At 41.1% G+C, this 267067-nt stretch overlaps 1 protein-coding gene and 1 long non-coding RNA gene across 4 annotated transcripts; both read right to left on the bottom strand.

Moving 5' to 3' along the window:
- Nucleotides 1-33730: 33730 nt before the first annotated feature.
- Nucleotides 33731-241034, bottom strand: SLC24A3 (solute carrier family 24 member 3). 3 transcript variants are annotated; one of them, XM_081950254.1, is made up of 17 exons: nt 240467-241034; nt 198388-198525; nt 100900-100976; nt 89439-89513; nt 87414-87498; nt 84854-84957; nt 75955-76029; nt 74113-74138; nt 73287-73340; nt 71780-71925; nt 65631-65791; nt 64553-64826; nt 59828-59994; nt 58070-58184; nt 54494-54606; nt 38570-38635; nt 33731-38123 (listed from the first exon to the last, which is right to left on the bottom strand). In XM_081950254.1, exons 1-17 carry the CDS (start codon nt 240612-240614, stop codon nt 37974-37976), a joined length of 1974 nt encoding a protein of 657 aa, XP_081806380.1. In that variant the 5' UTR covers nt 240615-241034; the 3' UTR covers nt 33731-37973. The 3 variants fall into 3 exon arrangements, with proteins under 3 accessions (XP_081806380.1, XP_081806381.1, XP_081806382.1); XM_081950255.1 differs by having other exon boundaries at nt 71792-71925; XM_081950256.1 differs by lacking the exons at nt 198388-198525; nt 240467-241034 and adding an exon at nt 162198-162289.
- Nucleotides 241035-245654: 4620 nt separating this feature from the next.
- On the bottom strand, nt 245655-250072 carry LOC309392104. The gene is made up of 2 exons (XR_014175392.1): nt 249967-250072; nt 245655-246924 (listed from the first exon to the last, which is right to left on the bottom strand). It is a non-coding gene; the product is annotated as an uncharacterized lncRNA (long non-coding RNA).
- Nucleotides 250073-267067: the final 16995 nt, after the last annotated feature.

The raw sequence follows: 267067 nt of genomic DNA, 5'->3' as shown, positions 1-267067 counted from the left end.
TGATTTTAGGACCATTTTGGCATGGTTCTTAAGCAAATCCAGCTTTTCCCATTGACTTACTTTGTCCTGGAAGATGGTTGGGAAGGTCACAATCTCAGAATTCTGAAACCATTGTAAATACATGCCTGCTGCCAAGCGCCCAAATTTTGTTTACATAACTCGGGAATGTTATGATGCTCATAAGTGTGAGTACTGATTGTAAATCACTTCTTTCAGTGCCTTTTTGAACGGTCACTAAACAAATAGTTGTAAATCAAGGACTATCTGTACAGCCCCAGCTGTTTGAGATAGCTGGAACAGGCTAGAAATTATAGTCCTTTCTATATGATACTTTAATCTGGGTTACCTGGTGCATGTTGTAAAAGTCTTGATGAGTCTACCGTAGAGAGTAGAAAGCTGCTATTTAGGGGTTGTGTGGAGTTTTGCAGAGCAGATGTGATAGCATTCATTAACACCTTACCATCGCAAAAACACACAGGCAAGGTAAACCTATCCACCGTGTCCACTTCTTGTCAGCCTGGTCAGCTAAATTCAACATTTTTTAGCCTTGGAAGGGCTTGATGCAAAAAGATACAAAACTCCCAAGGGAACCGCCTTCTGTGTTCCCTTCCAGGCTTTGCTGGAACGCTCTCCGCTCAGCCAAACCAGTGAAACTCACCAGCTGCACATAAGTGTAATAAGACATAAATCTTCTACTTAAAGACATAAATTCTGCTACTTGTTCTGAGCAAAACTACTTATTTTAGTGTGTGTGCGTGTGCGTGCATGTGTGTGGTGGTGGTGGTGGTGGTGGTGGGAACCTGGAATCTCCATTTCCCAGGCACAAAACTAGAGTGGATTTATGCAATGATAAAATCATGCCAATTTATCAATGATAAAATCAAGAAAACATTTTTACAAATAACTAGAATTGTAGGAAAATGGTTGAAATGGGGCTTTTTGAAGAAATTGTTTTTAACAAAACTGAAAGATCAGAAAGCTTTAATGTCGTAAAGCATATTTTATTGAATTTAACAATAGAGATAATGTATTCAAATTACGCTTTAACTTATATTACTGGGAATGACAAACACTTCTTATTCCTAATTTCAGAGCCATTTGATTACATGTTACTGGTGAAAAACTAAATATTGCTTTTCATTCTAAAAACGATGATAAACTTTAGTTTTATAATATACTCAAAATGACTTGATTTAAGTCAAATGACTTGGAGACCCCAAACATTTTAGTGAAGCTCACGTTTCAACTCAGCTTTGATATTTACTTATTTGAGGGGTTGCCTCTTCCCTATTTCATCCGCTCATCCCATCAAAACCAACCCAATGGGCATGTTACTCATGCTATTGTTCAGGGAGCTACATTTTGCTGTGGTACTCAAATCTCCTCCCCACAAGTACGAGGTAGGCCTCATGACTCCAGAGCTTTCAAAGGTCCCTCAAAAGCTGATTCTACCAGTAGACCCCGGACAATGCATGAACTTGTGAGTTGGCTCCATTATTAATAACATCTCCTTGACTCTTCTTTTCTTGTTTACTTTTGCTTTTATACATTTTAATGCTTTTAATAGCTATTATATGGGTGGTGGGGGACAAGGAAGAAGCCTTCCTGAAAAGTATAGGAATCCTGAACTTGGGCGTCTCCTGGGCAAACAACACAGAATCAACTGTTTATTCAATGACAATGAGACAATCTTTGTGATCTCCTGGCTTAAAACACCTTTATTTAGTATAGTGCCATACACTAAACAAATAATATAGGTAGTTATTGATTTACAATCGCCACAAGGAATGCCAGAATTGCCATCATACTATATTTTTTTAGTGTAAGACGCACCGGAGTATAAGACGCACCAAGGTTTTGAAGAGGCAATTTTTAAAAAAATTTGCAGGCCTCCCAAAAAATGGCATGAATAGCCTTTAGGAGGCTTGTAGAGTGCTCCTGGGGGCTGGGGGGGGGGCAAAAACAAGCAAAAATTGGCCCATTTTTTGTCAAAAACAGGGCATGCATAGCCTTTAGGAGGCTTATAGAGTGCTACTGGGGGCTTGGGGGGCAAAATTGAGCAAAAAAGGCCAGTTGTTTTGCTCATTTCTGCCCTCCCACCCCTAGCAGGCTCCTAAAGGCTATGCACGGCCATTTTGGTGAAGGGGGCAGGGTTTTGGGAAGCAAAAAATGCTGTATTCAGTGTATAAGACGCATCCAGATTGTCAGCCTCTTTTGAGGGAAAAAGATGCATCTTATACTCCGAAAAATATGGTAAGTAGGTGCGGTCGTAAAGCAAGATGTCATGTGACCATACTGATTTACTCTGGCAATCTTGGTCGCAACATCCCATTGTGGTTGTTAACTGAGAATCACAGGTCATTAAGCAACAACCCAGCCCCATTAAGCTATTCTGGATTTGATTGCACCGGAAGCAGCCCCAGAATGTGCCATGCACCAGGAAGTCCCAGTCCATCCCAGCAAACCACAACAAGCATTTGTTCATCCAGCTGCCTTCTTTCCTATTTCTCTACAATGGCCTTTTGCTATCTCCTTTTTGGACCCAACTTCTTTGTTTCCTACACATGAGTTCTTGAGTACTGTCTTTGTAAAGTTACATTATCTTCATAAAGCTATGAGAAGCTGGATCCAAAAAGGAGATAGGAAAGGTAGCAAAGCACTTATTTGGCCACGGTGGCTGGATGAAAAAGGCAAAAGATCAGCCACAGAACCATGTGGTTCTCGCTCTGCTTGCTGCTCTGAGAGGCAAAGTGCTGGGTGACCAAAAGGATATAGATGAGGGAGTGAAAGCACTCTTGCCATCATAAGTGTGAATAAGCTGCTACCAAGTACCCAAATTTTGATCACATGCTCATGGGGGCACAGAGCTTTGGGCACGGATCATAAATCCAGTTTTTCAGCCCCAGCATTACTTCAAATGGTTGTTGAACAAATGGTCATAAATGAAGGATTAGCTGTAGAAGCTTTAATAGATACAGCTGCTTGCGGTAAGGTCAACACATTCAAATGGATGTACCTTTCAGACTGGGAAATATCTAAATTTAGGAATACTCACACATTCCAGGGGGCTATTTTATGGAAGTCAGATTTAACCAGCTAGACAAAATGTGAAGCATCAGAGATAAGAGGACATAGCATATATATTTAATACCAGTTAATGAGAAAGATCAATATGTTGGATTGCACATTGACCTATTGGGATCCATATATTAAACAATATATTTCATGTATGTTCAGAACTGAAATATACAGAAGTTCTTTTTTATCTGAATAAAATAGTATCATTGAGAATTGCATATAAAGATCTGATTGGGATATGGCAGAAATTATTTGCATTTCCTTTTAATTCTACTGTTTGCTCTCTTTATACATGATTTTATTGTCCTGTATTTTGCATTCTGATATGCAAATCATGCCTAATCATTAAAGATTATTATTTCAAAGCAAAACATTTTTTTTCCCATTTGGCAATCTTAGTAATGAGTAACAGGATGGGTCATTGACTTTTTGAAGGAGACTTGTAAATATAATGGTTTTGTTTTTCCTTCCTGGAAAAAGGTTCCTGTTCAATTCATTGTTTTTGAATTGCATTACTAAAATCTGGAACTTAGGAAAAAACTTCCCATTAGATTCTTTAAGAAAGTATGGTATTTTCTTTCCTGCATATAGCAAGAAAGATGAGGCGGATTTATGGAACCATGAACGTAAAATACATTAGTAAGCTTGAACAATTTAATCAAACAAAGCTTTAGAAATATTAGAAGAACTAGCAACTGGAAAAATATTAACTAAACTGAATATGAGTAGCTTTTGTTTACAGCTGTAAAGGCTACAAACATTAAAGTAAAATTACTGTATCGCTAAAGAAGAATATTTGTAGCTCAGGATTGAAATGAGGGGTCATTTGTGTTGTTTGAGCTTGGTTTTTTTTCTCTCCAGGTGTCTCACTACCCAAGCTAGGTGTGTTATCTAGTTTGGATAATGAAATCGCTATGATCAGTAGAATTGCATGAGAAGAAATTTGTTGCCAGAGGAAATATCTTCTAATGTGGAAAATCTACTTAAAGACTGATTATGGTAGATCAAATGATGTTTCATATTTTAAAATTTATACTTGTGAGGTGCTTGAAAATTTAGACAAACTATCCTTTATCTTCAAATTATAAGCCACCCAGTCATTGATTGAGATGGGAGGTTATAGAAATTGAATTAAATAATTAAGTTAAATGTCTCACTCTTCTTCAGATTGGGGTCTCTTTATTGCAATGTCCCTGCAAATGGCAACTAATCTTTATTATAGAATAAATATACTGTATATTCAATATATGTTATAGATAGATAGATAGACACACAAACACCTCCACCAATGTCTGAATTTATCCACAGCCTTGTTCTGAAAATTAGATCAAATGCAGACCTAATGTCAAGGAATGTGGCTTATGGTGCAGAGCTTGTCTTAGATAAATATTTTTCATTCCAATGTTGCTGTATTAGGACATGTACCAGAATAGTGTGTCCAGTTCTATAGCCTACTTGCTCATTTAATTAATCCAATCAATTTGTTGTGGAGATGTTTAGTATAAAACCTGAGCTAGAGAGAACCGATTTGGTCTGGTAGTTAAGGCCTCAGGCTAGAAAGCAAGAGGCAGTGAATTTAAGTCCTGCCTTAGCCCATGAAAGCCAGCTGGGTGACCTTGGGCCAGTCACTCACTCTCAGCCCAACTCACTTCATAGAATGGTTGTTGTGGGGAAAATAAGAGGAGGAAGGTGTTTTGGATATGTCCGCTGGCTTGTGTTACTTGTGAAAATAAGGCAGGATGTAAATAAATGAAGAAATAAATAAAGCTTACTTATTAATCTAAGATAGCTTATGGACTAATAGTTAGCAGGCAGTTCACAATGAGCTTCTTTATAAATGGGCATTATAATGGCTAAACCCCACCCAGTTCTTTGGTATTTGTGCAGTGTGATTAATGTAGGAGAACAGAGAAGCAAGTATAGGGGTCCACTATTCCTTATTGTAAGAGTTCAGCAGTAAAAAAATCATTACCTGGGACTTAGCCAGGCTGTTTTAGGTCTTTTATTTCAGAACTTGCAGTTGATGCCCCATTGGGTGCTTGTCAATACAGCATTCAACTGAATTTAGGCAGGTCTTGTGCATATAATGCCCTAAAGTGGTCTCTGTTGCTGGTATGAGATAAGAAACTGAAGGGAACATTATTTGAATGGAAAGCTACCAAGCACCAAAATAAGGTTTGCTTTCTGACTTTTAATGACACTATTGTTTGTATCTAGACAGTGTTTCTCAACCTTGGCAACTTTAAGTCCTGTGGACTTCAACTCCCAGAATCCCCCAGCCAGAGCTGGCTAGGGAATTCTGGGAGTTGAAGTCCACAGGACTTAAAGTCGCCAAGGTTGAGAAACACTGATCTAGGAGGTCCTGGTAAATTATCTTCTCTAGGTTTGCACTAGGTCCTTATTGCTCCAGCAATAAGTGGTCTAGAATATAATATAAAGCTGGATCCTCTTTTCAGAGTTTAAATTACCTAATCAGCTTGTTTTTGGCCTTAAGATATTCTGAACCAAACTAGGCTAAGAAGGGCAAGACTTGCTTTCATTCCCCTCTCCCCCTTTTCTGTGGCATCTAAGAACACAGTACTGGCTAGAGTAATTGATTAATTTCTATGTTATAAAATGTTGTTTTCAGGTCAACCCTCAACTATTGTAAAGTAGATCTGGGACGCTACCTTTGACAAGAGCAGTTCAGACTTTGCCTCTTTGCAATCTTAGGTCAATTTAACACAAACCAACCTTGACCTTAGATCAAAGTGAATGTTAGCAACAGTAGCCATTTCAAGAAATAGCTTACTAAATGCTCATATTATTGAGATGCTAGGAAGAGAAGCGTGAGTTATCTAGGTGGAATTTTATATAAAGGGTTCCTTGAGTTTACAATGTAATTAATCAGGGAAGGACTTGTCTTGGCCCAATGAGAGAATTCACCAGGAAAATTGCTCCTGATAGCTCCGTTCAGTAAATATAAATGCATAACTTCCAATTATTTTTCTTAGCAATGAGTAAAGTGGTGAAATTTCACCATGTGATACTTAGTAAACCTTAGCAGATGCTGCCTATAGTATTTGAAGCAGCATTCTAATCAATTTTAAAAATCTTGTTTTATTTAATAATCTATTTTATGAGCTTTTCTGCTAATGGTAGAAAAGATGTAGCCATAAAAATACAAAAATGTTTTAAGAAAAGATCATTCAAAAGTTGAATTTTATAACCATTCTTACTTTCTACAAATGCTAACACTCTGAAAATGTATGGCTCTGTCAATTGGAATAATTTCCTTTGAGCTGCTTTCTCTGAGCATTTTTATTATCTTTGTATCCAAGTTTCTGCTCCCCAAAAAGGCTTGCTTTTCCAAAGACAGCATAGCAGATACTGTAGTTCTAAATAAACCATATTTGTTTGTCACAGATTTATGCATATTCTGTATTGGAGAACATTTTTCTTCCCTCTAATAAATTGGTTGCCTAGCAGAGACAGCTTGAGAGAGTGAAGTGCTTCATTTTCCTCTGAATACTAATTTTGTTCCAGGTTTAGCAGCTAAAAGTGAAGTGGGAAGATTCACCCTTCTGAAAAACATCATTTGTGGTAACTGATCCAAAGAGGAGGGCTTGTTTATCTTTGCATCAATGGGTTGTGAACAGAGCTTTCTTAATGATTTAACTCACTGTGTTAACGTTCTATTTTAACTATGACTTGTTTTATACGTAAATATGTTACAGTGACTGAGTTGATATAGTATGTTATTCATAATCCATAATTGATAAGCCATAATTCTTGAGTTCAAACAATGTATTAACTCACAAACAGCCAAAGCACCTGGTTATTTAATTCAGTCAAATTAGGATGATATTCTTCAAATCGTGGCTAGTCATTCATTCTCTAACCTGCTTAACAGGGTTTTAAGAATGCATTTATGTGCTTTCATGTACAAATGTATTCTACCTTTCTTTCCTCTAGGAAGCCTTGAAAAATTTAACAAATGCTAATAAATAGTGCCAGTAATACATGAAAGAACAAAGAAACCAAGATACTTTCCTGCATGTTGTCCTCTATTTTATACATCTTTCAAAACAAGGAAAGGTGTTTTTATTTCCCTCTCCTCCCCCTTGGGAAACAAAAGCTCCCAAACAGATTCATTTCTTAATATTATAAAAGTTAATTTAATAAAAAGGAAAGTACTGTATAGCACTCTAATCTCCTTCAAAGAGGGTTGAATTTCATTTTGCTAATTAAATTTAAACTGCACCTTTTTGCTTATTCTGACACTTTAAATGACTTACAACAATAAGAGACCAAGTAGAAACAGAACTTATTATTACATTTGAGACTACAGATAAAAAGAGTCACCAAAATAATTAACAGTTAAAAGTGTTTGATTGGGTGAATGGATGAGGCAGACTCAGGCTAACAGTAACAACAGCTCTTTATTAAGGAACACTATGTACAATCCAGCAAAGTCTCTGTCTGGAAGCAGCCCTTTTATAGGGAGCTGTCAGACATCTTAACCAATCACCTTTGAGTATTTTCCCGCCAGATCAGAGGACCTTGGTGGAAACTACCATACTGTCTATCAGTATGTAACACCCCTCCCCTCTTAGTTGGGCTGATCCGGCTGGTTACGTACTCACGCAGGTAGGCGGGTTTTCTGGTGACTCACTCTGACATGCGCAGTTCAGTCGGCGTTGGAACTTTGGACAGGTCGGATGGACCTGTTGTCTCTCTGGCTTCGCCTGGTGGAAGCTTCTGGAATTTTCTACAGGGTGCGGCTGGAGTTTCTGGAGCCAGTTCGCTTGGAAGTCGCTGCGGCCTTGCAACCTCACCAGATAAGTAACCCGGTACCTTTGGGCTTGAGTTGTCTGTGGAAGGAGTGAATTTGTGCTCCTTTTGGGTAGGGCTTTGGCTGACTCTTGGAGTTACCTCTGGCTGCCTAAGATTGGAGTTGGAGATGCAGCCTCAGAGTTGGTCAATGTGCCACCTCCAAATTCTACCGTCCTCGAGCTCCAAATGTAAGAGTGAGGTCTGGTAATTCCTATTACTGTGGCAGGGATCCAGAGAGCCCCCCTGCATAGTTGTGGGCATAAACCTGATCCCCTACACTAAATTGTCTGATTTTGCTGGTCCAATCTGGGGGAGTCACGGCAGAATAATTATGGTGTAGCTGGTCTAAGGGTGATCTTAGCCGGCAACCCATTAGAAGTTCAGCAGGTCGGATGAGAGGAAATGTGATATATATAATAAATAACTTAATTAGTTATAATAATAATAAAAGAAATGTTAACGGATGTTTAATGATATTTACATGTGTTGGCATTGGTAAAAGCAATTGTATAAAAGCTTTAAATGGTGAATTGGGGGAGGAAAAGGGGGGGAAATGCTTAGATATTTTATTAAATGATTTTTTTCTCTTAGAATATGTTACAAGATTTAATGTTATAGGAGGTTTGTTGAGATTGCAAATGAATGCCAGTGGGTGGTTGAGTTTTTGAATGCAAATGATATCAAATAAAAGCACGTTTAAATAATTATAATTAAATGAGAATGGTGGTGTATTGATAGTAAAATGTCTGAAGATTTTAAATGTAAAATGTATTATTCATTGGGAAGGAAATATATGTAATAATTATGATAGAAATGCACGAAAACTGTTTGCAACCAATTGACACGCTTTCAACAGGATATAAAGAAGGAGGATTCTTTTTTTGTGTTTTTGTTTATTTAAAACAATAAAAAAATTCAAAAAAAAGAAGAAGCTCGGCGGGGTTTCTGCCAGCGGTAGCACTTGGAGTGATGTGCTGGTAAAGGAGGAATTGGTCTACCCATATTTGCCAATCTCCCGGCCCCATCCTGGATAGGGCTTCTTTTGCAGATCGCACCATTCTCTCTGTCTGTCCATTACTGGCCAGATAGAAAGGAGCAATCAGGGCATGTCTGATTCCCTGAGTAGCTAAATAAGCCTCAAATTGCATGGCCATGAATTGGGGCCCGTTCTCCAAGACTAGGACATCAGGCAGACATCCTGGAGAAAAGTCTCCATAGTGCCTTGATGACCGCCTCTGCTGTGGTGGCGGTCTTGAGGATTACCTCTAACCACTTCGAGTAGGAGTCCACAACTACCATAAAGACCTGGCCATGAACTGGGCCAGAGAAATCAATGTGCACCCTTGACCGGGGTGATTGAAGCCTTTCCCATTCCTTAGCAGGTGCCTCTGGGAGAGCTGGTCTGGACCCCATTCTTCTATCCCCCTGTCCATGTTAGGCCACTACACGTAACTCTCTGCCAAAGATTTCATCTGGACAATTCCCAGATGCCTTACGTGCAAGGCCTCTAAAACTGCAACTTGCAGTTTGTGTGGAACAACAACCCGGTCCCCCCATAGAAGACAACCCTGCAATACAGATAACTCATCTTTTTTGGTTACAAATGCTTTAAACTCAGACCCAACCGGCCCCTTGGGCCACCCCCTCCACACCCAGTTCAAAATTTGAGAGATCGTTTTGTCTCTCACAGAGTGGCGGGCGACCTCACTTGATGACACTGGCCCGGCCTCCAAACAGTCTATAAGCAAAACCGGGGTATCAGGGGTTGGATCTTCCAACAGTTCGGGAAGTGGTCACCTGCTAAGAGTGTCAGCGTGTCCCAAAGTTTTTGCCTGTGAATGAGGTGGTAGCTGTAGGCCATGAGGAAAATAATCCAGCGTGTCATCCATGATGACAGTGATGCAGGAGTTGATCGGTCCCCAGCCAAGAGCCCCAGCAATGGTTTATGGTCTGTGATGACCTCAAAGTCCCGGCCATATAAATACTTGTGGAACCATTTTACCCCAGCAACTTCAGCCAAAGCCTCATAATCCAGCTGACTGTAGTTGTGCTCAGCTGCTGACAGGGTCCTCGAGTAGTAAGTGATGGGGGATTTGATTCCATTGGGCATGCGGTGGCTGAGGACTACACCAACGCCAAAAGGAGAGGTGTCGCAAGTCAGGACAAGAGGCAAAGTCTGGTTATATTGGATTAAGAACGTGTCTGCTGACAGCAGTCTTTTAACTGTGGCAAAAGCGGTGGCCTTGGCCTTTCCCCAGGTCCATCTGGTGTTCTTGCCAAGGAGCCGATGCAAGGGCTCAGCGACAGTAGCTTTCTGTCAAATAAAAATTGAGAAGTCCAAGGAACGCCTGCAGCTCGGTCTGATTACGAGGTGTGGGGGCTTCCTGGGTAGCTTTAATTTTTTTATTTGTTGGGTGAATTCCAGAGCCGTCAATCAAATACCCCAGGAATTCAACCCTTGGACCATTAATTTGGCATTTTTCTCTTTTTAAACGGAGACCCTTTTCGCTAATTCTGGTCAAAAAGGTTCGTAATCTTTTAAAAAGTTGCTCCTAAAAAGCCGATACCAAGATGTTGTCAAAATAGGGGACAACTCCTGGTATCCCCTGCAAAAGCCGTTTCATTACCCTTTGGAACAGTCCAGGGGCGATACTAACTCCAAATTGTAGCCAGGTGCATTTAAATGCAACCCTATGCATGAGAATGGTTTGGGCCTCCACTGTGGTGCCATCTACAGCCAATTGCTGGTATGCCTGCACCATATCTAATTTAGCAAATACTTTTCCAGGGCCAAGGGAGTGAAGTAAATGCTGGACAATGGGCACCGGATAAGCGCTTTGTTATAGGGCCTTATTTATGGTGCATTTATAGTCTGCGCAGATGCGGACAGACCCGCCAGGCTTGACCAGAGTCACTATAGGGGTCTCCCAGTGTGTGTGATCAACCGGCTCCAGAATCCCCTGGCCAATTAGTTTGTCCAATTCAAGGTCAGTTTTTGGACGGAGGGCGAAAGGGACCCTCTGGGGCTTTAATCTAATGAGGGCAACGCTGGGATCCAAATTAAATGAAATTGGGGTCCCCACATATTGCCTAGACCTGTGCCGAAGATGTCCTCGAACTCTCGCATTAGCTCTTCGGTGCTGTCGTCTTTAACGGCATTGATGCTGATCACCCCCAAGTCCAGGGAGTCAAACCAGTCTAAACCTAGGAGGCTCTGCAGGGCTCTGCCAACCATGGTAACAGGAAGCAAGCCACCAAAATTTTGAAATTGCACCCGAAAGGTGCCTTGACCCAAAGCAGGGATTCAGTTCGCCTGGTAGTCATTTAGGCGTATCTTTGGAACCCTCAGCTTGTGCTAGATTACGGATGGCTTTTTTCAGTGTGACCCAGGACATGATGATCAGCGATGAGCATCTATCTCCACGCTGCATGGAGACCCTTCAAGGAGAATGGAGATCTGCAGCTTCTTGTTCCACAGGGTGTTTGCTTGCCCGATGGTTGTTTGGAACGTGTCTTTGGCATCTGTGTTCTCTGCCCTCTGCTGTGGCTTCCATTGCTCTCGCCAGGGTGGATGTGGCCTTGTAGCCTGCAGAACTTGGGGCTTCCATGGTGTTAGAGTTGGAAACTTGCTCCTGCAGGCTTTTACGATGTGCCCTCTGCGATCACAGCATTGGCAGATGGCATCTTGGAAACGGCAGGCAGATTGCTGTTGGTTTCCTCCACAGCTGGTGAAAGGCGGGAAACAGGGTTCAAATTCTCATGCCGTTCTCTGCTTCTCTCTGCGCATGCGTAGACCTCGTCCTCACGGTCAGAGAGATCTTGCTCTTTAGTCTCACAATGCACTTCGGCTGCTCTGCGTGTGCTCTTGCGGCTGTTTTGTCTTTGCAGCATTTCCGTCTACTTGGTCGAGGACTCTGTTGCTCTGAGCTCGTCTAATGTGATTTGCAGTGTAAGGTTGGTCTTTGCCAGCAACGTTTGCTGCAGGTTGATGTCTCGCACCCCACAAATGATTCTATCTAGTAGCAATTCATCGAGATTGCGAAACTCGCAATATGCTGCGGCCTTACAAAGCGTGGCAACATATTGGTTGATTGTTTTGCCTTCCTTCTGGTTACAGAGGTTGAATTCATGCCTCCACACATATTTAGACAGTTTGGGAGCGTAGTGTGTCCTCAGCATCTGTTGAAGCACTGACCAAGCGACTGATTGTACCAGCATTGGCTTGGATATGTCGGTGGTGTTGAATACCTCTGGCCCACAGAAGCTCCAGAACATGGCTTTCTTTCGGCCTTTGGACAGGCCCAGGAGGTTGTTGGCTTCGAGGAAGCATTCGAACCTCATCATATATGAGTCCCAGTGCTCGGTGGCTGGGTCGTATGGAGCTGGTAGGGTGTGCGTAGTCATCTTGATTCAGTCAAGGTAGATTTGAATTTGCCGCTTAAAGATGGCCACTCAATGCCGCGTTTAGCTCCGGGCTGGATTGTGTTGCTGGATTGTCAGTCAGCTCTTTTTGTGCCTAGTTGCCTTCCAATCCCACCCTCATCGCCAGTGTTAGATTGGGTGAATGGATGAGGCAGACTCAGGCTAACAGTAACAACAGCTCTTTATTAAGAAACACTATGTACAATCCAGCAAAGTCTCTGTCTGGCAGCAGCCCTTTTATAGGGAGCTGTCAGATGTCTTAACAATCACCTTTGAGTATTTTCCCGCCGGATCAGAGGACCTTGGGGGAAACTACCATACTGTCTGTCAGTATCAGTGGTGGGTTTCTGCCGGTTCGTACCGGATCGGGCGATCTGGTTGGTCAATGAACCCGGAAGTAAGTTCCTGCCCTGCCTCTGTCACTCACTCACAAGGCCTTGGCGTTTTTTGCATTGGGCTCACTAAAGCAAGTCCGGGGAAGTCCTTTGCGCCAGCTGGAAAAGGTCTTCACTTCCCCCCCTTGCAGCATGCCTCGATGCCAAAAATGGTGAGATCGACGCACTTGGGGCTGCTGCTGTGATGTCCAGGGAGGCTAACCCAAGCCGCATGCCTCTCCCAGCCACTTTCGTAGCTTCCCGGAGAGCCAAGAACCTTTGCGCTGTTCTCCGTGTTCCTCGGCTCCTCGCAACGGCAATAGATGTCCAGAAGCGGCGGGGGCCGGAAACCCTAGCCCCAAAAGCCAATTCTAGACATCTATTGCAGTCGTGAGGAGCCGGGGAGAGCGCGGATAAGAGCGCGAAGGTTAGGGTTACTGAACAGTGTGTGTGTGTGTGTGTGTGAGGCTGGAGTTACACCCGCCCCCACCCCCTCCCTCCCGGGGGTCAAAGTACCTCAAAGGGACACTGAGAAGACATTTCTGAGAAGAGAAACTTCTCCGGTTGCGCCCGAGCTGGTGGAGCACCGGCAACCGCCGGCCCGTTGCCAGGGAATCAGTCAGTGAGTTAAACTGCGTGGTTGCTCGGATCACACGGGCGCAGCCGGACCAGAGAAGTTTCTCTTCTCAGAAATGTCTTCTTGGGCTGCGCCCGTGTGATCCGAGCAACCACGCGGTTCACCTCACTCACTGTCTCCCTGGCAACGGGCCGGTGGTTGCCGGCGCTCTACCAGCTCGGGCACAATCGGAGAAGTTTCTCTCCTCAGTGGAGCTCCTGAAAGGGACAGGCAGGCTGCCACCGCTCCACTGAGAAGACATTTCTGAGAAGAGAAACTTCTCCGGTCGCGCACGAGCTGGTGGAGCGCCGGCAACTGCCGGCCCGTCGCAGGGAGACAGTGAGGTGAACCACGTGGTTGCTCGGATCACATGGGTGCAGCCTGACCGGAGAAGTTTCTCTTCTCAGAAATGTCTTCTTGGGCAGCGCCCGTGTGATCCGAGCAGGGTTAAAACTGTGCTGAAGGTTATAGGGTTTGTGAACCTAACTCCCCAATTCAAGACAATTTGGCTTCTGGGATTCACACATGCCTTAACTAGAAGACTTTGGGGGAAAATCTGCCTGTCTATCCATACAAACTCCTTTAGCAAATTTTAGTATTAACCTTGTATTCTTTCCGACCTTCGATCTAAACCAATGTTTGTCAACTGTGGCCATTTTCAATGGGTGGACTTCAACTCCCAGAATTCCCCCGACAGTTTGGTTGAGATGCCTCGTTTATCTTGCGCGAAGCATATGGAAGAGATTTCTGGGCTCACGGAATATATTTTCCAAAAGAGAAATCAATTCAACAAGGGCAGCTCTCTGCAGCTCAGTCTTTATTATGATGTAGATCAGGGCAGGGTCTCCAACCTTGGCAACTTTAAGCCTGGAGGACTTCAGCTCCCAGAAATCTTTTGGGGGGAAATTGTTATTTTTTGGTGTTTTCCTGGCACTGTCATAGTTTGTGTGTGTGGGTGTGTAATGTCCCGCAGTTATCTACACATTAATAATGATCAAGTACTAATAATCTTTCCTTATACATTTTAGTGACCTTTCCTTTCATAATTGGTGTTTTCTTTCATACTTTTAGATTTCTAATTGCTGTTTCTGTTAGTTAGCAATTGATAAAACAAATTCCACATGAAAAAGTATTCAAAGCCTTCTTGATTTTAATTATCAATTTATTCCTTCTTGCACACTCTAATATTTATTCATTTTCATATCTTTGTTTTTTCCACTTTTGTGCAAACACAATTCCAACAGCTGTTAACATGTGTAAAATTAAATATGTATTTATTCCCTTTGAAATACAAGTAGTAAGTAGTAAGCTACTTACCTTCTGTAAGTAGCTCTTTTATTGTTTTGTGTACTTATTTTAATCTTATTTAAGTAGTAAGTGCACAAAATAATACATTTCCTTTTTTATATCTTCTTTTTGTAGATCATCCATTGGGGCAAAAAATTAAGTGACATCGTCTTGGCCACTCCCATCCAGTCACATGACTGCAAAGCCACTCCCACCCGGTCACAAGCCACTCCCACAAAGGAGGCCACACCCACAGAGTAGGTTCCAAACCCACCACTGGTCAGTATGTAACAAAAAGCTTATGAAAGAGATATGTTTTGATCATCTTCCTAAATATTGTGCAGACTGAAGCTAAACACATCTAGTTAGGAAGTATATTGTGTAGCCTAGGAGCCACACGAGAGCTTTTTTTGTGTAATGGAGAGACCAGGCTTTGGCATCTTCAGAAGAAGCTGTCCCATTAGCCCAAGTGACTGGAGAAGTTCATGGCTGGATAGAGGCAGTCTCATTGATAATCAGTTCCCCAAGCTGTTGAGGACTTGAATGGTCAATATGAATTATGCTTAGTATGTAAGATGTAGCCTGTGCAGATCTTTCAGCTATCATATCAATACGTTTTGTGTCCACTTCAATTATCTGATTCTTTCTCTAGAGTACCCCAAAATGAAATATATTGCAATAGTTGAGACAGGTAGTAACTGAGGCATGGGGAACAGTCACAAAGCCTCCTGATTGATTCAGGAAGAATTATGGTTAGTATAATTATGCTGCAAATCCAATTACACCTGGGGTTAAGGGATGTGAGTCTCTGCAATGGGTTGTAGGAATATCTTTGAGAAAAAGGAGGCAACAGTCAGACGTATTTCAGTCCAAGGTAGAAATGTAATTTGAGAAAGTGTCTCAGTCTTGACTCTCCCTAATTCTCTTGAAGATAAAAGGAGGGAGGGGAAAGATGCATTCTAACTTGGAATATTCTGTTAGTATATCCATGTAATAAAAATAGTGTCAGCATTCCTCTCCCCCCCCCCCAATTTATTACAATCTTAGACCAGAGACCAGAACAAATAAAAATGCTCAGTAAATATACAATTAAAAATTCTACATAAAATAATAAATAACAACTAAAATCTATAATAAAATCTAATCTGTCAATTATACATGGTCTAATTATACTAAAATTACAATCCATAAACTTTTTGGCCTATTGTAGGTTCAACACTAAAAGGGAAAAGACTAAGCAATGCAAAAGGTTTGCCATATTTGTTATATAACAGAACTATGGTGGAGAAGACATGTATTTATGACGAATCCCCAGTGCTGCTGCACAGAATCTGGCCACTTGCATTGTCGTTATGGACTGTTCATCCTTAAACAGCCACTGAAGATAGGTAGTATCGGAACGGCCAGGATACCTAGCAGTTATTGGTAGTATATATTTTTTCCTAATCTCTCTGTAAAAGGAACATCTAAGGAGCATGTGACCCACAGTCTCCATCTCTCCTGAGCCGCAGGGACAGAGTCTTTCCATCAATTTTATCCTTTTATACTTGCTGTAAAGGACAGCCAATGGAAGCGCATGACACCTTGGGAGCGAAAATGCTTTCCGGTGGTTTTCTGACTCCAACTGACTAAGATAGCTGGCAGGAGCAACAACACATCTAATGGCATCTGGAGCCAGAAACAGCAGAGTTTCTAAGTCCGCCTGCCTCTCAATGTCCTCCATTCTTTGTCGCAAGATTTGTCTTGCTAGGTCATAGTCCATCTTGAGTAATGAAGCTGGGGAGAAGTCTAGTTTGCAGTGGTAGGTTTCAAATTTTTTTAGAACCTATTCTGTAGGTGTGACCTGTTTTGTGGGAGTGGCTCGGTGGTCATGTGACCGGATGGGCATGGCCATCTTGGAAAATGTGGTGAAACTCACTTAACAACGCTCTTGCTTAGTAAACAAAAATATGGGCTCAATTGTGGTCATAAGTTCTCTTTCTTTCTTTCTTTCTTTCTTTCTTTTTTCTTTCTTTCTTTCTTTCTTTCCGTCCTTCCTTCCTTCTTTCCTTCCTTCCTTCCTTCCTTCCTTCTGTCTCTCTCTTCCTTTTTCTTTTTTCTTCTTTCTTTCTTCCTCTTTTCTTCTTCCTCTTTCTTTCTCTCTCGTGTTCTCTTTCTGTCTCTGTCTCTCGCTCTATGTCTGTCTGTCTCTCTCTCTCTGTGTGGCTCTTTGTGTCTCCTGCCCTCCCTCTTTGTCTCTCTCTGTCATTTTCTCTCTGTGTCTGTCTGTCTGTATGTATCTCTGTATCTCTCTGTCTCTCTCTCCTCCCTCCCCCATCTGTCACTCTGTGTGTGTGTGTCTGTCTGTTTCTCACTCACTCTGTGTGTGTGTTTCTCTCTCTGTCTGTCTTTCCCTCCCTCCCTCCCCCTCTGTCTCTCTCAGTCTCTCTCTCTCTGTATCTGTCTGTCTCTCTCTGATTCCCTCCCTGCCTCTCTCTCTGTCTCTCTCTCTTTGTGCCTCTCTCTCTCTGTCTGTCTCTGTCTGTCTGTCTGTCTGACTCACTCACTCACACACACACAGACATACACACACAGACACACACACATACTGTGGTCACCTTGTTGAGTGTTCCAACCACATTTGAAACACTCAACAACTGCATTGTTGGTGTTTTGCAGCATTCTGCAGCCATAGGACCAAAATATATGATTAAAAATACCTGGCAGTGGTGTTTTTACCTGGAGGGCTCTGCAGAACACCCCAAGACTGATGCCACCACATCTGCCATCTTCAGGAACAGGCCCTCTTCAGCAGGTCCTCTTCAGAAGGACGAGGCCCCCCTGGTCCCCCTGACATTCCTCGTCTTACCATTTCCGCGGATGGCTCTAGAGTCATCGCCGGCCACGCAGAGCCTCGCCATGGAAAACATAGGCACACACCTCCCCGCATAATTACAGCCCCGGAGACTCGGAGGGAAGCCTCTGCACAAGCCCGGGTGAGTGAGAACAGGTTCCCGCTGTTATAAAGGCTCTGGGATGAGGGACTGAATCTTCGCTGCGGGACAGTAAAGCCCAGTCTGCCAGAGGCAGCAGGACCAATGCCCCTCTCCCAACTGGCCCTTCCTCCCTCTGAGGGCAAGGGACCCAGCTGCCCTGCTGCCTCTGGCTTCCCTCCGAGAGTCTCCAGGGCTGTAATTGTGCGGGTGTGTGTGCGTGCCTATGCTTTCCGTGGTGTGGAGCCGCAGTGAGGCTCTGCGTGGCCGGCAATGACTCCGGAGCCCATCTGTAGGGGCGGGAAGATGAGGAATGTGAGGGGGACCAGGGCAGATGTGGTGGCATCGGTTTTGGGATGTTCTGCGGAACATCCCAGGGAAAAACGCCACTGCCAGGTATTTTTAAGCGGGGATGGCTTTTTAACCAGGCAGCTATCAAAGAGAAGAGGGCAGCGTATGCCACATGGGCTTGTCCAACAGCCGAAGAAGGAACAGGAGGCGAGGATTTGGCTGCTGCACAAGCCCATGGGCGCGCGCTGCTCTCTTCTCTGACAGCCACCTCGTTTCCAACTGGGGGTGGGAAATCCATGCAGAGGGAGGAAAACACATGGATTCCCCACTCCCTCTATTGGAAACAAGGTGGCTGTCAGAGAGAAGAGGGCAGTGCACGCCACCTGGGCTTCTGCAGCAGCTGAAGAAGGAACAGGAGGCGAGGATTCAGCTGTTGCACATGCCCACAGGCGCGCGCTGCTCTCTTCTCTGAGAGCCACCTTGTTTCCAATGGACGGTGGGAAATCCATGCAGAAGGAGGAAATTGCATGGATTTCCCACTCCCTCCATTGGAAACGAGGCAGCTGTCAGAGAAGAGAGCAGCGCCCGCCCGTGAGCTTGTGCAGCAGCTGAATCCTCGCCTCCTGTTCCTTCTGCTGTTGGACAAGCCCACGTGGTGTGCTCTGCCCTCTTCTCTCTGACAGCCACCTCGTTTCCAATGGAGGGGGTGGGGAATCCATGCGTTTTCCTCCCTCTGCATGGATTTCCCACCCCCAATTGGAAATGAGGCGCCTGTTGGTGGGGCAAGCCTGGTTTGGACAGGCAGGGTGAGCGAGTGGTGACTGTGCGGACAGGGGGAGTGAGCAAGGGGGCAGGCCATGGGAGGGAGCGTTCCAGCATGCGGCCTCCAGAAGAACGGGTACACGAAGACACGTTAAATTTGACGAATGGGTTTGGGCGTAGCGGTGCGTACCGGCTGAAACCCACCCCTGCTAGTTTGGCAAGGTTGGACTCGACAGAGGAGAATTTGTCTTGGAGGATTAATGGAGCAAGACCTTGCAGAAAGAAGTTAAGTTTTAGCCATAGATTTAAGGACGCTATACAGATTCTTGCTTCGACTTTTGTCAGTCCTGTCTCCAGGCATAGAAGTGCATTTGAGACAAAACATGGCATCTGAAGAATTGATCTAATGAACTTGGATTGAACTATTTCTAAGCTGATGGTCTGAGCAAGGTTCAATAAAGAAGTTGTGCTAGCGACTTGGCCAGAAAAAACTCAATTGCAGCAGGGAGATTATATCCTCCCTTTGTGCAAAAAAAATTAAGGATGGCACTCGCTGATCTTTGGCCCAAGGCAGCCACATATTCTCCTTGTGCTTTTCTCCATGTGTCAGCATTCATAGCTTTGATTTCCTAGGCTAGTGTATCTCAAAGGGCTGACAATCTCCTCTTGAGGGATGGGAGAGATGCAATCTAATCTACAACACATTTTAATTAAATTTCAAAATATAGCTTTCTTTTTACCAACACTACCTTCATTTTATTTTCATTTAATTTCAGCTTGTTCTCTTTCATTCATTCAGTTTATTATTTGAAGTTGCCAGTGTTCAAGGCTTGTTTCCTTGGAGTAAGAAATCAATACAATAATGACATCACAGTTCCTGATGACCTTCCCCCAGCAGTTTCAAGTTGCAGATATTAAACAAAGTAGGAAACAGAGTGCAGGTACCATTAGATGGGGATCCAAAATTGAACAGTGGCCCCTACAACACTATCTTCTGGGCAATTTGCAACAGGAGCTATCATAAAACTCTCATTAAGGCCTGTTAACCAATATGTCTGGATTCTCAGGAAGGAAGAACTGCATTTCAGAGGACCAAAAGACAGTGACATTTAAGCTTCTCCCTAGAGATTCTCAGAGTATATGATGCACAATTGCTTTAGTTTAGCAAGATTGCTGTCAGGTTCCAAAAGCCAAGAAAGTCACACAGAGTTACTTCTAAGCAGTTTCCTGTATTGTTCTTCACCTATAGGCAGATATCTTGCCTAACTAAAACAACTATTTGCATTAAGATATACTCTGAGAACTTCTAGTGTACAGCTCTCTTGACCCTCTTCCTTCTGACCAAATTATCTAAATTTCACTGTCTCTTGGTCCTCTGGAATACAGCTCCTCCCTCCTGGTTATCAAAACTACATTTCACCACAAATGCCACTAATAGGGGAGTATGACCCTGCTAGTTTTCTTGGCTCTATCTAATTTCCAGAAAAGTTCATCTACAAAACTGGTCAAAGTCTCAATACCATAACCTGGAAAAAAAAAACTAATAAAATTGGCCCAATCAATTTCATCTAAGTTAGGTATATGTGGAGCTGTGATACCAACACTTTTGCAATTATCTTACGTAACAATGGAATGCTAGACAATATGTCATATGTGTGAAGTTCCCAGAAGATGGCCTAATTAATTTACGAGCCTCCAGACATAGCTCAAAGGAAATCCAATCATTTATTAGGATCGACATTCTGGCATGGAGCCAAAACTGCTTCTGCTTAATTGTGTTCGAACTTTACCCCTGTAATCCCTTCCCTTCTGTCCTGCGTCATAATTCATATTCTCCAACTAGACTGTAGACATGAGATCCGACTCCAGCCAAAGGCATGCATGGAATTTCTCCCCCACCCCCATGCCAGCCTGATAATAGTCATGGCAATGCTTTAGAAGTTGACATCCGGCTCCCCTCACTTCCTGAAAGCGACCTGTGTGACACAAAGGCAATTTGAGTACAGGTATATAACTTAAGGATGTGTCCCTCCCCCAGGCTTGCTTGGATTTTCTGCATGGAATTTTGCTATGAGGCAATCAGCCTGGATATTTCTGCTTTTCACCCAAGATGCCTCCAATAATGGGTAGCCCTTCCACTTGATTAAGTATTGGAGTTGTCTCCTGTGCCACCTTGAATCAAGGATTCATTGAACTTCATAATGGGTTTCGCCCCCTATGACCATAGGGCCCGGGGGCTCCTGGGGTAGTGGTCTCAAAGTGGATCCAATCACAGGTTTTAAGAGGCTACTATGAAACACTGGGTGTATCTTCCCCAACAATCGAGATAGTTTCAAGTGCACTGTGACTGGGTTGATGATCTTTACTATGGGGAATGGTCCTATAAACTTTGGCCCCAGTTTCTTGCTAGGCAGTTTTAATCTCAAATATTTTGTGGAGAGGTAAACCTTCTCTCCCACCTGGAATAGCCATTGCGGAGCCCGGTGTTTATCTGCCTGTTTCTTATAAGTTTGTGCCGCTTTAGCCAGTACCTTTTTGACGTTTTCCCAGGTTGATTTCAGCATCGACATCCAATCAGTCAAGCTGACTGAGGAGGGGGAATCCCTTGAATACTCAGGCATTGGGACGAAGTCCATACCGCTCACTATTTTGAATGGCGTGAGTCCTGTGCTACTGTGAACAGCATTATTGTACATGACCTCAGCAAAAGATTGGACTGCTGATAGTTCACGTAACACCTCATGTATGCTCTATCATGGCGTTCAGTCTCTCTGCTGCCCCATTGGTGCTCAGATGAAAAGCTGAACTAAGACCCTGAAATGACCCAATGGACCGCAGGAACTCCCTCCAGAACTTAGCCGTGAACTGGACCCCTCTGTCTGAGATAATTCTTCGAGGTACTCCATGCAGTCAGTAGATATGCTTCACGAACAGTTTAGCCAGCTTGTGAGCTGAGGGTAGTCCTCTACAGGGTATGAAGTGTGCCTGTTTGGAGAAGAGATCTATTATAGTCCAAATCACTGTGTTCCCCCCCCCTCTTTTTGGCAACTCTACTATAAAGTCCATTGTGATCTCCTCCCACGACCTCGTTGGCTCTGCTACTGTTTGCAGCAGTCCGGGGGGGTTTCCTGGTCGTCTCTTCATTGTGGCGCATGTGGTGCAACGTTTCACGTAACTATCCACATCTTTCTTTATGCCAGGCCACCAGAATTGCCTCTGGGCTAAGTGTAAAGTTTTAGGAACCCAAAGTGGCCTGCCGGTTTGGCGTCGTGACTACTCTCGCGAACTAGGGTACGTAGGGATTCTGGGACATAGAGTTTCATCCCCTTCCATGCAAGGTCATCTCTTTTCGTCAAGATGTGTTGGTTGTTTTGGAACCAGGGGTCTGCTAGCAGTTCAGTTTGAGTCTTGTGGTTAGGTCACTTGTGGGTTGGTCTTTCCGGTCACGGCGTTGCCGCCTGGTGGTTACTTGGGCTGCTGTTTGAGTAGAGGGAATGATGGCGTCCACTATGTGCTCCCGTTCGCATTTGTACTGAGGCATGTGGGAGAGGGCGTCAGCTAGAAAGTTCCTCCCGCCAGGAATATGCTTTAAGACAAAATCAAAACGGTTGAAGTATTGAGCCCATCGAACTTGTTTGGGTGATAGTTTCCGTGGGGTCCTAAGCGCCTCCAGATTTTTGTGGTCAGTCCAGACTTCAAATGGTTTCTGGCTCCCTTCCAACAGGTGTCTCCAGGTTAACAGTTCCCATCTCACTGTAAAAGCCTCCTTTTCCCATGCAGCCCATTGTCTCTCTGTGTCTGTGAGCTTGAGGGAGGTATAGGCGCAGGGTTGTAAGTTTCTTTGGTTATTTCTTTGGAGTAGCACCGCTCCCACTGCCACATCACTGGCGTCTACCTGGATCACGAAAGGTTGCTTTGGTCAGGATGCTTCAGCACTGGCTCCTTTGCAAACATTTCTTTTAGTGTCTCGAACGCCTCTTGGCAGGTTAGGTCCCATGGTAGAGGTTGTTCCGGACAAGGTTTCGTTCCTGGGCTCCCTGTCTTCAGGAGGTCTGTCAGGGGTTTGGCAATCTTCACAAAGGAGGGGATGAATTGCCTGTAGAAGTTTGCGAACCCTAGGAAGCTTTGTAGCTGTCTGCGGGTGCAAGGGGGATGCCAGCTTAGGACGGCTTGCACTTTCGCTGGGTCCATCTCTATTCCCTCATTTCACACTCGGTAATCTAGGTAGTCTAACCATGCACGGTAGAATTCGCATTTTGATACCTTGACATACAGGTTGGCTGCCAGAAGTTTCTCCAGTACTTGGCGGGCCAGGGGTACGTGGTCGTCCATGGTCTCCATGTAGATAAGGATGTCATCTAGGTAGACAAGGACTCCCTTGTAGAGGTGTTCGTGCAGCACCTTGTTTATTAACTGCATGAATACCGTTGGGGCCCCCTGCAGCCCGAAAGGCATCACTTTGAATTAAAACCTCCCTAGGGGGCAGTTGAACGCTGTTTTCCACTCATCTCCCTCTCTGATATGTACTCGGTAGTATGCTTCTCTGAGGTCTAGTTTGGTGAAGACTTTTCCCTTGGCGAGATGAGACAGCATGTCCTTCATGAGGGGGAGGGAGTATAGGTTTATCCCTCGAAAGTCCACACACAATCTCATGGTTCCATCTTTTTTTCTTTGAAGAGGACTGGTGCCACAACCCGTGGTTTGACTGGATCAATGAACCCCCTTGCTAGGTTTTTGTCTATGTATTTATGCATCTCTTGCATTTCCCGGGGCGTCATGGCATACAGTTTGGGCTTGGGTAGTTTTGCCCCGGGGATGATTTTGATGGCACAGTCTGTCTCCCGGTGGGGAAGCAGAACATCGCACTCAGCCTCGCTGAATACTTCTGCGAGGTCCTGATATTCTATTGGAATCAGTTCTGCCTCTGGGGTTTTGTCGGATGTGGTTGCCAGTTGTTCTCATGGGCTTTCTTGGGGGGTTTCCAGTGTGGGTGGTGTTTCTGCTTGCTGGTGTGAGAGGGGTTGGGGGCCCCTTGATATCCTAAGTCTGCCGGTACCCCCTTGCCACCAGATAGTCGGTCCCCACTTGTCTAGCCAGGAAAGTCCCAGTATGACCGCGTCTGTCATTTTGGGGGCTATTATGAATCGAATTACTTCCCAGTGATCCGCTAGTTCTAGCCTCACTGGTTCAGTTAGGTGGGTGGCATAGGCTCCTCCCATTAGGGACCCGTTGACCTGCTCGAACTGGATCGGGTGGGCCAGTCTTTTTGCTCTGATCCCCAGTTTCTGGACTGTGCTTAGGTTGATCAAGCACCTTGTGCAACCTGAGTCTATTAGGGCTTGAAAATCCCCCTGGTTTCCTGTTTTTGGGGCTGTGAGGCGTATTGGAAAAAGGAAAGGGTGAATTGATTCACTCACCATCGGGTCATTTTCTCCCTCATCCTTGCTGTCATATGATTCGGGTGACTGATTGTCATTGCCTGGGGTTCCATCACTTTTGCCTGAGGAGGAAGGGGCCTTTGCAGCCTGGAGGGCTTTCCCGGACATGTTGGTGGTCCATTTGGGTCCTCGTTCTGGTCATGCCCTGGGCGGTGGGTCTGGCCTTGGTTTTGGGGCTGAGGTTGGGCATGCAGCTGCCATGTGGCCCATCCCCCACATCTGTAGCATTTTAGCGGACTTCAAGGGAGGGCTGGTCTCAGAGCCTGCTGTGGTGCTGTGGTTCCCCGCCGGCTGGGTGGTTTCAGGTCAGGTTGACCTCTCTTGTGTGTCCAGTTGCTTTGTCATGTCGTTGGTGCACAGCCCGCTGTTGACTTTTGTTGCTACTCGGAACCACTCAGAGAGTTGATTTGGGATGTTGCAGTATGCAGTTACCTGGGCAATTTGCTTGTCCAGGCTTGTTCTGAAAAAAATGCACCAGCAGCCGCTCTGGTAAAGGGGGTAGCCTTCCTATGACCCTCCTAAATTCACAGATGTGCTCTTTGATGGAGCGACGTCTCTGCTTTAGGTTGCTGAGTTCCTCTTTCGCATATGAGTCCTCCTCCACCTCCTCAAATCTGGCCTCTAACAGTTGCAGGAAGTCATCTATGTCTTACAGTTGGGGGGCTCTCCTTTTGTGGAGGACGGCTAGCTATTCCCTTGCTTCTCCCTCTAGACCCTGTGCAATGGTATTCACCATGGCTTTGGGGGATGGGTAGAGGTGCCCATGGCGTTCTAGGTGGATATCAGCTGAATCAAGGAATAGGGCTGGCCGGTCTGAATCTCCATCAAACTTTCCCCTGAATTGGGTTGGTCACTCAGCCCTAATCCCCCAGCCTCCTGTCGGCCTTGGTATGCTTGCACCTGATATGGCTGGTCATTTTCTTCACCCCTAGTTCGGAGAGAGGGAGGGTTGCCTGCTCTTGGCAGCCTGCCTGCTGTGTGGGAGAGGCACTGGTTGCTGTTCTGCTTTCTCCTTCTATCGGCAGAGGAAGGGGTGCTGCACTCCAGTCTGCATCTCCTCCCTTCAACAAAATCAGATGTCCCTCCCCTCTCTTTTGGGCAGCATGATGGCCCCTCATCATGAAGGGTGGCTCGATAAAAATCCTCCCTCTGTTGCTCTTTTGCACTCCCTTGGGATTCCATCTGGGGCTTTGGCTTGTTTCCAGTCCCACCTCCAGTCCACCCTTGCCAGCTTGCTTAAGACCCTTCCTTGTATCTGAGGACTAGGGCAAGGGAATTTCCACCAGTACTTATCTTCTGTTGTTTCTGCTTCTGAGAAAAGCATCACTGCTTGGCATTGCCGGATACCTTCAGCTGCAATCAATCTCTTGTTGCCTGATTTTCCCTCCAAGCAGCCCAAACATTAGGGGAGTGCTCGGAGAGCCCGGGTTTTAGGAACCCCGGGAAAAAAATTATTTTAAAAGTCAGTTTTGACTCTCTGTGAAGTTCCCAGAAGACGGCCCAATTAATTTACAGGCCTCTAGACATAGCTCAAAGGAAATCCAATCATTTATTAGGATCGACATTCTAGACTCCAGTGGTGCCAAAACTGCTTCTGCTTAATTGCGTTCGAACTTTACCCCTTCTGTAGCCCTTCCTTCTGTCCTGCGTCATAATTCATATTCTCCAACTAGGCTGTAGACATGAGATCTGACTCCAGCCGAAGGCATGCATGGAATTCCCCCCCCCCCCATGCCAGCCTGATAATAGTCATGGCAACGCTTTAGAAGTTGACATCATACTTGTGTGTCCGTGTGCGTAAATCATGTACAGAAAAATCTCTGTACAATATAATTTAGTATCTTATTTCTCTCTGAGCTTAAAGGAAGGTGGACTGTACAGTACATTTGATTATGTGTGTGTGTGTGTGTGTGTATAAACTGTTATGTCAAAGCACCTGGCATGCCCAAATATGGGAGGGAGAATACTGCTTCCCTTTTGCCTTTCAGCTCCACCCTAGGAGCCTTTCAGGCAAGCCTTCCAGGCAGAAAACCATTTTTGTGTTGCATTTATGCTGATAAATAAATAAAGGGAGACTAGTATAGGTCTATTTAGCTCTCATCAGCTAGTCATACTCGTATGCTCCCTCCCATATTTGGGCATACCAGGTGCTTTGACAACACTTAATCATTTCCTTGGCTCAGCTGATAAGGGAGGAGAACTTGTGGCTTAGAGGCTAACATAACTTCCTAATATGTAAAAACAGCCCAGGTTTGAATCCCAGTAAGGGTATGGCTAGCTGATGAGAGCTAAATAGCTTGAAATGGATCTATACTAGTCTTCCTTTATTTATTTATCAGCACAAATGCAACACGCACACACAGACATACAGACACAGACACAGACAGACAGACAGACAGACACACACACATATATTTGTTTTTGTAGATTTTCACTGGTGTAGGTATGCTGGTCTTGTTGTATTCTTTTCCCGTGTAAGATTGAGATTGTCTTGGCAACGTTTCAGCGAGGTCCCACTCGCCATCTTCAGGCTGGTGTTTTCTTTTGTGTTGTAACGACCTGGGTAGTGGGTGGAGTTCGTTTGTTGACTAGGGCTGGTTTCCAGATGTCTGATAGGCGGGAGGTATCGTCACATTTATTCATGTTTTGGGGTGTTTCTCTATTTCAATGGCTTCCATAATTATTCTCTTGTTGAAGTGTTCTGTTTTGGAGATTAATTTGGTTCCTTCAAAATCAATTTCATGTCCTGTTGCTTTAAGGTGCTGGAAAAGGGAGGAAGTTTTTTCCTTACCAACCTAATCCAAAGGGAGCCTCCCCCCCAAAAACCGAGACACAAACAGGGCAACGGCATCGCCCTCCTCTCTTACATCAAAGGCACCACAGATAAAATCAGCAAAATTCTCCACAAACACAATATCAAGACAGCCTTCAACACTGACCAAAAAATAGCCAAAATCTTAAGAAATCCCAAAGACAAAATCCAGCTAGAAAACCAAGGCTTCTATGAAATACTATGCAAAAATCTGCCCTGCAATATACATAGGACAAACAAACAGGAGAATAAATGCACGCCTTGCAGAACACAAGAAAGCAGTAAGAAAAAAAGAAAAAACTTCCTCCCTTTTCCAGCACTTTAAAGCTACAGGACACGAAATTAATTTTGAAGGAACCAAATTAATCTCCAAAATAGAACACTTCAACAAGAGAATAATTATGGAAGCCATCGAAATAGAGAAACACCCCCACAACATGAATAAACGTGATGATACCTCCTGCCTACCAGACATCTGGAAACCAGCCCTAGTCAACAAACGAGCCCAACCCACCACCCAGGCCGTTACAACACGAAAGAACAACGGACACACAGCCAGCACCCAACAGCACCAATCTACCAATCATGATACAACCACACAACCAATCATTCCACTTACTGAAACAAAGCCAGCACTCCACACACACCCCACCAAGATTTATAGAAAGACAGCAGCTCCGACCACGCTTAAAGCATAAAACCCAGCCTGAAGATGGCGAGTGAGACGTCGCTGAAATGTTGCCAAGACAATCTCAATCTTACATGGGAAATACCATGCTATTTTACAGTAGCTGCTGTTGCTGGTAACATTTTTAGTTGGTGCTTTTTGTAAGATGTATCCCAAAGTAGCATTTCTAGCAACTGCATCCCACTACTGACTCATGTTCAATCTGTGATCGCCCAATCTGTAATTTGTAATTTTTTTCCCTTTTTTGAAAGTAAACCTATTATTGTAAGTATTGGGACAGCTTGCTCCACTCTTACAGCATAAAGTAGTACCAATCAGCACAAAGAAGTATCTCATACAAAGCATATTCATCCCCACCCTAACTCTATGCTACCAGTGCTAAAACATGGATACTTACAATAAATCCTACATGAAAGTTAGTCACCAAAGAAATGAGATGTTTGAGGAAAGTTGCTGGAGTGACCAGAAGAGAAAAAAATCAGAAGTGAGACAAGAGAAAGAGTTGGCATAGAACCAATCTTAAAGTACAAACTGGTTTGCTCACCCAGAGAAGTTGTTGTGGGATTCCATACTATTACAAGGCATATACAAAAAGAGGAGAAGGTCAAGGAACATGAGGCAGATCCAGAAGAAGTTGGAGAGAGACACTACAACAACATCAGTTAACAATGGTTGAGGCTGCCAGAAGAGGAAGAACCAGAACTTTATATCTACTCTGACATCCAGCGTGGTCAAAAAGGAAGGGGATGGAGAGAAACAGAGAGGGAGAGAAAAAGGGAGGGGGGGAGGGGGAAAGAGAGAGACAGAGTGTCACACCTACTGTTCTGGGACTTTGTTAATTCTCCAAAAGTTCACAAATATTTGTTAGTAGTTCCACAATCACTTTATCTTTCTTTATATTTCTGAGATATCCAAAAAGTATTTTACAGCCTGGGAAGTAAAATTATCAGCAAGAGCGGACAGAAATTTGTGACCTTCTGGCTCTCTGCAATGTTAGATGTCAGAGTAGCTAAAATCTCCAATTGCCAATATTGCCTACTCTCAGTGTTAAGTTTGGAGAATGAGGAGTTTTCCTAGGCCCAAAGCTTGTTTCTATTTCTACTTTGGAAACTGCAATGTAAGTTGGAAAGTGATGATATATTAGTTTGTGTCTACAAAGAAAAGGAAAAGATACTCATCAGTATCAAAGAAAACACTCCACAACCAATATTTCTGCCATTGTTTAAGATATAATTCTTGAGAGCAGTTTGTAAGAGTTTTTTCTTATTTTAGTGATAAATTAAAAACCCATAGAGAAATAATTAGCCCAAAACATGAGTTAGTTTAATGTATTTTGCTATCTTTATTGAAACACCAAGGATCACATGAAAAGGCTGTAGGTTTAAAGACAGGTGACCATTTGGTGCCTGGTATAAACATATGCATGCACACACAAATGTACTAGCAAAACCTGAGCCATTTATTACCTTGTGCTGCTTATAAAAAAAGAACCAAAGTACAATCAGTGTGCACCAAGGAGACATGTGCCAGTTATAGACTAAATGTATATATACATTATTTAAAGTATGAGAGTAAATATGGCAATTTAATAGATTTAGACCAACTCAGAAATGATAACAGGTATAACCACCTAAAAGTCATTGTTTTAATTTCTTGCACAATGCTCATTTACATCAGTGATGTTTGTGCAGGAGAACCTCTCAGCAGATGACAACCCTCATTATTTAAGCTGATTCAATTGAAGTTTTGTTTTGGAAAAGCACAAAAGCAGATGGCTCATTTGGTTTCTTACAGAATAAACACAGTCAATTTTCAGTTTCAGTTTCTGTGTCCTTCTGAAATAAAGATTGCTTCCCTGATACAAAATTTGTATTTTCAATGAAAAATAAATACAATAAATATATGAATAATTGTATAAGCACCAGCACAAAAAATTAAATCTTATACTGTATTCAAAGAAAGAGTTTAGATTCAGTAATTCTACTAATGAGAAAATACTATAAAAATTACAAAGGTAAGCTATACCCAATTAGATCTGATACATTATACACACAATGGGCTGATAGATTACCAGTTTACTGCCTGATAAAAACATGATAAACCCACCATTGCCATTTTAGGCTTTTCAATTGCTGACAGCAATTATTAGCTCAATAGCAGCCAAAACTATTTTAATTCAAATGGCAGCCAGCTACCATGGGGTGAGAATACAAAGTTCAAGGTACAAACCTGAATATAAATCTATGTTTCTCAATTTTAAAAAAATAAGGACAAAAATGTGTCCAACTACTTGTACACACAGCTGGTTTGTTTTAAATATTGTTCAGTACAGGATCTCCAGTTTTCAAGAACATAAACTATTCATAAAAACTGCAGTCATCCAGATAGATTATCAGTAGCCGGGGTACTATGACTTATTTCAGCAGGTGGGAATAGCATACCTCATTTTGTATGGCAAATTGGATGTAAATTATATAGACAAGATTAATTTATATATACTGAGTGCAAACTCCACTTTAGAAATACCACTTTCTTCTTTGGAAACTTAGTGTTATGAAAATGCAGAACAGAATTGTTCTTTTCTACCAGCAACTCAGTCTATGATCTCTTAGTAGAATAACAGAAACAAATAGATTAATTCCATTTGCTCTACTTATTTTTGTACAATCTAAATCTACACCCTAAACATGCACTTTCAGTGTGAGACAATACATTTGAAGATACAAAGGAAGGTCAATAGAAGAAAACAAGATGCAAGCAAAGTATCAAAACCTTAAGAGCATCTGTGGAAAGACACCATAGTTACTATAGTTTTAATATGTACAAATAAGGGAGTTCAGGAACAGAGAGGAAAGAAAGAAAGAGGCACCACCTTATACTCACTGGGATGCCTTATACCTCTATTTTTCTATGGAATAAATCACAGCCACCTTTTCTCTAGCTCTTCCTTGATGGTTCTCTAACTGTCCTCCATCACCCAGTGGGTAAATAATGGGACTATGATGTGCTATGGGAATATGAGGACATGAACACAATATCTGCTTATACACTTTAAAGCAGTTACTTTTTTCTGGCAGCTACATAATCTTGGGGAAAATATAATTGTTTTAAAGAGTTGCAGCTATGTGCTGTATTCATATGCTTGGAAGAATATATTTAGAATGAAATTTGAAGTGCTGTACAGTTCTAGTAAATGATGGCAGTATGCTATTGACCACAATCTATATTAGAAAGCAAATTAGGGAAATCTAAGTCTGTTAGACATAGGTCTTATCTAAAAAGACTATGACATGAAATAAGAATGGATAAAATGGGCCAAGGTCTCCAGGGAAGAAAGAAAGAAAAGGATCACAAAAAAGAATAGACAGGAATATAATGTTATAGAAGAAATAGGGCTTTTCTCCCTCCTCTGAGAGAATTTGGAATTTGAAAGACATTCAAAAATTGTACCTCATACCTTCAGTCTTAAATGGTTTCAACTTTGCACCACCTCAAGATTTGATTTTCTTTTTCTGCTTCATGTATTATGCTTCAAAAATAGTTTTTCCCCCTTAACTACACTCCTGTGAAATAATCCATTTGGTTTTTCGTTTAATATTCAATCCCAAGGTATTATATAAATGTGACACTTCTGTAATGTGTGTGTGTGTGTGTGTGTGTGTGTGTGCGCAAATATATATAAACACACACACACACACACACACAAGGTATGTATGCATGCATGTATATATGTATATTAGAATTTGTAATTTTGATAGGAAGGTTGGCCAAGTACAAGATACAATTATTGCTTTAGCACACTGTTATTTGATAAATAAGTATTTGGTAAGACCCACACTGTTCCAGACAAAGGAAAGTAGTTTTAATTATTTAAATCTGTGATTATAGGGCTTTAATTCCAATGTAATTTTCTGAAATGGAAGCATATGAATAAAAGTATTTTAGTTCATATTTCCTTTTAGTATTTGTTAAGGATGAACTGAAAAAAAGAATTCCTTGGGGAATTGTCTCTAATTCTGCTCTAATTCCTGAGACTGTTTATGTGTACAACTTTAGTGATTACTTTTATATGAAAAATATATGACCATTTCTTGTGTTATTATATCATAGAAATGTGTGGAAGACTGCTATTTTTATCTTCAGTTTCTTTTTTCTATCTCACACTTACCCAATTGTGAATCCCTACTGCTTCTCCCTTTCTCAAACTTGAAAAATACTATCTGCTTGCTCATTCCAGCCTTTATCAGAGATTATGCCTGACAAAATAATAAAGATATATGACTTAGATCAGTATTTGCCAGCCTCAACAACTTTAAAATACATGGACTGCAACTCCCAGAATTCCACAGGCAGACCTACAGTTCCTAGAACAGCATTTCTACCCAAGTTCTAGGCTAGTTCAAGTTTCCCGCTTAAGACCAAACTAGAATGACAGGTCAGCATATTTATTGCTTGTTTAGTTATCTCATTAAAATATAATCAGAATGAGAGGCATTTAGAGAGAAGAATGATTCATACCTAGCTTTCCCCTAATATCATATCTCAGTCATCTTCTGATAATAGGCTGGGGGGAGGGGAAGATATATGGTGTATCTATATGAATGAATTGAGCAGATGTTTACCAGGTTTCACTCATACTGATAGGAATGACAGCAATCAAAACAGAGGTGCTACCCATAGTCAAGATTCTATCCTTTTAAACCAAGAGTGTCAAACTTGATTTCATTTAGGACCACATTAGGGTTGTGTTTGACCTCGGGGTGGGTGGGTGTAGAGTAGGCATAGCCAGAAGGTATGGCCAACTCGACGTCACTCATGTTGGGGGTGCCTGTAGTGGCCCAAGTGCTCTGCCAGCGAAAACAGGCTCCTGAGCTCCATTTCCAGCTGTGGTGGCTTCCTGCAACCCTCTGCAAGCAAAAACAGCATTCAGGAGGGCCACACGTGGGCCCCCTGAGCTCCATTTTTGCTGGCAGAGGCACTGTGGACCAGTCCTTCACTGTTTCCAGGGCAGCACAGTGGGCCATATCTAAGCACCTGCGGGCCGGATCCAGCCCGTGGGCCTTGAGTTTCACACCCCTGTTTTAAACAGAAAAGTGGCACGAAACCAACAATACTTTTGTTGCCCTACAGTTCTTACATATTTCACCTGCCTGGGATACTTATATTGTAACATTAACCTTTCTAACCAATACTATTATTCAGAACTGTTAGATTCTTGTTCTTTGGATTAACTATTTTAAGTCTAGACATCAAGGAGGAAAATCCAATAATATTATGGGATTGTCTCTTTCCCCCCTTTGGTTTTTCTCTATTTTTTAAAGAATCAATTAAATTGTTTTAAAAATAATTCATCAATTCAACCTTCTTCCCTAGCCAGAATTTTATTCTATTCTATTCTTTTCCTATTCTAAATCCCATTCCATTCCCAATCCAGATCTTCCTTCCTGTACGATAGATGTAATGAATTCTCGTTTTGTAGAGATGAGGCTACAATGTGTAATCTCAATCTGACATTCCAAATGTTTATTCCTTATTCATTTAAGGACAACCAGATCACTGAAACAAATGATATAAATGCAAGCAGGGAGGCTTTACATCTTTTCCTTCTCCTTACTTAATATTGGGGGCGGGGCCACAGGATTTCTTTTTATCCATCAATTAATATGAAACATCATATGAGTTGTCATAACCATTACTGCATGGTCTTATATATAATTATGATTCAAGGAGGGGAAAGCCACTTGAAACTGCTTGTTATCAAGGACCCTGGGGTTAGGACAAAGATTGTCTTTGGCCCTGGCTTCAGGATGTGACACTTCTGGGCTGCTGCTATTGCTGCAGGTAGGAGTAAATGAATTGTGGGCCAATTGCTTTAGGCCTCATTCTTAATTTCTTTCCCACTCCAAAATTTTTACTGGCATAAAAGCACTAAATTTAATTTTAATTTACTTAGAGAACACTTATTCAGTTCAATTAATCTGGACCTATTGCAACACAGCTGGGAAATGGGATAGAGATCAATTATTTTGGTGCAAGATCTATATTGGGATCCCCAAAGGACATGTGCTCCTAGTATTTCTCTTGCACAGCTCATCAGCCTTTGATACCATCAACTATCACATCCTCGAACAAAAGAAGAAGAGGGCAGGTACTGGAAAACAGATCAAGGGGGATAGCATCTTAGATGCCAGGAGGCAGATTTTATTGAATCCAGTGTGCTCTGGAAAAATTATTTTATCATGTTTATACAAAACAAAACAGTTTACACTATTCTTGCAAAACATCAATGCCTAAAATAAGATATGATCAATTTGCAACATACAACATATACTTTAAACCTACAGCAAAAAGAAACACATTTTAAAATGAAAATGTTATGATTCTACTTATTTTATGTATAAAAAAATAAAATAAACATGTCACTTAACTTGGAGCAGAGTCGCTATTTGCAAACTGTAACATTTTCACTTTTATGATGAAAAAGCCTGAACTAATTAAAACTACGTTTTAAACAGTATCTTCTAGTCCCATCTTTTATTGCTTTATATTTTTTAAATATTACATTGCCACATAAATTGATATCATCTCCAACATGACCCTCAAAAATGCCTTAATATTTTTATTAAGTTCCTTACTAAATAATGAAGGCAAAGAAAGAAGTACTAGTGGCTAATATGTTTTTATTATAGGTTGCTAATAAATTTACATAGAGAAAAAAAACAGCTGTTTTTACTTCTTTTAGGTGAAAGGTTTAAAGGGAAACTAACACAATCTTTTTTTTCCCCCTAGGGAAGTTGGTATTAAATCGAAAACTGAATTGGTAAATGAAATAAAACTGTTCTCAACTTAGGTGGGGAGATTATTTCATTGTTTAACTTTAAAATAAAGAAGTTGGGATGTGCTATGTGGCTGAGAGTGAAGGGAAAGTGCTGAAAAGATCAGGGTGGCAGCCAGGGGCCATATGTAGTGTTAGGACCTGGGAACAGGAGAATAGGCAATACCTACCAGCCTTTTTACCTATTGTTAGCATTAGGGTAAAAACTCAATTTAACATTTGTCTTTAAATATTATTCTGTTCTCCAAGTAGTCTGTTATTGTTATTGAGTTGAGGGGATAGTTGCAGAGATGAACATGTGTTCCATTTATACAAAGATAGAAATTTAGACTGGAATTATTCAATTCCATAAAGACAGTGATGCAAAATGAAGAATTGTATGTCAGCAACATGTCACTGTGCACTGCCCAGATTTTTAGTAGCCATACTGCGCAAGACCACAAACTATTTTTACTTCCAAAGTATTATGTATGTGAGATTCCAGGCTCTTCATTTATTCTGTTCCATTTTGTTTTGAAAACAGTTTTTCTATGTTTTGAGGGAGTGGGGAGCTATAGAAAATTCCAAGAGGGGTCATTTAGAGCTGGTCAAGACTGAAGCCATATAAGTCTCACCAATAAATTGTGTTGTGTTGACAATGGGAACAACCTATCCTAATCATATGGATGATGTGAAATGGATTTCTACATACAATCTATTATACAACCAAAAGGAAGTGATGATAATGAATGTTAAAATTTCTGGATGCTAAAATGGTTTGATCAAAGGAAATATACTGAGCAACCATAATTATTTAATTAAAAACAGAATGAAGAAGGCATGGTGGATGGTAAAAGTATTATAAGAATCCTAAGATTTCATAAGAGCATATTTAGCAATCTTTAATGAAAAAAAATCTATAATGGTGGACAAAAATCTCTGAAAAGACAGTCATTGACACTATTTATTTCTGCATTTCATTCCTTTGTAAGAGTTTATTTTGAATTTAAAGCTTAAAATCGTGTTATATCCCTATGTGAAATGATTGATTGCCCTAGATTAAAAGTCATAATTTGTCTACAATGTATAAAAACACTTTTTTGAAGTTTCCCCCCCTGACATTTTTAAAGTGGTTTCTCATTACCCTCTTCCTGGGGCTGAGAGAGAATGAATGGCCCTAGATCACTGGCTGGCTTCTGTGCCTAAGAAATGACCAGAACCCATCACCTACCCATTGACTTCTAGTCCTATGCATTCAACAATACATCAAAATGGCTCTTGCCATGCTAGATGGTTACTAGTTAATTAACAAAGAGATAGAAAATCCAGAATGCTGCTATAGTCCCTCAGAATACATTGGAACATTAAATTAGTGTAAGAACATAAGTTCTGACAATTTTATTGCATTTGTCTGACGTAGGATTGAAAACACTAAAAATGAGCACAAGGGAGCAATTGCCAAATTATGTTCATATGTATGTGTGAGGGAGAGGTGCAGAAAGAGCAAACTTTTTAATGGTTAAACTAAATTGTATTAATACATTTATTCTATCTGGCTGGCCATAAATTAGCCACGTATGTGGATGACACTAACTAGATTGAGGGGATTTTCAACTATGGAAGTCATAAGAAAAAGCAAGGTGCTATGATGAAGGGAGACTGCAGATCATGACATTTTATTTCATACTATTGGTCCCAAAAAGAAACTCATTTGAAATAAGGATACACTAAAGTATAAATTGTTGGGTAGATTGAAAGGTGTGTTTACACCCAGGCGTCAGCTTGATGTTTTTCTGTTAAGAATGACCTTTGTGGGTTATGTAGATAAAATTTTCTTGGCATACTTCCCTAGGTAAAGATCCCTTCTTATAAAAACAGAGTAAAACAAGGCATACATACCAAATAAAACAAAACAGGACAGTTCAGGCCTAAATGTCACTGGGACAGTCAGGAATGCTGTTCTTATCACTGAAAATGTAATGGGGATGGATGAGGTCTACATGGAAGCTGAGGTGTCTTCAGGATTTCCAGAGTAAATAGAGCAAATCACATTAAAGACAGCAGAGTCAATGGAACACTGAATGGGGACTTTATCATAGCTTTCTCAGTTTGTCAAAATCTAATCCTCTCTGTTCAAGGTTCAAGAAAATTAAAAATAAGTGCTATGCAATTTTGTGGTAAGTAGCAGGAAGAATCCACCAACAAAGTTTCCTAAAATAGGATTTGCATAAGCAAACCACCCAGTGGGATACAAAAGGAAAACAATAATATGCCCACCAGGTCCAGTGTATCCTTCGCAGAATGGCAAATAACATCAGCAATAACATATGTGCAAAATATGCTTTTTACAAACCAGTGTCTTCAACTAATTATTTTAAAACATGTGCTATGTACTTATATTGCCTTCTCAACTAATATTGTCCCTTTACATCCATTTCCTCTTCTCCAGTCTCCATACATTAATAGATGGTCTGATGATCCAAATATCTGATTTTTGTTTTGTATCAAAACAATTTTGGTTCAAATCTTAACATAGTCCTGAAGTTGATATGTGCGGGGATACAGACTTTTTCAACTGCACTCTTTTTTAAAGACACAGGAATATTATTAGTGCTTACCTTAACAAACTTTTGCCAGGATAAAGAGGAAAGGGAGGGGGGGGCATAAAGTACTTTTCAATCTAAAAGTGCTAAAGAAATAGTCTCAATAAACATTGAGAACCCATAACAGATTAGTCCAGGCATTGTATTTTAAATTAAAAGGGGGAAAAAGTATTAAATCTCCTTTGAGTCACATTTGGCTCCTGGTGACTTCATGGATATATCCATGTAGTTTTCTTGGCAATAATCAAGTTAAAAACCAGGACTTCATCTCATGAGTCTGCCGGGGCCAATAGGCATAAAACTATTGCTTGGAAATATTCTAAACAACCTAGTGATCACATTCTGCTGTTAAGAATAAAATGGCAGCAAGGTTCATCTCTACAGTCTGAATTCAGTTAAGATTCCTCCCAAATCTCTGCCTGGGATACATTACTTTCCATAAGGAAGTCATTGTGTACTACTTCTGAAAAGTACAGGTCCATTCTTGTTAATAAGTACCTGGAATTTAGCTCTCACAGCGCTGTTTATGACATCGGAATCATCCAATGAGATGTAATATTCTGCAAAGTAGATAAGCTGCAAGGAAACTTTCTTAGGAAAGAAGAATAAAATAAATTCCTTTCGTTTTTCTCCAAAAGCAGTCAATGCAATGTATACTCTTCTTTGTATCTTAGCTATAGTCTTAATTCATAACTTAGTCTTCCATCAAATAACTTAAAAAAACTGTAATAGTTCAGTTTCTCTGGCTCAGAGCCAGGTAAAAGTTAGTTAGCCCATCAGACTCTCTGAATTTGTAAATCTTCGCATCAATATAGGTGGTTTCCAAGTGAGCGTTTGTATGTGTGAAAATATGGCTTAGAAAGAGACTAAGCCAAGATAAGAAGAGGCCCCACTGAGCTTCACAGCCTTCATAGGGGACCTCATACTGCTTGGAAATGCCAACCATTTTCATATTGCACTGGTACAGATGGAAGTTGCATCTCAACAGACTGTCCATAAGATCAATGATCTCTGCACATAGGCAAATTTACAAAAGTGAAGACATTAAATTCTGTCATGATGGAGAAACACAAGAAGATTCCATAGAGGGAAAGGCACACAACCCCCAGCTTCTTATCTAACTTCCACTTGTTCAAATGAACTCCAAACACCTAGAAATAGAAAGAAAGGCATTACTTCTATATAAATCTAGAGCTCCCCCATATCTATGAACCAACGTGAATAATCTTCTCTCCATTAATCCTTCTTATAAATCAGCAGCATTTCCTCTTCCAAGAGCAACAATCTGGCCTAAGTTCCTTGACAAAGAGATCCTTATGAGAATAATCCAACAGATTTATTATATGGCATATTATGTTTCTCAACCACACTGACTTAAGAAACTGTTCAGTTTCATCCTTGGTACTGAATAAGATAAGATCCAATTTGCAGGTCTGAATGCTCCTTTGCTTTCCATCTAAACATGGGAACTGGTACTGATACAGTTTGAAGATCAGCCACAGGTATTACATCTGTGGAGTTTAGATTCCCCCACCCCCACTTCATGGCCAATATGCCTACAATTCCTTTTTTAAAATATAAAGAATGATATACTTACTGTGACAAAAACTGAAGCCAGCAGCAAGCCCACAGAATAGATAAGTCCACGGCTATTCAATCGAATCTGAAAAATTAGTAGCATATGTTAAGAATTCTATTATTCACATTATTTCCAATGAACTGCAGTTATAATTTCTATGTAAAAGGAAACTGGCTGTCAGAACTTTATACAGTATTAAGCAGGTCTGTAATGCCACATCTTTAGGATCAAACAGAATACTGCATTTGGAGTATGGCTGGACCCTGCCACCAGGATCAGCCCGTCATCTATTGCTGTTCCTTCTTTCCAAAAGACCCTGGCCAATGAGAAGTTCATAATTATACAGAACAATGGTGATGGTCTTTCTCCATAGTTTGGTAGTCTGAGATTCATAAGACATGGATGGCTAATTGTGGCTAATGGCTCCTAAAAAATCCACCTAACCTAGCCAATTTTTCACACGTGTCTCCCTCCATTCCTCCATTCAATAGAGCTAGAAAAGTTTTCCACTAATCTTCTGCATTGTAGGAATAACTGGAGATATTCACTATCCTGTTAATCTGGCACTTGTCATCAAGCACTTGACACTCCCTAGTTTCCTGGGCTGAAAAGACAAAAGGGGAGAGATGTACTTTCAGACTTGCAAGATTCTATAATTATTCAGTAAAGTAAGTTGGTTGTGCTTCCTGTCTGAACTATTTAGTAAAGCTCGCATTGTGTGAATAAAGTATGGGTGACTAATGTGTGTATTGCTCTGGCTAGCACTTACAAAGACATATTTGAAATTGCTTAGACATGAAGTACCAGAAAGCACAGTGTGTTCTGGGATTTTAGTAGTATTTGCAGAAATAATGAAATCGAGGGCTTTTCTCTAAAACAGTCTGTCAAGTTCAAAGACTGCTTAATTGCTAAAGGCAAGAGTTGCTCTTATACAGAACAGAGTACTATTTTTTAAGATGTCTCTCGCTTCAGTTTAGGTCTTTTCTTCTGTGATTTAAGTGCTGAAGGCAACAGCTGTTCTTACATGGAGCAGTTGCATTTTATCTTTGTTGTATTTTGCCAAAAGAGAAATCTGTAAAAAAAAACTAATTCTGAAAGGACATTCAATTCCTCATATTTGCCTGAGGAGAGAATGATAAAGTCAGTCAGAAAAGGAAATTTAAACCTTATCTGAAGCTTGTGAACCTTTGACTTCTCATTATCTCATGATGGGATTCATGATATAAGACAGGGCAGAAAAAGAAAGTCCAAAGAGCTTAACATCATGTCAAATGTGTCCAATCTATCCAATTCAGTGGCTTAAAGAAATGGATGCTAACCTGCAGCTTCAGGGTTTTTTTCTTGCTATAGAATAATTTTCTATAGTGCAGCAAATGACAAATTAAAAGATACCGGTAGCTAGCTATCATTACTCAATACCTTGCTTAATGACCATTCATTTAGTGACAATTTGAAGTTACAATGACATTGAAAAAACGACTTATGTCCAGTCCTAACCCTTGGAATCATCACACCATCCCTGTGATTATGTGATTGTAATCTTAGCCTTTGGCAATTGGCTCGCACTTATGACAATTGCAGCATCCTGCAGTCATGTGGATGCCATTTGTGACCTTCCCAGACAGCTTCGGACAAGCAAAGTCAACGAGGAAGCTGGCAGGAGATTGGTTACAAGTCACAGTCGTGTCTTGCTTAACAACATGGGTGATTTGCTTAACAATGGTGTCAAAAAAGGTTGTAAAATTGGATGCAGTTATAGGATGCCTCACTTAAAAACTATACCATTTAATGGCAAGCTTTCCAGTTCAATTGTGACCATAAGTCAAGGACTTACTTTTCTATAATTTTATGTTTCTATCAGTGGTGGGTTCTGGATCCTGGTGCAACCGGTACGGTGCAACGGGGCCCGGTGGCTACCACATGAACATGCACAGCGTGCACATGCACAGCACACACACGTGTCCTTACCTCCTGTGATTCTCCGCAATGCCTCCGTGATGCTCCAACTGCTCGGCGGAGCATTGCGCAGGTGCCCTACGCTGTGCACGTGTGCGCAGATGGCCCATTTCCTTCAAATACAGGTAAAGAATGAGAGCGGGCAGGTGGACCCTCCGGAGCACCATATCGGAATGGTAGCCAATGCTCCCGGCAGGCACCGGTACGCCCATACTAGGGCGTAACACCTGCAACCCACCACTGGTTTCTATTGGCTGAAATGGAAAACTCTTTTTCAGTTGCATGTATGTTGCTTTGCTTGACTTCCCACTTTAAGGTTTAGAAGCCAGAATGCACATGGGGGAAGATGAATAAGCATAAATATATAACCTTTGTGGTTGGTGCACTCTGTGTGGCACACACTGTTTTTGTTTCTATATGATCATCTGATATGTTGACAGGTATGCTTAAGGAGTGGACTAGATTTGGGAAGAGTTTAGTCCAGTCATGGAAATTCACTGCATGGCTTTTAGCCACTTGCTACAGGTAGTTCTCGACTTACAACAGCTCGTTTAGTGACCGTTCAAAGTTACAATGCCACTGAAAAAAGTGAGTTATGACCATTTTTCAGACTTATGACCATAGAAGCATCCCAGTGGTTATGGAATGAAAATTTGGATGCTTGGCAACTGACTCATATTTATGATGGTCGCAGTGTGCCAGGGTCACGTGATTCCCTTTTGTGACCTTCTGAAGTCAATAGGGAAGCCAGATTCATTTAACAATCGTGTCACCAACTTAGCCACTGCACTAGTTATTCACTTAACAATTGTGGCAAGAAAGGTCATAAAATGGGGAAATATTCACTTAGCAAATGTGTCACTTAGCAACATAAATTTTGGGCTCAATTGTGGTCGCAAGTTGAGGACTACCTGTATTTCTGAACCCAGATTACTTTCCATAATTGTTCTGAAAAAAACATTGGAAATGGGAAGACTATGCTGCTTTTGAGGAGAAGTTGGATGAGAAAAATATGAAAGAATTTTACAAACATGGCATAACCAACTCATGGATAAAAGAGGAAACAAACCAGAAATAAGGTACCATGTATGAAAAACATATGAAGAACGGTTGCAGGAACTGGGTATGTCTAGTTTAATAGAAAGAAGGACTAGGGGAGACATGATAGCAGTATTCCAATATCTCAGGGATTGCCACAAAGAAGAAGGAGTTAAAGTATTTTCCAAGGCATCTGAGGGTAGAACAAGAAGCAATGGGTGGAAACTAATCAAGGCGAGAAGCAACTTAGAACTGAGGAGAAATTTCCTGACAGTTAGAACAATTAATCAGTGGAACAGCTTGCCTCCAGAAGTTGTGAATGCCCCAACATTGGACCTCTTTAAGAAGATGTTGGACAACAATTTGTCTAAAATGGTATAGGGTTTCTATAACTCTGTAACTTCTATTCTATTCTATTCTATTCTATTCTATTCTATTCTATTCTATTCTATTCTACTTAAGATGCCATGTATGAACATAGGGTAATCATTACCAACCTCATATAGAACATCTAGATACATCTATCTACCAGTTCATTCACTTTGGCTGCATAGGTTTAGGTTTAGGTTTATTGGACTTATATGCCGCCCAGGACTCAGGGTGGCATACAACATAAAAACACATATTACAAAAGTTAAAATAAAGATTAAATAGAATATCCAAAAAACCCAATAGACATTTACAATGAGATTTAGAAATTAAACTAAAATTAACAATTAAAATTAATAATTTATTTTATTTAGGCCAGGCCGGCTTGCTGGAAAAGCCAACTTTTTAGGGTGCACCGGAAGGACCGGAAGTCGGAAATTATGCGAAGCTCCGGGGGCAGCTCATTCCAAAGGGAAGGCACTCCCACAGAGAAAGCTCTACCCCTGGGGGTCGCCAGCTGACACTGCTTGGGCGATGGCATCCTGAGGAGGCCAACTCTGTGGGATCATACTGGACGGTGGGAGGCTACTGGTGGCAGTAGGTGATCTCGCAAGTACCCTGGGCCTAAGCCATGGAGTGATTTAAAGATCATAATTAACACCTTGAATCACACCCGGAAAACAACCGGCAATCAGTGCAGGCCGCCTAAAAGGGGTGTAACATGGGAGCACCTAGGTACCCCCATGACAACCCACGCGGCCGCATTCTGGACCAGCTGAAGCCTCTGGGTGCTCTTCAAGGGCAGCCCCATGTAGAGAGCGTTACCATAGTCCAGGCGAGAAAGGAGTGAGTGACTATGTACAGGGCATCCCAATCCAGGAAGGGGCACAACTGGCGTACCAGGCGAACCTGGTAAAAGGCCCCCCTGGTCACAGCCGTCAGGTGTTCTAAACTAAGCCGTGTATCCAGGAGGACTCCCAGATTGCGGGCCTCTCTGAGGGGGGCTAAAATTTCTCTCCCTATCATCAAAGATGCACAAATCGGGATGATGGGAACCACAGCCACTCAGTCTTGGAGGGATTGAGCTTGAGCCTGTTCGTCCCTATCCAGGTCCGTACAGGCATTGGAACATCACGTCGAGGGCATCGTTTGGGTGGTTTGGGGTAGAGATGAAAAGTTGGGTATCATCAGCATATTGATGATACCGTACCCCAAAACCACAGATGCTCTTGCCCAGCGGTTTCATGTATATGTTGAACAGGAGGGGTGAGTTAACTGACCCCTGGGGCACCCCACAAGTGAGCCGCCTCGGGGTCGATCTCTGCCCTCCAGTCAACACGAACTGCGATCGATCCAACAGATAGGAGGAGAACCACTCCCAACCTCCCGAGTCGTCGCAGTAGGATACCATGGTCGATGGTATCAAAAGCAGCCGAGAGGTCTAATAGGACCAGGACAGAGGAACAACCCCTGTCCCAGGCCCACCAGAGATCATCAACCAACGCAACCAATGCCGTCTCCATGCTGTACCTGAGCCTGAAACCCGACTGAAATGGATCCAGATAGGCAGCTTTGTCCGGGTACTGGGGAAGCTGACATGCTACCATGCTTTCAATAACCGCTATGAAGCGAAGGTTGGAGACCGGACGATAGTTGGCTAAAGAGGCTGGGTCCAGGGAAGGCTTCTTAAGGAGGGGCCTCACCACCACCTCCTTCAAGACGGTGGGAAAGAACCCCTCTCTCAATGAAGTGTTGGTAATCGCCTGGAGCCAACCTTGTGTCACCTCCCGGGAAGCCAAAACTAACCAAGAGGGACACGGGTCCAGCACATAAGTGGCAGCACTGAGTCTCCCCATAAGCCTGTCCATGCCCTCGGGAGTCACAGGGTCAAACTCATCCCAGATAGTTTCCACAAGCTTCGGCCCTGTCGACTCGCCTGAATCTACCCAGAGTCCAAGCCTGTCCAAATCTGAGCGATTTTATCTTGCAGATACTGAACAAATTCCTCAGCCCTACCCTGCAAGTTCCTTGATTAAGTAAGGAGCGGGTCACCCTAAACAGGACGGCTGGGCAGTTATCTGCAGACGCGATAAGAGCGGGAAAATATTGCTGTTTTGCTGCTTTTATCGCCACTAAGTAGATTTAATATGAATTCTTACTAGCGTTCGGTCAGATTTGGACCGGCTGGCCCTCCAATCACTCTTTAGGCCTCTTTTCTGGGGTTTCATCTCCTGGAGCTCCTCAGTAAACCAGGGAGCTACCTGGGATCGGCACTGGGTCAGAGGCCGCAAATGGACAACGTGATCCAAGGCCCCAGTGGCTGCCCTATCCCAGGCTTCCGCTAGGGCTTCGGTTGAACTGTGAGCAAGGGATTCAGGAAAAGTCCCAAGCTCCATCAGGAATCTTTCAGGGTCCATCAGGCGCCTGGGGTGGAAGCATCTAAACGGTTCCGCCTACCTGCAGTGAGAGATGCCAGTATGGAAGTCAAGCCTAAGGAGGAAATGATCCAACCATGACAAGGGTTGGATAGAAATATCCCCTAAATCTAGATCTTATCCACTGTCCAGAGACAAAAATCAGGTAGAGCGTGTGTCCCCCGTTATGAGTGAGGTCTTGAATTAACTGAGTTAGGTCCATAGCCGTCATGGAAGCCATGAACTCCTGAGCTGACTCGGATGTCTCGCCAATGGAAGGCAGATTGAAATCCCCCAGGACCATAAGCCTGGGGAAATCAACCGCCAATCCGGATAATACATTTAGCAGCTCTGGCTGGGCCGATGAAACGTAGCAGGGAGACAGGTACGTAACAAAAAGGCCCACCTGGACTCCAAGGTCCCACTTCACAAAAAGGGACTCACACCTGCCTATCTGAGGCACAGTGACCTCCTGAGGTCCAAGACTTTCCCTAATAACCACCACCACCACCACCACCACCCCTGCCCTGGGTCCTCGGCTGGTGAAACACCCGGAAGCCTGGTGGGCATAATTCAATGAGGGGAACATTTCCCTCATGGCCCCACCACGTCCCCGTAATGCATACCAGGTCCGCTCTCCCCTCTTGTATGAGGTTGTAAATAAGGTGAGCCTTATGTACCACGGACCTGGTGTTAAGCGATACCAGCCGGGTCCTGTAATCCTGAGCACCCAGGGATGTGAGAGGGACAATGAGGGTCGGAGCACGTGATCACTCTTAAACAGCAAATCCGCATCCTCCGGACATAATTTGGCCCTAGGCCCCCACTGTATCTGCCCCTCCCACATACAGTAGAGATGCCAAACCCCCACAATGGAATGGTTTAATGTCTCCCCCGGAATCCCAACCCTTTCCAGCACTCCCGACCCGCACCCCTTAGTTAACTCTGGACTGTGTCCTGGCAGACTTCCCCAAGTCTGTCTGAGCCACCCGAATCAAACTCCCCCCGCCCACCCCTTAAAATTTGATTTTAAAAACCCTGTAAAAATCCCCTAAGAAGTCTCTTCTTCACATGCCACCTCTCAGGATCCCAAGATCCGTCATTAAGGAAGTGACTTGATAAGCAAGAAGGACATCCCTGGGAAAGGGGGAGTTCCCGAAGGGAGTAAAGTTCTGTCGCAGTATAATATAGAGGAGAGTGTGGCATCAACCAAAATGGAGTGACATCACAGGGAGATGGAACGGGGAGATGACATATCCACGGAGGGGGGGCAGCCGGCAGTGTTCAATGGGGTAGCGGGAGGCTTATGTGCATCATAGCCATGGTTGATGTTGAAGACAATATGTAAGGGTAATGGTCAGATATCAAAATCGCAGCAGATGATAAATTGCGGGTTGGTGAAGCGGCCAATGATGGCGGTGGTGAGGACAGCAGCGACAGTGGCAGCTGCTCCAACAACTCTATCAACTGAGCTCCGTCCATGTCAGCCACACTCATATCCGTCACAAGGGGAGGGGCCAAATGGCCAAATGGCACAGTACGGTGGCCCAGGCAACGGCGGTGATAGCAGGGGGGGCACAACACAGGAGCCCCCCCACTCCAGCTGTGCCCACGCCAACTACCAAAGCCATCTTCCGCTGGTATCAATGCCCATGCCAGCCACCTCAGCCACTCCCACGCTAATCCAGACTATCACGTCCATAAGTAGGGGGGAGCAACTGGGATAATACCACGGCATGGGCAGTGGCAACAACGGTGGCAGAAACCCCAGGTAGGGAGCCCCGACGACGATGACAACCACACCCACACCGGCAGCAGAAAAACGCTCCCCATTCTCCATTCACCTCCCACCGCCCCGTTTCACTCACAACGTTCTGGCTACAGGGCAGGAAATAGCAGCTCAAGGGTACACCACGAGGTGCCAGGAAGTTCCCATAGCTGGACCTGGAACCGATGATGGGATAGGGTATCCCCTGCATAGTACCCCCTGCATACCCCGAGAAGGAAAATAATCTCCCCGAAGTTCTCCTCAAACGTGACAGGACACCATCTTGGGCATGCACAGTAGAGCATAACCTTCTGTGCGACTGCTCCTAACTAGGCTATGCAAATACTTCTGCATTAATTTGTTTTGCTTCCAATGGATATTTGTCTAGCTTCTTCATTCAGCTTGTATTAAGATTGATGCTGCCTTTTCTCAGGCTAATTTAGATTCATTTGATACAGATTAACAGTACAGTGTTGCCTTCAGCTTGCATTTGGCTAAACTGCCTCTCCCCCATTGCCAATTTGGCATGCATTACATAAGCATTCCAGATTTCCTGCTGGAAACTGTAATTATACGGAAAAGTATGCTAAATTTTCAGCATTTCACACTTGATTAGCATTAGATTAGCATTCCCTTTGGGAGAATATAGGATAAGTACAACACAGACAGGACAAGAATGTTTAAAAATAACTTTTAAAAATAAAACAAAATCTGTCAATCAATGTACTATAAACTTGTTAGATTACACTTCACAATCATCTGGCAATATCTAAAGAAAAGGTTGGTTGACAATAGGTCACAAGAAATCACAATTTAAACCTGGCATCAGAAGCATTGCTACAGACTGAACAAAATTACATTGTAGGATGTGAGTGTCATTTGCAAGTGTATCTTCTACAATACATCTTATATTACTTAATGTCATATTCCATAACAGATACATAGTACAAACACCTGAAGATTATATTGGATTTTCTTTGTTAATATCAACTTTGCAGAAAGATTACAAGTACGCCTTTTTCAAGGAAAGTGTCCCATATGTTAAAACGGGAAGCAGCCTAGTCTAACCATGGGCTGATCCAGTTCAGTACCAGGAATTTTCCAGGATTTAAGACTGATTCCCTCCTGGGATCTTCTTGGAAAGCAGAGGGGCTACGTTAAATTCCAGCCTTTCCCTTCAGCTCTGAGAAACTGGCAGACATTGTATGGGGAGTAGGAGTGGAGCCTGTAGGGAATGCCCTTTATCCTGAGGATGGGGAAAACATCTGTACTAAGCCAGAGTTCATTTTGTATGCAAACTACTTTTTCCCCTCAAATAACATAATACAACTTTGTTCATTACTTCAAATGGATACTGCACAAATGCTGTTACGTCCTGAGGAATGCAAACATGCCTGGTTGCATATTCAATTAAAAAGCGACAATATCAGCAAGTAAATATTAGTTCTGGTGGGTGGGAAGCCCGTGCAAAAAGTCCATCATAATACAGAAGCCTAACCTTAAATTAGAGCAGGGGTGTCCAAACTTGGGAACTTTAAGACTTGTGGACTTCAACTCCCAGAATTCCCCAGCCAGCATAGCTGGCTGGGGAATTCTGAGAGTTGAAGTCCACAAGTCTTAAAGTTCCCAAGTTTGGACACCCCTGAATTAGAGGCATATTAAAGTCAGTTCAGTGCAGTGGTTAAAGTATTGACCTTTGGGCCAGCCTAACTCACCTTAACCGTAACCCTAACCCTCACAGGGTTGTTGTTGTTATGGGGAAAATAGGAGGAGGAAGGTATATTGAATATGTTCAAAATATGCTTTGAGTTATTTGTAAAAATAATAAAGGCAGAATATGAATAAACAAACAAATACATAAGGAATGGGTTAGGCAACAATTAAGTTTCAAAGGGGAAAAGGTGATTCAAGGCAGGCATATCGTGCCACAGACCACCTTGTAAAATCAGGCATGTCTTTTCTTAGAACTGTCTCTCTTAGGAGAAAGGCTAGAGATCATACGACTATAGCAATAGCAATACCAATAGCACTTACACTTATATACCATTCCATAGTGCTTTACAGTACTCTCTGGGCATTTACAATGTCAGCATATTGCCCCCAACAATCTAGGTCCTCATTTTACTGACCTTGAAAGGATGGAAAGCTAAGTCAACATTGAGCCAGTCAGGATCGAACTCCTGGCTGTGGGCAGAGTTTGCCTGAAATACTGCAATATCACAGTACTGCATTCTAACCATTGCACCACCAGGTTCCTAGACACTAAAACTATTTTTGCAAAGGGTTTTTTTCCCACCAAAAAGTGCCTTGGGCACAGCTCACTCTTCCTGCCTCTGATATATATATACCCTGACTCTTATGAGTACATCGAGGAGTGGAACACTATACCTATTTATGTAAAAGCAATCTTACTTAAGACACATTATAATAATAATGTATAGTGTTGCACTCTTAGTATTAGACAACCTGTGACACATTGGGTCTCATTTCAGAAGTATTTCCATTTATGTAAACAGAGAAACAGAATGACCATAAGGAGGGCAAAACAGAAGTAACTCCCAACTTTCTGCTGGCTTCCCCATTGGCTTTTTGCCTTATAGGAAGCTGTCGGGGTGTGTTGGAAATAACAATCACATGACCAGAGCAGCAGCAGCAGCATGGCAGTACTGAAGAAGCCACAACTTTGTCAAATTTGTGTCCCTGGACCTTTAAAGGTTTTCAGAAACAAGACATTTCCCAACAGTAAGAGAGATGGATTCCCGTTAGTCACCTTAGTAGTAACAGATGTGTATGTTTTTGTACTTGGCTCTATTCCAGTATACACATGATCTAACTGGAACTTCAGTGGGATCATAATACATAGTTAGAAGTAAACTCTGCTGGGACAGCATATTTAAACTATAGCTGTTTAGAATTGAAAATGGTTAGAGAGAAAAATTTCAGTATTATTCAGAGTATGTAAATGCATTTCATATTTTCCTTCAAGAAAAAAGAGTTATATGGTGTCAATTTTACATACTGCTTCAAAAAGAGTCCATGCTTCATGATCAATATTTATGATCCATCAAGATAGGTGAAAAAATCCACTTTAAAGTTAAACAACCCTATATTAGCTGTTTTTCCCCCCTGGAGCCATATCAGGACAATGTCCAAGAAACACAATTATTTTCCAGACATATTTCTAGCTAGTATTTGTTGGCTTGCTTTTATTTTCTTTTGGTTATCCAAATATTTTTAGTGGCAAACTGCCATTGTTTCAGGGCATCTCTAGCAGACAAATCTTCTTCTAAAGGTGATGGGATGACTTCCAGATTCTAGATGCTCAGCTGGGCTCACAGATGTACAGAAAGAGAGAAGAAGAAAAGCATTCATCTATCACCACAAAATAACTGAGGATTAAAGTTCATGCCCTGTTAACAATACATTTCTTGTTCGTTCAACAGAAGGACTTTCTTCCTAGTTTCTAAGTTGTTCTCTGCCTAATGAGCAATTAAAATAAAATGTTTCTGCATCAAAATAATGCTCAGTAGTATTGCATCAGTACCAACTATTTCTTACTTTGCCTTCAAAGGCAGTAAACACATGAGAGCTAGAATATGTAGAGGCAAAACAGTGTAAAAATTAATTTAAAATACAGAAATATCATAGATATATTAGAGAAGACATGGTTTAAGACTTTGATTTTTATCTAGCATTGCTATGCCTGTCATTGTTTTTTGATCTTGTCTCCTTAATTCCCAGAATACAATACTAAGAAAATGCATCTAGGATATTTTTATATTCTTAGAGGGCAGCCTGATCCAATGCAGGATCACTGCATGAAAGGGCCAAGAAATCAATTTTCTTCATGCTGAATATGTTCTTAGGGTCTCTTTAATGAAGAAAGCAGGCAAATTTCCCTAGGGAATTTTCTCTGGGTAAAAATTCACTGGGAATGTTGCAACTGAAGAGTTTGCAGCTTTTCCATGTACTTGGATTATAGACTCAGCTGCCCACAACAGCATTACAGCCGTGTTTGCAGATTGGATTACTTGAGGCAGGAAAGCTTCCTGGCATATGACTCAAGAAACAAAAAATACTGGGCGAACAAAAGCTAATTATCCCTGGTTAAGGTGTTGGCAAGATATACTTCTATGCACCAGAAGTCCCATACTGGGAGAAAACTCCAATGGGTGGGGGACCTTTGAGGAACCAGGAAATGCACAAAAGAATAACTGAAGAAAACCCATAAACGAACCAGAGTACTCCAATAACTCCCCCTTCTGGCTGTAGCATACTTCATTGTCACTACATTGCTGCTTCCTCTTCTCACAACAGACAAAGGATTGCATTAAAAAGCACTAGCTGTATCAAGAAAACAATACAGAAAGCACCAGCCATTAGGAAGCTGATTTGCAGAGTAAGTCGTCTTGAAGTTTGACCAGGAAATCACCTCTCAGACATTTCATAGGGAAAGGAAGCCTATCAGTATAGCTCATGCCATCAACTGAGAACGTTACACAAAGAGGGGAAAGAGCTCCCCTTTCTCCACTCCAACAGTATAAGTGAACAGTTATTCAATAGCAATACCACTTAGACTTATATATTGCCCCATAACACTTTACAGCACTCTCTGAGTGATTTACAATATATAAGCATCATTTGCATATTGTCCCCAACAATCTGAACCCTCATTTTGATGAACTTGGAAGGATGGATGGATGAGTCAACCTTGAGCCCCATCTGAATTGAACTCCAGGTTGTGAGCAGTGTTTGCCTGCATTCTAATCACTGCATTCTTCAGCCCTCCTTTCCTTCTTAAGAGGGGTGGTGGGTGATAGTGGCACAGTCTTTTAGATTTGGGCTCCTCCGTAGAGTTTTCATTTCTCTTCCACGGAATGGGAAGGGGGAAAATTCCCTTCACAATTTCACTGAATAAAAAGACGAGTTTACAATATACTGTTCAAGACAAGCTGACTCCAGTTCCCTTGCATGGAGAGCAAAAATAAGAAAATAGGAAGAGCAGCATTCTTTGCTTTCTATTTCTGCTGCCGTACTTGGCTCAGGCAAGATGAGGACCTGTTACTAAAGCCAAAACCAACCTATTCCAGGAAGTATATAAAATAGTAGAATTATAAAATTGGAAGGAGCCATTTCAATCCTCAAGTCTAATCCCTGATCAGTACAGTTAAAACATCCTTGACAGATAACTGTCACAATTATGCTTGAATTCATCCATTAAAGAGATGGCTGCCAGCTCTGTCAGTAATTGGCCTCAGTGTTAAATCTATTGTTGCAGATGAAAAGTTCCCCCTGCCAGCTTCCATTGCAGCACCTCCTTTCTTGGATTTGGCAACTTTTCCTCCTTTGGCATACTCTGAAGTGTCCGAAGTGTGTGGCTATCTATTTGTTCCTTCTGTGCAATTTGGGTTGGGGGTGGGGAAGAGTTGAGAAGAAAGTGCCTGATGCTTCCTGTTCAACCTGTTTTTGCCATTGTTGTTTCCATTACTGTAACTTAATATGCACCAGTAGTAGTTTGGTACCAAATTACCCTCATTAAGGAGTGTTAAGTTTCCATGAAACTCCAAAGGTTAGACTATACCAGGGGTGTCCAAACTTGGGAACTTTAAGACTTGTGGACTTCAACTCCCATGGCTGGCTGGGGAATTCTGGGAGTTGAATCCACAAGTCTTAAAGTCCCCAAGTTTGGACACCCCTGGACTATAAACTTGCTATATCCCTACTGTTTGTACCCTCTCCTGGGAGTCAAGCTATTGTCCAAAGCACCTGAGGGCAGGACAAGAAGCAATGGATGGAAACTAATCAAGGAGAGAAGCAACCTAGACTAAGAAGAAATTTTCTGACAGAACAATTAATCAGTGGAACAACTTGCCTCCAGAAGTTGTGAATGCTCCAACACTGGAAGTTTTAAAGAAGAGATTAGACAAACATTTGTCTGAAATGGTATGGGGTTTCCTGCCTAAGCAGGGGGTTGGGCTAGAAGACTTCTAAGGTCCCTTCCAACTCTGTTATTCTGTTCTATTCTGCTTGTTTCTATGATGATATCTCTGTTCTTTGAGTCACTGAAAGCAAAAGACAAATACAGCAGAGAGACAAAACAAATTTAAAGTTGAAATGAACTTAATGAAATTGTATGCCAAACGACTGTAATGAATATTCATATTAATAGGTATTACAATGCTGCTACAAGAAGGCTTGCCCTGAAATCTGGTAATATGATCCCCATTATTGCATCTGGAATACTCAAAGTGAAACCAATGATGATGACCTAGAAAAATAAAATGAATTGCCAAGTTGCTTAAGTTATACATACAACAGCTATCTGACCATCTCAGTAATTGGCTCATTGTTAAAGGGTTGCTATGGACAAAAGGATTTCTCTGTCAGTTTTCATTGAAGCACTTCCTTTCTTTGATCTCCAGAGCCTTTATAGGAGCCTGGGGAGGGTGAAAACAGCCTCCCCTGCCCCCCTGGAGCCCCCCCCAGAGGCTTCAGGAGCTTCCTTTAAGCCTCCGGAGTGCATAAAACTGGTACAACGGGAAAACTGGAAGTTCAGTTTGCTCGTAGGGCCGGTTTTAGCCCTCCGGAGGCCCTCCGGGGGGGGAGGGACAGGGAAGGCTGTTTTTGCTCTCCCCAGGCTCCTATAAAGGCTCTGGAGCCTGGGGAGGGTGAAAAAAGCATGCAAAAAATGGGGGGGAGCGCTGGTCATGTGCGCATGCACACTGGGGTGACACATTGCATTATGGGCGTGGCATACCCACGCACAACCCCCCTGCGCTCCCCCCGCTTTTGGCATGTGAGCCAAAAAAGGTTTGCCATCACTGTTATAGTTCTATAATATAAATTTCAGTTCCTATTATAGTCCAATTTAAGCTGTCCATTAGACATGGATTTTTACTTTATTTTGCATTTAGCAAATCTTATCCCTAAATAGATCAGTTCAAATTAATGCTGTTTATTTTTTTCTAGTAATACTGCTCTCAAAGGCACATTCTTTTTCATTATGAATAAGAATTATTTACTGTATTTATTTATTATCTAACTATATTTATATAGGACTATATCAAGGATTTGGAACAGCAATGTGTAATTATAGTGTCCAAGATCTCATTGTACAAAAGAATTACTGGTAGCCAGAGAAACATAGTTAGCAAATATGCTCAGACGTCAAAAACAAAACCAGTTCAAGACTTAGACAAGGGATCTGGTTCAAAATTTAAGATTCAAGAAGAAAACGGAGGGTTCACTGGCTGTTGGATAATCAGTGTTGACAAATTAACACAACTAAGACAGTGAAGAGCTACTCTTAAACAAAGACAAGTTCTTGCAGCAGCAACTACTATTTCATCTCTACTCAGCTGGTGTTTTTTCAAGCTCTCCCTCAGGTCATCTAACCACACTGGATTATTCTCAGGTTTCTCTCATCTTTGCAATGCTCTTCCTTACGTTTTGTCAGGGACCATTCTTGGGGCTGCATCAGTGAGTCTAAATCAATTCATAATGCAATGGGATTATCTGATTTTTCTTCTTCCTCTATGCCAGGAAGGGCTACTTTTACATTGGATGGCTAGTGAACATCCAGTTCCACAGTAGCAAAACAATCAATGTTTCGACTCTAAAAAGTAGCTTGCTCCCATTTGCTCCCTTTTCTATTTTGACTGCTTGGATACTAGCTTATGTACCCCTGCAGCTTGGTAAACAGAATTGTTTTGTTTTGACTTCTTGACGTGTGATTCTGAAAACAGCTCTTATTTTCTTTCTTGTAAATCTTCTACAATCAATTATAAATATAATAATAAATAACACAGGTATTGTACAATAGCACTGGATGTGAAATGGTGCTTGTGTAAGTATATACTGTAAATCCATTAAAAAAGGATCGTGGAATTTGGATTGAGGCAGATTTCTAAGAGGTCTAGCAGTGTATGGAGAGTAGGCATTAATGACATAATAGTTTGCAAACTATTTTCTGTAACTTGTTAGTTCATTTATTTTGGGTGTGTGTGTGTCTTGTAAGGTCGAATTATTACCTGTCCAGCAGTCCACACCTCTGGGATGGACATACCTGTTCTAGGTGATAGCATTTTATGCTTCCCCCACCATCCCTTTTAATTTTCTTATTGAAACCAAGAAATATAAGATGCTGAAAAGTTTTTTGGGATTGGGATAGTAAATAATGAAACCAAAAGGTAACTTTTTTAGTTACATCGAGAAGGTATATAGAGAAGCTATCATTTTTAATTGTATCCATGTCATGGGTCCTTGCTAACAGTAAGATGGTACCAGTCAAAATTTTTATCCACCTTAATTCTTAATTTCTTCCGAGTTTTGCTTTTGTCTAGAAAGTTATCTTTCATCTTATGCATTTGCATTCATTCAGGCAAATGTAAAACTTACAACAGAGCCATAGTTTACTGCTAGAGTCTGTAGAGACCATGGAAGGCCAAGGCCAACTAGAATATCAAAGACATTGCTTCCGATGGAGTTAGAAACGGCCATGTCACCCATTCCTGCAACACAAGAATAGATAATTCAGAATTACTGCAAAACAGAACTACTGAAGCATTGCTTTTATTATGACCAGTTAAGATGTTGTAAAATCATATGTAAGCTTTCTTCAGAACAAAGTATAAGCAGAAGTTAAGAAATGGAGAAATACTACTACAATATTATTATAGAGAAATTTTAAAAAGCCTCCCTAATATTTATCTCTTGGGGCAAATGGAGGGAAGATGCTCGAGGCTTCCTGTTCATCCTGTTTTTGTCATTGTTCTCATTAGCATAACGTAGTTAGTATGCAGCAATAGTGTGATATATATTACTTTCAATAAAGAGTTTAAAGTGAAGTTTTACATGAAACTCCAAAGTTTAGAGTACACAAGGACTATAACCCTACTGTTCTTTTCTTTCTTCTCCTTTCTTCTCCCTGAGAGAGGTATTGTCTATTTGGTTATTCCTAGTTTTCTAGGTAATCTGTTTTTTTCCTTTTTGAGTCATTGACAATAAGATACAAATATAACACAGAGAGAACAGATTTAAAGATGAAATGAGCTTAGTGAAACCATGTGCCAAACTACTGTAATGTGTTTTAATATTAATAAATATAATAGCAATAGCACTTAGATTTACATACCACTTCACAGTGCTTTTACAGCCCTCTCTAAGTGGTTTACAGAGTCAGCATATTGACCCCAACAATCTGGGTCCTCATTTTACTGACCTCAGAAGGATGGAAGGCTAAGTCAACCTTGAGCCTAGTGAGATTTGAACTGTCAAACTGCAGTCAGTTGGAGTCAACAGAAGTATCCTGCAGTACTGCATTCCAACCACTGTGCCACCATGGCTCAATAATAATTGATACAATTGATTGTTTAATAATACCTGGTAATGATAATTATGTTGATTTTTAAAATGAAAATAATAGTGATATAATGCTGAGTTATTTTCACTTGAATTACACTAGTAGCGAATACTAACAATAAATGCAACCATTATTGTATCCTAAAGACAGTGATAACTGTATCAATGATAATAGTTGCATGTAAAGCCCTCCATGGCATAGCACCTGGTTACCTAAGGGCCTGCCCTTCTCCCATTGTTCTGCTTGTCTGGTTCATTCAAGCAGAGTGGATGTGGTCCAGGTCTCCTCTTTTAAATGTTGTCATCTTACAGAACCTAGGAAGTGTGCCTTCTCTGATGCAGTCCCCACCCTCTGGAATAGCATCCCTCCACAGATGCTGGGGCCAAGATGGCACTCTCACTCCTGGGGCTCCGAAAAGCCTTTAAACCTGGCTTTGGTCCCAGGCCTGGGATTAATGTACGCAAGGGATGAGTTGTCTTGCTTGTTTTAATAGTTGTTTAGTCCAGGTTGTCTTGTTTTATTGTATGTTTGTTTTGATTTAGCATTACATTTTATACAATACCCAATGCCCAATGAGTGGGAGGCTATATTAAATCTAATAACCCAGTTGCCATCCATTACTGCCCCCTTCCTACTTCTCAATGTGGCTTTTGATTTGAAAATAGCTATTGATTCTAAAGGATTAGAGAAAGGGTTGATTTAGTCTAGCATTTCCCCCCCAAAAAGCAACTCTTCTATAGCATTTGCTGAGAAGAAACTAGTATTGAAAAGTTATATCTCTTCTTAAACACAAAGGTAACTGTCAGCAATCAGGATTATAAACCTGCCCTCCATAAATTATTGTCATCCCCTATCTTGCAGTAGCCTATTCTCTGAGATAGATGCATTCTGTGAGGAACACAACCGTATGTGAAAATGAAAAGAAAAGACACGTTAGGAGAGAGGGTAATAAGAAATTCTCTTCCCCATGTCCACATTTTAAAAATTCAGTCTTTCTTCTTGAATCTTTCCCCTCTTAATTACAGCATTAAGTGGCTCAGCTAAATTTTACTATAATCCTGACTGAACACTAACTATAATCTTGATTTAACCCCAACATGACAATATATATTTACAAACCTAACCCCAACAATATAGCCCATAAATATCATTAAAACTAACTTAAATGATAACCCTGATCTCTAATTTAACCATACCCAATACAATATCCTAATTTAAATTTAACCTTAATATAAAACATTTACCCGATTTCAAATCTACATTTTCCCCTGACTGATATTAAATTGAAATTTAACCTTAACACTAAAACCGAAACAAACATTTTTGTTTATTTATCATATTCTTTTTGGCTGCCCATCTCTCAAACTGTGACTCTGAGCCATTACAATCAAACCATAAAATCAATTTTAAAAAAATCAACGGATATTATCATTAAAATGCTGGAAAAGAGCATGAGATTATAGTTATGTTCAATGGAGCTACCACATCAAATCACAATTCACTTGTGACCTCCTGTTGATGCAATCAGGTTTTGAAGGACTTCCAGAAGGTGGGCAGAGATGGGGCCAATCTCACTTTGGGAGGATAATGTTCCACAGGGTATGTGCCACAGCAGAAAAGGCCCATCTCCTGGCTCCTGCCAGATGTAGCTATTTGGCAGATAGGACCTACAGCATACCTGTTGGACCATATGGGATGAGATGTAGTGGGGAAGAGGCAGTCCCTCAAATAACCTGGCCTGTGGTATAAAAGGCTCTAACGGTCAAAACCAGCACTGGGATTAGAATTTACTTTAATTCTAACCGCAATGGAAAATCCTAAAAAAATCCTTAAAAAACTGTAACACTAAGGAGTCACATAGTTCCAGCTTCAACATGTTTGGTTGCAATTTTCTACTCATTTTCTGTTTTTAAAATGCAGAATTAGATCCTGTATGGCTAGAATTCAGTGTGGAATGGGTGCTAAACCTGACATGCTTGCTGCTGACATATTTGTTCTTGCAGTCATGTGATTTCCATGGCCTTGGTTTACCAATATCACATTCTTTGCCATATGTTGCATCACAGGAATATTATGTCTCCAGCATAATACAAATAGTGTTGTAGAGATGACAAAATCTAGGGCTCTCCAATTTAGAAATTAGACCAATACATTTAATATTGAGATAGATGAGCCAAAATATAAAATGGTCAAGGCTGTGATTTTCAGCAATTATGATCAGAAAGTGTTCTGAAGGCTATAAAAAAAGAGAGAAAGAAAATGAAAAGAAAAATAAGGAGGATGGAATTGTAAAGGAAAAAGAAAAGGCAGAGGTGTGGCCCTATATTTCAAATTGTCATCTGGGTAATCCATCATAACATTCTTATGGTAAAAAACCAAAGAGAGATGGGAAAGAGAAAATAGAGGGCATGTAAATTTAGAGACTTTCCTTATCCGTCTTCATTATTATTTTTTGGCTACCTATCTGAACAGAGACCACTCTTTTCCATATTATGAATATATATTCTATTGTAGAAATTGTTATTTCTTTACCCTGAAGCAAAATTAAAGAATGCCTTTTAAATATCTTCAAGAACTCTGTAATATTCATATATAATGAATTACAAATATACCTTGTCTTGCCACAATAAGGCTTGCCATACAATCTGGTACACTGGTTCCAGCTGCCAGAAATGTGATCCCCATTATCACATCTGGAATACCCAAAGTGAAACCAATGACTGTGACCTAGAAAAATAAAATGAATTGTCAGGTTGCTTAAACACTATTATAGATAATACCATTTGGTTTTCAGTGAGGTGTTCTGTGGATGGAGACACTTTAGGTTTTCCCACTGATCATCATGTGGCTACAACTATTTTCTGCAGGAGCAGTAGTACTTATTAGAACACTTTGGCTGAAAAAGGTATTAGATCTAATTGGATTCCAAGAAGCCTGTGCTGCAACTGGTTTGTGTGATATTATAGATGAAACCTAGAATAGCGAGCTTGCAACCACTCTCAACAATTGTTACTGTGTGCACTCTCTGGTCTGCTACAGTATACAGAAAGAACTGTAGGTACTAACATGGTAAGACAGACTGCTAGAGTAGGGGTCCCCAACCTCTAGTCCATGGACTGGCACAGGTCCGCAGCATGCCAGCAATCAGGTCGTGCAAACAAATAAAATCCTATCTGCGGGATGCAGGCAGCATGCAAAACCACATCCCCTCTGGTTTTTCTGTGGAACCGGTCCTTGGTGCCCAAAAGGTTGGATGCTACTAGGGTAGAGGCCAGATGGAGGAAAAACAGAATTTAAGAACCACAGCTTAAAAACCACTTCATGGCTTGTGAAAGGAGAATAATCTTCATTGCAGGCAATGACCAGTCCATAACCAAGATTAGTACTACAGTGATGTAGTGCAAATAAGCAGGCCTTGAGAGGGGTTTTTTTCCCTGTGCATATGGCACCCACAACCTTATGATCTGCTAAGTTGTTTCAGGTTGTAAGTGGCTGATTTGTGACTCCTATTCCTTCTTCCTAAAATTGTTTTAGAGAATATCAAGGGGTTCGTACTACTTTTAATATTTTGCTGACAAAATATGATATATTCAGATTATCTGGGTGACATCTTTCATATATAGTCAACTATATATGATGGTGTTTAATAGCTAACAATAGTTAGATTTCAACTGTGATGCTTTAATCACTGTCTCCTTAGAGGATATGCTCTATAACTAGTCCCATGGATCCTTGCTCAACTTCTTTTGTGATTTCTAGCTGAGAGTAAAGATGTTTTATTTAGTGAGATAAATGCTTCCCAGAGCACAAGATGCCTCCTGGTTTAAAGGAGACCTCTTTAGATTGCCTTGAAGTACTCAGAGGAGGGCAACTTGTTAGGATTGGCTAGAGGATGTGGATTTTTACAAAAAAGATTTGGCAAACGCACATAGAATAGACTGATTGTATAAATTTTCCTGTCTTGTAAGATTAGGTATAATTATTTGGGAGAGGTGGAACAAATGGACTAGTCCAGAATTTTGTTTTTCCTGAGATTTGTGGGGAAGGGAATGCCCACAAGCCTGTTTTAAGATACACACCATAGTTGTGAGCTTTTCCTAACTCAAAATGGCAGAAAATGGTATTTCTGGTTTTTTGCAATTGTGATGAAGGGATGGCAAGGACTATTAACCAAGGAGGGGCCACAAGGACACTGAGGTATGAGGTTTGTCACTCCTGGCATCATTTCACTGATTATTGGCAACTGTTGGGAGGATAATAATATTTTCCTTATGAACTTCTGGCTGATTAGTGCTGAAAACGAAGGGTAGATTTTACTGTGAGAAAGCAATGCATCTACTGAATCTATCTTACTCAAGCTTAATACGTACCATCCAGACCATTATATAGGAAAAGCCTGCAATCCAGAGTGTAGAGGAAGCAAAAGTGACCAAGAACCACTTCTCCCAGTGGGGTTTGCTACAGTTGGGCACCGTGAAGTATAGGAGCAAAGATAGAGGCCAGGTGAAGAGCCACTTGATAATTTCTATGATGCCAGCTGTAAAAATAAATCAATACATTTTATAAGAATCGAAGAACTTTACTTGCACTTCTTAAGCCACATTTTTATAAATAATCAAAGCTATGCTAAAAACAGCGGTGGAAAATATGCTTAGTCAAAAGTAGAGATATCTGAGTAATTCAGGTCAGCAAGTTTTCATATATTGCAGAAAAGATAGAGACACATGAGATGATGGATGGATGGATGGATGGATGGATATATCTTTATAGACTTTATAACAATAGTCAAAGTCCAGCAGTCTAAAATAATTCTGGGCAACAAAGATTTTTCTTCCTGAACACTCCTGGATGTATTTTACAGGGTTTTTGCTGCTAATTATTAAAATAATCTGCAATTTAATCTATCACATATTGTTTTATATAAACTATGTTTTTACAGAACAGCAATGTACACCCTTTAGTTCATGTTGGACACATGAAAGAAACATACAAAATGTGGAACTGTTGTTAAAGCACACCCAGTACACCAAGTACAACTGGAATATTCGTGGAAATATAAAAGTAGTGGTTCTACTTGGAATGCAGCTCCGATATATCAAGTAACGTTGCTACATATGCAAATGGGACAGTCATGCAAGAGAGTCACATTAAATTAAAAAGAAAAGGCTACTCTGAAAGAATTAGAATTCCAGGACATAAAAATGTGGCACATGACCCACTTTTTGACCTGACAAAGATATTTTTGGCTCTGCTTTACATAAAATTTGGACTCATGAAAATTTTTATGAAGGAGATTAACAAGGAAGGTTTTCATTATTTGAGACAGATATTTCCAAGAATAACTGATGCCACAATTAAGGAAGGCAAATTTGTTGGTCTACATATCAGATATTTCATCAATGACAAGTGGTTCAAAGATCTGTTAGTGGGGTCAAAGAAAATCCTGGAAAGCATTTAAGGATGTCATTGAGAATGTTAATGGCAACTGCAGAGCATCAACCTACATTCAGCTGGTTAATAAGCTTCCTGCAGCATTAAAAAACCATGAAATACAACATGTCACTAAAAATTTGTTTTATGCATTCACCCATGTTGTATTCACTTTCCTGAAAATCTACAAGGAATCATTGTGAATATGGTGAAAGTTTTCACTGAGACATTGCCACAATGGAAAAACAGTATCAGGGCAACTGAAATTCATCAATGCTGGCTGACTATTGTTGGACACTGCAGTGAGATGCATTGGACACCGAGTGCAAATGAAAATCAGCAACAAAACACTTTTAGACCTGTTGAACTCATGCAGCATGTCAGAAACAATTAAATACATTATAGTCATTAAATGCATTGTAAATACTTCGTAGTCATTAAAAGTTAATTTATTACTTCTCAAGATTCCTATGTGATAGTCATTCTGGAGTTATGTTTTTGTTTAGTTTGAAGGGATCTATCATTATCCTCAAAAGTTTTTCAGGAAGCAAAACTTTTGAGAAAAAAGTGTTGTCCAGTGTAACATGTAGGGAATGAATATAAGTTAAAAAGGAAAGAAAAAGAGGAACATCTATATTCATCTTCATTCGTAAGAAGAAATTTGGTGCTGCTGTGAAGAAATGTTACTTTTTAGGAGTATATGGCTTGCACTAGAGAGTCTCCTCCCAACATTTGCTTGGACCAGTATTTTACCAAGCATAGCCTCAAGATGGCATCAAAGAGCAACATCTAAAAGGAGAATATTGGTAACTGAGTATGGGACTCAGAATGTAATTCCCAAGAATTTGAATTGTATTAACTCTAATGAAAGGACAACCTTGTATACAAAATGATACATGCATTACAAAAGATGTATACAATAATAAAATGAAAACAACCTTGATAATTCCCCCTTCAAGCCTGTCTTGTCAGTTGAAGGGAAAGTGATTTTCATTAAACTAACAGTCAATCTGTAATAGGGTGCATTTAACCCCATCAAATGCTTTTTCACAAATGCTTAAGAATGAGCAGGACACCATCCTGAAAAGGCTAGAGGGACTCAAACAAGCTCTTTTCATTCTACAATTTCTAATACCTAGTGCTAATAATGAAGACAATGGCAAGCTGTTCTCTCTCCTTTTAATCATTAAAGATACAATTCCTTATGATAATAGCAATCTACAAAAAAACCTACTTGAGTGAGTCCTGCTTCTCTAAATACTGCTGTGTTTCTTTTCTTTTTTCAGTAGAAGAATGGAATCTCTCTTATGCCTGATTATTTCTTTACCAGAGCAGCAGAGATCAATGAACTTATGTGAACTGTGAGATAAATCTAGTGCAAAAGGCAGACTTTACACAAATCAACAAGATCTCCATCATGCAACATGGAGCATGTTGCAAACTTTACAACCTAAACTGAAGGCTCCTACTGATATTTTCAATTCAAGTGCTGGTGCACCTTCCATTCATTTTCTATTTCAATGGAACAATACTTGGTCCCACAACACCTCACACGGTTATGGAATACTGCTGGCTGGTGTACTAAATTCAGGGACCCTGATCAGATCATTTTAAGTACAATTTAAAATCCTTTTTTTGGTAGGAAATATGGCCTTCCATTCTATAAAATTAAAAATTCAAAGATTTATTTATTCAATTTATTCAATTTCTATAGCTACCACCTCAACCAGGGGATTCTAGGTGGCTTATACCTCTAATACTATAAAACAATTAAAAGCTTTAAAACAATTAAAACATCCACAACATAAGTACAATAGCAACCATAATGATTAATCAGCAAATAGTAAAACCAAGTTATGGGGCCCTTAGACCAGAGTTCCTCAACCTTTCCAGCTTTGCAGAATGGCAGGGGGAAGAGAGGGCATGGTTACACATGAACGGTGGGCAAGCACTCATGCGTGCAGCCTCATTTAGGCAAGTGGTAGGCATGCGTGTATGCAGACACTTACTCACAAGTCACACAAGTGGGGTTAGGCATGTGTATGCATGCACTTGCCCGCCACTTGCATGGCCCAGTTCCGAAGGGCAGAAGGCCTGGCAATGGGCCGTGGCTCAGGGGTTGGGAACCACCGCCCAGTGGTGGGTTTCAAAATTTTTTAGAACCTCTTCTGTAGGTGTGGCCTGCTTTGTCGGAGTGGCTTGCTGGTCATGTGACTGGGTGGGCGTGGCCAAGTTGTAAAATGTGGTGAAACTCACTTAACGCTCTTGGTTAGCAACTAAAATGTTGGCTCAGAAACTCTGGCATTGAAGCACGCAAGTCTTAAAGCTGTCAAGTTACAAGACCCTTGCACCCCTAACCCTTTAGAAAAAAAACCCCCAGGGGTGTTCAAACTTGACAGCTTTAAGACTTGTGGACTTCAACTCCCAGAATTCCTCCTCTCGCTCTTCATCCTGACAATGTGCGGACGGGCTGGGGGAGGGAGGGAGCTGGAACCGGTTCTAAACTGTACTATAGATTTGTGGAACCTCTTCTATAGAAGAGGTTAGAACTGGCAGGAACCTACCCTTGCCCCCACCTTAGACAGTTGATTCCTTATTAGAAACTCTAGATTGGAAAGGTGACAAAGCCCAACGAAGTATGAGCATGTTTATTGCTGCCAAATTGCAATGCAAGATTATCTTTTCAGTTTCCATTTCACAATATTCACCATTTTTATTTTAAATAATCAAATAATCATTTCTTCTTTTAGTATTTTTCAAAGGTTCTCTAGTTTCTCTAGGCCACAGCATTAGACCCTTTGCAAGTTGGCTACAGAGAATTCTCAATTCTTCCTCAGTTAGGCAAAGAAACAGGAAGTATTTCATGGATGCTTTCAGTGCAGAAGTAGCTTTCCAGAAGGTCAGAAGGTTTTACTGTCCTCCCCTCTCCAGTGTTAGTGGTAGCACATGAGATGTCAGTAACATTACTCACTCATTACAAAAGCTTTGCAACCAGCAGCATTCAAAAGGAGGGACTGCTCTAATTCCAAAACATCCTATCAGGAAGAGCCAAAACAGAAATGTTTGCTAATTCATATTTTGCTTTCATCGCAATAAATATTAATTGCTTAATAACTAAAGCAAAAACACAAACATTTCTGAAATTTCTTCAAGAGTCCATAGACCTGTAACATTATTCTTTGGAAATGGAAAACATAAATATAATATAAAACAATATAGGAGGATTTTGTAAGATTTTCCCCTAGAAGATGAGAAGGCAACTTGGTGCTACACAAAATATTTAGAACAAGATCCACAATCCCATTCTTGCTAGGGTTGGTGGAAGTTGAAGTCTAAAACTTCTGAGAAACACTGCGTTGCCTATCTTAACTCAAAAGGGAAAACTACTTTAAACTGTCAAATACTACAAAGCCCTGAATATAGAAAAGAATATTTGGCATTTATTATTTCCCTTTTTCCTACAAGGCATCAAAGAATACAATTATTTAAGAACAGTAAATTAATTTGAATTAATTTTGTCTGTATGGGAAAAGAATTGAAGGGAAGGGAAAGTTTAGACGATTATAAAGATGAAATTAGATACCCTATTTCATCATTAAGGAATTATGAAAGATAAGGATTTGAAATGTTAAGAAAAGATAGGTAGAAACAAAGGAATTTCTTACATGGTGGATCAAAAGGAGTGTAAGGTCCTTGGTCATCATCATCATCATCATCTTCCTCCTCCTCATCATTCTCATTGTTTTCATTGTCATCATTTTCATTCTCTGTTTCATTGCCACCCTCAGCAGCCTCCTCATCTCTTCTGGTTCCATTCGTGCTTCCTTTAGCAGAGTTGCTGAGCCCTGATCCATTCTCCATGGTATGTTTGAAAGGGACCTTGATGGCTATCTCTGATTCTCCATTGGTATACACTCGGCTGTTGATTAATCTTTGTCTCTGGAAGAAAACAAAAACAAAGTGAAATCTGCAGGAATTTTAAAAACACAAATAAACCGAATGAAAAGATAAAGAGATGTGCAAAACGAAATGACCAAATTATTTGTTCAAAAATATTTGACTGATGCCAATATGATGTCACAACATTGTGATTTTAAAGCATATTTAACTTTTATTGATGCCTTAAGCCTTGTATACTCATTCCATGGGAAGCATATAAAAGGCTGAATTCAATAGCACTTGAATAGACAGAGAATGTTTTATTTTTAAATAATTATTAATCTTTTAGCTTTAAATATGTTTGCAAATAACCAGAGATTTAGTGCTGATTGATTTTTGAGAAACCTGAACTATTATAAGAGCTCCAAAGGCTAATGATGCCATCCCAATGACAAAGATTCTGGAAGTGTATGGGAGGAGTCAGTTTATTACATACCATATCAAATTCTGGTTTCCCAGGAATTGACAGCCTGCTGATCCAAATACTCCCTTTATGTCCTCTTATAACCGAGTGCTGCAAGCAGACTCAGAATGTAGTGCTTTTACTGTGTTATATGAACCACAAATTCTGACTAACCAAACTCCTGTTAGTATGAAGTTATCAAGGTACAAACGAAGCCTTCTGGGTTAAATTGTCATCCCCACAGGCAGGAGAAAATTAGGATTGAGCAGAAGACACCATTCCTTTCCTGCTTTATTCCTGCTAAGATAATGCTTTCTGAGCAGGATGAAAGGTGGCAAAAGTTAATAGTTGGAGCAGGAGAAAGGGGTGTTTGTAACATTTGAATAAAACCTAGTAAATACCTCGTTGATCAACATGCGACTGGCCATGGAGAGCCGGGTTCTGGGAGGAAAGTGACTTGTGATCATAATCCGGAGTCCAGCCTCTGAAAAGGATAGCTGGTGTGGATATGCAGACAGCAACTCATCCACCATGATTACAGAGGCTTTGCGGTGGAAATTTCCTTTTTAAAAAAATTAACAGAATTGGAAGGAAAAGGTCTTTTGCATCATCAATTTTTCTTATCTGAAAGTTCTACAAAATATGATATTTTTGGCCTTAATTCCATTTAACATTTTAGTAGCATCTCCCTAATTTTTAAAAACATACAATAATTAATTCTGAAAAATCTACATGTATTGAGTCCATTCACCACTGTCTTTTGCTTCTATTATCATATTTTCTATCTGCTAATGTTGGCCAAATATATTTTTTGATAAACACTACAAAATTCTAGATATTTATATATAATTTATAACAGAAAAATAAATTGTAGGTAACTTTAAAATGATAATTTATGGATATATACTGTACCAGAGGTATATGGATGCTTAATTTGATAAATTACATATTTTTGTTCCTAACCTGCTTACAGACTAGAATAATAATCCACTATGCTCTCGACACTGCTGATCTATATTTTATGCTACATGGTAAGCTGCAGATGTAACAAATTGCAAAATATTTAATATTATTGTTTGAGCCATTCAGACTCCTAATGTAAACAGCAGCTTAGTTTCCAAAGTAGAATATAATAGGGCATTGTCCTCCAGATAATTTTTCTTACTACATCTAAAAAGGTTTTTAGCTGCACATGTAAACAGATGGAGTACTGTTGTGATTAATAGTAATAATAATAATAATAATAATAATAATAATAATAATAATAATAATAATAATAATTTTATTTGATTAGCCGCAACCCTCTCCCGAAGGACTCGGAGCGGCGTACAATCAAGCAGATAAAAAATACACATAAGACAAACATATATACAAAAACAGAGACATATACATATGTGCATGGAGGAAGATGGACTTAAGTGAAAGACAGTTAAAAAACACAATTTAAAATCCCCTAATAAAATTACCAAATTAAAAAACCCATCAGGAGCGTTACTAAGTTATGGTCGAGCCAGGCCAGCTATTTGGAAAAGGTGGGTCTTGAGCTTGACACGGAAGGAGCGGAGGTCAGTAGTAGTCCTAATATCCGGGGGGAGGTCATTCCACAGGGCTGGGCCCGCCACAGAGAAGGCTCTGCTCCTAGGCGCCGCCCCATGGCACTGTCTGGTAGACGGCACCTGGAGAAGTCCCTCTCTGTGCGAGCGGATGGGTCGTAGGGATGTATGGGGCAGAATACGATCCCGCAGGTAACTAGGTCCTGAGCCATGGAGCGCTTTAAAGATCGTAATCAAAACCTTGAAACGCACTTGATAGACCACAGGGAGCCAGTGCAGCTCGCGCAGGAGAGGTGTCACATGGGAGTACTTGGTACTCCCCATAATCACCCGCGCGGCCGCATTCTGGACCAACTGCAGTCTCCGAGTGCATTTCAAGGGGAGCCCCATGTAGAGAGCGTTACAGTAGTCCAGGCGAGACGTCACCAGCGCATGGGTGACTGTGCGTAAGGCGTCCCGGTCCAATAGGGGGCGCAATTGGCGCACCAGGCGGACCTGGTGGAACGCCCCCCTGGCCACGGCTGTCACATGTTCATCCATGGACAGCCTGGCATCCAGGAGGACGCCCAAATTGCACGCCCGCTCCACGGGGGCAAGTTGAATGCCCCCAATGGCCAGAGATGGACTTATCTGGTTGAACCGGGGGGCCGGAACCCACAGCCACTCCGTCTTGGAAGGGTTGAGCCTGAGTCGGTTGTCATCCATCCAGACCCGTACGGCTTCCACACACCGGGACATCACTTCGATGGCCTCGTTGGGGTGGTTCGGGGTGGAAATGTACAGCTGAGTATCATCAGCGTACAGATGATATCCCACCCCGAAACCACGGATGATCTCACCCAGCGGCTTCATGTATGTGTTGAACAGGAGCGGCGAGAGGACCGACCCCTGTGGCACCCCACAAGTAAGGGGGCTTAGGGTCGACCTCTGCCCCCCTGCCAACACACGTTGCGTCCGGCCGGAGAGGTAGGAGCCGAACCACCGCAAAACGGTGCCCCAGACCCCCAACCCCTCCAGTCGGTGCAACAGGATACCATGGTCGATGGTATCAAAAGCCGCCGAGAGGTCTAATAGGACCAGGATAGAGGAGCAACCCCTATCTCTGGCCCTCCAGAGATCGTCTACCAACGCGACCAAGGCCGTCTCAGTGCTGTGCCCAGGGCGAAAGCCGGACTGGCGCGGGTCTAGATAATCATTCTCCTCCAGATGTCGTGGGAACTGAGAAGCCACCACACTCTCTACAACCTTCGCCAAAAAGGGAAGGTTGGAGACAGGACGATAATTGGCCAGCTCCGTAGGGTCCAGGGAAGGCTTCTTGAGCAAGGGTCTCACCACCGCCTCTTTCAAGGCGGCCGGGAGAGACCCCTCACCCAACGAAGCGTTCACTAGGCCCAGGAGCCAGTCGCGTGTAACCTCCCAGGAAGCCAGTACAAGCCAGGAGGGACACGGGTCCAGCAAACATGTGGTAGGTCGCAGTCGTCCACGCAATCTGTCCAAATCCTCGATGGCAACCAAGTCAAACTCCTCCCAAAAAGGTTTCTCAAGACTCGCCACTGGCATCTCGACTGGGCCACTGAAGGGGACCCAATCCTTCCGGATTTGAGCGACTTTATCCAGCAGGTATTTCCCAAACTCCTCTGCTCTACCCTGTAGAGGGGCCTCCCGCGGCCTCTGAAACAGAAGGGAGCGGGACACCCGAAACAGGGCGGCAGGGCGGTTCTCTGCGGATGCAATGAGAGCGGCACAGTATCGACGTTTAGCCGTTCTCAATGCCACTAGGTACGTCCTTAAATGGGCTCGTACCTGTGCTCGGTCCAATTCGGATCGGGAGGATCTCCAACGACTCTCTAGGCATCTCTTGCGGCGCTTCATCACCCTTAGCTCCTCGGTGAACCAAGGAGCCAGGGTGGATCGTTGCCGCCGGAGAGGCCGCAAAGGCGCCACCCGGTTCAAGGCCCCGGTAGTCGCATTATTCCACGCGGCCACCAGGTCCTCTACCCGAGGGCGGGTCAGGGCTGCAGGAGGTGGCCCAAGCTCCGTCTGGAACCTATCTGGTTCCATTAAGCGCCTGGGGCGGAACCATCTAGTGTTTTCCGGTTCCGCCTCCCCGCAGCGAGGGGTAGCACCAGGGAAGTCAAGTCGGAGGAGTGAGTGATCTGACCATGATAGAGGAGTGATGGTTAAATTCACTCCTCCCAGATCACTCAACCACTGGCGAGAGACAAAAACGAGGTCCAAGGTGTGACCTCCCTCGTGTGTCGGGCCCTGAATCATTTGAGTCAGGTCCATGGCTGTCATGGAAGCCATGAACTCCCGAACCCCCTCTGAAGCTTCTCCCACTGACGGCAGGTTAAAGTCCCCCATTACTAAAAGTTTGGGGGTCTCAACCGCCACCGATGAGATTAGCTCGAGGAGCTCAGGCAGGGTCGCTGATGTATGGCGGGGAGCCAGGTATACTATCAGCAGGCCCAACTGCCTCCCAGGGCCCCATTTCACAACAAGGGATTCACATCCGGACGTCTGTGGCACAGTGGACTCCCTCGGCTCTAAGTCCTCCCGGATAATCACTGCTACCCCACCGCCCCTTCCCCGGGCCCGGGGCTGGTGAAATGCTTGGTAACCTGGTGGGCACATCTCCACGAGGGGTAACCCTCCCTCGTGGCCCAACCAGGTTTCCGTTATTCCCGCGAGGTCTGGCTCCCCCTCCAAAATTAGATCATGAATGAGGGGGGCCTTATTGATAACGGACCTCGCATTGCATAACAGCAGCCTCAGGCCCTGGGCCTGCAAATCCTGACCACCTAGAACGCGGGGGTTGGTACAAGCGACCGGGTGTAACCAGCACCCACGGTCTCCCAACCGACTGCGAGTTGTTAATCTGTCCTCGTATCTGCCCCTCCCTACGACCGTTGGAATCAAGGAGCCCTGTATAGGAATGATATCCTCTCCCCCCTCCTCCTCTCTGCTCCTTCTGCTCAAGACCCCACCTGGTGACCTGGCTTCGTCATCGCTCCTGATCTGACCCACCCACCCCCCAACCCCTGAACCCCTAAAAGAATTTAAAAAACAATTGACTAAAAACCCCCTGAGTCTCCGCTTCCTCCACCATATAGAATCCTATACAAGTCTATTAAGAAATACTTTTCTATTTTTGTTTGTACAGTAGTCCTCAACTTACAACTATTTGTTTAGGGACCATTTGAAGTTACAATAGCACTGAGAAAAATAACTTATTATTGGTTTTTCCCATTTATGATCACTGCCGCATCCCCATGGTCATGTGTTCTGGAAGTCTTGGAAGCTAAGCAGGGTTGGAACTGGTTTTGTGCTTGGGTGGTGAGAGTTAACCAGGGAATCCGAGAGATGAAATGTATACTAGGAAATTGAAAAACATATCAGGGAAAGATAGCATCCAACTACTTCTATACTGTTGCCAAAGAACTTGAGTCCAAGTCACTGCCCCGAGTCCCTTTTTGGGAGAGGGGGCGGTCTAAAAATCTAAGAAATAAATAAATAAATAAATAAATAAATTTTGCCTTTACTTAAAAGTTCCCACTTTTGTCCTAATAACATTAACTTTCTAAAAAAGGTAAAAATGGCTACTGTCTTAGTTCCCCAAATTGCCTACTCCTTTTTTGGCAAGTTTATGTATAAGTGGAGGCCCTCTCTTCATGTACTTCCCCACAATCTGAGATTAGAGATTTTGTCCATACATACTGCTAAACCAGGATTTTTCATAATCGCTTGTTGAACAAATTAATGACCTGCTTCAGATGTAATGCTAAGACATCACACTAAGTTTACTTTATAACACTGTTGTGCCAGAATTGGCCCATAGTTGCCACTCCACATCCAGATTCTGCTAAGGGGGCTGAAGAACACTTGCAGCTCCACATGAACCCTTAAATATTGACAAGAGGTTTCTCTTTAGCTGTGTGCTCCCATGATTCATTCAGCCGACTTTGAAGGATGCTAATGCTAGTGATACAGCACTTCTGCTGCCTATCTAAGGACAAGCAGGCAAATGAGAGGGAGGGAGAGAGACAGGCTGAGAAGACTTGCGAAAGTAGACATGGTAAAGGGAGGAATGGGAAAGAGGATGTAAGACTGCTCAGTTATTTCCGCTATTAGCAGAAAAAGCTGAGTAATTTGTTAACTCTTTGAGCAAATGAAGTTTGGTTTCTTCCTTCATCAAGTTTGAAAATGGCTATTAATGACAATGAGAATGGACTCATTTTACCTCTTCGCTTTATTTTATTTAAGATCTTCCTATCTCATTCTTCAGCTAAATCTGAAAGAGCATCTAAAGTAATGATTAAAGGAATGCTTAGTGACAACAGAAAAACAGTTTACTTCACTTATTATATAAAAAATAAATATAGTATAGAAAAGCTGAATATCTAAAAATGAATACAGGAGTTTCCAAATTGTATTCAATGTAACTTAATTTACAGTGAGATAGTGATATACAAACCAGTGCCAGAATATGAAGCATCTAAAACAGTTTATAAAAGGAAATTCGGTTGGTTCAACTAGCACTAGACCTTTATACAGTTAATAGAAAAAATATATATACCACATCTGAGGCTAGTAAAATATTTCAAAATCTGCTGAGAAAGAGTTACTCAACTGTACTCATAAAACCTAACTCAAACTAGCCAAACCCCCCTCCCCTTCTCCTTCCTTCCATCCATCCGTCTATCCCCTGCTTGGAGCTCTCCTTGAAATTGATTTATATTGCAGTTAGGTTCAGTGGAGTGGGTAGAAGAGAAAGTAACCTTATCACAACCAGTTGTGCCCAATGGTTGCTATGTGCAGCAAATAATAGCTTTGGAATTGGGACTTGTAAATGAGGGTCCATATTATTGCTATTGATTCGATTGGAAAATAAAATGGGAAATCCCGTGGAAGAAATTCAATTGGATCAAAAATAATGCCTACATTGGCCCTGAGTTTCTAGCTCCTTAAATGTTCTACAAGCAAGCAGGTTGACTTACTGGAACAGTTACCTTTCTTTAGTAATACCACTGTAGCATCACAATTACTGTTGTCATCCATCTCAGTATTATTTGCTAACCCATTCACCATATTTGTTACATTCTTTGTCCTCCGTTCAAACATATGCTGAAGTTTGGCATTAAATCTACAAAAAAAAGGAAAGGAATTGGGAATTATTTTAAGCACTGTTAGATGCTATACAACCCCTGGTCTCATTTCAGATTCCTGGCTGAATGTGGTGGGGGAAGCAGCAGAGCAGCTACTTTTAAATTATTGTTTGGGAAGGCCCAGACAACTTCCATTTGCAATCCTGCAACCTTTTTCTTTACTGCTAAAGAAAATGCTTCTTATTGGGGCACTTTCATGAGGCCCAGGATTTGATGTTTTGCCTGGTTACATGATGAAAGAAATCAGTTTGGCTCCAGCTGGCCCTATAACCTGTCCCTCATTTTAAGAGCTTGTTTTGTGATATGAGGATGTCCCATGGCGATGTTCCTCGTAATTTTGCTTGTCCTGCCAATTGAATCAAATTTTAACCTGGTTCAGAAGTTACTGCTTTGTTCACGTTTTTATTCACTTTTGCTATTAAGAGTCTGATTATGCAGAAACGTGACACTATCCTCTCCTAGCTTTGGCATGCTTTGTGATTATGTTGAGAGTCAGAATTCAACTCATGGATAGGTAAATCCTGTTTATAAATTTACAGTTTATATTGAAAATGAGCACAGATAATTTTTGTAAAGTAAAAATAATACATATGATGAAACTTGTAGAAACAAGTTTCTATGACTTGTATTAATTAACATTCACTGATCTCAAAACAGTTAAGCCAAGTCAGACCTGCTTAATACTTGGACAGGAGCTACCAATAAATGCAGGGCTATAAATTAGACTTGGCTGTAAAGGAGACAAAAGCAAATGACTTCTGTACTGTTGCAAAGGTAACTTCACAGACACGTCTAAGTAGTCATCAACAGCAGAGTTCAGCTTGCAGAAATCTTGGCCTTTGCTTTACTTGATGTATTTATTTGTTCCCCATATTTCTATACAGCCCAGCTATATTTGTGTACTGAGCTCTTTTGTTTCCTTCAATAATCTTCTGTTTGTCTATTCTATGAAATATTCTGTATAACCACTCCCCCCCCCCAGCTGTGGGCTAGTAATGAGACAGGCTGCAATATGGCTGGATTTGCCACATCTGGATTCCAGAAAGTCAGATGACCACAAGGTTGAAACAAAGAGAATATTAAATATTTTCTGCTACCTTGCAGTGACCAGGTTTTTTTCTCATATTTTGCTAATATGAGAGTAGGATGAGCAATGACAGAAAGTGGAGAAGCCAAGGGGATGGATGGGAAGCAAGTTGTCTCTCCTAATAAAAATGCCAAAGTGTACAAAAATTGCACTCTACTGAGGAGAAGCTTTCAAGCAGATGCAAAAGAACATTAATTTGTCTAAAATAAAATAACATGGCATAATAAACAGGCCAGGACATATTGTACTTACTTCATGATAAGAATGTAGATGAAGTACATCAGCACTAGGATTAAGGACTCCCACCTGTCATCAGCCAAGGGGGAAAAAAGGAAAAAAATAAACAGCACAATTCCATGACTATGATTGTCTTTTCTTCTGAAATTCAGGCCAATGACACAAGGAAGGGTGAATGATGACAAATGTGCAGCATAGAGGGCAAGATACCCTCTAATAATAATATTGCTTATGGAAAGTGAGCTGGCACATGATAGTGAAAGGAGAAATCTGGGGTATCAAAAATGAAGCTGGATGGACAGGGAGAAGGCATAGCAAAGTGACTGGCAAAACGTACAACTGAAAACAGCATGCTAATTCTTTTCAACCTCTGACCTTGAGATGGTACTCATTCTCTTGAGATGTGACTGTGCGAAGAATAAATCCCTAAAATGTTGGGCCAAACTATAAGTCTTAGTCTATGTGTGTCCCAAATCCAATTATTTGGAATGGAAGCATCATCTGACAAAAGAGCGAGCAATATATAATGGATGGAGAACATGACACAGCTCATCGTAATCATTCACTAAAACCTGCAGTCCAATTCCTTATTACCAAGCTTCTCTTTAGATATGTGAATTTGGCATTACATTTAAGGTTGGTTGGGAGAATTACTTTGATCCTGATGGCTGATCCAAAAGTCCTGGGAAAAAGGTTTTCTCTTTTAATTAAAAAAAAAGATTTAGACAAATCATTCTATTATTTAGCTGTCCTGAAGGACGGAAATTGGTCCCTGGGCAGTTTAGCAGAACACTGGTTTTTCTACTTTTTTTAATTGGCAAATGACAACTGTACTACTTACCAAACAACTTTTTCATCATAAATAAACTGAGGGGAAAAAATGAAAAAAAAAATACATATTACTCTGAGGAACTGCTAATAAAATATCTTTTGCTTTTTAAAAAAGAATCTCATATCTTAGCATTTTATGCTGGCTCTGTAACCCAAATTATTCTACACATTTCATTCTCTCAGACTGCTTAAGCATCTGTAATGTAGAACTACATACATTACATGTAATTTTTGTTTTAAATTAACATGTGAATTAGAGGAAAAAGGCAGAGTTTAAATAAATCACAGTTATATTTATAAATACCATTTCAGAGTTTGAGTTTCCAATTTAACTATCCAACAGTAATATATCTAATTTTAAATAAAATGCACATATTAAATCATACAGAAAGGCAAATAAGTGGGATATAAAGTTCCGCTAAGTAGTTGCACGTGCAACACATGAGATTCTCTCACTTTGCACTGTGAACTTCATGTAAAGAACTCAGTTGGACAAATAGCTAGTCTTATGGCATCTTTCTGAATAGCGCCACTATTCTCATGTATTGTAAATGCATAAATTTGAATAGTACATTATATATCCACCTTTCCCTTGATGTCACTTTATACACACATATCCATTCTGAATGTGGGAAAACTTTCTAAGATTCAAGCCTTCCATCTCCATGTTGAAATCACAGTCCCTGATTTTAGCAGTTCCTTCTGCAATCAATATATAGCTCTATTCCTCTTCTGGGAGGTCCACCAGGAAGAAGCTTTCCTCTATGTGACCACCAGGGTGCACTGACATTCTGTGCTTCCACTTGACTTGCCTCCTTTTTCTTTCAGGTGTGCCTACAATGATGCTAGCGAATTAAAGTAACTGGAATGGATATTTAGGAGTGGTATTTGCACAGTTACACTTGTAGCTTTCTGCTTCTTTTACAGTTAGGTGCAGGGGTGAGATCCTACCAGTTTAACAACCGGTTCGCTGAGCGTGCACTTTTATTTAAATAAAAGACATTTTATTTAACATTTTATTTATTTAAAAACATTTTATTTAAATGCTTGTTTTTCTTGTAATTACTGTAAACTGCTGAAAGACTGGAAATTGCAGCTGGCATAAATAGGATAAATAAATAAAATATAACAGAAAATAAACATCTAAAGATGGAAAGGAAGGGATAACAACTATCCCTTTTGTAAATAACACAAAATAACATCTTGGCAGTTCACAAAACAAATTTTATGTCAACGTTCAGTTATTAAAACATATTTTCTGAATGACAACATATGTTTCAAGACTTCAGAATGTATAGCATTTGCCTTAAATACTAAACGAGTCCCTTTTTGGGAGAGGGGGTGGTTTAGAAATATGAAGAATAAATATGAAGAATAAACTTTGGTGTGTTCAATACAGCTGTGGCTATCTAAAGCTGAAGTCTCACATTCTAAAGTTTTGAAACAAGCCTTTTCAGATCAAAATCTAAACTGTCACTAAAGGATAAAGTCTGAAATTGTTAAGGAGTGTGACTTGTATTGAACTAAATGGAATGTCCAGAAGAGCAAAACAATCAATATATACTGGTTAAAACATCTCTCATTACTAAAACCTTACAAAATAGGAAGATCAACACTCCTTTGTTTGTTAAGGGCAGTCAAGACACTGAGTTCACATCACATTCTTATCCAAGGTCAAATTAGCCATGGCTTATTCAGTTGTGGATTTGTACAATATATCTAATCATAAATTAGCTATGCAAACTGGGCATATACACAAATGCAAACCAAAACTTGATTGGCTAGGTCAGTATGACATGCACACATTCACAAACAAAACCTTTATTTAGGAGAAAAACCACTCAGTACTTACCAAAATAAGTGCAGCAACCGAGCAGGTATAATACACTGAATCTCTCAAGAGGCTCCAAGAAGACAGTACAACTATCTGAGAAAAAAAAAAGCAAATGAATTGATGAGCACAAACTTTGCATCAAAAACAAATAGCAAGAAAGGGTTTTTAGAATAATTTGGAAGTTTGGGTGCTATTTCCCATATACAATTATTCACTATGAGAAATCTGAAAATGTTGCAGTTTTGAAACCCAAGGTTACTTCAAAGAAAAATACCTAGTTCCACATGATGAGAGATCAGGTCTCTGTTTTGATTTGATACCTTGAGTTCAAAGTAAATCAAGGCAATTTAAGCCAGATTTTTACTTTTCTAAAGCAGGTTCTGCCCTGCTCTATCTTGATTCAAAACCTTCTCCAATGTTGTGCACTCCAATGTTCGATTCCAGAGCATTGCTCCACTGCAAATGATGGCTCTGCAACACACACGCACACTCACTCACTCTCTTTCTCTCACGCACACAAGCATGGCAGGGATTGACATTGCTTGTATGAAGTATTGATGGAAGGGATACTGGTTTCCTTAAATGATTAGCTCTATCTGAAATTTAAAGTAACCCTTTTAATTAGACAATGAGTGAGCCTTTGGAATGGGTAGCAAGCTAATAGGCAAATGGGCTCTGGGGCACTGACAAGGCAGCCAAGCAGTCAGCTGGAGAGACCGGGGAGAAGCAGATCTTAGTACATTGCATTTGCAGGGCTTGTTCTGGGCTCTTTTGCATTCAGGCAAAGGTAAACCTGCAGGATGAGGTGTCTATGATAGGTCTTGCTGACTGAAGCTAGATTGTCAGTTTGGTTTGGGAGATTTATTTTATTTTATTTATTTTTATTTTCTTCGAATTTCTAGACCGCCCCCTCTCCCGAAAAAGATACCAGAAAGACTGTTGTGTAAAAAAGGGGGCAGGAGAGGAAGATGAGGCACTGCCAGAGAAATGTTACCCCCTCCTTCCCTGTGCAAATGGGTCGGTCTGTTCCACCTTTCTTCAGGCTTGGAATAGATCCATCACAGTTATTCATTGGGGGCTGGTTTCTTTCGTTTGGGGGCTTGAACAATGGCTCAGCTTTCAGAAGGGAAACACACGCCTCTGAAAGGGATGGGTTTTTCTCAGAATCCTCACAGCAAGAAGAGAATTCTTTTTTTCTGAAACCGTGTTCCAGAAGTGGAAACAAGTCAGGGCAGACTATCCCATACCAAGTATGTGTCGAACTATTTCTGAATCTGACCTTGGATGTGGACCAAGAGATCACTTATGAACATGTTAGATTGGGTAATGGATAGGCACACAAAGGCTTAACGGTAACAACAGCTCTTTATTAAGTACAACAAGTGAGAACAATCCAGCGAAGGTTGAATCTGACAGTAGCCCTTTTATAGGGAGCTGTCAGACCCTTCGACCAATAGGATTAAACCTCTGTTCCCACCAGAATAGAGGACCTTGGTGGAAACCACTGTAGTTAGAACAAGTATCTAACACCCCTCCCCTCTTGGATGGAACAATCCTACTTGTTACATAGTCACGCAGGTAGGCGGGCTTTTGGGTAGCTCTGCCTGACCTGAGCAGTTCAGTAGGAGGGGTTTCCTTGGACAGGTCAGACGGACCTTTTTGCTCCGCAGCTCTGCTTGGTGGAAGCTCCTGGAACCTTTCACAGGCCGCAGCTGGAGCTTCTAGAGCTGGTTCGCTCGGAGCTCGCTGCGGGCCTGCAACATAACCAGATAAGTTTTCCAGTACCCTCGGGTTTGAGCTGGCCGTGGAAGGAGTGAGCGTTTGCTCCGTTTGGGTAGGGCTTTGACTAACTCATGCAGGAGTTACCTCTGGTTGTCTAAGAGTGGAGTTGGAGAGGCGGCCACGGAGTTGGTCAATATGCCTTCTCCAATTCCTACCGTCCTTGAGCTCTAGGAGGTAAGAGCGAGGGCTGGTGATGCCTATCACTGTGGCAGGAATCCACAGAGTTCCTCCAGCATAGTTGTGGGTGTATACCCAATCCCCTACGCTAAACGTCCGAATCTTTCTTGTGGAGTCTGGTGGCGATGAGGCAGAATACTTGGGGTGTAGCCGATCTAAGTCGGACCTTAGCCAGCGACCCATGAGAAACTCAGATGGGCTTCTCCCTGTAGTGGCACTGGGTGTGATGTGCTTAATTAGCAAATAGTGGTCAACCCATGTTTGCCAATCTCCCGGGCCCATCCTAGAGAGGGCCTCTTTTGCAGATCTCACCATTCTCTCCGCCTGACCATTAGAGGCTGGATGGAATGGCGTGACCAGGGCATGCCTGATTCCCTGAGCTGCTAGGAAGGTCTCAAATTGTATGGCCATGAATTGGGGCCCGTTGCCATAGACCAAGACATCGGGCAGGCCGTGCGTGGAGAAAAGTCTCTGTAGCACCTTGATGACCCCTTCTGCCATAGTGGAGGTCATCAAGACTACCTCTAACCATTTCAAGTAGGCGTCCACAACTACAAGAAATGTCTGGCCATGAACTGGGCCAGCAAAGTCAATGTACACTTAGACCATGGTGCTTGAGGTCACTCCCACTCCTTAGCAGGCACCTCTGGGGGAGCTGGTCTGGACTCCTGGCACGGTGTGCAGGTAGCCACCCATTCTTCAATCTCCCTGTCTATGTTAGGCCATCACACGTAACTCCTAGCCAAAGACTTCATCCTGACAATTCCAGGATGCCCTACGTGTAAAGGCTCTAATACTGCAATGCGCAGTATTACTGCAATGCGCAGTATAACTCATCGCATTTGGCAAAATATATTTTGAAATCAGCCCCAACAGGCCCCTTGGGCCACCCCCTCCACACCCAGTTCAAAATTTGTTTGATGGTGGAGTCCTTTGCAGAGTGATGGGCAATGTCACTGGACGAGACAGGCCAGTCTCAAGGCAATCAATGAGGAGGACTGGCGTCTCGGGGGTAGGGTCTGCGAGAAGTTCAGGCAGCGGGCAGCAGTTTAGAGCATCAGTGTGCCCCAAAGTGGAGCCTGGTCAGTGGATGAGACGGTAGGAGTAGGCAGCTAGGAAGATGGTCCATCTGGTCATGCGGGGTGATAATGACACTGAGGTAGGTCGGTCCCCAGCCAGTAAGCCCAACAATGGCTTGTGGTTCATAACCAGTTTGAAGTCCTGGCCATATAGATATCCATGGAACCTCTTTACTCCAGCCACTGCAGCCAAAGCCTCATGGTCCAGCTCGCTGTAGCACCAACGGCAGGGTCTCGCTGTATTGTACCAGGAAGGAGTCCGCCGACAGGAGTCGTTTTACCACGGCAAATGCGGCAGCTTCGGTTCTGTCCCAGGACCACTTCACATTCTTAACCAGGAGATGGTGTAAGGGCTCAGTAACAGTGGCTTTCTGTTTAAGAAAGATGCTGTAGAAATTAAGGAGCCCAAGGAACACCTGCAGCTCGGTTTGATTGCGAGGTGTGGGGGCGTCCTGAATTGCTTTAATTTTTTGTGTGGTTGGGCCCTGATCCCAGAGCCATCGATTAGGTACCCTATGAATTCAACCCTTGGCACGTTAATTTGGCATTTCTCTTTTTTGAGACGGAGGCCTTTGTCTCTAATTTGAGCCAAAACTGTTCGTACATGTTTGAAAAGTTGCACCTTATTTGCAGCCGATACCAAGATGTCATCAAAATAGGGGACGACTCCTGGAATCCCTTGCAAAAGCTGTTCCATGACGCTTTGGAACAGTCCAGGGGCGATACTAACGCCGAATTGCAGGCGGTGACATTTGAATGCACCCCTGTGAGTCACAATGGTTTGGGCTTCCAGCGTAGCGCCATCTACAGGCAATTGTTGGTATGCCTGCGCCATGTCCAATTTTGCAAAAATGTTTCCGGGGCCTAATGAATGAAGGAGGTGCTGTACAATGGGTACAGGGTAGGCGCTTTGTTGTAGCACATTATTTATTGTGCACTTGTAGTCCGTGCAGATGTGGACAGACCCATCAGATTTGACAGGTGTCACTATAGGGGTCTCCCAGCGTGCATGATCGACCGACTCTAGGATTCTCTGGCTTACGAGCTTGTCAATTTCCCTGTCAATTTTGGGGCGGAGAGCAAAAGATACTCTCCTGGGTTTTAGCCTTATTGGGGCTACGTTGGGATCTAAACTAAAGGAAATTGGAGTCCCCACATACTTACCCAGACCGGTGCCAAAGATGTCCTCAAACTCCTTAAAGATGGCTTCAGCGCCATCGTCTTTCAAGGCATTGATACCGGTCACCTCTAGGCCCAGGGCTTAGAACCAATCTAGCCCTAGGAGGCTCTGCAAGTTTCCACTGACTACTGTCACTGGGAGTTTCCCACTGAACTGCTTGAACTTCACCTGGAAGGTGCCTTGGCCCATGATGGGGACCCATGATGGGGACCCTGTTTCCCTGGTAATCTCGTAGGCGGATGTCAGGGGTGCGAAGATGCTGCTTCTTTAGGCTACGAATAGCCTGCTTCAGGGTAGACCATGGCATGATGGTCAGTGATGACCCGATGTTGATCTCCATCTCACATAGAGAGTCCTCAATGAGGATTGTGACCTTCAGCTTCTTTGGCCGCCTGGTGCAGACCTGGCCGATTGATGTAGGTGATTCTATTGTCGCCCTCAGAGCGCCATGGTGACTTCTGCCAGGCCGCTTGGTTATGCTGATAAATATTTCAATTCATCATAAAAACAAGCTTTCCAAAATATGAGTACCACTGATTTGCATTCTGAAGGGATTTGATTCATTATATCAACACAGGTCTCTTATTGCCCCATTGCTGTTTCATTTTGCCACTGCATTAAGGTGAGGCTTGAGTTATTGTCATCAAATTCCAAATCACTCTGTGGGCTACAATACTAGGATGTTTCAAGTCAGTTTGGTGGTAATATATTTCACACTGGCTGTAGAATTCCGATTCCATGCAACAATATATTCTTTTAAGTTTATTTAGTGGCATGAATCAAGACTATATTACTTATTATTTAAAATAACCCTGCATTATTTATAACATCTAGTTCATTTAGTACATCATATGCTGCAAAGTTTTTCAGAGAGTATTTTGTATCAAAACAATTACACCCAAAATCATTTTACAGGGCAGCAAGTTCATGTAAACATCATGATAAAAGAGATCAAAGACTGAATCCATTTGAATTACGGTACTTGTAGTCGGTAAAATACAGAACTGGAGAAGAGAAGCAGCATTTGAATTATCGCTGCTCAAAGAATATTTGGCACCAATAAACTGGGCAGAATCCCCACTCCACCACCCAGGATATCTATCCTAACTAACTACTAGTCACCCAACTATGCATCTAGCCATCTATAAGCTTTCTTTCTTATATGACAGTTTAGTTTGATAAAGTTTATAAGACCCATAATCTTCAGATTAAAATCAGGGAGGAGATTCTGTTGGGCAAACCTGCTGTAGTTGTGGATCCTTCATTGTCTATTTCTATGTTGCTAAATATTAGATTTATTTTACATAAAATTAGTACTTCATTTGCAAGACCTGGGACGGCTTAGTGCTTTGCAAGAGTTAGTGCTCTTTGGTGCTAACAATACTTTATGGATATAACACATTAATTGCTATTGGGAATAATGTGAGGACTCTTCCTTGATCCTGGCACAAATATATCCTCATACTATGTCATCCTTTCATGCCTAGCTCATAACTGAGGCAACTCACATGGTCTTTAATTACTCTGGTTTCAAGACAGTATTTTTGAGTATGATATGGCATGCTTTCCTAATAATAGGATTGCTGATCTGTTCAGGGGATGCTGTGGGTTGGTATCTGTTCAATTTTTACTGGCCACTTTTGTTCTGCCACTTTAACACTGCCATTCCTTTGCAGCCAGTAACAGTCTGCTTGCTACCTATTACCTCTTTCCACTTCGTCCCAAAAGCCCCTCCTTACCTTCTATCTCTCAGCAGGCTATTTTTGAACAAAGGCATAGTGCATTCAATTTTGTTCAGAAATAGTCCAGCTGACAGCAGTAGCACTGCTGAGTTCTCTTCCCTTTTAGCCTTGTACCTTCTCTATGTTGATTATCTGTCAGCTGGGCATGAACAGATCTTAATTACCATGTTTCACCTTTAAAAAGATATAGGTTGCCCGTATACTCCAAAGGTTCAGGGCAGTGGTAAAATTCAATTTTTTTTACTACCGGTTCTGTGGGCGTGGCTTGGTGGGTGTGACAGGGGAAAGATGCTGCAAAATCTTCATTCCCATCCCACTCTGGCACCAGCCAGAGGTGGCATTTGCTGGTTCGCCAAACTACTCAAAATTTCTGCTACTGGTTCTCCAGAACCTGTCAGAACCTGCTGAATTTCACCCCTGGTTCAGGGGTGCCCACAGAGTAGGAGAAAAAGTAAAGATGGTGACTGTGATGTGATACAAAGGCTTTTAGGACATGAAAATACTGAGACAAAATGAGTTTCCAGTTGCTAAAATCAACATATGGAAAGCTTCAGATGGATTATTCATTCCAAAGTATTTGTTTATAGGACTCAAGTGACTGCCATTACTTCCAGAGCCAAACAGAAGATGCTAAAAGATAGGAGTTGTTTAAAAAGTGCTTTATCTTAAGTCAGGTATCAAATTGGTACATGATTATTGCAAAATCACTCTTGTGCAATTGCTGTGATGATGCAAAAGGCAGTGTGTTTCATAAATTATATTTCTTGAATGGTCTGATTGGGATTATTTTACTTTCAATGCCATTTACATTACCATCTAATGCCATTTAGTTTCCTTTATTATCCTGGTTATGTAATTCTGCTACTCTCTTCATGAACACACAAACAAGCAACTCTCTCTCCAACAAAGTTTAGCTTGATCAGCAGCAAACGGGAAAAACTAAGTGTGAAAAGATATAAAGAAAATTCCAATGAGAAATTCCCTTATAGACCTCAGTTTCCCCCGTTTCAGAATTTAACTGAAAAAACCACACACCTATCCATCCTAATGCTTCATTTAGGCTGCAAATCCTTTTTATCTTTTAAAATACTACTTGTGTTTTTCCATAATACATATATTTTTACAGGAGTTGGTGCTATCAGGAGAACTAACCCATCAACCTTTGCTACATGGACTAGCTTTTTTTCTTTTTTGAAAAATAGAGGTTTGATTCTAAATAAGATATATTACAAGGAGACATCTACCAAATACATCTAGGATAAATTCCTAAATTTCTTTCCTCCCTTTGCTTTCCAGGAGGTAAGAAAAGCCTTCCATTTCAGTGGGGTTTATGTAAATGAGGAAACAACAGATTTTGTCTGTCTAGGCCCTAGGATTTAACATGTGATTTTATTGTATAAGAATTCCCTTGGGCCTATAATGTATCATAACAGAATAACCTTCAGGGTCAACTTCATCTAGAATTGAATATTTTTTTAAAAAAGAAATCTTGTGGATTTTCAGGGGTTACTCATCTAGTCTGAACAAATATTCAGGCACCACATTTTGTTAGGATGAATGGAACAGCTATACAAATAGAAAAATTGAGTATTAATACCTTTTCTCCTGAATTTAATTCTCTTCTCTGTATTAATCATTAACTAGACAGATAGTTCTGTAATAGCCACTAAATATGGCATAATGCTTCATGCTTCACTAATCTCCTGACCAAATTACTATAATGCATTATATATGGTTCTAGTTTCAAAAGTCAATTGAAAATATGATTGTCAGAATTTTACCTTCTGGAGTCAGAATTATTATACATGAAACTTGCTATTGCATTCCTATAGGAATGCCTGCATTCCTTGCTACTTGAAAAGAATTCAGTAAGGTTTTTGTTTTAGGCTAAATCTTGTAGCATTTTCATTAGCCCAAAATCAATTTTATGGAAATTCTCTCCATATTCTCTCAGCTAATTATTTCAGCAATGGATAAAGAAAAAAGTGGCTTACTTACATTAACATATATTGATCCAGAGATAAACAAATTTGTGGATGAACAAAAGGTTACCCATCCTCTTAGAGATAACTTCCTTCTGATAACTATATGGATATATTCACATAGTTTTAATGGCAGTAATGTGGAAGTGGTTTGCTACCTTCAAAAATGCCCTTAGCAATAGTGAATAGCATTGTTCCAGGCATGTATGGCATTTTAAGTTTCACTTTCAAATAATTGTGAAAATCAAATCCTTAAACTAAAGAATTCCTGAAACTCAGGAATCTACCGTATTTTTCAGAGTATAGGACGCACCTTTTTCCCTCAGAAAAGAAAGTGAAAATCTGGGTGCGTCTTATACACTGAATACAGCCTTTTTGGCCTCCTGAAACCCTGCCCCCTTTGCAAAAATGGCCATACATAGCCTTTAGGAGGCTTTCAGAGTGCTCCTGGGGGCTGGAGAGGGCAGAAATCAGCGAAAAATTGGGTGTTTTTTGCTCATCCCCCCCCAGCCCCCAGGAGCAATCTATAAGCCTCCTAAAGGCTATGCATACCTTTTTTTTTGACAAAATGGGCCCATTTTCCATGAAAATGGGCCATTTTTTGCTCATTTTCTGCCTTCCCCAGCCCCCAGGAGCACTATACAAGCCTTTTAAATGCTATGCATGCCCTTTTTGTGGGACAAAAATGGGCCCATTTTTGCAAAAAAGTGGTCATTTTGGGAAGGTCTGCAGAGTGCAAAAACTTTTTTTTTAATTTGCCTCTGCAAAATCTTGGTGCGTCATATTCTGAAAAATACGGTACTTCTATAAATAATACCTATACTGTATATGAAGCATTTTGCACCTTCCTAAAGTAAGGTTAGATAGTGGTTCTGGCAACAGAGAGATCAGGGACAAGTGATATTTGTACACATTCTCATTCTGTACAGGCTAAGAAGTTTTAGAAATGTTTTTGAATTTCATGAATTACCTTACCTGTCCTGCAAATAGGCCACAAACCCCAATTATGCACAGGATGTTGAATACTGCAGAGCCAACAATGGTCCCAACACCTACATCTCCTTTTGTGATAAACACACCTGGGGAGAGGGGATAATTTCAATCTGTTATCAAAAGGCAGACATGATTTCTGATCATGAATTAGAACTATGCAGAGTAGAACAGTAGAAAAAAAATGCATAATCTTTATACTTTGATTATAGCGGATAACATATGCAGAATTACAAATGCAGCCAGATGTGGTTTCTGCATGAAAAAATAAAGTGAATTACAATAACATTTATCCAAAGATTTCTCAACATTTATTCAAAACGCACAGAGCCCTAACCAACATATGTCTCGAAGTAAGATAGTGAAATAAACTTCCATGTGCATTTTTAAACCAGATAGATGAGGCAAAGTTAGGGGGAATAACTCTGCTCCCAGCCATTCTTGCAAATAAGCTCTTAAAATGTGCCTTTCATTATATCCAGTCTACAGGTAGCCCTCAATTTATGACTACAATTAGGATTGGAATTTCTGACATTAAGTTGTTGCAATTGTAAAGTGAGTCATCACATGATTGGACCTGATTTTACAACCATTTTTACAGCAGTTGTTAAGTGAATGATTAGGGGACTGGAGACTAAAACATATGAAGAACGGTTGCAGGAACTGGGTATGTTTAGCTTAAGAGAAAGAAGGACTAGGGGAGACATGATAGCATTGTTCCAATATCTCAGAGGTTGCCACAAAGAAGAGGGAGTCAAACTATTCTCCAAGGCACCTGAGGGTAGAACAAGAAGCAATGGGTGGAAACTAATCAAGGAGAGAAGCAACATAGAACTGAGGAGAAATTTCCTGACAGTTAGAACAATTAATCAGTGGAACAGCTTGCCTCCAGAAGTTGTGAATGCCCCAACACTGGAAGTCTTTAAGAAGATGTTGGATAGCCATCTGTCTGAAACGGTATAGGGTTTCCTGCCTAGGCAGGGGGTTGGACTAGAAGGCCTCCAAGGTCCCTTCCAACTCTACTATTGTATTGTGTATTGTATTGTATTGAATCAGGTAGCTGTTAAGCCAATCCACTTCACCAATTGATATTGCTTGTTGAAAACTGGCTATGAAGGTCACAAATTGCAATTTCATGACTATAGGAAGTAGCAACTGTTCATAAATGCGAGTACCCAAATTGTGATTACGTGACTTTGGGGGGTTGGTATGATGGTTGTAACTTTGAGGATGGATCATACATTACTTTTTCCCTAGGCTGCTGTAACTTTGAACTGTCCTGAAACAGAAAAACTATTTGTATCACATTTTTGTCTTGAATATAATAATACGTAAAGGATTTCTCAGATTTGGGTGGTACTGGAAATATATTCGGGAAAAGCTGCATATATGATTGCTGAAATGCATAAATGAAAGTATTCTATTTTCTCCATATAAAGCACAACATTGGAGATGTAAAGTCTCACATTTTTTAAACTGCACTTTTGGTTGACATGAGCGGGAAGTTTTGGTATAGACCTAAGAATGCTGGACAGGTTGTTCTAACCGCATACAGTATTTCACTACAGCAACGACCCCCACCAAAGTGCGCTGCTCCCTGCCGGCAGGAGATCTGGCAAGGAGTCCTGTGCAAACATTCCATAAAGGCGTCTAACAGCCCTGCCTGCTGCTCTGGCTTCTCTCTCTTTGTGACCATACAGAAGATGCTCCAGTCAAATCTACCATGAGAAAGACTAGAAGAGCTGAGTTCCCTTCACCTGATCCATCCTTCCCGAAATCAGATCTTGGAATGTAAGAGTTCCCTCTTTCAGAAATCTGCTGGTGATGGACAGTATCATATTTTCTCTATATTCTTGCTTAATAGCAACCAACAATCTGGCCTTGCCATCTGTTACATATTCAGATGACTCCTATTAAAAATAATTATGCTGTTCTCATTCAACTGCCATTTCAATGCAGTTCATTTACTTCCAATAAAATAAAGCAGCTTTCTAAGCCAGCTCTGTTCACCTCTCTTGCATTTCAGGCATAGGTGCTTCTCAGCATCCCACTCGGAAATACCAGGAACGTAATGAATGCAAGGCATGTGCTCTGTTAGTAACTACCACTTTTGTGAGCTGGTTTCTCACCACATTTCAAACACCAAATATCAAAGCAATGATCAGTTGACTAATGAACTGTTCTTCCCATCCTTTTTAATGTAACCTAACAGCAGAGTTAGCAGTTGAAAGCATGGGAGTATGTATTAATTAATGTGCCTCTGTTTTGGCATTTTGGTGGTTATTCTGACTATAGACTTTTCCTAGTTAACAGACTTCTGCTAATAACCATACATAGATTTTTCAGAGTTTGAATGCTGTTGGCATCATACAAGATCCCATATAGGACAATCAAACGGTCACTTTTTCTGCCACAAAGGTTTTCTCTTCCATCAGCATTAGCTAGTTTCAGAGATACGCATACTTTAGCAAAGTAGGAACACAGCCATAAATAGTAATTCTTAGTTTCAAAAATGTTAGTGGTTAGAAGTTAGTCGTTTTGTTACCTATCACAGATGTAAAGAGCTCTGGAGCAGAACTGCCAGCTGCCATGAATGTTGCCCCTGCCACATCTTCACTGAGGTGCAAGCGCTGCGGAAGGAGGGGAAAAATCATTGATTGACTGACATGACTTTAAAACCTCTTTTAATGTTTCTCAAGGCATAATAAAGGAGATAACAAAAACTAAAAACATATTTAAATTGTAGTTAAAGCATCTAAGCAACTGTCATATCGATCAAATATTAGATGAGAAGCAAAAGACATCTAATACTCGCCTGAGTAAGGCTTGTCAAGGTTGGAACTCCAGAATTGGTTGAGCCATTTTTTTTCATTCATCCACTTTTTCATTAACATCAACTTCACAGATCTAGATTGATGACTGAATACACATTTTTCCCTAGGCTTTGTGTACTGGTACTGATTGAGAAGAGGGGTGTTTGGTTTGGTTATCACTTATTGGTTTTCTAAATATTCTATTTTTGCTCTGTCCTGCTGAATAGCAGTTCCTACCAACTTCAATTGGTTTTAGAGTTATCTTGAGCATTTTAAAGGTTTGGAACGAAACAAATGCAGAAAGCTTTGTAATGAGAAGGTTTGCACACATGCCCACTATTATCTTTATTTTATAAATGTGCAATAGTCCTTAAACAATGATCCTGCATGTGCATTCTGGATGAGACTGTTTTTTTTAAAGCAATAATCAACAACCTATAGTCATGGGTCCTGCCAACCACTTCTTTAAAAAAATTCCTGGAGCCCTTGACTGTGTCATCAAAAGCTGATGGCAAATATTTTTAAAAAGTGGTATGAGGGTGGGGATGATATTAGATTAGGAATAAAATAAAAGGGTTATGTAGTTTTGGAATAAGTTTAATATGTTAGAATTACTGTATGTAAATGTTGGACCTCAAAAAAAGATAGAGAAAGATACAATTATATTTATAAAAATGTAAGAGAAATTAAAATTTCCCCAATGGGACTTTTAAAATTTGAACAATTCAATTCAGTTCAGGGCAAACAAACATATCACACAGTTACAACTGTTTGCACCAGAATTATACTGTTGGATATACTGTAGCTCATATTTTTTATAAACACTTTTGAATGTCAGGCCTTATAGACAATCACAATCCTTGTATAATTTAAGTTATTTAATTTAAAAAATCGAATACCCTGCTGCAGTTATTTGAAAAGAGCATGGAAAAAAACAGATAGGGAACTGCTGGTACCCTAAGAGTATTACACACATTTAATAGCATAACTGTGTTTGGAATACTATGTACTCTGCCACTTTAGTAATTTTCCATTTAAAAAACACACATCAATTTGAAAAAAAAATACCTAAAAGGGGAGAAATAAAACAATATGGAAATTAGAAAAAATGTGTGTTTTTCATTTTAAAAACTTAGAATAGGGAAATGTGCACTTCATGTGCTTATGGATTACTCTTCCATATGTTCACAGAATTCTGCAATGCTTCAGAATCAATTATGCTGAAAAGTTCTGTTGTAACATGCAAAAATGCCAAGGTAATATCTGTTGGCCATTAAACCAGCTGTGTCTTTTTCCATATCAGCCATGTGCTTCAGGCAACAGATATGGGTGTTTTAATGAATTACTGGCTGGTGCTGCATTCATTCTTCAGGTGCTACAAAGCAACTTGCAGAATTGAATCTGAAGCTTGCACAACCTTTATGTTTAATATGCTAGGGGACATTTACAAGGAACTAGACATATTCAGAATGGAATTTTTTTTTCATGTGTATTAGCCTTAACTTCCATGTTCAGAGACCATGAAGCATCATCAATAACATTTCTTGGAAAACACTAATAGTCAAGGCTATTCTCCTTATGTTTCTCACTGATAAAAGAAGTACAGAGTAGGAAATGGCATAAGCATACATATGCTCAGGAAACCTCTACTGTAGATATGGCAAATGTAAAATAAGAAATGAAATATGATTAAATGCAAAACATGATAATGCATATATTTCAATAAATATGGAAAGCTATTTTCAGTGGATACTTACTACACAAATTTTTTCCAATGAAGGAACAAAGAAATCATCACAGATAATAGCCAAAGCGTAGAACATGTAGACGGCCTAAACAAACAAAAGGCATTCCATTGAGAAGAGGCTATTTTGATCATGATATTTCCTCATTTCAGTCTATGAAAAGAATTAAAACACATCCATCTATTTTTTTTAATACTACAGAGGAAAGACACTATTTAATTGAGCTCAACATTGGCATGTCTACTTTGTTTTCTTGATAATATGATTAATTATTTTTATTATGACCAAAGGCAGAGAGTAAAAAATATGGAATCTTTGATAGCAATATAGAAGTTGTTTCCCACTGCAGCCCTCTGTGATGTTTCTCTATCTTCCCAGCTTAGCCTACAGCTGAGGAATGGGGAAACTACTCAATTTCTAACCCCAAACAAGAGCAGATGGGGGCATAGTTGATTGGGTTAATAATGCCTGGTTTTCTTGCAGAAAGAATATGAACACTGTACTGTACAGTCCAGTGCAGGGAGCTGAAATGTGTAATAGACTTCTCTCAATAACTTCCCTCAATAGTAAGCTATTGAGGGAAGTTGTTGAGAGAACTCCATTACACATTTCAGTTCCCTAAACAGGGCTCCCTGCACAGAACAACTCTTCCTGCTAGAAAACCAGGAATTATTACCCCAAGCAGATATGCACCTGCATGCCCAGTTCTCTACAGGAAATTGGTGGGAGAGTATCTATATGTGTGTAAAAACAACTGTATATTTCCAAACATGTTTTAATTCTTTCCTTAATTCAGGCCATGTTCAGTCTAAGAACTAGTGGTATAAATCTGCATTATGGCTTTTGCTATAATCTTGAAGTAATCACTGGTAGGCAAGGAGACACAAACTCTGTCCACCTATCAGCTCCAAAATATGAAACTGGTTTCCTTGTTCCCAACTGACAATCAATCCCAAATGATTTATGCTGTCTGTCTGAGCAATTAGAAGAATTACCCTTAGAAGAAACACCACATTGCTTTTGCCACCCTTGCTTCTTCCTTCCCAGATGGATCCAACACCTGGAGATTCATTGGTGTTTTATTGTATTATGCACTGTATTAAGACCAAGGGAAGGGACTATGCAGATTGCACCTAGGTATGTCAAATAGCATTCTGTATAAAGGGATTACATAATGCACAATACACAATACAAAAACTATCCATTTCATATCATATCATATATATCTGGAAAAAATATTGCGCAATATTTTCATAGTGTACAGTGTTTTTGATGCTAATTGTCATACATTTGAAAGTACTTGAAGTCATCAATTACTGAATAAACTTTTGTGATGGATACATGGTTCTCTTATTCATTTGTATTTGTTCTATATGTACCGATCATTTATATGTTTATATTTTTCTGCATGCTCCTTGTTGCTTTTACATTTTTATTCTGATTTCAAGTGATTTCCATATAAATAAACAATATTGCTATTCAACTTCTAATAGCATTTTTGCCCATGCCTAGACAGATTCAGTACAAGCATTACACATCAAATGCTGATTATACTAAATGCTGAATTAATATCAACTCACATGCTCTATCCTATTAGTTCCATGCAAATAAATCCTGATGCACAGACAAAGATTTTCCCTGCACAATGATTCCTGAATCCATTTCAGTGGAAAATCAATTCCACATGCCCCATTCCTTTGTGTAGAGCTTTGTACAAGCACAAGGAACCTTCAAGTCACTCAAGCATCTTATGCAGGCTAATCCAGAATCACTGGATATCACTACACCTCATACACAGGAACAGGAGAGTCTTATTCTATGAAGGAAAAATGCTAAAGCACATGCAAAGATATTCTCTTTAATGCATAGCACATGGTCAGGTCATATGCAAAGAGCCTCTGTGCACTTACCTGTGAAAAATTATGTATTACCAGTTTCTTTTCTGGAGATGCCAAATAATGATCACATTTCCATAGGATAGGTAACAATGAAGAAAGGTAATTTTATAGAAACCTACTTTATTTCAGTCCCCAAACAATTGGAACCACTTTTAGTTTTCATTAAAGCAAACACATTTAAATAAAAATGTCTCCCTAGACCAGTTATCTTTTCATTGCAGAGTAATAAATGCTGTGCCAAAAGCTAAGCCATTTGGAGAGGTGTCTTCATGCCCAATTAGCATGCTTTCTTTTCAAGAATTTCTGGTCAAGATGATGATGTAATTGACTGGGACTGGCTTTAGTACTTCCTGCAACATGTATCTCCTGCTTAATTAACTACTGGAGCTAGAAACAAGTAATTGTTTTCTAATTCGGATAACTGAGCAGATTTCTTGCCAAGTGAGGCAAAGGCCAGCAGGGGGAAAAAAAGCTCAGCTGTCACCATCCCCATCCAAAGAGCAATGTCTACGCCGCATCACTAAGCAATGTCTACACCGCATCACTCTCTGTTCTCCTTGAATGAGAGGAAACTATCATTGTTTGACTTTAAGGTGCCATTACTAATAGACATAATAAACTGGATGGAGATGAAAAGACATTGTAAGATTGTGGAAATTTATTGTAACATCCGAGGTTGGTAAAATGAGGACCCAAATTGTTGGGGGCAATATGCTGACTCTGTAAACTGCTTAGAGAGGGTTGTAGAGCACTGTGAAGCAATATATAAGTCTGTTATTGCTATTGCTATATGCCATCTTTGCACAAAGCTTCTGATGTTCCTACTGACTCTTGTTATTTCTAGTCACTTAATTATCTAATCATGTGACAGAGAGTCAAATGCTTTCAAGTAATTAATCCAAGCTACATTCAACTGTGTCTTCCTCTTGCTGTTTTCTAAAATAATTTTGTCAGTTAGGAGCTGATTTTTTTTGTTCCTCTGCTGTTTGGATGGTTTCATTTCTGTGCAGATGGAAAGAGCTTGTTTTCAACTAGTTGCTATCGGACTGCATCATTTAAAACACCCTTTAGCAATGTGAAAATAGTTGGTAAGCAAGTAATTGGCCTGTAGTTGCCTGGTGCTGCCCTTTTGTTGGATGTTTCATTATCATTTAGGTTTTTCCAAATGTTAACCTATGTTCAATTACAGCCACTTGCATTCTGTTATGAAACTGCTTGGCAATGAGTGGGTATCAACCAAGCAGATGATTCAACCAAAAACAATGCAGTTTATCTACGTCTAGTGCTGACCAATTCTTGATCATCCTAGCCCTTTTCTCCACCATTTATGCTATTACAAGTTCTTAATTTTAGTTCCTTTTTTATTCTTATCTAACTCCTTTATTCAAACTGCATTCTTGTATTTCTTTGTATTTTCCAAGCATTTCACTGTTTCTTCTTGGTCAGATACTGACTGATTCATTGCTGTCTCTCAATTGATTGGTAGAAATGTTTCTGTTTCAACTGAAATTTGAGATTATTCCTCTTGTGTAATTTAAGTTTGTATCTGTTGATCTTCTTGATTGTATTTGCTACTTTATTATTTCTAGTACTTCGTTATTCTTATATTTCTCGATCAAGTAGTCTTTGGTCTTTTTGCTCTTCAGCTTCTTTTATTTCATCTGTTCTAGCTTACTTGCATTTGATCTTAGAATGCTGATTTATTGTTCAATCTGATCTTCCATTTTGGTGGTGCACTGACTTCTTTTCTTGTTTGTTGATTTTGCATCCAAGTTATCTAGTTATAACTGCAGCCATGCTATACATTAGTTGCTTTGTTTCTTGCAGCAACTTATATTTAATATTACAGTATTGGCATCTTTTAAAACCTGTACTAGATGTTTCTTTGTAACAAGTTTCAAAGAATGCAACCTTCCTAAATTATTTTTGTGCTGTTCTAGATGCTCCAATAGTACAGTTGTCACCAGATGTCCATTTGGTAGACATCTAACATTTAGCATGGCACTTATTGACCCAAGAGTTGACTGATTCGGTATAACTTTCTGTAAATTATATCTCACTATATTGTTTATGGGAGAGACACTCTGATAAAACCTGTCTGGTATGGTTGAACTTCTGGCATAGCTCTCATTTTCCTCAGAGCATACAGCCCACAACCACATCAAGATAGTGCCTTACTGGGAGACAATAATTTCTTTTATTCTAGGGAGAGTTTGAATGATTTGGAATTGATTAGGCCTATGTGTTCCTGCTATTTAAAAGAAAGTATATAAACATTCACTTTTACAATACATAGAGAAAATTTGAGTCACTTTTCATTATGGACTTAATATTTAGCATTAATAAAAGTTTATGGTCCAACTATACAGCATTTTTAATTTTAACTTTTTAACATGCACACCCCACATGTTTTCCACCAAACAGAAGATATATGGAGTATTTTTCACACACACTCAAAATCAATATTCAGAGACCTGGGTAACATTTTATTGAGTCCTCTCCTAAGTTGTAATAAAGAGAAGATTTGCTTAAATGCCAGTTAACAGTTTGTTCCATAAGATGGGACCTAGCATTACTAGTGAGAACTACAGTAACTATAGTTCTTTTAACTACAAATACTGTAAATTTATAAATTAAATACCACTTTTAAATGGATCGCTTGGGTGTCAATTTGAACATGTGTGAAACACGTGATCACCGAACCAGTTTAACACCACTGGAATACTGCATCCAGTTTTGGTCACCACAATGTAAAAAACATGTGGAGACTCTAGAAAGAGCACAGAGAAGAGCAACCAAGATGATTAGGGGACTGGAGGCTAAAACATATAAAGTATAGTTGTTGGAATTGGGTATGTCTAGTTTAATGAAAAGAAGGACTAGGGGTGACATTATAACAGTGTTCTGATATCTCAGGGATTGCCACAAAGAAAAGGGAGTCCTGACAGTTAGAACAATTAATCAGTGGAACAACTTGCCTCCAAAAGTTGTGAATGCTCCAACACTGGAAGTTTTTAAGAAAAGACTGGACAACCATTTGTCTGAAATGGTATTTTCCAACTCTGCTATTCTGTTCCATTCCATATTCTCTCTCTCTCTCTCTCTCTCTCTCTCTCTCTCTCTCTCTCTCTCTCTCTCTCTCTCTCTCTCTCTCTCTCTCTCTCTCTCTCTCTCTTACACACATACACTTGTACAATTGTATTTTTGTACAATTACAAAAGTATAGACATATTCTTTATTTTAATATTTTGTTATATTTTTCTTCACTTAATTTTAACTGCTTAAGTATTTTTATAATGCATAAATCTTTCTGTTTTGTTCCTCTTTTTTATTATTTTAGAAGTAATAATAATTTATTTTAAAAAGGAGAAGATAGCAGATAATGAGGAGGCAATGAATGAAAACTGCTGCGCCTTAAAGTCTAGTGCTTACTGAAGCGTAGACTGATCGTCATAGTTGGATCTAGAATTCATAATTCTGGGGTCAGCCATCTTGATCGAATGGTATTTGAAAGGTCAGGGTGCTCTTTCCATTGTCTTCTGTAGGAGTCCCCAAACTAGTATCTTCATGTTAACAGTCTTCTATGGAGAAGCCATTTTTAGTTATTGTCAGAAAGCACAGTAACCATACTGTCTTCTCTCTCTGTGATTTTAGGCTACCAAATAAAGAGAGACAAATAATGAGAACTGATTTGACCCTCAGATGTTTACATACTCATCCTTCATCCATTTATCCACCCCTTGCCACCCTGATTATACACATTTAATGAGAATTAGGAGGCAGTTTGACTTCATTAGACTCTAGGCAGCTTACAATATTAAAAGGCAATAAAGCTGTAAAAACCCAGAACATGCATGTCCAGAAAAGATCAAATTAGTAATGATAACTTTATATTGGGACCAGAGAGAGCAATCCTATTATTAAAGCTCATCCAAACAGAAGCCGATGGCATTCTCTCCATAAGTCAAACAATACCAAATTGTTATTAGTCCTTTCTCTAGGACTATTTGCACCTGCCATTTGCCTCAGTAAAACTTATATAGACTATCTCACTGATTTACAGCTGTATAGTATTGGCTTTCTTTCTACTGTTCTTAATAGCATCAAACTTGCTACCTAAGGTTGCCACATCACAGTAACTCATGGAAGAGCTGCTTATGACTCCACTTCCATGGGGTAAATACCATCAAATGTAGCAAGAGCGGCAATAGCATTTTCCATTTTACTGCATATATTTAAATATTAGAAGAAAAGGTCTATTGATTTGTAATTTGTCCTGCACAAATGTATATATGTGAGCCATGGTGGTGCAATGGTTAGAATGCAATTCTGCAACTACTTCTGTTGATTGCTGGCTGCCAGCAATTCAGTAGTTCAATTCTCATCGGCTCAAGATTGACTCAGCCTTCCATCCTTCTGAGGTCAGTAAAATGAGGACCCAGATTGCTGGGATGCGTGGGTGGATAGGCTGACTCTGTAAACCGTGTAGAGAGGGCTGTAAAGAATTGTGAAGTGATATATAAATCTAAATGCTAATGCTATTCTGTGAATGGCCTTTAGTGTGTGTGTGTGTGTGTGTGTGTGTGTGTGTGTGTATGTATGTATATGTATTTATTTATTGGCCACCTATCTTACCATATCTCTTACACACATAAAAATACATCTACATTAAAACCTGAATAAATTAAAACCAAACATTAAAATTTAAGGACACATGGGGAGGGTGGGATTTGTGGTTACTTGATCAACCACATCCACTGCCTGGGGCCCCAGTGGGAAAACCACACAATGGATGTGGTTGATCGAGTAACCACAGATCCCACCCTCCCCATGTGTAACCTCACATTGGGAGGCGGGGTGGGGCAAGATGTTCCAGAGGGCAGGAGCAACAGCAGAGAAGGCCCTCCTCCTGGACCCTGCCAGATGGAATAATCAGACTGATGGAAGCTGCAGCGTGCCACCTCTGCCAGCACAAGTGGGATCAGCCAATCCCAGTGGGATGAGATGGTCTTCTAATAACCTGGACCCATGCCATGAAGGGTTTTAAAGGTGATCACCAACATCTTGAATTGCATCCAGAGGCAGGCAGTAACCAATGCTGCTCATGAAGAAAGTGTTACAAGGGTCATTCTGGGCCCCCCAAAATTGCCTGCACCACCGCACTTTGCAATAGCTGTAAAATGAAATGCTCTTCAAGAGTAGCCCCATTTAGAGTGCATTAGAATAGTCCATCTGTGAGATGACTAGGGACTGAATGACTGAGTGCAGGGAGTCCTGATCCAGTAAAGGATGCAACTGGCACACAAAACAAATCACCTAATAGCACAGAGAAAGCCACAGCTAATCCTAGAATCAATAGCAAAGTGTGAACACTTGCATTTTTATGAAAGTAAAAGTAAGCTAGTCACTTACATCACAAAACAAGGAAACTTAAAAACTTTTCAACCAAATAAATCCATCTCCTGAACAGGTCACATCGTTCTCTCAGTTACCAACTCAAGATAAAAGTAAAAAAGTAGACCAAAGAACTTTGGGCAAAGGTAATTAGGATGTAGAGTTTTGACCTCCCTCTTCAGTGCAGGACTCCTGACAGAAACAAAAAGATTCCTCTTAAAGTATTCTATTTATGTGTGATTTTTTTGACCCAGGACTTGGCATAGTTATCAAAACAGATCTGGCCAGATCTGCAAAGATAAATGTCTAGATCAGAGCAGGATTATGAGCAGCTGTAATAAAAGCTATGGAGTGGAAACCAGAAAGTACTGACCTATTGATCAGACAAATTGTTAAGTCAAATTCCAGAAACAAAATGTTCCATTCCTACTGCCATTCAATGCTACATGCATCATGATTCTCCTCAGTGTCAAGAGTTTTGTATACACCATTTATGATATCTCACCCTGTTATCCAAGACTAAATCCATTAAAAATCCTGATTTAAGACATCGAACTCCTGACAAGGAGGATAATAACTGATTATATCACCACCTACAAAACATACAGTGAGACTGAAAGCCCAAGCTATTTGGTTTTAAGTCAATTCAAGTGCTGCCATGATTCATTTTCTAGGTTGTTTTCATAGTGCTGTCTATATGCTGATTTTAATTTTGTTTTCTGTTTTATTATAGTGCTTCACTGTTACATAAATGCTAATGTGGACATTCAAGAGCAAGCAAGAACACTATGCAAACATATCTTTTGTAGCAGAATGTATAATACATAAACTAAGATAGTTGAGATAAGCAAGTAATAATTAATTGCCTATTAGTTACGAATTAAATTCTTATAATTCCCTCCTTGATTCAAAAGAAACACATTTCACAAGAAAGCTCATTAGTTCCTATTGCATTTCAAAGCTGATTTTAATTTAGATAGAACGTCAGAACACAATGTGCATGCAAGTTTATAATTTGTTCTGCTATATGGATTAGTTTTTCGATAAGCAGATCTAGGATGAAAGAGATATGTGTGGCTATTCATTTATGTTTGCATTGGAAGAGAAAGGATCACAATTCAGTGTTACAGCTAACATTGGCTAAAAGGGTGAGTGATCCCTGACATGTCCTCTGCAGAAAGAGTAGGAATGAAATTCTAGCTCTAAATTAAAGCCTAAGTCAATCAGTCAACAAATCAAGCATTCCAATTTATTTTGACTAAAGATCAAAAACAAAGTAACATTTTCATCCCAATAACATAAAAATAGCCCAGAAACCGATCTGACTGCTTTATTCAAAGCTGCAAATTAACATAGATCACATTGAGATGAGTGGACCAACTACATATTTTCTATGTTTTTAAATCTCTTTACTCTTTAAGTGCATTTTAGACATTTGTTACTTAATATGTCACACTACAGCCAATTTTTTAAATTAATATTGTCTTGAAAGGTTATCTTTCTTTTAGATGCAAGCCATTTAATCGTTGGCTTCGTGTTTTGAATATAGTATTAATTTTTATTGTCTTCCATCTTAAATTAATAAGCTTAATCATCACAAAGTCTAATGATTTCATAAAGAACCAGCCACTTTATTTCTTGTGCCCAGTAAGTATTTTGTGATTGTTGAAATAAGCATAAATAAGTTGACTAACAAATGCTATGCAATTCTGCAAAGTGAATTTTCAGGTACTATGATTTTTTTTATTCTATTAAAATTGTTATTGACAAACCACACTGCTTGTTGTTTTCTAAAACTTTTTCCTAAACCTTTAACTTAAAAATGCCCAAGTAGTAAGCCCTGATTCATATTCAAAGGGGGTAGTATTAACATGGTAACATTCTGCTGTAGGATTTCTCTATTCAGTCCTGTAAAACTCCACTGAGCCTTCAACAAGGCCAGGTCTTGAAAAAACTCATTTAACTTGGCTAAGAATAGAGTTTGTCTACAGCCCAGGGTATCAGAAAGTGGGGGGAGGGTGTGTGTGTGGACTGTCAAAAAAGTCAAGTTGGTGTCTGTTCCTTTTTATGTACGTTACACATGTACCTCCATCACCATTACTAGTCCTGAACACTTCAACTTCCTCAAATTTGACTTTTGTGAAGGGCAAGAACAAAAGACATAAACTTTGACTGATGTGATGGCTTATCTTTTTGGTTGAATATGATCATTTGATTATCACAGGATTGCCTACTTGACCTAAAGTTAAGCAACTTTAAGAACCCATTCATAAATCACTATTCAAAAACTTGGATTATTAATTAAGGTTTGTCACACAGCCAGATGTTCAGACAGGCATTTTTGTCCACCTATCAAGTCCTTCCAACTGTGCTACCCTGCTCATTCACACACACAAGTAAATGTGGTTTAGTGAGTTTATTAATGTTCCCCAGCAATTCCCTTCACCAAAACTCAGAACTGTCCTAATTAAGTCCAGCCACAAGGAGGCCAAGATTAGTCCCCAAAGCAATTAAAAGATGCTCAAATAACTCCAACAAATAAACTTAAATCCACCAGGCAAAACTTAAATCCACACATGAGAGCTTATTTGGCAAGAAAAGTTCAGAGTCTCCAAGGCACAATTTCAAACATGGTATTAATCCAGGGTGAAGCAGGAATCACGACAATCAAACAAATAACTAGAAAACCAATACATTGTTCTCAGCACTGCCTCCCTCTGTCTGCTGTCATAAATAGCCAGCTATCCGGGGCAGCCCATCAAGATGGGTGGGGCCTTCTTACGAATAATAATAATCTGGCTGACCTCCATTGCTCTTGTGTATTTTTGGATCAGGACAGAAGGCAGTTCCTTCTCCTCTTCATCAGCCGTCTGCCACTGCAAACTTTCCCCAGCTGAAGCCTCCTCCAATTCTCTTTCTGCCAGCCATTCAGAGCCATTAATCAATTGTGCCAGAAAGGTACTCAATCTCCCTTGACCTCTAAGAAGGAATCTGGGGAGTCGTCCAGGGGAGAAATCACACCAAGGGGCCTGAGGTAGGCAGATATGGATGTTTGATGGTCTTAAAAGATATCTTCGCAGGATGTAAGCTGTTCCAACCAAAGCTGCCTTTTGCAATTGACTCATGGTGAATTTGTCAATGCTGATGGTGTTCAAGTGGTGCTCCAGTTATTTTGGGATTGCACCCGAGATGCCTATTGTTATTGGTACTACTTTTGTTTTCTTTTGCCACAGTTGTTATATTTTTATTTGCAGGTCTTTGTATTTTGTTACCTTCTCCAGTTCTTTCTCTTCTGCTGTCTCCAGGTACTATCCAGACATTTTGTTTTTCTTATCAATAATTGCTAAGTCTATGGTGTTATGACGCCTGTCTGATTATTATTATTATTATTATTATTATTATTATTATTATTATTATTATTATTCCACCCATCTCTCGATAAGGCAACTCTTACAGATCATAAGTTTATCATATTCATAGATAATGAATTAAATGAATATAATAGTAACATTACAGAAAATGGACATAGCTTAGTTTCTCATTTTCAACAATAGTTCCAACAGCTGGTTAGCTGAGGAAACAATGGACTACTAAGTGGTTGCAGTGGTGTGGAACCTGGAACAATATTGGATTTTATAGAATGCTATTGCCTTTCTTTCATTTTGCTGTCTTAGCTCCTTGGCTCTTTTGTGTGAATCAAGCTGAAAGCAATTAGTAATCAGCAAATTGACCTTTACCATCAATCCAGACATATGGAGGACACCGATCTCGATCTTTGTTTATTAAGAGAGAGGGGGAGAGAAAAAGTATGTTCAAATAAGCAATTAATTTACTATTTTTCCAGGAAATGACAGAAAAAACATATGATACAAAGTTCAATATTCTCTCTGGAATTCAACCCTGAAACTTTGAATTATCCTTGTAGCCAGAATACAGTAGATGCTACCATAGTTCAATTCAAGTGCGCTGATCAGCTTTTTAAACATGCAGTATTTGCTTTTTTGTTTTATCCTGTGAATCAGAACTTTGACGGGAAGTTATTTCACTTTTCCTACTGAAAACTAGAACCTTTAATCATTTTAAGACATTTAAGGTATGAATAGGCAATATTAATTTTACCCCTTGCGGTTTCATCTCTTTTAAGGCAGCTAACATAATATGCATGTAGGCAAATAACTCACGCAGAAAGCATGCAAAATTACTGCTCCATGCCGCCGATCTTCATTTGTAAAGATGTCATTAGGGAATTCACGGAGAGCTGAGAAGGAAGAAGAAACTAAAATCAAAATATTGGAAATAGTTGAATTGTAGTAAAGATATATTCATCAAACAAGCAGTTTTATAGACTGGCAATCCTTATATGTTCCTATATTATGGAAACTGTCCTACATTGAATATTATTACCAAGCTACTTAATTTTATATCTTAGTGTAAATATATATAATGAAATTTGATGTTATAATAACTAGGCTTGAAAGATCTACCAATTTCTTAAAACAATAAAATTACACTTACAATACTTGTCATAATTTAGAAGCACATTTAAAAACTTTTGGTTAACATGAGACAATACAAACATGAGAGTTTTATCATCTCTACAGTTCAGAGCAATTCTCAAATAGGTGGATGTACTTATTTCAAAATCTGTACCAACAGAGGATATATTAACTGGGAAATAGTGATGGCAATTGTAAAGTGAATGGGGCTAAATTTATTATTTTCTCACTATCACTACATATAGTACTAATTGTGGGAAAAATATTGCCCAAGTGTAAAGACACACAAGGAATTTGTATCTGGTGCAAAAGTTCTCGGTGTACATGTAAAGCAACAGAGTAATAATAAGGATAATAATAATATCAATAAGAGGGAATAATAAAGAAGATGGGGAGGATAATAATAACACTACAGCCATACAACATGAGTAAATATATTTAGAAATAAGACAATACTGTGAGAATTAGGTGTTCAGCAGAGTGATAGCATGAGGAGGAAAACTGTCTGTGTGTATAGTTGTTTTGGCATATAATGTTCTAAAGCGGCACTCAAGGGAAAGAGTTGAAACAGTTTATGTCTAGGATGTGAGAGGTCTGTAGCTATTTTCTCAGTCCTCCTTCTGACCCATGCAATAGACCAGTGATGTGCGGTGATGTTTATGACTGGTGAGGCTGGTGACGTCATCAAACCGTGTGGTTGCTCCGATCGCACAGGCGCAGCCCAAACGGAGAAGTTTCTTTTCTCAGAAATGTCAGAAAGGGACAGACAGGCTGCCGCAGCTCCACTGAGAAGACATTTCTGAGAAGAGAAACTTCTCCTTTCTCCTTCTCCCCCCCCCCTTCTAGCACTGACATTGTTACCGTGGTCCCCTTCATGTTGACTTAGGAAGGAGAGGAATGGGACCACGTGTGCAGGGGAAGAGAATCACGGCTGCGCTAATCTGAGGCTGTGCGCTGCTGAGGAGCCGCCTGCACACATTTTCCCATTCCCCTTGCAAGGATCCCGGGCTCGCCCGATGCAAAAAATGCCTAGGTAACATCATCGCACAGCCTCAGATTAGCACAGCCGCGATCCCCTTCCCCTGCACATGTGGTCCCATTCCCCTCCTTCCTGAGCCAACGTGAAGGGGACCGCGGCTGCGCTGATTGAGGCTGGAGCTGAGGAGCCTCCTGCACACGTGGTCCCATTCCCCTTGCAAGGATCCCGGGCTCGCCTGATGCAAAAAATGGCGAGATCGGCATACTTGGGGTTGCTGCTGAGATGTCCAGGGAGGCTAAACCAAGCCGCACGCCTCTCCCAGCGACTTTCGCAGCTTCCCTGAGTATTTTTTTTTAATTTTCATGATGAGAGCGGTGCGGCTCTGCCTCCCCTGCCTCCCCTGCCTGCACGTCATTGCAATAGACAGGTCTTCTATGGAAGGCAGGCTGGTTGCAATTGTTTTTTCTGCAGTCCTACTATCTGTTGGAGTCTGTACCTGTCCTGTTTGGTTTCTATACCAAACCAAACAGTTATAGAAATACAAATGACAGACTCAATAATTTCTCTGTAGAACTATCAATAGCTCCTGGGGTAGGCTAAACTTCCTGATCTGATGGAAGAACATTTGTGTCTTTTTTGTTGTGCCTTTTTAATAATGGTTCTAATGTTAGGAATCCATTTCATGTCCTGGGAGATTATAGAACCAAAGCTTTACAGGATTCTAGAATAGAAGGGCTCCTCCTAAAACCACTCTCATCTACAGTTTTAAGCATGTTCAGCTCCAGATTGTTCCGGCTGCACCACAGGCCAGTTGTTCAACCTCCTGTCTATATGCAGACTCATCACTGTCTAGAATGAAACCAATGATTGTTGTACCATCTGCAAACCTCAGTACTTTAACAGAGATGCTAAAGAGAGATCCCTAGAGATGCAGTCACTGGAAATGCAGTCATCTCTTTTATGATAGGAAATACCACGTAATGTATGTTTTTAATTAATGGCACATTTGCTGCTGGACTGCTATGTTCAGACAGTGATTAAGATTTTAAGAATATAACTGGGAGGTGGGGGTGGGTTAGGGTGGAGGGTGGGGTAATATATATGTATAAATAAACTAGAAGATGGGATTAATGAAATATTGTTATTTTAAGAGAAATTTATATTATGATTTATATATGTTAAATTAGCTTAGAAGATGGGATTAATGGGCTATTGTTACCTTAAGATAAACTTATATTGTGATTGTTGGGAGGAGAGGGGGTACAATATGTGAATGAGCAATTTACTTTAAGACGGGGGGAGGGGAGGGGGTAAAGTATTTGGTATAATATTTGAATGAGAATTTGGGGGGGGGCGTTGGGGGGAAGGGAGGGGGCATAGTATCTGTATGTGATTTATACTGTATGGGGGGGGTTAAAAGGGGGAAAATTTGTTTGCATAAAACTTTTTCAATAAAAAAAAAGATTTTAAGAATATAAGGAAAAACATGCTTGCTTAGAGCAAAAGCCAGCTGAATTAGTTCCCACAGTGGCAAACTAGCTGTTTATTTGGAAACCAATAGATAAAATTTGAGCCCAATCATATTGGAGCACTGCTGTTGCTCAGCAACTAACATTCATAGTCATTTTGTCAGCAGCAATGCAAGCTAATGAAGCTCTCAGTCTGAACCAGAAGGCATTGTCCACCTTTGATATCTTGAATGTGAAGACCTAAGTTAACCTGTTCTTTTGTCCAGTGCTATCTATTGCTGAAAAATGTGTAATTTCTATTAAATATTCCCTTCAAAGAACAAACATCTAAGCACATGCAATAGAAATAAATTGATCAAGGAATCGAGGCTTTTGAAATATTTTTGTGTCGTTTTCCAATTTTCTTACTTTTAGACAAAGCTTTCATCTCTCAAATAGCAAGCAGAGAACCTTCCAAAGTGGTCCATGGATATGCATATTGGAGAGGAGGCAGAGATGCCTTTGATCCCAGGATAATAGTCTTTGATCACAAGGGGTGTTTTGATCCAGAACTAATCATCTTTTAACTCAGAAACAAACACAGAAAAAGCACCTTGCTACGCAGGGTCAAAAAACCCAACACTCACTCTTTCCAATAGTGAACATGAATAGTTTTCTAGAAAGATTACAAGGCAAACATAAATGTGTCTTTTCTCAGCTTCTCAAAAATAAACTAATCCTGGTAATATTTAGCTATTTTAACTCTAATAACAAATTCAGATGCAGAATTCTGACAGATATGGTGGAAAAACAGGTCTGCTAAGTAAGAAAGAGCATCTACATAGTCTACATATGCTTGATGCATTCATACTATCTCCAACTAATATATGAGATAGACTTATTACATGCAAAGATAGTTCAAGACGTGATTTGTCATAATTGTGATGATTATGGCTTACAGCTCATGAAAACTCCAAATCCACAATCTCAGAAAATTAGAATATTGTGAAAAGGCGAGACGTCACCAGTGCATGAGTGACTGTGCGTAGGGCCTCTCGGTCCAGGAGGGGGCGCAATTGGCGCACCAGGCGAACCTGGTGGAACGCCCCCCTTGCCACGGCTGCCACATGGTCATCCATTGACAGCTGGGCATCTAGGAGGACACCCAAATTGCGCGCCCGTTCCACAGGGGGCAGCTGTTCGTCCCCTATGGCCAGCGCTGGAATCAGCTGACTGAACCGAGGTGCCGGTAGCCACAGCCACTCAGTCTTGGAGGGGTTGAGTTTGAGTCTGTTGTCCCCCATCCAGACCCCGACGGCTTCCAAACACCGGGACATCACTTCGACAGCCTCACTGGGGTGGTTTGGGGTTGAAACGTACAGCTGAGTATCATCAGCGTACAGATGGTATTCAACCCCAAAACCACGGATGATCTCCCCCAGCGGCTTCACATATGCGTTGAACAGGAGGGGCGAAAGGACCGATCCCTGCGGCACCCCACAAGTGAGTGACCTCAGGGTCGACCTCTGCCCCCCCGTCAACACACATTGCGACCGGTCGGAGAGGTAGGAGCCGAACCACCGTAAAACGGTGCCTCCGACTCCCATCCCCTCCAGCCGGCGCAATAGGATACCATGGTCGATGGTATCAAAAGCCACTGAGAGATCTAATAGGACCAGGATAGAGGAGCAACCTCTATCTCTGGCCCTCCAGAGATCATCAACCAGCGCGACCAAGGCTGTCTCTGTGCTGTGTCCGGGTCGGAAGCCGGACTGGCGTGGGTCTAGATATTCGGATTCGTCAAGGTGTCGTGGAAATTGCTGCACCACCACATTCTCGACAACCTTCGCTAAAAAAGGAAGGTTGGAGACTGGACGATAATTAGCCAGCTCCATTGGGTCAAGTGAAGGCCTCTTGAGTAAGGGCCTCACCACCGCCTCTTTCAAGGCAGTTGGTAAGGATCCCTCACCCAATGAAGCGTTCACCAGGCCCAGAAGCCAGCCTCGTGTCACCTCCCAGGATGCCAGTACCAGCCGGGAGGGGCACGGGTCCATTAAACATGTGGTGGGCCGCAGCCGTCCACGCAACCTGTCCAAATCCTCGGGGGCAACAGAGTCAAACTCCTCCCAGAGTGGTCTTACAAGACTCACTGTTGACGGCTCGTCCGTGCCACTGGAGGGGGCTCATCCGCTCCGGATCTGAGCGACTTTGTCCTGCAGATATTCCCCAAACTCCTCTGCTCTACCCTGCAAGGGCGCCACCCGCGCCCCCTGTGATAGGAGGGAGCGGGTCACCCTAAACAGGGCGGCAGGGCGGTTATCCGCGGACGCAATAAGAGCGGCACAATGTCTACGTTTGGCCGCTCTCAATGCCACAAGGTAGGTCCGTAAATAGGATCTTACCTGTGTTCGATCAGACTCGGAGCGTGAGGACCTCCACCTGCTCTCTAGACGTCTCCTATGGCGCTTCATCGCCCTCAGCTCCTCGGTGTACCAAGGGGCTCGGGCGGATCACTGCCGCAGGAGAGGTCGCAAAGGCGCAACCCAGTCCAAGGCCCCAGCCACCGCCATATTCCAGGTGGCCACTAGGTCCTCCGACCGAGCGCGGGTCAGGGCTACAGGTAGCGGCCCAAGCTCCGTCTGGAACCTCTCCGGTTCCATCAGGTGCTTGGGGCGGTACCAGCTTGGACAAGCTGGCTCCGCCTCCTCGCGGTGAGGGGTAGCGACAGGGAAGTCGAGCCGGAGACATGAGTGATCTGACCATGACAGGGGAGTAATAACTAGGTCCCCTATTCCCAGATCACTCATCCACTGTTCAGATACAAAAATAAGGTCCAGTGTGTGACCACCCTCGTGTGTGGGGCCCTGAATTAGTTGGGTCAGGCCCATGGCTGTCATGGAAGCCATGAACTCCCGAGCCACCTCAGATGCTGCTCCCGTCGACGGCAGGTTGAAGTCCCCCATGACCATAAGCCTGGGGATCTCAACCGCCGTCTCTGAGATCAGCTCGAGGAGCTCGGGCAGGGCCGCTGAAGTATAGCGAGGAGCCAAGTATACAATCAGCAGGCCCAACTGCCTCCCTGGGTCCCATTTAACACCTAGGGACTCACAACCGGGTATCTGAGGAACAGTGAACTCTCTCGGTTCTAGACTCTCCCGAATAACTACCGCCACCCCACCACCCTTACCCAGGGCCCGGGGCTGATGGAATGCACGGAAACCCGGTGGGCACATTTCCACGAGGGGTAAGCCACCCTCGTGGCCCAACCAGGTCTCCGTTATCCCTGCAAGGTCCAGCTCCCCCTCGGAGATCAACTCACTAATGAGGGGGGCCTTGTTGGTTACGGACCTTGCATTGCACAGCATCAGCCGCATGCCCTGGCCCTGTAGTTCCTGACCACCCAGTCTGCGGGGGTTGGTACAAACGACCGGGCGAAGCCAACAGCCACGGTCTCCCAACCGACCTCGTGATTTTCTCCTGTCCTCGCATCCCCCCTCCCCGCGACCGATGTAATAAAACAACCCTCTACTGGAATGGCTTGTTCCCTCTCCCCCCCACCCCGCTCACTCCCCTCCTTGACTCACCTGCTCGTCTGGTGCTGGCTTCCCTTCCAGCCTGGTTAACCCACCCCCCCTCCCTGGAACCCCCTAAGAACAGTGTAAAACATTTCGATAAAAAGCCCCTCAGCTTCCGTTTCTTCCACCTCTCGGGGTTCACAAACCCATCATCAAGGCAGGCCGTTGAAAGCGCCAAGGGCCATACCTGCGAGAGAGGGGCCTCTCGCAGGCGGAGCAGGTCTAGCCTTGAGTAGATTGATAAAATATTAAAACCCAATTGGGTAAGGGTGCAGATGGTAATAGTTAATAGTTAATAGCCAGAGGCTAAGATGTTAATGGGGAGCTGGAGGGGAAAATATTCCAAATATTTCCAGAACGTGAAGGTGAAGCAGGTGGAGATATCATAAAAATGGGGGACAGTCCAAGGTGGTTGAAGGTAGATGTAGTTACAGATGTGGGTTCCTTAGTGAATGGGGGGTGGCCTTCTAAGCCCAGCTGTTCTTAGTCTTAGTCTGGGCACATGCAATTTTGTGCACGTGCCCAGTTGCCCAAAAATAGTAAAAAACATGCCACGCTGATTGGGGAACCAGTTCGAAGGCATGGCAGGCCTGGGTTAGGGTGAATTGGTCCGAACAAGTAGGAACCCACCTCTGTTCGGTAGGCACTGTTTTGGAAAAGCATTTTAAAATGCTGGAACTATCTACTTAAATAACTGACTTTGCTTCCATAAATTGAATTAAAATTGGATTAAAAACTTGCCAGATTTAAGAAAATACTGAAACTTAAGATGAGGGCACCACCTAATGATGAATGGAAAATATACCCATACTCCTATAAGTCTGGGAAAATTTCTGATAAGAAAAATAAACAACATTTATGTAGAGGACTGTGGTGATACCTACTGTTCTATATTTATCTACTTTATGACTACTTGAGGTTCAACTGTGAGAACAAGGAAGATACTTAAGATAAGCGACTCTTGAATGTTAAGATATATGACTGAACTTATAGAGTGGACTTAAGGAGATATTTGGAAAGCTTCCTGGACTACCTAAATGGAACTGGTAGAATAATCCTGGGATATAAAGAACTATGATTATTGTACTTTATGAGGAGCAGTATTAGGCTGGACTATATGGTTTTTGGACTACTGAGCAAGAGTGGGACTTACTAAAATAAGACAAGATGCTCCACCAGGGTGAAATGAGTGGAATTTAAAAAGAAATGGCATTGATGTTCCAAAGCATTAATGATATTGTGACAAAAAACCACAGGGAGATAAAGACATGCATGGCATAGATGGGAAAATAGAAAATATTCTGCAAGGAACAATGAATAAAGATCAAAATGTCCAGGAAAGGGAGGAGACAACAGAAAGAATGGAGGAAAAGATAGAACAGACAAATCAGCAAATAAAGCAAGAAGGCAAGATAATAATGACTGATGAAACAAATCAAGGAAAAAAGTATTTTAAGAGATTTAAAAATGGAATTGGATAAGCAGGAAGATTTTTTCAAAAGGGATATAGGGGCTTGGACAGACACTTTGGAGGCCTGGCAGCATAAGATGGTAGAGATGGGAGAAATGTTTAGACTGAATAGTAAAGATGTAGATATAAATAGAGACAAAGATCCAAGAGAGGAGTAAGGGAGGCAAGCCAAAAAACAAATAAGAATTGAAATATTAAAAAGGGCAAGAGATGATGGATAGAAAGGAATTGCCTTTTAATATAATGGAGGCCTGACTAAAAGTTGGAATAGAGGTAGAAATAAGAATACACACTTTTATATAATAGAATAAAAAAAATAGCTAGACGGAAAGATTAGAGATTGAAAGATGGTATTATTAAAGGTAAAGTTAAGGTTCCCCTCGCACATATGTGCTAGTCATTCCTGACTCTAGGGGATGATGCTTATCTCCAAAGCCCAAGAGCCAGCGCTTTTTGAAGACGTCTCTGGGGTCATATGGCCAGCATGACTAAATGCGGAAGGCACACGGAACAATGTTACCTTCCCATCAAAGTGGTCCCTAATTTTCTACTTGCATTTTTATGTGCTTTCGAACTGCTACATTGGCAGAAGCTGGGTCAAGTAACAGGAGCTCACTCCATTACAACAGCACTAGGGTTCAAACTGCCGAACTGCCGTTCTTTCTGATCGACAAGCTCAGCGTCTTAGCCACTGAACCACCATGTCCCATATGGTATTATTATGTATGTTTAAATAATATGGTGATTGGCATTAGAATGGCGCATTGAAACATTGAACAACTAAGATTAGTAATGGTGGCCTGACTAAAATAGAGGTAGAAATAAGAAATAGGAGGGATATTAGTATTCACATTTTTATATAATAGAATAAAAGCAATAACCAGATGGAAAGATTAGAGGTTGAAAGACAGTATTACCATATATGCTCAAATAATATTGTGATTGGCATTAGAATGACACATTGTATTGTACATTTGTATCAAAAAGAACAATACCCAGATGCCACACTGTTCATGTATTGATGTTGATGTATATTTAAAAATAAAATAAAATATATATACAAAAAAAAAAAAAATCCCAATCTCCATTTCCTTTTTGTCAAGGATGGCAGATTGTCCTGTTACTGTTAAACATTTAAGGCAAAACTGGTTCTCAAACTTTTTGTAGAATTCTAACAAGGAATCTGAACTTTTTGACTACTTTTGAACTACTATAAGCTATTTTACGCATGATAATCTCATAAATGAGCAGCAAGAAATATACTGTGTTGAATCTGGCTTGAATTGTTTTACCAGGATAATTTGATGTCATGCAATATATTACTGACTTAGACTTTGTACAAACAAAAGTTGCAGTTCATTTGCATAGTTAATTATAATTTCCAGGAATGTGTAAATTTCCTAAATGTGTTATCAGTATAAGTTCAGTGCAACAACTGTATTTGTCTATTTCCTATATAGGTGAATGACTTTTATAATCTTTTTTCCACATTTGAAGTATACTTCTAAGATATGTAATGTGTTCACCTAATGTTCAGCAATTTTTCAGGTATACATGCCAAAACTTAAAATAGGAAAAATGTTTGAAACCTTGCAATTTTGTTAAATGATCTCAGATTTTTTGGTGAATTTACCCCATTGAGAGAATCCCATTGAGAGAACTGTACTTTCGTGCATTCTCATTTTCTTGTTTGAATTTTTTTACCATGTCATGTAAAAAATAAAGTTTGCAATTTTATTTGATCCAACATTTGGAATCACATTACACACAAGTGTACCTTTTATTTAATGTAGGGAGTCTAACACTTCTCATAAGAAAGCAACATCCATAGCTGTGGTATCTATCTTTCATTACATATTTTTGATCCCTGATTCTCTTCAATTCTAGGGTTAGGAAGTTTTGAGAATTCTGAGGGAGTAACATATGGGAATGCAGATAGGTATGCAAATTTTCAGAGAAAGACATTACTATGCAAAAAATTATTTAAGGCAATTTTGGTGGAATATTTTTCAATGTAGATTTATAAACAATCCAAGCTTTCTCTCTGCATTATTATGCAGAGGATTTTGCAGAAATATTTGTGCACTTATAGCTGAAAAACTATTGAACCTCACACAAAATGCCAATGTAAAATAAAAAGTAACTTGTCCGGTACAATAATTTTCTAAAATGAGATATTAATTTGCATGCCAGCTGTTCAATTGTTCCTATTTAAACCCACCTATGAGTTGAACTCATGTATGTGAACATGGTTACTTAAAGAGATGATCAAACAATCTTATTCCTGTCCTAACCAGTAATTTTGTTGTTCTTATTTTCTGGCATCCATTTATATCTGGACAGGAGAAGAAAAAGCTAAATGTTCTGATTTGGAAAACACATTAAATAAACTAGGAATATTTTTTAATTCATTTAGCTATAGTATTTCTGCTGGGAGAAGGAACCAAATAGAAGTGGTTAAGCAGAAGAATATCAGCACATTCTTCATGCCAACCAGTGCTTGAAATGTCCTTCATAATTTGTCAGTGCGTATAAATATTGCACTCATACTGTAAATTATCAAAAAGCTTATTACTTTATATTATTGTAACTGTCATAACTATAGTTGACAAATCACATCCAATGTAAATAGATAATATAATGAGGACTAAGTTTGATTAATCACATTTTGGAATAAAGTTGTTACAAATTTAATAAAAGTGAGTTAATAAGCTCACCAAGGTTTGCAATTTATGTTGCAAAGATGATTTGGAAGCATATTCTCCAAAATGGTTACAAAATGGTATTTTAGGCAGTTGATTATCCTGTAACTACTAAGTCTATTAATAATTTTTATTTTCTCCCCTAAAAGATTTCAGGTTATTTTCAATTTCAATTGAATTGTATAGTTTATATGTTATATTTAAATTAGAAAGAATTCTGAAGTGATTTATCTTGGTCTGATTTTTTTACATCTCAAAACCTGACATTTTAACAGGGGTGTATAGAACTTTTATATCTATTGTAGTTATACTTTTTGGCTTCTTTATAGATTATGAGAAGATTGAAGTATTAGCAATTAGAAATATGTCAATTTATTGATAATTATTAAATTATTTAAGAGAACTAGAATGAAAAAAGGACAAGAAAAAAAATCTCCAAAGCTACTTTTAGATAGGAAGACTGGCTTTAAAGAGGTAAATGCAATTAATATAAGCAGGTGGATAGCAATGCGTTTTGGGATATAAATAATCCACTTAAATTCATATTTATGCTGATGGATTCTAACTTGACAGTGACTGATTAAGAATGGAAACTTGGAATTATGATACAATTCCTATTTGATTTTCTCATTTCATTTTGAATGTTGATGTGAAAGGATAAATTGGGATTATACTAAAATGACCTGCACTTTTAAAAAACTCAGTCTATAATAATTCATTTGGTGAATGTTTTTAAACCTGATATAGTAAAATAATCTTCTGAAAAAACAAAGCATAATGGAATGATATGTCAATAAATTTTGGACAATCCTATTAACTTCCCAGGTTGTCTGTTGTAACTGAAGTAATAGGAAATGGTAAATCAGTTGGGATTTTGATTTCTAGAATATTTGCATCTTTATTGCTGGAGATGAAATATTTATTTTACATTTTAATGTTGCAAGAAAGATTTGTAGTATTGCTATAGTTTATCAATGAAGGTAGCATCATCCCGGGAAGAAGTACTATAGATATATGCCTTGTGGGACTGTGCACTGATAATAATTGCTTGACCAATATCTGCTCTACCAACAGTATTATATACATACAGGACTTACATCAAAAAATGATAAAAATTACACATACAGTACCTTTATTCCAGTTAAAGATTGATGAAACTGAAATCCAATACATTTGGAGATCATTACACTGAGAAAACAATATATATGGATCATACATCCTATTATTGGCCTCTTACATCAATGCACATTTACAAGTAATTAAGGAAGGGATGGAAAGAGGAAAATATGCTTTTGAACATTAACAGCTTGCTATCCTCATGATAAACTTAAATATTTAAGAATGGCAGATGTCCTTCTTACATGATTCTGTGGTTTGTATGTCATCTGAGATATATGGGATAAAGGATGCACTTCAGTGCTGGCAACAGTTCTCATTATGCTTCAGTAACACATGAAATATGGATATTCATGGAAAGTACTTGTATGTACTTGAAATAACTTTTGACCAAGCTTGTCTTTCATGTGCCTTTAAAAAAATGTTATTAGTATACTATCGCTGGTAATAAATAACTGCTCTACAGAATCAGTTCCATGATCAGTCTATGTTTTAAAACTTGATTAACAAGGAAGTCTGCAAAGCTCTTCCTATAAATCCAACTGAATGGAAGGTTTTCATCTGGCTAATTAAAAAGGCAAGACCATAAATCTGAAGTACAGCTTACAGAAGGGCAATTAATGTCAGATTTACACAGAGGAGAAGTGGATGAAACCACTGTAATGAAAAAAAATATTTAAGGATATTTTATGAGATATTGCTAAAGTAGTAATGTGCAAGACGTCAGAACCACTATCTATGTGATTGCAAGAAATCTTTGACAGAAGGAAGAAGCTGCCTGGCATAGTACGGAACCACATGTAATTCAATAAAGATGCCTGCCTCTCCCTCCCTCTCATGCAATATTTATAACCCAGAAATATTAGTTTGTTTCTAATTGGGTAGGGCCTATCTAGTTCTTGCCAATCAAAAAAGACTTAACAGTTCTTTTTTTTAAAGCTTGGGACCTACTTATGGTTAATATACCTAATTTTGAGAAAAATAGGGAGGCAATTCAATGGTGAAAAGAGTAAGGTTCTACATTTAGGCAACAAAAACGAAATGCACAGGTACAGAATAGGTGGTACCTTGCTCAACAGTAGTAACTGTGAAAGGGATCTTGGAGTCCTAGTGGACAACCATTTAAATATGAGCCAGCAGTGTGCAGCAGCTGCCAGTAAAGCCAATACAGTTCTAGGCTGCATCAACAGAGGGATAGAATCAAGATCATGTGAAGTGTTAATACCACTTTATAAGGCCTTGGTAAGGCCACACTTGGAATACTGCATTCAGTTTTGGTCGCCACGATGTAGAAAAGACGTGGAGACTCTAGAAAGAGAAGAGCAACAAAGATGATTAGGGGACTGGAGACTAAAACATATGAAGAACGGTTGCAGGAACTGGGTATGCCTAGTTTAATAGAAAGAAGGACTAGGGGAGACATGATAGCAGTGTTCCAATATCTCAGGGGTTGCCACCAAGAAGAGGGAGTCAAACTATTTCCCAAGGCACCTGAGGGTAGAACAAGAAGCAAAGGGTGGAAACTAATCAAGGAGAGAAGCAACTTAGAACTGAGGAGAAATTTCCTGACAGTTAGAACAATTAATCAGTGGAACAGCTTGCCTTCAGAAGTTGTCAATGCCCCAACACTGGAAGTCTTTAAGAAGATGTTGGATAGCCATTTGTCTGAAACGGTATAGGGTTTCCTGCCTAGGCAAGGGGTTGGACTAGAAGACCTCCAAGGTCCCTTCCAACTCTGCTATTGTATAACATTGTATAACAATTATTTGCTAATTAAAAGAATTTGTTACTTAAGAATTTATCATCTGATTTTTACAGATGATAGAGCTTTATACATAAATTTGATCACTTTTCAGATAAGAATTGCACAATAAAGCTGGCAATTATATTAACAAAATCTTCTTGAACCTTATAATAAAAATCCCATCCAATTAATATAAAATAAAGATAGTGCTTATGTTAATATTCAAGGAAATAAAGTGAAAGAGAAATACATTTTACTTCTATTGAGCCTAGGTGGCACAGTGGTTAGAATGCAGGTTACTTCTGCTGCCAGTAGTTTGGCAGTTCAAATCTCACCAACGCAAGGTTGACTCAGCCTTCCATCCATAAAATGAGGACCCAGATTGTTGGGGGCAATATGCTGACTCTGTAAACCGCTTAGAGAGAGCTGTAAAGCACTGTGAAGTGGTATAAAGTCTAAGTGCTATTGCTATTGAAATGCAAAACTGTTGTGACTGCTGTACATAATTTAGCTGCAACCCAGCAAAATTTTCTCCTTCACAAGGCTCTATAAAGCAAACAAGACTATTGAACATAATAAAAGTTTATGCTAAATTCCTGATAGAATAATGCCCCGAATTAATGAAATCCTATTATGCTATACCAAAGGGAATACAGTCTTCTTCCACATTCACTGTACAATATTATATACATTAATAATTTTGTAATATTCTAAGCTAGTAGCAGCTATCAGACCATTAACAAAACTTCCTCTTTCCAAATCTGTATGGACCCCTTTGTATACATGAGATACTAAATAACTTTGATAAGAGTTTCTAACTATGAACTGATTATTTGAGCTTATTTCCCTCTTGCACGCCCAATAAAAAATAAGCTACTTTTGAGCAGATGGATGGCATATTTTGCAGTATTCCCAGGACATTTTATCTCAGCAGGATTTTTAAATGCAAGGAAAATTGCAGGAAAGCTGTGCACTGATTATGAATATAGCGTATAGAAAAATGAAACTAGAGTTTAAAAATGTGGCTAGTATAGCTTCATCCAACTAAATTTCAAAACATTAATAACATATATGATCCATTAATAGATATCCTACAGGAATTGAATCATATAATCCACATGATGTCATTCATTACAAATTCCCAGTAAAAAAACAGGATTAAGGTAATCACAATAAACTTGTTTTATTAGATCGAAAGGAGCTTAATTATTGATAAAGGGCTCAATTACACAGGGTTGTTGTTTTTTTACAAAACAAGTACCTGAAATAACCCTCTTGGAATGACACTCATTTAACAAGCAGAAATTTTCCTGAAAATAAGCATTTATACTGTCTTTCAGTGTAACAACAATGCTAAATACATCCGAAAATCATAAAATCAAAAACAGGGATTGAAATAGAAGAAATAAAAAAAATAAAATTACACTGATGTTTCATCAAAAACTATTGACCCACGATAAGTAGACCTGTTAAAATAAATTAAGGAACTTCTACATAAGACAGAGCAAAAAAACTGGATAATATTCTGCATCCTGACCAATTATGTTTTTGCACTACAAAGAGCATCAACTGTCCAGCACAGAATATCCTTTTTGGTATCAAGCCTGAATCAGCATTAATACTATGTTGGAAGGTGAACATAAAGAAATATAGATGATATTGGGCAGAAAACTTGAGTTATGCTACTATAACTAGATAATTAACCAAGAATAAAAAGCTAAAAACTAATTAACATAATTTATTGACCCTGGAAAATGGGTTCTAGCCCACGTTTCATCATACTCATCACCAATTCTTTTTTCTCCTTTGAAAACCCAGCCACCCAAATAAACGAAAATAACTCCTTTTCCAGAAACAAACCTGGATCAATAAGCATAGGACCATCAGCAAATAGTCATGTCATCAGAAAACCATTTGGATTCTATTTCAATAAATTGTCCAATATGCACAATTGTCACTATAGGATTGCAGGCAAGAAGAATTGAATTTATTCTTTATAATTGTGCATAATTGCAAGAAGCTTATTCCTGTTAAGTACAGTTAGTCCTTGATTTATGAGCAAATTGAGTCAAAAAATTATGTTGTTAAGCGAGATAGTCATTAAGTGAATTTGCTTCATTTTACGACCTTTCTTGCCATACTTGTTAAGTGAATCATTGCAGTTGTTAAGTTAATAACATGGGTGGTTAAGTGAATCTGGTTTCCCCAGATCTGACCTTTGCTTGTCAGAAGGTGACAAAAGGTGACCACATGACACCAAGTCACTGCAACTGTCATAAATATAAGTCTCTAGTCAAGCGCCTGAAATTTGATCACATGACTACAGGGATCTGCAATGTTGTTAAGTGTAAAAAATGGTCATGTCACTTTTTTCACTGCCTTTGTAATTTCAGTCACTAAGTGAACTGTTGTAAGTAGAGGACTATCTGTAATCAAACAGCATGGAACCTTTGCTAGCTTCATACTATAAATTCCCAACAAATGTAATTAAATCTGTGTGGGCTTTGGGGAATGCGTAGGTGGATGGAATACTTCATTTTGACCAACAGAAAGTACAGATGGCAATAAATCTTGGTACCAGACAAATGGGCTTTTACATTGTCACAAAACTTGGAGGGGACATTGTGTGCAGCTCAAACTGCAAAAAGCCCCATGTCTTCATATTGTATATTGCTGGGTTCTGAACATCAAGGGTCCGCAATATGATTAAAACCAAGGCGGAATTGCCCTCCCCACCAATTGCTGCAGCAAAGAAGAATCCATGAAACTGATTTACTTCCCAGACACAGCAGCCATCTCAAAATAACCTCCAAATGCAATTACTCTCATCAGCATAGATTGTTCTTCTGAATCAGCTTAGATGTTTGCACTGTGTACTTAATATGTGTCCTTACAAACAAAGTCCTTACAAAATGTAGTCTTTTAATTAAAAAGAAACATAGGAGTGTATTTGTGTGTTTTTATCACAGGGTGCATTTTTAATCCCCCCCTCCCCCCCAAACAGCAATTCCAGCTGTATTTTCAGAAGCACCACAACCACATTTGGCTCTTCTGTATAGCTGATATCAGGTCAGAGTAGACCTAATGATACAGCTTAGCTGTATAAAGCTTTCATTCACTAAGCAATTTGTGTTTCCTTGCTAGATAATGATTAGCCCCTAAAACAGCAATAAAACTAAGAAAGTAGAGTAGACAATCCCAACTGTAGTAACCCATGTTGCCCTCTCCTTTTTTTCCCCAATCACCTTTGGAAATGGAAGATATGACTTGACTTTGTTTGGCTTGGGAGGTGGGAGGTGTATCTCTTATGGCTGGATAGGCTTAGACTGCTTATTGTTATTCATCTCAGGATCACTGTTCCCTCTAAGGTGCGCGGCTGCGCGGCCGCGCAGGTGGCAAGAAAACACCATGCAGCAGTTTCCAACTGCTGCGCAGTGATTTCTACTGTCACAGGAGCCGGAGGCTGGGGAGGTCCTTTGCAGGTGGCTAGAACTGGCCGCCCGCAAAGGACCTCCCCAGACTTGTTTTGATGAGCGCGGGGCGACTGAGTTCAGGAAAGCAAGCCCGGGGAGGTTCTTTGTGGGCGGCCAATCCTAGCGGCTTGCGGCTAAAGTAAACCCCCAAAGCCCCTGCTGCTACTGGAATATCTGCTGCCGCCTCCTCCTCCTCTAACAGCACCACCACATTTGCTGCCCAACGCTGCGGCCGAGGTGAAGCCGGCAAAGCTCCCGCCGGCACCCCGCCCATGGCAGCGGCGCCTCCCCCTCCGTTCAGAGCACCTGAGCTGAGCCCCGCGTTACCGCTGCCCCCTCCTCCTCTGCTGTGCTTTTGAGGAGCCATGAGGCCACGGGAGCCAGTAGGAAGGCAGCGGAGGGGGCGCAGGAGGAGGAAAAGGCCTCATGGCTTCTCAAAAGCACGGCGAAGGAGGAGGGGGCAGCAGGGGTAACGCGTTGCCCAGCTCAGGTGCTCCGAGTGGAGGGGGACGCGCCGCCGCTGCTGCCACGGGCGGGGGCGCCAGCGGGAGCTTTGGCTTCACCTCAGCCGCAGCACCAGGCAGCAAATGTGGTGGTGCTGTTGGAGGAGGAGGAGGAAGAGGAGGCAGCTGCTATTCTGGTGGCGGCAGGGCCGCAGGGGCTTGTCGGCATCTTCAGCGGCAGCCCTGCCCCCTGTGAAAAAAACCGAAGATGGAGCAGATCCACGCAGATGACGTCACTGAAACATGACTGGAGGAGGAATTCTGGGAGTTGAAGTCCACAAGTCTTCAAGCTGTCAGGTTTGAAGATCCCTGGGTTTTTTTTTCCTAAAGGGTTAGTGGTGCCAGGATCTTCGCAACTTGACAGCTTTAAGACTTACATGCTTCAATGCCAGAGTTCCTGAGCCAACATGACTGGAGGAGGAATTCTGGGAGTTGAAGTCCACAAGTCTTAAAGCTGTCAGGTTTGAAGACCCCTGGGGTTTTTTTCCCTAAAGGGTTAGTGGTGCCAGGATCTTGCAACTTGACAGCTTTAAGACTTACATGCTTCAATGCCAGAGTTTCTGACCCAACATTTTGGTTGCTAAGCAGGAGCGTTGTTAAGTGATACTATATAACACTTTTAATTAAGCGGGTACCTTGAATAAACATAACTTTGAGTTTCAAATAATACTGATTTCGTTGTTGTCTTAGATGACACCTGTGAAAAAAATTCAGGTGCTGCTCAGGCATGAAAATGTGCCGCTCAAACACTATACTTTTCTGCTCACACTGAAAAAAAATTAGAGGGAACATTGCTCAGGATAGCTACAAAAATCCCCTGAGGATATTTGTTTATTTTTCATGATACCAGTACTGGATGGTTCTTTTGGTGGAGAAATCCTTCTGAAAAATTCGTTCAATATTTTGCATAATGCAGTGTTTTAATATTTGTAGTTTTGTTTTGTTTTGTTTTTAAGCTTCATTTTGTATTTCTGGTTTGCTTTGTTTTTACGCTGGTAGCCACTTGGATATGAACCGAATGAATGAATGGAACACTAGGATAACCATCAAATATCAATCAATAGTAGTAAGGCCTTCACTGCAATTAGTAGGGTCTTTCAGAGGAGAACCGCCTGCTGTTGCATTTGGAATTTATTTATTTATTTATTTATTTATTTATTTATTTATTATTTATTTATTTATTTATTTATTTATTTATTTATTTATTTATTTTTTATTTATTTATTTATTTTTTATTTATTCATTTATTTTTTATTTATTTATTTATTTATTTATTTATTATATGGCAGATAAGAAAGCAATTTTCCTACAAGCAACTACAGTAGCAGCATGCTAGCGTGCTATTTATATAAAGCTGCTGTTAGAAAATATAAACCAGTGATTGCTTGAGTAAAGGAAATATCTGCAAATATCAGATCATAAAATATACTGCCCATTACAAGACCTTAAAGCAGCATATTGTCATGGGAATTTTGGGAATTGTAGTCCATGCAGCTTGAAATTGTAAAGGTTGAGAAACACTGCTACACGGAAATCTGGACTACACTGAAAAAACTTGAGTTTGGCACTCTAGCTTTCATTTCTCTTTAGTGGCTTCAGTGTATTGTCCTTACTTGTAGTAAGGTGCTTTCTCAACTAGAAGCCATGGACAAATTATTCATTTGTATTCTTAAATATGCTTTCCAGGACTACCATACATGTCAAAATGACACATATAAAGAGAAACAATGTACACAAAGTACACTGTGAACACACCAGACTGATTTCCAGAGATTACTTTCCAAGTCAGAACTGAAAGAATGAATATTTTTTTTGTTCTTATGTTTATTTATTTGGCTGATTTGCAACATTTTCATTGCTTTCCTGGAATATCTGTAAACTGGTCTGACAGAATTGATGGATCAGTTCTGTGGGTGGATCTGGCAACAATGAAGATATGGTAGTTCTACTCATTTTAGGAGGGTTGTTCTCAGAAGGCATTAAGGAAACTTGTGTTTGTGGCATGAGAGAGACCCGGTCTAGTTAGGTTCCATTTTGTCCCCCGTGCATCTATATATGTTGCAGCTGAAAGACATATAAAGTCATTACTGTGAATTAACAACCAGTTGAACAAAACTTAAGCCCAGATCAAGAAAATGGTTTATGAAAAATTCTCAGGCAACAACCTCCCATCCCCACAGTTCTCAGGAAGATAAAAGAGGAAGGAAGGGAAGCACATTTTGACTTGCAAGGCAAGACTGATGCCAGCTATATCAAACCAAGAAACAGACACTATGCAGATCTAAAGCTATTTTTACTAGAATAGCTACAATGACAGACTTTTGCAAATCTCAAGGTACATAGTAGTAGTTTGAAAGTAGCCCATTGTTTGAAAATGTTATAATGCATGGACAATTCCAGCTAATAGGAATGAAAGATTAGCCTGCCTCAGATCATGTGAGAATGAAATGATGGACTTTTCTAATTTAAGGCTTTAAAATTTTCTGCTATATTATCCATTAATTCTCATTAGAAATTTTAGAGAAGCAAAAAGAAAGAGATACCCACACAGATTAATAAACATTCTCAAAGGAAACCAATGTAATTTCTATAAACTTTTCAAAACTAAACTACCAAATATATTCAGAGGAGATCATTCTGTAATTAAAATCCTCACAGTAATTATTAGAATTTAGCAGTAGCAACAGCAACAACAATGAAAACATGTCAGCTAAAGTTTCATAGATAGTATAGCATGCATTCCATTCTACTTTCAAGCACAGAGTGCTATATGATTTGCTTCGAAGTAGTCCCTCTGATGTTCATAGAAACTATGAAGTAAATATGCTGTACATAACAGAAATATAGGATATGTTTAATGGAATTTAAAAGCATAAATAGTCTTAATAAATATTATAAGGCGTTTCAGCATGCCTATATTAATTTGAGTTTACATTGGTTAGATCCATACTTGATCATGCTGGCTCTGAGACAAGGAATAGAATCATGATCCATGATTTCCATGTGCCCTGCCAACCAATCAAAATATAGTAAATAAAACTCAAGATATTTGAACAGAATGAGCTGTATAAATATTACTTTTCCTCCAGTGCAATCAATCAAAGTATACCTTTCTTCCTTATTTCTATGGAACTTGAATAGGATATACTGTTCACATAAATCCCATGGAATGATTCTACGTTTTAAAAGGGATTACTTCATAATAAATAGAAAGGTCTGTTACAGTTCATAAAGAGAGATTGAAAGTATGTATGTATAAGATTTGGAGAATAAACTAAAGAGAATCCTTGTACAGTATAAATATAAAAGATGACATTTTCCATTCATCCCAATATGTAGAAAGTTCAGTTAAATATCAGATAAATACCATGACATTGATCCTGCATGCATAACTCCTGTTCCTTTATTGACAATGTATGTTTTTATTGAAGCCGGAAGTGCAACACATCCCAATTAAGAGCAGCATCCATGCATAGAGTGGCATAAGCCACAGGAAGCTAATGTGGCCTATACGTTTTGCAGAAATGTAGCAACTCTTCGGGAGAAATAAATTCTACAGATCCTCAGGACTGCAAACATCAACAACAAACCATTTTCTTGTACTAAGGCACAGTTGAGCTGAGTTAATATCAGAACTTAGTTGATATTGACTTCAGGTTAACCATTATTCCACAGTTGTTCAGGTATTATTACTTCCATTCTACTCCATATTCTATTTATTATTATGTGAAGAAGTGTGCATTTGTTTCTTGCCTATCAAAATATTTTTGATTTTTTTTAAATGCAAAGGGAAACTTTGATTTAATGTTAAATATTTAAAGAATGTTAATGTCAACACATACTTATCCTACTTGCATTATCTCATCAAATTTGCAGATGATACCAAGCTGGCAGGAATAGCCAACACTCCAGAAGATAGGCTTAAGATACAGAAGGATCTTGACAAACTTGAACATTGGGCACTATCTAATAAAATGAAATTCAATGGTGAAAAGAGTAAGGTTCTACATTTAGGCAACAAAAACGGAATGCACAGGTACAGTATAGGTGATACCTTACTCAGTAGTAGTAACTGTGAAAGGGATCTTGGAGTCCTAGTGGACAACCATTTAAATATGAGCCAGCAGTGTGCAGCAGCTGCCAAAAAAGCCAACACAGTTCTAGGCTGCATCAACAGAGGGATAGAATCAAGATCACGTGAAGTGTTAATACCACTTTATAATGCCTTGGTAAGGCCACACTTGGAATACTGCATTCAGTTCTGGTCGCCACGATGTAAAAAAGATGTGGAGACTCTAGAAAGAGTGCAGAGAAGAGCAACAAAGATGATTAGGGGACTGGAGACTAAAACATATGAAGAACGGTTGCAGGAACTGGGTATGTTTAGCTTAAGAGAAAGAAGGACTAGGGGAGACATGATAGCATTATTCCAATATCTCAGAGGTTGCCACAAAGAAGAGGGAGTCAAACTATTCTCCAAAGCACCTGAGGGTAGAACAAGAAGCAATGGGTGGAAACTAATCAAGGAGAGAAGCAACTTAGAACTGAGGAGAAATTTCCTGACAGTGAGAACAATTAATCAGTGGAACAGCTTGCCTCCAGAAGTTGTGAATGCCCCAACACTGGAAGTCTTTAAGAAGATGTTGGATAGCTATTTGTCTGAAACGGTATAGGGTTTCCTGCCTAGGCAGGGGGTTGGACTAGAAGACCTCCAAGGTCCCTTCCAACTCTACTATTGTATTATTGTATTATTGTATTATTGTATTATCTATCTGATTTTATGTCTAATATTTTTCCCATTGGCTTGTTCAGCTGGCATTTCTCTCTCCATGACTAGCTCTATTCTTCTCAAGAAAAGTTTTTTTTTCCATAAAGAAATATTAAAATGATTAAGTAATTTGCATACGTCTTGGTTTTCCACTCTTTGGTATGAGAATAGACATTGAGCATTTCTCATCTCCAGAGTGCTCCAAATAAATAATTAATATCAACTGTATAAATTTCCTTCAGTTTCCTGTAAAATGTATTTTACCAGATGATTCTCTAAAAGCCTCAAGTAATTCCTCCAAAGCCTGTAACAGACCAAATCAAACAAACAAAGAGCAATTCCCCTCCCCAAACTATGATTAACCTATAATGTAAGCTTTTCTAGAATCCCATAATCGGGAGGTATATAGCTTTTTGTAACAAATTATTTAAATAAAGGATCAAAGCTATTTCAGTCACCAATTCCATATGTACTCGTACTATTTAGTGCAACGGTGTCCTCAGGACAGCTTCAAAACATGTAAGATGGCGAGCATGGGGTTATGATCCAAGTTCCACTTCTTTTTTTAATATATTCATCCAGTCATGTATCTAAGAGCTGTGGGGCGCAGCAGTTAGAATGCAGTATTGCAGGCTAACTCACGCTCACTCCAGGAGTTCAATCCTGACTGGCTCAAGTTTGACTCAGCTTTCCATCCTTCTGAGGTCGGTAAAATGAGGACCACCCAGATTGTTGGGGACAATATGCTGACTGTGTAAACCACTTAAGAGAAGGCTGTAAAGCACTGTGAAGCAGTACATAAATGTAAGTGCTATTGCTATTGATATCTACAACCCAGGAAGCTTGGATATGACACTGCACCTATCTTGCAGATCTTGCAGACTTTGAGGGGAGAAAGCCACATAGACATCAGTAAGTGCAACCATTGAAACTGACCTTCAGATAAAAAAGGTGTCATGGTTCCGAGCAATGCACTCAAATGAATCAGGACTCAGAAGCTCCATTCAGGCTTGAAAGACCTTTTATTGAGTACATTGTATCGGCACTTAGAACATCAAAGTTAACTCTGGGTAATTCCCATGCTTCAGAGTAATAAAAAGAATAGAAACTTCCCCTCAGGTGTCTTGGGTCATGTTAACCAATGAGTCCAGTGGGATCTTCCCCCTCGATCTCAGCAGATGTTCGTTGCCATAACCTTGGTTTACACGCTGCATCTGCTGGATGTTTTGTCTAGTAGACTCAGGCACTGCATTCCAGTTCCTTCTAACTCCCCCCCTTCCCCCCACAGAGTGGCAACTAAGAAACGAAGCAAACATAAATATGGCCTCGGTCATAGTCATTCTGAAGATGACAGATTTATTAGGTTCATCAAATTGGGTCCAAAGAAGCCTGGCTTCTGAAATTTATTCCAATCAATAGTTGAAGCTAAAATAAAAGTTTAATGATAAACCAAAATTTAAAAAATCCCCAAAGGCAATTGTCCCAAAGGTGCTTTTACAAGAGGCAACTTGACTGAGAATTTCTATAGATAGAGGCAATTATTGTCATGCAGTTAAAACCCTGAGTGATGTTTCTGGCTGAGAAAAATATTTGTTTTTTCTTTAAATTTGTTTGCGACAATATGAAAAAATAAAAATAGGATGACTTTTAAAATATATCAAACATACAAGTTACATTTGTCATGGTTATGTTATTCTGAACAAGAATACTGGTTCAGCTCTCTGTATCAATAGCTAGACAGACTTCCAAACTCATCTTGATATTTGGAACTCTATAAAGCAATATGTCGCATAAAGCAAAAGGTTATAGTCTGTGAACATTAATATTAAACAATGCGTCAATGTTTTCAAATTTTCTGTTGATATCAGGTAGCAGAGAAAGAGGGTATTTTTGATATATAATACAGCATAACTTTAATGAAAACTAGAAACCCCTTGACCCATTAGATCATTGTTTCACAAGTATTTCCTTACCTAAACAGAGAAACAGAATCACCATGAGAGGGCAAAAAAAATGGAGCCGGAACAACTTCGGACTTCCTGCTAGCTTCCACATTGACTTTCCTTATAGGAAGCTGGTAGGGAGTACTGGAAATAACAATCATGTGACTGTTGCTGACCATGGTGGCAATGCAGCACTGAAGCAGCAGCAACTTTGTCAAATTCCAATTCCACAGGAATCTCAGGTTCTGGATTTGGGATGCATTCTTTGAAGTACATTGCTTCAAAAATTGTTGGCCTACGGTGCATTGTTTCGCCCAACTGATGGATAAAAATAATCAAGCAGTTGTAACCGGTTTTAATAGTATATAGATGGGAACATATCATTTATAAACAGATTGTTTTAGGTCATAAAAGATTGATAGATTTATAACTAGATTATAAAACTGGAGAAATCTATAAAAAGTCAGCATCCACTTCAAAGGGTCCAAGAAACCATAGCAAAAACTTTTTTTAGCACCCAGCAAAATAATAGCTGCTGATTTGCCAAATTTAAATTAAAACAATTACATTGACTAACTATCATTGGAATCTTGATGACAATATAAAAATGCAACTAAAGCACAGTAACTGGAATAACAATCCAACCATGTAATATAGGAACCAAGATACTTGTTAATAGCAGCCAATTTCATTAAAAATCTATATATCTATAAATGAAACTGTTAGCTCCTTACTTTGCTTTGGGAGAACTATTGTATTTGCCCATTGAAACTAAAGGATAAACGTCTGAAAAAGTGTCGACGTATACCTCCAAAAGAACAGGAGTTAAGAACCTATCTTTAATTTTTTTTTTGTGGAGCTGAGGTTTTTTTTTAAATTATTGTCCAAATTTTATTGATTTTACAAATTTTACAGGGAAAAGGGTTAAGAGGTTATAGAACATTTTGACAGCTACATCGTGCGGGGGGAAGCAGCCCCCCCAAGTCTCACAACTTTTACAAACAAGAATAGAAAAATATCAACATTTGCATAAGTATTAGCAGTTTTGAGTTTAACACTAAATCATCAGTATGTTTCAATCATTTTGTTTTGTATCACTTCCATAAAGGTACATTATAACAACAATTGCAATAATGTTTCAAATCATTTTTGTGATCTGAGTCTTCTAGTTGTTGCATCCTCCCCCCCTCCCGTCCACTGGCAGAGCCTCAGCCCCTCCCTCCCTTGTTTCTTGTGTAATATCCCCCATTTCACCTAAGAGAGCACTGTGTTTTTTAATGAAAGCCTCTGCTTCCACAACTGTGTTGATTCTAATTCTACTGCCCTCCCAAAAAATCAACATGCCTTCTGGTAACAGCCACCTAAACCAGACCCCATTATTATATAATTGTTTTGCTAAGAAGGAATATTTCCTCCTCTTATCTCTTACTTTCTTTGGGATCTGTTTAAGAATGGTTATTTCTTTATCCTTATATTTTAGTGGTCTTCCCCTTTGAGCTCCTAGAACCTCATCTCTTGTGGTCTTTCTAAGAAATTTAACATGAACTTCCCTTGGAACATTGTGCGTTCTTGCATAGGCTGAATTACTCCTATAGATCAGGTCAATATCCCACCAAAGCTGTTGTTTATTAATGTATTCTGCTAGTATTATGGTCATAATCTCCTTAAGATCTTCATTCTCAACTTCTGGCAAATTTTGAAACCTAAGGAAAAAAGACATCCTTTCAAAATCCATTTTTATCATGTGATTTTCAAATTCTACATTCCCCCTTTGGATTGTCTTCACCTCGTCTCTCATCCCAGCTGCACCCTCCTCCAGTACACCTATCCTCTGTTCATTCTGTATGGTTTGTTGTTTCGTCTCTCTGAGCTGATCATTTAAGTCTTGCAGTTGTTTTTTCATTTCATCCTGTCCCTTTAAGATAGATTGAAGCATCTGGTGAATAGACAAGTCCTTTACACTCTCTTCAGGGGCTTTAAGTTGTAAAAAAGACCCCAATTGTGACTGGTAAGCAATCGGGCTTGACGTGGAAGATGTCGGGGCCGATGAGGCCTTGCCAGGCGGTAACTTCTTCGGACCCATCATGAAGCTCAGAGATAGTTATTGGTCTATACAAAGAAATGGTGTCTGTGGGAGAGCACAGCCAGTAGAGATCACCAGGCAAGCAAATCCAAAAGAGAGTAGATCCTCTGATACAAAACTAGAACAGATAGGTGGGTCAAAGTATTCCAAATCCAGGGGGAAAACGTATTTGAAGAGGCTCCTGGAGATCTCTAGGGTGGAAATTAGTTCAGAGCCATAAAGTTTTCCAAGGGAGGAGTCTCATTCATAAAGACAAAGAAGAAAGAGGAAGTTGGCCATCTTGGCTCAGCCAGTACAGGTGGTCAGGAAACAACAAGATCAAAGTTCCCATACATAGTTTAGAGAAGAATCAGTTCAACCATCCTTTCTCTCACAGTTGTGGTCAGAAAAGAAATTTTTTCCCATTATTTAAGGGAAGTGAAGGTAGATTTTAAACTTTCTCTTTCTCCCATAAAAGGGAGAGATTTTCCAAGTGCCGCTTTTCCAAGGGGGGTGGAAATTCCCCCCCCCTCCAATCTTAACTCCTCCAAAGGTTGAAACAGAGTCTCAAAAAAAAAAACATGCAGATCAGCCAATAGAATAAAACAGTAAAAGACCTGGGGAGACCTCTCACCTCACCACACTTCAGCTGTATCTTTCAAATTGGTCATTTCCTTCCAGGCTCCGTTCGGTGAAAGTGCGCGGTGGCATTCCGCGCACCCCCTACGCTTTCCGGCTCCTGGGGCAAAGCTGGAGACACCACCACCCCCGTGGCCACTGCTGTTCCAGGGGGTCCCAGCAAGCCTCCCCTATGGCAGGGCACCCCTCCAAGGCACCCTGTGCTCCCCCTAGACTTCAGGGGAGCCCACCGAAACAGCGAAAAGCAGACGCACGCGTCCGTCGCCTTCGGCTGCTGGAAGTCGTCTCCAACCTATCTTTAATTATTATTTACCTATAATATAAAAAATAAAAGGCAGAAAGGAACAGAAAAACAAATATATTTAGCTTAATTTTTAAACAAAATTTAAAAAAACTAAATATACTTTGAGTTCAATCAACTGGAAAACCATCAGTGCCAGGAGTCTTCTCCATTTTCAGAGATTTAACTTTTTATCTTTTAGAAGATAACAATTTCAGTTCCCATTCTTTGTTCAATTTAGATGGGATTCATCAAAGTTTCTAAAGAGATCCCAAAGAAGGAAAAAACAATCACCATAATCCAATTAAAACATCTATCACCCCAACAGAACTGTTCCAAACTGCTCCACATAAAACCCACAATTGAAAACTATAAGATATAAAAACTATATTATAAGGTATAATAATAAACAAACATGAAATTTAGACTGCAACAATTATTACAAAGGGCACTTCAAAATTCCCTATGTACTTTAATAACCTATTTCTTCTTACAAAAACATATAGGAGATTTTTACTCAATGGCCTGCAAAAATGTATTTTTGTCACATTCTGGGAAGAAAGAAGACAAAAAAGAGCTAATCACAGTGGTAACCAAGGCTACAGTTCATATTTTCATATTAGCCAAGCTCAATGACACAGAATAAGTGAATGCTTAATTAAAACAGTCTGACAGCCAGAAGTTGATCAGTAGCAAACTGTGGGACATTTTCAATCCTCTGATGAGATTTCATCACATAATTAAGAAATATTTTGACTCCTCCGTCATGTTAAAAGAACTGTTGCACACTTTCCAAATTTTTGAGAACAAAAATAGTTGCATACCTAATGAATAATTTAAATTTTATCTCATGAAGCAAGGGATTTGGGTTGTAATAAAGATTTTTATGTGTTGTTCGATCTCCTTAGTATAACCTGTGCAGTGGTGGATTTCAAATTTTTTTAGAACCTCTTTGGTAGGTGTGGCCTGCTTTGTGGGAGTGGCTTGCCGGCCATGTGACCGGGTGGGAGTGGCTTGCTGGCCATGTGGCAGGGGGAGGGAGCTGGAACCGGTTCTAAACGGCACTGTAGATTTGTGGAACCTCTTCAATAGAAGAGGTTAGAACTGGCAGGAACCCACCCCTCAACCTGTGAAGAATAAAAAGTGATTCTTTCTGCTTTCTATGACATTTGTCTTTTTAAATTATTTCTTCCCTCAGGGCAAATCTAAGAAGCTTCATAATAAAAAACAAAAACCTGTTAACTAAACAGAAAGAACAAATATAGTGCCATGATATCTAGCTGATAATTTTAATAAATTTACCAATATATAATGACATAGGGGAGTCAGCATATAAGATTCGGATTTAGTATGTTTTAGTTCATCTGAAGAGAGCAGCTATTGAAAGAGATACGTAACATTATGAATACCAATGTGGAGAAACCCATTTCCATAATTCCAAAAAATAATACAGTCAAGTGGTTTTAGAGCTAGTTGCCAGGATGAAAATGTTGGGCAAGAGAAAGGACATGCAACATCTAAATGCAGGCATCCAAACTCAGCAAGAAACAAAATGGAAAGATCCCTCATTCAGAAATATTTTCCACAACAGAGAAAAATAGGAAGAATGCAAAAATGAGATATTCTTTTAAAAAATAAGAAATGTCCCAGAAAAATGTACAAATAAGGTGAAAATGCTCAAGAGTAACAATGGAAAAGAACTGATGTCAAATAAGGTCAAGGGAAGATGGGAAAGTGTATGCTAAAACTCTATGCTAAAAGAATAGTTGGAGAGAGAGACTATATTCAGGATCCAATTTCAATAAAAAGTGAGGAACAAGAGCAGCAGTCAGAAACAGCTCTAATATTCTCTGAACTTATTAAAGATGCAGAAGAACCTGTTAAAGGGCTATCCGTTCGGGGTCAGTTAATATGAAATAAGACTATGGCCCCTGTTGGAATAAAAGCAGGAGTTGGGTTTGCATTTGGACTAAAGAGAATACATTCCTTGTACAGTACATTTACATTCATGGGGGGGGGGGGAGAAAAGGGAGAATCAATCTGCAACTCTGTCAAATATGGGTACTGCATATGTTATGTTATGGATATTTTTCTCTCTTGGTTCTCAAAAGCCATTTTCTACCATCCTGATTAATCAAGGATGTATAATTATATATAAAAAATTATGCTGAACGAAATAATGACATTTTTCTTCTAATTTTGAAAGGTCCCTGACTCAGTGTATTCATACTGTAAGATCCCTCTGTAAACCACACCTTTGTCCAATAGATAATGGGCTCAGATGATGAGTTTTCGGGCAAACAACTGACTCTATTGCTCAAAAAGTAGATTTATATGACACGAGCTTATAAACAGATTTCTATCTAATCAGGCTGGAACTCAGAGTTACAATGGTTGGAAAAAGCTATAATCCAGAAATAGCAATGCTCAGCAGTAACACTTATCAGCTATGGACATTGACAAATGGAAATTCTACACTTTGAGAGTGATCTGTGGGAAGTCATTACCACAGGAAGATCAGCACAAAATGCCAAAGCTTGGGATAGGAGCAATAGATAAGCAAGTGGTATAATCAGTTTCTCTGTGGAGGATGAGCAGCTGATTAACACACAAAGATAAAACACAGAAAAAATAATGTGGGTTTCCCTTCAGAAATTTCATGAAAGGGATAAATCAAAAGGCAGAATGTACCTATTAAGGAAACTGTATGGAATGAAGTTGCAAATCACACATCCTTTTTTCATGAGGTTTCTTTAGTAGAATATTATTATTCTACTAATAGGCCAAATTAATGCAATGGACATAAATGATAGAAATTAAGCAGTACCTCAAATAGAAGCTTATATGAAGACCATATGAAAGCTGCATCTGGCTCAGGATGCATTGAAGAAGGCAGGGATGGCATGCCTGAGTATGCCCATTTGTTCTAGCTGCTGCCCTGGTTCCCAGTGAGCTCCTAGGCAGACTTTAAGGTACATGATAAACCTCTTCATGGCATAAGGCCAGGTTATTTGAGGTACTGCTTATTTTCTATTATTTTTGCTTATCCAGTAAGATCAGGAAGAGTCAGTTCACAACAGGTCTGTTTATCAACAATATTGTCTAGCAGGAGGTAGGAAGTGTATCATCTCTGTTGTGGCACTTTCCCTCTAGAATAGCATCCCCCCATAAAAAAAAATCTGTGGGGTTCCCATCCTCATGTAATGTCAGAAGTTCTTTAAAATCTAGTTTTCTTTCCCAGGCTCTGGAGTAAAGTGATTGTTGAGCATCTGTTAGATGTATTTTGTGAGAGGTGTTTGGAATTTGTATTCAGAAATGTATACTCTTCCTGATTGCCCTTGTTTTTAATAGTGTAAGTTTCCCAGAATTATTTTGATATTGGATGGTCTTATTAAATAGACACAAAAACAAAAGCAAAATTCTAATAAGGTTTTCATCCTTTCGCAGCAATTTATAATAAAGCCTCCTCCAGGTAAGAGGAAAATCCAACCAGCACCATCTCTTCCTAAATTGTCTAATGAGGCATGGTGACAGGTGCTCTCTAGCATGAACTGGAATGTTGTGTTGTAACCCTGGTTTCAACAATCTCAGTTTTGTCATGAACTAGCTGGGGACCCCTTGTGTTATAAGTATAAGGTCATTCTGTTGCTGCAGTGAGAGATTGTTGCTCAGTGTTAGTAGATTTCTTTGGTTGAGGCCTACTTTTGTTAGTTGTCATGATGGTGGCTCCTGCCTATATGAGAGAATACCCGCCTCCAAGCATTACTGAGAAAGAGCTTAGTTGGCATGGGAACTCCTGGTTGATTAAGGCATTTAGGAAAGGTGAGAAGCTGCAAAGAAGAATTTACAGTAATCAGTGATTGGTTCATGTCACTGGAGCAAGGCAGTTTGGAGAACTGTGCTGTGGTGTGTGAAGTTGTGAAGATGGGGTCAGACTGACAGGTTGAGAGAGAGATGGCACCAGACACTACAGGAATCAACACTATGGTGTTGATCTGCACTTGCTACCTGGCAGCCCAAGTACTATATCCATTGACCAGATTACTAGTGAATTTGGTCCCAAACAGTTCTTGATAAATGCATTTGTTAACAAATCCCTGTTCACTGACAACTCGGTTGTGGATGAACAGGTGAACTTATTATATACTATCAAAACTTGGCTGCATGGAAACAGTGATGTCATCTTTTCAGAAATATGCCAAGCTGGGTTTTGGGTCTTCCAGAATTTTTGACTTCAGATTAAGGAGGGGGACTGGGTCTCAGAAGGCACCTTACCTGTGATCAGAGTCTCAGCTCCTGAAGGGGAAGATATGCATAGTACTTGATTAAATATAATTTTAACTCTGAGGATCTTTGAGCTGGACTGTCACTTTTCTAGAGTCCCAGCCTATTTTCAGACTGATAATGGAGTTCCCTCAACTTTTGCTGTTAGGTGACTTTAGTCCCCATACCTGGACATGCTCATAATTTCATTACCACTATATTAGATCATGTTTTTGCCTGGGAGCAATGGTATTGTACTCTTGATGTGGAAAGCATTACAATTAGCTACTTGCTAGATTACATCATTCCCTGCTTTAAACATCTAAAAATATTAATGCAATAGATTTTGTTTTTAACAGTAAACTTTATAGATAAAAATACAGGTTTTCACATTTTCTTCAATTCAAAATTAAGTTATATTAAACACCTTTAGACTGTGGTAATATAGTATTTAATTTATAGATAAAAATGAAAGTAATTAAAATTGCTACTTGGTATATTTTTATTTCTACCAAATAAAGAGATAGATTTAGACTATCGTGATTTCCTTTTAACAACCTTAGCCTGATTCCTGTTAATTGAGCATGTCTAATTGTTGACACAGTGATGTTTAATAGCCTGCTTATTATAGATGTCAAGCTGACAGGACTGTAATTTCTGGCTCCTTTTTTCCCTTATATGAGAAGACAAACAGAAAACAGAAATTAAGAGGTTCTGCCTTCTCAGTGTCATTCATCCTCCAATATTCACTTCTCTGTCCTTTCACGTCCTCTTCCAAGAGATAGGCGGCCACTTACAGCAGGTGTACTTTGGGCTTTCATCAGGCCAGAAGGCAAATCTTGCAAATCACAATGCTTCCCTTGTGTATGCTGCTTCTCCCCCTTTCCCCCTCTCTCATACACACATATATAACCAAATAGTTAAAGAAGAGAAGAAAAGTATTATTTTGGAATGTTCAAGTCAACATTCTGACTTTAGTCCTATAGAAGATTGTGGAAGGATCTGAAATGGGCAGTTAATGCAAGGATGGCCACCAGCATCCCTGAATTGAAGCTGTTTTGTGAGGAGAAATGGGCTAGAAATTCTCCAAGCTAATGTGCAGAACTGATAACAGTTCTTGGAAACTTTTACTTGCAATTATTGCTGACCAAGAGGGCTATACCAGTTACTTAAAGCAAAGGTTCAGATACAGATAACTTTTAGATAATATTTATGCAGAAATATTGGAAGTTGAAAAGGGTTCACAAAATTTTAAGCACCAGTGTAGTGCTTGCTGGGAACAGCCTTCCCATTATCAGCACATAAATTAATTCATGTTGGTCTACACTAGTAGTTCTACATTATCTGACAGTCTTGCTTTTCTAAATGTGTATTGCTCTCCCTCACATAAGCTAGTAGTTGTATCATATTATATTATTATGGTTGGTTGCATAATCACCCAAATGTCAGGCTGGATTTGGCATTTTTGTCCACCTATTGAGTGGACTCCAAATATGAAACTCCTCCTCTCATTTGTTTAGTTTCTTTAGCTTTTTCTATTTATTATCATAAAATATATACTCTGCCAGACCTCTACAATGTTCTAGTGCAGAGTTCTCCAACCTTCCAGCTTTTCAGACCAGGTGGGGGTGGGGTGAGGGAAGAGGATGTGGAGAGTGGTGCGCCCCCCACTTGTGCAAATTGAGAGCATGCACAGACGCTTGCCTATTGCTCGCACAAACAGCTCTTGGACCAGTAGTGGGCCACGGATCAGGGTTGGGGGACCGCTGTTCTAGTGGTTCCTTAATATGAATAAAAAAAGGAAATACCAAACAACAGGGAACAACAACAGCATATAAAATAGCAATTTGGTAAAATCAGCAACTGAAGTATGTAATAAACCTTCTGAAAAGGAAGTTCTTTACCAGCATTAGAAAAAAATGAGGTTGGTTTCCTTTGAACAGAGTTCCAGGGCTCTGCACAGTTACCAAAGGAGCCCTTTTATGTATTCCCATAATTTCTAAATATTTTATAATGCTACTCAGGCTATCATTATTTGCATCAAATCATATTATATTCTGTACTTTCTACTCTTTACACATACATATACAAATATATATTTAGAACAAACTAAAGAAACAGAGGGCTACATTTCAGGTAAAATTTATTGTCCTTACTGCAGAATTCTAAGGGTATCCTTAGATATATGGCTGCTCCACCTAAAGATGTAGTAGCATATTAATAGGTATTAATAGCTGACATGTAACTTTCTTCCAGTTGCTTGAGTCCTAGCACCCACTATGTTCTTCTAAACCTCAGTTCTACAGAAAAGTAGAACTGGAATTTTCTTTCTTTGCAGCTATTTTGGATATGTTACTTACCTGTATGTTACTTGTATCCTAAGGTTTGTCATGTTTCCTTAAAAACAGGGGTGCTTACTGAAGCTTCTTCAACTGTTCTCTCTATAGGACCTCTATAGGCTTTTAACACATTAACAGAATTGGAAGGGACTTTGTAGGTCATCTAGCCTAGCCCCTGGATGGAGAATTTATATAGATCTTGCATTTTATGTATTCATGCCTATAAATTATCTTGCATCAGATAACTGTTTTGGTACTAGAGTCATTAGAATGATTACGACAATGCCCATAATTTTTTGTTGCTGAATTTTTGTTGTTTGCTTTTCTTGCACTTTTAGTCTTCAGATTCCCTACTATCCCCTTTTTCTATGTTCTACATAAATATTAGCACCACAGTTTTACAGTTAAACAATTTATATTCATTTACTAATTATATTCATAGTGCATGCTAATAGTATTGGTATCATGTTTTTATATTTATATGGCACTTAAATTTTAGTTACTTCTACAGTATTTAGATTGGATTATTGGCACAATGGGATGGCTTTAATCTTAATATTGAATTTAAATCTTGTTGGTCAATGATAAAAATATTGTATAATGTATATACTTGAACATGAAGAAGCTAATAAATACAGAAAAGAAAAAGGTTTCTTGTTTTTTATATGGCAAATATAATATATAATCATATAAATGATATGATGTATAGACACCATTTTAAAAGGAACATTTATTCCTATGTATGAAAGATCAGAAGGTAGCTTCTTTGAGACTATCATTAGCAGAAATTTTAAATATTTATAAAGACAAATATTTCCCGACAAATATTAATTGTTGAAGTAAATAGGGTAAATGATCATTCATTGAAATGAGTTTTAATGAATGATATAATGGTCTAAATGTTGCAGCACTACTATTAATAGCACTGAAATATTATTCATTTTCAAATTATTTTTGTTTGCAGAATCCTAAATTAATTAATAGAATAAAATTTGCTGGCATGACTTCACAAGAGTCTGGTCAGCATACAAAAGTCTGACTCAAATGAAATGCCTGAGTAGGCATAGTGTTGCAAAGAAAACAAAAACAAACATGAACAACACAGGTGGACTTTCACAGTGCTCTCTCTCGCTCTCTCTCTCTCTCTCTCTCCCTCCCTCTTTCTCTCTCTCTCTCTTGTGTGTGTGTCCTTGTGTATCTGTGTCTGTGTATCATGGTCTCCAAAATTCAGGACCAGAACATTTTTACAGAAATATAGGTAAAGGTTCCCCTCATACATATGTACTAATTGTTCCTGACTCTAGGGGACGGTGCTCATCTCTGTTTCAAAGCCAAATAGCCAGTGCTGTCTGAAAACATCTTGTGGTCATGTGACCGAAGGTGCACGGAACCTTCCCACCAAAGGTGGTTCCTATTTTTCTATTTGCATTTTTACATGAAATAGAAAACAGAAATATACCTACAGATTATTTCATGAATCACGTTCTTTTTGCTGTACAAACAGTAGTTAACATACAATGCATACAGAACTGTTCACAGTATGTTTTACAATAAGTTTATCAGATGTGGATGCGCCATGCAAGAACAAGCTCTTTCCTCTTACACCCACAGGGTGTTGCCAATAAAAACTCACTTGGCAAAACTTAAAAGGAAGAGCTGAATTTACATTTCATGAAGATTTTGTTCTTTTCTCTTTCTCAATCATGAACTGTTGTGTCAAACTGTTTCTTTTTTCTTTTTACTGTAAAAATTGGTGAACCACCGTAATAAAGATATTTGATTTGTTATTGCTTCTGTCACAGTATGAAAACTGCCATCTAATGGTAACATTAAGGAAATAGACACTTCTACTGAAGGGTTAAAGAATTATCTGGAAAGAGATAGATAGATAGATAGATAGATAGATAGATAGATAGATAGATAGATAGATGATAGATAGATAGATAGATAGATGATAGATAGATAGAAAAAAAAGAAAGGGTAAATGCTATTGTCAACAGATTCAGATTTTGCCTCTCCCTATAAAGGCGTCCAATGCCATCTCAGTGGGTGGCGGCAAAAGGGATGGCTAAGATCCTTAAAAGATTAAGAATCACTACATAAGTATTTATCTTTTCCTGCCTCACCCTTTTGTCTTTATCTGTCATGTCTTTTCAGATTCTAATTCCACAATCAGAAGCTCTCTCTTTATTTAATTGTAAAGCATACTGTGAGCATTTTTGGCTGAAATATGACTAGTAACTATTTTAAATAAACTAAAGTTTGTTAGCTTTAAATATAATGCTTTTGTTACAAATTAGTTTGCACGAAAGCAACAAGAAATCTTGATCTGACTACATCACATAGCTCTTTAAAATACTATAATGCTGCAGAGTAATTTGGAGAATGAGCATGAGAAAAACAATAAGAACAATAATAGTGGGAAATTCTCACTCTGGCTTAAAAAAGGTAATATAAAATCTGTTTGTACTAACCTCTACCTCTTTGTCTTTCCTTTTCAGGTAGAAAGCTTGAAAATGCATTTCTCTTCTAGGAAATCTTTTCTGAATGGGTCCTTCCAGATGTACTGGATGTCAAAAACTGGATGTACTGATGATTTTTCAATGATGGAATTTTAAACCATCACTTAGTCCAGGGGTGTCCAAACTTGGCAACTTTAAAACTTGGCAACTTTAAGACTCTACTGGCTGGGGAATTCTGGGAGTTGAAGTCCACAAGTCTTAAAGTTGCCAAGTTTGGACACCCCTGACTTAGTCATAACTTCAACAACAGAGAAAGGAGCTGGCTGGTTTTCTATGTAACTTTAGGACACAATCATTTTCTTCACAACCGGGAACTGAATTCTGAAGCTTGAAACATTTTTCATGTTTCTATGTAGTTAATTTTTTTAATGAAACCCCAAATGTGCAATTTATCAGAAATAAATGGAAATTATGTCCCTTTTCAACAGTGGTGCTCTTTCTTTAACACAGCAAACAGATTCTATAAAAAAATGTCTATGGAGAATCATCCAAGTCATGATTGTCCCGAAGGTGTTTTTCAAAATGCAACTGGATTTTCTTTATTGTTTCTTTGAAAACATTTCACTTGTCATTCAAGAAACTTCTTCAGTTCAGTTCAGAATTGAAGAAGCTTCTTGGATGAGAAGCAAAACATTTTCAAAGAAAAAAAAAATCCAGTTGCCTTCTGAAAAACATCTTTGGGACAACCATGACCTGGATGATTCTCCATAGACATTTTTTTAAATAAAATCTATTTGCTGTGTTAAAGAAATAGCACCACTGTTGAAAAGGGACATAATTTCAATTCATTTCTGATGATGGTCTTGTTTCACCTAGGATCAGTGGCATACCCATGTTAACCATGAAGAAACGCAATCAATTTCCCTTGGCAGATGCTGCAGTTAAAATAGTAAGGGAACAAATACCTTAAAGATAAAACTCACAGGTCTCGGTAAACTTGACTAAACGCAAGTTTCCTCCAAATAGCAGATCAGAAAAGAAGTGAATTATTTCAGCCAGCTGATATTGTGCTTCTCCTTTGGCCTGACTCCCCCCCCCTCCTCATAGTCTGCATTCCTTTCTTTTACTGCCTGCCCCACCTTTCATGCAACAGCAGTACCCCCAACAGCCATTTGACCCCCTCCCTTAGTTTTTTTTTGGGGGGGTTCAGCCTCTGATTCATGAATTGCCAACTCCCAATAAGCACATTCAGCCTTAGTTCACATTCTAAGAGCCAGCACCCTTGGCTTGAAACTGTGACATGCTACTATGAAACATCTGGTTTGAGAGAAATACGAGAGAAAATAAAGGAAAATAAATTTATTTATTTATTGAATTTAGCTTACAACCTAAAACAGAAAAACAGTAAAATAGACATTCAGACAATATCCCATATACCAAAACACCAAAGGGGCTCCATAATCACCCAACCCAAAAATCTGGGAGAGCAACAATGTTTTCAAAAGTCCCCAGGACATCATTAGAATTAGAGCCACATTATTTTCTGGGAGGATATCATTAGGTTAGACACTTCAATAGAGAAGAAGACTTGTTTTCTAGGTCCCAATAAGTGGCATTGTTTGATTGAAGGGTTCTGAAGTACACCAATTCTGCCTGATCTTACTGGATGAACAAATTTCATGGGATAAAAAAGTCCCTCAGGTAAACCTGGCTCTACACCATAAAGAATTTTATAGGTGATAACCAGAACCCTGAATTATTCATGTAACCCTCCCAAAGGGGCATGATTAGAGTAAAGATTTTGGTTATCTCTTTCTCTCAATTTTTTTAAAAAACTAAACATATTCTTCAGACCATGACATCTTCAATCAGTGATTCCAGTCACCTAGCCAAAATTTAATAGAAGTAATATATTTAATTTCATAAATTGAAACACTGTGTATGTATTCTGCTCAATTCCAAACTTGGGATACTAAAACACAGCACATATAATTCATACATGACAGCATGTTCTTTTTGAGCCAAAAAAGAACATGGATTAAAAATGGCAAGGTAGCTAATAATTATTTGAATTTAATACCAAACTTAAAATTAACAAAATTTAAAGGTTTACAGTTGTGCTGTTATCCCTTTCCTGTCACATTAAAAATTACATTTCATTTATTACTTTTGATGGGTTGTGTTCCGTATATAAGGATCATACTGAAATTTCAGCAGTGCACATTTGGTGTTGGCATCTTGAGTTCTACACATCTGATACATGGTTTAGAAGTGAGTATGTTTGGGTTCATACATTGTGCTAAGCTCAAATGAAACAAATCGAAGTATGTCTCATCCTAATATATGAATCAGCCAGAGTTTGCTGTTTAACTGTAGTTGGTAATCTAAGTTCAAATGATGGAAGGGGGGGGCATCAGCTGCCTATAACAGCGATGGCGAACCTTTTTGGCTCGCGTGCCACAAGTGGGGGGAGCGCAGGGGGGTCGTGTGCGGGCGTGCCTCACCCATAATGCAATGCGTGACCCCCCCAGTGCGCATGCACACACAACACGCGACCCCCCCATTTTTACATGCTTTTTTCGCTCTCCCCAGGCTCCAGAGGCTTTATAGGAGCCCGGGGAGGGCGAAAAGAGCCTCCCCCGCCCCCTGGAGGCCCTCCGGAGGCTTCAGGGACCGTCCAGAGGCTTCCCTGAAGCCTTTGGAATGCTTAAAACCACCCTCCGAGCAAACCGGAAGGGACTTCAGGGTTGCTCGGAGGGTGGTTTTAAGTGCTCTGAAGGCATCAGGGAAGCCTCCGGACGGTCCCTGAAGCCTTCGGAATGCTTAAAACGACCCTCTGAGCAACCCGGAAGTCACTTCCGGTTTGCTCGGAGGATGCTTTTAAGCGCTCCGAAGGCTTCAGTGAAACCTCCGGACGGTCCCTGAAGCCTTCGGAACGCTTAAAACGACCCTCCGAGCAACCCTGAAGTCACCTCACGTGCCCTGACAAATCGCCATCACTGGCCTATAATGTTTAACTATCATTAGGGCTAAAAGGGGGAAACCAGAGGGAATTCACTGAGTGGAATCCTAATGCCACTGTGATGTCTTTTGTTTCAGTATAGATGGTGACTAACTGCCCGCCCATCTGCATCTGTCAGACAGCTCTCAGCCAGAGACCCCAATTTTCTACTGCATAGATTCAGAACATAGAATCATAAGGCTGGAAGGTCTTCTAGTCCAATCACTGCTTAAGGCAGGATACCTTATATCATCCTGGTGAAATGGCTGTCCAGGCTATTTTTGGAACCTCCAGTGATGAAGCATCCACAACTCCAGGAGGCCAGCTATCCCATTGATTATTAATCCTCCTTCTCCTCCTCTTCCTCCTTCTTTTTACCACTTCAGATGTCAAGGGAGGTTTTTGCACTTCTTGTCACCTCAACCATTGTTATTTGATGCTGCTGAAGTATGTGTTTCTATCTTCTTCTGGATCTCCCTGAATTGTAGACACTTTCAGAAAATTTCTCCTTACTTCTAGGTTGGATTTCTCCTCCCTTATCTGTACTCATCTACAAGGCTACTTGGGGCTTCTGCTGGAACAGAATCCAACAGGATAAAGACTGGGGTGTCTGCAGACAGTCAAAAAGTATCATTTCCCCTTGCAGACAACCTATATTGTTGTTTTAGACAGCAAAACACAATTTTCTATGCTGCAATTTTGTGTGTGTGTTGATGCATATCTGGGAAGAAAAATAACAGACAAAAATGTCCTGGCCAATATATATTTTCCTAACTTATGAAAAGCCTTACAAATTGTTCTGTTGTAAGAGAAAGTTATTTGTATTGGAGGAGATAGGAAAAGAGGCAAAATTTGAGACCGATGTCAGGGGGGTTTATTTAAATTACACTGATGTTTCTTGTGAAGAGCTTTTCAAATAAGTAATTTATATATATCTGATATATGATCACCTTAGCTTAATAACTATGCATACCTTTCTCTCTATATATTTTTCTACAGAGCTTTTTACAATCTTTAACTGCCTCACTTTTTCCATCCCTAATTCACATAGAAGGTTCTTATCACAACTATGACATGGTCACTCCATTAGACATGTTCATATTTCCACTCCTTCTGCATACTTTTAGTCTATAAAGGAGGAGATAAAGAAGAAAAATAATTGTTTCCTGAGCTCCTTGGAATTCCAGCACCTTGGCCAAACTTTCCTTGCTGATTCCCAGTCTGGAGTCTTTTTCACCAGCCAGTCTTCTCTGCAGGCCTCTTTTTCCCAATCTATTTGCTCCTCATGTGTCTTCAGCTGCAGATTCCTTCTCCAAATATGCCTGGATTCATACAACCCCTCCAGTCCAGATTAAATACAACACCAGAAATGTCCCACAACCTCCTCTATTGCCTAACAGATCTGTCCTTTATATTCTTTCACTCATTCTTTCACTCATTCTTTCAGAAGTTCACTCATTCTTTCAGTCATTCTTTCAGAAGTCTGCTTCACCGTAAAGCATCTCAATTAGGCAAGAAACTATGTGATAATTTTTATGGGTTGGAGAAGTAGACAAAAAATCAACAACAATCATCCTGTAACTGAGACCAATTTACTATTCCATCTCAGTCAGAACATCTCATCCTGCCACAGTTTGATACAATCACCCACTCTACATTTATCCTGTCAGATTTACAGAATGTTTCGCCTTCCTGTGTAGTCTTCTTAATGTCACAGAATAAACCCAATAAAGCAATAAAGTATATGTATAGTTGTGATACAGTATAGTGATAGGAAGGATATTGTGATAGGTACTTACACAACAATCCTATACCCTTTGTTTTGCTGAGATTGTGCATGTACATATATATGGCAGTACTTTGGAATAGCTCTCCAACCCCTATGAGTCTTGCAAATAATGAGGTTATTTAAACAGTTGAAGAAAAGATGCTTAGTTCATGCTTCTACCCATTGAGAAGCTCCTCTTTAGAATGTTTTGCACAGCTTAATTCAGTACTCACAATGAGAATCCCTGGTACTGTCAATTATGACCTAGTTTCTTCATTCATATGCAAAAAAAAAATCCAGCAGGGATTATCAGATTGCACCAAATGATTTTTATAATCATACTCCTGAATGGCAACAGATTTGTATGTTTAAAACGATAGTTGTTTAAGAAAAAGCAGTCTGTTAATACTGGGTACACACTTCACCCACAAGCTTTGTTTTGGCAGTTTCTCTTTCCAAATACTTTTCTCCACAACCCAGCTCCAATCTTTGGTTGAGCAAAAAGCACAATTTGGTAGTACTTAAGGGTATATTAGGATGGCCTTTGCACTTCTCAGCCTACCAGAGCTGACTGGAATGCAGTTCTTTAGAAACTGGACTCAGATCAAGGATAAACAGATTTAAAGCCCACTTGTCCACTGAGCATGCCAGGTGTCTTTGGATCAGCCTAAAGGTTGTAGGACAGAAATTAAGGGAAAATCCAATGCATAGTGTATGAGACCCCAGAGAAAGATTTGAATATAAATGCAACAGTAACTGCACTATAAATTTAAGCTCATGGAATTAGCACCACCACCTTTAGTTTGACCTTTAGTTTCTCCCCTAAAAAACTGAGCTCCAAAATAGCTACTTGAACTTACCAACTGAAAGTTCTTTAAAACCTATTGCAAACCCATTTACCCCAAAATATATTTTTCAACACTTAATATTTGTTTATTCAAAAGCAGACATGGGTGAGTACAACAATCATGCCATGCATATATAAATTCATCACCACTACAAAATGTTTCTCACAGCTATCATTCACTTAATTACTAAAACTCAAAGTAAAATCAAGAGAAGCAGTTTTGGAATTCAGCAGACATCACTTTTTTATAGGAGAAGGAAGGTGGAAATCAAGCTTGATTGTATTATCACTCACAGCTGGATTTCACTTCTATGGGAATTACTTATAGATGGCAATACAGATGCTGACTAAAAAAGAAATGTGATCTCCATTGCCACACTTATGCTGAAAAATCAAAGCAGTAGCCAATAAGTAACTCCTCCATTTCCAGGTGGGAATGAGATACATGTTGCTAGCACAACTTCTAGAATACGTTCTGTAACTTTTGTATAACTTTTAAAAAACTAATTAGTACCATTGCTGAATCCATTGATTTTGCAAGATACAACATGTTCAACCGTTACTGAAGGGCTATTGGAAGAAGTCACCAATTTAAAATTCTCCTATTGGTAGGGCTATCTCTTAGGGTTAAAAAAAACACCACACACAGAAAGCAGAAGGTCAAAGTTTCACTTGAACATTTTGGATAGTTGATACCTATAGTCTTCCCTGATAAAATCCTTAACTCTGAAACTTAGAGATATCCTCAATTTGAGCTTCTGATCTGGCTGTGGCTTCTGTGATCCTACAGACACAACTTTGTACATTTATTTTATACAGTTCCGTTTGCAAAAGCTGAACACGGTACCACAACATCCATACTTTTGAAAAAAAATATTATAATGTTTTGACTCAGATATCTAAAGGGTGCAGTTATATTTCTAAGAAATTCAAATACTAAATATACACACAGACAACAAAGAATTTAAGATGATGATCAGCAAAACACTTGGGATTTTATTATTAATTCCAAGATTGAATGTTCTTTCTTCAGACAGAAAATTTCCTAACAAAATATAAAAATGACACTGCTAATTTCTGTAATGCAACTAAATAAATGTAAAGAACAAATGCTAAATAATGCTAACATTTGTACCCAGTGTTCATACATGGATAATTACATGCAGGAACAACTTGAGTCTGATTATTTTAAAACTTAAAAACAAAATTTGTCAAAGAACAATTCCTGGAGAAGAAGGAACATATGCTTTCAACTGAAGTTTCCACAGAATATTAATAGCATAGTACTTTTAAAAAAAAATTAAGAAATGCTGGAGGTTGGGGGTGGAGGAACCACTAAGCTGCTTTGAGTTTAGTTAGTTTCCAAAACAACACAATTAATAAAAGCATCCCAATTTTGTTACTCTGTTTTTCTCCAATATTCCACTATATTGGAACACAGCAGTCAGCTAACATAATTAGTATTTGTAGTCAATCAAAAGTCTTGTCCAAGTCCCTTTGTGACCTATAATCCACATATTATATCCCCTTCTCATTGATATTATGTTTCATGTTTAAAGTGCCATTACTTGCACAGTCCTGAATTCCACTACTGGTTCGGCCAAACCAGGCTGAACCAGCAGCACCCCACCTCTGGTCTGTGCGTATTCCTCTGAACGCTGTTACCATTCACTTCTTTTGTCCTCTCCTTTCTCCTTTTCAACTGCATTATAACCTCTCCTCCTCTTCCTCTACACTTATGTGCAGCATAACTCTCCAATACATTAACATACTCCGAAAAACAGTCAGAGGTATTACTCAGATAATATTGTTCCATACACTACAGGTAGTCCTCGATTTACAACAGTTCATTTAGTGACCATTCAAAGTTACACAACACTGAAAAAAGTGACTTATGACTATATTTCACACTAATGACTGCTGTAGCATCCCCATGGTCACATGATCAAAATTCAGATGCTTGACAACTGACTCATTTATGCCGGTCGCAGTGTCCTAGGGTCATGGGGTCACCTTTTGCAATCTTCTGACAAGCAAAGTCAATGGGGAAGCCAGATTCACTTATCAATCAGGTTACTAACTTACCAAGTGCAGTGGTTTACTTAACTGTGGCAAGAAAAGTCATAAAATGGAATAAAATTACTTAACAGGTGTCTCACTTAGCAACATAAATTTTGGGTTCAATTGTGGTTGTTAGTCAAGGACTATCTGTACAGATAGATCCAGTAAAAACTTTGTTTTTCAATGTACTGTGGTGAAAGGTAGTCATATTTTAGATGTTTTGTCCAAAATCTTCTGTTGAAGGATTTTTTATTATTATTTTCCAAAAACTAAAAAGCAGAGTACTATGTGGTGACATTCAGAAAGGTAACATGTAGCCCAGAAGAAATATAATACCCAAAGCAAGACCTAACATGGTTCCCTAAAGCTTAGCAGCTACTGAAGGTTGCCCATCATCCCTTCACTGTAGAAAAGGGTAAGGAGTATGAAATCTCCTTCAATGAATAGCTAAGGACTTCATGGAACTTTAAAAGTTGTACATCTCAAATACTAATAAGCCCTAAGCCTTGACTCTGATGGACTTAACTTCTGCCTACATAGTCCTACACAGTGGCTGTTGCAGTCCTTTATATGTTGTAGATGACTCCTGTTTTTTCTTCTGGGCTGCTGGGTCTTTCTATTAAGATATTTTGGAGGGCTTTAATTAGTTTATGTGCTATACTGATGCCATGCAGTTATAATACAGTGGTACCTCGGTCTCATCGTTAACTGGCTTCAGGAAGTAAAACAAGTATCAAACAATTTTTCCCATAAGAAATAGCGAGGCATGAAGCTTGAGGCAACCGACATCAAGTTCTAGCTTGTGTGTTGAATACCAAACAAACAAGTGCCAGGACAAAATTTTCTCATCGAAATGTATCAAGTACCAAATTCAACAAGTTTCAAAGTAGTCAAGAACTGAGGTGCCACTGTAGTCTGTTGGTGATTTCTGAGATGTTTTTGATGTATGGCAGTATTGTCATTTCACAGCTTGTATTGGTTGTGCTATATCAGATTGAGTGATTAGGCACTTTTTGATGAAATTGTGTGGATATTCATCTAACAAAGTGCACCCATTAACACAAACTACTAGTTAGAAGACTTAAGGAAAACTCCTTAATTTCATAACATATGGATAGACTTAACCATAGCTTCCACTGGTCAAATGTGACCATCCCAGACCAAGCCAAGTTCAAAATTGGAAAAATTAGAGAATTCCTGGAAGTTTGGATGACCACTCATGATGTTACATAGTTAAGGTGACCAACTTTTTTACAATGAAAAGGAGGACAAATAAATTGGAAAAAATATATCGTAAATAAAAGAAATATTTTATTCATTGCAACAATAATACACTAAAATATGATATATGCATAATAAAAAACATTTGCAACATTTTATATTGTAATTATGCTTACATGCCTGTTAATTATTATTTAAATGAGTACTTTTCCATTGAATTAATATTTTTTGTCAATGTATCATCTTCTAACAATATATTGGTAATATCTGAACAAGAAGTATCCTTCATATTGAATTTTACGGCAAGTGCTGCAGCTAGAGTATCAACATTCAATCTCGATTTCTCACTTGTCGAAAAATCATTGGCAATTGAAAAAAACTCTTTCAACTGCTGCATTAGTTCCAGGACAGCACAACATAAATTGAACAAGTATAAATAAATGTTCACATGGAATATGTTCATTTTTTAAATGGCTGAAAATATCCACCCATCTTTTATCAATTTCATCATGTTGATTTTCCCATTGTATTAATTTTTCAGAATTTAAATATACATTCAGTCTTCTAATTTCTTCAAAGAGACAATTGTCGTCTATTTTAATGTCTAGCATTTCTTTAGATAAAAATTCAACACAAGATTCAATATCTGTTCAATATACTTGCGATGAAGTAAAAAAAAACACCATTAAAAACTGTTTAATAAAACGTGAATTGTACTTACCTCTGTATAATTGAATATTCACTGAGAAAGAAATAATTACCGTGAGTCATTCAATTGCCGACGTGCCATGAGTCTACTGCGTGCGTATGTGCCGTGTTGTGTTTCGGTAAGAAGTAAACAAAGCCACTTGCACGCAGCTCTCTCTCTCAAGGTCTCCCGTGCGGAGCGCATGCGTCTCATAATCGCGTCTTATACTGCACTATACTGATACAAATATTTGTCACATAACGCGCAACAGATTAGTCTTCAAATATCGAAAAGGAGGACATGTAGGAGGACACTTTTCGAGGGAGGACAGAACTTACAAAAGAAGGACTGTCCTCCCTAAAGGAGGACGGTTGGTCACCTTAACATAGTTTGGGTAATGAAATGTCTGCAAGAAAACACTAAGCTCAGAGAGCACCAAGGAATCCTCAAAAAGAGAACAAAAAGATCAGAACACCTCCTCAACAACAATCAACACACAGATGAGCAGAGATTAATACCAAGGTTAACATTAGACCAACAATCAAGAAGTAAACAATCCCCCAATCAAAAACTGATAAGCAAGCTAACAGTAAACAGCCCAACTAATGAACCACCAAGACTGATACATTCCCCACCAGCACTGACAGAACAAGCCACTAGAATATAAATTGAGAGCAACCCCACTCTCTACTAGCAGTGATAATATTATCTAGTTTGGGTAATAAAATGTCTGCAAGAAGACTACCAAGCTCAGATAACACCAAGGACCTCTCATTTCAACCTTGAGTTACAAACAATGTTCCCTCTAATTTTTTTCAATATGAACAGAAAAGTATAGTGTTTGAGCAGCACATTTTCATGCCTGAGCACCTGATTTTTTTTCACAGATGTCACCTAAGACAACAACGAAATCAGTATTATTTGAAACTCAAAGTTATGTTTCTTCAAGGTACCCGCTTAATTAAAAGTGTTATATAATATCAGTATCACTTAACAACGCTCTTGCTTAGCAACCAAAATGTTGGCTCAGAAACTCTGGCATTGAAGTGTGCAAGTCTTAAAGCTGTCAAGTTACAAGACCCTTGCACCCATAAACCTTTAGAAAAAAACCCAGGGGTCTTCAAACCTGACAGCTTTAAGACTTGTGGACTTCAACTCCCAGAATTCCTCCTCCAGTCATGTTGCAGCGATGTCATCTGCATGGATCTGCTCCATCTTTGGTTTCTTCAGAATAACTGCTGCCACCACCTCCTCCTCCTCCTCCAACAGCACCACCACATTTGCTGCCCGGCGCTGCGGCTGAGGTGAAGCCGGCAAAGCTCCTGCTGGTGCCCCCACTCATGGCAGCGGCGCCTCCCCCTCCGCTCGGAGCACCTGAGCTCAGCCCCATGTTACCCCTGCCCCCTCCTCCTTCACCGTGCTTAGGAGAAGCCATGAGGCCTTTTTTCCCCTGCTCCCACCCCTGCCCTGCTGCTTTCCTACTGGCTCCCGCAGCCTCATGGCTCCTCAAAACCACGGCAGAGGAGGAGGGGCAGGGGTGACGCGGGGCTCAGCTCAGGTGCTCCGAGCGGAGGGGGAGGCGCTGCTGCCATGCGCGGGGATGCCGGCTGGAGCTTTGGCGGCTTCACCTCAGCTGCAGCGCCGGGCAGCAAATCCGGCAGTGCTGTTAGAGGAGGAGGAGGTGGCAGCAGTTATTCCAGTGGCGGCGGGGGCTTTGGGGCTTCACAACTACCGTCAGTCACCCCGTGCTCATCAAAACAAGTCCGGGGAGGTCCTTTGAGGGCGGCCAGTTCTAGCCGCCAGCAAAGGACCTCCCCAGCTTCCGGAGCCTGTGGCAGTAGAAATCACTGTGCGGCAGTTGAAAACTGCTGCGTGGTGTTTTCTTGCCACGTGCGTGCTGCGCACCTTAGAGGGAACATTGGTTACAAATATTCTCCTTTATTGGGACCTTCTTTCTGTTATCTACTTTCTTGTGCTTTGTGAAGCTTGGATTTAAAACAAGCAAAACAATTTCCTCTCCTGCATAGGGAGGAATACATGGGAGTCATGATGCCAGCTTTGTCTTTGGCCGCATGCTAGAGAAATGCATATTCCCTTTCTGGGATATGGGGTCTCTTTTGTGCTGATTGGGTGGCTTATAATATATTGAAATAAAAAAATAAAGCAAAATGGACCAGTGAAGAGTCAAAATAATAAGTATTAAACAATTGTTGGAAGAAACATCCATCTGGGTTCAGTTCCAAGTGGGGAGAAAAACACTGGAAACTGCTTGGAAGGATGGTTTTAATGGTGAACAGGGCCACATGGTTTGAGGTATTGGGCAGTCAAGCCCATGGGAGGGAGGGAGGGAGGGAGGGAAGGAGAGAGAGAGAGAGAGAGAGAGAGAGAGAGAGAGAGAGAGAGAGAGAGAGAGAGAGAGAGAGAGAGAGAGAGATTGATTTATACCCTCTCTTGGGCCCTGCCTTGCAGCTTCCTGTTCCTGTGTAAGGGCAGGTATTCTAATTGGTTGAGAGAGAGAGAGAGAGAGAGAGAGAGAGAGAGAGAGAGAGAGAGAGAGAGAGAGAGAGAGAGAGATATTTATACCCTCTCTTGGGCCCTGCCTTGCAGCTTCCTGTTCCTGTGTAAGGGCAGGTATTCTAATTGGTTGTCAGACTCCCATGGAGCAATGCAGGGGTAACTTTGTAAGTTGTCCCAGGCTTGGTTGAATCTTGCTGGGTGATGATGTAATGAAGAGAGTTGTGTTCTGAAAGGGTGTTGGGCAATTCCTATTATGGCTTAATGGCTTTGTCCTGGTTTGGAGCTTGAGTGAGGGCTGATCCTATCATGTTCTTTTGTTTTGTAGATAGACTAGCCCAGTCTTTTGTCTTGTAGATAGGTTGGCACCAGACTTCTGGGGCTATTAACAAAAGTATGGGGCTGCTTTCCAAAAGCATGTTACTCTTTTTCTCATCCAGGGAGGTATAATATTCTGCCTTTTTAATATTTCCTAGAATATTTCATTCTTCTAGGAGAAGGGTGGGTGCTAACTTTTTACACTTTCTTCAACTTTTTTTAAAAAAACACCTGTGATATCCAACCTTTATAAGCCTTCCTTTAGCCATGGCTTCTTGCTGGCTTTTCAGATATCCATGCAGATAGAGAAAACAGTTTGTACTCATTTTCCTGATAAGAAGCTGATGGTGAGAATTAATTTAGACTCCGATACGAATCAGTTCTTAGAGAAGAAGGACAGGTGGAACATAGACAGTGGTGCAGCAGAAAATCTTAAAAGTATCCAGGAAGACTCTGAGAAGAAGCAGCTTGAAAATGGGAACTGTCAGGCATGCCTCCCTCAATAACCAAGAAAGAAAACTCCTAACTCCATTGTTCGTGGAATTAAAATACTTTTACTGGTTATGAAAAGATAGCAGCGAAAGTAAAGCAAGATCTGAGCTAGGAAGGCACAGACAAATACATATCAAATGATAACCCAGCCTCCTCCCTCCAATGACCCCACCCCAGTGTCCAATCTGCAACTCTCTTAGGTGTCATGTGTGGTGCATCTCCCAAAGGAATCATCAGGTTGGTATGCAAGACAGTTGGCCTTGACCAAGTCCAAATACCGGCCACCAGCATGCGTAGAAGATGGTGAGAAGAAAACTCCCTTTTCCATTCACTCCCGCACCAATTACTCCCATCCCAAACACCATGCCCCTACCTTCCCCATTTCTATGGCAGCTGATAGTAAGTAAGCGAAGCAGAGCAGAGGCTGACATCTGGCCCTCCTTCAGAAAAAGAGTTCAGTCCAATTATCCTGTTGATAATTGATAAAACACTGAAGGTACTGTACTGCTCCAGAACCTGTTCACAAGCTCCAGTTAGCCTATTCACAAGCCCCATTAGTCTGTGGATGGTGGGCGGAGCTTAGTCCCTGGGCGGAGCCAATCAATTTCAGGAACTCTTTCCAAAAGTGGGAGGTGAATTGGACCCTCCCTGTCCAAAATAATGTGTTCAGGCACTCCATGTAATCTATACACGTGTAAGATAAACAATTTAGTCAATGACTTAGCTGATGGGATTTTGGAACAAGGCACAAAATGGACCTGTTTGGAGAACAGGTCGGTGATTACCCAAATGACAGTATTTCCAAGGCTTTCTGGTAACTCAACAATAAAACCCATCAATATCTCCTTCCATGGGGCCCCAGGATGGGCAACACTTTGAAGGAGACCTTGGGACTTCCCTTGTGGTCTTTTTGCGGCCGCACATACAGGACAACTGGCTATGTAGGACTCAATGTCTTTTTTCAGGGAAGGCCACCAAAATTGCCTCTTAATCAAATGCAAAGTTTTTACAAATCCAAAATGACCCGCCATTCTCGAGTCATGGGCGCATTGAAGGACAATAGTTTTTAGGCTGGCAGGAACATACAGCTTAGCTCCCACTCAAGCCAGTCCATCTTTCATGGTGCATTTATCAGAATGTTTTTTGAACCAGTCATTGGACTCAAGGCCTTTCTTAAGTTTGTCCATTAGGTCTGTGGTCACATCTAAGTCCACGGGGCCCTGGCTCCTAGTAACCATTGGGGCAGCCAGGTCTTAGGCGGGATGACTGGATGAACTACAGTTGGTCTGGTGCTGTTGTATTGGGGAAGTCTGGACAAAGCATCGGACATAAAGTTCTTCCCTGCTGGGATGTATTTTAAGGTAAAGTTGAACCGGTTAAAATGCTGTGCCCAGCACACTTGTTTAGGTGATAGCTTAAGCGGGGTCTTCAATGCTTCCAGGTTTTTATGTTCAGTCCATACTTCAAAAGGGTGTTTTGCCCTCTCTGGGAAATGTCGCCAGGTCATCAAGGCCCATCTGACAGCAAAGGCTTCCTTTTCCCATATGGCCCACCTTCTTTCTGTTTCTGTAAGCTTATGTGAGGTGTAAGCGCCAGGTTGCAATTTACCTTCTGCGTTTGTTTGGAGCAATACTGCCCCCCTGCCACGTCACTGGCATCAGCTTGAACCACAAATGGTGCATCCATGTCTGGGTGTTTTAAAACAGGCTCAGCAGCGAACAATCGCTTCAATTTCCTGAAAGGTGCTTGACATTCCATAGTCCAATTCAGAGGCTTACCTGGTCTAGGTTTAACCTCTCCCTTTGATTTTAGGAGATTTGTAATTGGCAGTGCAATGCTTGCAAACGAGGGGATAAATTGGTGATAGAAATTTGCAAATCCTAAAAAACGTTGTAGTTGCTTGCGGGTGCGAGGAGGTGCCCATTCAGTGACCACCTGGACTTTTGCTGGGTCCATCTCGATACCTTTGTGGGTGATACGGTATCCCAAATAATTGATCCTCTCCTGGTGAAATTCACACTTAGACAATTTGGCATAAAGTTCAGGGGCCCAGAGTTTTTTGAGAACCGAGCATACCAAAGTCACGTAACTGGGGTATTTTAATTGCTAATTTTATTATTATTATTTTATGTATTTAATGATTGTTACCTCCTTCGTGTATGTGTATGTGTTTGTGTATATGTATATATATATATATATATATATGTGCTTTTTATTGTACGCCGCCCCGAGTCCCTTGTGGAGAGGGAGCGGCTAACAAATCAAATAAATTGAAATTGAATTGAATTGAACGTGTTCATCGCGTTTCCGTGTAGATAAGGATGTCATCCAGGTAAACCAACACCCCTTTGTACAGGTGTTCATGCAAGACTTCATTTATTAACTGCATGAAGACTGCTGGCACCCCCTGAAGCCCAAACGGGAGTACTTTAAAATGGAAGCATCCCAAAGGGCAGTTGAAAGCAATTTTTCACTCATCTCCCTCTTTTATTCTGACTCTGTAGTATGCTTCCCTTAGGTCCAACTTTGTGAAAAGATTGACCCAATTTCAGTATTCTTTTTTTCTTGTTCAAATTTTATTGATTTTAAAAGTTTTACAGGGAAAAGGGATTATAGGGTTATAGAACATTTTGACAGCTACATCGTGCAGGGGGGAGAAGCCCCCCCAGGTCTCACAACTTTTACAAACAAAAATAGAAAAATATCAACATTTACATAAGTATTAGCAGTTTTGAGTTTAACACAAAATCATCAGTATGGTTCAATCATTTGTTTTGCATCACTTCCAAAAAGGTACATTGTAACAACAATTGCAGTAATGTTTCAAATAACTTTTGTGATATGAGTCTTCTAGTTGTCGCATCCTCCCCCCCCCTCCACTGGCAGAGCCTCAGCCCCTCCCTCCTTTGTTTCTTGTGTAACATCCCCCCATTACACCTAAGAGAGCACTGTGTTTTTTAGTGAAAGCCTCTGCTTCCACTACTGTGTTGATTCTAATTCTACTGCCCTCCCAGAAAATCAACATGCCTTCTGGAAACAGCCACCTGAACCAGACCCCATTATTGCATAATTTTTTTGCTAAGAAGGAATATTTCCTTCCATTATCTCTTACTTTCTTTGGGATCTGTTTAAGAATGGTTATTTCTTTATCCTTATATTTTAATGGTCCTCCCCTTTGAGCTCCTAGAACCTCATCTCTTGTAGTTTTTCTAAGAAATTTAACATGAACTTCCCTTGGAACATTGTGTGTTCTTGCATAGGCTGAGTTAACCCTATAGATCAGGTCAATATCCCATCAAAGCTGTTGTTTATCTCTGTTAATATATTCTGCTAGTATTGTGGTCATAATCTCCTTAAGATCTTCATTCTCAACTTCTGGCAAGTTTTGGAACCTAAGGAAAAAAGTCATCCTTTCAAATTCCATTTTTAACATCTGATTTCCAAGTTCTACATTCCTCCTTTGGATTATATTCATCTCGTCTCTCATCCCAACCGCACCCTCCTCCAGTACACCTATCCTCTGTTCATTCCGTGTGGTTTGCTGTTTCGTCTCTCTGAGCTGTTCATTTAAGTCCTGCGGTTGTTTTTTGATTTCGTCCTGTCCCTTTAAGATGATTTGAAGCATCTGATGAATAGACAAATCCTTTGCACTCTCTTCAGAGGCTTTAGGTTGTAGAAAAGATCCCAGTTGTGACTGGTGAGCAATGGGGCTGGGCGTGGAAGATGTTGGGGCTGATGAGGCCTTACCAGGCGGTAACTTCTTTGTGCCCATCATGAAGCTCAGAGATAGTTATTGTTCTATACAAAGAAATGGTGTCTGTGGGAGAGCACAGCCGGTAGGGATCACCAGGCAAGCAAGTCCAAAGGAGAATAAATCGTCTGATACAAAACTAAAGCAAATAGGTGGGTCAAAATATTCCAAATCCAGGGGAAAAACGTATTTAAAGAGGTTCCTGGAGATCTCTGGGGTGGAAATTAGTTGAAAGCCATAAAGTTTTCCAAGGGAGGAGTCTCATTCATAAAGACAAAGAAGAAGGAGGAAGTTGGCCATATTGGCTCAGCCAGTACAGGTGGTCAGGAAACAACAAAATCAAAGTTCCCATAGATAGTTTAGAGAAGAATCAGTTCAGTCATCCTTTCTCTCGCATTTGTAGTCAAGAAAAAAAATTTCCCCCATTATTTAAGGGAAGTGAAAGTAGATTTTAAACTTTCTCTCTCCCCCATAAAAGGGAGAGATTTTCCAAGTGCCGTTTTTCCAAGGGGGGTGGAATTTCCCCCCTCCAATCTGAACTCCTCCACAGGTTGAAACAAAGTCCCCCCAAAAAACTGCAGAATAGTCAAAAGAGTAAAGACAGTAAAAGACCTGGGGAGACCCCTCACCTCACCGCGCTTCAGCTGTTTCGTTCAAATTAACCAATTTCAGTATTCTTAACATATAGTTCCCTTTTCTCAATTGTTGCAGCGGCCTGTTCTCCCTTTGTTCTATCCCACTTTTTACCGGGATTGTCAGAGGCTTGTCCTTAGGTCTTGGAGTTGGCCTACGATTCCATCCCCATGCAGAGACAATGTGACTTTGGTGGGAACGGACCTGTCCCAAAGCATCCACACCCTGTGACCTGATCCTGCCCTGTTTCTTGGGGTTCTCAACATCCCCAGATCCTCCCTCAAGGGCAAGGGGGGGGGTCACTCGGGCATTCTCACAACACTGGGAACTACTGTTCAGGATGTTATCACTTAACAGGCCCTTTGCCAAAAATAGGCAAAGCCACAACAAGCTCATAATTGTCCTTTACACAGAACCTACCCAATCACAATTCTCTTAATCTACAAAATCACCATGTCAGGAATAAGGTTAGGGTTATATGTGACTTGGGAAAGGGCACTATCAGTCTTAGGTGTTCCACAAAACCACCCCTTGTTTGTAACATATAATGTCTACAGTCCTAGGACTAATACAGCAATACAGAGAGCCCACTCCCAGGTTTCCTCAAACATAAGTATCTCCAGGGGTTTCATACTGCTCTCTGTCACAATCAATGATTTTTGACTTGGCATCTTCCTTTCTGGGGAGGGGGCGATTCCAGTAGAATGAATATCAAACACAGCAAATCACAATCAGGGCAAGCACACTCACTAAAGCAACAGATAATGCAGTTATGGCTATGTATGCTCAACTTTCCATTCCCTGATAGGGTTACATCTAACAATTGGAAAGTTGTCTTCCTCCTCCAAATCTTTGGCCATACGTAAAGACGTCAGCTTCCAGGAGTGATGCTAGTAATGCCTCTTCTGCCCCGTATGTAGTTTGCCTGTTGCCAGTAGGACAGTTATAGGGGTTGCTTCTTCAAGTGTACCACTAAAGGACGGGCTTCGTCCTGGTCTGCCTCCCAAGACTCATCAGCAGCTGGCTTAACTCGAGTCCAGTGAATCAAAAACTTGGATTCCAATACTCTTACTGCAAGTGGAGAACACCTGACCACAGTATACAGGCCCTTCCACTTGGGTTTCAAGTTCTTCTCCTTTCCAGTGTTTTACCTATACTTGTCTCCCACCTAAATATTATGACTAGAGGTGCTCAGAAATGGTGGGCTAAGGGACACACAATATTGTTGGATTTCTTTTGCTTGTTTAATTCTCCCACCATTTGACTCATCCATGAGGCTCCTAGTTAGGCAAGAGGGTGGCCAGATTTAGGGCATTTATCCGTTTCAATGTCACTTGAGGATTATGAGTGAGGAGAGTTTGATACTTATAAATTATTTGGTTGTCCAAAAGTCAATTTATTAGTTTCCTCTATCAGAAGAGCTGTGGCATTATATTATTCTTTGAGTCCACATACAAATTAAAAGGTTTCTCAAGGTTGGGAAGTCCCATAACAGGAGCTTGAGACAATTTTTACTTCAAGGTTTCAAACGCTTGTTTCTGTTCCCGCTCCCAAACAAAGGGTTCTTTTTCACCCCCCCCCCCTTTGTAAATTCATATAGTACTTTGGCTAGTAGGGCAAAATTTGGCATCCATTCCATCCTGTCTTTAGGTTGTTTTGTGCACAACAGAGACAGGCACTTTCTTTTCAAATAGCCCCATGAGCATGTAAAACTCTAAGTACATATTTTCTGTCTGTGTAGATATTAACCATCTTCCCTTTTGCCAACTGGAGGCCTCCTTCCCTAAACAGGCATGGGATTCTAACTACTGATTCTTCTGGCAGGTCCCCTGACCTCCCTCTCTTTCTGTCTAAGAGCCTCGATGAGGAAAAAATGTGTTTCCTCTTGCCTTTTGAAGTTCTTCTCTGAAATTTGAGCACAATTACTATATGCTTTGTTCCTGGGGCCCTCTCTGCCTTCTGTAATTTGGCTCTAATGTCATCTGCAGACTGACCAATGAAGATCATATCGACCATTCTCTTATTTTCTTTAGCTTCAGGATCTAATTTGGTATTTTGCCTAAGGGTTTGATAAATGCATTCTAGGAATTCCCCTGGATTTTCATCCTGTTTCTGTTGAATTTAATAGATCTTCCCTAAGTTCTTAACTTTTGTTTGAGTCCTAACAAAACTAAGGTCCAATAGTTCTGCAGCTGAATGGACTAAAGTTCCCAATCTGGTTCCTTCAGTAACCATATCCAGTCCAGATCTTTTGCATGATCCTTCTGCAAAGGCTTATTCATGGTTCCCTTCACTAGCCTTCTTTTCTCTGGGGTTAATAAAATTTCCATCAGATTTTACATGTCTGCCCAAGTAGACTGGTGAGTTCAAAAAAATGGATGCAAAAAGGACATGCATATCATCTGGATTTTCTCTATAATTAGGAATTTGATTTTTCAATTATATAAATTAGCCATTGAGAATGGAGCATATATCCACACCTTACATAGCTTCCCCTCAACTCCTGGCAATAAAATTTCCCTTAGGGGCAATTTGAGGTTTTGTTTCAACTGCTCCTTTGGACCAGGTTTGTGGTCCACTTGATCCTTGGGAACCTTTTTGGTTTTTTTTCCTCCTGGCCCCATCTAATGGGACCGTTTGTTCTTTCTAACCAATATCTGATTCAACCTTTTGTCTCCCTGGGTCTCCTACTTCTTCAGTGTCAACCATTTCATGTCAAAGATACACAGGTGGAGGGCACTGATGTCAGAGACTTCCTCTCTCTCTCTCTCTCTCTCTCTCTCTCTTTTGTAAAACAAAAACAAAAAACACACACATCGACAAAGACAAACATGCAAGTTAAAACAACACAGGAACTAAATGTTGCATTGAGACTCTCCTTTTCTTTCTTTCTTTCTTTCTTTCTTTCTTTCTTTCTTTCTTTCTTTCTTTCTTTCTTTCTTTTTTCTTTCCTCCTTGAGGCTTGTTACCCTTCCTGGCAACTGACTATATCTCAGGGCTTTTTTTCTAAGAGTGTTGTATCCTGTCCACCCAGGACTACACACCTTACAACTCTTTTTTTCTTCTTTTTCTTTGTTCTGGGGTGTTCAGTGTCTTCTCTTTTCTAATTTTTGGATCTCCCAGCAAGCGCTGACCTATTTTTAAAGATCAAGTTGTATAGAGTAACATGTATTGAAGAGGCATTCAAGGAACGCTTGATTCACCACCCATGTTCTATTTCTTTTTTTTTTAACAGAAATTTTTATTAGTTTTACAAAATTTTCAGGAAAAGGGGTAATGGGTAAAGTTACAAATTTTGACAGCTACATTATGCAGGAGATGGTACTCCCCCCAATTCTCATAACTTTCACTTGTTAATACATTAGATAATCACTGCTTAGCAATATTTTGACAGCATATTTTTACCTTATATCTTCCAGTAATTTCAATCTATTTTATATCAAACAGAAAAAATTCCTTGTATTAGCAATTGCATTATTTTTCTAACTCACTTTTGTGATCTAAGTTTTCTCAATGTTGCCTCTTCTCCCCCCACCAGCAAGGCTCCGGCACCTCCCGTGTCTTGTGTATCTCGTGTGGTATCATCAGCTTTATCTAGGAGCGCTTTGTTTTTTTTCCATGAAGGCCTCAGCCTCCATAGTTGTATTAATTCTAACTCTAGTGCCCTCCCAGAATATCAGCATACCTTCTGGCAGAAGCTACCGGAACCAAACCCCTTTCTCATATAGTTTCTTCGCTAAAAGCGAATATTTTTTTCTTTTATCTCTGACTTTCTTTGGGATTTGTTTCAGGATGACTATCTCTCTATCCTTGTATTTTAACACTTGCCCCTTTTGTGCACTCAGAATCTCATCTCTTGTAGTCTTTCTAAGAAATTTAATGTGAACCTCTCTTGGAACATTGTGTGTTCTAGCATAAGCTGAATTAACTCTATAGACCAGGTCCCATCCCAGCTGCTGTCTGTCTTTTTTAATATATTCAGCCAATAGTTTTGTCATAATCTCCCTCAAATCTTCATCATCAGCCTCAATTACATTTTGAAATCTAAGGAAAAAAGACATCCTTTCAAACTCCATTTTTATCTGATGGTTCTCAAGTTCTTGGTTTCCTCTCTGGACCCCCCTCACCTCCCCCCTCATCTTGGCCATCCCCTCCTCCAAAACTTCCAGTCTTTGTGTATTTTGAGCCGTTCGGTTTTGATTTTCTCTGAGCTGTTCGTTCATTTCTTTCAGTTGATTTTTCAAGTCCTCCTGCCCCTTTAAAATCTTTTGAAGCAACTGTTGAGTTAGGTCCTCCTCCGGGGCTTTGGGTTGTAATAAAGATGTTAATGTCTGTTGCCCGCTGGGGCTGGACGTTGAGGATGTTGGAGCAGAGCCAACAAAGCCTGGTTTCCCAGGTGGTGGTCTCTTCAGGGCCATTTTAATAAAGAGAGCTCAGAGATGTCTGCATCAATACAATGAAATGGCAGCTATAAAAGGGGATAACCAAGAGAGATCACAAGGCAGGCAGTCCAGGCAGTAATAAGGACCTTTTCTATAGTTCAAATCCAGACAATAAAATCCATTATTCCAAGTCCAGGATACAGTATATCAAGAGATATCTCTGAGTGTCACAGAGACAAAGACAAAATGCCAGCAATTTCCATGGGTGGAATCAAATTTCAAAGTGCATAAAGACAGCGGAAGTGTGCCATCTTGCCTTGCCAGCCCCGGGATCAGAAGGCAACAGACCAAAAGTTTTCAAAGTTTTCAAAAAAATCAGATCATCACCTCTCTTTCACAATTGCAGCAGGGTATTCATCTGCTTGCTTGCTATGAGTGTGATTTCATTCTAAATCTCTCCCCCCTCCTCCTCCTCCGAGGGTAGAGAGCAGTTCAAAGCTGCTTTTCCAAGGGGGGGGGGAATCCCCCTCCCTCCAGTCACACTTCCCAGGAACTGATTGAAGAGCTTTAAAAAGCTGGCAATCCTTCATTTAGCAGTCAAAAAAGGAATCGGAGAGAGTTTCCACCTCACCACATTGCAGCTGTAGCCTTCAAATTGTCATGTTCGCCCAGCTGTCTCAACGCGAAAGCGTGCAGGAGCATGGAAGCTCCTCGCGCACCCCCTTTCGCCTCCTGGTGCCTAGGACAATGCAGGGAGCCCCCTGCGGCTGCTGCCAATGCAGAGGACCCCCAGCTAGCCGCCCCTTTGGCAGGGGCCCCTTCAAGGCTCCCTGTGCCCCCCCGATCAAGGGGGAGCCCACCAAGAGCTCGCAGGGCGAGCGAAACACGCCCGTCGCTCTCCACAACCGGAACCGGAAGTCTCCCATGTTCTATTTCTAAGACACTTGCCACTGACCTGCGGTCCCGGAGAATCACGGTCACCAGCAGGAACTGCAGTGGCCTACCCACCCACACAATTCTAGAGCCTTGTTAGGATACGCCGGTTCCGTTAGGAAGGGACGCTATCCCGAAGTCAGGGGGGTGATTGGGCCCCCTCTTCCATTCTCAACTGAGTGAGTCTACAATTCCCACAATACTTGCCTGCAGGCGTCTTCTTTTCTCAGCCGGCGTTATTTATGAGCTTGTCTTGAATTCGTGCAGTTCTTGAATCAGTGATGTCAATCCAGTAGCCCAAGGGTGTTGTGTGCCCCCCTTCCAGAGAAATTATCTCTGAGGCGCCTGAAGGTTGGGCAGGACAGCCCCAGTTGGGCACCAGTCGGTCCGTGCCATCCTCAGCGAAATATCACTCCAAGTCCCAGGCAGAATCACCATAAATGTTGCAGAAAATCAAGGGACCCAGACTTCGAGATCAAGAAAAGCTTTATATTGGCCAAAAGGCCCAGATTGTGTAAACCCACATCTTTGTCTGAACGAGTTTCTTAGGGAGAAGCGTGTTCTTATAACTTCCTCAAAACAGTTAACGCAGAAATATGTTAGCTCATTTCTATTGGCTAAGCAATTATATTGTGCTGCCCTTTCATGTCTAGGCTGCAGTTGACATGCAGGAAGCACTAGTTTCATACTGGACTTGTGTGGTTAAGCTCTATGTCTGACTCGCAAGCGAGACCTCCAACTGACTTGGCCTACTTACAGCAGGTGTTGCGGTTTGACATTTGAATTTCCTGAGTTCAAGTTTCCTGTTCTTCTTCAAGACTAGAAAATGTATAACGAGATAGAAGGGATAGATGGAGCCCCCAGGAGATCTTCTAGTCTGACCCTGTTTCATGTTCACTCTTATGTCCAAATCTCGCTTTATGTCCTGCCTTACTGGAGCTTTGAGATGGGAAGTGGTAAGTTTAAAAGAGTTGACATTCTCATATTTATGTTAGTACCGTGAGCCTAAATTCTTTGTAACCAGCATTCTAGATATTGCTGCCTTCTGAAATCAGATATAAATCTCAATTATAATAAATAAAAATGATTGCTGATATGATGGTGAAATTTCTGGCCAAAGATGTAAAATCATTTAATTTTAGATAGCTTCACAGGATCTTCCCTTTGACACAGGATGTTTTAAAAAATGGAACTTGGAAAATTTCCAGCTATGTGCTGCATTGAAGTTCAGATGTGCAGAAACATATCCTTAAAGTTTCAAACACAGGTGAACTAAACCTGTGAAATAAATCCTAAAGGAAGGATGTATGTATGTATGTATGCATGCATGTATGTTTGCATGCATGCATACACACACACACACAAACAATTTTATATACCACTTAAGAAAAACTAATTTCTTGAAGCAAACTCACAAGTGCTTTAAAGTATAGAAATATAGATTGATATTTTCACGTTTAAAATCATGAAGACATTATTTAAGAAGAAAGAGAGAGCAGAAAAGGTTATCAGAACTTTTAACACTGACAAAGTCTCAACAAAAACACCACAGGGAAGGCATAAAGGCAGATTTTGGAAACATTTAGCATAATTGGAAACAGTTAAGCTATCACATTCAAGAATGATGTTCTGCAATTCAGGCAGTGTGCTTTCAGCTATCAGTTGCCTGCTAACAGGAATCTGGACTAGCAGCTGCAAATGGATCTCATGCTGTTTTGAAGCAGTCATTCTCTGAGCAAAAATGCTGTATCTTGTTGCATAGCAATTTTCTGACAGAGACTGACAAGCAGGCATTATATATATATTCAATACATTTAAGATTATTCAGCCCAATTTTCACATTTTTCTCTTGGGTCTCAAATCTTTGTTTCTTCTTAACAAAGCTTATAGATGTACAGTTCTCAGAAAGTCATGTCTGATCATCTCTCTCTCTCTCTCTCTCTCTCTCTCTCTCTCTCTCTCTCTCTCTCTCTCTCTCTCTCCCTCCCTCCCTCCCCCCCTCTCTCCCCCTCTCCCCTCTCCCCTCTCCTTGACAAGAGACTGTAACATGTACAGATAACAGTAGATGTTAGTATACAAATACACACCAAGCTGAATTAGGTGCCCAGACACCAATTTTGCAGAACAATATAAAAAGCCCAACCATTAACGTACACAAGTAAGACAAACCCCATTAGGGCACTATTTCTCCAGAACCTTTAAGATGTGTATTACTTAACTCCCAGAATTCTCCAGTCAACAGGTTGAGAAACACTGCATTTAGAGCAATAAGTAAAATGTATGTTCATTCAATATCAACAGCAGAAATTGTCTAAAATATTTTCAAAAGCAAAGCACTGTACAAAATTAACACCCAACCCTGGAGAACTAAATATTTTGAGAATTTTTTTTAATAAAGACAGAATATTATATTTCCCCTAAAAGAGAAATAGAAATCTTAAGGGAGACAAAAACTTACCCCCAGCTCCCTTTCCCCAGCAGATGGAAAGCATGGGCCATCCTATTTACAAGACAAAAGACCTCCAGCTCCAGGGTGAGATTAAGACATGACCCTCCAAGACAGAATAGGATTACCTAGCAGCAGAGCTCACCACATTGCAAAATCACCTGGGGACATTGCATCACCCTCCAGGCTTCAACCAAACTTCTCAGACAACCTACAGAGCCAGCTATGACTCCTACAACAGCCAATAGAATACTTGTTCTTGCACACGAACAGGAAGCTCAAGCTCATGACCAAGAGAAGGTATAAATATCCCTGACTCTACACTCCATGTGATCAGCTGCCCAGAACCACCCATGGGCTTCTGCTTCATCAATAAATGGACCCTCTTTCCAATCAGCCTCCAGCCTTCATTTTGTCTACAGTGCTTTTCTCCCGGCTTGGAACTGAACCAGATGGATATTCCTTCCAAGAGCACTCAACTGCCCAATGAAGCTAGGTGCCTGACACAGTTCTTAGGACAAGGTGCCTCAGCAGAAAAGATCCTCACTTGGCTAATTGCTCCATGGGAATTTTTACTAGGCACATCACAATGTGGCTACCCAAGGTATCTGAGGGCAGGCTAGAACATGCCCGTTGAGGTGCTCCAGCAAGTACTTCAAAGGTAGCCAGTGTTTTGCTACAATCCCCAAGAATTCTTGGCTGCAATCCCTAAAACGTATTCAACCCACTGAAAAACAACTACAGGTAGTCTTCTGAGCACAAAATTTATGTTGGTAAGTGAGACAATTGTTAAGAGATTTTTGCCTGATTTTACAACATTTATTGCTATGAATAGTTAAGTGAATCATTGCAGTTGTTAAGTTAGAAACACGGTTGTTAAATGAATCTTGCTTCCCTATTGTCAGAATATTCCCTATTTGCTTGTCAGTAGATTGCAAAAGGTGATCACATGAGCATGGGACAGAGCAACGGTCATAAATATAAGTCAGTTGCCAAGTATCTGAATTTTTTGATCATGTGACCATGGGGATGCTGCAATTGTCATACATGCAAAAAATGGTCACTTTTTTCAGTGTCATTGTAACTTTGAACTACTGTAACTCAATCTATATAAACCACCAAAACCATCATGCCTTAATGTACTAACAGGTAATTCTTGACTTACAACCATTTCAGAGGTGGGTTGCTGCCGGTTCGACCGAACTGGTAGTGGAATTCAGGCCTGGGTCACAGAAAAGCCAGTGACCCAGGCTTGCCACACCCCTGAACCGGTTCCCTTGCTACTGCTGGGCTGCTGCCATTTCATTTTTTTAGTGACTGCGTGTGCGTAGTTCACTGTAAATTGTTCTGCACATGCACGAAGAACAATTTACACTGAACAGCGTACACATGTGTGGTTTGCAAACGGGTAGTAAAACCCACCCATGAACCATTTGTTTAGCAACCATTCAAAGTTACAATGGCACTGAAAAAAGTGAATTATAACCAGTCCTCATACTTACAATGGTTGTAGCATCCTCAATTCAGAGGTGGGTTCCTATCTATTCAGTCCGGTTCGGCCTAATAGATAGTAAAAATCTGATGTACCTTTCCAAACTGGTAATAATGGCAGCCTAGCCATGCCCCCGAACTGGTTCCCCGGTCACTGCTCGCTCACCCCATCCCACCCAGTCTCTGCTCTGCAGCTTGCATGCCTGAAGTGCTGTGCCCGATTTGTCTGCCAGGTAAGCCTGCGAGTTGCGGCTTAAGCCAGCGGCCCCTCCCACTTCTACACGGCCCTGCCATGTTTCCGTGCCTTCCACATGGCTTTCCCGGCGTCCCTGTGGCCAGCTTGCAAAGGCAGGCAAACGGAAGGCTACGTGGAAGGCAGGGAAGCATGGCCGGACTGCGGGGAAGAGAGCAAGCAGCCTACTCCCTTCCCTGTGGCCTTGCCATGCTTCCCTGCCTTCCACATGGCCTTATCGGTGGTCCCCCATGCCCACTTGCCTTCTGAGGTCGACATCCAGCCCAGTCTAGCCAGCCGCACCACCTGCAATCAAGCTAGACTGGGGAGGGAGAGCATGAACAAGCCCTGAGGAGACCACGGGAGGAGGGAAGCATGCTGTAGCATGCGCTCTTTCCCTCAGCCTCCTTCTTTTGGAGGGCTCCGATCGGCTCCCCTCTGGCTTCTCCGAGCTCATGCCATTAGCCAGCCTTCCAGCAGGAGGTCAGTGGGTGAACTTTATTGCGTTCCAGGCAGGGGTGAAATGCCTGAACCGGTTTGCCTGAACCAGCAGGGAAAAAAGGCTTGAGGCGCGCAATCCAAAGAAGTTTTTTTAAAACTTTTAAAAACCTTTTCCCCCTGCCGTTTTGCTTGAAAGAAAGAGGGGGGAAGGGAGAGGGGGAGGGAGGGAGGCAAGGGAGAAAGAAAGAAAAAGAAAAAGAAAGAGGGAGGTGTTAGAAGGAAAAAACCAGGACTCACTTTTCAGCCGGGAGATCGCTTGACAAAAAAAAAAAAATGCCATAGCTTTAAATCAGGTGTCTCAAAATTTAGCAGCATGGCTGGCTGTGGAATTCTGGGAGTTGAAGTCCACAAGTCTTAATGTTGCAAACTTTGGAGACCCTGCTTTAAACTGAAACCTTGGAAGGAGGTTTTTAATTGCAGAAGAGAAAGAGGGAGGAGGAGGAAAGGAAGGAAGGAAGGAAGGAAGGAAGGAAGGAAGGAAGGAAGGAAGGAAGGAAGGAAGGAAGGAAGGAAGGCAGGCAGGAAAGAAGGAGCTGGAGATGAGATGGAAGGAAAGAGAGGGGAATGAGAGGGGAAGAAAGAAAGAAGGAAGGAAGGAAGAATTGCATGTGGGCCCAAATAATTTTTAGGAAGGAAGTGAGGAGGGAGGGAGAAAGGAAATATTCTACTACATTATCATTAGTATGTTTATTAAGAAGATACATTCAAATATTAAGGACCTTCCTTTCTTTCTTTCTTTCTTTCTTTCTTTCTTTCTTTCTTTCCTCTCTTTTTTTCTCTATTATATTGTTTTGCTCATTTCCACATTCTTAAAAAAACCTAAATTATTTAATTGGGATCATTTATAGTCAAGTTAACGAATCTGAGCTAAAGCGTTTGTCACGGAGTACAATCAGTTTTGAACAAGACTTCTAGAGCTCCTTTAGATGTGATTCCTAAAGCGTGAGAGAAAGAGAGAGAAGGACCACTAATCCTGGCACTAGATGTGGCTTCAGAAGATGCTTTGAAACAGCACAGCAATCTAGGGCTGGAGGTCATCTAGTCCAACCCCCTGCCCCAACAGGAAACCTTATATTGGGAAACTTTTTTATGTACACTGAGAGCATATGCACCGAAGACAACTGCCTTGTGTGTCCAATCACACTTGGCCAATAAAGAATTCTATTCTATTCCATTCCATTCCATTCTATTCTATTCTATTCTATTCTATTCTATTCTATTCTATTCTATTCTATTCTATTCCATTCTATTCTATTCTATTCTCATCTGGATTATTTTGTGATATTTGGCTCAAATCTATCTAAAATTGGCAAACCTCCTCCTCCTCCTCCTCTGATGCCTATTGGTATTATCCAAATTTCCATAGTTTAAATAGTAATCAAAAATAGTGTCAACATTTTATGTGTGCAATGGACTTCTTTACTAGATATGAGAAGTTATGGCAAATTTTGTGTACCTATTGCAAGTGTGTGTGTCTGTGTGTGTGTCTGTGTGTACACATATATAGTAGATAATGTATCTTTTTGTGTGCCTATACACTATCCCCAGGATGGCGAACCTATGGCACGTATGCCACAGGTGGCATGCGGAGCCATGTGTCAGGGCACGCAAGGCGTTGCCCTGTCAGCTAGCCAGCACGCATATGCGCAGTGGCCAGCTGACTTCAGCCTTCTTTTGAGCCCATTTTTCACCCTCCCCAGGCTCCAGAGGTTTTATAGGAGCCTGGGGAGGGTGAAAACAACCTCCCTCCCCCGGAGGCTCTCTGAAGGCTTCAGGAGCTTCCCTGAAGCCTCCGGAGAGCAAAAACCGGCCCTACAGGCAAACCGGAAGTCACTTCTAGTTTGCTCGTATGGTCGTTTTTTGCCCTCCAGAGCCTTTAAGGAAGCCTCCGGAAGGCCCCTGAAGGCTTCGGAGGGCTAAAACCAGCCCTACGAGCAAACTGGAAGTCCGTTCCCAAACTTCCAGTTTGCCAATAGGGCCAGTTTTATTGTGCTCCAGAGGCTTCAGGAAAGCTCCTGAAGCCTTCGGAGGGCCTCTAGGGGGGCAGGGGAGGCTGTTTTTGCCCTCCTCAGGCTCCTATAAAGCCTCTGGACCCTGGGGAGGGCGAAAAAAGCATGCAAAAAATGGGAGGAGCGTTGGTCATGCACGCATGCACACTGGAGACATGCACATTGTTTATGGGTGTGGCACGCCCATGCACGATCCCCCTGCGCTCTCCCCGCTCTTGGCACGTGAGCCAAAAAAAGTTGGCCACCACTGCGTTATACTATGTAATATTTATGTACAGATATGGCATATATACATAGGATTAAATAGTATATTTTGAATGTTTAGTAGTAAATAAATAGACAGAAAAATTGTATCTTGTTGAGGCCTTTGACGCGAGGAGAGGTCAGGCAAGGCGCCCTTTGATGTGAGTGACATCAAGTTGGTCACGTCCAGCCAGTCACATGACCAAGCAGTTATGCCCACACAGTCGCATGACCAACCAGTCACATTGCCATGAAGCCATGCCTGTCCAGTCACATGACCAACAAGCCACACCCACCATCACATGACCATCAAGCCATACCCACCGAACAAGCCACGCCCACAGAACCGGCAGCAAAAAAATTTGAAACCCACCCCTGCTCCTATGATCAAAATTTGGGCGCTTGGCACGTATTTATAATGGTTGCAGTGTTCTGGCATCATGTGATTGTCATTTGTGACCTTTCCAGCAAAGTCAAAGAATTCCTGATTCACTTAATGGCTGTATAATTGACTTTTACAATTATAGTGATTCACTTGAACTGTGGTAAAAAAGATCATAAAAATCAGGCATGACTCACTTAACAACTGTGTTGATTAGCAATGGAAATTCCGGTCCCCATTGTGATTATAAGTCAAGGAGTACCTGTACAGTATCATTAAACTTATCAAAAGTAAAAAAAAAGACATGAACAGAAAGTCCTAGCAATTTTCTCCTTTAGATGCCTTTATATCACCAACTTTCCTTCCACTGATGAATATTTTAGGACAAAACTCTGGAGACTTTAGGGATTTATAAGTCAACATAAGTCAACTTGTGTTCTATAGCCAATAAAGGCTGCTAGAAATGGACAAGTGTCTTCCATATACAGCTCATTGCAGTAATCTGGACATAACATTACCACAGAATTATAAGAGTTGAAAGGCCACGTCCAAGCACTAGGAAAGTTTCTTTTTGTCCCAGTTAAATTTTGGCTAAAGTTGGTCAGTCATCATTTCTAGTCTCTGCTGCAACCAGGGGTCCACTAGTAATAATATATCCAGAAGTATACCTAAATTAAATACCTGTTCCTTCAAACACATGCAACTTCTTTCTGAAAAGACCATATTATGTCCTCATGGACTTGGAATCTACTGGTAGCTGTAACCTTTCCAACATCTTAACCAAAAAAGGAGATATTATTATTTCCAAAACTGCAGGGTCAGGAACAGTTTCTTAATAATAACTTTCAAGGTATTGGTACAGGCCCATATTTTAAAAAGACATTTATCTGCTTCACAAACATACTGGCTGGGGAATTCTGGGAGCTGAAGTCCACACATCTTAAAGTTGCTGAGGGTGAAGAAACTGTTCTAAGGCAATCTGGATGTGCTAAATCTCAGTTTTGATTTAAATTTGTCCAGCTCTTTGCCTGTGTTTGCCAACAGAACACTTTGCCACGTTAGAGGTATGTTTATATGTGCAATTTTGTTTAGAAAGAAAACAACAAAATATTTTCACTTTAAAAAATAAGCAGATTTATACATTCAGGCATGAAGTAGCACAGAAATTTAAAGTTAAGCCATCAGATTCAATTTCTACATTCTGTCTACAACATTACTTTTTTATGAATTTGCTTATGTACACTTTCCCTTAGGTTTTTTTCTTCTTCTGCAAATAGGGAGAATTCTAAAGTTTCTTCCTGCAATCTTCATATGCTATTAAAGCCAGAAAATTGTTTGTGTTAGTAATGGAAGAAAAATAAGGTGTGGGGTTGGGCGTGTGGAAGAGATTTTAACTTCTGTATGTATCAACATGAGAAAATATAAATCATCAAAAGAAAGGAGGACATGACTTCTGCTATAATTGGTAATTTTCAAGCAGGCAGCACAGCTCATCCACAGAATAACACAATATTTGTTTGATAGAGGATGCAGAAGACTGTGTTCTGCTGTTTTAAGATAAGAAGTTGACTGCCAGTATGAAGAATTTAAAAGTTTGTATCTTACTACATCTGAATCATCACCTTTAGCATTATCCTTAACCTGCAGAGAAAGAAAGCTGGAACTGTAACTTCAGAGGAAGTGTAGCCTCCAACAAATATAAAAGCAGAATCTGATCCTATTTCCATGATGTAAAATTCAAGACCAGTAGTATGAGTTACATTCCCATGCTTGCAATTGTCTTAATTCTTTCCTTAGGCTGAAATATGTTTTCTTTAATTTTAAATCTCTCTGCTTTTATTTATCATAATCCTTCCATATACTCTACAAAGTAGCTAGAATTGTAAAAGGAAAAACAGATGAAATCACTCTCATCACCAAGTCCTTTTGCAGCAATTAAAGTAATCAGAGCCTGCCCCTTCTGCATCAAATGGGGAAGCAATCACTGCACATTATGTTTAGAAACTAAAGCTTTACCAAAGGGCGCCTGTACTTAGGATATGAAGCATCAAAAAATGCACAAATTTAAGATACTCTCCAGATGAATTACAGCCCTGTGAATGAAATCCAATCAAAGATGTACAGAGATCACCAGACAGGAGAAAGCTTCATGAAAGAGCCAGAGGTTCCTCACATTGTCCTTTATATGTCAAATCAAAAGTGGCGGTAGGGTTCTAATTCTTTCAGTTTCTTGTTAAAAGCATGTGATCTCTTCATTTGGTTTAGCATATTCTGGTTTTTAGAGAAATAAGTAGATAGACAATATGAATTAACAGGGTAATGGTTTCAAGTACAGCACAGGTTAATTGAGTTCCAGAGACTATACTATATGGAAAGATAATTGCAAAACCTTGAATGTCAGATTGTAGATTACCATGCTTACTTGTACATGGAATTCTAGTGAAACGAGGGTTTATAGGGCAAATCTACTAAATTTGGGGATTCCTTATTACCTCTGGGATTAACACAAATTATTGACAATACCGAGCAGAAGGATCTCTTATAAGCTTGCTTACCATAATGACAAAATTATTGGAGGTTGGTATTTTTTAAAAATTTATTACTAATTTAGGGGAAAAGTACCTTGCTCTTGTCGAATGATAGAGATTTTCATTATGAAAACCTGCACTTCAAAAGTTTTCATTACATTGCTGTATGGATGTAACTCACTGGGTCCTACAACTTTTTAGCTCTATAATAATTTACTCCTTATAAGTGGAATGCCATAGAGCTTTACTTGGAGGAAAACAAAACAAAAAAATGGAAATCACTTCATTCACTCACAATCTTTCACATATAAATATTTCAGTCATATATATACAGCTCTTCCTTGGAATGTGGATAGAAGAAAGTCACTCAAACACATTAACTGATTTACTGTGATTTACTGTATGGATGAGCATCTTGCTTTTGTTTTGATCTATAAATCCAAAACTTCACTTGTCTCCTATCTATTTTAAGAAGAAAATAAACTAAGAGCTATAATTGCTTTGTCAGCTTTTTAAAGAATCTGATTAAGTTTTCAATAATACCCGCAGCTACTGAGCTGAAGCCTGTTACATTTCAGACACAATATACAGGGAGTGTTTTCCAAAGAATATTTAACATTTACATTTTTAAAAAACAAGACACTGCCTTTTGGATAATTTGATTGTCAACATTTATGAATACAGCACATAATGCAGAGGTTAGTGGCAGTACATAGCCAATCTTGGCAGATTTTTAAAAAGCTAAGCAGGTTTTTGTTTATAAAATCTAGGAAAATGCTAAAACAATAGGCTAGAGCAGGGGTGTCAAACTCACAGCCCACGGGCGGGATGAGTCACATGCTGGCCATGCCTACCCCCGGTTTAGCAAACGGGGGGGGAAAGTCACGATACGTCGCGTGACAACAATGTGACAACATGAGTTTGACATCCCTGAGCAATGTTCCCTCTAAGCTGCGCGGGTGCGTGGCCGCGCAAGTGGCAACAAATACCGCGCAGCAGTTTCCAACTGCCGCACAGTGGTTTTTGTGAGATGCCTTCCACGATAATAGGAGAGGAGAGCCAGCCTGGAGTCAGCAATCAGTTCTAGGTCCACAAGGCAGAAAATAGCTGAGAGAAGGGGTGTGGGGTTTGGGAGAAGGCATGGGATGGGCTCCCAGCAGCGGCTGCTCAGATTTGCCATTTGCGAGAGAGAGAGGGAGAGGGAGAGCGCAAGCATGTGTATCCCTCCTTCCTTCAGCCCAACACTCTCGCTGGCATCCCGGCCAGACGAGAGGGACTGCAGAGGATCTCCTTGAGTCTAGGGCAGCCAGTCATTCGATGGGAAAGTTGCCTCTTGGAAGGAATGACCCGGCTTGGCTCCCGCTTCGTCTCTCTTGCCTCTTCGCTTCTCTGTTCGATCGTTGGGCGGCAGATCGAAAGCGGGAGCCAAGCTGAGTCATTCCTTCCAAGAGGCAAGTTTCCCATTGAACTCGCTGCCCTAGACTTGGGGAGACCCTCTGCAGTCCCTCTCGTCTGGCCGGGATGCCAGCAAGAGTGTTGGGCTGAAGGAAGGAGGGATATACGCTCCCTCTCTCTCCCTCTCCCTCTCCCTCCTCCCCTCTCTCTCATTAAAAGAAGAGAGAGAGTTAGTTAGTTGGTGGGCAGACTTAGCACTTCGTTAAGTTTGTTTCTCTGTGTGTTGTGTATATATACATGTCTCCATGGATGCAATTGTGCAAGCATTTTTTTCCTCTTTAAAAGAATTTTTCGATTTCTCCTCACCAAACCTTTAATACTGAAAGAGTTAGAGTTGAAATATAAAGAGATTGTCAATCCCCGTACTGTTAGATTGATAGGCAATTATGGACTATCTTGATTATAGCCTCCTTAGAAAGAATATGCTACTGTATGGTTGAGAAAAAGATCAAACTTCATTCCATGGAAACCCAACAAAGTTCATAGGGAGGGTTTCTTTCTACGATGGGCTTCTTGGGTCAACAGTGAATGTAGGTAGAAAATTAAGCAGACAATAGGCAATTACAAAAAGGGAAGCCAACTTTCTGAATTCTGTTTCTTTGCACTTATAAATAGACTAATGTTCTGAAAACCTGACCTAAATTACTATATATTTTAAATAGCTGTAAAGCTATGCTGAAAAAGTTGTTCTCAAGGTATTGTGATAAATTCAATAAAAAGAAGGGAATTCTTGATGAACTTAAGGAGAAATGAGAGTATTGGGTAGTAAATGGACAAATAAAATTACCAATCAAAGAGAATATTTGCACCTCAGGGTTGAAATGAGATGTTCTCTCTTACTCTTTCCTCTTCCTCTCTTCTCTCTCTGTCTCTCTCATCCTCTTTCTCTTTGTCTCTCTTCTCTTTCTCTCTCCTTCTTTCCCACTCTTCTGTCACTTTCTCTCTCCTTCTCTGTCTCTTTCTGTCTCTCTTCCCTCTTTTTTCTTCCTCTCTTACTCTCTCCCACTCTTTTATCACTTTCTCTCTACTGCCCAACCTGTCCCCATACTTATCTTTGACTGATCATGTTTGCAATAATTTACCTTTTCTAAATAGGCGCAGTTCCCTTACCAGACCCCTCGCTCACTCAAACACACACACACACACACACACACACTCACAAAACCATTTTTCTCCATTCCAATTCGGATCATATAAATCAATTGCTCTGTGAAACATCTGTGAAAAAAATTCAGGTGCTCAGGCATGAAAATGTGCCGCTCAAACACTATACTTTTCTGCACACACTGAAAAAAACATTAGAGGGAACATTGCCCCTGAGCTAGAGTGACTAAGACATTTTTGATAAACCATGAAAACAACAAAATACCAATTCAGAAGAAGGTGTTGACAAACCACTTCATTATCATTTCAAAGAATCCTATCTGGGCATGTCCATGAAGCCAACTTGAGACAAGCTCAACTTGTAGGAAATTTAGGGTACAAGTAGTCTTTGATTTATGACCACAATTGAGCACAACTTTTTTGTTGCTAGCCAAAACAGTAGTTACCGTATTTTTCGCCCTATAAGACGCACTTTTTTACTCCAAAAAAGAGGGTGAAAATCTGGGTGCGTCTTATAGGCCGAATGTAGCCACCTGGGCAGTGGTGGGTTTCTGCTGGTTGGTCAATGAACCTGGAAGCCCCGCCCCTGTAACTCACTCGCAAGTCCATGGCGTTTTTTTGCATCTGGGCTCGTCCTTCTTTTTAAGCAGGCAGCTATCAGAGAGAAAAAGGCAGCGAGGCTTCTTTTTAAGCAGGATCTTTAAGCAGGCGATCTTTAAGGGAGAGATTCTCTCTCTTCCTCCCCCCGCCCCGTTTCTCTCCCCCCTTTCCTTCCTCCTCCTTTTCCTCTTTCCCAGTTTTTCAAGCTGAGCCATTGGGGGAGAGAGACGGATTGAAGGGTGCAAAGAGATGGGGGCCTCCCATTTTGAGAAGCCTCCCTTAGCAAAAGATCGCTGAGAGGAGGAACTGGAGGATTCCCCACCCCACTCAGTGCTGTTTTCAATGGGAGGATTCCCCACCTCACTTTTTCCTTCCCAAAAGATCCCTGAGAGGAGGAAAGCAAGGATTCCCCACCCCACTCAGCGCTGTTTTCAATGGGAGGATTCCCCACCTCACTTTTTCCTTCCCAAAAGATCCCTGAGAGGGGGAAAGGGAGGATTCCCCACCTCACTCAGCGCTGTTTTCAATGGGAGGCTTTCCCCCCTCTCAGCTCTTTCACTTCCCAAAAGATCTCTGAGAGGGGGAAAGGGAGGATTCCCCACCTCACTCAGCGCTGTTTTCAATGGGAGGCTTTTCCCCCTCTCAGCTCTTTCACTTCCCAAAAGATCTCTGAGAGGGGGAAAGGGAGGATTCCCCACCTCACTCAGCGCTGTTTTCAATGGGAGGCTTTCCCCCCTCTCAGCTCTTTCACTTCCCAAAAGATCTCTGAGAGGGGGAAAGGGAGGATTCCCCACCTCACTCAGCGCTGTTTTCAATGGGAGGCTTTTCCCCCTCTCAGCTCTTTCACTTCCCAAAAGATCTCTGAGGGGGGGAAAGGGAGGATTCCCCACCCCACTTTTTCCTTCCCCAAAGATCCCTGAGAGGAGGAAAGCAAGGATTCCCCACCCCACTCAGCGCTGTTTTCAATGGGAGGCTTTTCCCCCTCTCAGCTCTTTCACTTCCCAAAAGATCTCTGAGAGGAGGAAAGGGAGGATTCCCCACCCCACTCAGCGGTGTTTTCAATGGGAGGCTTTTCCCCCTCTCAGCTCTTTAACTTCCCAAAAGATCTCTGAGAGGAGGAAAGCAAGGATTCCCCACCCCACTTTTCACTTCCCAAAAGATCCCTGAGAGGAGGAAAGCAAGGATTCCCCACCTCACTCAGCGCTGTTTTCAATGGGAGGCTTTTCCCCCTCTCAGCTCTTTCACTTCCCAAAAGATCTCTGAGAGGAGGAAAGGGAGGATTCCCCACCCCACTTTTTCCTTCCCCAAAGATCCCTGAGAGGAGGAAAGCAAGGATTCCCCACCCCACTCAGCGCTGTTTTCAATGGGAGCTTTCCCCCCTCTCAGCTCTTTCACATCCCAAAAGATCTCTGAGAGGGAGAAAGGGAGGATTCCCCACCTCACTCAGCGCTGTTTTCAATGGGAGGCTTTCCCCTCTCTCAGCTCTTTCACTTCCCAAAAGATCTCTGAGAGGGGGAAAGGGAGGATTCCCCACCCCACTCTGGCTCGGAGCCCATCTGCGGGGGGGGGGAGGGATCCCCCTCGCGTTCCTCATCTTCCCGGATGGGCTGGTAAGGGGACAGAAAAGGTTGTTCTCCAGTTGGGACGGAGAGAGGGACAGACAGACAGAGACACAGACACACACACACACACACACACACAGAGTGAGTGATTGAGTGAGTGACAGACAGACAGACAGACACACACACGTACACACAGAGTGACAGACAGAGAGGAAGGGAGGAGAGAGAAACACAGAGAGAGAGAGAGAGGGAGGGAGGGAGAGTGAGAGACAGACAGACACACACATACAGAGTGACAGATGGAGGAGGGAGGAGAGAGAGAGACAGAGATACAGAGACAGACATACAGACACACAGAAAGAATGATAGAGAGAGACAGAGAGGGGGGAGGGAGAGAGAGACAAAGAGCTACACACAGAGAGAGAGACAGACAGACAGACACACAGAGAAACAGAAAGAGAGAGAAAGAGAAAGAAAGGTAGAAAGAATGAAAAAAGAAAAGAAAAAAAAAGAAAGTGTGAGAGAGAGATGAAAGAAACAAACAAAGAAAGAAAACTTATGACCACAATTGAGCCCAAAATTGAGTGGCAATTGAGGCCAAAAATCTTTTTTTTCTAGATTTTCCTCCTTTAAAATTGGGTGCGTCTTATATTCCGGAGCGTCTTATAGGGCGAAAAATACGGTAAGTGAATTTTGCCCCTTTTTATCTTTTTTTGTCACAGTTGTTAAGTGAATCACTGCAATTATTAAGTTAGTGACATGGTTGTTAAGTGAAACTGGCTTCCCCATTGTCATGGACTCATCTCCTGATCCCTCTCTGGATGCGAGTTCAGAGAAGGCGGATTAGCTGGATCCTTGCATTGTGGGGAAATAGAGTACAGAGGCACAGAGAGGTGTGAATCAGGGAGCTGAGGCCCCAGCCCAACAGAAGAGCCTCAGCAAGGATGACAGAGCTGTAGCTGTGGCAGGTTAGCCTGGAGGATCCAGGGAAGGAATCCAAGCAATTGTCAGCAGTCTGTGAGGATGAGGAGGTGGAATCCACACCTTCTCCCGATCCAAGGACACACAGGGTGGAGAAGACACAGGAGCAACTCCAGATGGCAAGATTAGTCACAAGGAGACAGTCTCGCCTATTGTAAGGGGCTGTAACCGGTATTGCCTATTTAATCCCGCCCAAAGTAATGGGCATTGCTGGAACAACATGTCCAGTTTCTTGCCTCATGTTCCTGTTTATTGCAATTTGAACTGCAATCCCATGTTTGGACTTTGAACTGGCCTTTGGATTATGTTTGGATTTCTTGGACTGAGCCTTGTCAAGAGTTCCACTTGTGCCGAGATTGGGAAGTGGACCCACTCGTTGTTTGGTTTACTGTTGAAACTGTTGGGGGTTTCGAATAAAAAACCTTTGAAATCTTTGTTATGAGCCTGGGGGCATGAGCAGGGCAGCAGACCCATTGACTTTGTCAGAAGGTTGCAAAAGATGATCACCTGACCCTGGACACTGCAACTGTCCTAAATATGAATCAACTGCCAATCATCTGGATTTTGATCATGTGGCCACAGAAGCTGCAGCGGTCGTAAGTGTGAAAAATGATCATAAGTCACTTTTTTCAATGCTCTTGTAATTTCAAACCAAAATGAAATTGTTGTAAGTCACTAGATGAACTGTTGTAAATCAGGGATTACCTATTTTAGGAAATAAGAACTAACTGCAGTACCAATCCTATCATTGCCATTGTACATTACGTTGACAAACATTGTAGTTCTGTTCACATTATATGTTAAGCCATAGAAGTCAATTAAGAAATGTACACTCCCTAGCACAGGGGTATCAAACTCAAGGCCCGCAGGCTGGATCCGGCCCACAGGGCGCTTATATCTGGCCCACAGGCCCACCCTGGAAACAGCAAAGGACCGGCCTGTGGTGTCTCTGCCAGTGAAAATGGAGCTCGGGATGGCAATGCGCAGTCCTCTCAGGCTCCGTTTTTGGCCGTGATAGCCTTCTGCCAGTGAAAACAGAGCTCAGGAGGGCCACACGCCATCGCGGCCAAAAACGGAGCCTCTATGAGTGATGTTGAGCTGGCCATGCCCCCTGATCATTCCCCCCCAAGGTGAAACACAACCCTGATGTGGCCCTCAATGAAATCAAATTTGCCACCCCTGCCCTAGCACACAACCATCTTACTGTATTACCTAAACGTGGTTACACAGTATACCTTGGCATAAGGGTATTCTCACCTGGCATACCCAGCAATCAGGTATTGCAGTTTACATTCCCACTAATCCTCGGGTTATGAATGGAACGGGCAAGCTCCATTAATAACTTGAGGATTATATGTAAATGTTCTTTCTTTCTAAGGCCCCTGAAGATGTGCAATAGTAATTAGGTACCACAAGAAAGATCAAAGCACTTTTATTTTCCTATGAAAAACAGGAGGGGAAGTAATGAGTAGCAAGAGGCAAAACATTAGATAGTTAAGTCTAGATGCAGAGGCCAAAAAATCAGGAAAAGAAGGAAGGAATGGAAGCACTATCCTCTTCCATTTGAGTGGGACAGGTGGTGGAAGGTGTCATCCAGGGGTAACAGTAAACCTTCTGTACTGCAGGACTAAGGATGGCATGGTATGGGAGTCTTTCAGTCTTGGATTTGAAAACCCATTCTGTGATGTCTGCAAACATTGCAAGACTTGGACTAGCAGGGAGAGATACTCAGGGATAATCATACAACAAGTAGCAAGATCAAAGGAATCAAATGTGGCAGGTACTCCTGCAATGTTCAATGACTAGCGATTCAGAAAGGGTGGAGAATGTTAGAGTTTAGCCTTTCCATCTAGTTGCTCCTGACTTCAACTTTCAAGAGTCAGGTGAAGCCTTTCTTTCTGCAATTTGTAGGCCCTAACACTTCAGAGATTTTTATCCAATCAAGATAGAATCCATGCTTCTTATCCAGTGGTGGGTTTCAATTTATTTTACTACCAGTTCGCGCATGCGCGATGCTTCTGCACATGCCACTACCCACCGCCTCCCACCGCTGCCACTACCAGTTTGCCCGATCCATTGCGAACCGGCAGAAGCCCACCTCATCTCTCCCTCATTTTGCACTGGTGAAGAAACGGTGAGAATGAGAAATTAGCACTAGTTATAATGTAGGATATAGGCTCAGCTTTATGCTTTCTGGTAGATGTAGCCCACACATGAGGGTGACGTGAGCACGGCAATGTAGTGTTTGAGAGCTGCCTGTCACAAAATTAAAGAACATCCACTGAGTTCTCATCCACGCCTAACTTCAACAACCCATCATCAACTTAATTAGCTTTTTTTGCTGACAGTTTGTTTTGGTATGACTGGCTTTTTTGGAAATTGTGACTCTGATGTGATTCATTCATTCTTGATCTCTGTTTTCCCAGGAGGAGGGGGAGGGCGCTGTAAGATTTTCATAGAATTATCCAAACTATCAGTTTTTCCAATTCCACTATGAACAATTGCAAATATTTTGTTCCAGAAATGTAACATACTAAGTGTATAGAATCAATCCTATAGCACAGTAACATTTTAGATTTTCCGATGTGCAAGTCATATCCCAATATACCTTAAGAGATGCATCAAATTACCTAAAGATGTTCAACAACAGTTTCCTGTCCAGTTTCCTGTCAGTTCACACATAATCTTGATTATTAGTGATATAGTCTACTAAAGAAGATTTGAGCTGTTATGTATATCAACATCTGTATCTGTTAACCTTCTCAGGTAAGCCAGTCAGGAAACAGGACCATGTGAACTAATTCTACTTTATTGTAAGGCTACATTTAATAGAATCTTGCAAGTCGGAAGGCACAAATTTCCCACTGCCACTTTTAACTGCTTTATCATTTAGGGTGCTTCTCTGACAATTAAGCCATAGGGGACTCCTGTCTTTCTTGTATGATTGTTTTCTAGGCAGCATCTCTTCCCTTCTTTCCTCAAGGTCATCCACACATTCCATTGCACCCTGTTATGTTTATACTGTATATTGCCAGGCTTAATAAGAGGAACCATTTGTTGTACGTTCCAAAGAACAGCCTCCAATTTGGAAAGCTGTCCATTCTACGTTCAGCTTAAAGATGAAGGTTGTAAGAATGGAAAGCAGCAGAAGCTGATTAGTTGCCTGTCAGTAGGCTGTAGGCAGCAAACCTACAAAACACACCTGGAGAAAGTCTTCCCAAGTGCACTTAAATATACTATGTTCTTACTCAAATGATACTAATTAATTTTAAATTCACACTTAAAACACATATAAAGTTTATATAAATAATATGTAAAATTCTTTGGGGTTTTGGTGATGCATAACTGGCAACTCTAATCCTCCTTTTCCCCCAATATTGTCTTAATCTTTCAATAAGTTTAATCAGAATTATATGTAGTATTATAATAAATCATTCCTTTGAATATTATTCACTAAGGCTACATAAAAATCCGTATTTGAAGGGCTAGGTGTGATTCAGACAGTGACGTGCAGTCAGGGGAGGCAGGGGAGGCACAGCCTCACCGCTCTCATCATGAAAAGAAAAAAAATGTAAAAGGGAAAAGGAAAGCTCAGGAAGGAGGGGAATGGGACCGTGGTTCGCGCTGACCTGAGTCTAGCGCTGAGGAGTCTCCTGCACAGCGTGGCTCTTCTCCACAGCACAGCGGAAGGAGTTGCTGTCCCTGCCACCGTGATCCTGGGGTATTTTGCTTGCACGCGCAATAAAGAGATGAAAGAGAAAAGGGGAGAAAGAGAGAAAGATAGAGAGAGATGAAAGAGAGCTGGAAGGAGAGAATGGGAGAGAGGAAAAAGAGAGGGAAACAAATTAGAGAGAGAAGGGGGAGAGGGAGAGAGAAATGAAAAAGAACTGAAGGGAAAGAATGAGAGAGAGAGAAAAGAGAGGGAAACAAATCAGGGGGAAAGAAAGGAAGAGAAAAGAAAGAAAGAAAGAAACTAACTTTCTCAGACCAATGCGAAAGCAAAGGCAAGCTAGATTTCTTGCCAAGAAAACTCAGTGGTGGGTTTCTGCCGGATCGCACCGGATCGCGCGATCCGGTTGGCCAATGAACCCGGAAGTAAGTTTCCTGCCCCACCCCTTTCACGGGACGGCACTTGCCTGCGCTCCACCAGCTCGGGCGTGACCGGAGAAGTTTCTCTTCTCAGAAATGTCTTCAGTGGAGCGGTGGCAGCCTGCGTCCCTTTCAGGAGCTCCACTGAAGAAGCTTCTCCGGTCGCCCCCAAGCTGGTTCACGCTGCAGAGACGAAATGCCAGCCTTCGGGTTGCAAACCCCACCTGCCTCCCCTTCGCGCCTCTTGCAGCTGCCAGCTGCTCAGGAAAGGTGGGAGGCTTCAGCTGGCCAACTTGTGTAAGACAAGACAGGCAAGCTGGTGGGCACATGACTCTGCCCAGGACAACGTAGAAGGTGCAGAATCAGCTCTGTCTGAAGGCGAGAAGGCTCGGAGCTACCACCACCCCTGCTTGCCCACCAGCCGAAGCCTCCCGGGAGGTATGGCTGACGGCTGCGCAGGGGGGAGGTCCAAGCTTTTTGCCTTCAGGCAGAGCTGATTCCGTGCCTTCGGCTGCAGCACAGCGGAGGATCGGCTGCGACAGCCTTGCAGAGCAGCGCACGGAGTCCGTCTCTCTCCTCTTACTACCAGCCGAAGGAAAAGCGCCGGGGAGACGAGCTCTGCGCACTGCTCTGCCGGGCTGCAGCGCGTGGAGCCCATCTCCCCGGGGCTTTTCCTTCGGCTGCAGGAGGAGGAGAGAGAAGCCACTTCGGCCTTCGGCTGCAGCACAGCGGAGGATCGGCTGCGACAGCCTTGCAGAGCAGCGCACGGAGTCCGTCTCTCTCCTCCTCCTACCAGCCAAAGGAAAAGTGCCGGGGAGACAAGCTCTGCGCGCTGCTCTGCCGGGCTGCAGCGCGTGGAGCCCGTCTCCCCGGGGCTTTTCCTTCGGCTGCAGGAGGAGGAGAGAGAAGCCACTTCGGCCTTCGGCTGCGCTGTGCTGGAGGATCGGCTGCGACAGCCTTGCAGAGCAGCGCACGGAGTCCGTCTCTCTCCTCCTCCTACCAGCCGAAGGAAAAGCGCCGGGGAGACGAGCTCTGTGCGCTGCTCTGCCGGGCTGCAGCGCGTGGAGCCCGTCTCCCCGGGGCTTTTCCTTCGGCTGCAGGAGGAGGAGAGAGAAGCCATTTCGGCCTTCGGCTGCGCTGTGCTGGAGGATCGGCTGCGACAGCCTTGCAGAGCAGCGCACGGAGTCCGTCTCTCTCCTCCTCCTACCAGCCGAAGGAAAAGCGCCGGGGAGACGAGCTCTGCGCGCTGCTCTGCCGGGCTGCAGCGCGTGGAGCCCGTCTCCCCGGGGCTTTTCCTTCGGCTGCAGGAGGAGGAGAGAGAAGCCACTTCGGCCACTCTCTTCCAGACGCCCAGCTGGGACCGAAAAGGTGCCCTTTTGACCAAGAAGGGATCAGCTGTGAATGTGGAACTGCGGGGTCTTTTCAAGTGCGTAAGCTGAGCAGAAGGAACATCCGTTCCTCAAACCCAGCGCTACTCCCACCTCCCCGTTGTCCGAGTTGCAGCAAGTGAAGTGCCACGGGCGGCAGGCAAAACGAGGCTTCTTTGCCAGCCTCCCAGCTGGCAAAACAGAAATTTTCGCCAACTGGAAGGTATGTGTGTGTGAGGGGGGGGGAGAGTGAGAAAGAAAGAGTAAGAGAGAAAGGAAGGAAGGGAGAGAGAGAGAAAGAGAGAGAGAGACAAAGATAGAAAGAGAAAGAGAGAAAGAAAGAGAAAGAAGGAAAGAGAAAGAAAGAACGTTGGAGAGAGAGACACAAGAAGGATGGAGGGAAGGGAGGGAGGAGGGAGGAAATAAGTGGGGGAGAGAGACAAGAAAGAAAGAAAGAAGGAAGGAAGACAGAGGAAGAGAAAGGAAAGAAAGAAAGAGGGAAAGAGAGGCACAAGAAGGAATGAAGAAAGAAAGTAAGTGGGGGAGAGAGACACAAGAAAGAAAGAAGAAGGAAGGAAGAAAGGAAGAGGGAGAGAGACACACAAGAAAGGAAGGAAGGAAAGGAAGGAAGGAAGGAAAGAAAGAGGGAGAGAGAGACACAAGAAAGAAAGGAAGAAGGAAGGAAGAAAGAAAAAGAAAGAAAGAAAAAGGAAGAGAACTTATGATCACAATTGAGCCCAAAATTTTGGTTCCTAAGCAAGAGCATTGTTAAATGAGTTTCACCACATTTACAAGTTGGTCACTCCCACCCGGTCACATGACTGCTAAGCCACGCCCACAAAATAGGCCACACCTACGGAGTAGGTTCCAAAAAAATTTGAAACCCACCACTGAGAAAACTGCACTTTGCCAGAAGGCACAAATTGGAAGCAAGTCTGATTTTTTAAAAAGAAAATAACAGATGGCAAAAAAATGCATCTGAAAATAAGATTATTTATAATTTTTGATAACGTATTATATTGTCAAACTCAAAAGGTTTTTGATACTTAATTGTCATCAACATCATCATCATCATCTCTCTCTCTCCCCCCCCCCTCGGAGGGACTGTCCTCCCTTGTGGAAAACACAACAAGGAACTCCTCACCTCCTTGCTCCCCCCAAATCTCTTTTTTTTGTTGTTGGCCACTGGTGGTCACCGCATATGGTCCTCGGCGATATGCTCTTGCCCGCCACCCCTTCGAAACGCGCAAGGATGGACAAAACGCCACGGATCCTTTTATGTCCTTCTATTTTGCCCTATGTATAGCGCGGACAAATCTAGGTTACTGTCTCTTCCTGAAATCATCCCACCTGGACCTGATGGCTGTGATTTGTTTGTGCATTGCCTTGGGGATGTCTCCTCGTACATCACCTCTCAGGTTTCCAGGTTTTTCTTGAGAGCTGTGACCATTAGAGGAGAGAGCTGTAACCTCCCTTAGTTGGGCTTTTGGTGACTGGCTGCTGTGTCTCTTTTGTAGTGGTCATGTTTTGGTCTGTGACTGTAAATAAAGTATTATTATTATTAAAAACCCCTGTATTACAAAGGTATTTTAATAAAAAGATTGAGATGACTTCAGTGCCTCACCAGCCATAAACCTCACTGCACGTCACTGGATTCAGAGTGTGCACTGGTGTGCATACATCTGTTTAAAGCAACTGCCTATTTTCTTAAATATCAGCTGCTGAGAGTAGTCATGCAAATGCAAGAGAAGGTGCAATAGGTTTAAGGAGCTCCTGAAAAGTATGGTATTGTATGCCCACACACATGGCAAGTGATTATTATAATTTTTGAATCTACCAATTTATTTTTGATCTGTGAAGTTACAAAGATGCTACTTCACAAAAAATGATAGTGATTGCTTTACCTGGCCCAATTGTAATCATAAGTAACATTTATTACTGACCTTCCTGGATGGCTTTTTAAATTTTAAATTTTGGGGTTTTAATTGGTTTTAGATTGTTTTTAATTATTAATTAGTTTGGGTTAATATACAGACTGTATGTTTACGTTGTTTGTCTGGGTTTTTGTGTTGTGCTTTGTTGTTTCTATATATGTGATGTCTGTACACCGCCCCGAGTCCCTGCGGGGAGAGGGGGCGGTTTATAAATTTAATAAACTCAAACTCAAAATTTACCGCTTTACCTTACTAACATTATAAAATAGTAAATATTATTTATCGTAAAATCTACATACTTTTCCATTAAAACATTAATCATGTATTGGGAAAAATGTTGATATAGATTGATGATGCAACTTGGTATCATGTGCTAGTAGTATTCATTCATATTTTCCCAGTTTGACATACTAAACCAAATCTTTGTTTTTCAGTTTTTAAATAGTATGTCTACTATTTTTCATTCTTAGTACTCATTATTTCAGGAGAACAAGTAAGATAAATTGCTCAATAAGTAAGCCATTGTTACATAGACAGAGCTCCACAAACAAAATAATTCTCTAGATTGCAGCTTGAAAATATTGAATCATATTAGTACTTTATATTTTAATTGTTGCATGATTTCTGGTCCACCAATCTCCCTTTTTTCTTCAATTTTCTGTTTGAAAGCAGTCTTTTCTTTGCAGCTGTTTATCACTGATAAATATAGCTAAAATAGGTGCAACATCTCCATCTATTTTTACTCAAATTTGGCTCAGTTACTGTATAGCTGACCAAAATTACATTAAAGCTTGTGGGTTCACATAAGAGACTGCTTTCTGAGCTATGATACATTGCCTACTTGTTAAAAAGAAACTCCGAAAAGTAAAAGAGGGAGTGGAATATTATATCTTCAAAGGCTCTGTGTAGCATAACAGCATGCAATTGGGCATGTTAAAATGATAGAGATGCTTTTATGTCACCAGGTCCAGATATATCACCTTTAGGCATTACATTACCAGTGAAATTCCATTTTTCCTGCTTATTTTACAATCCAACAAATTATTTTGTGACTTTTATAGATATGATTATATCTGTCCAGGGCTGAAAGCTCGCGGCTTAATTAATTTTGAATTAGACCTCATTTTATTTATTTCTTAGATTTGTTGAGGGCGCCCAATTCTAGAAGGACTCTGGGTAGTTTACAATAAGTGCAATACATAGGTTTAAAAAGCAACCTAGAAACCACAATAATGCACAGCTGTCAGATGAGAACAGCCAGGTCCACATGTGAAAAATTCAATTAGTTGATTTATTGCTCATGGCTATATAGGAATCTTCTCAGACTGACAGTTTGCACCTAGATAATGCTGGATAAAGCTCAACAGCATTCAAGATGGGTCAGACTTTGCCCACTTGTGTCCACATAGGAGATTGTAGACTAATTCCCATTTGTCTCCTTCTTCCGGCAGTCTCTCTCCAACAACAGCTTACTCACTATTTCTCCAATGTACAAAGTGAATCTGCTACAGAGGAGAAACCATGCAATAACAGTAGCAATATCATTCCTTTCTCATCATGGCTACACTTATTTTAAAAAAACATAGAGCATTATTCATACTTTGCGTCATCATTCTACTGCTTGCCCAAGATAATCTTAGGGACATTATAGTACAGTAAACAGGCATAATCTCTGTAGCTGACTCGGACAGAAATGCTGTGATGCAGTAAGGCTGTCCGCTCTAAACATTTGACATTCTCACATCATGTATCTAGTCTTCTTAAAGCTAATAATCACATCTTTATTCCAGCTGATTTTCCTCATTTAACTTCAGATGGGCTTCATGAGCCAGAGATGACATAGGAAAAACTATGCAGCAACATCTGCCAAAATATGATTTAAGTCTGGGAAACGAAGAAAGCATTAAAAAGAAACTCAAATTCACTCTGCCATAACTCCCTCAGGTATAAGGGAGAAAGAAGGGAGATACAGTCAGACTTTCAAAATTTCTATGGTCTAGATCAATTACCTTGCCAAGGTAAAAGCTTTTCTAAGGCTGGGATAAACCAATTTTCTGAGTTATCAGGCAGGTTTTAGAAAGTACCATATGTGCTACTCCACAGGCAATTTAGGACCTCTACATCACTTGACACTACATCAATAATATACTGTTTAATGAACAATGTCTATGGAGATTCTCAATCATCCAGGTCATTGATTGTCCCAAAGGTGCTTTTCAATAGACAACTGGATTCTTTTTTCCTTTGAAAATGTTTTGTTTCTCATCCAAGAAGCTTCCAGACTTTCCAGAACTGAAGATGTGGATGAGAAGCGAAACAGTTTAAAAAACAAAAACAAAGTCCAGTTGTCTTTTGAAAAGCACCTCTGGGACTTTAATGAGCAATGTTGTCTGACTGTATTTCTTCTTGTGGACAAAGATTTGTAATTCCCTTACAAGGGAGCTTCTAGAATAAGTCCCATAGTTACCAGGCAGCATCAATGGAATAAATCACTCAAGTAAGAAGACAAGTTTCAACTAGTAGGCAAACATTAAGAGCTAGATTCTGGCCTGTTACTTTTATTGTAGTTGATTCAAGGCATAAGGATGCATTAGAGACAAAGGCATCTGAAATGCATCTGCTTTGAAAGGCATCTGCTTTGAGAAATTTGGACTAGATTCATTCCAGGAGGGCCAAGTTGGGAAATGATCAGATTATCTGGTGGTAAAGAGGTATCTTTAGAAAAGGGAGATTGTTAATGGGGTTTAAATGATCACCCATTCCCATTTATAGCCCGTATATACATTCTTCTCTTGTCTTCCTTCCCCTTGAGATATTGCCAGCTAAGATTGCAAAAGGCTGACACACTTTTTAACATGGGAAGTCCCTTCCAAATCCAACACTGAAGACAATTATTTATATATTCTTATGCAAATTGCAAAACATAATTTCCCCAACAAATGAAGAGACCATCCAAGTGTTCCTACGATGCAATATCTGTCTATGTACTTAGAACCATGAAAATTCTCTACCAAGTATTTGTAAGGAATCAAACAGGTATTGTAAGATCACCACTCACATAAAGTCATATTGTGGTTTGTTTGTGGCTTATCATGATATGTCCAATTCCCCACTCTGTTTTAGAATAGGTATATACATTATGTTAAGCAAAAACGTTTGGCATTTATGCTTTAGTGCAATGTGTGGCCTAGAGGGACTTTTGCTTCATGTTTACTTTAAGCTCTCAAAACTGTCTAAAGAGTTGCTGGATGCTTGTAAACATTCAAGGTTAACTGCAGTGCATTATATTCATGTTGTAACTATCCCAATTTTAGTTGAATTTGCTTCTAAATATATGTTAAAGCAACTAAGATTTAAATTAAACATGATTACAGGTGAACAGACTTGTTGTACTTGCTATTTCCAAATAAACCCAGTAACTCCTGTTAAGCCAGACAGTATCTAAACAACTCATGGTAGAAGCAAAATCACTTCCAGAAATCTGCAAAAAATTATGTAGGGAAAAATCTCAAAGAAAGCTCTTTTAATCAAGACTTTACCATTTGTAACTCAGAGTGTCAACATCCAGTGTTTTGAATAAAACTGGAGGGCAGATGTAGTGTGTGTCCAATTATTTTAGCCTGAGCTGAAATGACGTACCTTGTTTCCTATTCTTTTCACCAAACCTGTACCCCAATGCTTATTTATTGCAATAAAGGAAAATAATATTCTATATTTTGCCTATATTTACTTGAGAGAAATGCATCCAAGTCAGGGATTAGATATCATGTTATGAGATTGCAAATAGACGCCCATATGCTCCCAATTCGCTATAGTTGAACAAATATGTTCAATGTCTATGTCCATGAATATGTTATTTTTATGTGCCATTATTATTCCACATTTTACCATACTGTGTTACTATTTTAAGGCCTAAGTAATGCCAGATAATGTTATTTATGGAAATCAATGCTAACCATACACAGAGGAGCAACTAACTGCCACAGCTTCAAGACAATGAGCTACAGTTCCTGTGGAGAAATTTTTTTTACATAGGTGGAAATCAAAGGCATATGATAACTCAGCAGCCGTGAGGCCAAGAATTTGATTGAAGTAGACTATTCAGAAGTATTAACACTTTATACTGAAATATAAACGTGACAAAAATTCCACACAGTCCTAATTGTATTTTGCTTAAAATGCATTTCTACAATGTCTAGCTTTTCTTTTGTGATGATGAAAACAGTAAATAGAAATACATAAGAAATTGTAATTAATGTATAAAAATTACACAGTACACATGAAACACTAGGGCAGAGAAATAATGGTGTGATTGTAAAACATATTAAAGGCATGTCGGAAGATGGAAGCCTATTCTGCCTCTGGCTTCCTGCCCTTTTTCATTCGTTATAATCTCATATTTAACAGGGCAGACAGAGGAAAACGTTAAGCCACTTTACTGGAGCATTTGAATGTTTAGCTTGCTCTCCATATTATATTTAGTTGCAAGCCTAGTATAAAAATCCCAGAAGATAGGTAGGAAATATTATTTCCAGATTACCAGTCAGAGACTGAAGCTGAAAACATCAAAGAAAAGGCATAGTTGATGTGTTCCTTAAACAAACGTATCTACATAAAATTCATATTGCTATAGTAAGAAGGTACACATAAGGTATATTTCATCAAATTTCCAGAAAGAATATTCTTCCAAGAATTGCAAGCAAGTGAAGTATTGAACAAATCTGAGAAGAGCCACCCAGTCACCTTGTAGGGGAGATGGAGGTCATAAACATTAAAAAACAACAAGCAAGCAAGCAAGTAAATAAATAAATGCATTGAGGAAAGAAAGGAAAGTCTATTTCCAATTTTCTATTGTTTTCTATCACTTTTCCGCTAAAACGACATTTTAGAGTCCTCACAAATGAGTGTTGGGTATTTTTGTCTGGGTGACAGCAGAACTCTGCCCTGTCTCTCCTTTCAAATGATCATATCAAGCAGGATCCAGTCTTTCTCCTAAACCTCAAAAACAGCAGAGGGTCAAGTAATCTCACCAACAAGAACAGCAGAACAGGACTGCTACTTTCCTGAACTTCCTGATGTGAAGCATGGATAGTCAGTCGCAGCCTGAGTTTCAAGCAATTTTATTCTTTTTTTTCATTTATTTTTAGGATATATCCTGCCTTTCCACTAAGACAGCTAACAAGAAACAGAAAGCATAATCATGGAAAATCTCACAGAAACACCTAAACACACATTAAGCTATTGAAACTGAAAAGACCTGTTGTCAAAGGAAGAATGCCTAGCCTCCCTTTCTAAAAACAGAAAACTGAGGGCTGAATGTATGTTCTGAGGCAAGGAAGCAAGTTTCACCACTCCAGAGCAGCAAAAGAAGCTCTCCACCCCAGGTTCCCAATAAATTGGAGCAGTTTTTAGAGCTTCTCAATCTTGGCAAATTTAAGATGTGTGCTGGCTGGGGAATTCTGGGAGTTGAAATGATGCCTCTTAAAGTTGTCAAGGTTAAGAAACGTCCTTCTAGAATATTTTATGTTTAGGCACGTTCGTATTGAGACAAGCAGCTCCTCAGATAATCCCCCAACTTTTTAGATCTTAAAGCTCAAAGTAACCTATTATGGTTTTATCCCTGGAAATCACTGGCAAATAAAGTCAGGTGGGCCTTTCAGCAAAAGCACAGTAAAGTGGGCTCTAACCCCAGTTAATAGCCCAATCACAACATTTTGCATATAGAAAGCGACTTTCCAACTCCAGAACTGCATTTGATTCCATACCGCCAGTGACACCTGCTATCCAAGATGTGGCAACCAAACCCAGGACCTTTCAGATATAAATGTATTTCAAACACAACTGAGATATATGGACTCTTGCCACTTCAAGGTCCCCCCTACTTTTTAGTTACAAATGTATTCTTGGAGGGCTCATCAAGAACTCACACGTACATGGCCCAATTTAAAGGGCAAGCAGGGAGGGGGGGGGGGGAAAGCACTTTAAGTGTTTCTGTTTTTGAGCCAATTTTGCCATTGCATTTTGGATAAGTCACAATTTGCTGCATCCAGATCCTTGTACTTACATTTCTGCATATTTGGAGACAAGCAGTGCCAATAACAAATAAGAGACTAAAATAACCCTATTTGTTTGGGAGAGGTTCTGTCTTATCCAATCTTACCTATTCATATGCCCAAAATATATTAACAGAAAACAACAACAACCACAGGCCTTTTATTTCTTCCTTTAAATGAAATATTAATGTTGCTCTGTATGGAGAACTAAGCCGGCAGGAACTGAGGCAAGGCAGGTTGAACAGTAACAAACAACCTTTATTCTGACAAGTTAACAAGGCAAGTGCAAGGCTACTCCCGAACAGGCAACAACAACATTTGCCATCTGACAGCTCTTTATATAGGAGCTGTCAGATGGCTGAACCAATAGAGCGGCTGCATTCTCTCACCGGCTGACTGCAAGCACCTTAGCCAATCAGGAGCAGCCGGCAGCCAGCAATATCTTTGAGTGGCATCGTAGCCCCAAGGACTTAACATCCCTCTCCTCCCAGATGGCACACGCGTAGTTGGCCAGGTATGCTGGCCAGTGTTGGCTCCGCCCAGATCATCTCAGTTCTGGGGCGGTGGCTGAAGAAGGAGGAGCTGGTGAAGAGTCCTCCAGAACTACTGGAGACTGTGTAGATAGATCGGAGGGAGACTCGAACATCGCTGGAAGGCCTGGATCTCTCAGTCAGTCCAGCGATGAGAATGCTTAGGTGGGGGGTGTTTGGTTTGCCTCTGGATGTGCAGAAGGCCCAATGGACTTGTTATTTCACCAGGGTAGGATTAGGCCTGCCCTGGATGCTGATTGGTTCTGGATGCTGTGGCTCTTCTTCTGAGTTGGTTAATGTGTTTGGGCCACATTCGTCCATCGTTAAGCTTGACCCTATAAGAGTAGGGTCCAGTTAGATGAACGATGTGGCCAGGCAGCCACCTCGGGTCGGCCCTGTAATTTTGGCCAGAGACCGGATCCCCAACATTAAAAATTGGGGGGAGGGTGTTTGTCAGGGGCTTGTTCTGCTGCATAGCTGGGGTGCAGTCAGTCCAGGGTTGTCTGGAGCCAGCGACCCATAAGACTTTCTGCAGGGCTTTGCTTAGTTACTGGGCAAGGAGTTATGTGTTGTGCCAAATGGTATTAGGACAGGTTATTGTACCAATTTCTGGGCCCCAGGTGGCCTAATGCCTCTTTGGCTGATCAGACAGTCTGTTCCACCATGCCATTGGCAGCCGGGTGAAACGGAGCCATCGAGGCATGGCATATGTCATGCTTGGAAAGAAACATCAGGAAGGGTGCCGACATGAACTGGGGCCTGTTGTCGGACACCACAACGTCCAGCAACCTGTGGGTCGCCTACCCAGGACCCTACTTACTGCCTCTGAAGTGGTGGAATGCATAAGGGCCAGCTCCATCCACTTTGAGTAGGCATCTACTAGCACTAGGAAGGTTTGCCCCCGGAATGGTCTGGCGAAGTCCAGATGGACTCATCCCCATGGAGCCTGGGGTGTCCCCCATTCCCTAATAGGAATGGAGGGGGGTGCTGGCCTGGATTGCTGCCACTGTTGGTATGTGGTTACCCAGCTCTCTATTTTCTGGTCCATTTTGGGCCACCACACATAGCTCCACCCCAGGGCTTTCATGCACACAATGCCAGGGTAGGCATCATGCAGGCAGTTTAAGATTGGTGCCCTTAGCTTAGGGGGGCTACCACCTGGTTCCCCCACAGGAGGCACCCATTGAGTACAGACAGCTGATGCTGTCCTAGATGGTAGGGCTGGAACTCGGGTGGCACTGGCCCTTGCAGCCACCTACTGTGCACCCAGTCCAAGACTTGGGTCAATATAGGGTCAGTAGACAAATGCCTGGCAATCTCCATGGCAGATATTGGTGTAGGCAGGTCGTCAATCAAGAGGATGGTAGCTACAGGGGCTGGGTCAATGACAGGAGCTGGCAGAAGGCAGTGACTCAGGGCATCTGCATGCCCCAAGTTTTTTCCCGGCCTGTACTGGAACTGATAGTTATAGGCAGCTAGAAATACTGTCCATCTGGACATTCAAGGTGACAAGATTTGGGGGGTCTGGCGATCTCCCGCCAACAATCCCAAAAATGGTTTATGGTCAGTCACTAAATGAAAAAATGGCCATAAACGTAGTCATGGAATCATTTTATTCCAGCTACAGCCGCTATTGCCTCTTTATCTAGCTGACTGTAATTTCTTTCAGTAGCTGATAGGGTGCAGGAATAATAGGCAATTGGGGCTTCCATCTCATTGGGAAGTATATGATTTAAGACAGCCTCAATGCCATAGGGAGAGGCATTGCAGGCCAACGATATTGGTTGGCAGTCGTTATATTGCACTAGCAATGCCTTGGATGTGAGGATGTCCTTAACAGCTCTAAAAGCTTGAGCTTCCCTTTGGCCCCAATGCTATGGTGTTTTGGAATCAAGCAGCCTATGAAGAGGCTATGTTAGAGAAGCCTTGTGAGGCAAAAAAATAGCATAAAAATTGAGCAGTCACAGAAAAGCCTGCAGTTCAGCTTTAGTAGAGGGGGTTGGCGCCTTTTTAATTGCCTCTACCTTCGATGGGGTAGGGTGGAGGCCTTTGGAGTCAATGAGATACCCCAAAAACTCCACCTAGGGAATCCCTATTTTACACTTTTCCTGTTAAAGTTTAGGCCCCATGCACCTGAAGCGTGCCAGGGCTGCCCTCAATTTACTGATGAGTTCTGCCTGATCAGTGGCCGAAATCAGCATGTCATTGAAATAGGGTACTACCCCTGATAGCCTCTGGAGTATATGCCATAAGGCTCTGAAAGATGCCTGGGACTACGCTAACCCTAAATTGCAGGCGTTTACATTTAAAGGCTCCCTGGTGCGTAACAATCGTTTGAACCATGGCAGTGACTTCATCGACTGGGAGCTGCTGGTACGCCTGTGCCAAGTCCAGCTTGGCAAAAATGTTTCCCTGGCCCAAGGAGTGGAGCAGATGTTGCACCACTGGCATAGGATAAGGGTTGGCTTGCAACCCTTTATTAAGGTTGCATTTATAGTCTGCAAATATCCTAATGCTGCCATCTTGCTTAATTGGTATCACTGTGGGGGTCTCCCACTTGGAATGGTCTACCACCTCAAGAACTCCTTGGACTATTAACTTATCTAGCTCCAGATCCACCTTGGGGCAGAGCACAAAAGGCACCTTCCGAGGTTTCAAGTGGATTGGTGTTACCTGGGGGTCCAAATTGAAGGAAATGGGGGTCCCCTTATATTTACCAAGCCCACTGTCAAAGACGTCTGCGAACTCACTGGCAAGCATGGTGAGTGCGTCAGGAACTGTGGTGTGGATGCCGGAGACGATGAGCCCCAAAGCAGAAAACCAGTCAAGTCCCAGGAGGTTGGGCAGGTTGCCATTGATGATAATAAGTGGGAGGGGGCCCTGGAAGTTCTTGCTGATGATGTTTAAGGTGCCGCAGCCTAGAATTAGTATTGGTTGCCCCTGATAGTCTCTCAGTCTTACGGGGCATGGGTTGAGCTGCTTTTTTAACAGGCTGGGCACTAGCTGCTTGATAGTGGCCCAAGAAACCAAAGACTTGGATGCACCAGTGTCCACCTCCATTCTGCAGGGCACCCCTTCTACTTGTACCATGAGGTAAATTTTGTGGCTAGGCTTGGTCACTGATAGCCACTTCAGACAGCCGTTTGTCCCTAGAAACAATGAAGCAGTTTTTGCGACATCTTGGAGGTTTTTTTGACAAACTGCTTTGCATAGGTTGGTTCTGCTGGTGGGTCAGAGATTGGCAGCGCAGCTCTGCAGACTCTGGTCAAGTGTCCTTTCTTGTCACAGCAATGGCAGATTGTGGCTTTGAACCTGCAGGTTCCCGCCACAACTCAGGCAGCTGGCCTGAGGTAAAATGACAGCTGGAGTCGGTTTTTTTCCTGTGGCCATTCTGCGGCTTACTTCCCCATCATCATCTGAGGTGTCATTTTCATTGTCTATTTCATAGTGGACAGTTTGACCTTTGCTGGCAGGGGTGGGTGGTGGCTGGACCCTCTGGATTTCCGCGGTGGACTTGTCTGACATTTTGGACGTTCTAGCTTCATCCATAGCTATCTGGAGGTTCAGCTCTGTCCTTGCCAGCAATCATCGCTGGAGCCTGAGGTTTTTCAGCTGGCAGACCAGTTGCTCAAGCAGGGCATCATTCAGCTCGCAGAGATCACATGCAGAGCGGTTGTCCCGAGGGAAGCCATGTATTCACTGATGGACTCCCCTTCTCTCTGGATCCTTTGCCTGAAAGCATGCCTGGCTATGTGGGAGGGAGCTGGAGAATAATGATTCTTTGGCTTCTCCAGAAGTGTCTCCCAGGGCACAATATGGACAGACTGAGGGGCAGCTAGAGGCTGAGCCATCCCAAACATCTCGTGCCCACACGAACTGAGGAAATATCCTCGTTTGCAGCCACTGGACAACTCAGTGAAGTCATTTGCCTCCAAGAAGCACTTGAATCTTTCAAGGTAGGCATCCCAGGTCTCAGTGGCCGGGTTAAAAGCCATGAATGTGGGTAGAGTAGCATCCTTAAAAGGACAGAATGCTGGGGAGGTAGCCTTGAAGCGTTGTCTCATCGCCTGTGACTCACTCGCTCAGCTAAATGTGCTTCAGCTCTTTTTAGTGACTTTGACTAACCTTTACCTCAGTCCTGATCAATGTTCCCTCTAAATTTTTTTCAGTGTGAGCAGAAAAGTATAGTGTTTGAGCGGCACATTTTCATGCCTGAGCACCTGACTTTTTTTCACAGGTGTCACCTAAGACAACAACTAAATCAGTATTATTTGAAACTCAGTTATGTTTATTCAAGGTACCCACTTAATTAAAAGTGTTATATAATATCAGTATCACTTAACAACGCTCCTGCTTAGCAACCAAAATGTTGGCTCAGGAACTCTGGCATTGAAGTGTGCAAGTCTTAAAGCTGTCAATTTACAAGATCCTTGCACCCCTAACCCTTTAGGGAAAAAACCCAGGGGTCTTCAAACCTGACAGCTTTAAGACTTGTGGACTTCAACTCCCAGAATTCCTCCTCCAGTCATGTTGCGGCGACATCATCTGCGTGGATCTGCTCCATCTTCGGTTTTTTTCACCGAGGGCAGGGCTGCCACTGAAGATGCCGACGAGCCCCCGCCACCACCAGAATAACTGATGCTGCCTCCTCCTCCTCCTCTAACAGCACCACCACATTTGCGGCCCAGTGCTGTGTCTGAAGTGAACCCCCAAAGCCCCTGCCACCACTAGAATAACTGCTGCCACCTCCTCCTCTTCCTGCAACAGCACCACCACATTTGCTGCCCGGTGCTGCGGCTGAGGTGAAGCTGCCAAAGCTCCCGCTGGCGCCTCTGCCTGTGGCAGCAGCGGCGGCACCTCCCCCTCCGCTCAGAGCACCTGAGCTGGGCCCTGCGTTAGCCCTGCCGCTGCCTCCTCCTCCATTGTGCTTTTGAGGAGTCATGAGGTTTTTCCTGCTCCTGCACCCCCCCTGCCACCTTCCTACTGGCTTCCGCGGCCTCATGGCTCCTCAAAAGCACGGTGGAGGGGGAGGGGGCAGTGGTAATGTGGGGCCCGGCTCAGGTGCTCCGAGCGGAGGGGGAGGCACTGCTGCCATGGGCAGGGGCACCAGAGGGAGCTTTGGCGGCTTCACCTCAGCTGCAGCATCGGGCAGCAAATGTGGTGGTGCTGTTGGAGGAGGAGGAGGAGGCAGCAGCAACAGTTATTCTAGTGACGGCGGGTGCTTTGGGGGTTCACTTCAGCCACAGCGCCAGGTGCAAGTGGCTAGGACTGGCTGCCCACAAAGGGCCTCCCCAGGCTTGCTTTGCTGAATACGGGGCGACTCACAATCGGGCGCGGCCGGCACAAACTACTGTCAGTCGCCTCACGCTCATCAAAACAAGTCCGGGGAGGTCCTTTGCAGGCGGCCAGTTCTAGCCACCTGCAAAGGACCTCCCCAGCTTCCGGAGCCTGTGACAGTAGAAATCACTCCGCGGCAGTTGCAAACTGCTGCGCAGTGTTTTCTTGCCATGCGAGCTGCAGCGCAGCTGCGCACCTTAGAGGGAACATTGGTCCTGATCCCACTTTCGTTGCCAGTGCTCTGTATGGAGAACTAGGCAGGCAGGAACTGAGGAAAGGCAGGTTGAACAGTAACAAACAACCTTTATTCTAACAGGTTAACAAGGCAAGTGCAAGGCAACTCCCGAACAGGCAACAACAACATTTGCCATCTGACAGCTCTTTATATGTAGGAGCTGTCAAATGGCTGAACCAATAGAACAGCTGCATTCTTCCACCGGCTGGCTGCTAGCATCTTAGCCAATCAGGAGTGACCGGCAGCCGGCAATATCTTTGAGTGGCATCGTAGCCCCGAGGACTTAACACATGTTACTTTTGTTAAAGAAAATATAGGCATTCATCAGAAAATCTATAAAAATAATATTGCTTTTTTGAAGATAACAGCTAATTAATGTAACTGTTAACTATACTGTAAGTGAGAATTTGCAAACAAAACTTCCAGGATTTTATAATAATTTTGTTGGCAAAATTATGTGGTCAGCTAAATAATTCTATAAATATTTATTCATCTTTTTTAGTATGTACAAATCTTTCAGTTCATTAATCACTTGCTTTTCTGATTTTCATAGTGACGTTAGCTAAAAATACATAAATGCAGCTGTTTTTGTTGAGTGTTTGAGAACATGTATGCATTTAATAATTACAACTCAGGTATTTCATTTTTTTCCTCATCTGTACTCTAACCTTCTTTCCTGAGAAATGTCCTTTTCCATTATTAACTGAAAATAGAATTAAAACAAGAGGTCTTATACATTACTTAAATGAACTATATAGTTTCAAGCAAGGCAATTTCCTCTGAAAGAGCCTTCAATAATGCTTATTTGGAAGTTAGTGCATTCAAGTAAGGATCCCTCCCAACATCAATAAAAAAACTTATGGCATACAAGTTTACCCAGTTTATTGTGTCCTGTTGAGTATGAGCTGGGATAATTGACAAGTAGCCATTAGCTGCTCCTTGAATAAGTTCTGTTAATTGCCCTTAATCTTACTTCCTATTAAGGTCTTTAAACACACATCGCCCCTTTCATTTACATTTGGATTTTCATTTCCTATTCATTATGCATAGCAAGCATAACACAATGTCATTATAGAAATGATATAATAAGAGAACCAAAGCACAGTAAAGGGAACAACCCCCATTGAGAAAATGGAAAAGCACACATAGAAATCAAATAATTTACCAACAACATAATTTGATTCTCCATAAAGATAAGGGAACAAAGCAGTGGTGGGTTTCAAATTTTGTTAGAATCTTTTCTGTAGGTGTGGCCTGTTTTGTGGGAGTGGCTCAGCGGTCATGTGACCAGGTGGTGTGGCCAATTTGAAAAATGTACTGAAACTCACTTAACAACACTTTTGCTTAGTGACCAAAATTTTGGACTCAATTGTGGTCATAAGTTCTCTTTTTCTTTCTTTCTTTCTTTCTTTCTTTCTTTCTTTCTTTCTTTCTTTCTTTCTTCTTTCTTTCTTTCTTTCCTTCTTTCTCTCTCTTTCCTCCCTTCCTTTTGTCTCTCTCTCCCTTTATCTATCTATCTTTCTTTCATCTCCCTCTCCCACTTTCTTTTTCTTTCTTTTTTCTTTCTCTTTCTCTCTTTCTCTTTCTGTGTGTTTCTCACACTGTGTGTGTGTGTGTCTCTCTATCTGTCTGTCTGTCTCTGCCTCTCTCCACCCCTCTCTCTGTCTGTAAGCCGCTGTCGCGCCTGTCATCCTGGATCAAGCTGAGCTGCCTGTCCTTCTTCAACACCTCCTCGGGGTGCAAGTCTATCATAAAATCCATCAGGTCGTCCAAAGTAGCGGGGCTCAGCAGGACCTTGGCTGAATGCGTGCAAACGCTCAAGTCCGCTGTTTGCCACTCCTCAACTAGTTGCAAAGTTTTCTCCAGAGATTCTGGCGGGCGGAGGCAGCGCTCGCCTATCGAGCTTCGGCGAAGGGGATTTTTTCTGCGGGATGGAGCCTGGGCGGCAGGGAATTTCCTCGCCGAAGTAGAAGATGAGGCTTTCAAACTAGTCTGATCCTGCTTGAAAAGGCTGCTGTGGCGGAGCAAAGGGTGCCCTGACTGAGGAATTCCCTCCTTCAGTCAGTCTCTGGAATTTTTTTCCCTTTATTTTTTCTACGGAAGGGAAAGTGTTTTTTTTTTACTGGGCAGCTTGACGTGAGTAAGGCCGTACTGCTACTCCAATGCGCTTCTTGCCCACGGGCACACGCTGCCCTCTTCTCTCTGATAGCCGCCTGGTTAAAAAGGAGGAGGAGGCTCTGCTGGTCCGGAGCCCACCCGCGGGGGGAGGGATCCCCCTCGCGTTCCTCGTCTTCCCGGATGGGCAGCGGAGCCATCTCCTTCTTTTTAACCAGGCGGCTATCAGAGAGAAAAGGGCAGCGCGTGCCCATGGGCTTGTTCAGCAGCTGAATCCTCACCTCCTGTTCTTTGGCTGCTGCACAAGCCCAAGGGCACACGCTGCCTGGTGCTTGCTGAATCTGGTGCAGTTTCAGAGAAAGAAGGCGTGCGAGAAAGCACCCCCACTCCTGAACGTTTGAATAAAGGAGACTGCAGGCTCCTTTGTCCTCGGCTATGTGATCTCCTTTTGTTCTCTGCTGCTCGAATGACTGAATGGGGCAGAAGGAGAATGAAAGGAGATTGCGTCGGGTGGGGGGAGCGAGCCAAGCATTCTGGACAGAAAAGGTGGATTTCTTCCCCACCCCAATTGGAAATGAGGCGGCTGTCAAAGCAAGGAGCCACCCTGTCGCCCCGTGCTTTGCTGGGGAAGTCTGGGGAGGTGCTTTGCTGGCGGCCAGGCCATGCCACGCAAGCTACTGCTGCCCCACTGCCCCGTGCTTTGCTGGGCAAGTCCGGGGACCTTGGAAAGACCTTGCGAGGTCCCCAAACTTGCCAAAGATGCCAGCCACACCACGTAATCTCCTGCCGCCATCCCCACCCCCGTGCCCATACTTGCTGGTGGCCAGGCATCTTAGGCAAGTCCGGGGACAGGTGGGGGAAGCAAGCGAGCAGCAACCGGAGGGGTGGGAGGAGCAAGCGACAGGGCCGGTTCCGGTTCCCAGGGCCCAGAAGTTACTTCCGGGTCTGGTCACCAACCGGTTCACACGGACCAGTGAGGACTGGCAGAAACCCACCACTGGAACAAAGGACAAGAATTTGTACAAAAAGAAGTTCTCAGGAAAGAAGTTGTGGGGCTGTTCTACAAAGACAAAGAAACAACTGAGAATCTGACAAATCAGAAAGAAAAGCTAAAAGAAGCAACCAGCGTTAGGGGACATAGTACTAAAGGGGAGCATAGTTTTATTGAAGAAAAATAGGCTTTAAAGTGTGCTAAATATTTGTATGTCCAAGATATATCTACCATTTATGTGCAAACAGGCCTTTTATTAAACATATTTTACAAATTTCACTGAAAGTCAAGTGGCAAATCAATGTAATAAATTATTAATTATTAAACTCTTTCATTCAAAATCCATGTTCAGGCCACAGTTTGCAATGATAATAAAAACAAAGAGCACCTAAAACTAGTAAAAGTGTTTCACAGTTTTCATATACGCTGCATGTAAAGTCCACAGAAATTCTATAAGTCTCTTAATCTTGAGCATGAACTGGAAGAGACTTGCCATCATTCATCTTACAATACATACAAAAACTGCATGATTGGAAATATTAAAGGGGTGGTGTTTTTGCAGCTATTGAACCTCACAGACTACCAAATCAAGGAAGAAAACTTCCATCCTACCTGGTTCAGTGCAATTTTTTCGATAGAGATGTTTTACTTCTTCTGGTTTATCAGTGACATTATCCTCAGTTTCTTGCAGTAGTCTTCTTCCCAGCCATTTGTCACTAGTCTCCAAATCAAAGTTCAGAGATTCGTAAACTACCAAGAAAGAAAGAACTAAGTCAGTATACTTGGATAAGCATTATATTTGAACTTTTATGGTTCTAGGTGTCAGGATCAGATCCAGCAAGGAAAAGGTCACAAAGAGAAAGGAATTGGGTTTCCCATTTAACAGATTAACAAAAGTTGGAAGGGATCTTGTAAGTCATCTAGTCCACACGCACCCCTGCTCAAACAGGAGACCCTACACCATTTCTGACAAATGGCAGTCCAATCTCTTCTTGAAAGCCTCCAGTGATGAAGCTCCCACAACTTCTGAAGGCAAGCTGTTCTATTGGTTGATTGTTCTCACTGTCAGAAAATTTCTCCTTATTTCTAGGTTGAATCTCTCCTTGATCAGTTTCTGTCCATTATTCCTTGTCTGGCCTTTGCATGCCTTGGAAAATAGCTTGACCGCTTTCTCTCTGTGGCAGCCCCTCAAATATTGGAACCCTGCTAACATGTCTCCCCTGGTCCTTCTCTTCACTAGACTATCCTGCCCAGTTCTTGTAACCATTCTTCATATATTTTAGTCTCCAGTTCCCTAATCATCCTGATTGGTCTTCTCTGCACTTTTTCTAGAGTCTAAAAATCTTTTTATAGTGTGGTGACCAAAACTGGATGCAGTATTCTAGGTGTGACCTTACTAATGCTTTATAGAATGGTGTTAGTGCCTCACTTGATCTTAATCATATCCTTCTGCTAATGCAGTTTAGGATTGCACTGGCTTTTTTGGCTGCTGCCACACACTGTTTGCTCATATTTAACTGGTTGTCCACTAAGACTCCAAGATCCCTCTCACAGTTACTGCTATTAAGCCTGGTTTCATCCAATCTATATGTGTACTTTTGGTTTTTCTTGCCTACGTGTAAGACTTTACTTTCTACATTGAATTTCATTTTTTTAGATAGGGCCCAGTGTTCAATTCTGTCAAGTTCCATCTGGATTTTGAGCCTATCATCTAAGGTGTTAGCTCTTCCTGCCAGCTTAGTATCATCTGCAAATTAGATAAGTCCCCCTTCTATTCCCTCATCTAAGTTGTTTATGAAAACATTGAAGAGTACTAGGCCTAAGAGGGAACCTTGTGGTACCCCATTACTTACTTCCCTCCATACAGGCATAGTACCATTAAGGACTACTTGTTGAGTACGGTTTATCAGCCAGTTATGAATCCATCTGGTGGTGATGCTATCTATCCCACTTTTTTCTAGCTTACCAAGAAGTAAGTTGTAGTCTACCTTGTCGAATGTCTTGCTGAAGTCTAAGTATATTATGTCCAGAGCAGAGGTGGGTTTCAAATCCCGGCAGTACCGGTTTGCTTGTGCTCGTGCATGATGCTTTCTGCTGCCACCACTACCGGTTCGCCCGATCCGGGTCGAACCGGGAGCAATCCACCTCTGGTCCACAGTTTTTGCTGATCTTGTATTCCTACAGTAATCTTACATTTCCTTGTCCTTAATCGCTAGGTCGTACCATTGCAAAGCAAAATCCCATGCATGTTTGTTAAGAGTAACACTGAAAATATAAACTGAAAGGAAACAGCTGGGAGCTCTCAGGATATCATCTAGCACAATTACAATTAACATTTATCAGACTTTACAATGTTCTTAGTCACTGCTTCAAACCAGTCAAGCATTGTTTCAGCTTAGGCAATGTATCATGCTCCCATCTCAATAACCCATCTCAATAACCCATGATCCCATCTCAAGCTATTAGGGATTTGACCAGCCTTCCCTAGGCAGTGATGACTGGGGATGATGGGAAAGGAACCCAATATATTTGTAGGCAACAAATAGGGGATGTTAGTAATCTGAACTTAATTAGAGGAAGTACTCTATCTCCCAGATGCTACTTGTAACATTGCATACTTTACAAGGTTGGAGAGGAAATAAAATTGAGAACACTTATGTCAATGAAACCAGAAAGTGCTTTGTGTTGCAGGAAACACACCCATTAACCCCCCCCCACACACACACACACAGAAATGTGGTCAAGAAAAACAAAACAAGTAATTAAATAAGTTGCCAGAGTAAGAAATGTGGGAAATCAACCCTCTTTTGAAATTAACCAGATCAGCCTAGCACTGTCCCTTCTAACTTTCAATATCTTGCCAGGCTTCAGTTTTAGTTCTGCCACCGAGAAAATGCCAAAGCTGGAACTTGAAGCCTTCTGTATACAAAGCAGGTGCTTTGTTATTCAGCAGCATGACTCTTTCTCATAAAAAGCACATGGGAATCACTTTGCTGTTCCCGTTAAGTGAGCTTGAAAATGCAATATTTAAACAAAATAGCCAAAAAACCATGTAAAAGCAAAGGGCATTAGAAAGCTTCCAAAGGCAACTGATTTTTGGAAGCACAAATGTTGGATAAACTAATCAAGATAATTTTATGCTCTTTTCACAAATGTTTATGAATGGCTTCAACAACAGTAGTTTTATGTGCATGAGAGGTAACTAACTAGATATGCAATGCATTGTTATTGATATATTGTCCTCCTTTCCCACTTTACAGGAGACAATAATGAGCAAAACTCTAATTTTTCCATTTCAATTCAAACTCATGCCATCTGTCCAAGATATTTTTGGGGGAGGAGGGGGGCAAGTGCTACTTAATCCTGGAAACTTGCATGTTGCTCTGATTAAGCATGGAGTACATGTTCATGTGCCAATAACATTTGGCAGGCTACAGAGCTTGGTGCTCATTATCTGCTATGCAGTCTCAGTCTGAACCTCTTTCAAGAGTTAGCAGTGTTTTATGCCAGGTTTCCATTACAAGTTTCACTCTTTCTTGCCTCAAGTTAAATGTATTACAGTTCTTTCTTCCCATATATCTCTTTTTTTTCATTCATTTTTCCCATACAGACATCGGGGGGGGGGGAGAATTAGTGCCAAAATTGTTGGATAAGTGTAGCAAGAAAGGTTCTGCTGCCTTATACAAATTCATTCATACTGAACCCCAGGTTACTTCATATACAAATCCTTGGAAAAAAGAGATAAAAAAGATAAAATGTTTTCAATCAAAGCATAAAATGTTAACCATATGGAATAATTTTAATCAATCTTCTCAACAGCCAGTTGATATGCAGAACACAAGCTTGTTTGCTCCAAAGCAAAGTAATCTCTAATCCCATTCTGATTTTTAAACCATACAATCCTTCCCAAAAAGATGTCAAAAAAATTATTGATATTAAACTAAAATGAAAGAATAGTGTAACAAGACTGTACTTTATCAGTTATTTATTTTTATTTCTTGGATTTCGAAACCGCCCCCTCTCCCAAAAAGGGACTCGGGGTGGTACAATAAGTTTTCCATCACTCTTTTTAAACTTTCTGTGTGGTATCCAGTAAACATGAAAAAATAATATGTTGAAAAACTCTCATTTAATATCATAATAAATATACTGAATATTATTTAAACCTGGAAGCATTATTTCTTACTATTCAATGTCATGTTAATACAAGTCTTTATTTCAAAGTTCAAAATAACTGATAATCTTCCTTAACAATAAAAATTTGTCCAGTAGAAGCAGTATATTCACAATGGGCTTCCTTCCAACTAATGGCATGCATAACCATTCCAGCATCCCGGTGGTCTCATGATCAAAATTCAGATGCTGGGCAACAGGCATGTATTTATGACAGTTGCAGTTATAGTGTTCCGGAGTCACGTGATCATCTTTTGTCACCTTCTGACAAGCAAAGTCAATGGGGAAGCCAGATTCACGCAACAACTTAACAAAGTTAGTGTTACTAATTTAACAACTGCTGTGATTCACTTCACAACAATGGCAAGAATGTTCTATTTTATTATCATCAATGCTCCATAAGCGGAGCTTGGGCTTTTTGGCAAAAGCCATAATCTTGTTTTTCTGATGGTGTATTTCCAGATTATCCTTGTTGCAGTATTGAACCACAGCTCTCAGAGCTCCTTTGAGGCCTGTTGGTGTTCTGGAAAGTCCCTCCGGGGAGAGGGGGCGGTCTAGAAATGTAATAAATTATTAAATTATTATTAACTGCAGCAGCATCCGCATAAAACAGCAGGGTGATGCTGCAACCCCCTACTCTAGGGGGATGGAAATATGGACCATCTGGACATCGCACCACACAATTGATGTAGAAATTGAAAAGCAGGAGCCTAACATACATCCCTGTCTAACCCCTTTTGAGATGTAACTGGTTTTGAGATAAACCCTTGCCTATTGCACCTGATCTTAAGAGTCATATTGGTGTATAGGGCGCAAATTAAATGAAGAAGCTTATGGTTGATTGACTCCCAACTTCTCCCATAATTTGGTCACGGATACAGAATCAAAAGCAGCCTACAGATCAATGAAGGCACCATACAATGATACTGCCTTGTTCCTTGAATATTTTTCAGTCAGGTGCTGTAGTCCAAAAATTGATCAATGGTGCCTTTACCTTCTCTAAAACTGACCTGCTTTTCCACTATCAGATTTCCTGATCCAGCCAGTCCTTAAGTAAATTGTGGAGGTGTTTAGAATAAAGTTTGCTTATTACATTAAGCAAGATATTTTGCCTGTAGTTAGCAGAGTCATCACTTTTTCCCCTTCTTAAAAATCGGGATTGTAATTGCCAGGCCCATCTTTGGGGTGGTATCACACAGTGTCAACATAGGTGGTAAGTGATTCCAAGATTGGAGCTCACTATTCTGTTATTCTTCAGTAGTTCTGGGGGAATCAAGTCAGCTCCAGGGGCCTTCCCCTGCTGAATTGGCTGATAAGGGACTTAATTTCAGATACAGATATTGGGAGCCACTCAGGTAAATCAAAGTGCAAAACTAAATTACAATGACCTAATTATAGTATTTGCTTGCTTTCAACCTCTGAACGCCTCAGATACTCAGGTGTACCAACAGAGTTGCTATTTTCCCTAATAAAGGTAGTTCAACTCTTTGTTCAGGATCGTCCAAAATTACAATGGCACTTACAAATGGTTCTCACAGTTCCTGCTATTATGGCAAGCTGCAGTCCTGTGGTTGTTATTTCCATGTAAACTGTCAGCTCCCTACAAGCAAAGTTAATGGGAAATCAAAAGTTGCAATCATGTGAGTCCCTTGCTTTATGACTTAAGTACAGTCCTTACTTAATGACACCAACTAGGACTATTGGAATTACCACTGTTAAGCAATGTAGTCACGTGACATCACACTTTACAACTGCATTGCTTAGGAATAGCAATTCTGGTCAGAATTGCCATTGTAACCCAAGAGCTTCCTGTAGCAAGTTCACGTCACTGACTGACAATCCAGAAATGAGCAGAAGCATCTCAAATACTTCCATGGATTCCAGAGAATGTAAGATATTTAAAGAATGTAAATTGTCAAAAATGAATGAAATTACTTAATACACCTTCCAAACAGATTCCATGAATATATAGAGTAATACAGGTAGTCCTCGACTTACAACAGTTCATTTAGTGACTGTTTGAAGTTACAATGGTACTGAAAAAAGTGACTTATCAGACATGACAATTTTTCACAGTTATGACCTTTGAAGCATAACAGTGGTCATGTGATCAAAATTCAAATACTTGGCAACTGGTTCATACTTATGACTGTTGCAGTGTCCTGGGGTCATGTGATCCTCTTCTGTGACTTTTTGACAAGCAAAGTCAATGGGGAAGCAAGATTCAATTAACAATCAGGTTACTAACTTATCAACTGCAGTGATTCATTTAACAACTGTAGCAAAAAAGGTCATAAAATGGGACAAAACTCACTTAACAAATGTCTCACTTAACAGAAAGTTTGGGCTCAATTGTGGTTATAAGTTGAGGACTACCTGTATATGTGTTAATTGGAAAAGGAAGGGAGCTGGATAGGGGTGAGCAGAAAGATAAGGTTAATTTGAGTGTTAAATTGATTATGTTTGCTAAGTAATGGTATTTAATAGTTACCAATTAATAACTATTAGGGGGCGTAGTGGCTCAGTAGCTAAGACGCTGAGCTTGTTGATCAGAATGGTTGGCAGTTCGGTAGTTCAAATCCCTAGCGCCAGGTAACAGAGTGAGCTCCTGTTACTTGTCCCAGCTTCTACCAACCTAGCAATTCGAAAGCATGTAAAAATGCAAGTAGAAAAATAGGAACCACCTTTGGTGAGAAAGTAACAGTGTTCTGTGCACCTTTGGTGTTTAGTCATGCCGGCTACATGACCATGGAGACGTCTTCTAACAGCACTGGCTCTTCAGCTTTGAAACGAAGATGAGCACCACCCCCTAGAGTCAGGAACAACTAGCACATATGTGCGAGGGGAACCTTTACCTTTTAATTAGTATTTGGCAACTCGTAATCTATGAGATGTTAACGGTACAAAGCAAGATTCACTCAACCATCAAAACAGTACAACTCAACACAGCTCTTACCCCCTCTTCTGCCACCACCACACTCCTTATTCTTCTGCTCTACTGGGAAAGGGCAAGATGCAAGAAAAAGAAGAAATGGGTGGATTGGTTTGGGCATATCTTGCATGGAGCATGAAGAACAGCATGTAGGAAGGAGAAGGAAGTAATTAAAAATAGAAGCAAGAATTGGATGTGGAGATAAAAGTGAAGAGTATTTGCAGTGATCATTCAAGGATTTCTTCATCACCTCTGACCATCTGACATTGAACACCAGATAATCCGGCAGCAAACTTGACAATCAGTCAGTTCAGCACTCTCCATGAGACAGAAAGAAAAAAGTTATTGCTACACAGATGAAGGAGATCTTATTTTCTTCTTAATTTAAAAAAAAAGATGTTTCATATCTCTAGAGACTTCAACAATGCAAATTTGAGGATGCTGGAATAATCATTTATGAAAACAGGCGTTTTTCTTCATAGGCTCCTAGCTTCCCTTTCTTTCATTAATTTATTAAAATGCACACAAACACAAACCTGAAATGTAATTATTTGGCTTCCAAATCTCATTGGCACTATGGTTCAAATGGTGCTGGAAACCTTGTGAAACAGTAGGTACAGGCATGGGTTCTAGCAGGCATTACTGCCGGTTCGCTCATGTCTGCGCTTCATGCACACGTGTGCTTGATGCGCACTGTGTGCGCATGTGCAGTGCAATTAAAATTGTTCTATGTAGGCACAGAACTGAAAAACAAAATGGCGGGGGTGTAGCAGGCCTGGATTGCTGCCATTTCCAGCGACCCAGGTCGCCAAACCACTACCAGTTCAGCCAAACTGGTCCAAACTGATAGGAACATGACAGAGGCCTTATACCTCTTCTCTCACTGCAAAACCCAATGTGACATCATTCAGATTTCTAAACTAAGATTGGTAAGATACTTTCCCTCAGTTCAATTATAGCACGGGTGTCAAGCTCCCGGCGTCATGTTGCCGTCACGTGACATATACAATGTTTTTTGCCTTTGCAGAGCCGGGGAAAGCATGGCCGACACGTGACACATCCAGCCTACGGGCCACCAGTTTGACACCCCTGAATTACAGGATAAGTAATTATAGTGTTGGAAGAAATGTCTTTCTGGGTTCAGCTCCAAATGGGAAAAAAGACACTGGAGACACGGAGGCTGCTTGGAAAGATGGTTTAATGGTGGACAGGACCACATGACTTGAGTCCTGAACAAAAAAGGTGATCACATGCTTCTATGTTGGGAAGAAGAAGAGAAGAGACAGAAGGGCTGGAAGTTCCTGGCTTTATACTCTCTGTTCGACCCCACCTCTCTGTTTCCTGTTCCTGTGTAAGAAATTTATCCTGATTGGTTGTCAGACTCCAATGTGCCATGCAGGGGCAACTCTCTAGGCTTTGTTTTGAGTCCAAGTTTGAGTTTCCAGATGCCGTGTGGTGAGAGGGGTAAAGGGCTAATACTATCATGCCTTAATCCCATCACTTGGCTTCCAAATCTCATTGGCACTATGGTTCAAATGGTGCTGGAAACCTTGTGAAACAGTAGGTACAGCTGAAGGGGAGAACTTTATTATGTAGAATAGACTGGTTTGGGCATCTTAATGGGCCATTAAGAAAAGTGGGGGCTATTAAGAGTAAGTCTGTTTCCTGCCTAAAAACATGTTTCTCCATTTCTGATCCAGGGAAATGTAATATTCTGCCTTTTCAATATTTCTTAGGATATTTCATTTTTCTAGGAGAGGCCTGGGTGCTAACTTCCTACAACAGGTAGCCCACAACTTGCAACCATACTTGGGATGAGAATTTCTACAACTAAGCAAGGTGTCTAGTAAGTGAGTCGCATCCTATTTTATGACCCTTTTTGCCAAAGTTGTTAAGCAAATCATTGCAGTTGTTAAGAAAATCACATAGTTGTTAAATGAATCTGGCTTCCCCCATTTACTTTGCTGTCAGAAGCCAGCTGAGAAGATCACAAATGGCAATCACGTGACCCCAGGAGGCTATAATCTTCATAAACATATGTTAGTTTCAAAGCATCCAAATTTTGGTAACTATGGGAATGCTGCAACACTTGTAAGTTACTTTTTTCAGTGCTGTTGTAACTTTGAACTTTCGCTAAATGAATGGTTGTAAATTGAGGACTATTTATACAATGCCATCTTAAATTGTCCTCCGTCTTCTTAAGAGAGAAAAATGTCAAAATAATTAGATGTTCTTGACTTTGCCTACTCTAGCCCCATAAGCCCCATAGACCTTTGTTGCACAACAGGTTGTACATGAGAGGAACCACTGTGCAGCCCTTAAGCAAGAAAGATGCTGCTGAATTGCAAGAGCCATTATTCATCTTTGGCCATGCTGGTTTCAACTCATAGCGGTTGAGAGGCCATATTTTGCCCATTCATGTCTTAAAGGATTGCAGCATTTCTGAATTTAGATCAGATTTTACTGAAAAGGATGCCAACAAATAATTCTTCCATTATGCCTTTATCTTTACGCATCACATCATCTTTACTTATCACAACTTTTTCTCAACAAGCTTGACCATAAAACTGGGAGCCTGTCTCAAGCATGGAAACAGTTGGTTACCTGCATACATAAGTATTGCAATCTGAAACTGTAATTTTGTGTCAAGCAAGAAAAACAGTTAACTTTAAGAATGGCCTGAGAAATGTGCAAAGCATATACACAATTCTTAAATTTGGGGTGCTTAGGAAGAATCTTGCTGCAAGACAAGTATATAATTAGGTTGTGAAGAATTCAGATCAATATATGCCTTTTTCCTACAGGTCTGCACTTGCTCCTTAAATAGGAGTCAAAACTTTACTCAGAAAATACATAGGCCTTCCCTTCCCCCCCTCCCCCACTTTTCCAAATACGTCCTTAGGGAGTTCACATGCCAAGATAAGAATTCCAAAGTGGCAGCAGAACAAAAGATTTTATCAAGCTTAATCTGAATCAGACCTTTTCAGGGAAACAGTTGCTCCAAAATAGATTTTAAAATATTGTAATAAAGGAGAAGGATGGCTGAAAAAATATGTAAAAGTATTTTTGGTGAGATATTAATTCATCATATTGCAAAGATACAGCACTAAGTAGCAAATAGAGCTGGCTTCTATGTCAAAAGCAAGTTTCAATGTGTTAACAACTCTAATTTTAAAAAGGTTATTGTTGCAGTGTGAATTTCCCTTCAGGATTCCAGCTGGTTACATCTTTTTTCAGAGTATTCAGTTCTACTCTCTCTCCTGGTTTTTCATTTACTGCCTTCCTCCAATGAAAATTCAAGTGTCATAACAGTACCCACTATGGATATGGCATTGCCTTGCCCGATTTTTCAAAATACTCAGATATACATCAAAAAATCTTCCAGATTCCTCTTGCCTGCTGAGCTCTCTCCTTTATGTCATTAGAGACACCCTTTGACCAGCAAAAATATAGCATATGAAACATGCTATTCATTGTTGTTGGTTACATTACTCTTACATTACTAACAGACCCTGTTTTAAAGTGTTTTGGAACTTTTAGCCCTTTCCTAATCAATCTGTTCAAATTTTCAATGTTTCCATTAGGCATTCATCATTGTAGAGAGCTGCAAAATCAAATGATGTTGCACACATTTTTCTTAAATGGCAAATGAGCCAAAACTTTCTGCAGTGTGAATAGCAAAAAGGAATCAATATGAGCTTGACATTTCTTGGAAAAATTATAGAGACAAGGAAATAGTTTAGAGAGATTACAAAAGTAACTTCTTTATTTAGGTTTGCACTCGTAGCATATCTGTTCCACTCCTTTTTAAGAAGCTTGATGCCAGTAAGTGCATCAAACATAGGCACTACTGTGAATTACTCAGCATCTGACAATCTGCACAAATTGCTGCACTGTTTTATTTTTTTGAATAAAATTCAGGATAGAGTGGAAGTGGAGGAAAAGGAGTATAACTGGTTACAAAGAGGCTTTATTACAGTCTCAACAAGTGGCAGCCTGTAGCTGATCTTGTCTAAGCTTGGAAGTTAAGCAGGATCACTCCTGGTTGGAACTTACAAATTGGGATATATATACAAAAGAAGATATGAATGCCCAGCGCAATGCTTTGGTTCATTCTGAATACTATTCAAAATGAACCAAACTAAACAATTTGTCTTAAGTGAAAATTACCATATTTTTCAGAGTATAAGACACACCAAGGTTTTGAAGAGGCAATTTTTTTTAAAGTAGGTACATAGGTAGATAGACAGGTAGAGAGGGAGAGAAAGAGAGAGATATACAGTAGGTAGGTAGGGGGGAGAGAGAGTAGGTAGGTAGGTAAGTAGATGGAGAGAGAGAGAGAGAGAGAGAGAGAGAGAGAGAGAGAGAGAGAGAGAGAGAGAGAGAGAGAGAGAGAGAAATACAGTAGGTACGGAGGAGGGAGAGAGTGTGTGTAGGTAGGTAGGTAGAAGGATAGAAGAGAAAGTGATAGAGAGAAATACAGTAGATAGGGAGGGAGGGAGAGAGAGAGAAAGAGAGAGAAGGTAGGTAGATGGAGGGAGGGAGGGACAGACAGAGAGAGAAATACAGTAGGTAGGGAGGGAGAGAGAGAGAGAGTAGGTAGGTAGGGAGATGTTTCTAGTTGTATTTATCCATGTGCTGGAGAAGGAAATCGCTGACAATCTGCAGCACCTAAGACTTTGTTTCTGCATGCAGAGCACTTGATCAATGTAATTCTCATCAATCAGTTAAAGAGCTTTCCAAAAGGGGGAGGGAGTTTTTGCACCCTGCAAACCTTTCAAAAATGGTCCATTTTTCGTGAAAACGGGCCCATTTCTTTTCCAAAAAAAAGGCATGAATAGCCAGGGGGGCTTGCAGAGTGCTCCTGAGAGTGCCCCCCCTTAAAAAGAGCAAAAAGCACCAAATGTTTTGCAAAAACAGGCCTGTTTTTTGTCAAGAAAATTGCATGCATAGCCTTATGGAGGCTTATAGAGTGCTCCTGAGGGCTGGGGGGGGGGGGGGCAAAATTGAGCAAAAAGCAGCCCATTTTTTGCTCATTTCTGCCCTCCCCAGCCCCCAGGAGCTCTCTGAAAGCCTCCATAAGGGTATGCACAGCCATTTTGGTGAAGGGGCGGGGCTTCAAGAGACAAAAAATGCTGTATTCAGTGTATAAGACGCACCCAGATTTTCAGCCTCTTTTTTGAGGAAAAAAGGTGCGTTTTATACTCCGAAAAATACGGTAGTTGTTTTGTCACAGCTGTGGTTATATCAAATATAAACAATAGCTATGAAACATAAACAATGGGAGGGTTTCCTGATAAAAGACATCTCTTACATTCTCTCTAATTTTCTACACTGTTTGCAGTTCTCATCAACATTTACCATTGGGGCTGGAAAAGGAATAACAACTGTTTGGGTTTTGTTTTTTTACTGAAGACTTCCTTTGCTTAAACCTCCTGAACCTATCTATCTGAACAATGACTGGATTTTCCCCTCAAATGGGTAAATAGTCTGTAAATATCTATCAATTTAACTGTTGCTAAAACTTAAAAAGGTATAGATGTTCTGGCTAGGGAGAACGCCGGGTGGACAGACTGAAGCAAGCCAGGTCTTTCAAATGCTAACAGCTTTAATGCTTAACAGGTTGCCAAACACGGCAATTCACAACACGCCCATCTCAGCTAATGGGCAACAGCTGAGCCCTGTTTGACAGCTCTTTGACCGGCTGTCAAACAGGTAGTCAATCAGGAGCTAGAACAACGCCCCCTAGGCAGACGGACTGGAGGGAGAACTACTGCACATAGCACTCCTTCACACTTAGAATGTGCATGTGTAATCTTCTAAGTAGACTGGGCGGCACCGGACCCACCCAGATCTTCTTAGTGTTCCTGCAGCAGGTGAAGAGGGTGGTTGGCTCATCGGATGTTGTGGATTATTTGGAGACGACGCCATCTTTTTTTCCAAAGAGGCCTTCTTTGCTGCAGGACCTGGCAATGCTGGAGTGGCACTGTGAAGATCAGGTAAGTCTATGGTTGGTTCTACTTCAGTGGCATCGAACCTCTCGGGGGTAGGCAAGAGAGATCGTGGTTCTCTTTCCTCCATGTCGGTTGGAGCTGTCTGCAGGCCTCGTTGTTGCATTTGTAGGCCCTGCTGAGCCCTTAGCTGGTTGAGATGTTGCCTCCAAACCCTGCCTCCCTCTATCTCTACCACGTAGGAACAGGGCCCCGTAATTCCTACGACTACTCCTGGCAACCATAGTGGGTGGCCTGAGTAATTCCGGGCATAGACCTTGGTCTGTAGGCTGAACCCTTCAAGCTGTCTATGGGAATCTAGGGACCTTTCTGGGGCATTATCCGGGTGGAGGTGGTCTAACGTGGTCCTTAGTTTCCGGCCCATTAACAATTCTGCTGGACTCTTATTGGTGGTTGTGCATGGGGTGGCATGCTGCCATAATAGGAACTGGTCAATGTTTTCCTGCCAGTTGCCAGACCCAAATCTTCCCAGGGCCTCTTTAGTTGTGCGAACTGCCCGCTTGGTCAGGCCATTAGCTACAGGGTTGAAGGGGGTGACAAAAGCGTGGTGGATTTCTAATTCTGAAGGAAGGTAGACAACATGGTTGTTGCAAACTGAGGCCCATTATCCGAGACGATTAAGTCCGGCAACCCATGGATGAAAAGCAACCTTCTCAGAGCTCATATAACAGCTTCTGCTGTGGTCGATGCCATTGCCACCACCTCAACCCACCTTGAAAAATTCCCTAATCAATTTACTTTTAAACTCAAAACATTCTATATCCAACCCCAAGGATGAGAGGGGTAGACCATACCTCTTCCTTTTTCCCTCTCCTTTGATATCTGGGTAGAGACACTGGCTGGAGTAACTGCATCAATTGGGCAAACACCTGCAAAGGAGAATCCTCAGAGCTCTCACTAACTACAATGGAAGGAAGATGCAAAGCTTCTTCAGATGGAAGTTGTTAAAAGATTTGCTCATTAAGTTCCTGGGACCATTTAGTGCAGAAGGAGGATAGGTGTGTATAAAATAGAGTTGTCAAAATATAGAAAATGGAAATTATTTCCTCATTCTACACTGTGGTTGATGAAAAATTAGTGAAATGAAATAAATCGACTTGTTCAAACTAAAATTAAAACTTAACATACAGAAGTAAGTCCAGAGTAGAAGGAAAATGAGATGTCATAAAAATTTTCTCTAATAATTTCTCAGGCGGGTAGTTTTTGAGCCTTCCATTGTGAGCCTGAAGAAATCCTACATATGGGAGAATATGGAAAATTCAAAGTTCAAGTTCAAATACTCAGGGGTCTCAAATCCCAGGAATCCTAGGCTTTAAAAAGATGAGACAAATAAAGAACAGAAGCTTATCTATATCTAGCATATGAAAATGAAATGGAAACTTATGTTAATGAAGGACAGTAATCTCAGATGGAACAAATGGCAGTGACCGAAAACAGTGAGAACTTCCAAAAAGATGATGATAAAAATAAATAAAAAATATAAATTCTTGTTAGAAGACTTTTAATTAAAATTATTGCACACTTTCAATCTTTAATTAGTTTCTGTTGATTGAGAAGTGAGGGGCCAGCTCTGATGCTTCAGTAGACAAAGCTGCGGCCAATAAATGTTCCTAATTGTTTCATGACATCAAGCAGGCAACAACTGTAGACAAAGCAGAAGGTCACCAAGCTTATCACCCAATGTGGTGGTACAGCCAAATCCAAGTTAGGATTTAACTGAACCTTATGATTCTTCATTACTTTGTGTTGACTTTTGTGTGACTCTGTGAACTAATTCCAGTGACATGTACCGTGTTTTGGGGAGTATAAGATGCACCTTTTTTCCTCAAAAAAGAGGCTGAAAATCTGGGTGTGTCTTATACAATGAATACAGTATTTTCTGACTCATGAAGCCCCGCCCCTTCACCAAAATGGCTGTGCATACCCTTATGGAGGCTTTCAGAGAGCTCCTGGGGGCTGGGGAGGGCAGAAATGAGCAGAAAATGGGCTGTTTTTTGCCCCCCCTGCCCCCAGCAGCACTCTATAAGTCTACATAAGGCTATGCATGCAATTCTTGGGACAAAAAACGGGCCCGTTTTCGCGAAAAATGGGCCATTTTTTGCTTGCTGTTACCCTCCCCCCAGGACACCCTGCAAGCCCCCCCCCCCAAGGCTGTTCATGCCTTTTTTTAAAAAACGGGCCAGTTTTCGTGAAAAACGGGGCGTTTTTGGAAGGTTTGCAAAGTGCAAAAACTTTTTTTTTCCTTTTGGAAAGCTCTTTAACTGATTGATGAGAATTACATTGATCAAATGTTGTGCCAGCAGAAACACCTACCTATCTACTGTATTTCTCTCTCTCTCTCTTTCTCTCTCCCTATCCCTCTACCTACCTACATTCTCTCTCTCCCTACCTACCTACTGTATTTCTCTATCTCTCTCTATTTCTCTCCCTCTATCCCTTTATCTACTACCTACCTAACCTAACTACTCTCTCTCTCCCTACCTATTGTATTTCTCTCTCTATTTCTCTCTCTCTATCACCCTACCTACCTACCTACTTACCTACCTACCTACCTACACACACTCTCTCCCTACCTACCTACTGTATCTCTCTCTCTCTCTATTTCTCTCTCTCTATCCCTTTATCTAGCTACGTACCTACCTAACTACTCTCTCTCCCTACTTATATATTATATTTCTCTCTCTCTCTATTTCTCTCTCTATCCCTCTACCTACCAACCTACCTACTCTGTCTACTGCATTTCTCTCTCTCTCTCTTTCTATTTCTCTCTCTATCCCTTTAGCTACCTACCTACCTAACTATTCTCCCTCTCCCTATCTACCTACTGTATTTCTCTCTCTTTCTCTCCCTGTCTATCCCTCTATCTACCTATCTACTTTTTTAAAAATTTGCCTCTGCAAAACCTTGGTGCATCTTATACCCTGGTGCGTCTTATACTCTGAAAAATACAGTAGGTTGGTGGAGGTCTCTGATACTATCTTCAGTGCCTTCCTTCTTCATAGAAGCAAGTAATCATCTGATATTAAGGCATCAATCATAAATATAGAGTTAAGCCACAATGGCTGTTATTCTGGGAAAGGTAGATGCCATTTCTGATTGTTTCTTCTTGCTTGATTCTATTCTTATAGTTGTTTTCTTTTTCTTTTCCAAAACTGTTTAACAAAATTGAAGTGTTGCAGGCTTCTTAAAAGGCTCCTTTGGGTCTGAGTCTAGAGAAGGTTGCTTAACTTTTCTTTTCAAGCTGGAACTTGAGCCAAGGATTACACAGAGATTCTAAGAAAAATGGCATCAATTAAAGTATTTTCCCGCCACCACTTTATTTCATAAAGGGAGAAGGAATTCCTGAACAATGGTGGCTAATGATACAAGATTTAACTTTGCCCAGACTATTGCAATGGTGGTCCTAATTCTGACATGGAAGCTGACTGGGTGACTTTAGGCCAGTCTCTTCCTCTTAGCCCAATCTGCTTGATAGCATGATTGGGATTGTGGGGAAAATAGGAGGAGGGAGCCTTATGTGGCCTTGAGTTATATAAAATAAAGGCAAAGGATAAATGTAATAACTAAATAATTAAGATTGGTGATTGCCCAATGAAGAATTAGCACAAATATCTATTTAAAACAATACTATGTATTGCAGTAAACATTCATAAAAGTAAAAAATTGAGAATTTAAAACTTGTAACTTGTCATGACATAAACAGTTAAAATAAATAAATTACATATAGTGTAATTTATAACATAATGATTTACAAGAAATGCACAAGAAAAACCAGCATATATGTGTGTGTGTGTGTGTGTGTATTTGTGTTATCAGCTTTGTGTTATCAGACATAAAGAGTCTGTTCAATACAATCAGTTGATGAAGATTTTTTAAAAATAATAGCATTAAATAGTAAAGATTTTTCCTAAGAAGATTTTATTATTTCAAACAGACAGAGGAATGTTGCCTATTAGACTCCTTCTTCCTTAAAAAGTACCTGGCATCTGGAAAAACTAACGCCAAAGTAAGGTCATGATCATCAGTTCCTGGTGAGCCTCTTTCCTATGTACAAGGAAGATGATTTCCATTGCTTGTTTACATACACTCCACAGCTACTATTTAAGATACATTTTATTGTGTGTTTCTCCTCCTTTGGGCAGATTTGGAATATTTCTTAGGGAACAAGGAATTAAGAGAGCCAAAAGGCAGAAATCTCCTGCTATATTCTGCAGAATAAAGGGATATCCAAATTTGGAACTGCAATTGCTTGTTCTTTTTTCCCCTCCTTCTTTTCATTAGAGCCTGACATGAAAAATCTTTCCTTTCAGAGATATCTGGAATAAGTTCCAAAGATATGGCATGACTTCCAGAGGCCGAGAAATGTCAGTAATGAATTGCTTCATATGAGAACATCCCACACTGGAAAAAAGATTAGGGAAGCAAATCTCAGCAATGATATAGGTTAAAGACAGAGGTGGGTTCCGGCCTGTACGCACCGGTACAGGCGTACCAGAGCCAGAAATTTGGCGTACTTTTGTGTACCTGTAGCAAGGCGGCATGATCACTCCCCCATACTGGTACACTCCCCTGGCCTGCCCCCATTTGCAAGACACTTCTCAAAGAGAAGGAAGCTAGGGCGGGGCTTCTTCAGAGGATCTGAGGCAAGAACAGCATTGAAGCCCTCTCTGAAGCAGCTAGAAAATGTACATGTGGGTCGGAGGGGGGGGAAGGAATTCAAACTTCATCCTCTTGGTGCAGTGTGGGGCTTTGGGCAAAGGCTGGAGGGAAGGGCCCTGGCTCGCTCATACTCTCTCCCTCCCTTGTGCAGTTTGATGAAATCTGCACTGCAGTCAGTGAAGCTGGGCACCGTGAGGGCTAGCTTTTTGCATAGCTTTATCCAGCTGTGCGTGCGTGCAGAGAAATGGACAGGGGCCTGGGAAGGAAGTCATTCCCCCTCCCCTGATATCTGGATAAAACTATGCAAAAATCCAGCCCAGTTTCACTGACTACAGGTTTGAAAAGGCAACATGGCTCCGCCTGCAATCAAACTAGACTGGGGAGGAAGAGCACGAGTGAGCACTGAGGAGACCACAGGAGGAGGGAAACCAGGCAAAGGGGCATGCTGTAGAACACACACTTTCCCCCAGCCCCTTTCTTTTGGAAAGCTCCGATCTGCTCCCCTCCACCTTCTCTGCCTCTCCTCTCACCCCAGCCTGCCAGCAGGAGGTGAGTGGCTGGGCTTTATTGCGTTCCAGGCATTTCCTACTTGGACAGTGTACTGCATTTGCAATGGGGGAGGTGTTTGAGGAAGGCAGAGGGGGAATTGGTTGGGGGGGTAGTGGCAGAGGAGCTGCTTTCAAGCCATTGGGAGAGATATCCAATCCAACTTCTGTGTGTGCATGCATGTGTTTGAGAGGGGGGAAGGGGGTGGGAGAGATATATCCAATCCAACTTCTGTGTGTGTGTGTTTGAGAGAGGGGGGGAGGGAGGGAGAGAGGGAGGAAGGGGGAAGGGAGAAAGAAAGAGAAAGAAAAAGAAAGAAGGAAACTTCTTTCACGAAGGAGAAAAACAGATGCTGTCACTTTAAATCGGAACTGAGCATACCTGGCTGTGGAATTCTGGGAGTTGAAGTCCACAAGTCTTAATATAACTTTAAATTGAAGCTTTAAATTAAAAGGGTGCTGGGAACAACAAATTGGTTATATGGTTATATGTTATATGGTTTTATATTTTTGAAGTTTTGGGATTTGTGCAATATGGGCTTTGTGTTTCTAAAAGGGTTTGGATGATTCCCTGCTTGTGAATGGAGCCAAACTTTCTTTAGGGTCATTATCTTATTATCTCTACCTGACAGGAATGTGGAATGAGCCTTAGTCAGGTTTCTTTGTTAGCACAGCAATTTAGGGCTAGAAGGCTACTCAGAGGTCATCTAGTCCAATACCCTGCTGCAGCAGGAAACCTTACATTGTATGGATTATTTTGGCCCTCTTAACAGAGAGGAAAATTTCCAGAAAGGAGAAGGAGTTTACTAGGACAAGGCTGCCATGCAAAGGAAGGCAGAGATAGTCCTTGACTTATGACTACAATTGAGCCCAAAATGTTGGTTGCTAAGCAAGAGCATTGTTAAGTGAGCTTCACCACATTTTACCCAATCTATGACATCTCCTGGTGAGTGACATCAAGTTGGCCACTCCCACTTGGTCACATGACTGCCAAGCCACTCCCACCTGGTCACATGACTGCCAAGCCACTCCCACCCAGTCACATGACCGCCGAGCCACTCCCACCCCGGTCACATGCCACCGAGCCACTCCCACAAAACAGGCCACACCTACAGAATAGGTTCTAAAAAATTTTTGAAACACACCACTGGTTAGAGATTAAAGCAAACATTGATGATGTATTCCTGCCTGTTGATCAGGTTTATTCAATCTTCTGATACACTTTGAACCTGTTCCTTTCAAAAATACAAGTTCATTCTCCAATCCAAGAGATTACTAAGCAGCTATATTTTCCCACATCTAGTATTATGGCTGTACAAACTTCAAAAACAATGCTTGGAAAGAAATGTTTTGTAACTTGCAGAGGTATGACTATGGCTCTCAGTAATTTTTAAAGCATATCTTTTCTTTAGGCTTCCAAGTGAGCAGGGTATGGGATGCTTTATCCGCACTGCAGTGACTCTTTAAAGCAACTGCACTGTTTTTCAGGCTCTCATGGAAACCTGAAAATGAGGATTGCTCTAAGGCAGCGATGGCGAACCTTTTATGGCTCGTGTGCCATAAGTGAGGGAGCGCAGGGGGGTCATGTGTGGGCTTGCCACACCCATAATGCAATGCGCAACCCCCAGTGCATATGCACGTACTACAGGCTCCCCCCCATTTTTACATGCTTTTTTCACCCTCCCCAGGCTCCAGTCGCTTTATAGGAGCCTGGGGAGGACGAAAACAGCCTCCCCGACCCCCGGGCAACCTCTGGAGGCATCAGGGAAGCCTCCGGATGGTCCCTGAAGCCTTCAGAGCGCTCAAAACGACCCTCCGAACAAATCAGAAGTCACTTCCTGTTTGCTTGGAGAATCGTTTTGAGCGCTCCGAAGGCTTCAGAGACCGTCCGGAGGCTTCCCAGAGGCCTTCGGAGCGCTAAAAACGACCCTCTGAGCAAACCGGAAGTCACATCTGATTTGCTTGGAGGGTCGTTTTAAGCGTTCCGACGGCTTCAGGGAAGCCTCCGGATGGTCCCTGAAGCCTTCAGAGCGCTCAAAACGACCCTCCGAGCAAACCGGAAGTGACTTCTGATTTGCTTGGAGGGTCGTTTTAAGCATTCCGAAGGCTTCAGAGAAGCCTCCGGACAGTCCCTGAAGCCTTTGGAGCGCTCAAAATGATCCTCCGAGCAAACCGGAAGTCACTTCCGGTTTGCTTGGAGGGTCGTTTTGAGCGCTCCAAAGGTGTCAGGGAAGCTCATGAAGTCTCCGGAGGGCCTCTAGGGGGGCGGGGGGGCTCTTTTTGCCCTCCCCAGGCTCCTATAAAGCCTCTGGAGCGGGGGGGGGGAAATGGCTTCAAAAAAAGGGTGAACTCAGCTGGCCAGCGCACGCATGCACGCTGGCCAACTGACAGGGCAGCGCCTCGCGTGCCCTGACAAATGGCTCTGCGTGGCACACGTGCCATAGGTTCACCATCACTGCTCTAAGGAGTAACAGGGAAGAGCTATGCTTGCACTTCTTTCAGAACATTTAAGAAGCAGGTACAGCAGTGGTGGGTTGCGGGCGGTATGCCCCGCTACGGGCAAACCGGTGGCAGCTGGGAGCAGCTGCCACCATACCAGAATGGTATTTCCATTGGGCCCACCCACCTGCCCTCATTTCTTACCTCTTTTTAAACTAGCGGGCCATTTGCACACGCACACACAGTGTACGGCACCTGCACAATGCTCCGCCGAGCAGCTGGAGCATTGCAGGCTGATGGGTGCGCATGCATGAATAGCACGTGTGCACATGGTGGACACCTGGCCCCATCGCAGCGTACTGGTTGCAACGGGATCCGTAACCCACCACTGATGCACAACTCTATGAATTATGCCTTGATAGATATCCGCCACAAGTGATCTACCTACATCTAAATAAACAGCTACATACATTTTCCCTTTTGTTGAATTAAGAAACTTAACTATGTGCATTTTAATGCACGTAGAGGCTGTATTTTTTATGTTCAAATCTCTGGTGCTAATTACATGTTCTGTGTTTTTACCCACTTTTCCCAACCCAGTAAGAGTAGGAAAGCTTCCAAACTTGAAGTAGAGACATGTAAAGGTGGAAGAATGAGTGCAAATAGTCAGTCCATGTCCAGATGTTCTCCTTTAAAAAAAATCATCAGCACTGTAGAATAAAGTATTGCTTTATGGATTTTAGTTACTGTATCTTTAGCTGATAACAGTTGCTGATCAAACAGTAATTTAAAAATATTAAACAAATGTCACTCTCCATTTTCTAATTTTACTTCATTGCAACAACTTAAATTCCACTTCATCACAGGACTTAAGTGATTTACAAACCATAAAATAGATTAAAGACCACAGAAGCGTCACCATAAAATACAGACATATGGTCCAAAATTAAGGTTAGAAACCTAACAATATGAAACATAATGAAAAGTACACATTAAATAGTCAGAAATCCACAAAATGAACCATTTTGAATCCATTATTGCAACTCATGGCAGCCATCAGGACGTCTTGAGACAAACTGGTCCAAAACAGTGGGGCAGCCACTAAGAAGGCTTCCAGTCCCACACCTTTCACAGCAGACACCCAAGGTATTCCTCCTGGATGGAATGTACAGTATAGGATAGGCAGAGTCTGTTTGAAGTACACAGTTTTAGGGACAAGCAGAGCCAAGGTGTATAGGTTATTTTTATGTTATTCCTGTTATTTGGAACAGGCCATAAAAATCATTTCCACGGGAAGGCTAAAACTACTTTCACTGAGATTTACTATAATAATTTATCTTTGTAAGTTGCCTGAAGTCACTGAGAATGAGTTGGGCAGACATATACATTTTCTTTTTTTCATTTTTAATTTTAAACACACAAATACAAAGACATAGACTACATTTATACAACACGCCGGAACTTCATGTTCCTTCTTGTAGCAGTTTTAGATCGGTGTGTATTTTTATATACAATATTTTCTCTCCTAATACCTTATCATTGAGTTTCACCATTTTAACCCTCTTATTTAATTATCATTTACTTATCTACCTATATTTTGGCTAATTACCTCAAACAAACTTTATCCCTCTTTTATGTATATAACATTCATCCTTTCTTTGTAATTTTTATCTTTCTTAGGTACCTATCGTTAATCTTTGTTTCTTTCCTCCAGCCACCTGTACCATTTTTCCCATACCAAATAATGTTCTGTCTCTTCCTTTCCTTAGATTTCTTTTGTTAACTTGTCCATCTCAGCACAGTCAAGAATCTTTCTTATTATTTCATCTTCACTTGATGTTGACTTATTCTTCTATCTCTGTGCGAATGCAATCCTAGCCACTGTAATTATATGTAAAATCAGAGATAAGATCTTTTTTATATTTAGTCGTCATTATACCTAACAGGAATGTCTCCAGTTTCCAATCAATTTGGTTTCCTGTTACAGATTCCAGCCAACTTTTAACTTTTTTCCAATATTTTTTGGCCGCCTCGCAAGTCCACTATATACGATTGTATGTTCCATGCGTTTTTTCACATTTCCAGCAGTTTGGAGAGATCATTGGTAATATTTTTGCTAGTCTTGCAGGTGGTAAGTGCCATCTGTAAAACATTTTATACTGATTCTCCTTGTATGCCACAGAGATAGTCATTTTTAAATTTGTCCCCCAAAATTTTTCCCATTTTTCCAATTTGATGTTATAGCCAAAGTTCTGCGCCCATCTTACCATCTGTTCCTTTACTACTACTTCCTCCATTTTGTATTTCAAAAGAAATTTATATACTCTCCCTATCATTTTCTTTCTGTGCTTTGGATTATCCTGTCTAATTCATGTTGTTCTACTTGGAATTCATATGTTTTAATATCGTTGTTGTATCTGGATTTGATTTGCTAGTAGGTTAGCCAATCTATTTTCATTCCTTGGTCTGCCAATTCTTGGGTTGTTTTCAGAGTTCCCTGTCCCTTAGTTACATCTTTGTATCTAATCAATTTATTTATATCTATAAAATTAGGGTGTGTCATCATTTCTGTCGGGGATAGCCAATTTGGAATTTTTGTGTAGTGATTTTTTTTTGTGCCAATTTTGGAGTAACACACCTCTAATTAGATGCTTTTGAAAATATTTATGGGTTTTATTTTTATCATCCCATAGAAATGCATGCCATCCTACTTGCAAATCATGGCTTTCTAGAATCAAGATTCTTTTGTTTTTTAATTCCATCCAATCCCTTGGCCATGTTAATGCTGCTGCTTCTGAATATAACTCCCAATCTGGTAGTGCTAGACCTCCCCTCTCCTTGCTGTGTTGCATTAATTTTAATTTGATCCTAGCTTTTCTCCCTTGCCATATGAATTTGAATATAAATTTGTTCAACTCTAGAAATAATGTTTTGCCAGGATTGATTGGTGCAACTTGTAACAGGTATAAAATTCTTGGAAGAATGTTCATTTTCACTGTGGCTACACATCACATTAGTGATAACTGTATATTCTTCAAACTTTCTAGATCTTTCTTTATTTGCATCATTAATTTATTGTAATTATCTTCTTCAATTGTGGAACATTTTGCCAACACCCAGATCCCAAGATATTTCACATTCTTGATTGTTTGCATTTTAGTCCCTAATTTCAATTCGCTCTCTTGTTTATTTGTCATATTTTTAGTTATCATTTTTGTTTTGCTTTTGTTAATTTTTAAGCCTGCCACCTTCCCAAATTCTTTCAATTTTTGAATTAGTTTGGGGGCAGATTCCAGAGGATCTTCCAGTATAAACATTAGGTCATCGGCATATGCTTGTGTTTTGTATTCTTCATTTTTAATTTTTAATCCTTTTATCTCCTGATCTTCTCTAATTTCATTTAAAGTTAGTTTTCAAAGTTAGTATAAACAATAGAGGGGAGAGAGGGCATCCTTGCCTCACTCCCTTCTTTATTTCAATCTAATCTGTTAGGTCTCCATTCATAAGAACTTTGACTATTTGCATATTATACAATTTTCCTATCATTTTTGTAAGTTTCTCTCCAAATTTCATCATCTCCAATTGTAATATTATAACTTTCCGATTTACATTATCAAAAGCTTTCTGGGCATCAAGGAAAACCACTATGGATTGCATTTCCAGATATGCCTCATAAAATTCTAGAATGTCCAATATGATTCTTGTATTGTTTTTGATGTGTCCATGCGGTAGAAAATCATTCTGGTCTGGATGGATTCATTCATTCAGTATCTGTTTGATCCTCTCCAACATGATTGCTTCAAATAGTTTATAATCCGAATTTAGTAGTGCGATTGGTCTATAATTTTGGATTTCTTGTGAGTTAGATTCTTCTTTAGGGATGAGTGATATTACTGCTTCCGTCCACAAGTCAGGAACTTTGGCTTTTCCTAATACTTCATTAAAAACTTCTAGTTCCAATTTCCCCAATGTTATTTGATTGTGTTTATAAAGTTCTACTGGGATTCTATCTGGTCCTGGGGTTTTATTATTTTTCTGCTTCTTCAGGGCAGATTCTACTTCCGCTGGTGTAATTGGTCTGTTAATCGCCAAAAATTAATTTGGATTCATCTTTCCTGAATATAAGTATTGTTTTATTTTAGTTTCTGCAATGACATCCTTCAAGTATAATTTTGTGAAGTATAATTTTCTTCTTTTCTTCCAATCTATGTTGAATGATTCCTTCTTCATCCTTTAGCTGATGTATAATTCTTTTTTCTCTTTTGCTTTTCAATCTGTATGTGAGCCACTGTCCGGATTTATTGGCATGTTCAAAATAATTTTTGTTTGGATGCTTTAATTTTCTGGGCTAATTCTTTTTGGCTTATTAAGTTGACTTTATGTTTTATTGCCCCTGTTTTTTCTTTTTTAGATCTATTTTGTGGATCTTTCTGTAGTTCTAACTCTGCTTCACTGAGTTCCCTTTGAATACTGTCTTGTTATTCTTTTTGTTTTTCTTAAACAATAAACAAACAAACAAACAAACAAATACCAGAATCTTGTCTGATTGGAAGGTATCTCCTTCTCCTTATATTTTAATGAATTAGGTATCTACTTGAGACACTTGCGAATGCTAATCAAACTCATTCAGGACTTTAAAAAACATTTCAGCCCTTTTTGCTAAGGTTTTTTAGCAAATTACTTGCATATCTCCACAAATCACCCTGATTACTCTCTACAATTAGCTTGTTGAACTGAACTCAGAAACCTATCAGCAGCCAATGTAGCACTTACAAAATCGGTCTTAGATGGTCAGAATGACTTTCACCCACCAGCAAATTGGGAGCTGCTTCCTTGCCAACTGTATTTTCCAAGTATTGAAAGGCAGCCCCAAGTGTTGCGGCCCAGCAGGAGCTGTTGCAGCTGCCACCAGACTCCGAGAGTGAGGGTCCCTATGAGTTGGCTCAGGAGGATGTGGAGGACCCTGGACAGGGTTCTGACTCTGAGCAGAGATCGGAGAGTCTGGTCAGCCACCAGGAGGCGCCTGAGGCATGGAGCAGCGGTGAGAGTCAGAGGAGGAGGGTTCCTGATGTCATGCCTTGGAGCAGTGGGGAGGAGTCACGAGACAGTGAATCAGAGATCAGCAGGGAGTTCTTGGATGCCCGTTATCGCCGCGCCCATAGACGCAAGGAGTGTGGGCGCAATTATCGGCAGTAAGGTCTATCAGCTGCTGATCAGTAGACTCCTCTTCAGGCTATAAAAGGGTTGACTGAGCATACGCCCTTTGCAGCAGTCAACAAAGAACTCCTGCAAGAAGTTTTGGTCTGGAAAAAGTAGCAAGCTGGATAGCTGCTTTCGTGTCTTGTCGTTGTGAGCTTTGTCGTGGTGGCTTACTGCCACGGAACGTTCTGTCTGTCTGTGAAATAAACCTTGTTCATTTGTATTGTTTCGGAGCGTGTTCTGTGTGGGCGAAGGAGGAAGGGGGGTCAGAACACCCAAGTAGAGTACATTGCAATTGTCTATTCTTAAAGAGATTAAGGGCATAAGTCACTGCCATGATGCCTTCCCGTTACAAAAAATGCTACAACTAGTAGTCCAAGCTCTCCTTTATGGTATTTCTGAATTAAATTACTAAAATAGGAATATCATAGGCAAAAGTGGACTCTGGGAACAGAAGAACATAACCTTTTCATGTGTTTTCAGGCTCCAAATAAACATGGTTTTTCTCCCCTGATATAGCCCTGGCCTGCTTCCTTTGCCTTTTGCAAGAGAACTGACATACTCTCTGAAATACTAAACAGAGTAGTGTGCAGTCATCAGTCTTACCCATATCTCCCTCAGGCAGGCTAAATGTTCTTTTCAAGCACTAAATTTATTTATTTGTTGGATTTTGTTTCAAAAGACATTGGTTTAGAAAAAGTGCAAAACAGCTCCAAGCAGAGGAGAATATAAGTGTGTTCTTGAAGGCCCAGGTGCCAGTTGGTCAAAAATGTCCTGGCAGCTTCCCCACCCATTTATAAATGGTTTTCCCTGAATTCAACTCTGGATAAAAACTAAACACTTGAACAGAGTAAGTGAACTTCTATAGCAGCCTCATTGTTGAAATAACACTCAGAGATGCAGTTTTAGCACATGGCTTTACCAATACTTTACCAGACACTAGGTGATCATCTGTCAGAGATGCTATAGTCACTATAGTTACTCGGAGCGCTCAAAACGACCCTCCGAGCAAACCGGAAGTCACTTCCGGTTTGCTCGGAGGGTCGTTTTGACTGCTCTCGAGGCTTCAGAGAAGCCTCCTGAAGGTTCCTGAAGCCTTCGGAGCACTCAAAATGACCCTCCAAGCAAACCGGAAGTGACTCCCGGTTTGCTCGGAAGGTCGTTTTGAGCGCTCCGAAGGATTCAGGGAAGCCTCCTGAAGGTCCCTGAAGCCTTTGGAGCGCTTAAAATGACCCTCCGAGCAAACAGGAAGTGACTTCCAGTTTGCTCGAAGGATCACTTTAACTGCTTCGGAGGCTTCAAGGAAGCCTCCTGAAGGTCCCTGAAGCCTCCAGAGGGCTTTCGGGGGGTCAGGGGAAGCTGTTTTCACCCTCCCCATGCTCCTATAAGGTCTCTGGAGCCTGGGGTGATCGAAGAAAGCATGCAAAAATGGGGGGGGGTCGCACCTGTAGTGCGCGCATGTGCACTGGGGGTGGTCGCGCATTGCATTATGGGTGTGGCACGCCTGCACACAACCCCCTTGTACTCCCCCCACTTATGGCACGCGAGCCAAAAAAGGTTCGCCATCGCTGCTATAGTGGATCCTGCACCAAAAGTAGATGACTGCTATGGGTAACATTCCTTCCAACTCTGTGTTTCTATGAGCAGCTGTTTTTTCTCATAATCTAAACATTCATGTAGAAAAATCCAAAAGCTTTTTTTTTTTACAAATTTTGCTGTTTTTCACATTATAGTGCAGTTCTATACTGCACACTGTTATTGATATTTCTGAACAAAGTTTTCAACATTTTACCAAGCTTTGATGAAAAAGTACTTATCTCTAGTACTGCTATCCTTTGTCTCTCCTCCTTACAAATAGAAAATATAAGATGTCAAATTCACAGGAGACCTGGATACGTTCAGAGTCAGAAGTTAGATGCCTATTGAGAGGTCTCTTTCTTTCATTGGGTTCATCCTTGATCACATTGCTTTTAAACCCTAGTTGGGCATTCAAAGTCACAAGATAGCACAAAGTCATTAAATAGTCATCATAATAGTTATCAGGTTGCATCTAGAATCAAAGGAAATAGAGTGAACACAAATAGCAACTGTAGGAACATAAATAGGAGTGTTTTATTGCATTTATATTCTGCTTATGTCCTTGCTTGGGGTTAGGCACTTAAAGACTAAAATGCTGGGATGCCTTTGGTCTTCTTATTCAACACGATGTGACTCTATTTATGCTTTTTGATGCTACTTTTAAGAAAGCATTTAACAGAATCTTGCAATTTTCCCACCATTTCCTACCTCACAAGTTTTCTTTTGAAGACTTATGATCTGTTTAAGTTGCTGCATTGTTTTTTGTGTAATTTGCCAAGCTTCTTTGGCAGTATCACATGATCACTGTATGTCATTTTATTTATCTATTAGATTTATTTATTAGATTTTTATCCCACCTCCTTTATAAGTAACTCAAGATGGTGAATATACCTAATATTTCTTCCTCCTTCTATTTTCCCCACAACAATAACCCTCTTTGGAGAATTAGGGTGAGAGAGAGTGACTAGCCCAAAGTCACCCAGCTGGCTTTCATGCTTAAGGCCTAGAACTTCAGATTTCTAGGCCAGCACCTTAACAACGTTAAAAAAAATCCCTTCACACACTAAATAATCACAACAGACAAAAGTAGCCCTTTATCTTAAAACCCTGCATTATAAAATATTTTCTAAAACCAAATCCTGTCAACATGTTGCTCTAAAGTTCTAAACCATGGCACATCCTCTAATGAAACAGTTTATCTAGAAAAAAATATTTAATTCCTCAAGGTTATTGGCAGCTCACTTTGTAAAAACATTAATAACAATAACAACATGAAATTGTAAGAGCACTCAGCACAAAATCCATGGACCAGAGTATTCTAACTTAAGTACTGCAAATTTGAAAAGCAGATTATTATTTTATCATAATCCCTTATTGGCATAGACTGCAATTTTATACATTCTTCTTCCACACAGACTTCCCAAAATCCTTTCTGCATCCTTCGAACATCTGTCACAGCTCTCCAAGTATCACTGTCTACAGTTGCAATGGATAAAGAGGCACAGTTTGCAACCCCAAACAAAGCTGAATAAGTATTATATTGCATGTGTAATTCACTTGTTCTCTAAGAACTCTAAATGGTAGTCACATAAAATAGATTCACTCAATAAAAACCTGAACGTGGATCTCCCTTGATCCAGTCCAATACTATGACCAATTAGCTTTTAGTTCTCATGTTTCCCTGCCTTACTCAAAAACAGCTTGACTAAAGAGGTGAAGAAGTTCTTGGAACCACCATTGCTTAATTAGCACCAGTACTTTTACTGATGCTTCTTCTCCTGTTATAAAGTAGACTATGTAGTTATGCCCATCCATGATGTACGAACTCTTTAGATTAGTGGAGTAAATCACTCACGAGACTGCCACTGGCAATTCTCTAAAAACAACTAATGCAAAAAATAGCCAGGGAAGTTTTAATAAGGACTTATTTGACACTAATCGTGCCGTATTTATATGGCTCCACTGTTCATTTCTGACAATCATTTGAAGTGTTAGTAATGCTTTTAATTGTTTGCAGTCAAATGACCTGCCTCTTCCTATTTTAGCACCTCAAGTTTGTCTTTTAAGGCTCTAAGGTCCTAAGCATAGAAGAAGCATAGAAACAAGAACATTTCAGAAGTGAATCAGTTATGAAATCTCTCAGGAACATTTGAATGGAGCCAATACTGTTTTCTTTCACTTGTCAGAGCCATATATTATTATTCTCCCAATATATAAATCCTTTATCTTAAAGTCTCTACTGGATTTGTTGGTTTATGTTTAATTTTATTGCCTGGATAGTTTAATTTTTTTTATTTTTCATTTGATTTTACTTGTATTTTAACAGCCTGACATTGTATCAACTTTTAATTTTAATATTTTTCATTTATATGTGCATTTTATCACATTGCTTTTTTGACGATGTTTTTGTGTGTTTGCTTTATATTGTCATGTACCAGCTAAAAGGCTGACTCAGCCTTTCATCCTTCTGAGGTCAGTAAAATGAGGACCCAGATTGTTGGGGGCAATATGCTGAACTTGTAAACCGCTTGGAGAGGGCTACAAAGCACTGTAAAGCGGTATATAAGTCTAAGAGCTATTGCTATACAGCAGCTAAAGAATCTGTTTTAAATGTAAATAATATATAAATCTGATTCTATATATCTAATAGTGGCTTGACTTCTGGAATAATCTGCTTCTAAGAATGATAAATATGTTTTATTAACCCAAACATGGATATCCACCCCTTATCTATACAACCAGATAGAATTGCCTTAATAACACCTTCCTCCAGTTTTCCCCATTCATATAAGGATGGAAACAAGATTTATGCTGGACAAGAAGGCTAGTGAACTGAATAGGTCTTTGTCTCTGAAGTAAGCAGGCATATAGTATTGAGTTGCTTAATGCTCTGAGAAATCCATCAATGGACTAGAAACTCTACATCTAATAAATTCAAATTTAATCCCCAACATTTCTTGTTAAAATCAAAACATTGCAGAGACTAGCAAGACCGAGTCCTGCTTGAGAGGCAAGGCAGTCACTCACCAGCAGCCAGAACACCACATTTTTAATGTATGGAAAATTCATCTTTTCAAGATAAAGAATTGCCTTGGTTGAAAATAGTTTATTTTAATTTTGTGTAGTGCAGTCTTGAGTAATGCTTTTTATTTATTAAGGTGTCATTTTAAACAGTGAGCTTCTTTGAAAAAACAGATGGTGTGTGTGTGTGTGTGTGTGTGTGTGTGCTCAAAGCAAAAAACAAAACACCTCCAAAGAGATCCAAACAGCTGGGAGCAAGCATCCCTCTCAGCAAACACTCTCCATCAAACCACTTGCTCTGTGCCCAAAAAAGGAAATCTGTGTAATGTCTTTCAGTTGCATACCTCATAATTAAAATTCACAAGCTTACCAAATATCAGGAATGGTATTCACTATACTAAAGCCATATTCAGACATTGTGCTTCAACAAGTTTCCCCACGTTCAAATTTTGAATAAATTATGCAGCTGAAATAAAAATTTGGGGACCCAGGAGAGGCATTTGAAATGGAAAGATGGTGAGTTCCGTTCAGCTAAAAAAATTTTTTGGATGGATTCAGAATTCTTTAATTCTAGGAGAATGGCTCATTCACCTGATTCAGGTTTCTGGATCCTGGGCTTGTAAGTACTGAATTCAGAGTCTATCCACCCTTGATTCAGGGCATCACCTTACATTATGATTGGGCTGGCTTTGAGTGAAGCCATGCAAATTTCAGGATAGTATCAGATGATAAAATAATACTATGATAATAGCAATAGCACTTACTTATATACCGCCACATAGTACTTTACAACAGTGGCCTCCAACCTTTTTGGACACCAGGGACTAGTTCCATGAAGAGAGGTTTTTCCACGGACCGAAGACAGCATGGATTGCTGGCATGCCACGGACCAGTGCCAGTCCACGGACTGGGGGTTGGGGATCACTGCTTTACAGCATTTTCTGGGCAGTTTATAATGCCAGTATATCTCCCCCAACAATCTGGGTCCTCATTTTACTGACCTTAGAAGGCTAGAAAGCTGAGGCAACCTTGAGTCCTGTTAGGATCAAGCTCCAGGTTATAGACAGTTTCCATGATAAGACACTAAGATAACAAGAAGGATTGTCAGAATTTTCCTGATGTATCACCAGAACATTCTGCCATCAACTTGCTACAGATGTGGAAATCCATTAGAAACGGGACAGAGCCATTTCTTCGACACAGAAACCTGGCACAAAAGCCTAGTCTCATATTTTGGGGTGTGCATTTTAGGGAGAATTAAGGAGTAGGGCAGGGCTGTGTTTTGATAAGGCAGGATACGGAAAGTAATAGTTTCTTTATGTTTTGAAAATAATGTTATGCTTATTGTAAACTTCCACTACAGATGTTTTTTAAATTTTCCCCAGTACAAAATGGTAAGAGACAATGCCCCAGCTTTTTAGCAAAAGAAACTCCCCGAGAAGCCAAAGCACATTGCACACTTACAATCTACACCTATCTTTCATCAAGAGAATAATTAAATACTTAATCCAAGAAAAGTCGTTACTATTGTTTCCAATCAGAAGACTTCTGAATTAATAACCATCTATTCCATGCCCCCACATTAGGCTGTATAGTCAGTCATTCTGTGTAGGAGATGACTAGGTTGAGCACGAGGGAGGGGATCAAACCTATCATCAGTCATGAGTCCCTTTACACAAGAGATCTAAATCCAGCCGATTTTGAATTCCCTCTATGTTTATCCTCTGCCAATTACCTTTGGCGGTTAGTAGCTCAGATTCTTGTAGATAACTTAAGCTTGCAATAAATCTTTAAACCCATTTGAATTGCCTGGATCTCCTGATTTCTCGGGTGCTCCCAATCATATTACCCTATCACTAGTGTAGAAACTTCACTTGGGAGACTGTTGCTCAAGTCAGATGATAGGACACTTCTCTTGGGTCTGTCAATCAGCTGCATGATCAAATCCTAGAGAACTTAACATTTCTTTATAACTGCTACATTACTCTGTGACGTTGTGACTTTCCTTTCATGTGCGTTCTATATATGGCAGATTGTGACATAAATTTTGCATAGTAGGGTCTGTTAAAACAAACACATGCATATATGTTTGTGCATATTTAGATAACAATAGATATGTATATGGAAAGAACAGAAAATACAATCCCGTAACCTAAATTCACTATGTAGTCTGTATTCATGTTTGATATTTGTAGCTTTCTGAATTTCAGAGTTGCCTTGATTCCTCTTACGCAACATGCTTCAAACTCAGCTACTGATAAACATGTATTGTTCTTAAATATATGAAAATATAAATTTTATCATATTTAGTTGCATTGGACAGTTGTCAAATCTAAATTTAATTACAAAAGGAGTAAGAGTAAGATGTTTCTTCACCCCTATATGTGAGAAAGATAAATGATAGTAGATGATAGACAAACAGATAGACATGATATACAGACAGACAGACAGACAGACAGACAGATGTTAGATAGATGGATGGATAGATGCACACACATAAACACAAACACATACACACACATAAACACACGCATACACCCTGACCAATTAAATATCTCCAGGAATTGATTTGCATACCCAAAACTGTCTGAAAAACATATATATATATATATATATATATATATATATATATATATATATATATATATATATATATATATATATATATATATATATATATATATATATATATATATATATATATATACATACATACATACATACATACATACATACATACATACATACATACATACATACATAAATACATATGCTGGTTTTGTTGTATTCGGGTCTTTTCCCGTGTAAGGTTGAGATTGCTGCCGTCTTTCTGTAAGTCTTGGTGGGAGGGGATGGGGTGCTGGCTTTGTTTCAGTAAGTGGAATGATTGGTTGTGTGGTTGTATCATGATTGGTAGATTGGTGCTGATTGGTGCAGGCTGTGTGTGATATTTGTTTTCGTATATTTATTTATATATTATATATATATTTGTTTTCGTAGATTTTCACGGGTGTAGGTATGCTGGTTTTGTTGTATTCGGGTCTTTTCCCGTGTAAGGTTGAGATTGTCTTTGCAATGTTTCGGCAGGATCTCACCTGCCATCTTCAAGCGTGGGCTCAAAATGTGGGCTTAAAATGGGAACGGAGCTGCCGTCTTTCTGTAAGTCTTGGTGGGAGGGGATGGGGTGCTGGCTTTGTTTCAGTAAGTGGAATGATTGGTTGTGTGGTTGTATCATGATTGGTAGATTGGTGCTGATTGGTGCAGGCTGTGTGTGATATTTGTTTTCGTATATTTATTTATATATTATATATATTTGTTTTCGTAGATTTTCACGGGTGTAGGTATGCTGGTTTTGTTGTATTCGGGTCTTTTCCCGTGTAAGGTTGAGATTGTCTTTGCAACGTTTCGGCAGGATCTCACCTGCCATCTTCAAAATATATAGATAGATAGATAGATAGATAGATAGATAGATAGATAGATGATAGATAGATAGATAGATAGATAGTTAGTTAGTTAGTTAGTGAATTTATATTGCCGCCTATTCACCCATGGTGACTCAAGGTGACTTACAGAGTATAAAACCTCATTTGAAACAATAAAACTAATAAAAACAATCAAATAAATTAATATAATAAAATAAAATCATCCCCCTCCCCCAGTGACAGCAGATCACACAAGCCATTTAATGGGCTCCATCCCACTTTGGGTTCTCCAGGCCTGCTGGCAGAACCAGGTCTTCAACGCCTTCCTTCCTTAGAAGGAAGTAATGATGTTCCAGAGAGGGGAGCCAGCACACAGAAGGCCCTTCTTCTAGGTTCCACCAGGAGTATCTCCCTCGGGGATGGGATCCGCAGCATTCCCTGCCTCCCCCTCTGATAGGTTGGGTAGATGTGACTGGCAAAAGATGGTCCCTCAGATAACCTAGTCCCAAGCCATGAGGGCCTTTAAAGGTGACAACCAGCATCTTGAATTGCACCCGGAAGCAAATCGGCAGCCAATGCAGCTCCCGCAGGCGAGATGATACATGTGCACACCAGGGCCTGCACAAAACCATGTGGGCCACTGCATTTTGCACCAACTGGAGCTTCCAGATGCTCTTCAAGGGCAGCCCCACATAGAGTACATTGCAATAGTCAAGAGGGGTAATGACTAGGGCATGAGTGACTATGAATAGGGATTGTTGATCCAGGAAAGAGCGTAACTGAAGCACAACCCGCAGTTGCGCAAAGGACCTCCTGGCCACAACAGCCACCTGCTCTTCAAGCAGGAGACGTAAATCCAGGAACACCCCCAGATTACGCACAGGGTCTCTTTGGGGTAGTGCCACCCCATCCAAGACCAAAGGAGGCAATTCTCCCCGAGCCAATGAATCCCAAACCCAGAGCTATTCGATCTTGCCAGGATTTAGTTTCAACCCATTGCTCCCCATCCAGCCCCTAACAGCCTCCAGGCACTGTGAGAGAGAGGACACAGCATCACGTAACTCACCACTGGCCGAGACATACAACTGACTATCATCAGCATATTGGTGATACCTCAGTCCATGGTGGCCGATGATCTCACGCAGCAGTTTCATATAAATGTTGAACAGGAGCAGAGAGAGTACCCTGCAGAATCCTGCAAAGCAGTGGGTGAAGGCTGGATCTCTCCTCTCCTATCAACACTGACTGAGAGCAGCCACAGAGGAAGGAAGTGAACCAGGATAGCACAAGGCCTCCCACTCCCATCCCCTGAAGCCACTCCAGGAGAATACCATTGTCGATGGTATCAAAAGTCACAGAGAGGTCATGTAGAGCAAGGATGGATGCACTACTCCCATCCCGCTCCTGCCAGAGATCATCCAAAAGTGCAACCGATGCCATTTCCGTCCCAAATCCAGGCCTGAATCTTGACTGGTAGGGGTTGAGATAATCCGTTCCATCCAGAAATCTCTGGAGCTGCTGCGCAACCACCTTTTCAACTTCCAAAAAGGGAAGATTGGAGACAGGTTGGAAATTATCCAACAGGGTGTAATCCAGCAATGGCTTCTTAAGAATAGGGCGGACCACAGCCTCCTTAAAGTGCTGGGGCACTATCCCCTCCTGTAGGGAAGTATTAATCACCATCAGAGTCCACCTGCCTGTCACCTCCTGGGAAGCTTTCACAAGGCAGGAGGCACAGGTGCTTGTACGCATACTTCCTAGGATCCTGTCCACTTCCTCGGGAGCAACAGGATCAAACAGTTCCAAGATAACAGGGTAAGAACCTCCCTCAGGGGCTTCCACTGGACTAGCAACCATACTGGCATCTAATTGGGAACGAAGTCGAGCAATTGTGCCTTACAGAAAATTCACAAATTCCTCAGCGCACCCCTTCATGTGGACCTCAATCTCCTCCTTCCCCAGAAGGAGGAGGCTCACCTTAAAGAAGGTCGCTGGGTGATTATCTGCAGATGCAATTAGTGTGGAGAAGTATTCACACTCCACAAGGTAGGCCTTAATAGCAGCTCCTACCCATGTTCGATTGAATTCATTCCTTGTCTTCCGCCAGCAGCATTCTAGATGTCTCCTCATGTGTTTCATCCCTCTCTGTTCCTCTGTATACCATGGGCACAGAGAGGTCTATGGGTGAGGAGAGGTCACATGGATGCAATCAATCCTATCCAGAGCCTCAGTCACCTTCCTATTCAAAACAGTGACTAAGAGCTTGGCTGGACTGTACAGTTGATCTGCAATTATAATCCCCAACTCCTTTTGAAACTCATCTGTTAGTTGATGGGGGCAGACCAAACTAATAGGTTCTACCTCCCTGGGGGTGGGGATACAGCTCTTGAGAAACTCATTGCCACCAGACTGTGATCTGTCCATGACAAGGGGACCAAGGACAGGTCTACCTGACAGATCTACCTGTCTTACTCTATACCAACAATGTTCCAACCTTACCATTAATATAGATCATCCCCAGAAATTAGCTCACTGCTTTAGCCCAATATTGTAGGAAGGAACAGACACTTACAAACCACCAATAATGAAAGCTGTAGTATTTTCTAACACTTCCATATTCACTTCTCGATAACCAACCTATAAAGCAAATCTAATGCTTCATATATCAAAAATATATGGGCAACACAGAAGGCCACACAGAAGTTACAACTGGTCTAGAATGCAACAGCACATACAGTGTTGGGTTGTCTCTAAGCTTGTTCATATTACACCCCTTTATGTAAATTGCACTGGCTCCCAGTTTTCTTCTAGGTGCAATTTAAGTTGCTGATTATATGTTTAAAGCCTTGCATGATGAGGTTATTTGCAAGACCGCCTTTTCCTGAAGACATCAGTCCATCTCCTCAGAGGAGATACAGTAGAGTGGACATATTCCAGGTCCCTTTCCTTAAACATTTATATTTTGTGGTTCCTCAAAAGTGTGTTTGTTGTGTTGCAGCTCTTGCCCTATGGAATACCCTCCTCCCTGAGATCTAACAGACTCCCACCCTTTCAATATTTTGGAGATCATGTCAGGTCCAGGCCCAAAGATGAGATCCAACAGAATCCAATCCTTTATTTCATTGTGAACAGAATCTTGCCAAACTAAAGCTATAACCATCTAACCTCTTAGATATATCTTAAGGTGTGGCGACCACGAACCTCTTCCCCCCTCCCCCATTTAGCTCTGGACCACAACTGCCTTAATCTGGGCCTCTCTCTGGGAAAGTCCTCATAGCAACTCCACCCCCTCATGCCACTGCTTCTCCAGGTTTCACATTCCATCACTATTTTTAGTTTTATGGCTGTTGGTTTTATACTGTTTTATATTGCTTTATTGATTTAACCACCAGAGTTGTTTTAAGATGGGCAGCTACATAAATTATATACAAACAAACAAACAAACAAAAACAAATCAGAATAGTCACTAGTTCACAGCATACAAATCTCATTCAGATAGTAATTGGGAGAAAATGCCAGGTTTGAGAAAGAATTCAAAACAACTACCCTCATTTGCAAAACAACAATAAACTAAAGATCTGAACAGACCACAAGTAAATTGAGGCTTGTATCTGAATACACATATCATAGCAAGCTATACAATAATTATTGTGTAATTAATTGTTTAGTGTAATTCAGTTACACTAACCCAGCTATGCTTTCTACACTTGTATGAGAACAAGATAGCTTAGCTTTTTCAACAGTCTTTTTCAACAAACCAACATGTTATGAGTAAGGGACAAAGCATTAGAAAGTAGGCTAGAAAGACCTGCGTTGGAATTTTTACAAAGTCATAAAGTTGACTGGGTAACTCTCAGGAAATATTTGGATTATTGTGATGATGAAATAATTCCATGTATCTTTTTGTAAACTTGTAGGGGAAAGGATACAGCACAAATGTTCCATCTAGATAATAAAAAGAATTCAATACAACATGTATACAATTTAGAAGACAGGAAGAATTAACAAGATAGCGGCCCTTTGAAGAATGATTAAAGAATTTATGCTAATGAATGCATTGAAACAGAAATATCAGAAATGTGACACCATAGATCAAAGATACCATAGATCAAAGATAGGCACTTCAACAGGATATGTCATTGTATCAAGACCACTCATAGAGAAAAGTCGAAGACAACTGATAGAAACAGCAAGTTCTAACTTAGTGAAAAGCAGTCATTTAGTTGATTATAGTAGTTGTCTGCCACAACTATTCCTATATGCAAATAACCTTTATCTGCCATAATAATCCCTACAGTTGAGTTTATGTTATTGTGGGTGGCACCAATGTCATAGTTCCTTTCGCAGCTAACGTAGCCCTGTTATGTATGGGCATGGGTAACTGACAGGGGAACCTTCCACAAGTAGAGACTCATCCTCCAGTATGAGAATTTAAGTTCCCATGGCAGTTTATAAATATAGGCCTAGCTCACTCATAATGCTAAAGATTGATGTGGTTTGTTGATAGATTAACTACAATATTTTAATATGTGCACATAATCCAGGATTTGTTTTAATCACAATTTATCAAGCAAGGAAAAAGCCAGGCAGAGTCAGGATTAGGATTCATCCATCACATTAGGCTGGATTTTGGTTTACTATATTTGAGCAGTTTTTTCAGAACAGCAAACTATTCACTAATTGTTTGCCCAGTTTGTGCTTTGCTTCTTTTATTTATTTTGTCAGTAGCCCCCAAGATTGGCAACTTCAAAAACCAACCAGGAATAACCTTGATGGTTTCTTGTTTAGGGTATTGTTTTCCGCCTGATTGTCAGGCACTGATCCTGATTTTTCTGAATGTGGATTGCTGGAGGGGATGGATTGTGGTCTTTTTGTTTTCTTCCTTGGTTTTTTTTTTAATTTTCTCTTTTGAATTTGATCTGGACTTGGATTTAATTTGGATTTGACTTGGTGAAAGATGCTAATTCAAAAGAAGGAAACCATATCCCCACCAAAATTGGCAAGGCAAGCTACAGTACTGCATATAAACAGACAGCAAGTTCCACACTCACCTCCACTGATGATGTTGCCTATTGGTTAATGGAATGTCTGAAAGCTCAGAGAGAACCAAGGGCTGCACTTTCTGTCATGTTGTGGAGAATGTCAAGATTCCATATCCCCAAATTTCAAAGAAACTCTTGCTGATCTTATAACAACAATATACCTATATCTGAGAAGCATTTTTGGCCCTTCTACGTGTTGCTCTTTCACATATGGCTACTTAAGTTATATATAATTTCATACATTCATTTTTAAAATTTAGGTGCAGGACTAAAAAACTGTAACTTATATACTATGTGTGATGCATATACAAACATTTCAGATATAATTGTTTCTCCCTCATTCTTTTTCATTCATTCTTCATCATTGTTTATCAGCGATTCATTCTTTTTATCAACAATATAAGATATGAGGCAAAACATATTATAAATGAAAATGAAGAGCACAATTGAAGTATGTGGATTCTGATACACACACACACACACACACACACACATACACACACACACACACACCCTTCCCCTGTCTGTGGGTGACATGTGTCTTCCTCATTCTTGGGTTAATTGCCAGAGGCAGGGAGTTTGAGGGTTCTGCAGAGTATCTAAGCCTGTGATGGCGAAACTATGGCCCTCTCTGTGGGCATGCACATTGTTGCCAGCTGCTCTTCCAGGTTCCATCGCATGCTGGCTGGCACACATGCGCGTAATGGAACCCAGAAAAGAACAGCGGCTCCAGTTGCTCTCTTCTGGGTTCCGGCACAAAGGAGCAGCTGCTCTCTTCCGGGTTCCGGCACTCCAGGTGTGCATGTGCTCCAGTTTTGGCACTTGGTGCCAAAAAGGTTAGCTATCACTGATCTAAGCTGTTCCTTGCACTGCTCTCTTCTGGACAGAAGGCTCTGATGCTGTTCCTGAGTCTGCTGGAGCCACTCTTCCAATTTAGGAGTCATAGCCTCAAATGGTCCCCCAACCACTGGGACTACTTTTATATTCCACATTGTCTCTAGTTCCTCCTTCAGGCCCTGGTACTTCTCCAGTTTCTCATATTCCTTCTACCGGTACCTAACGTTGCTGTCACTTGGCACCACTACATCTATCACCACTGCTGTCTTTCTGTCCTTATCTACTATCACAATGTCTGGTTCACTAGCCAATACCTGGCTGTATTTATTGGCATGAATGGTCACTGAATAAAAAAGTGATTGTTACCTAAGGACTACTTGTAAGTGGAATATAATCTAACACAAGTATGGTCAAAGCTGTATGAATGCATACTACAGAACAAATCTATCATGTTTTCTAGTTCAGGTAACAGAGTTTGGGGTAAGTTCTCCAAGACACAAATCAAGGTCAGGTTTATGTAATACTAGACAACTCTCATGTTCCTCAATGGGTAAACAGGAACTCCAGAGAATACAGTAACACTAGTAGAGGCAAGACAAATAGTCTAGTTCTGATACATTTGCTCAGTTTTCCACTGCATGCCCTCACAGTTGAGAAGTGTTAACTTAGGTTCAACCATTCACTTTCCCAGGGTGATGTATGTGACTCAGTGATTCTTATGCATGATATGAAACAAAAACATAAACCATAAGCAGATGGATTTTCCTTTGTTCATGGTAGGTGAGATATTGTACATAGCCTTTCTCTTCACAAAATCCAGCAGCATAGGGAAATTACAGAAGAAACCTAATGTAGAAACTTTCCGCTAGCTATGCAACCGTAGTTGAACAGATACATGCAATTCCTGAAAATGCTGATCAGCTGTCACAGTGGTACCAAACAACCCGGAATTACAGATACTTCTATGAAAGTCCAGCTTGATAAGTGAGATTGTAAAATCCAGGCGGTTGAAGTAAGATCAGAAAATCATGGTTCCAAGGAATTTTAAACTTGAAAAAAACAATACAACAGAAGAACAGTAAAACAAGAGCAGTCTTGTTGACTAGCTAAGCAATGAATGGAAATGTTAAAATCTCACCTCCATCATGAATCTACAAAGAAAGACACACCTTCTCTATCATCACCTGTACCCATATAGAGAATCATTATCATCTGCCCCATTGAAAAAAAAAACCAAGGCAATTCATGTGCTCAATGCAGAGATGCTAAGAATAATTGTTATGGAATGATAAAACCAAATGTTTGTTTATTTATTCTATTATCTGCTATTCAGTACCACATCAGTCTGTAGTGGTTTCTCTAGCTAAGGTTAGACAAAAATAAGTCTTGCTGATCTAAGGCCAAGAAAAACTGAAAAATTGCAGTTTGCTCAAAAATAACATTGATGGAGGGCAGACTAATTATCTCTTTCCATGTCAAACTGGAAGAGATTACTAGGCTACTAGGTGAAGACTAGTAACTGCACTAGTACGTAGATGCCTGAACCCGCTAAATTGTTTTCTTCCTCCCCTCTCTACTAATCAAGGTGGGATGGGGGATGGCTAGGAAGAATAGAGCATAAGCTACTGTTTGAAGGAAAGATTCATTATTGACACTCTGGAAAGATATTATTAATATTTGATTTTATTAACTGCACAAGCCTAAACATGTCTTCTTAATAGGCCCACTGAATTCAGCTAGGCATATTTCTAGCCAGAAAGTTAGTACAAGAATGCAATCTAAATATTACAGCCTTCTAAAAGCATGCATTAGATCACAAGCGGAATGAAGGTCAGTTTGGTAATATATGCAGTTTGGCTACAATCCCACAGTGAGATGTGCATACAGGTCCTTCAATTGTAGGAATCCAAGCCAAATCCTAGCTTTGCCATTTAACATTCAGCCCAGTAGTTCCTTAGGTCACTGGAGGAAGTTCCATAGGTGGGGATAATGTAGAAGTCAGTAATGCGAAGCACAAACTTCAGTTTCCAGGTTCTTTTAATTTACTGAACCCTCACAGGATGGAGGTCACATAACATGCTAAGTTAAAATATGGTTATCCAGTTGGTGATTAAACGTATTTGGCAAATTCTATAAATCAGGTAGAAACTCCAAAAGCCACTTATTTCCTCATGTTCTTCAGTAAGACATGTTTCAACCACCCAGGAATATTTCTATGGGAAAAAAGCACATTATTGGGACCGGTGACAGAGCAGGCAGGTGCACAGCTCATTCCAATGGGGCTGGCATAGGAGAACTTCGGGGAAAGGAAAAGAAGAACTGGAGAGCCCGCTCGCCGGTCCCGACTCGGCCATCCGAGTTGTCTGCAGCCTACAAGTGAAGGCTCCCGCAACGCCCGTTCCCTGCCTGCAGACCGGAGTCACCGAATGGTGCCTGTTAGGTAGGGTGGCGGAGGAGGAAAGAACCCCAGGACCACCCCAAGGACTGTGGAGGCAGGAACAGCTCTCCCTGCCCCTCCACGTTGGGCGAATGATCCCGTAAATTGACGCCCCCTCCCTTTGAACCCAACCCACAAATTCGAGCAGCATGATCCCTTTCATCCGAAGGACGGTAAGGGGGGTGCCAAAGAGCGCGTCACTTCACGCGGAAACCCCCTATCACCGAACCCACAGGCAGGTATGGCCGCAGCAGAGCACCTCCACGCTGCCCGGGCGGCTGGTTGGTATCTTCCCAACGCCACGTCGCGACGCCTTTCGTAGCTGCCGGAGTCCCTTCTTCGCCCCCTTCCCCGCTGCGCGACCCCGCAGGTTCACTCCCCCTTCTTCTCACTCACCGGCTGCGGCGTCTGAGCGGCCAGCCCGCTGGCCTGCCCGGGCGCACGCGAGCAGCAGGAACCCCAGCAGCGAGGCCAGGAGGCACAGCTGCCCCGCGCGCAGCCCCTTCCTGCGCCGCCAAGCTTGGCCTCTCTTCGGCGGCAGCATCTCAACGGACGGCGCGGTGCAGAGCGCTACGAAGGATGCCGGCGGCAGCTCCCGGTGCGAGGCAAGAAGCGCCCGGGCAGCCCCTTGGCCGTCAGGAGCGAGCCGAGCCGAGCCTCCTTCGCCCCTCACGCCGAGCCGCTTCCCAGTACTGCTGCCTGGAGGGCGCGCGGCTGCTCGGCGAGGGCGAGGCGCTGCGCCATAGGCAGGGCTCCCCGGCTGGTGGCTGCTAAGCTTAGCGCTCTAGCCGGCCTGGCAGCGGCGGAGATCCGTCGATCGGGGGGCCCCTCTCGCCGATCGGCTCCGCCCCCTCCTGGAGGCCTGGGGCGGGGTCGTTTTCGGGGCCGTCCCGCCTGCTGTCGTCGCCTCTTCCAGCGAATCCCGTTCTTGGGGAAACCGGTGGACCGGCTGGGGAGCCCACGCCCCGTTGCCGCTGCCAGAGACCGCTTCAATCCCCCTAATGGTCCAGCCTGGAAAGCTTCGTGTGGCAAGCGACTCCGGTCTCTAAGCAAAGCCTAGGGGGACCAAAGTAGGTTTGGGCAAATTCTCCACGGCTCCAGCCCGTAAATAGAGCGCGGTTTCATTTGTCTCCAGGTTTCACTTCATCGTCTGCTGAAGGCAGCAAAAAGTAACCCTGAGCATGTACAGAGTACTTGACCCCGATCATGGAAGGATGGCACTTGATAGGTGGCTTAATATTTTTTTTAACCAACATCTGTTGAGAGAGGTAGTTGAATATGTCAACTCAACTGACATGGAAGAAAAAACAGGGAGAAAAAAAAACTGAATTAAGACGTGAATGGTGGTAAGGATGTTGGCATCCTGTCTGCAGTGTTAGGTCATAGCTCATTTCTACATAAGAGTCATCAGACAGTCATCTCAAATCATCTTGCCTGAACCAACTCTAAGGTAGGATGCCTTGTCCCTAAACAATTGTGATAAATGCAGCTTTCAAAGATGAAGAATTCTGCTCCTACCTTTCCCCTATTTTAGAAAAGGATTGCATTTTACTTTTGCATATCAACCCCAATAATTCTATCCTTCTTCCCAGGTCATTGGGATGGGGGGCTTTTTAAGCAATTTAGTCACCTAATTGTAGTAAAGATTCTTGAGATTATTTTACAACTCTACCTTGGCATAATAAAGTTCTTGCTTTCATATGTATTTGTGATTAAAAAGTGAGGGTGTTGTTTTCATTTTATTGCCCCACTTATTCCGCTTGCATAAGCAACACAAGCAGTGAAGTGAGATCACCAGCAGCATGTGAGATCCAAGAGGAATGCCTGGGAATCCTTTGGTGTATCACAGAGAATAACAGAAGCACCACTTCTAGAATGCACACAGATCTTACTTACTCCCTGACATTATTTTTGTGCCACTGTAAGGGAAAGTGAGGGTTGAGGGTGTGAGATAGGGGCTTCCTATCTCTCTGTTTGTCTGCCCAAAGGATCCATCTGCAACAAAATATGACTTCCCATAAATCCCTTGGGAATATATAACAGACATTTATAGTTGAATGGCACAAATAGTGACACAAAGATGACTACTAGCTATAAAACTGAAATTTGTTTCATTTGAAATAATGGGCAACAACAGAATTATCTTTCCCCTGACAAAGTTGGTGGCAACTGACCATAAAGGAGTAAGGGGAGAGATTTCTATTACCAAAAGAAATTGAGGTAAAGCAGTAAATTGCTGTAATTATTTACAAAAATACAAAAGCTTTAAGTTTATTTCTTAAAATGTTTCTAAATATTTAAAAGCACATTTCTTTTCAGAGGCTCTCCATAATGAAAATACATCATTATAAAGCAGTGTCTGCCCACATATGGTTAAAACATGACTTCAGAATTTTCAGGATTATACTTATATTAATAAATGACGTGGAATCACTATTGAGAGCCAACTATCTGACATTAAAATAATCATTCAAAGATAATTGGTAGAATAATATTTCCCTGGATGGAACAGAGAACAGATCCATGCAATTGGAATAATTGCCAGAACACATGGGTTCTCAGCCTGAGAAAATGAAAGTATAATTTTTAAAAAAATGCAAAAGTGACAAAAAAAAATTACAAAAATGCATTCAGCCTGTCTGGAAATGCTGCCAGTGACCTTCTATCAGAAACTTTTTGCTATTGCATAAATAGCTGCCAAAGAGAACCAATGGACTCTCAAAGAGAGACACCTCTGCCTTTACCTTTGCATCACAAGGACATGTCAATTAAAAGGTTTTTTGATCCCTGTTTCAGTATTCAAGCCTGCAGTAATCCTGCTGTGTCAGTGCCAGGCATCCCTAATCATAGGCTTTTAAGTAATGGTATTTCAAATTGGAAACATTGCAATTTTAGTTCTCAGCAGCCATTCCAATCTTGCCAGAAGTGCTCCAGGGTTATACCAACAACTGTCTGGGCAAGTTTAGGTTTAGGTTTAGGTTTATTTGGATTTATATGCCGCCCTTCTCCAAAAGGACTCAGGGCGGCGTACAACATTAAAAACACACATCACAAAAGTTAAAAAAAGATTAAAATAAAAAGACCAAACCGATTTTTTTTTAAAAGAAACAATACATTTAAAATAAATTAAAATTAACATTAACATTAACAGGCCAGGCCGGCTTGCTGGAAAAGCCAACTTTTTAGGGCGCGTCGGAAGGACCGGAGGTCAGGAATTATGCAGAGCTCCGGGAGCAGCTCATTCCAGAGGGAAGGCGCTCCCACAGAGAAGGCTCTCCCCCTGGGGGTCACCAGCCGACACTGCTTGGCCGACGGCACCCTGAGGAGGCCAACTCTGTGGGATCGTACTGGACGGTGGGAGGCTACTGGTGGCAGTAGGTGGTCTCGCAGGTACCCTCGCAGGTAAGGTCAAAATGCCCTATTTTCAAATCAGAAATGTTTCCTGCATTCTACTCTTAAGTTCCCTTCTGCATTGAAAATTCCTGATACAGGTAGTCCTCAGCTTACAACCACAATTGGGACCAGAAATTTTGTGGCAAAGCAAGGCAGTTAAATGAGTTGCACCCAATGACTGTTAAAAGAATCACTGCAGTTCTTAAGTGAATCATGAAGTCGTTAAACAAATCTGGTGTTCCACCATTGATTTTGCTTGTCAGAAACCCTTTGGAAAGGTTGTAAATGGTGATCACTTGTGCCAGGGATCCTGCAACTGCCATAAATATATGCTGGTTGCCATGCACACAAAGTTTGACCACATGACCACTTCAACAGTCATAAGTGTGAAGACTGGTTATAATTAATTTTTAGTGATGTTGTAACTTTGCACAGTCATTAAACAAATGCTTGTACGTTTGTTACCTGCATAGACTACCTGCATATGATGAAATTTGCCAACATAAAGATTTTCCTGTACCTTTAAATGGTTGTACACTACCAATGACTATGGTATCGTTAAGAATAAATTGCCTAAGTTGGTTATTAAGACAGACTGTATGCCTCTTTGGATAGGTGATTTCAAAAGCTGGTGCAGTGCTGTGGTGGGTTTCAAAAATTTTTAGAACCTCTTCTATAGGTGTGTCCTGCTTTGTGGGAGTGGCTTGCCAGCCATGTGACTGGGTGGGCATGGCCAACTTGTAAAATGTGTTGAAATTCACTTAACAACGCTCTTGCTTAGCTCAGAAACTCTGGCATTTGAAGCACGCAAGTCTTAAAGCTGTCAAGTTACAAGACCCTTGCACCCCTAACCCTTTAGAAAAAAAACCCCAGGGGTGTTCAAACTTGAGAGCTTTAAGACTTGTGGACTTCAACTCCCAGAATTCCTCCTCTTGCTCTTCATCTTGATGATGTGCGGACAGGCAGGGGGAGGGAGCTGGATCCAGTTCTAAATGGCACTGTAGATTTGTGGAACCTCTTCTATAGAAGAGGTTAGAACTGGCAGGAACCCACCCCTGGTGCAGTGTGACAATTGCTCCATATTATTGCAATTGTACTGCAAAGTTGCACAGGACTCTTTTTTATCGTTTCTAATGTTTAACATTTTCAGTGAAGCTATTTTAAGAGAAATCCAAGATGTGAAATTAAAATGGGACTGACAGTCATCTCTCTTCTCCTCCTTTTCCTCAAACTCATGTGAGGCAGAAAATGTTCTGATCAGTGGCTGGCTGCAACAATGAACTAATTGACTTGAAGCTCCATAAGTCTACAATACTGCTGATATCTAGTTCATCTGCCCAGCTGCATACACTAAACCTGCTCTGAAGGCCTTTTTACTAGTGTGCTTTTGATACTCAGAAAAGCTCAGATCTACCATGGATTAATGCAATTCAGAATAGATATTTATTAAGATAATTGAAAGATCTTACTTATTTCTCACCCTGTTCAAGATCCTCCGTGAAGCATACAATAAGTCTTTTGATGCTGCTCTGGAAATCTGTCTTTCTACAATTTGTTATCATGACTGCCACATCAAAAATTAAATCAAAAAGTGGGGAGGGAGAATTGAAAAAGCAACTGATGGCTGCTTATGAAAAACTCCTTGATTGAAGATGGTAAGAAAGAGGAATATGGGATTCCGTGGTTAATAAGCTTGTCTAAAACTGAGAATGCCTTTGTTATCAAACCACTATTGGTCACTCCTTTCCAAGCTTTTGAGACAAAACTTTTTAGCACTGAATGGAAATCCAAGTGGCTGGCCAACTACACTGAGGGGGGTAAAGAGCAAGATATTTGTATAACATTGTTCTCAAAAAGAGCTTTGAGGAGGTTGCAGAAGTGACCTCAACAAGCATTTGCTAATAGAAGGAGACAAAGAGCAAAACTGTATTTAGCGTCCTCGTGTTGAATCCTGACCTCGGAGTCCAGTCTTGCTTGGGATGCCCCAAAGTTGTTATACTGTAATCAGAAAAGTATTTTCCATAAATTTAAGCTTTCTCTGAACTGAGGTGACTGTCATGAAGAGGAGATGAAAACAGCTATGGCTGCATTGTAGTCACTGGATCTTGACCACTTTCTTGATTACTCCTGTTGGAAGAAATGTCCATCTGGGTTCAGTTCCAAGTGGGGAGAAAGACACTGGAAACATGGAGAGTGTTTGGAAATATGGTTTAATGATGGACAGGACCACATGGTTTGAGGTCCTGGGCAATCGAGCTCATGGGTGAGAGAGCGATTTATACCCTCTCTTGGGCTTTGAACTTGTTTCAGAGAGATTTGATGGGTACTTTTAATTTTTCTGATGCAAAGAGGAAGGCATTGATAGAGGGAGCAGAGAAGGATCCCTTCAGTGGCTCTCAAAAGGAGACTTTCAACCATGAAGCTCTAGCAGCCAGGGCAAAAATTCTGGAAAGAAATGTACAGTATTCAATTTTCTATGCCAATTAATTTCAGATGTCAGATATCACTTTCTGTGAGCTTCCAGTCAGATTTCAAGCAAACACAAACCCCACAATTCTTTATAGCCATAGTTTTGCTTTAAATTACAGGCTGCCCATTTTGAAGGGTTGTTTCTTGAACCCGCCCTAGCTCTTACTTTAATGCATCCAGGATTTGTGAGTCCAAAATGAGGTTAGCCAGTGTGCAATCTTTAGTGTTTTTAAAATTACACACAATGAGCCTTGGGACTCCTACTAATGAGGACACCAATGCAACATATCCTGCTTTACTGGGCAGCATCATTTGTGAGTCACAGTCAGGGCTTGGGTTTTGGAGATCTCTTTTCTGCTATCTCTTCAAGTGACAGAATTGCCTGAGGGGAGCTCCTCCCCCATGGAATTAACAGGGAGATATGACTGCTTGAACCTTAGTGCCACAGAGCAAAAAGAAGAAGCTTTGTGAGGAGGTAGGTGAAGGTGATAGTTTCACTCTAATTCTGAATGGTGTGTATGTATGTGTGTGTAGCTACTTCTAGAATACAGGCAATACAATCATGCTGGACAAATCTCCCTCCCACCAGACAGAAATCCAAAGTGTTCAGAACTTGCTGTGGCAACCATTCCCAAATACAATCCTCCAGAGTCCATTTAACTGATTACAACATAAGAAGGAAAACCTTACAATGAATTTCCACTCTCCCCCATAGTCTTTACAGCTGTCTTTTGGGGATTGAAAGGAGTCTTTAGTCTTCACTGGTCAATCTCAGGGTCCTCTGCTTCATGTCTGCTAGATGGCATTAGGCTTGGCTTGGTGGTAAGGATGGTCAGTCAACTTGGGAAGGTCTGCTACACTCTGGTTGCTGTGATGAGTTTCTAGTGGAGGGCTGGATCCAAAACCTATTCCTGGCTCAAATGGATGAAAGGTCTCCTCTGGAGCCAGCATCTGGGTCAGCTTTCATAGGTTGCAGAGTCATCTGCGCAGGGCTAAAAGACATGAGAAAAAGGTCCCCCTCCCCTCATTGTGGGTGATGCTCCCAGAAAAGGCATTGTAAGAGGATTAGAGATGGGGGTAGTGGAGTGGGGGTGGTAGATAGCTTGCAGACAGAGTTTGAGGAGGGGAAAACATCAGTACTACAGTTATTAAACAGGTAAAGCAGTTATAACAAAATGGTGACATCACAGATGAGGAAGGAAGAAAAACTGGATTCACATGCTGTTGTAACTTAGAATGGTCACTAAATGAACTGTTGTAAGTCGAGGACTATCTTTAGAGTCTTCTGGGCAAACCTAAATACAGTTAATAGCTTTGACAGATCTTTAACCTATTGACCCACCTGCCCTCATTGTCAACCTGGGTGATTAGCTCCTGCCTCTGCTGTGTCTAATCATCCTCTTCACCCTCCTACCTCCAACTATATTGACCCCATTCTTCCCAGCCATACAGGAACAAAAATGTCATGGCTTTTACTGAAAGTATCTAGGAAAGAGTGTAGCCTGGAAAAGAAAGTAATGTATAAACTTTCTATCCAATCTTGGTGATAGGCGTCCTATGCTTGCTTGATGATTCAACAGATAGCAGAGTAGTTGGGACTGTGTAGGAAAACCTTCATCTGCTCCCTTTTACAGTACCTACAAGACATTCTTGCTAGGAACAAATATAAGTTGTTGCTAATTTCTTTTAGGATCAGGGACAATTCCATCCCCAGCCTTCTATGCTGAAATCAACATCTCAAAATTAACTTTCCTTCCCTGTGTAGTGTGGTGCTAATGAAAGCTTACCAAGATAGGGCCAGGGGGTGTAAAGGTATGTGGGAATGACCTGGGAGACAGGAGAAGGAGCTGCAGCTGATTTGATAAACAAACTTTGAAGTATTGGCTAACGCATCTCAGAAGCAGGGATGCGTTCCAGCAAAGACTACTGCTGGTTCGCTCAGGGATGCACTGCATCCCTGCTTGATGTGCATTGCGTACCCATGCACAATACAACTAAAATTGCTCTGAGCATGCACAGAAGCAAAAAACAACAGGAGAACCCATTCATGGGCGTGGTGGGCCTGGGTCGCTGCTGGTTCCAGCGACCAAGGCCACCAAGCTACTACCGGTTCGGCCAAACTGGTAGGAACCCACCACTGCTCAGAAGGGACCCTCCTTAGTTTTCAAGAGAGTGAAAGGAGAAGCAGGAGGGGTCCTTTCAGATTTTGCAAGGTTCTGTTAATGTAACCTTACAAAAAATATAGAGCAATAGAGCCATTACTCCCGGTTGTGCTTTTTGTCTGGATTACCTCACAAGGCTAACAGGGGTAACATTTTCCTCATCCTTCTTTTGCTTCATAATCAAGATCATAATGACAATACCTAACTTGTCTCAATTTACACTTGTCTAATTTACAGCTGTTGTGGAATGAACAGGGCTTTGCTTTTCTGTGACATGTTTTGGTTAGCTTGTAACCCATAGACTTGAAGACAACTTGCTCTGCCTAGGATGATTCCTCATCTTTGCCATCTCATCAGCCCAAGGATTATGAGGGAGTAAGAATAGCCTCTCCTAAGTCATTAGAAGGTAAACACGGGCTATAAGCATATAGTCCACCTTTTTTTCCTATCACCTCTTGGAGTTTGACAAGATTAGAGTTTTTTCCCATATATTGTTCCTAGTTGTATTTTCTCAGATTTCATCAACGTATCAGTATATACATTTATGTCAAGTATTAAATGTTTAATTATTAAAGAGAAAATCTATGGACATTACGTTACCCATATTCTTGTACCATTGATTCTGCCCATGTTTAATTCTATTTTATTTTGATTGTGGAAAGTGGACCCCTTATCATTCATTGAGGATGTGTCCTCACAACAAAGCAAACTTCTAGTTGTCAGCCCATTCCTGAAGTAGGTTGATGCAGGTCCAAGATGATCTGCATGAAAGTAAGTCAGGAAAATTTGGAAGAAGTGAGCCAGCAGCCATGCAGACAATCTGGGCACCATGAAAAAGGAAGCTTAGTGAACTGCTGGGCTTCAATAAGCTCCTTACAGGATTGGATTGCCTACCTCCCATCTTTTTCAAGGGTCTCTTTGGCGCCCAGGGAGACAAAACATTCCTTGCATAGTTTTTCTTTCTGCTATTTTGTTTATGATTGTATGAGTGGAGAGAGGGCTGTATGATTTGGCTACTGGGAATATCAACCCCACAGAAGATGAAATGCAGGGTTTCAAGACTGTTACTCCCAGTTGGAGATTTTGCCCGGGAAAATATGGAGCACAGGAGAGAGAGAAAAGAAAGGCAGATGCCAGCTATAATTGCTGCAACTGGGCCATCGCACACCCCTCAAAAGGTAAAAATATGCTTCTCCCTTTTTTCCCTTCTTCTATGCTTACCTTTTCAACATCCTTTTAAGAATAAAATCTATCCATTCTGTAGGACTTTTTCATCACATGTATCTGATTCTTTGATTCTCTCTGCTCTTATTCTTTATTTCTTCAGTCCCAAATTCTTTCCTCTACTTTGTATCTTCCAGTGTTTTCTTAAAATTGTTCCTCACCTGCACAACAGCTTATCAGCTTATTGTCTCTTCTCCTCTTTCTGAAAAAAAGAGGCTAAAATGCATAGTCTTTCCCAAAGTTTACACGGTCAATTTTATGTTTAAACTTTAAAAATCCTGCTCAAGCAGAATGCAAGGGTGTTATTTAGGAAAGCAGTAAGTATTCAGCCCTCAACCAGTTCTCTTGAGTTCTAAGAAGAAAGGCAGCCCCCTTCCCCAAATGCCCACACATTTTTCAACAGCAGAATAAGTGCCCTTCTACAGAGCAGAGTTCAGTAGAACTGGATCTTTCTTTTCTTTCTTTTTTCTAGAGCTATTGCATGTAAAGATGGGAGATGTAATACAACTCTTCAGAGAAAAAAGAAAAGAAAAGAAAAATGTTCTGTCCTTTAGCTCCCGTCCATCATTTGCTTATGGAAAGGTGATAGAAAGTGAATAGTACAATATCAAAATAAGGATGTGATTGAGATGAATGAAAAGCAAATACCTTTCAAGAAGAAATTTGGCTCAAAATTTTTCTCGGGCAACCTGTGTCTCCGCAGATACTGCTCTCCACAGGATCCCTTTATCAAAACATTTGGGTCATGTGTTACTTTCACAGAAACCATGGCAACAGCACCATGTAAGCCAGTTCTTTTTCATTTCTGTGATTACATTTGTGTGGTGCTATCTAGCAGCATTTTCCAGATAATTTGCAGCATTTTCAAATGTGCTCTGTGCTGAGTGTAAAGGAAATCTTGGATGCATATTGAGGCACATTTTATTTAACTTTTAAAAGATAAAGTGGCATTTCTTGGCCCACTAGGTCTGCAATTCAGCAAGTTCAGCACTGTCTACTCTTGTTTTATAGGATGCATGTTGTTGAAGACATGGACAAGTGATTTGGTGAAATTTGGCCCACTGAATGTTTGTTTGATCTTTGTCCTCTTGGCTTTGTAAATGTAGCTGAAATGAATTTCTCTGCTAACTAAAATAGATTTTTTTGGTCATTCCAGGGAGTAATAAATGCCTTTATATGAGAGAAAGCTGTCTGAATAATTCCAAGACGGGAAATTGTCCTGAGCAGATTTTTCTTTGCTACCCAAGTGTTGGCTTGTCACAAACATCATAGATTATTCACTTTGATCTTACTGATGATGAAGATTATAAAGCAGCTCAAGTCCTTATAAAAAAGAATGCCTAGACATTATTATATAAATAAATAAATAAAATAAAAATTCAAATTATCAGGAGATTGAGAAATTAAGATTAGGAAAAATCCTGTAAACTATTCTGAATCTATGCAGCACAACAAAACAAAACATAAATAAATGAACTTGCCAGGCAACTTCAGATTTCTTGGATGGGTTTCATTATTTCAATTTGGTTTCAGACCTCTCTAAATCCTATTGATGAAATTTCATTAGATTAACTATTTTAATAGAAGAGTAGTACCCATGAAGTCTTGATAACTCTCCTAAATGTCTCCGCAACTTTAATTTTTTGTCAAATATGACTTTTCCTTTGTCAAGAATTCCTGTTCAAAGACCAGATTTTAGAAAATACTATTGCTCAGGAATGTGCTATTAACACTAGGAATCATGCAAGCTTGCAATTTATGCTACTTCTATGTCAGTGCTCTCTTTAAAAATTAACTATTCCTAGACAATGGACCATAGAGTAATTTTCTATCATTGTTCTTGCACACTTTTATCAAGGTAATAAACATAAAGCAACAAGAGACAAACTCTGCCCAACAATTTTATTATCTGAACTTCAATTAAGGTAATGAAAATACAAAGGAGAGAAGGAAACAGACAATCATTGCTAACAAATATAGTTATGGTATATGAGAAGCTTTCAACTCCCAAGATTCTGGGGACAATTTGATATTGCTTGTTCTATGGTTTATGCTGTGTGGGTTACTTTATATATTACTGATGCATAGATAAATCTGACTTTAAGTGTTGGATTCCATTACTTTCTACTCTATAAACCTTTGAGCCACTGAGTCACTTTCTAAGAAACAGCAGTTATGTTGTTTTAGAGTTAATAGCATTTGTCACCATTCCAGATAAGGGCAAATCCACTGATTGTCCCATCACCAGTACAAGCCACCTACTCTGTTCCAAAGCCACTGTTTTTCATCCTAAATCCTCTTACATCTTTCTATGCAAATGATTGAAGTACTTCCTTCTGATTAGTGACAGTCCCAGCTCTAATTGGATACAGTGTTTGACATGGTCCTATCTTTCCAGCCTTTGTCTTGGGCTGCTAAGAGGTTACATTTTCTGCTGGTGCCATTTTTTATTATTTCAAAGACCTTCCAACAATCGCCAGGGAAGGCAATGAATTTTCTTCAATCCATGTTCCTCCACTGAAAATAGAAGCTTGGTGCTCTATTCAGCCCTTACATCTTCCAGGGGATAGCTTTTAGGTTTCTGTCCAGCAGGATGAAGCATGGTTCCTTTACTTTTACACTTCTTGCCTACAATACTGCAATATTCTTTTCCCTTCTACGTTTTCTTATAAATTTTTAAGTTGCAAGATAGACATCTTGGAATAAAGCAGCAAAATTCCAATAAGTACTACCTTGTTTCTAGAAAACTGAACCATCAGTTTCAATGTACCTATAATCTCCTCCTTTTGGTTTGAATAATGTAGCATCAGAACAATAATGGTACAGTAAGAAGGGAAAAGGATGGGCCTAGATAGTATCAAAGGAGAGGATATGGGCCGGGATTGTAAAGTCAGCTATGTATGCAAACAACTGAGAAAGCAAAGAAGGAAAAGGCAGGCAGTGACAGACCTGCCCACACTGGGGCCATCCATCCAACCATGCAAGCTTTCCCTATATAAACAGGAAGGCAAGGAGCAGGGGAATGACCAGTTAGGCCTTGAAGTGGCTGGAGTCCAGGTAAACATACCTACTGAGGCTGTCTGCTTAGGGTTACCCGACCTGTGGCAAAAGGAGTCCATGTCCTCCTTTTTTTCCCCTTACGTCCTCCATCCAACAGACACAGCTTTAACATCAAGTATTGTCAGACTTTTTGAATAGGTAACTGAGCAGTTTATCTCTGCCCCGTGCAAGGTGCGGCACTTCCCTAATAAGTGCTAATCACAAGTTAACAAGTTGGTTCTGAAATTGAGAAGATGTTAATCAGGCTGTTGACCTCTAGCCAGCTTGCAACCTAAGCAAACTAGGCAAAAAGCTGGCACTGGCACACTCCTCTCAATGTGCATTCCACATTGCATGCCTGTTTACTCTCTGCCTCTCCATTGAATGCAAATACAAATATTAAACAGCTTGTGTGGTCCTCCTTTCCTCCCAGGGCCGGATTTTCCTATAGGCTAACTAGGCTTCAGCCTAGGGCCTCAAGATCAAGAGGGGCCTTTTATTTATCCGTGCTACATTTTTTATAAAGGTTAGTACCAATTACAACATGTTTCATTTAATATATTGATATATATCACAGTAATGATGTATTTTATTATCTCTCATGTAATTTACAAACGTAAAAATGGGAGGTGAAAGGGCCCCATAAGTGGAATAGCCTAGTGCCTCTTTTCATCTAAATCCAGCCCTGTTTCCTCCCCTTTTGCCCTCCTTTCCAGTAGTCCCTGCACTCCTTTATGGTGTCCTTTGTGCTCTCTGGGCTTGGTGGTCTTCTTGCAGATGTTTCATTACCATTCCAGGTGACATCATCAATGCTAGAAGTTTTTGTCTAGCACTGACAATGTTATGTAGTTTGATAATAAAACATCTGCAAGAAATCTATCAAGCTCAGAGAACACCAAGGACTCCACAGCTTAACCTTAAGCTATGAATATTCTATCTGTGCCTGCCCTCCTTTGCCTGTTCAGATATCTGTTCATTTTACATCAGCTACATTCACCTGAGGTAGCTTGTTTCTACCTGCTATTCCACCCCTACCTAGGTTCATACACATGACTAGGTTCTTTTGTGGATATGCACACACTAGCCCCACATTAATCATTATCAGATTTGCTTTTGCAAGCCTATGCCTGTGCACGTCAAGCGAACTACTTCTGTATTGACGTCAGTACACCACTGGCCTTTCCCCACTTGCATCTTAGCAGAGCATACCTGTGTCTAGCAACCTTTTTGTTTTGCTTTGTCTCCATGCCTCGTCTTCATCTCACCCTTAGTCCATGAGTGAGGCAACCTTGAGTCATTTTAAGCCATAGGGATGTTAAGCAATGGCTTCCCTTTATTCAGACACAATCCAAGAGTAACTAGAAGGTGGAAGCAATGCAATTACAGCGATTTGGAAAAGAGTATATAGATCAGGAGTAGCGGCAGTAAAATTCATAGAAGAAGGGAATCTTATCATTGGGAGAGGGCTTTAAATCATCTTCACTCCCCATCTCATGACAGGAATGCATCCCTTTGATCATGGCCTCTGCTCCTCCTCTGGGTAAAAGATGACACTCCTCTACATGTTAAAAAAAACAACTTACAACATTAAATCAGAATCCGTCTTCTCATAACTGAAATCTACTCTTCTATGCAAGAGTCCCTTTCTGGGAGAGAGGCGGTCTAAAAATCTAAGAAATAAATAAATAAAAATAAATATATTTTGGGAAAAGAGGGAACAGATCTTAACCACCTTCTATGTAATTTCTTTTGGGGGATGTAATATCCCCTTCGTAATTCCCCTCCCTCCCAAGCTATATTTACCCAGTTGCCTCTGTCTTCTTGGGTTTAGTTTCTAGACCTGGATCCTTTGTTGCCCTGTTCCAATTTTTTGGAAGTCTTCTTAAAATATAATACTGAAATTTAGAGTTGGTAGTCAAAACGAGATCTTATCAACATAGAATAAATCGGAACGATATTGTCCTATGATTTGGAAATTATATGTGGTGTGACCTAAAATCTTTTTTGCAGCCAGATTATGCTGCTACTTCAATTTGTAATCAGCTACTATTCCACAATCAATCATCATCCAGTCATTTACTAATCACTGCCAAACCACGCATTCCTCATCTTATACATGCACACTTGATTGTTGCTTGGTACTGTCTCAGTTAAATTTCATTCCCTTTATTTCAGCCTATTTCTTGAGCTTGTTAAAATTATTTTTAATTTTCTTTCTGCCTTTTATGGAATTTGCTTTTCCATCCAATTTTGTGTATCTCAAAATCTGATAAACATTCTTTTAATTAATAATAAAAATGAAAGAATAGACCATCAGGGCTGAATCCTATGGCGCCATATTCAATGCCTCTCACCATATGGAACATTATACAATTTTCAACCTCACTTTCAGGCATCTGGCACTTTATCACTTTTCTATTATGTCTCAAATATATAGGGTTTTGTCCAGAGAATCAGCTGGTACCTTAAGCACCATAGGATGCAATTAAATTTGGCTTGGAATTATCAACTCAATCAAAATAAAATAATAAATGGGTTTTTCTTGACCATATTTTATTGATCTTAAACTTCAAACTGCCCCCCGGATCCTGCTTTTCACAATTGCAACATAAATGTTGAGTTATGCATTTTCTTGTTATTGGCCATAATTTTGTCCTTTTCATTGAGCAATTGAGATACCAATTATTTCCTTTTCTTTATCCTGAACATATCAAAAGAAACTCTTTGTGCTATTTCTAGCATCCTTCATTAATCTCAGTCTATTCTGAACTTTTGCTTTTCTGATATCAGGTCCACCATTTTGGACTACCCATCTGCACTCCTCTTCATTGACCTGATTTTCCCCCCATTTCTGATATGTGTCCTTTTTGTTTAGCAAACTTCGCAAAGCTTTTTCTGCAGCAACATGGACTTCTTCCACTATCCTCCATTTTTTCCTCATTGGAATTGTTTACAATTGTACTTTTAGTATCTCCTTGTATAGGAACTCCCATCCTCTTTTTCCCACCTTCCATTGCCATGGGATCTGATTTATCATTGCTTTCAGTGTGTTGAAATCCATTGTAAAGTCTCAAAATATGCAGTATATTATCTCTATGATGATATGAGTTCTAAAGTGTTCTGTACACATCTTTTGTTCCCAAATGTAGTTATTAACAGAAATGGATAACTGGCAGTGAATTTTATAAATCTCATCCTTCATCCCAGATTACAGTCTTCATTCCTGTACTTTTATATAATTGTGTTAATTTTGTGTTTACAACAGTTTCTTAGTCCATCACATTTGAATTCAGCCCTTAGAAATGTTTATTAATTGCACAACCATAACGTATGGAATCCTTTAGAAACTGACCTTTATAGCACAAAATAGAACTTGGACAGCATTAACTTCAAATGAACTCTTAAAAGATAGGAAAAATTAGCACTACCTTCATTTATTCTAGAGACAACAGTTCATTGTGATATCCATAACCATATATCCAGTTATTGCTTTATTTCTTAGATCTGCTCCCAAGCCCAAAAGTACCTAGCAACAAGCAAATTAAGACAAAGGAGTAGAAATAATGGAGTGAAAAAGTGGAAAATCTCCTTCAGTTGGGTTTTAATTTGATTTAAGATATGATTTCTGGGTCCTTGCCTCTTGTCTAATGAGGATTTTAAGAGACCCAAAGTTCATTTCTGAAGCTGATTCAAGATAATTATCATATGTCTAATCACTAAGTACCAGTAATAGAGTCCAAGATTTTATTCTTTTCCAGTTTGCTCTTCTGCTTGATATATTCTAGGTTGCTGCATGTAATCAACTTAGGTTTATCCTGTACTTCTAACATTGAAACTGCTGGCAGCTTTCTGAGTTTTGGGCATTTGAATTGAGAATACTAGTAAAATGTAAAGATCTTTATATAAATATGCACTAGATCAGGCAAAGCTGGAATCAAGACTTCCATCCCTCACAAACATTGATTAAAACCATTCCTCCTTAATTACCAAATCACACTAACGGGTATTGCAGGACAAGTGAATTTTGTAAGGATTGAGATGGACAACATAGTTTTTTTAATTCATTTAATATGCCCTCTCCCTCAATAGAGCTATCTCCTTATGTTTCCTTACAGATCAAAGTGTGATGGTTACTTTCCTTCTTAACTAAGATTAGTATAGCTATGTATCAGTCTTCCTAATGGAAAACCTCATTCCAACTACTTAAACATTTGAGGCACATCTCAAAAAATTAACTAGGGAGTATAAGACACTATTGTGGCAATTTATGTTGTGTCCTTTGCTTCCATATAAACTATTCAGAGGAAATATTAGTGAGAAATGGATCTAACCAGAAACATAGCCACAACTATGAGCAATCTACACTGGCAACATTTTCTACTGATGCCCACAAGAGGCACTACCGAAGGCGCTATGCCTGGCTAAAGACAAATTATTTGAAGTTCTGTTTTATCTTAAGGTTCCTTTCTTGTTTAGTATTTTTTTCATTATAAGCCCAATATTTGTGATTCAAAAACCCTCAATTCCCCAATGCTTAAGTCTGAGAGAAAAGAAATCCTATGGAAAACAGTATTTCCAAAGATAGTATCATCCCTATCTCCACTTCCTAGATTTTCTGTTAGACAGGAGGAAACTGAAATAGGCAAACAATTTTCCAGTGCAAACTGGGATGTACAAAGCAAGAAATGCCAGCAGATCACAAACATCTACACATTTGGCCTCACATGAAGAAAAGCAAAAAACAGATGAGAAGATATGGAGAAACCAGCTTATTAAGTGTGTGTTTCTTTCTACTAATATCTGTTTATAACTTAGTTTTATATACATAAATTGTATAGCAGCATAAAATAATTGAAATAAATAAAAATTATAAAGAACCATCACTAGATCAAGATAAAAATAATCCATATAGCAAAGCATCCATTAACACATCCACCATAAAAGAAATAAACATTTAGAATTAAAAAATATAGAATTAAAAGAGAAAGTCAATAGACTTCTACTTGAGTCTTTAGGGTTGCTCTTAATGGGTACCATACCCCATTATTGGTGCTGATCTTAAGCAGCCAAACTGATTTTCTTCAGTTCCATTACCCAAAGTCTCATTTTACAAAAATGAACCCCTTAGCCTTGGGGGTGGGTAAATTTGTAGTCGTTTGCCCCTGCTAACTGTATGGCTACTCCTTCATCTTGAATGTGATGTATCTGGAGTGCCACAGTACTTTTATACTATGTTATAGTGCTTTTTAAATTAGCCAGATTCTTTTTTTGTTCTTCCTTATCATGACGTAGCAAGCCATTACAATACAGTATAAGGATGGTAGGAGTGCTTGCTGGAGACAGATCTCTATTATCTGTATTGCTTGCAAGGAATGGCTGCAAGTTGTATGGTTACTCTTACAATGGTTTTGGTGAATACAACTTTGAGCTACTGCATGAGCTAAACAGAGGATTACTCCTAACACTCATGGAGCTCTTGGTTCCAAGCACTTCTGTTTTGCCTCGTGTTCCATTTAATGTTAGTATGAGGTACCTGAGTGAGATCATTTGGAGATATAGATCAAAGTCTTATCAATGCAATATGCTAACTAGATAGGAAAAGTAATCACTCCCTGGTTGCACCAATAGACTGCAGGGGGATGAAAGAAATGAATTTTTGTCTGAACAAGAAATACAATTACCTGACAGTATTCAGCATGTTCTAGAAGAAGTTATATTCATTCTAAATAAACTACTTAATAGCTTGGGGGCTTCTAGTTCCATCTCTGTCATCAGTGGTTTAACTGTATCATGGCGGTATTTTTGCCATATTAGGCTAGAGCACTAGATATGGCACCTAATAAAGGTGACCTCATTTCAACAATCCATGAAGTGCCAGCATCTTGATTACTACAATGCATTGTAGTCTAAGCTGTTCCAATAGAAGAGAACATATGCAGCTCAACTAATATGTAACTAGGTAACGTTAGCAATATGAATTGCTTTGGAGAGCTTTAGTTGGTTTGTGAGCTACACTAATGCCATGTAGTAATATAATTGCACTAATGATGTTACCTAGTTCAGTAATGAAATGTCTGCAGCAAACAATCAAGCTCAGAGAGCACCAAGGACTGCACAAGGACTGTAAGCTGTCTTAGAAGATGGTCTGGAAAAATCCATTACTGCAAAATATTTCAGGAAGTAGACCAAATGAAACTTGGTATTACTGCCATACCGTTGCTCAATCGTTCATGACACTGATACTTGGTTTGTTAATATTCACCTCTAAAGGATTTCACATCTAGAAATCACATAATTTCAGGAAAAGCCTGAAATGTTCCGCTTATTGTTCAGTTTATTGGGAAATGATTGAAAAGTTGCAAGTAAGAGCCTGTTTGGTTGGTGTTTTCCCCTGTCCTTGTGTGTGTGCATGCAGTGTTTATAACTTTGCATGTGTGAGAGACGAAGACTTTGGGTTTAAACTTCATGAATTGTTGTCAAGTAGCTGTTTCTAAAAGAGTTCCCCCAGGATAGCAGTGAAAGATAGGAACCAATGCTCTGCTTCAGTACAAGGCAGTTTATTATAGTCTCCTAAAAAGTAATCCTTTATAGCCTTTCTCATCTAACCTCATTGTGCAATAGTATCAAAGATGGATTGCGGTTAGAAGTATTCTCAATTTATGTAAAGGTCCCTGTCTGTGTATGCAAAATCACCATATTTGCACTGCAAAAGTCCTTATGAACCAGTATGGAAGAAAATAATATTTTCTGCTACCAAGCAGTTGCTTGAAAGCCAGTTTGGTGTAGTGGTTAACCAGGGGAGAAAACAGAAGACTATGAGTTCTAGTCCCATCTTAGGCACAAAGCCAGCTGAATGACCTTGATCCAGTCAATCTGTCTCAACCCTAGGAAAGAGGCAATGGAAAACCACTTCCAAAAAACTTTGCCAAGAAAACCCCAGGAACAGGTAGTCATCAGGAGCCCAGGTAGTCACTTTGTGTGCATACACAAACAAAGTACTTACGTTTTTACAGATTCAATAATGCGGTAGTATTCCTAACTTGAAGAGAAATATCATTTCAAAGAAAATGCCCACTTCAACCAAACCCATCTTTTTGTTTCCAAAGGAAGGAGGGGAGAATGCAACCTGGTAAAGACCAATTTCAATATTAATAACCTTCAAGCATCCGGAATGATGCCTATGACTCACTGTCCCCAGATATGTTTTGCTTTTAATTAAAAGACCATAAACCTATAATAAGCACAAGAGTGCCAGAAAATAATAATTGCACTATCATGGCTACAGAGAGCAAGAAAAAAGCAAGAAAGCAAGAAAAAATATCAAAAATCACAAAAAGCAAAGATAAACAGCAACATTTGTTTAATCAGAAAGTGTTTCATGACGCAAAAATGAAGGTGTTGGCAGTTATGAGATTATTTGTGGCAAACATTCTTGCTATCCACTAACATTATCTGGTCAGCTAATTGTCCTTAATAAGATTACTTAATGAATGTTTATTAAGAGTTTGTTAGCTTTACCTCTTAACAGCCTCCCAAGTGATCATAGTGAAAGATTACAGATTACAGATGAATATATTATCTTTTGCCTATAGGGTATAGCATAATTATTACTACACACTTGCATAGTTCCCCTTCATTTTGTACAGTTTATTTGGAGAAATTTACAGTCAATTTCAGCCTCTATGATGTGGAATAGATACATTTATTAAGTGTACTTATTTAGAGAGAAAAATAAAATAAAATGACTGCTGTACAATAAATGAAAACATATAAAATGCTCTACATAATTATCTTGATTTCAGTTACTATGTTCTAGGGGAATATCTGGAGATATATTCCTCAGAGGAATAGATTTGAGATCATTTCAAAGAAAATTAATGGGATAAATGCTTTAACCTCATTAACTTTATTGTATCTTTATGATTATATTATTGTGAATAATTGTGCATTTAATTCCTTATTGTCTCAATTCATGAATTATTGCTATTATCAATAGCCTTTCAAAATGATATGAAGCAAAATTTGTTCGTAAATCATGCATGTGCTGTAAATAGTGCTGTAATGGGCACAGGTTTGAATTCTACCTGACATCTTTCCTGAAGCCCTCTTGAGATATCTTTCACTCTTCCATAGTATCAACAAATACAAGCCATATTTTAAAAAGATAGAGTGTTGACATTGGCATAATAGTATGTTGATAGGCAAACATCTAAAATTTGGTACTGAATGCATGTGAGCCCTCCCTCAACTTTTTTTTAACACCATGTGGAATTTGACCCAGGTCGTCCTAACATTGGAATCATTGCAGTTACAGGCCCACATATTGTTGGCTCAATCCTCCACATTTTCCTCCAGGGGGAATAAGAGAATTCAACTGGGAAACTCCAGCAGAAAACTGAATTAGTTTCATTAAGATATTCGGCTCTGTTACCAGAATCAAATTAGCTTAGTGTTGTGAATAAGACCAGAGTATGGAGAAAATTCTTTTAGTGGAAGAGCAGGCCAGATTCAGAATTGTTTTATTCTCTGTGAAAAACATCTCAGTGAAAAATATGTAACTGAAGGTAAACAACTGAAGGTTATGGATCTCATTGCACCATTTGATTCCATAAACAGAGATACTTGGAAGAAGTAAGTATAAATATGGAACCTAGATAAATATGGAACTTAGACTCCTGTATTTTGTTACATTTCTTTAGACAAATATATATTTGAAAATTCACAATGAAGTCAATAGATCTTTAAAATGGAACACATTATCCATTAAAAAATCAGACAAGAGTGCACTTTAGCTCAATTTCTGTATTCAATTTTCTGTGTTAACATTCCAGGTGTCCTGTCTTTTTTGGATGTCCAAATGTCAAAGATCTCTAAAAAATTAATTAATGTTCTTTCATATGCAGACAGTATTTCCAAGACAGTTTGAGAAGACTGCAGTAGAAATTAAGTGCCCATTTGCTTCCAACTCAGTGAAGTTCTACACAGCCAAGTCCAAACTGGTAGTATTCAATGAGAAACATGTTAAATATAATCGGCACCTGAGGAGCCTACTGAGCAAGTTGAGTCCTCTCCCTATTTAGGAGTGTACAAGGGCAGCAAGGAATACCAAAACACTATTTAAATTAATTATAAATATCCAGGTACTCTGACCCCATACGTTTAGTAAAAGACAAAAATATATCTTGTGCTAATCTTTGTGGAGAATCGAGGTACCTATTAATGGTCCTTATACTTAAATAAAACCAGATTCATTTTTTAAGATTGTGGGAATCAACAATATGCTGGCCCATGATTAGAACCAAAACAGGAATTGGTTCTTTATATAGCTAACTAATTAAAGTGTTCCAATCACTGACAGAGTTTGTTAGATTCGGGCAACGAGAGAACAGACTCTGGACAAGTAGTGACTTAACAGCTCTTTATTAATAGTAGTAGTGATCCAGCTTGGTGTGTGGTCTGAGGGTTCCCCTTTTATAGGGATCGGGTACGCCTCTCGACCAATCAGAATGATCCCTAGTTCCCACCCTAGCGGCGGACCTGAGTGGAGACTTACAGCGATATATGCTAATATCTAACACCCCTCCCTTCTTAGACGGAGTGTTCCTGTTAGTGACAAAGTCCTTTAAGTATGTCGGTTTCTGTCTTACACGGGTGGATCATCGGAGTTCGGGCTGAGTTGGAGTGGGTATGAGATCGGCTTGTCCTGCTTGTTCCGTTTCGCAATCGGGGGGTGGAAGGCTTTCCTCGCTCGGATGCTGTTCCGATCCGTCGTTGATCTCAGGTTCCACTCTGGGCTCCAGGGTGCTGTAATCCTCTGTGTTTGGGCTCTCGGTTTGCTGACTTTCCGACGGGATATAGTCCTTGTTAGATTGCAGGTTTGAGTGCGCCAGGCGACCCCGGAGTTGGTCTATGTGCCTTTTCCAATTTCTACCGTCTTCTAGTTCCAGCAAGTATGATCGTGGACCCGTGATACCAATTACCCTTGCCGGCATCCACAGTGTTCCCCCTGCATAGTTGTGGGCGTATACTGAATCCCCTATGCTAAAACTCCGAATTTTGCTTGTAGAGTCTGGGGGCGATGTGGCAGAGTAATTTGGGTGAAGTCGGTCCAGGTGAGACCGTAGACGGCGGCCCATGAGGAGTTCAGCGGGGCTTCTACCCGTCGTGGCACTGGGGGTAATATGCTGGATTAGAAGGTAATGATCAATACGTGTTTGCCAATCACCTGGGCCCATCCTAGCGAGGGCCTCTTTTGCAGATCGTACCATTCTCTCCGCCTGTCCGTTCGATGCCGGATGGAATGGCGCGACAAGGGCATGCCGAATTCCCTGACTTGCTAGATATATTTCGAATTGCATGGCCGTGAATTGGGGCCCGTTATCGGAGACCAGGAGGTCGGGCAGGCCATGAGTGGCGAAAAGTCGCCGTAGTACCTTAATTACTGCCTCTGCCGTGATTGAAGTCATTAGGACTACTTCCAACCATTTGGAGTATGCATCCACAACTATTAGGAACGTTTGTCCCTGGACTGGCCCTGCGAAATCAATGTGTATTCGCGACCAGGGTGCTTTTGGTTTGTCCCATTCTGTGGCGGGCGCTTCAGGGGGTGCTGGTCTAGACTCTTGGCATGGATCACAAGTGGCTACCCACTCCTCTATCTCTTTGTCCATGTTTGGCCACCAAACGTAACTCCTAGCTAACGCCTTCATCCTTACGATCCCCGGATGCCCAACATGTAACCCTTCTAATACATTTCTCCGCAATGCGTATGGAACAACAACTCGATCCCCCCCATAATAAACAACCTTGTAAAACCGACAATTCATCACGTTCAACCAGCAGTGGTTTGTGGTCTGTGATGAGTTCGAAATCGTGGCCATAGAGATACTCGTGGAAACGTTTGACTCCTGTCACAGCGGCTAACGCTTCCCTGTCCATCTGGCTGTAGTTTCTTTCGGCCGATGAGAGAGTCCTTGAGTAGAATGCTATGGGCGCTTCGTTCCCGTTTGGCATCCTGTGGCTGAGAACTGCGCCGACGCCGAAAGGTGATGCATCACAGGTCAATACCAGTGGTAGCGTTTGGCTGTATTGGACGAGTAGCGAGTCGGTTGTGAGCAGGTGCTTGACTGCGGCGAAAGCTGCTGCCTCGGAGCGTCCCCATGTCCATTTTGCGTTCTTGGCGAGGAGTCGATGTAGCGGCTCAGCAACGGTCGCTTTCTGTCTCAGAAAAACGCTGTAGAAGTTAAGTAATTCGAGGAATGCCTGCAACTCGGTCTGATTTCGTGGTGTGGGGGCGTCCTGGATCGCCTTAATTTTTTTTCGATGTTGGATGTATGCCCAAACCATCGATTCTATATCCCAGGAATTCTGCGCTAGGCACGTTAATTTGGCATTTTTCCTTTTTAAGGCGGAGACCCTTTTCTCTAATTCTAGCCAAAACAGTTCTAACCCTTTTTAATAGTTGCTCCTCGTTTGCAGCTGACACCAAGATGTCATCAAAATACGGGACGACCCCTGGTTTTCCCTGCAAAAGCCGTTCCATGACGCTCTGGAACAGACCAGGAGCGATGCTTACACCGAATTGTAACCGGTTGCATTTGAAAGCACCCCTGTGCGTCACTATAGTCTGGGCCTCCGCCGTGGCGCTATCCATTGGCAGCTGCTGGTACACTTGTGCCATGTCTAATTTAGCAAATATTTTTCCTGGCCCCAACGAGTGCAATAGGTGTTGGACTACTGGCACAGGATACACGCTTTGTTGTAGGGCGACATTAATTGTGCATTTATAGTCCGCGCAGATGCGGACTGACCCATCTGGTTTAACTGGGGTCACTATGGGGGTTTCCCAGCGCGCGTGATCCACCGGTTCAAGGATCCTTTGTTCTACGAGCTTATCTATTTCCTTATCGATTTTGGGACGGAGCGCAAAAGGCACTCTTCTTGGTTTGAGTCGGATTGGCGCCACGTTTGGGTCTAGATTGAATGATATAGGTTTACCCACATACTTACCAAGACCAGGGCTGAACACATCCTCGAACTCCTTAAAAATCTGTTCAGCGCTGCTGTTCTCCACGGCGTTGATTCCGGTGACTTCTAGCCCCAGGGCTTCAAACCAATCCAATCCCAGGAGGCTCTGCAATGGCGCGCTGGTGACGGTCACAGGCAGCTGGGCTATGATGTCCTTGAACTGCACCCGAAACGTGCCTTGACCCACGATGGGGACCCTGTTTCCCTGGTAGTCACGTAGCAGGATGTCTGGTGTTCGCAGTTGGCGCTTCTTAAGGCTAGGGATTGCCTTTTTCATGGCGGACCATGAAATGATCGTCAGGGACGATCCCGTGTCAACTTCAAGCTCACAAGGGGAATCCTCCAGGAGGACAGTGATTTTCAGCTTTTTTGGCCGCTTGGTGCGGACCTGACCTATTGTTGTGAGATAGGTTCGCATTGGTTCTCTCTGGGTCAACTCTATCTCCGCATCGGTATCCTGGGAATACTCTCTCTCGGCTCTCTGGTAATACGCCCTTTCAGCTCTTTGTGTGTATTCTCTCTCGGCTAACTCCCTCGGTTCTCTCTCTGGGCGCCCTTTGTTTTTCCGCCAAGCCCCTGGGTTGGGCTTCTGTTGGCGGTACAATGGAGACTGCCTTCGTGAGGCAGGGACTTCGCTCTGGCACACTCGTGCGATGTGCCCAAGTTTGTCGCAATGCGTGCAAACAACGTTTCTGAAACGACAGGTAGACCGGGGGGTGGTTCCCTCCGCAACTTGCACATGGTGGCAAACGGAATTCGGGTTTCCCCACCGGTCTTGTGTGACTGCTCCGCATACGATGGCTGTCTTCGAACTCGCTGTCCTCGACCTCTTGATCGGTGTCCTCATAATGTACTCTGGTGTGTCTGGCTCCGGTCTGGATCGCGCTGTATCCGCGTTGTATTGTCTCGGACGATCTGTCCGCTGATTCAGAAGCTCTCGCCTCATCGAGTGCAATCTGTAGGCTTAAGTTGGGTTTGGCCAACAACCGTTTCTGTAGGGAAATGTCTCTCAACCCGCATATGAGGCGATCCAGGATTTGCTTGTCCAGGTCCCTGAATCCACAATGCGTGGCTGCTTTCCGTAGAGCTGCAACGTACTGGTTGATAGATTCTCCCGCCTTCTGGTTCCTCGTGTTGAATCCTTGGCGGCAAACGTGACGGGAAGGTTTTGGCACGTAATGTGTTTGCAGCGTCTGTTGCAGCGCCGTCCATGTTACCGCCTGAATGGGGGTTGGCTCTGAGAGGTCCCTGGCCGTCTCGAAAACCTCTCGGCCGCAGTAGCTCAGGAATATATTCTTCTTTCGAGAGTCCGGTATTCCTGTGTACTCGTTTGCCTCGAGAAAACACTCGAACCTGAGCATGTAGGATTCCCAATGATCGGCGATTGGGTCGAATGGAGCTGGAGGAGTGTGCATCGCCATCTTGTCTGCGTTTGAATTTGCCGCGCTGAGATGGCTGCCGGAATTTCCGCCGAATTCCTAGGCTGGATCGAATCCTTGGATTCTGGAGGTAGCTTCTTCGTCCTATCTGTCTCTCGATCCCACCCTCGTCGCCAGTGTTAGATTCGGGCAACGAGAGAACAGACTCCAGACAAGTAGTGACTTAACAGCTCTTTATTAATAGTAGTAGTGATCCAGCTTGGTGTGTGGTCTGAGGGTTCCCCTTTTATAGGGATCGGGTACGCCTCTCGACCAATCAGAACGATCCCTAGTTCCCGCCCTAGCGGCGGACCTGAGTGGAGACTTACAGCGATATATGCTAATATCTAACAGAGTTCCCTCAATGGATCATAGTAGGCTACCTCCAAGTGTACTTAGAGTAAATAGCAATGGGTTAATCCAGCATGCTGATAGATCAACTTAGCCAGAGGGCAAGTGGGAGGGACTAGACATCTTGGGACCCCAATCCTTTCTTGTTTATCAAGGGAGCTTGAGCCAATCAATTTCAGCCTAACTTCCCTCACATGATTATTATGAGCATCTGCTGCTCTGAGTGCTTTGAAAGAAAGGTGAGATAAAAATATAATTCATTGAGCAATTAATATGCATTACATCAATATGTCCTTGCCTGAGCTTGAATTATAGTATTGCTTTCTTTCTTTTTTTGTTGGTATCATTTTTTTCTATCCAGAAGCACTCAAAGCAAAGCAGCTGACAATGAAAATTTATAAATATTTAACATTTCATAAAAAGTTGCTGTGATTGTTAAAGAACATTGGTTGAAAATATACAACAAATAAGATATCAACCTTGTTTCCCCATAACCTAGTTACCCATTCAAATGTTTTTTACAGATTTGGCAGCACGTAAGTACCCTAAGTGGGTCAAAAATCACTATTTGGAGAATATAAACCCTATTTTTTTTCAGAAAGCGCTTAGTGTCACGTGAATTCCTTCATTCAAGAATACGAACCCAATATATTGAACAATTTAGGACACCCTGTAATGGAGATTCATTTATCTGATTACTATCTCTTTGTATTAACCTATTTGCAATTTATCACTTTATTTCCTCCTATCAGTCTTATTCCAAAATTAGGTTAGATTAGATTATATTTCTTTTATTAATAAGGTTGCAAGACTAATCAGTCAATAAACAACTACATTCAATACTGGCAAGTTTTCATTAAGTCGCTACCTGTTGGAAGTTCTGTAAGACATTGCTTAGGGACTGCAGCTATTAT

The sequence above is a fragment of the Natrix helvetica genome (genome assembly GCF_964273705.1).
Source record: "Natrix helvetica genome assembly, chromosome: 4".
NCBI lineage: Eukaryota > Metazoa > Chordata > Lepidosauria > Squamata > Natricidae > Natrix > Natrix helvetica.
The sequence above is the reverse complement of the archived record's forward strand: the minus strand, read 5'-3'. Positions and strand labels throughout refer to the sequence as shown.

What these genes read in the sequence shown, in the direction of transcription:
- SLC24A3 (XM_081950254.1), bottom strand. Translation starts at nt 240,614, where the DNA reads ATGCTGCCGCCGAAGAGAGGCCAAGCTTGGCGGCGCAGGAAGGGGCTG. An exon ending in CACTCCTTTTGATCCACCAT is followed by an intron (nt 59,995 to 64,552) that starts GTAAGAAATTCC and finishes TTATTTTTACAG; the next exon opens with CTGGCATCATAGAAATTATC. An exon ending in CCTTATTGTGGCAAGACAAG is followed by an intron (nt 54,607 to 58,069) that starts GTATATTTGTAA and finishes CTTGTGTTGCAG; the next exon opens with GAATGGGTGACATGGCCGTT.